Source organism: Denticeps clupeoides, chromosome 6 (assembly GCF_900700375.1).
Source record: "Denticeps clupeoides chromosome 6, fDenClu1.1, whole genome shotgun sequence".
NCBI lineage: Eukaryota > Metazoa > Chordata > Actinopteri > Clupeiformes > Denticipitidae > Denticeps > Denticeps clupeoides.
Genome location: NC_041712.1, coordinates 19,243,709 through 19,448,162, shown reverse-complemented (window position 1 = coordinate 19,448,162; position 204,454 = coordinate 19,243,709). Strand labels below are relative to the sequence as shown.

The window sequence follows — 204,454 nt, the reverse complement described above, 5'->3', positions numbered from 1 at the left end:
AGCATGTGCCACACCTAAGATTAAATATGTCAGCTGTACACATTTATAATATTCATAATGTTTATGGTTCTTTGCTATGAGCTACAAAAGTACGGAATCAAATTTGTGCCAAAATTGAGAAATGTTGAAGGGTAAAATAAGGTTGGAATTTTGACAACATGCGTTTTTGCTATTTTTCATTTTTGCTTGAGAGAATTTCAGTTACGCTAATCGTTTTTACAGTTTCAATTTTTGTTTATGGAGGAGGTCGTTCTCGCCCATGTCCAGGTCGGCCGGCCGGCCCCCTGCTCATGTAGTGGCAGGCAGGGTGCCATGACACACTCGCCTATGAACAAAAAGACCCAGGTTCAAACCCCACTTTCCACCTGTCATGATCCGGTCGGAAAGAGGTTACTCCGGACCGGAGTTTCACTGTTGTCATGTGTAATGTTCCCTAATCGTTTTCACCTGTGTCAAATGTATAAAGCTGCCCTGTTCGTTTCTGTTCGCCGTCAGGTCTTTGAAGTTATGTTCCATGTTCACCAGCATCTTGGATGTCTCCCCTGTCCTGTGCTTCACAATTAAACCCCGGTTTCATGATGTCATGCGATTGCATCCCTCCTTCCTCATCAGTATACTTGCACTCCTCACCGTGCACCTGCCTCGTCATGCCAGCATGGCCGTGACACCACCATTGTGTCCCTAAGCAAGATACATAACCCAAAGTTGCAATCATTCGCTGCCCTGTCATCTGGAAAATCTACAGTGAGCAGACAGTGCATAATGCTCTGATAATGAGCTTCTGCAAATTGGTGGATGCTTGACAAGGAGATTCTTGCAAGAAGGAAAGTAAACATCCACTGATCCTCTCCAAAGACCTACATATATCTTCTCTGATCCTAAGTCACGTTCGCCAAAAACTTGGCCACAGAGAACAAAACCATACACTGTCCACACTGAGAAGAAAGTATTGGATTATGAGAGCCAACTCAGCTGTGAAATGGATTATAGCTTCTGAATTATGTTGCTTCTTTAGATGATATCAAGGAAAGGTCAAGGAACAGAAGATCACAGATTTGCCAAAGGTAAATAATTCTCCCTGAGTGTCCTGTTTTTACCAATGTTGAACTGGACTATTTTAAACCATTAAAGTCAGGACCAGCAAAGGCACAGCAAAGCGTGCCTAAGATGCTATATACAGTATATTTGCACTCTTGTTTGATACTGTATGTTGGATATTGGATAATGCAAGCATCTCAACTGTAATTTTTTCAATTTTTTTTGTTAATGCTGCAGTTGTAGTCATAAGAAAAGGCATTTCCAGTGGTGGCTCATGATCTACCACAGAAGCTCTACCACAGCAAGAACATCTGAGAAAAGTGTGTTCCTCGTTTATATTCACTTATTCAAAAATGATATATGTTGCTTGTGTGTCTCTATAGATGCAGGAGTGCAGCAACAGACCTGGTGTTCCAATAAACTGTATCCTACCTGAATAAGTACCATAAGGAGACATCCCTGGATATCTTCATCATCCTCACAGCTTTGACACAAATTGAACATTTTACCGATGACTATGAAGCATGTGTGTAACAAATTTGAAATCTCTGGCCCTGGATCAGCACTGCACTCTCTCTATCAGTACCTTGAACTTTCCTCTTTCTGTTTTTGTAGCTCATGATGAACTTCCTTGGAGTTGGGATGTGTGTTCACTGTAGTTACAAAAGTTGACCACAAGATGCTGCTACAATATATGCTCAATTTTTTTCCATGGAGTTTTACTCAGCAGTGAGACTAATTTAAAGGTTTTTTTATGTTCCCAACAGTAACTTTTGTTCAGAAATAATTCAGAAGGGATGATCGAAAAATGTAAAACACACAAATAAGTAAAAGTGGCGATAATGTAAACTGTAAACTAATGAATGATCCTTGACTATGTCCAGAATCATAGTCTGCCACTGCCGCACCTGCCGCACGGCTTACCGGTTCTCTACACGCATGTCATTGTTTCATGAAAATTATGCTCCCTGCTCCCTGAGCGCCTTTCACGGCTCACTAAGGATTATGGGTTAAATGCGTAGGACACAATTATTTATGTGCATTGTGTGCTGGGCCTCACTGCAGTGTATCACAATGACAATCACTTCACTTTCACTTTTTTTATGTTGTTCTCCATTTCATCTGATTGGCTGAGCAGGATGTAATACTGCACAACTGCAGCTGGGGTTTCACTTTTAGTTTCCTGGAAACCAGTATTTTCCAGGCAGTCATAGATAGTTATAGTAGTACAGAGCATAGGATTGCAGACACCTCATGATCAGCAGCATTGTACTCTGATGTTGTCTAATGTTTTTTAGAAATAAAGAAGTAGAGCTGGTCAAGATGCATTATTTTTGTGTACTTGGGACTCTGATAACCGTTGTTGCTCCTAACCAGTTTATCTTATTATTGACACTTGTGGCAAGAATGGTGAGGAATCAGCCCAGAACTACATGACAGGACAGTGACCTGATGACAGCGCCCCTGCTCTCATCCTACCTCTCCTTAAAGTGGTGCAGTCGTCCTGTCCCCCATGTGCAAAGGTCTATTTTAGTCTTACTATTCTAAAGTTTCTGTTTTAGTTGTATGACTTCTCTGGATCATCCAGATAGTCTTTTACACACTTCAGATGAGCCTGGACATGAGCTTGCTTGAGCAGGGGGACCTTGTGCATGCTGCACGGTTTTAGCCCATGACGGCCTAGTGTGTTAAAAATGGTGATCTTTGAGACTGTAGTCCCAGCTGTCTTCAAGTCATTGAGCAGGTTCTGTCATATTATTCTGGTACCACAAGTGTCAATGATCCCAAGGTAAACTGCCAGAGACCTAGTTAGGAGCATATAATGGTTATCACAGCCCAAAAATCAGGTAGGACAAAAATCAGGCATCATGGTCGTCTCTACTTCTTTACTTGACTTCTATGCAGGAAAAAACTCATAAAACTGTCTAAAACACCAGCGTACAATGCTACTGATCATGAGGAGTCTGTAATTCTACATAAAAAATGCTCTGTAGTACTTTTTTATACATGCAATGTTTCCAGGAAACTGAAATTGAAACCATCAGCTGCAGTCGTGCATTCTTACATCCTGATCAGTCAATCAGATGAAATGGAGCACCACAAAAAAAGTGAAAGTGATTATCATTGTGATACACTGCAGTGCAGCACACAGTGCACATAAAAAAATGTGTCTTCTGCACATAAAAGACATGTGTCTTCTAACCCCTAATCCTTAGTGAGCAGCAGGCAGCCATGAAAGGTGCCCAGGGAACAGTGTGTGTGAATGGTACCATGCTCAGTAGTACCTTGGAGGTGCAGAATTTTCTATCAGGATCTGGAAAAAGGGGGTCCTCACTGCCAGACTGTGCAATGGCTTCATACAACTCAGGGACTTTCCACTCTGAACTGACAAAACACACAATAACCGTACCCTCTTTTGTACATACAGTATATTACTTTTCTATTACAGCAGTATTTGCACATTTGTTATGCTGCACCTTCATTACTCATGTCACTGTTGCTTAGCGTTTTCTCTCTTTTTAAAGGTTGACCCTTTAAAACATTTCTTCAATTGAAACAATCATTTTAAGTTTTGGAAACTTTTTGGAATTGGGGATTTTCTTTAACAAAATTAAATGTGGGTAAGAATGACATGGAATATATTCTCGGTTATTTTTGAAAAATTAACAGCTTTTCTTATGCTGTTTTCATTTTGAAGGGAAAAAAATATTAAAACCTACATATATTCTATATAACTAAAATAATTTTGTATAGAACTAAATTAGTTTTTTATATATTGTAAACTATGAATGAACACATGTAGTTGAAATTTTCATGTCACTGCAGACACAGCTTGACAGAAGAAAGCAAAACATACAGAAGAAAGCAAAGGGCATGCAGCATAACACTGGAGTAAAGCTCCACAGGACAGCTTTTAATTAGAGACATTAATGAATTTTTATTCAGCTATTTCTATGAACAATATTATTAAAATATTATTATGCATGGTATGCAGTCAGAGGTTCTAGCGGTCATACAGAGAAGCTACATAGTCATCAGCAAAATGTACAATTTGTGTCAAAGCTGAGAGGATGAGGAGGTCCATCTTCATATCCACAGATATCTCCTCATGGTAGTTCTTCACAGGTAGGATACAGTTCATTGGAACACCAAGTCTGTAGCTGCACTCCTGCATCTAGAAACACACAAACAACATATACAAAGTATTAGAATTTTATATAGAGAGGACAAATAAGCACCATTAGTAGTAAGGGACTCACTTTTTGTTTGATTTTCTTGCTGCGGTAGATATTCTGTAAATCACGATCCACCTCTGGACACGCCTTATCAATCATTGTCATGACAACCACTTGTGGGATCCCTGCAGCAAAACAGAAGGAAACCCATCAGTGCAGTAACCACCGTTTCTAATAAAAGTACAGATATATGACAGGATTACTGTTACCCAAATCACTCGCTTTATTCCTGACACTCCTCAGTTTATTGATGACTTCATCAGTAACCATGGAGATTTTGTCTGCAGGTATGACATTCACCACGCAGTGAACCTTATCACCCATTGCAGGACTGGGGTTGTAGTATGAGTTGCCATTAGACAATGGACTTATTGGGTTGAACTTGAAAAAAGCATAAGGAAAGTAAAAAGAAGGTGTTTGGATGTTTTTATTTGATACACACACTTGTTTGTTTGTATTTGTTTTATCCCGGTGTCCATTTGGACTAACTGGAGGGTTTCAATTTTAATAAAGTAATCCTGTAGTAGGTCAGAATGTACAACGGGATACAGCTGGTAACGAATGGATCTGTGAGTCAAACACTACATGACTCTGGTTTGTCAGGTGGATCTTACCTTGTAATTCTCCTTGATGTGGCCTTCCAATCCACTGATGAGGTCCTCGTTTAGTATCCCTGCCGATCCCCCTTCTTCAAGACCCATTACGTCATTAAAGACAAAAGGAAGTCTTCCATGTCCAATTTTATGGGTTTTATACTAAAAAATGACATTATGAGCCAACATGTATTAATGTAATCCATGTACAGTTCATAAGTGTTTAATAATCTGTGCAAGCATAAAATACACCTTTTAACACCGATGGACGCAAACCCTCTGTGTTCCTATATTGCAGTTATTAGTTCCGAACTCACTGTGGTTGTGAAGCTTGTGCCTGCACCCGAGGCTACTAGAGCTTTACTGGTGATTCTTCCAAGGAAGGCGTTATTGACGGAGTTAATGAAGCTGGACTTTCCAGCTCCAACTGGTCCAAACAGGACGATGCGAAGTTGGCCGACATCTTGTTCAGTCAAACAAAACTCTCGGAGCTTTGTCTCCATATCACTTTTAGATTCCATACTGCAAGAAATAAAGGGTTTTGCAAGAAATAAAAGTTTATTTTGCCCTTGGGTGCATTAGGTGCACACTTGTATTCACGACTGTGCAAAAAAACATGAGGCTCTGATTCACAAACACAACCTGGCTCTGATTCACAAACACTTCCCATATTAACGCATTAATAAGAACAAAACTGTTACATCATTAGCCAGATCAGTACACATATGATGCTGGGCACTGCATTCTCTTTACATGTAATATTAATGATAGAAGATTAATTTTACCTCCAGGTCATGCTCCTCCATTCATGGTCATAGACTGTAAAAAACACATCTGTCAGTAATCTGTCCAGCAAGTGAAACTATTATAATATTATTATGCAATTATCTTTGTTTTTGTCATGTATAAAAAAGTTCTTACAGGGTGATGGAGTGGGAGGGGCAGGAGGAGAGGGAGAACGTTTGGAATGTGAGTCACCCATGGATCTAAGAGGGAACACATTTACATTTACAGCATTTACCAGACGCCCTTATCCAGAGCGGCTTACAACCAGTAGTTACAGGGACAGCCCCCCCCCCTGGAACAACGTAGGGTTAAGTGTCTTGCTCAGGGACACAATGGTAATAAGTGGGATTTGAACCTGGGTCTTCTGGTTCATTGGCGAGTGTGTTAGCCACTAGGCTGCTACCACCCCTAACACCAGTACACTGCAAGTGCAACACAAATATCAAACTCAAATATCAAACTCAAAGATGATTACAATACTGGAGCAGTTGCCAGTCACACATGTTCATTTTGGGAATATTCTTCTGGCATTAAATGTCGTCTGTTAGAGTTAATTCCATCCAGAAGACAGAAGAAAGCTCTTTACACTCACAGACACAACAACGTGACATTTCTTCCTCAGGAAACTGGAACTAAATGGAAAGTGAAAGGGAAGCAGCAGTTTGACTTGCACATGCACCGTCATGCACGTATACAGCGTGCAGTAAAACGTTGCTCTGATCACTCCTGAATACTGTGCAAAAGTTATAAAAGAAATGTTAAAATATGGGACTCTCAAATAAATGTTTGTAGTCCGAATTATGGTTGTTTAAATAGTTTCACATTTTTGATGGGTGGTGACTGCGCATATTATTTATAATTCAGGCCGAAAACATTTAAAAATAAAAAAGCACCATAAAACGCGATAAATACACCAAAACGGCGCCCCAAGGGTCACAAGATACAACGGTCACAGTATATTGTGTAACACCTGTTTCGCATTATGAATATAAAAAATTTGCAGATTTGCTGTAATCTCAAATTATGTAAATGCTTATTATACATGTGTATATAGGTATATTATCTCTTCCGCATGCATTTTAAAGTGCTTTGTTCTGCCCTCTTGTAGAGAACTAGAAGTAAAACGTACCTTGAATCCTTGAATCACTGCGAATGTCTGAGGTTCTTCCTCCCAGATGGGGGTTAAATAGAGTTTAAAACGTTTCACTTTCACTTTTGAGAGGAAACGCACTGCGGATGGGTGGTGACAACGCATATTATTTATAATTGAATCTGAAAACATTTTCAATACAGGAAGAGGAATAGTAAAACTTTATTGCACACTTAGACGCAAAAAAATCGGATACAGGTCATAATTCTAACTGAGGTGAAGCTAGCTGCTCTGACTGAAAACGTGGCCGCGCCTAAAAAGGGGAATATATTTGCGCATATATTTACAAGACTTACGGTATAAACTACAAGGTCACGCTTACTATCAAACTGCGGCAATACCTCATATGGACATTTTTACCGAGGCATTTATGAATAAATAAGCATGAAATTCGCACTTTGAGCATTCATCTGTTAACATTTCTCATCTTTGAGACAGCATTCTGGCCAAATGAAATGAGGGTTGTCACGTTCCTAAATCTAGGGGTCTAAGAAACGCGACCAGGGTGTGGAGAGGAGGAAGTCCCCTGTTACAAACACAACCAAACAAAGCATTCAAACAGTGCTTTTATTTATAGTCAGCTAACAGGCACAATAAAACAGCAGATTCAGCACAGCTAACCAACATCAGTACAGCCTAAAGGAAGCAGGGATAACTCAAACACGCACAAAAGTTAACAAAAAGGGCACATAAAGCTAACAAGCTAACAACAAAGGGTCTTTCACACAAAGCAACAAGACACACAAATCCTTGCAGATCTCCGTGGACCCTGGGGGCCTCCCGAAAGAGTAAGGGCCAAGCAGACCCTGGGGACTTCCCGAACACCATTTTTATTATTAAAAAAAACAGGCAACACCAAGCCACTACAGGTCAATTCACCAAATTATACCAAACACACATTCAGCCCACTTAAAAAAAAACATTACAATTCCACCCATTAAACTGGACAGAAATCCTGAAAGCAAACAACCGCTGTATCAATAGTCAGCTGTTTATTCTTCAGACCAACTGCAGGGAGGGGAAATTAAGGGGAGGAGAAAATGGACTTCCTGACTGACAGGCCCCAGCCAGATCGGATGGGTGGCCACACCTCCTCCATCATCAGACTGAGCACAGGAGCATCACAGGGATGCGTGCTTAGTCCCCTGATCTGCTGACGGCACAGCCACACACACCACCAACTACATTATCAAATTTGCAGATGATATGACTGTGCTGCTAAGCAGGATGATGAGTCAGCGTACAGAGAGGTGGTGGAAGAGCTGTCTGCATGGTGCCACAATAACAATCAGTGTCTGAATGTCCATAACATTTACATTTACAGCATTTATCAGACGCCCTTATCCAGAGTGCCTTACAATAAGTTAGTCCTAGATGAGCCTAAGGAGATCATTGTGGACTTCAGGACATCACATCCTGCCCACAGCCCACTCATCATAAACGCTTCAGCGATTTTACTTTACTTTACTTTATTTAGCAGACGCTTTGATCCAAAGCGACTTACAAGAGGAAGACACCAGCAATTCTCGTTCGATTTCTATAGAATATTGAGTTTACAAACTAAGAGCCCTGACATCATTTTACATGATGTATTACACTATGCACTTTAATCTCTCAGTAGCTCACACTGTACTGCTGGTTTATGGTCATCATATCATGTCATATCACTACTACTGCCATTATTATCATAGCATATCATACATCACACACACTTTATACTAAATACATACACACAATGATATATTGTAATATTGCTGCTACTTGTCTGCCTGGTTTGTCTAGTTTGTCTCGACCTGCACTTTTTTATTTAACCTTTGTATGCTCCTAACCAGTTTACCTTATGATTGACACTTGTGGCAAGAATGGTGAGGAATCAGCCCAGAACTACATGACAGGACAGTGACCTGAAGACAGCACCCCTACTCCCATCCTACCTCTCCTTTCCTGTCCCCCATGTGAAAAGGTCAATTTTAGTCTTTCTATTCTAAAGTTTCTATTTTAGTTGTATGACCACATGACTTTCTTTCATGTCTTTTCTGGATCATCCAGATAGTCTTTGGCACACTTCAGATGAGCCTGGACATGAGCTTGCTTGAGCAGGGGGACCTTGTGCATGCTGCACGGTTTTAGCCCATGACGGCCTAGTGTGTTACTAATGGTGACCTTTGAGACTGTAGTCCCAACTCTCGTCAGGTCATTGTCCTGTCATATTATTCTGGGCTGATTCTCACCACGAGTGTTAATGATCCCAAGGTAAACTGCCAGAGACCTGGTTAGGAGCATATAATGGTTATCACAGCCTAAAAATCAGGTAGGACAAAAATAAGGCATCATGGTCGTCTCTACTTCTTTACTTGACTTCTTTGCAGGAAAAAACTCATAAAACATTGTAAAACACTAGCGTACAATGCTACTGATCATGAGGTGTCTCTAATTCTACGTAAGAAATGCTCTGTAGTACTTTAGCATTACATCTATGACTGCCTGGAAAATAATGGTTTCCAGGAAACTGAAACTGAAACCATCAGCTGCAGTCGTGCATTCTTACATCCTGATCAGATTACATCAGATGAAATGGAGCACCACAAAAAAAGTGAAAGTGATCATCATTGTGATACACTTCAGTGTAGCTCACGGTGCACATAAATAAATGTGTCTTCTGCACATAAAAGACATGTGTCTTCTAACCCATAATCCTTAGTGAGCAGCAGGCAGCCATGAAAGGTGCCCAGGGAACAGTGTGTGGGAATGGTACCATGCTCAGTGGTACCTTGGAGGTGCAGAATTTTCAGTCAGGATCTGGAAAAAGGTTCAGAAGCATTCGGGTCCTCACTGCCAGACTGTGCAATGGCTTCATACCACTCAGGGACTTTCCACTCTGAACTGACCTCTTTTGTACATAATGTATATGTATTACTTTTCTATTACAGCAGTATTTGCACATTTGTTAAGCTGCACCTTCATTACTCCTGTCACTGTTGCTTAGCGTTTTCTCTCTTTTTAAAGGTTGACCCTTTAAAACATTTCTCCAATTGAAACAATCATTTTAAGTTTTGGAAACTTTTTGGAATTGGGAATTTTCTTTAACAAAATTAAATGTGGGTAAGAATGACATGGAATATATTCTCGGTTATTTTTGAAAAATTAACAGCTTTTCTTATGCTGTTTTCATTTTCAAGCGGAAAAAATATTAAAACCTACATATATTGTATATAACTAAAATAATTTTGTATATAACTAAATTAGTTTTTTATATATAGTAAACTATGAATGAACACATGTAGTTGACATTTTCATGTCACTGCAGACATAGCTTGACAAAAACATACAGAAGAAAGCAAAGGGCATGCAGCATAACACTGGCGTAAAGCTCGACAGGACAGCTTTTAGTTAGAGAGACAAACATTAATTAATTTTTATTCAGCTATTTCTATGAACAGTATTATTAAAAGATTTCTAAAAACCTTTTAGTTATGCATGTGTTATACATAGTATGCAGTCAGAGGTTCTAGCGCTCATACAGAGAAGCTACATAGTCATCAGCAAAATGTACAATTTGTGTCAAAGCTGAGAGGATGAGGAGGTCCATCTTCATATCCACAGATATCTCCTCATGGTAGTTCTTCACAGGTAGGATACAGTTCATTGGAACACCAAGTCTGTAGCTGCACTCCTGCATCTAGAAACACACAAACAACATATACAAAGTATGAGAATTTTATATAGATAGGACAAGTAAGCACCATGGGACTAACTTTTTGTTTGATTTTCTTGCTGCGGTAGATATTCTGTAAATCACGATCCACCTCTGGACACGCCTTATCAATCATTGTCATGACAACCACTTGTGGGATCCCTGCAGCAAAACAGAAGGAAACCCATCAGTGCAGTAACCACCGTTTCTAATAAAAGTACAGATATATGACAGGATTACTGTTACCCAAATCACTCGCTTTATTCCTGACACTCCTCAGTTTATTGATGACTTCATCGGTAACCATGGAGATTTTGTCTGCAGGTATGACATTCACCACGCAGTGAACCTTATCACCCATTGCAGGACTGGGGTTGTAGTATGAGTTGCCATTAGACAATGGACTTATTGGGTTGAACTTGAAAAAAGCATAAGGAAAGTAAAAAGAAGGTGTTTGGATGTTTTTATTTGATACACACACTTGTTTGTTTGTATTTGTTTTATCCCGGTGTCCATTTGGACTAACTGGAGAGTTTCAATTTTAATAAAGTAATCCTGTAGTAGGTCAGAATGTACAATGGGATACAGCTGGTAACGAATGGATCTGTGAGTCAAACACTACATGACTGTGGTTTGTCAGGTGGATCTTACCTTGTAATTCTCCTTGATGTGGCCTTCCAATCCACTGATGAGGTCCTCGTTTAGTATCCCTGCCGATCCCCCTTCTTCAAGACCCATTACGTCATTAAAGACAAAAGGAAGTCTTCCATGTCCAATTTTATGGGTTTTATACTAAAAAATGACATTATGAGCCAACATGTATTAATGTAATCCATGTACAGTTCATAAGTGTTTAATAATCTGTGCAAGCATAAAATACACCTTTTAACACCGATGGACGCAAACCCTCTGTGTTCCTATATTGCAGTTATTAGTTCCGAACTCACTGTGGTTGTGAAGCTTGTGCCTGCACCCGAGGCTACTAGAGCTTTACTGGTGACTCTTCCAAGGAAGGCGTTATTGACGGAGTTAATGAAGCTGGACTTTCCAGCTCCAACTGGTCCAAACAGGACGATGCGAAGTTGGCCGACATCTTGTTCAGTCAAACAAAACTCTCGGAGCTTTGTCTCCATATCACTTTTAGATTCCATACTGCAAGAAATAAAGGGTTTGCAAGAAATAAAAGTTTATTTTGCCCATGGGTGCATTAGGTGCACACTTATATTCACGACTGTGCAAAAAACATGAGGCTCTGATTCACAAACACTTCCCATATTAACACATTAATAAGAAATAAACTGTTTTACCATTAGCCATATCAGTACACATATGATGTTGGGCACTGCATTCTCTTTACATGTAGTATTAATGTTAGAAGATATATTTTACCTCCAGGTCATGCTCCTCCATTCATGGTCATAGACTGTAAAAAACACATCTGTCAGTAATCTGTCCAGCAAGTGAAATTTTTACAATATTATAATATTATTATGCAATTATCTTTTTTTTTTTGCATGTATAAAAAAAGTTCTTACAGGGTGATGGAGTGGGAGGGGCAGGAGGAGAGGGAGAACGTTTGGAATGTGAGCCACCCATGGATCTAAGAGGGAACACATTTACATTTACAGCATTTATCAGACACCCTTATCCAGAGCGACTTACAATCAGTAGTTACATGGACAGTCCCCCTCTGGAGCAAAAGTTTGTAGTCCAAATTATGGTTGTTTAAATAGTTTCACTTTCATTTTTGATAGGTTTGATATTATTTATAATTCAGTCCGAAAACATTTAAAAATAGAAAAAGCATCATAAAAGCACCATAAAACGCGATAAATACACCAAAACGGCGCCCCAAAGGGTCACAAGATACAACGGTCACAGTATATTGTGTAACACCTGTTTCACATAATGAATATAAAAAATTTGCAGTAATCTCAAATTATGTAAATATTTAAATGCATATTATCCATGTGTATATAGGTGTATTATGAGTCATAATTCCGCATGCATTTTAAAGTGTTTTGTTCTGCCCTCATGTAGAGAACTAGAAGTAAAACGTACCTTGAATCCTTGAACCACTGCAAATGTCTGAGGTGCTTCCTCCCAGATGGGGGTTTAAATAGAGTTTAAAACGTTTCACTTTCACTTTTGAGAGCTGCTACTTGTCTGCCTGGTTTTTCTAGTTTGTCTCGACCTGCACTATTTTATGGGTCAGTGCACAATGTCTTTTGTCATGTTTTTGTGTTGTGTGTTATTACATTTGAACTATGTCTTTTTGCACACTGTTAATCTCGAAAGCTCTCTGTGTACTGGTATATAGTGAGATGACAATAAAGTGAAGTGATTGTCATTGTGATTAAGTTTGAATGACGAACCACCACTGTGCTTATATCACACTGCTCCCCTGCCCACTTCTCAACAAGAGTGATGGTTAAAAGCAGAGGACACATTTTGTTGTGTCACCATGTGCTGAGCTTCACCATGGTAGCCTAGTGGGTAACACAGGTTCAAATCCCACTTACTACCATTGTGTCCCTGAGCAAGACACTTAACCCTAAGTTGCTCCAGGGGGACTGTCCCTGTAACTACTGATTGTAAGTCGCTCTGGATAAGGACGTTTGATAAATGCTGTAAATGTAAATGACAATCACTTCACACAGAGAACATTAATCATTGCGGCCTCTGTCACCACCTATTGGCGAATATACAGAACACAGTTCCCTACTACTTATAGAGTGTGCATATACAGTACAGGGCAAACGTACACACCTTCTCTTCTGTGTTTTCTTTATTTCCATGACCATTTACGTTGGTAGATTCTCACTGAAGGCATCAAAACTATGAATGAACACATGTGGAGTTATGTACTTAACAAAAAGTGGAGACCTGGCCTCCACAGTCACCGGACCTGAACCCAATCGAGATAGTTTGGGGTGAGCTGGACCTCAGAGTGAAGGCAAAGGGGCCAACAAGTGCTAAACACCTCTGGGAACTCCTTCAAGACTGTTGGAAAACCATTTCAGGTGACGACCTCTTGAAGCTCATCGAGAGAATGGCAAGAGTGTGCAAAGCAGTAATCAGGGTGGCTATTTTGAAGAAACTAGAATATAAAACATGTTTTCAGATATTTCACCTTTTTTGTTAAGTACATAACTCCACATTTTTATATGTTGCTTGTGTGTGTGTGTAGATGCAGGAGTGCAATGACAGACTTGAATTTGTGGAGCAGTGGTGGCCTAGCGGTTAAGGAAGCGGCCCTGTGGTTAAAAACAGAGGACACATTTTAATGTGTCACCGTGTGCTGTGCTGCAGTGTTTCACAATCACTTCACTTCAACTGTTCCATGCCTGTGAAGAACTGATGGCTATGCAGCTTCTCTCTGTGAGCACTAGAACCTCTGACTGCATGCAAAACACATTTTTATATAATCTTGATCTTAGTGAGTTGTAGCTGGATAAAAAAATCATTAATGTTTTTCTCACTAACTCTCATGTCTTGTAGTGCATGCTATAAACTTATGGCATGTTATGAAATTACATATAGGAGAAAGCATGGATTTTGCCACAGTAAACATTTTCAAATACTTGGTTGGTGCTGCCGATTGTTTTCCTTTTGATCCAATGCTAAGTGAAACAATATTGCACCATTAAAAACAGCAGATATAAGCATATAGTATGTATGTTTTAATTGATGGCCAAAACAAAAATGTAAACAAATGAGTTACAAATCTTTATAAGTGTTCAATTTAAACTGATATTTAGAATAAATTGTATAACAACAAGCATTGCATATCCATTGTGCTTTTCTATCAAGAGATCAAAAAGTCCACAGCGTACAAGATACGCTGCAGGAAGCACACATTTACCTTGTGTTAGTTATGTATAGTGTTGAGATGACTTTGACAAAATGATTGAAATTAAAGTACCATACTAAACATTGCGTTACATTTGCAAAATAGGTCAATTTTAAGTAAATGGGTTTCACTTTCTCAGTTTGCAGGGTAATGTATTGACTTGATTTGCTATACTATTTGGTTTAGGCTTTTAAAATGTGCTGTTCAACTGGCACAAACGTTATCGTTTACTTTTTGAAAATTTTCGGAATGTTTTATTTTTTTGGTACTTCATTACCCAGTGTGCACCGCGACGCCACGAGTCCCTACATTTAGCTTCCGGGTGAAGCCCCTTCCTTTTCCTGTTTATCAATGGTGGAGTCAGTGGCCTGAAAGTCCGCCACATCAATCCATAGCCATCATCCTCTAAAGGCTCGTTTCAGGCTCACCAAAATGACCGAACAGATGACGGTGCGCGGCACCCTGAAGGGCCACAGCGGTTGGGTGACCCAGATCGCCACCACCCCTCAGTTCCCCGACATGATCCTGTCCGGGTCCAGAGGTAACCCGGCGCGGCGCGGTGATGTCTGCTTCAGTTTAATGCTGGGCCTGTGCGGCTTCAATAGATACATACTTTTCAAATAAAACCGGCATTTACGAACTATTGTGAAACGGTTGGCTTTTCTAGAGCATGTGCTGTTTCCGACTAATCAAAAAGCCATCGTCTCTCGTAAAGGCTGCAGTGCGGCAGGTTCAAGATTTCTGTTCATCCTTTTCATAGTTACACCAGATCAGCACGTCCTGACCCGCTCTGTGTTTGATGTGCATATAATAATAATAAAAGAAATGCAAGAAAATAATCAAGATAAAGTGCAAGCAATGGGACAACTACATACAAATATCTATGTATTGTGACAATATCTTTGGTTATTATCCAATCAAAGTTTATAATGTTCACTCATGTGTATGAAACTCTGGGTGGAAGTGAAGGCAATTTTCATAAGACTTCGGTCATCTCAAAGCACTTACACAGTACTTGTAAATTCAGCTATTTCTTATTTTTTTTTCATTTGAAGTTGTCGAGATGTAATGAATTCTGTCATTTGGTTTGAAGTATTGAGATGTGGTTTGTTCCAGATAAAACCATAATCATGTGGAAGCTGACCCGGGATGAGACTAACTACGGGGTTCCCCAGCGGGCGCTGCGCGGACACTCCCACTTTGTGAGCGATGTGGTCATTTCCTCAGATGGCCAGTTTGCTCTGTCTGGCTCCTGGGACGGCACCCTTCGCCTGTGGGATCTCACCACGTGAGTAGGCCTCCAACCTAGTTTTTACAATCCAGTAGCTGCAGGCACTGAAGTCACGAATGAACGATGAATTTGACCATATACTGGAAATGTCTCCCAGTGGCACCACCACTCGCCGCTTTGTTGGGCACACCAAGGATGTCCTGAGTGTGGCTTTCTCAGCGGACAACCGCCAGATCGTGTCAGGCTCCCGGGACAAGACTATTAAGCTGTGGAACACCCTGGGCGTTTGCAAGTACACCGTTCAGGTGAGAGAGTAAAGGAGAGGTTTCCTTCCGTGCCCTGGGCCTGTTAGGAATGTGCATTTACAGTGAAGTATAGAAGGGCCATGGTTAAATATGTACTGCCATATTTCATTGCATTTTTATGACCGTTTAGCTTTAAAAAAGTTGTCTGTGTCCCCTGCTTTTAACCATTACCCTTAGTGAGCAGTGGGCAGTCATGACTGGCACCTGGGGAGCAGTGTGTGGGGACGGTGCTTTGCTCAGTGGCACCTTGGCGGCTCGGGATTTGAACCGGCAACCTTCTTTAAACCGCTTCCTTAACTTAGAGTTGGTAAGAAACAGCTGGAGACTTGTGTTCCAAATGAAGTCTCTTGACGTGGAGGCCTAGTAGGTAAGGAAAATAACCCCTTATCAGAAGGTTGCCTGTTCCAATCCCGAACTGCCAAGGTGCCACTGAGCAAAGCACTGTCCCCACACACTGCTCCCCGGACACAGTGCAGTGTTTCACAATGACAATCACTCCACTTTCACAACTTCAAAATACGTTGACTGGCAGATGTCTGTAAATTCTTTGGAAAGGCCTTTTACACTGACTAGAAAGATGGTTGTCCTGCAGGACCAGTCTGCATGTACATGGGTCTGCGTGTTTTTTTTTTTTTATTGCGTTTTCTGTTTATCCGCCATCAGGACGAGAGTCACTCTGAATGGGTGTCATGCGTGCGCTTCTCCCCCAACAGCAGCAACCCCATCATCGTGTCCTGTGGCTGGGACAAGATGGTGAAGGTAAGGACAGGGTCATACTCCATAGTCCCATATTAGTGATTTAGTACTTTGCTTCTAACTCTCATTCCTGTTCTCTCTTCCGGTCAGGTGTGGAATCTGGCCAACTGCAAGCTGAAGACCAATCACATTGGTCACACTGGCTTCCTGAACACTGTGACCGTTTCTCCTGATGGCTCTCTCTGTGCCTCTGGTGGAAAGGTAAGGCCAGGCCATGTTTGGATTTATTTTATTAAATTAAACATATTTGGTTGCAAGGTCAGAATCAGATGTTTTTTTGTGGAATGTATTTCAGAACTTCAGAAAATGAGTTTTATTTGCTTTCCTTTTCTCAGGATGGCCAGGCCATGCTTTGGGACCTGAATGAGGGGAAGCATCTTTACACCCTGGATAGCGGGGACACCATTAATGCGCTGTGCTTCAGCCCCAACCGGTACTGGCTCTGCGCTGCTACTGGACCCAGCATCAAGATCTGGGTAGGTGTCACCGAGCAAAGCACCGTCCCCACACACTGCTTACCAAGGGTGATTGGTTAAAAGCAGGGGACACATTTCACTGTGTGCTGTGCTTCACAATGGCAACCACTTTACTTTGTTTAATTGTTAACAGGATCTGGAGGGAAAGATCATCGTGGATGAACTGAGACAGGAAGTTATCAGCACTAACAGCAAGGCGGAGCCACCGCAGTGCACTTCCCTGGCATGGTCCGCTGATGGTCAGGTAAGCTGTGTTAACTGCTGTCAGAATATGCAGCCGGCTGCATCATGACGAGGTGATCTTAAAACGATCATTTATAGAAATAGAAAGATGCGTTATGTGCTGGAATCCAGTTTGACACCTTCACAGCTTGCATTTTTAAATGAAACCTTGACTGATTTCTGATGCCTTCTCCTTTTATTTTTCTCAGACTTTATTTGCTGGTTACACCGACAACTTGATCAGAGTGTGGCAGGTTACCATCGGAACCCGATAAAGACAGTTTCATTGTTCTTGGGAAAGCAACCATGATGCAGAAACTTTGGAAAAAAATTAAATAAAGAAGTTCATAAACTTTACTGCGTATTTTGTGTTGTTAATTTGAATAAAACCAAATTTACTCTTCAGATGCAACAAGCCGCTGTGAAAGCACTTTGAAATATAACCATACACGTGGAGTCATAGTGAATCCCGCTCAAATGAAATGCATAAAATCAGAATAGTTGAATTTAATAAAAAAAATGAAGTGTGCAATGACGAACTGGCTCAAAACAACTTGTTTAAATGTATTTATACTTAATGCTGACTTTCGTGCAGATGTAAGTAGCAAGTTCGCTGACTTATGAATTTATAAGATTTTTTTAATTTTTTTTTACATGCGATATATTACAAACGTAACGAATTGTATAAAACGCGACAGTGGACTCGTTGGGTTCGCGCAACAAATGCACCGTGTGTTCCACCTCGCCAAGACCCGCGGCGGAAGGACGGGCGGGGACGTTTCCTCCAGGCGGCCAATCGGAGACTGCCTTAGTACTCGCGGCGCCCCCGGGCGGCGAATCGGGACGTGCGTTGTTCATGGAGCGCGCTCATCCGGTCGTATATATTCCGCCGCGAGTTGGCGCTGTAATCGAGAGACCATCTTGACGAGCAGCGTCCGGTGCCGTTAGTTCACACCGTAAGAGTTTTTGTTTTGTTTTGTTTTGTTTCGTCTCTTTAGAAGAAAACTCGTTTATTTCCCTTTACCGTGTACGCGTCAAACACGTGTACTAAATCTTCTCGTGTTCCCTGCGATTTTTATACCGGATGATATTTCGGGTTAGGTAATCGGTTAGCCTTAGCCGAGAAGCTTGGCTAACCAGAGAGAATCGATGCTTAAACATTTAAAATGTTGACCCGTTCATGCAACGAATGCTTATGTGTTCGGACCACGCTTTAATAAAGCGTCGTTTTGGTTGTAGGCGCGTTCGCGAGTCTCCGACAAAGTGTAGCATCTTCGATCCGCTGTTAATGAATGGACCGCTAGCCGAGTGGCTATTGCTAGCGGTTAGCCTAGCACAGGAAGCTCGCCGGGTTATGTAACGGCCGTCACGAGTAGGTGCTGCTACTTTTAATCGTAACTGCGTTTTGTCAGGCGGTCGAAGGAGCTCATGATGTCCGAGGCCGAGCAGCAGTTCATGGAGACCTCCGAAAACGGGAACGAAGGCGAGGACCTCAACGGGGCCGAGACTGCGGAGCAGCCGGGCACAGAGGAGCCGGAGCAGGATCCCGAGCAGGAGCAAGGTGCGGCGCTCCAGGACGACCTGGAGCCGGACTCTCAGAACGGCGGTTCGGAAGGGGGACAGATCGACGCCAGCAAGTGCGAGGAGGATGCGGGGTGAGGCTTCGCGGCGTCTTGGCTAGCGGCTACAGATCGGTCTTTTGTTGGCCGCTGTCTTTGTTGGCGCCATGTGCTGCATGGGGGGATGGGCTCTTGCTGCCTCGTTTTAAACCGGGCAGTTACTGTAAATGAGTGCTAGTAGCCCGATTTCGGTGAAGTAGTTCGGTGACAGCCTGTTGCCTGCTCGCGCTTTCGAGCGTGCGTCAGAGCTGTCCTGCGTCTCAGTGGCCCCCGAACGACGCTGGGATCTTGTGTGTAGATCGTTGCAATAATCTGAACCCAGTGCGGCGCCATTGAAGCCATACGTTGTTGTCTTCTCTCGTTTTCAGCAAGATGTTTGTTGGTGGACTTAGTTGGGACACAAGTAGGAAAGATCTCAAGGATTATTTCTCCAAGTTTGGAGAGGTGACTGATTGCACCATCAAAATGGACTCAAACACAGGACGCTCTCGTGGGTTCGGATTCATCCTCTTCAAAGATGCTGCTAGTGTGGAGAAGGTATGGCTTCAGATTGCTGATAACGTTTCTGTTTGGTCTTGAACTGGCACCAAAAGATATTGGTTTGTTAAAGGTATTGGCCCAAAAGGAACACAGACTAGATGGGCGGCAGATCGATCCCAAAAAAGCCATGGCCATGAAGAAAGAGCCAGTCAAGAAGATATTTGTTGGTGGCCTTAACCCTGAGACCGAGGAGGAAACTATCCGGGAGTACTTTGGGGCCTTTGGAGAGGTTTGTGTTCTGGACTGGACATGTGTGTGTTGGTTGACCTTATTGGAGCTGAAATCATAGATTTCTTTGTTTTCTGTCTCCAGATTGACACAGTAGAGCTTCCAATGGACCCCAAGTCAGAGAAAAGGAGAGGTTTTGTGTTCATTACATATAAAGAAGAGAGTTCTGTTAAGAAAGTGTTAGAGAAGAAGTATCACAATGTTAGTGGAAGCAAGGTAACGGATGGCAAGGAAGACCTTGTATGTACACATTTTAAATATTTTATTTTACTACTAACAAATACATTGAGATTCTTTTGGCAACTGTATCGCAGACAAATGCCAGCATGCAAACTCACCCATATGTGTAAATGTATAAACTATTTTTTTTTTTTTTTTTGTTATATGCCTCAGACGTGTAATTTTTCAGGTTTTAGAGTAAATCTAATTTTTTTTGTTTTTTTCTCAAACTCTTGGTGACTTCTTATTGCATCTTAACCGTTTTTATTTCCAGTGTGAGGTAAAAATTGCTCAGCCTAAAGAGGTGTACCAGCAGCAGCAGTTTGGTGGCAGGGGAGGGTATGGCGGCAGAGGGCGGGGGCGTGGTGGTAAGTACTTTTTAATAATCGTACAGCATATACGGTTTGCGATCTCTGGAGTTTGGCTTATGTTACGGCTGCTTGTTTTTAGGCCAAAATCAGAACTGGAACCAGGGTTACAGCAACTACTGGAACCAGGGTGGCTATGGTTATGGCCAGCAAAACTATGGAGGCTACGGGGCCTATGGCAACTATGATTATTCATCTGGTTACTATGGTTACGGCAACTATGACTACAGTGAGTATTTGGGAGTCTAATGCGTGTTTATGAGCTTTTTCGTTAGCGTGGCATGGTACAGTAAGCCTCAGTTCTGTCGTTCTCCAGACCAGGGCAATACAAGCTATGGGAAAACGCCAAGACGTGGAGGCCACCAGAGTAGCTACAAGCCGTACTGATCACGTCTAGCGAGGTATGGCTCTTCGTCTCGGGGTTTGGACTAGTCAGGCGATGGGGCTCGCTATACCTGGGTTATGTAGTGTTCACGTATAGATTTTTATTTTTTGTCGAGTTGAGTTTAGACGTCGCAGTAGTGGGATTTTATAAGGCTTTCAGGGCTCAAGCGTAAGCCCAGTCAGTATGCACAGATTTGTTTAAACTTGGTGCCTTCATTTATTGAAATTAATGTAACTCTTCTGCGATTTTTAAGGACTGAAGTGACTTGAGGCCTGGGGAGAGTTGAGCAGCGGGAGTGGAGGCAGCAGCAGTATATGGGGGACCTGATTCTTACGCACCGGACTCATGCTTCATATGTACAGGACGGATGACTGGGGGGGAAGCGTTGTCACTTTTTTTCAACTTTTTTTTTTTTTTTTTTTTTTTTTTTTAATTTTGGTCCACATTTCCAGCGATGGAAGTGTTTATTTTTACTGTACTTTTTGGTACCTTTTTGAATAATGTATTGTATGGTTGTATTTTACATGTCTTCAAAATTTACAGCACATGGCAAATTGGGAGCTGTCTGAGCTTTTGAAATAAAACAATTTTGAGTAATTTTTTTCCAGTGTTTCCAGGTTTCCTTTTCCTTTCCCTGTAGCTGCAAGGTGCATGGCTGCTGATCTGCTCCAGAGTAAGGCTGGGCATTGTAATGTAAAAGGGATTTAAAAAAATATCGAATGGGATGTTCATTGTAAGGTTGTCCAGTAAATGTCTGCATTTTGGCTGCTGGATAAGCGTGACCTGCATTTCTATTTTTGGCTTAAGTTTTAATTTGAGTTGACCTGTATTTAAATGGCTTTGATTAGTGAAAAGTTTAAGCTTGACATCTGCAAAAATTGACTTGCAAGAGGGTGCAACAGCCCTGCTAGAATCTTACTCCTAGTAAGTGTTAATGGCAAATTGTTAGAAATAAACCATTTTGTTTGTACTATTTGTGTGGATTGTTTTTGCTTTGTTAATGCTAATGGTAAATTAACATTTTTGTAAATGTTGCAATTAGTAATTTTTATTTATTTATTTTTTTGTAGGCCATATTCTTTAAGTTTCAACATACTGAAGTTTAAATGAAGTGCCTTAGTGCAACATTGTAATTCTCTGCATGTTGGTAATGACAACTGCCGATGTGTTTTAGATTTCCTTTTTATTGGAGCAGAGTGTCTGTGGTTAGGCAACGGCTGGATTTCATTGGACTGTGACGTGGTGGAGGCATACATGGCGGAGATTCTAATGTGTTCGGTTATTACTCTGCCTGGGTCGTGTTTAGAAATATTAGACTAAGACCCCTTCTGCCCCGCTGTGGTTTTAATCCTTGTGTTTGAGTTTCTTTTGGATTCCTTCTGCCCCATGTACATAAGGTAACTGACTAAACTGTAATTGTGAGGGAAATTAGTGTGTGCATGCACCATGTGGGTGGGCTTGGATTATGCACAAAAAAGAAGCGAAGTTTTAAACAGTGTTCTTTTACTCAAAGGGTATTTTAAGTAAGAGATTTACTGAAAACATTATGGAAAGCCAAGTGATCTTTTAACAGTATTTAGATTAAATCAACTTTATTTACTTGTGTATTTGCAGACATCTAAAATTGAGTTTTGGCTGAAGTACAACCTTTTCAAAGTTGAAGCGCTGTTAAAAGACCAGTTGGCTTGCCATAATAAACCAATTATACTTAGCATTTCTAATATTTGTATTATAAACATGCTATTTACAACCATCAGTGTACTCATCATTTTAACATGTTCATTCAGTACAAGTGAATACAAGTCACGTGATCCAATGATATCTGTAAAGGGGTCCCACAGTAGCCTGGTCTGGCTTCCCTGTCGAATATTTTTTTTTTTTTTTTTTTTACACATTTGACCTAAATCCCTACTGATCCAGGTTTCTTGATTTGCTGATGCGTTCTTCCACTTTTGTAGTAATATAAGGCCATGTTGGAACCAGCGTTCCTTCTGCCGGTGTCTGGAGGGAGGTTTGTTAGGCAGTCTCATTCTTCCTTCTGAGGCACAACCTTTGAGGCCAATGCTGAAATGCGTTGTACCGCGAAGCACAAAGCAAACACACGGTGGTCAGCCACCTGTGTATTAAATCTCCCATTGGGGACAGTAGCAGCAGCATTCTCTGGGCAGTCTGTAGAGCGTTCAGTTCATATGCTGCTGCTGCTCCTCTAGGTCTGCGGTCCTTCATTTCCAGAAACATGTTAAAGCTATCCTTCTTATTTGATCTAAAAATGTAGCTGAATCTATTTACCTAATAAAAAAAATCATATTAAATAAGAAATTGAACAAAAACAAAATGTTAGCTGCAAAATATATATCGATATGTACAGATCCCAAGACTCGTCCGAATAACAGCAATCACTGTAAATACAAAAAAAAAAGAACAATATATTAACTTATGATCACATACACTGTATATATGAAAATGACAAGTTCTAAATTTGAACCATCCGGGGCATTTATTAAAACATTCTGCCTTTGAATATTACATCGGACAACAAATCATGTGCCTCTCATTTTAATGCACATAGACTGAACTACAACATAATTAAATCCTACAAACCTTGTGCCAGCATCCTGGTATGGGGAGACCATCTTTATCCTGAGAAACACACATGCGAAGAGATACCATTACCCATAATTCTAGGCTTCTGCTGAAGGAGAGAGGTGCAGGGCCACACCAGGAAAAATCACCCAAGTGACCGTGCACTATACCCTACCACCCACATGCACGTATTCCATCCATCCATCCATCAGACTGACTGCACTGCAGAAAATCAGGGTACGACACAAACATTCAACTCACAAATGCAACTGTAACCTCTAACAACCCGTTCACAGGCTCATCCCAACATTTGGAAACAGGCAGGATATGTTATTTCATTGCCACTTTGAAAAGTGATCTTAATGCAATGAAATCAAATTCTTGTTCAGCCCCACAAGATCACAAAATTAGCACAGGATTACACACAAGAAAAAAATACACACAATAGTCCCACTGGCAGTAGTTTGCATGTCTGAGTAAATGTCGTTTTTGATAAAAGATTGCTTTAAATGTGACAATAAATAAAAGGTTTCAGCTAACAGGCAATTCCTCTATTTTGGTAACACCACATCCCATTATCGCCTAGTTTTATATAGGGCTTCTTTTTACAGTAAATAAACTCACTTTTTTTACTCATTGAGAAAATGAAATTTCACAAATATTGATATTACAAAGTTATAGTGAGAATTTTTTTTTGAGTTGAGTTGTCAAGACATTTTGTATTGACATTGTATGGGGAAATAAGACACAAAATCAGTACAGGTATGCATGGGTTGTGTTCTCGGTTCATTTTGGGACACATAAATGCCAAAACAGAAGAATCTCCACAATGGGTCACATCTCTTCAGTTACCATGAATGCATTCTGATCACCGACATCACAGCATTTGCTAATATATTAATTAGAATTCACAACAGCAACTACTGCCTCGGGGATGGAGAGTGAAACACCAAGGCGGAACACCCAATGCTAATACTATACCAGGGGGCATGGGGAGTCTGGAGGTTGACCCGCCTCCCCATCATGTCCTTTGCACTCATGGTTGCCCTGTCAGTAAAATCCATTGAATGTCATATCTGTGTCACATTTGTGCACATTAGAACCTGGCACCCAGCCTTGCTTACATACACACACAGTGTGCCATGAAGAATAATTAAATGACCAGGCTACTTTTATTTTTTAAGCCTTATAAGTATATTTATGACTGAAGTAAGTGACATACCACAGGACATGGCTGGTCCAGTCCAGGAGCTCCCTGTTCACCTTTCTGACCTTTTAGGCCTTTCTTCCCCATCGTGCCTCTTTCACCCTAAAGGTGAGGATGAAAGACACAGTGAAATACATTAATTTCAGCGTAGAATCACTGCTCTGAATTCACTGTTCTTAACATGAGGTTGGCTAACCTTCTCTCCTTTAATTCCCATTTCTCCCTTTTCTCCTCTCAGTCCCGGGAAACCCTGGCACATATTGATTATGCTGGTTTAGTTTATTGAAAGAGAATTAAGTAAACAAATAAATGTATTTACTCACATCCAATCCAGGAAGTCCCTGTTTTCCCTGAAAATGCGCACAAACATTTAATAGAATACAGCATAAAATTAGTTCCTGGTAGCCACTTATGACTTGATCCCTTTATTCACTCCACTGAACAATCTGCAGCATACACTGACCTTTTCACCTTTGGTGCCAGGTACACCAACCAATCCAGAAGGACCTTGAAAACCTGGTGGACCCTGGTCATGCAGGAGGAAGTCACAAGTTGAGCATCATCAGTCTATGTAGACACCCGTGCAGGTGCTTTGTGAGTTAGAGGGAATGGAGAAGACCTACTCTTGGACCGGATGGACCCTCATTTCCAGCATCACCCTTTTCTCCTCTTACTGCCACCCCAGGTTCCCCCTAAAATCAGGAATATTAGAATAAAAACAGTGTGGTGCATATGGCACAACATCCACATCTAGGCTGGAGCCTCAACTCACTTTGGGACCTGGGATGCCGTGGTGACCCTGAAACCAAAAATTCAGCAAATTTGGTGTCATACAAATCTCTTTTAAATTGTACTGTTTTAAATGAAAAGTTTCAGATTGGTTTCTGTGACAATGAATTGAAATGCAGTTGAACCTAAACTGGCCTTTTCTACTCACCATGAAGCCCTGAGGGCCCGGTGGCCCTGGAGGGCCTGGAGGGCCAGGCAGTGAGATGATCTGTGCCTATAAGACACAGCTACTGTGATTAACCTGCATGCAACATAATGCAACAATCAAGACAATCAATGTGTTTTATTCTAGATGGTTTATATTTCAATCTTCAAATCGTGGGTCACAAGGTAAGTTGTTTGAAATTATTTAAAAGCCTGAATATGACAATATAACGTGTTTTGTCCTGTATTTTCCAGCTCCAGACTAGAACAACAGTAAGTATTTTAGATCGGTGATGAGAGTGCGTTGGCACTGTAACAAGACTGGAACATGAAGTAACAGCACTCAGCGTGTTTCAGGTTTTAGGAGGCATTAGACTGACCAGATTGTCCTCTGTCCAGGACACTCCTTTCTCCCCTTTTTGTCCATCAGCACCCTGAAAAACCCACAGCATGGTAATTAAATGTGCAGTCACACCCTTTCAATGTCACTTTGAGTGATTTTGTCCGTCAAAGACTTCAGCAGGAGCACCAACGGTCCAGCCAGCATTCCCCTCAAAATGTTAGCCTCTACTATGCATTGTGACTGGTCCTACACTGAGATTATGTTTGGACTTTCACTTTTATACTCACCGGCGCTCCTGACAGTCCCATCTTGCCCATTTCTCCCTTCTCTCCTGATAGCCCAGGCCTGCCGTCATCACCCCTGTCTCCTTTGGCTCCCTGCAGCAGTGAGGCGGATTAATCAGACATTAATTTTTGCATCTCCTTTTATTCATAAATGTGGGTTTTGTAAGGTATGTTCCGGAAAAGTAAAGCATGTAAGTGAGAACAACAAAATCTCGTTTGGACAATGAGTAACAATTAAACATAAAGGTACATCATTCAGGTACATGATGAGGCTACCTCTGCTCCATTAACACCAGGTAATCCAGGTAAACCAGTGTCCCCCTATAAACACACAGACACACACACACACACACACACACACACACACACACACACATGTTAGTTTCCCACCTTTGATTAGTCCCTGCACATTTCTGCCATGATTTCTGGCAGGGAGCATAGAATGGAGCAATAAACATGTTTACCAGAAGGGGGCGTACCTCTTTAACATAATACTTTAGAATAATACCAGACGTATATGCATATACGAAAAGAGAATTTCTGTATTAAAGTAAGACTGTATTTACCTTTGACCCTTGCTCACCAGGAGGTCCAGGTGGCCCCTGAAGTGACCAACAGAAAGTAATGATTCCGAGTTTAGGGTGTAATTGTCATGATTCTCTTTAACATTTTAATACCTGAAAAATATTAAGTACATCTAGCAAACATACATACAGCAAATGATACTCACCTGAAGAGCATGTAACTGTCCAGAAAAGTTCCCTTCGTTAAAGGAGCCAGAAGAACCTTTCTCCCCAGGTAAGCCCTGTGAAGACCCAGAAAGTCATTTTCACATTCACCGCAAAACACCCAAATAAATGTGATTAAAATAAGCATACCATTACTCCCTGTGGGCCTGACTGTCCCACTTCTCCTTTCTCACCCTGCAGAGACAAACATATTAAATCTTATTTAGATGTAATCCCTCCGTCTGATACTCCCCGTGCAACCATATACCGCTATTTCACCAGGTAAGAAGCCACAAAGCAAAACTTATGCTGCAGCGATTGTAATGTAGTAATGACCCATGCTGATGATTCAGTCGTATAATTAATGAAAGACTCCCCACCTTGATACCTGGCATCCCGTCCACGCCCCTCTCGCCTTGCCCACCTGTCCCACCGGGTTCCCCCTGTAATGGGCCAACAGGGGTCATAAATCAAGTGCTCAGTATTGAGATTATGATGAGTGTTAATTACCAGTCAGTCACACCTTCATTCCAGGAGGTCCGTGTACGCCTGGTTCACCGTTCTGCCCATTTTCACCCTGAATAGGTGCATTATAAAACATGTGAATGTGTGAATATGAGCATATTACAGTTACAGTGATACCAACAACTGGGATGAGAGTATAAATAACTGCATGACTATATAATCTATTTATATTATTATATTATTTATATTATTGCTTATTACATTATACATTCTCCATTCAAAAATGCTTTAAATCCAGGGCCCAAAAAATTGGATGCTATTAGAGAAGAGAAAGAGAGCAACAGAAGATTCTTTGACCTTTAAACCTGGAGGTCCCATTGGTCCCTGTGGAGAATAGTGTAGAACTCTATTTATTACCATTTACCAGAAAAGTAAATAACTGAATAAATAAGGAGAGACTTCACTGCATATGTGGATGAAAGTGGAAAGCTCACCTCATGGCCAGGATGGCCCTGTGAAGGGAAGGAAAGAGCTTTGGTGAGAAAAGTGGAGGTGGAGTAACTTCCTCTGGTGTGCTCGCATTCTTTTGTGGCTAATGAGCGCAATTTACTTAATTGGAAGAAACAACAAACAAACAAACAACTCGGCACCCATTTCATGTCGACTTTGAGTTATGTGTTAATCCCTCCATATCTACTTTTTTAAGTCCATAAAGGAGCACATTATACTGTACATATTAAAACAAAACGGCCACATGTAAGAGCGGCTTCTGAGTGGCGCAAGATAAAAACACATTGTGCGAGGGCCCTCTCTTCAAAGCAGTCAGCACACAAAGGATGGAGCAGTGATGTTCTCAATCCTCATGTGGGTTTCCTCAGGCGCACCGGCATGCGCTCTAATGACTGGATGTGGTGACAGCTCTCGTCGCTGCGCCTCAGCGTACGCGCAGAACTTCGCGCCTGCCGAGCGACTCGGCCCGGCACGCTGGGGCCAGAGCCATTCCCAAGACGACAGAGAGTCTTGCTCGGCTCGCCGCAAAGACTCGCGAGCGCGACATTAGCCCCCTTCAAGCTGTTAATGAGGTGGTTTCAGTTAGCGAAGATAAATACAATTAACCAGACAACAACAGGAAACGGTCCTGGAGCCTGCTGACCCTGCAACATCTGCTCCCAATATGGACTGCAGTGTGATCTGCCTCATCTGTGGGGCATCATACTGTGCAATGGCTTTGTTCGGTCCGATTAAGATGGCGAGAGAGATACAAAGTACCACAAAATCAAATCAGTAATCAGGACTGACTTAATGCACTTAAACTGGTAGTTGATTAAAAACTGCTGACGCGTGTCACGCACACACACAGCTCTGGAAAATATTAACATTTTCTTGCCTTACTGATGGGCTTAGGTCTGCATAAAGTACAACATGCGCTTTATATTCTTCAAATAAACGACTTATCACATTTTAATTACCACTTTCATCAAAAATATCTATTATCATGCTCAACAGTCAAAACGGCATGAAAGCGTTTGTCGTTTTGAGAGGTTTGGTCGAACTGATCATCATGTTGAAGAAGGTGTGTCGGTGTTGAATGGCTGCTATGGAGACAGAAAGGCCGTACTTTTGGAGAAGGATATTTCCGTCTGCTTACAGGTTGAGTGAGTCACAGCCCGTCCCATTAATAATGAGGCTTATTCCCGAACTGCTGCACCTGGGGGTGGGGGTGAGGGTGGCGGGGTGCAGAGTTGCGCCGCTGTTTACCAGACCTGTGACTCATGGCCACGCTGCTTACATGAGTCAGGGGACAAAGAGGAAAGAACAATCTCACCGGCGTCCCGGGGAATCCCTGAGGCCCATCTTTCCCGGTGTTTCCAGGTGGCCCTCTGGGGCCAGGAGACCCTGGGGGACCCGGTGGCCCGGGGGGCCCTGCCTGACCCTGATCACCCTATAAAAATCAGGAAGGTCATGAGTCGTTTTTTTTATTTTCAAAACACAGAAAAAATGTATTATTATCACAATATTGAGTGGTGAGAAGCATAGGGTTTAAAGTGGCATTTTGGATCAAATCATATCACCCAACAGCTCTTTCTGCTGGCAAGTAAATATGAATAAATTAATAAAAACCAAATGACACTGAACACCCACAAGCAGTTGGTGCCAAAAAAAATTTAGTAAACACTGTGAACTATGTGTTTAAATTAAAACTAAAATTAACATTTTAAATTAAATCAACAAAGTTAGATTAAGCGAAAGTGAAGTGATTGTCACTGTGAAACACTGCAGCACAGCACACGCTGACACGAAATGTGTCCTTTGCTTTTAACCATCACCCTTGGTGAGCAGTGTGTGGGGACGGTGCTCTGCTCAGTGGCACCTTGGCGATGTATGATTCGAACCAGCAACCTTCTGATTATAGGTCCATTTCCTTACCCGCAAAGCAACCACGGCTCTCCTGTTATACCCATATGGTTCTCACCACTCAATATGTCAATATCAGGGAGTCAACAACATTTTTTTAAACCCAAATTAGATTAGACATGCGAAACATGTAGACGTGAATAAATCGGGACACTTGAGCAGGTTATTATAAAGCAGTACTTGACGGGCGAGTGTTTTTCAGCAGAAGAAATAATGGACAATTAAAACAGAAGCACGATGCCCAGAAGTGTGGAAAACAGGACAATGAAATCTGTGTGGATTAGTAGAAGACAACGAACCCAGCAGCGTGGGGGTCCATGCTGGAGGCTTGCTCTACCTTAAGGAGACGCCTCTGAAAAATGTGCCGGTCACCTGAAAGAAAGCTGTGGTCGTACCGAGGGAAGACCGTCTAGCTCCAGAGCGGACACAGAGGGAAGCAGAGAGAGGAGAGGGAAACAGAGGCGATTAACAAGTCATCAGGCAGACAAGACAACTCTAACCGCAGGGAGGGGAGCCATGAAGACAGCAGGATGTGACAATTAGAGGAAGGCTGAAGAGTGTGCAGAAGCTTTAGCGCCGGCTACGGGGGGGGCTGGCGAGGGACGAACCTTCACTGTGAGAATCTGATTGCTGAGCAGACCTGCCGAGACCTGGGAGAGGAAGGGCGAGGAAGAGGAATGGGGGACACAGAGGGCAGCAACATGTGGGGGACATATGGGGTTAACAGAGAGGACCGGAGGGGAGGTGGAACAGACAGAGGTGAAGATGGGGGATGAAGGTACGAGTTTGAGGCCATGGCATAAGTGCAGTGGTGGGAGACAGAAGAGCCACAGAAAAAGGGGAACAAAAGACGAAAGAAGGGGGGAGAAAAAGTGAATATAATGCTTCAGTGTGATTCAGATTTAGTGATGACCATTATAAATGTCATAGCTGTGTCTCGAGATACCGCGCTCCTTTGTCTAGGCGTCCCGTAATAAGCGTGAGGTTTGTGCTCAGCCTGCGGTCGGGAGGGGATGGCTGTGGTTTCGGAGAGTAAAATCGCATTTTCGCTGCAGCCATCTTTTTTTTTTTTAACATTTTTTTCCCCTCCCTGCTCCGTTCCCACAGTGACAGTGGCCTTTCGGGGCACACAATGACTGTGATAAAACACAGATACACACCAGCCCTGCATCCGCGATACACACTGGAAACGTACAACAGGAAAAACACACACAAACAAACACAGAACTGGATTTAACTGTAACTGCGCTGGTCTACGGAGGACATTCTTCAACTGTTTAAAAAAGAACGTTGTGATGTGAAGTGACATTCACAAGATTAAACAGCTTTAAACAATTTCTATATTAACCTCAGAGCAAAAACAGGTCCAGCATGGGGTCAGGGATTATGACACAAAATTAATGGGTTTGTGCGAGAGTTTGAAAGTGATGAATGGCAATAAAGGAGGTTAAGTTTGACCCCGCGCTACTCCTAACTCCATCTACACAAAGGTCACAGGTCAAGTACAGCAAGAGGTCAGCTGTCCACCTGCAGAGGGAGCTGAATGCTACCATCTGGGTGGAGGGTGGGACATTTACAGCTCTCAAAACAGCGCTTAATCTACTTCCATGTCATGGGGTCACATTGTCCCTCTTAGGACAGTTAATGTATTTCCAGGTTCGGAAGTCAAGTTTACATTTGTACATTCAACAATGCACACACACCCACACACACAAACACACACACACACACACTCTGCATTACATTGCTATAGTTAAAAAAAAATAGCTATGCAAAAAATGCTCAATAATCATTTAATGGAGGAGTGCAGTCAGCAGCACCTGTTTCTAATCTCACTGATGGCTGGTGGGGGTGAGGGGGGGTGAGGGGGCTGGGGTCACAAGGGCGCGCCGGCCTAAATCGCAGGCCGGGGATGTTATAAATAGAAAACGTGTACAGCCATCCCGCTCAGATTCCTGATTGGTCACGGGCTATAATTTTCCCCGTTGTCGTGTCGGGGCGGAGGGTTGGGTTTGTGGGATGTGGTGGCGGAGAGTGAGCTGTTAGCGCGGCGCGATGCAGCGCCAGCGCGCTGGCATGGAGGCTAACGGTGTTTGGCTTTCCAAACACTTGGGGATCACGGGGCGAATTGGATTTGGGATCCGTACTCACCCTGGGCCCCATGTCTCCCTGGTCACCCTTTGGAGAAAAGCATCGGAGTTCAGTTACACACAGTTTTATTTGTCAGAGGCAACACACAAATGTCACTCAGATATTATTCCAGCTATGGCTGTAACCGAGGACTACAGTTTACTGCACAACTTACCTTCTCTCCTTTTACGCCTTGTAAACCCTGGCATGGGATGAGAGAAAATAAAAACATATTCATATGGGGGAAAATGTGATGAAAACTTTATTTAAACCACTCCGGTTTTCTCCCTGTTCCTAATGGTAGACCATTAGGTTCTTAATAGGTTCTGTGTATGAACAGCAGAATACATCTGATCCAAATTAGGGGCGCACGATTCAGAAAATCTCACAAATTTTTCACTTTTGCAGACAATACAAAGTTGATTTTTTGACGCATTTTGAATGCTATCGGCTCAATCGTGCATCTGATAACAATGCAGCAGGGCAGCGTTCTATTATTCCCACATCAGACCCTGTCACCATGTGTGAAATGCAGAGCTTCACTCAGTTATCATTTTGCTGCCTGCTTTCATCTTCCAAGACTTACAGGCTCGGAAAGCTAAACTGGTGCTGTTAAACCATAGAAAATGAATAAAATTTAATACAGTCATGATTATAATGTGAATCGATCACCCCTAATTTGCATCTAAAACTGTAAACCTGGGACCATATATGAAACCAGCAGATGGAACCATATTTTCCTGAGCAGCAGATAAACAGATTCTTTGCTGTTTTACTGGCAATGTGTGGCTCCCATATGATCCGCCCGCAGGCCTCAAATCCTCCACAGCACGCAACGTTCTCCTGATTGCAATTAATTATGTGAAGTAATGGGGTCTGCTGAGGCCCTGAAGTGTGCCATGATTGGCCTGATATTGTCTTTGTAAATGAATAGGCTTCATAATCTCTCGCATCTCGTGAACACATGGGCAAAATTTGCAGCCCTCAAAGCCGCATGTTGTTCTGGTTGCTGCTAATTCGCCTCCTCGTTGTGCTAATTGAGAAAAGTTCTGTCTGTGAAAGACACAGACGCACATTCTGCCTGTCACTGAGCTTTCAGATGCAAAAGTTTCATCCGCTTGGAACAACAAAAGACAGCATCTCCTTTTTCTTGGGAAGATCTTAACCATCCTTTTCTTGCGCGGAGCGCATGAAGAACCCTCGGTGAAAAATGAAAAGTTGGCTCTAATGGCTTTTTAAAGAGCTTCTTGCCATGCCTGACAGTTCATTTATCATCCCGCCATGTCCGAGGTCTGTGCCACTCTCTCAGGCCAGTGCTCCAGGGCCCCTTCAGCATAAACACATTAATGAGCAATCAGGCCTGGGTCTGATGTGGTCTGCAGCGGTTTAGGGGTCCACTCGCTGGAGCAGCAAATAGCAGGCAGCTGCTCCTCACAGTGGACGCGTCGGAGGTGTAAATCTTACGGGACTGAGCTGTTCATGAAACCCGATAGGTGGATGGACAGGAACGCTTCCTGGTTCTATGTGATCTATGTGATCTCCTGCATTTTTTTCCCCACTGACTGCATGTTTATGGTAGAACTCTTTACAGGCTTTAGTTCTTACAACTCACCTGACTTCCTTTTGGACCAGGGGTGCCCTGAAAAGAGAAAAAAATCATATGTAGCAATGAACTATTAAATAAATGAACGTTTAAGCATAGGGAAGATAAACTTACAGGTTTGCCATCCATTCCGAGAGGTCCCTGCATGGAGAACACAGACAGACAGTGGAACATTAAAAGGAGCGGGGCGCAGGATCGGACGCCCTCCGCCCTGCAGCTGCACACCTTCAGAGAGACACTGGCTGATGCGGTAGAAGAATGTCATGCATTCGCTCACAGCCAAGAGCGATTACTCCGAATCTTACAGATTTTGGAGGAATTTGGCTAAAGGAAAGCAGACACAGACTGAGCAGAGATGGCAGCAATATACAGAAGAAAATCTATTCTGTTTTCCAATGTAGGCTTACTTTCAGAAATAATCTGTCATTCTGACATTCCTCAATGAGGCACGTCACAATCAAATTCCAGATATAAACCCCCAATAATTCAGGCCTCTAGCCGAAAGGATCATAAAGAAAGACGATAAAGATGAACAGTTTCCGCAGCTTCTCCTGATGCTCTGTAACCGGTACTTCAGTGGATTAGGTTGCTTCCCCATGATCTGTAATATCTCATCACTGTCTGTTTCCATAATCCATACAAAGACACACATTTCTCTCTTTCTCTCTGCTAAAACTGCCCAGCTGGTGAACTGAGTCTTTTTGATCAACTGTATCCAGTATCCAAGTATCCTAGGGTGATATATAAAGGTGATTATCTTATTACTGCAGTTTAAATAATATAGATTTCAGGGTATAAAATCTTGTTGTGGATTGAGTGTACTAAAATCTTAAGAATTTGACCCCAACTTAATGATTTATTTTTTTATTACTTATAGACATGACAGCAGATCAGACACCACTGATCATATTCGTTGAACAAATTAGATGATATTTTCCTGGTTATTGATTTATATGATGTTGCCTCTTTGCATGGAGTCTCAGTGTTTCTGCAGCAGTCCCTTCGTGGAGGGGTCCGTGGTGCAAAACTCCCCAGATGTTTGAGTGTTTACACTGTTCTGACTGAGAGAAACTCAATAGTTCAGAGCAGTCCTGCTGACAGCAACCGCATCAGCCTGCCAAAGGATTAGCGCACCGAGAAATCTTTCCATCGTGCTCCTCTTCCATGTGGACCGTAACCCCGGAGAGAGAGTGAAAGAGAGGGAGAGCAACCTTCCCGTTCCCTTCATCTCGACTCTGACCTCTGTCCTTTTGACTAACGTACACGTGTATGGCCAGAGATCAAATAACAGCAAGCTTAAAGCGCGCTCCCAGCTGGACCCTGGCTGGAGAGCTCGGTGAGAACATGGAAGTAGAGCAGAACGTTTCTATCAGCATCAGCACTCAAACGCAATCAACCGTGGTCATTAGGACAGGCAGGAGCGGCGCTGTCCACTTCCACCGTGGTGCTGAAAGGTCTGGAGAGCAGTGACTCATCTGGATTTGGGAACAAAAGCCAATCAGCGCCTTTGCTGAAAGTTTTTTTTTTTGGTAAACGACACCTGCGCATAGTAACCAGTATATCTTCTTTTTCCTCTTCACTCAGGGGGAAAAAATAAAAACTCTAATTGTTCCATTAGAGTCTGGGTACCCTCGGGGAGAACAGAGGGACTTTGTTAGTCGGATGACTAAGTCGGTTCAGGACAAACCCTGACCTGGAGAGAGTGTCGCAAGCATCGCTGCTAATGCCTTCCCGACCCTCCCCAGCTCATCTGCAGCGTGTGATGGACAGGGAGGAGGGGCGGCGGGGCACATGAGCGCGAGAATCATGCAGATATGTGGGTAGAGGGAGGACGCGGGAGACGGATCGGGTGTGTTGTGATTGCTGTGGGGGGAACTGAAAGTCCAGCTTGGCCCACATGTGGCTCCGAACAGCGCACTGAGGTTTGCCTTGTGCTCTTGTTATTATTGGACGGACTTCACAGGCTTTTGCATTTCCCTGTTGATCTTGCTACAGCGTGAGGGCTGCCAAGGCATGCAACCAATCGCATCTGGACTGGGCTGTCTGCAGAGCCTGACTATAGGCTAGGACAGTTTAGCCGCTTTTATTGTAATTCAAATTGGACATTTGATAGTAAAAAGTTAACATGTGTGCCATCAGTCAGTAAGATGCTGATTGGTGTGACTGCTGATGAAAGACCAGATTCTTCCCTACATATGCAAAAGTCAAAGAAAAAGTAATTAGTAATTTAAAAACAGGCTTTAAAAATGAAAGGTCCACTGTTATTATTATGCAAGGACTGCATTGCAACATGGTTATTAATATTGGAATAAAGCGCAACTGTTTTGTGAACAATAACACTTTTCAAGCGTTGTTCCTCCCAAGACCACAAGGTGCTGCCCTATAATACGTCGAGAGTGCAAGAACTTCAGCAACACGGCAGAGGTTCCAGAGAAAGGGTGGAAAGCGGTAATATTATCATTTTGTAAAGCATGCACATGCGAATGTGGGGTGAGCGATTAAATAAAGTACATTACCGGGTAGCCAACACGTCCCGGTGAGCCCTGGTAGGATTAATATTATCAGTTCCTTAGCAATTATAATATTTCCACATGCTGAGTGATGATATGAAATGCTGATTTTAATAAGTAAGAATTGCACAGCAATTAATTGAACTGGATATTGCTTTAAAAATATATGCAATATGAAACACAAAACTGGCACTTGCACTAGAATGTGCTAGAATGTTTGATTCTCTGTTGAAGGTTACACAAATGTAAGAGAAAATGTCTAGGTAATTTTTATACTTTCTTCTCTTTTCTGTTTGTTAACCAGGATATGTCTGCATATCAGAATGCAAGTCTTCAGCTTCATTTGCCATACTTTCTCTGGGAAATGGTGAGATTAAGATTAAATCAGATCACAGACCTTTTGTTACTGTGACTGTCACTGCATTCTTTAAATAGTCTTTAAATAAGTTACATATATAACACATTTTTTCACTAAATGTGATGTGTTAGAAACAAACAGATTATTTCCCCTGATATAAGCACCCAAAAGTTTGTGTAGAACAGCCTTCACGTTTTTGAAATGAAATGAAATAGCAAAAATTTATTTATATCCAAAGCAAAAAGGTCAGATGTTGGTGTTTAAATGGCTGTAGAGCATAGCTGTAATGATCAATGATCATTACAGATTTAAGACTAATAGAACTATTTTCAAATTGGTGATGTTTATATTTTTAATAATATTCTTTTACATGTGACATTTTTATTGAGGATGTTATTTCTTGTTGAGGTGAGTGTAATCAGAATGGTGGCAGTGAATATTATTTTACTACATAAACGTCCTTATTTTGTACAGTAGATTAACTGAGGAGCCTTTGAGACCAAGAACTTTGTTAGAATAATGATGATGCGTTACTATCTATATGACAATAAAAATCCTTAAATCACATTCTATACTTTACCAAGACGGCCAGATCTTACTCACAGGAGTTCCTGAAAGACAGAGTAATGGAATATTAGTGATGGTGTTTAAAATTAAATGAGCTGTCACACATCTGAAATGTGCCACATTCTGTTTTCATTTCACAGTCGCTAAATGTGCAAAAACATACTGCACCCATCGTAAATTAGTCATTCATAAATAATACAAATTATAGTGTCTTCTGCTTATTTATTACTGCCACCCATGTTTGTTTACTCAGACAGCCACTCCAGTTTCCCTTTAATGACAGCATAAAGAATCGGGACGTAAAGACATCTCAAACGTCCCCTGTAGCTGCCTGTCACACTGCTCGCTAATCCGACTTTGCTGTGGGCGCAGATATGGCACATTGGGGAGAGCTGAGAATCTTGATGTTGAATAATGTGAGGTTTCTTCTAAACGCCGGGATTCTTGCAAATTAGATACAGGCGCCAAAGCATATCCAAAGCATTTGAGGCGTGTGGAAACAATATCTTTTTTTATCCTGCTTTTTTTTTTTTTTTTTTTTTTGCTGGAAGCGCAAAGCTTAGTGATGTTCAGGCCCATGGTTTTACATGACACTAATTTCAATGTGGCGGTAAAAGTTCAGCAGGAACATGTAATACTATCCGAATAAAAAATAAATGGTTCTTGTGACTTTAACTCAAATCTGCTTTTTTTCCCCCCACTATAAATTCAATGGGTGCTGTCAATGAGAGCAATTTCCCATGACTGCTGCAGAGTTCCTCTCCATTCGAACCCACGCATGGGGTAGAAGTGTTGGAGGGAAGGGAAGGCATATTGAAATGCCTGAGGAGATCTGATACCATCAAAGGAATGTGACACCGAATGGAGCCCATGATAGCCGAGGCTTTGGGAAGACGACTAATCGCAGCCCTGCACAGTATCGTTCCTTCACATAAACAAAGGATTCGTCTAGAAGAAAATGACACAAGAGATAAGTGTTTTTTTTTGCTGTGCTCTCTCTCTCTCTCTCTCTCTCTCTCTCTCAGTGTTCCTTTTAGGAACATTTACATTCTTCTACGTCTTAAAGCTCAGAACGGCGACCTACCCCCTTTGTCACTGGCTGTGGACTGGAGATGCCAGAGGGGTGCTTTTTATGGAGAAGTGACTGTGTGTTTTGGAGCCTGTCAGACACCCCCACATCACCCCCACTTGAGCCAAAGACATCAAACACAGAACAAAGAGGGTGTTATTCTCCATCGGTCTGTGTGTTCTCCAATAAATGCGTGCACCGTCTTATCCAAAGACTGATAGCTTTTTGGGAAGTGAGGGTGTCCAGCGCTGATCATAGGGGAAGCTCATCTCCGATCTATTCTCCACGCTCCCTGCTGGGTGCTTCGCTACTTTCCAGATACGCTACATGTGAGCCACAGGTGGTGGGAGTGAGGACGAATCCTGCAGGAGGCCCTGACCCACCAGGTTCACAGTCCATACTTCCGATCCCAGACATGGAGTCAGGGCTAATGTATAGATCAGGAGGCTCCATTGGCATTTCATATGGTTTCTTCTGCATTACAATCTCAGGATGAATAGGTCCTCAGAGAAGCACGACCTGGTCTTCCACATGTTATTTATTACACGCTGAGTGGGGAGATTTCAAAGGTATTTAGTGGATCTATAAAATATCATGGATGTCCATCACGTTCATCCCTGAATGATGTGAACTGGCCAACTGTGGGTAAGGTGATGGGACAATAAAAAAAAAAGATCTTTTCATCCAAACTGCATAGTTCTAAAGTGACTCAAATATGGCGACCGGGTGAGTTATATGATAAACAGATCACCAAATGAGAGGTACTTTCCAGTGTGTCACCACGGGCACGGACAGACTGCGTTCACCCGGTCAGCGCCAACATATACAAACACAGTAAACGAGCTTCAGCAGAACTAGAGAACCAATAAAACCGGGGAGATATATGAGGGTGGCGTTTTAAACATGGGCCTTGTACATCCGAACTGCAGTTACAACTGCAAACTTAATGACAGTATTAAATCATGAGGACATGAGGACGTAGTGTCCCTTCACTAGTGCATCTAAAAAAATTATTAATTTAGTTCATATTGCCTTTGATCAACCACAAAGGAAACTTTAATATTCTGATAAGGTTTTTTCATTTATGTAGTTAATCAATGCGTTGAATATTTGAAGGTTTACTGAATCTATATAAATTACAAAATGACATTATTTTGATTTACATTCATGCATCACATCTACACATAAGGGTAGGCATCTGTGCCATTTAGGGAGCACATGAGAAGCAACCAATTGTTGATTGCTAACAACAAAATAGCTGTTTAATCAGCAATAAACATAAATGCAAATGCAGTCCCAAACATACCACAAATAATATGATGCATGACTTCACCCCATTCAAAATGAATGGGAATTTATATAATTTTTTTGCAAAATGTGCTATTAATTAGTTAACATTTTTTTAATTGATTGACAGCCTTACTTTTGTGTGACATAAAACAAAGATTCATTGACCAAAATACTTAATGAAACACAATAAAAGTATTAAAAGATACAATAATGCTATCTATATGCATATTCTTGTATGCATAAATAAGTCAGTGTTTTTATGCATTTTTTGCCAAGATGCCTCCTACCAAAAACTTTCAATGGAGGGGGCATTACACACATTTGGCTACTGGGAAAGTCACCTTTTTGCCTCACACAACTGGTTAAGATTTAACTGATATTCTAATAGTATATTCTGATACTCTTGACATTCTACTAGATGCACTAGTACTCCGTTTGCCCTTGTGTGCAGATGAACAGGGGATCATTCTGTACTTTTTGGGGTGCAAAAAAAAAGGGTTTTGAACTCACCAGGATTGCCTCTTCTTCCACGTTTCCCTGGAGGACCTGAAACAAATAACAGAAGAAAAGGAGAAATTACTACTTTCCACCCAGTCTTTGTGGTTTGCTCCGACACTGAAATGTGGATGTGGAGACAACTGATCCCCGACTGGGTTCTGTGGGCTGCCAGTGGACATACGGCCATTTTCACCACCATTTGTCAATGCGCACATTTTCACAAGGTCTAATCTTGCTGTCTTTCTTGGCACAGGGGAACCCATGAACAACCATGCATCTTAGTCTTTTTACAATTTAAAATCACCGCCATAAATCTCTAGCACACTGGGCATGATACCCCTGTTATTTTGAGGTTAAAGAAGTATTACCAGAACATAATGGACAAACTGGTCACATGGAGTAAAAAATATAAGGTCTTCTGTTCTGTATATTGTTCTCATGTCCACCACTCCCACAAACCAAATATATTGTTAATTGTTTAGGGAGAATTATGGTCCTTTTTCCTGAATGAACGCTGATCACAGAATGCCACGTTGTTTGGGTTTGAGGAGTGACCATGTCAGTGATTGAAGTTAGATATGATAAGAGTGTTTTAAACACCCAGCTTTTGCCAATTGAAGTGTTGAAGATACATCTAGAGCCTGATATTTATATACACAGAGGACAGGGCGGCTGCATTTTGCAAGACTTTTAGCCTCACACGGCAAATTATGTCCATCGTGAGAAAAACAGCTGACAGCTTTCCCATTTGGGGCTCCAAGCAAGGCCGATTACCAAGAGACTTCCCCACAGGGGTCCACCCTGCAGATAAGCCAGCTGGGAAAGACCCATTCCTGACAGGCGCACAGGAAACACAGAGACCACCTCGCCGCCTCCCCTCATCTGGAGCAGCTGGGCTGCCAACAATGACATCACACCGGGCCAAGCAAACAAACAGGAGTGTCAACACCGCCCGAGCATCCGGCACTCACAAGATGGATCGGCCCGGCACGCCCATATGAAACTGATGAGGCCAGGCAGGTATGTTCTCATGAGAAGATAGAACCCTTGTGCACTGACAGAGGTTCACGACAAGGATTGGGATGGATATATATAGCTTTATAATAGCAAAAAAAATACTGCACGAACGTTAAAGCTATTAATGAACAGAGCAGATGGAGGAAACATGTCTGTCACATTTACAGTGGAGAGATTCTCATCGATGAAAAGAAATATTTTTACGTTTGGTTGCATGAAAGAACATCAAGAAAGACAAGACACTGCAGTGAAGCTGTCGTCTTCCAAACCCAAAATATTCCATGCAGACACAGATCAGCGGAACGTTCCAACCTGCAACTGCATTCCTTTCTGTTTCTAATTTACATGTGGAGCACAACATCAGAGCTTTCGGATCGCCTGTCACTGCATCATCATGCCCTGATCAAGAGCCTGCATCGTCAAACCAATTAGAGCAAACAAAGAAACAATTAACCACTCTGCTACAACAAAATACTGTACCGTAATATATCTTTGATGGGAACATTGAGTGGAATATTGACATTTTCCAGACATTTCTTGTTTTAGGCAATGGGGCAAATGCAGAAAGCAAGTTTTCTGCATTTGTTATTTTTGCCTTGACTATATATTTGCAAAGAACAAATACAGATGTGACCACGATAAAATGTGAATAGTGCTTTCCATACCCCAAAATGCCCTTTGGTACCATTCCACACATTATCACATCATGCCATAAGTTATCATGGTATTACCACAACCACACCACACACTGCATACCAAGCCACATCATAACCATACCACACATTACCACAGCACACCATCACATATATCATTAGTGAGCCACAGATCTGGGTTTTTTAAAAGGTTGACGCTTAAATTTGAATGTCTGAAGGCCGATTTGTGAGAATAATGATAGATAAACATTAAATATATAACTATTGCTAATAATTTGAATACTACCACAGCTTAAACTGCACTATACCATTACCACATGGCACACAAATTGTATTGTTAATTTATATATGTATATAATAGATTTGTAAAATGTTGTTCACTAGACAAGGTATAAACTGTGCTATAAGGAAGTGCCACTAGATGGAGCTGTCAGATTGTAAATTTACAAATGAGCTGTCATGCAATCAAGGCACAAGGCCTATAGATTTTATATAGCCAGCTTATGGATAATCAAAAGTTATTACATTTTAGAAAAGTCAACTGAATTAATAGGAAAGGATACACAATACATATTTATTCCACCAAAATACTAATGTCAATAAAAGTAATATAAAAATAAAAAAGGAGTCCTCTCGCACCTCTATCTGAAGTCTTGTTACATAACATGTCCTCATTCGTCTTAACATGGATAACTTGGGGTTATTTTGTCCATTTCATTAGAATTACTTAAAATATTATAGCCTTCCATGGTTCTGTCCATAGCTGTGTCCAATGCTTGCACAAACAGCCCTTGCTGTTACATCGATGAACATCTGCGTCTCTTCTGACCGATATTTGTAAATACAGAGAAAGCCACTTGCATCAAAATGGGACAGTTGGGTGCTTACGGCTTTTACGCAACAATGGCTTCATTGTTTAATCTGTATGCTATTGATTTCTGCAGGTCTTCAGTGGGTCAGAATGCAATTTCATGCAAACAGCAAATATCTGGACAGTCACATTAACTGAATTACATCTCAAAAGGGACAATAAAAGTGCTAATTTGCACTGTGAACCCATGTGAATAATCCAAGAAACGGGAAAAAAATGCCGGACATTTCCCGACAACTCCGCTCATGAAGTCATATTGTTACTCACTCTAAATGGCCTGCAGATTGTAAATAGTCCTTGTTTATCTTGCCTTGTTCCCATGTGCAACGCTGCCACATGTGATTCAAAACAGCCCAATAAAACACAGTGCACTGCACATAAGTATTTACACAAAAGCTATTCGATTTGAGACAAATGTAATTCAAACTCCTGTTTTCTCACCTTCCTCTCTGCCTCCAGGCTTTGCAGCTAATATTTATTTATGGATTATCTGTGCTCAGACACCATGCAATAACAAAACGCAGAAAAAAAAGAAAAAATTGGAATATCCCAAAGTAAACCTGTGCCCAGTGGCAGTGGAGCCTTTTTCCTTCTCTTACTGCAGATTCCTGTTTGATAGCATCTCATTATTGTATCGGTGTATGTTTCTGCTCTGTTATGCCCGAGGCCTGGCTCTGGGCTGCGATCCGGTAACAGATACTACGGAGCGTAACATTCTGGCCAATAGAAATCTATGGTGAACAGCGGCCCATTCCTCAGGTTTAGTTATGGGCCTGTTATTTTTCATATGAACGTGGCACTGTACCTCTGCAGGATTTCTGTAAAACATTCATATTTCTTTTCACTTCACCACTTTATCGTCATGGTTTAAGACTCCCCGAAATATAAAAGCCCTCTTCGAGATCTTTTACTGACTCCATATTGACAATTTGGTTTCGCTTTTTTTCCTTCCTGGTGGAAAATTTCCCCCTTTGATTTATTGACATTTTGATTCACTTGGTCGGTCTATAGCATTCCTTCACAAATATTTAGGGTTAGAACACCAACAAACATGCTAAAAAAAAAGGACAGGAAAACTGCATCCACTTCAAGCACAAGGGTCTAATTTCAGAGAAGGAAAAAAAAAAACGAGAAGAGAGACAGAGGACTAAAAATAGAGGACGACTGTAAGAAGGCCGAGCCACCAAAACCGCACAAGAGGCATTTAGTCTTGGCCTTCAAACAGGGCCCGGTTAATTATTAACTTAACACTTCTGTAGCTGAGCACTGTCAGGTGCGCCAAAGGGCTCGGCCTCCATCAGTGTTGGATTAAGACCTATGGCATTAATGGGCATTAATGGGCCTTTTCTATAAAGACGAATTCCACGGCCATTAATTGAACAGGTGTTACAAGTTAAGATGTTTAATTTGTTGCGCCCCCCCCCCCCCCCCCCCCCCCCAAAAAAAAAGCCTATTTCACACAAAGAGTGTGAAAAAAGGGAGGAAAAAAGCAATAAATGGCGTCAGTCCCCCCCCTGCCCACGCCTACCCGCCCACCCGGATTCAAATTCAGACCAGGCTCCGGCTACGGCCGATTATCCGCATCTTAGGATGCGAAGGCGCCGTTGCAGAACTCTGCCAAAATAAACTAATGGTAAAAACGACTACGGCAGGAAATATGTGTCTCCCCCCCCCCCCCCCCACCCCCCGCCCAGCACGGCCATGAATGTCTTTCCTTCGGCCGCGTACATCAGCGTTCAGTAGCTCTCGGCCTGATAAACGTTCGTGTAAATATATTCAGCCACGCTTCATAAAATCCCCTTTCAGTAACATTCCTTCAGAAATGCACCGCCCGGCAAATGCATCAGGCCTGAAAAATAATCGCCGCGCGCTCCTATCTTGACGCTCTCCGGCGGCGCGGCAATCCAGAAGGCAGATGTTTGCAGCCAGGTCCCTGTCTGCTACCTCCTTAAAGACAGGAGCCAGACAGCGGACGCTCAGATCTACCTGCCGTCTGCCGTTTCTGAGGGCTAAATCACCCGCGATCGACGCTAATCCGAACGCTAAATGAAAGCCACGTTTCGTGACCCCCGCTTCACCTGCGACTGTCTGCCCCTCCTATGCTGTAAATCCACCGGCGTATAAAATCTCTGGCAACCCATCGCACTGATTTGCCCCGGCGGTACGCGGTTAGAAATTCGGATGGCGGAACGCGTGATTGCAGCGTTTGAGGATCGTTTCTACGCTTTGTCAGGCCAACGTTTCCACAGTTGACCCTTGCAAGTTTCCCGAACAAAACATTAACAAAGAAAACAATTACTGATTAGTTTGAATTGATTAGGAAACGATATGAGCCGCTGGCCCTGGGCCGGGCTTAATCAAGGTGAAGAGCTGACTCGGTTCTACGAAAAATATGATTTATTCTTTATTGTTTCACGGAGCACATGTTGGAGTGCAGGCATGGGCTCGCCGTTTCATTGGGAAAGGCCGGGCGAAACCTCAAGGCCTGTCTCGTACAATAACAGTCTTAGTTAAAAAGAGAAACACTAGAAACCCACAGGACATTACCTCCCGTTACACAATGCTACAATAAAGTCCCTTTCTCCAGGCCTTGTTCTGCAAATTGCGCATTCCTGAGACCCATTTATTAAATGAATGACAGTACGGCTAAGCCTTTTACATTAAGAAAGGTCAGAGCTTCCTGTGATCGTTACACTGCATGATATGGTTCTAATTTAAAATCCTGTGCACATTCTAGACATTGTTCTTTTTTTCATGCTAACATACATAATCAAAGCTCACAGAACATGAACGGGTCACAGTAAGAAGTCATCATCACAGCGCAATGTCTACGTAATGCACAAAAGCGGCGTGCCGATTAATCAAATGAAAGTAATTACCGCAGCGAAGGAGAACCAGTCCGCCCGGTGGATTACGTTTTGACACCCTCGGTATAGAACTTCAAAGCGGCGCTCTGTAGGTAGCATATAAAAAAACGGGGTACAAACAGAGCCCGACTCAACTGGTCCTTATTTGGCGATTACAGAGCGTGAGTAGGGCTGAGCCCTCCACCGCGGAGCACACGTGCTGGGCAGGCCACACGTACCCAAGACGTACGTAGCATGGACACCATACATACAACTCTGCCAAATTCAGTTTTGCTAAAGCCACAGAGCTGCCAAATGATCTCATGCTAATTGTAACATACTAGTGTTCTGTACTTTGAAGGTGTCAGTAATCCGGTGGACAACAGCTTCCATCCATCAGCCAGCTGTGCCCCTTAACCCCGCTTCGCCAGAGGGTCCGGCAAGAATAAACAAGTCCGCTTTTCCTGAGTCACTGATGTGATGGTTTGGTCATCATTTTAAGCAGATGTGAAAGTGCGTGTTTCGGTGCATTTGACCTAGACTGAACAGATCACTGAGCGTGCTTACAGAGCTAAGCGAGACCTGGTCACCGTTAACATCCAGAGACAGAACAGGAAGGGCGAAACCTGATCCCGAGGCAAAGGCCGCTCTTCCTGGATGCTGCATCTAAACAACTATAGACCCCGGTACGCGGCTATGAATGTATACGCTAAACCAAATCCCCTCCTGGAACTCCCGGTCTGGTCAGTTTCCATGGTAAGTTTGTCCGGTTTTGTTTTGAAGGTGAGGGCCCACTGCGCCCGCAGAGGTTCTTTGCATCCAGAGTCGGGGAGGGAACAATTACATTATTCAGTAAAGCATGCCCTGGCTCTGTCTGAAGACCTGATTAAAATTATATTTAATATGGCCATAATAGAAAACACAGGCAGCATTGTTATTCTTTCAGATTGATTTAATCCTTCAAATTACACGGTTTGAGATTTTTGGAAGGCATGTTCAAGTTCAAACGCGGGCGGGCTTGGTGTGGACACATGTTTGAGAAGAGTTGTGTGTTTTACAGTATTGTGTACTAAGAGCACTTCTAATAAAGTGTTAAGCATTAGAGGCCAGATTCAAAAAGTATTAAACGCATTATTATATCCCTACTATTAACGTTACAGCAACTATTGTGTATTTATTTATGAAACGTGCATTCCTGTAGAATAGTAGAATAGTTTTGGTTCGGTAGTAATTGTATCCCTGGTTCCTAGTAGTCATTTCAAAACCCTCTCACAGGCACATTCTGCATTTCTAAATTGTAACCACTTTTTGTTCTATTTTTTAGAATGCACCTCAACAAAAACTGCTTTGTGATTAGAACATTACGGACTTTTTACTTTGTTGTTCAGTGTTCTGCAATCCATAGTGAACTCGTGACATGCATAATAAGTTTGTATGAGTTTATTATTTTAAAAACATTTATCATTTTAGCGTCTTCAGCACCAGAGTTCCAGTAAATGAGCTTTAGAAAACATAGAAAGATTTCAATTACTGACTTTTGTCTGGAGAGAAATGCGATCTCTTGTCCCCAAAACAATCAAATCCTGCCATCAATATTCTTAACAGGTTTCTTTCTATCAGCATTTCCGCTGTCTGCGCAGAATTATGCAGATTTAAAATCCAAAAACCTTTCATTATATAACCAGGTGCAAATATTTTCTCTCCGTTTATGACAGCAACGAAAGAAAGACATGCCGTCTCCAACTTTTACAGTCCTAAAACAATCAAAACAAGCTGTCAAATAAAATGCTTCAAGCTCCTCTGTTTGTTTCTCCCAGACTCAGCGACTTTGTTCTCAGAAAGCGAACATGACAGACAGGTCTTTGGCATTCAATTCAAAAAGGCCTCAACTGCCTTACATGATTAGAAATAAAACACAAACCGCGCTTCGCTCAATGATTTAAAGTCAAGAGCCGTGATCTGTGCTTTCAGCGATGCTTTACTGTGTGTTATTAAATCGGCAAAATGACATAACGTTGTGCGGTGAACAATAAGCATCAGCGGTCTGAAGTGGCGCTCGGCCCAACGCAGACTTGGGGATGCGGCGCCGCATTAGGTCTAATAGGACTGCGCTCATATACTCCCCCAGGTTCGTTCTCTCTAAATGAGATACTTCCACTCAGCAAATAGCGGAGCGGCACGGCCGAGGTCCCGCACTGGAAGTCGCCAGCGGAGGAAATCCGATCCACTATTATGGCTGCACAGGATCAAACCTAGAAGGGTACGGGGGAGCAACTTATTATTAGTCCCACTGAGAGACGAGTCAAACAACGGCGTGCCCGACGCACGCAGGGGAAGATCGGGGTGCACTCCGTCACAGCCGGACGGCTCAGACATGTTTATGGCTTTCATCGCCTAATGATGCAAGGGGGTGGAGATGCTTTCGTTTCAAAAGGGAAAGCGGACGATTTATGGGACTCACTTAGGCCGGTCTAAACTCGGCCAGCGTTGATTGATACCGCGGCGGTGGGGTTTAGCGTTTGCCAGCTTTGTTTACGATGTGACAGAGATACGGTTAACAATGAGAACAGACCATTGTGCGGGATCTGATATCAAACGTAAAAATGTCCAACTTTGGGAAGGCGTACGCGCCAGCTGAATTTCTAATCCACGTCTCTGTGTACCTCTCAGAGGAGGGTTGTTGCTCAGAAAACAATGTGGTTGTATATAAAAAACTCGGCAGCGAAAGTAAATCCACTCCAGTTGTGAAAACATTCCCTTTCCTCATGATGCTGGCTATCAGCCCAACGTCTCTCTGAAGCCATCCTACGGTCCCTCGTCCGACTCGGTGCCACCAAAGATGGAAGCAATGGAAAAAGATGGAGATGGAGCGTGGGCGGCGAGGCTCCGCCACACCCCTTCGTTTAGACTGCTTGGTCTGCTTGTTTTGTCTTTTGTCTCTTGAATAAGAGCTGTCTGGGTGTGTGTGTGTCTGCGTGTGAGTATACACATGTGTGTGTACATTAAGATGGTATTGTTAAGGTGTGGCCACATCATCTCCACATGGTCCCAGATGCGCTTTGGGCTTGAGTTTTCAGTGTTTTCTCTGGGGTATAAACACATCCCTATGCTCAGATAACTTGACATGAGTAGTACAAGACAAGTTAAACATGGACACTGCTGAGAGGACATCATTGCTCTAGACCTTCCCACAAGGTTATAATCTATGGATGGAAGCGATAAAGAGATGGACAGTTTTGACCCATGGTACACTGCAGATCACTTTTCTAAAAGCTCACACTCACCATGGCTCCCCAACCAGCAGAATTAAAAAGTAAAAAATGTATGGTGTTAACAATATCAGGAACTTTAAACCAAAAAAAAGTGTACAGTTTAATTTTATAATGAATTATTTATTCTATTCTCCTTTTTAACAAAATTTCACGGATTTCAAGAATACACAATCCATTCAAAAACCAACTGTGTGGGCATGTGACCCTGTGATTGTTAATATGGGGTCCCTACAGTCTGGGGGCAGGGCTGGTGGTGAGCTCACACTATAACCACCCAGGGGCACAGTGGTCAACATCTGCTGTGCGTGTAGTGCACTTCAACTTTCTTATGAAGTCTTGGGCCATGCAACAGGCGTGGCCTGAGGCTTGGCGGCCCCCTGGTTCTCCCATACCTGGGGCATTGGCCCCACTGGGCCGCTGCTTTATCCAGCATTGGTTCTGGGTTCCTCTCCAGCTCCACTCTGCACAAACTCTGCATCATTATTGAGCATTTGGTGTCGTCCAAATCTGGTCAATGGATGCGCATTCACTGTCTTGCAACATTGCCTCATTGTGCCTCTGTAGTGTTTTCCACTGGGACTCGTGGAAATGAAGCAGACGTTTTTTTAAGGGTTTCGCACCAATATGTACAACGCTGTTAACTCTGAACAGATAAAGTAGAAACAGGAGAAGACTTTGTCATGCCCCCATCCGCCTGTCAGCGCTCACAGACGAGAAATTCCTGCAATTTATTTCTTTACGGCAATGTGCAGTTTTCTGGGAAACGTTACATTACCCAGCAGAGAAAGCAAGAAAGAGATGTATAGACAAAACACACTCAAACTTCGCCTATCAAAGAACATAATACATACAAAAGTCATTAGGAACAAACGTCTGGTTAGTCACTTTGTAAACTGAGCATAGTGTAAACAGCACCGTTTAACGTTTGTTTGAATAAGTTGGTGCATATACTCTTAATGAACATCTGCACGCTTCTGCTCCTCAGTTCTATTAATGGGAACGATGTGACGGGGCTGGAAAGGTCTTTAGCTGAGCTCAAACATTCATTATCTGGAACAACTCTGCTGTTGTTTAGGGCATGTGACTTGATGCCATATTATGAAATTTCACATCCAGCCATTTGAAAACATGAGATTTGTTGGCAACTAAAGGTGCTGCAAGCTCAGAGAAGCACAAAATGCATTCTCCCTCGACATACCTGTAATAATCAGAATGACATTTAACTACCAAACACTACCAAATCACCACATTAGTCAAGATATTAGTCAATTTATATAGAAGTCATCTCAGCATCCAAGGCCTGATTTTCTATCCCCAGTTGTGTTCTCATTCCAGTTATCATTCCAGACTATACTCAACGAAAGGCCACATGACCACAACATCAAGCTCCAGCAATCGATGTCCTGAAATACGAATACAAGATACAATCTCTTCACTTCCCCTAACAGAAGATTAACTAAGGAGAAAAATATGTATCCTGTTAAAGACATTTCCTTTCATATTTAATCCGTGTCTTATTTAGTAATGTGTCTCTCTTTACAGATAATCCTTTAAGACATCTGAACTCCTAGTGAGCGCAGTCCCTGTTACATAATGGCCATGTGCAGAAGTTTCCATTTATCACTTAGCAGTTGCTTTACCCATTTATTGAACACAGACACATCATGCCACTCTCACCTCTGACTTTGAGATATGAGGTGTTACTTTAATAGTATTATAACTCATATAAATGTCTCTTGGTAGAAAGGCTCTTCCCAGTTGAAGAACAGGGAGCGAGAAGGAATAAACTACCTTCAAGACCATCTTTGTTCTGGTGGTAGAATCATTAGATTAAGTATTTGATCATGACAGCTAATTATTGTGTAGGTAACAACAGCAAGCAAGAAGAACATGACTTGCATACATTACATATTACGTTCATTTAGCACTTTAATACTAAATTTACAGACAAGAACTCATTTTTAAGCTTCACCTTAAAAACCCCCATAAAGATAAAGAGGAACATTTGATGTCAATGGAGCAAGGAAATTTTGCATGGCTTCAGTTTGCGGTTTTGCTTGGAAGTCTGGATTGGAAAGAAAGGAAGACAGACTTGGCTCACAGGTAGATTGAATAAGGACAAACACTTGATTCCGGACCATTATGTCACTTCTGATGGACATTCCAAAGAGCCCCAACTCACCAGGGAAGGCAGGTGGGGCAGAGCAGAAAGGATCTTCAAGCCTCATTAGTCTTTCATTGGGCCTCCAGCCATATCATCAGAGAAGACACACAAAGGTAACTTCTCACAAGAAGCACGTTTGATTCCATGTGACAGCCCAGACGTGCTAACTCTCCCTATCTTCCACATCCTAAAATAGAACCAAATGGAAGCAGGGCGGGTGGGGAAAAAACTCATAGCAATCGCACATGGGGGGCAGGAATGGTTCTCAAACCATAGAGCCTCTTAAGGTTTTAGGGATTGGTGAGAAGAGCAAACATGTGACCACCGCCTTTGCAAACTCCCACAGAGAAATGATGGCCGTTATAACTCGGCAACAAACGCAGAGCTGAACATAAAAACCGCGAATCTTCTGCGCATTAAACAAAGCCAGTCGGAAAAGACAAACTCCAAAAGGCGGGTAATTGAAACCATGACCACTGTCCTCTTCCATTCTTCGATTTATTGGCATCACCGACACTGAACCAATACCAGGGCCACAAATGAAGGTTGAGAGAGGTATGTTTATCTTCTCTGGAAACAAAGGCCCCCATTGTGCCCTGCATAGAGCAACTGTAATTGAGATGATTATGTTTCCGGGTACATTTAGGATTTTTGTCTATTTTGTCTCTTTGTGCCAGATGTAGAGACTTTTAAAAAAGTACTTAATGGAGACGGATTTGCACCTAACATGACAGCATAACAATGCTGTAAATCATAAACAGTGCGACAGCCTGACAAAAATGAATCCAGTTTTAGCATTGTTAGCGTTAGCTAGTTTTCCCCAGGCCCGAACCGAACGCAACCCTTACACAGGAGGGGAGGTCAGACTGACAGGGACAGGACCACAGACACGCAAACAGACAAATACACAGGAGAGGCCGACAGGCAAACACAGCTAAAGAGAAACAGGGCCTGCTAGCAGGGCGTCTTCGTAGATCGGCGGGGGTTTGGGACATCATCGGCTCATCTGACGCCGACCCCATACTCAAGCGAGACAGGAATCATTGACAGGTAAGAAGGCAGTTGGGTCTTGAGGGCTCGTCCTGTCCACACCATGCCCTCTGCGATGCAGACACGGTTCCCAGAGTCCACGTCTCCTGCGCTCCAGATGTGTCCGCGGAAGAAACTTGGATTGCATCTTTTACTCATTTTATGCACTCCAGTGGGGCACATGCGTGTATGATAATAAACAATGGATCCAGTTTCTGGGCTTTGTGCAATCACTTTCCCCCTGTTGTTTTTTTTTTTTTTTTTTTGTGTGTGTGTGTGTGTGTGTATGTTAGGGTGCAGCTACATCTGAGATCTCTGTTCATTAGAGTTCAGTCTGTACAGTAATCAGGGAGCACTGTTGTAACATCATGCCGAAATTTTGATGTAAACTCTTGCAGTCATGCCAGCGGTACATTAACAGCTCATTTTGAAAACAGAACCTGCCTAGAACCGCCGTGTGGTGTTTCGTGTGCGGTGCCCCCGTGTGGGGTTAGGTACATGTTTTTTCTTCTGCATGGTCCATGGGCCGAGGCAGGGCTTAGAAGAAGCATTCCTCTGGAACAAGGCTAGATCAGGAGATCACGGTTCCAGATTCGTAAAACAAAAGGGAACCCTTTGCGGCTTTCTGAGTAATTATCCAGAGGTCAGAGTCTGGCTTGTAGCTGTGACCTCATTCACACCCCTCAGCATTAGAAGGGATATGGCTGTCTGTGACAGATTTCTGCACCCTCGACACGTCTCTCTTAACCCTGTGTTTCTACTTGCATGACAAGGGTACAAAAAGTTCAGTGGGTTCGCATCTACTCATTTCCAGCCAAGACAATTGTAGCTTATGACTTTAAAAAAGATGAATAACGACGACTATTCATCATTCTAACATGGACAATTGCAAAACTGCAGCTTGTGATTAAGAAAAAATACAAACAAAAGGGACACGAACGCACTTTCCAACAACCTTGGTGCTATTCTGGTAAGGTTAACTACAGCCCTTCCTTTTCCACACTCAGATTTATTTTTCCAGTGTCATTCCAACGGCTCATTTGGAAATGAACCCCAACATTAAAGGTTGAGGCAGTGATTAATTTAAGTCATTACTTCTGGTTCTCTATACAGTGACCAGACAAACAATTTCTTTCCTGGGGTCACTGAAATAGTTGAAAGGTCATGACCAAAGCATAGTCAAAAAGAAAAAAAGGAAAGAAGCTGGGGGTGGGGTGCCTGCGCTAAGCGTTCCTGCAGAGCAAACTGTGAGAGTCTCATTAATATAATTCTAACTTCATTAGGAAACTCCTTCAAGGTGTCCCCACGGAGACTAGAATGTAAACATTTTCCCAGACAACCCTGAGGGGACAGACTGGCAAAAAAAAAAAAAAAAAAAATCCTCAGCCTGATTAACAGCAGTTTCTGAACCCGGGCAGCAACAGATTCCCATTCCCATAAATCCCAAACTGTGTCTTATACTGTTTACATTAAATTACTGCTATGATATCATGGGTTTACGTGCAGCTCAATTTAATTAAAAAAACATTTTCTTGAAGACCGCTAAAAATAAATACATGATTTCCCATTATTTTACTGCCCAGATGATCAGCAGCTCTAATGCAAATAAAATTACAAACACTTGACCTTTTTTTATGACTTTACTGTCTTCTTGCATTAGAAAAATTGTGCAATGAGAGGATCGTTCCATTGGTGACAGTAGAGGCCTTTCTCACTTCCCCACAAGCCCGGCCTCTTCAGTTCTAATCATCCCAGACCAAAGCCCAGGTCCGCATCAGTTTAAAAGAAGCATCGCTCAGCTTCTCTCAACACGTGTCCCTCAGAGGGCACGGGGGCCGTAAGTAGCTGAGCCGCTGCGTCCCGGGCGGCTTACTTACTGCATTCTTCACCGTGGCGCTCGCTGCGGCCTCTCTCAACACCGCTGATCCCTCCGCGGGGGCACTGGATCAGTATCACACCCCAAAGGAGGCTCACTGGGAGGAAGAGTCCTAACCCTCTGGTTTTTAAGTTTGTGAAAGGTGCAACCCATGGGCCCCTGGTGAGCTAACTGGGAACAGACGGTCTTGATAAGAGTAACAGGCATTAGGGGAGGTAGCCGGAGGGGAGGGAATCTGTTTGGATTAAGTTGGCTCTGCTGTCAGGTTTTAGCCAAAAAGCTGAGTGAGTAAAAGCCCCTGTGTTAGTCACAGCTATAACAGTCTGGATGCTGCGGCTGTGTTCACATTTCATCACCCCAAGAAACTGACATCCTTTTTTTGGCCATGACCATCATCATGGGATTTGCAATATAACAAAATTCACAAAAAACTGCATTTTGATACCATGAATTTAGTAATCAAATCTGTAAATTGGTACCCCATATTAACAAATACTATAATCAAATATTGGTAAAAATTCTTCAAATTCTTCTCTCTAACCACCATTGGTTTCCCCAAAATTAGGATGTATTGCTCATCAGTAGAAATTTATACAGCATCAGTTGTCATCTAAATAAGGGTAAGTCTTTTTATGGCTCGTGTTCTTCATACTTTGAAAATCAGAAATTATGATTATTTTCAAAAAACTGTAGAAAATATATGTCTAACAGTGACCATATAGATGTCATGTCAAGTGAGCAATGCCCAGATGACCATGCAGAAAATCATGCATATATTCACTAAATACCATGAGGTTCAGAAATCAATACATTAACATGATGTATGCTTATATTGAGGGTGTTAGTAGACTTGAGGGGAAGCTTATGAACCAGACAACCACAAAGTCCCCACTTACTACCGACTCACAGATCTCTCCAATCCGGGCAAACAATTAATGGCACTTCCTCATTAAGCAGTCACTGTATTAATTACATCTTAAAATTCTTGCGATAGCTGGGAGAAAATGACAAAGCAATCACTGGACACACTTTCTTTGCAATGACGTGTTAAAAATACCAGAATGAGTGGTCAAAAAACAAATCATATCATCTTCCATGTTTGGAATGGATGTAGAGTATTCTTCAGATTAGGATTACCTTGTTTTAATTATGAAATGGGTTTTACTTTTCTACCAGGTACTTGTACTATATTGACTGGTTTAAATAGAATTGCATTACTAAAACATTCATTGGCTAAAATGTCATCAGTTTTTGTTGATTAAAACTAGACTAATGACTAATATGCTCTTTTAATCAACTTTAACTTGACTAGACTAAAATGAGTATGGAACTAACTAAGACCAATAAAAACTAAAATGACAGCTTGATGCAAAAACTAGGCTAAAACTAAAATAAAGACAGGCCACCAAAAGCAACTATAATTCATAGTTGGAGTCCTTGTGAACCAGAACCGGTTACCTTCCCTGATGGTAACCTGAAAGCATGTTGTAAGTCGCACTGGACAATGGTGTCTGCCAAATATAAATGTAATGTACCACTGTGTCCCTGAGCAAGACACTTAACCCTGAGTGTCTCCAGGGGGACTGTCCCTGTAAATACTGATTGTAAGTCACTCTGGATAAGGGTGTGAAAAATGCCATAAATTAAAAACGAGTTCTTACAGTAATACCAAGTTGAGAAAATACTAATTTACTTTTGCATTTATTTGACCTTTATTTACATTTAAGAACCTTGATTGATTGCTAAATCAGTAGCAACACATGGCAGCATTCATGTACAGCAAATGAGAATATCCCTGATAGTAAACCATAGTCTGTGGTTCGCTCTCTGAGAAAAAAGTATTCCTTCACTGATAAACCTTTCCTTGCCAGCCCCACATCTTCCTCAGTGAACACACCCTTGTCCCCTTCTCTGGCCTCCTTTACTGGTGAATAAAGCTTTCTCAAGTACAGTGTACAGACACTTTGGCTTGTCCGGAAAAATGTCAACAAAAGTGGCCTGGAGATGAAAAATGACATAAATAAACTGTAAAGTAAGTAATATATTTCAGGCACCGCTTTAATTTAATAAAAAAGGAAACTGGTGATCAGAGGGAGATCCTGCCATGTCCTGAGCAGGGAAATTAAATGGTATAAACAGACGTCTAGTTGAATTTGTGTGGTGTGACTCCAAATGCTGATCCCTTGAAGAATACTTTTTTTCACCCTGTACATATTTTCCTTGCAGTAAAAAAATAATTCATGCCCACACTGACTACTTACCATCTCAACGGACTCTGCAGCACAGATTAGGTACTAAGAAAGAACTTGAACAGGGAGAAAAATATGGACTGGAGGGAGGAAAATGCGGGAAACCAGACAAGAGATGAATTTACATGGTGTACACCTTGTGCTCTTAAGGATCACACCATCTGCCACATTTCAAAGCAGAAAAGAACAGGGAAGCCCCGAAATATAGTCAAATTGAATCATGCAAAACCAATGATTCATGTTAGTAACTGAGGCAATGAATGGTATTAAGGGATTTTATAATGCCAAAAATGACAGATGTGCATTGGACATCTTCTCTTCTCAATGGGAGCAGATCACAAAGTAGGAGACTTGGATGGGTGGAGTCTTCAGTGTCACTGTTTTGCACTGATTTAAATGACTATGAACCGGCCCCAAAACAGGAATGAAAGACATAGATACAAGGAGAGGTAGGTCAGGTGAAGATGGAACTTGAAGTCTTATGAAACTGATGGAACTTGTTGGAAAAAGGGGAGCTTTTGCTGCATCACAATAGTCAAAGGCAACAAGAACTCTGTTATGGAGGCGATTTTAATTAATCCAGCACCTCCTGTGGTAGATCTGAAGGGTTTTTATAATCTAAAGGACAACACAACATTTGAACCAACAAATGTAGTCATTCTAATCAGAATGTGACCAAAGAATCCGAATCAGACTCAAATAATTATAGTCTAAACCTGAAGCTACAGTCAAGCATGAGAAAACTCTTGATGACTACAGTATGATTTATTTCCACAGTTTTATATCCAAAACTGCCAAACTGCCATTCACTGACAACATTCACCAAGGTGTAACACTGTAGCAACCTGAGTTCCATTTACATTTCTATGTATGCATTCTATTAATGCATCTCAGTTGATTGTAGAGAAAGTGATTCAGGGAAAAAATTATGGTTTTTATGTTTTCTTTAAGAGCTGTACTGTGCTTAAGATTGGGTTGCAGCAGTAAACTGAAGGGCTTTTCGCGGGAAAGAAAATCCAGACTCATAAAAAGGCAGTTGTTCTTTGGAGGTGGCCTTTTTACTCTCTAATGGTGATACACAGGATCTGGGGTCTCATAAACCTAAACTTTTTTTTTTTAACCAAAATGGTTTGGAATATTCTGCAGTTACAGATTTTTCCAGAACCTTCTAAGAAATACTTAAAAAATTCTGCCTTAAGAACTTGTGTTTGCCGCATTGAATAATTGCCATGGAATTCAATGCAGTCGGTATGAGCAAATGCTCTGGTGAGCATCAGAGGAGGCTTCCTGCAGGTCTGTGTCACAAAACACCAGGAAAACTGGGACCTTCCCGCAGACTGGAAGCAGCGGTGCTGCACACATACATTCCTGCTAAATCCTGCATGGCTAACCGCAACACAAAAGCATAACCAGCTCCAGCTAGGGCAAATAAATCATTCTTAAAGAGCTTTTACATCCTCTCTATCCATCGATAATCCCAGCAGAGTTTGAACGTGGGTCAGCTACGGGACGTTTAGCTCCACGTCTGACCAATCAACAGCTTCGCCAGCACTAAATGCATGTGCTGACACACGCTTTTCCCATCAGTGACAGGGAAAAAAACCCCACAAGGGCAATGAAATAAGACAAGTCAAGTAATTTTACCAACACAACACCTTTCTTGGTCATTAAAACCGGATTCTTTTTTTTAAAAAGTAAAAAAAAAAAAGTCATATTTTAGAAATGAACAAAAAGATAAAGCACTGATGGTGCAAAGAAGCTCCAGTTTCCATGCATGAAAATAAGAGCCATAAACCTGCAGAGAGCAACAGAGAAAACAAATCCCAGCGGCCCTCTATCCTTAATGCCCATTCTCCCAGGACAAGAGGACCATGGGAAGACCACACAGTGCACGGTGTTGCGGAGCTGTGCACGGGTCATGAGGAAACGTTTAAAAACGTGTTAGAAATTCCAGCGCTTAGACATCAGACATCCTTCACGCTCCCTTTTCCCCACTGAAGACACAAAGGCTCACTTATGCCGTTCTGGGGAATGAAGGAATGGACGAGGACAGCGGGAAAAGTGGGAAAAGGCGGTCAGAACAGATGCACCACGGCATCGACGAGAGTAATAAAAAGATGCGTTATTATCATTCACCGCGTGAAGTGGGTGGAGGCATTGATTTGGGAGATAGGCGATCACTGCATTGACTTTTTAAAAAAAGTATAAATTTTTGGCATGATGTCCACCAGGGGGAGCCTTGTGACAGCGTGCCAAATCTCATGCTTGTTAGCGCCAGCGTCAAGTGCATCCAATTACATGAATCATGCAGTCATTAACGTATCGCTCACAGAGTACTACTAAATCTGAGATTGTGAATATTTTGAGCCTCCAACCCTTTGATGAAAATAGTTTACTGGCGTGCACCGTGCCAAATCTTACATCAACATGAAACGCCCCAAGTAAACAATTACCCTTACAAGCAGAAGAATCCTTCTCCAGTACAGTAGCATGAGCTCATGCTAGAGTTTTCGTCAACCTCAAAAGAGTGACACTCCGCATTTCGCCTAGTAACTGGTAACAGATTGTTGGACAACAGAATGCAACGGAACCCAGGATTAATGGTTTTCCTTCAGCCACGTGGTCACTTTGGCAGTCCAGACACCATGATTCAATACCTGTAATGAGGCCGCTTCTGCTCACACCGTGCATAATATAACTGCATGATGTTAAATTCCATAAAAAGTCACCACTTAGGGCTTCACAGCTCTCAGGCTTCACCTTTCACATGACATTTCTGGAATACATTATCATCTACCCCAGCATGTTTGCAGAATCCTGTGCTGTTCTGCAAAAAGAGGGTGGTGGGATAAACAGTCTCTGTGTACTGCGGGGGACGAGAGTAAACGCTGAATGCAAATGAGGGCGCTCTTTCATGCCAACACCTTATAAACTGTTTATCATATAATGTAGTGACATTTTGTAATGGTTTCAGATTTTTTTTCTGTCCCTGGAGGTTGAAGACCTTCAGGTTTTTCCATCCTTGTTTGCTACAATGAAAACAGATGCTTACTTTTATAGCATGGTCTGGATGAATATTGATTCCGATTGGCTGTTAGGTGAATATTAAAACCATGTAAGGCACACGTGGCACCAGTCATGTTTCATCACCATTGTGCTGTTTGGTTGCACAGTAATTTCTGTACCATTAGATTCCTGCTGAAAGAGCATTAGGCCTGGCTTTAGAGAAGCACGTTGTTAATAAGCTAAAGATTTTTTGATTTAGAGTATAAAAATAGAACTGGAGACTGTAGGTGGAAAGACAGAAGAGTAAATGGGATTGTGATTAATATTTACACACACACACACGGTACAGGCCAAAAGTTTGGACACACCTTCTCTTTTGTATTTTCTTTATTTCCATGACCATTTACATTGGTAGATTCTCACTGAACGCATCAAAACTATGAATGAACACATGTGGAGTTATGTACTTAACAAAAAGTGGAGACCTGACCTCCACAGTCACCAGACCTGAACCCAATCAAGATAGTTTGGGGTGAGCTGGACCGCAGAGTGAAGGCAAAGGGTCCAACAAGTGCTAAGTGCTGTTTAGGAGGGGGATGGCAAGGTCAAAGAAACTGTTCCTGTGTCATCTGGTCCTAGTCTGATGGTCCTATAGTGATGATGTGGAGTCCATGTTTTTTCCTTACAGCTGATGTTTTCCTCGTCACTGGTGAGATGGCACGGAGAAGTCCATCTGTCAGACACGACACCCCTGAACACCTCCTCCTTCGAGGACGGTCATGCTTCAGCACTGTTTACTAACATCCTTTGACCTCTCTGACCAAAGAATTGACTTTTGGTGTGACCCGTGAACACAGCCTGCCTTATCTGCTCCTTTACAACAAGGTTCTGTTCTGAGCGGATACACACACCATGGCTGGAATGGCACTTTCTGCTCTTTAAAGGCACCAGGTCACCAACGGAACAAACGCTGGTCTGGATTTTTTAGGCTTGTATGGTGAAGAGGAATAAACATTTCAGACGTTTGCCCTGTGTATTCGGACCTGAAAAAAACACCTAAACTTGGGTCACGCAAGTCCTAATTTCACAGATTTAAAACAGTCCCCCGCAGCTCCACCTTGAGGTTTTGGCTAATGGCAGACCACCCTCTTCTCCTGGTGTTCCTATGGAGTTAGACGCTCATTTACGGGGGTCAAAGACCAACCCTCCGGTGGCCCTAAACGACTCCCCCAGACGCTCCTCAGATAACTCGTCGGACCCACCAAATCATTTCATCCCTGCAGCAAGCTTCCCAGAAGCCCCCACTCCCCTTGTACGCCGATGCCTTCGTGTCAGAGGGTTGGCCGGTGCTTCAGCACGCTACACAGTGCCAGCCAGAGACAAGTCGTTCATCAGCCAGCCCTGGTCTTCGTCAAGACCCCCCTAATTGACCTTTGACCTTTAGGATCAGTGCTCCACGCACATTTGATTGCGTGCTCCACCCCTCCTCCACCCCGCTGCCACGTGGTTCACAGTAATGTCTCTGTCGGCCGTCCCGTGGCAGACTCCACCGAGAGTGAGGTAAACCATGCCTAACTGGCACGTCTTTCAAGCCACTTGTTTTTCTGAAAGAGTTCATTGCATTCAACAAGAAAAAAAACCCCAAGAGAATCTAATAAAAACTGATTGTGCCGCATTTAGCACAGGAAACAATTATTATTGTTCTCCTGCTGAAATAGAAACACACGCAGGTGGGAAAAAAAATCTTCACAGAACAGTTTTGCATTAGATTGCGGTCGGGCCATTAGAGGAGTGGTTCCTCTGGTTTAGCCAGACCACACCGCTTTCTGCGGAGCCAGTTCATCCCGGGAAGGTGACCACAGTGGTGACCCGGCAGTGGAGCTGATCGCACCGTGTGTTTGTCTTGGACCATCTCTTGGCATCGGATGCACGCAACACTCAAAACTGTGCAGTAAACATGTCAGAGTAACCATAATTGTTGCGGTCTTTTATTTTTCCCAAGCGTTCCGAAATGCAGCATGGTCAAGGCTTTAAAATTCAGGGATTCGGCCTCATTAGGCCAATCACACAGAATTAGCATAGACTCCGGTGCCCGACAAAAACAGTCTGGACCAGGGCTTCGCATGGCACAGCGTTGGACCGTTTTTTCCACATTTTCCCCTCGCGGTGGCTGCACACACTGAATGCGGGAGAAACGGGCATCATGACTCAGCTGGGCACAGACGCGGTGACCAGCGGCTGTCACTTCTGCTTCCCTCCCGCCTCTGACCCTCGCACAACAGGGATTCGGTATCTAAACAGCAGCTCATGCCGGACTCGGGCAGATCGCCGACCAAGGCGGAACACCAAAAGGGCGTGATTCATGTCCTTCCCTTCCCCACCCCCATTTCGCGAGAATTTCATTCAACAGGAAACTGCGAGGGGGGGGGGGTCAGAAATGACTATAATCACACAGCCGGTCAGGATCCGTTCTGTCTACCATCATTCGCCGCCGCCGCCGCCCGGCCCAAAATGCTGAAATGGCCACGGTTCCTGCTGAGCGGCATGAAAGCGAGTTAACAACACCAGAGAGAGACGGGCGATTACCGAGTCCCACTGAGACAAGCCGAGAGTGATATCAGAACCGAGCGGCCAGAACTACAATCAAACAGGACTTGAACAAGCATTTTCAATCACCGTAAGTGATTGGTGCTTTGTGAGAATTAATCTGCCTTTATTGCAAATCATAACAATTCCAACATCTGTTGGTTTAAGAGCTTCAAGAGCAATGTGGTGAAAAACGTCAAGATTGCTAAATTGCAATGGGCCACCCTTCTTCCAGAAGTGTACTTTTACTAGAAATACAAACCAGAGCCTGGAGTCATCATTCTTTTGGGGCTCCTATAATGGCTGCTCCCTGCAGTGTGTGGATGGATGTGGCCTGTAACACGTCTTCCTCTGAAAGCCCTCTAGGAAAAGGGAACTGATTGGGAAACGGGTCGCAGGCTGAGAGACGGACTCCAGCCGTCTCCCAGCTCCAGGGTGAGGGACTTTGTGGTCAAACGTGGGGGTCAGGAGCCCAGGAGGAAGGAGACAGGGGTGGAGGGGGAGGCACTGCTTGCGCCTGTGACTCAGCAGAGCCCAAGAGACGAGTCCTGCAGATACCGAGACCTCACTGTCAGCTCAAAACCAAATGTACTTTCTGCATGACTTCACATGATGGGGTTGCAAGTCAGATAAAAATGTTTTTAAAATTGCAAACACAGCCATGACTGAAGTCCGATAAATAAACACATGGGTTGCATAGATTTTTGTTTTTAAATATTTCTATATTATTTAAGTATTATGAAAAATATGAAAGACATTTACAGAATTTATCAGACGCCGTTATCCAGAGTGCCGTACAAACAGTAGTTACAGGGACAGTCCCCCTGGAGACAGTGTCTTGCTCAAGTGGGGTTTGAACCTGTGACTCTGTGGTCTTCTGGTTTTGAGGGGAAGATGAGCTCAAATCAGTAATAAGAAAATGAAAACTGTTATTTATATGATTTAATCCCATTGGAGAACATGAAACCTTTAATATCATTCCTTAATTATTATTGAGAATCAACGATTGTATGTTTAAGAAACACCATATAATCATATAATCATAAGTGTTTTTTTCTGCATATGCCTCTGAAGGAAAATGCTATTTCAACACAATTTTCATAGTTCACAAAAGTGGTCCTAAATGAAAATACAGCATGTAGCTAATGAGCTATATAAAGCATTTATCATGTGTGTGCTTTTAATTTACATTTTTTTTTTTTTAATTGGAAACGATACAAGCCACACATATGTGGAGTCCCTCCACACACGCAGGGGAAGCGCTGTCCTTCTCCATAAACTTTCCCAGCCTTATTTACTATCTCATTTCCCCTGAAATCAACTTCCCCTCAGACGCTATCCTCCTTGGGTCCTACTGTTCTCTGGGCCGTCTGCTGATTGGCCAACTGCCCGCACAATCAACTGTCTGGGGTCATGTCCAAGGGGCACGCACCCTGAGACCTTACATTTTTATGGAATCGTTGTCCATGTGTCTGGACGAAGCCAGGTGACAAATCACGGATCCTCCCCTCGTTTGGATATTAAGGTGACTGATCACTGGCCCCAAATCTACTGTTTTCTGTTGGCTGGAGGTCTGGTTACTATAGGCCGCAACATCAGCTTTACATTCATTTCACATTCAACCTCATTCAAATGAGAATCTGAGGATACGTGATCGCTAACAAACGCTTGGAATTGATTTGCACCCTTCCCTCTTTGGGGACAAAATAACCCAAACCATGACATGTGCCCAAAATCCATTTTCTCTTCTTATTATTTTTACGTTTTTATCTGAGAATTAAAATCCTGCAGTTTATTGAGGATCTGCCCAGTCAGCCACAGGGAAATTCCATCACTTCAACGCTTCCAGAAGAGATTCACTTTCTCCAGACAGATGCTTGAGTGCAGTGAAGTACACTAAAAATGGGGAAGCTCATGTGTGGCTGTGTTTAACACAAAGTGGGGCTATCGGCAAAAAAAAAGCACGTAAACATTTACTGCGCATAAGAGGAGCGTTTCGGGTCGAGCCACAGGCATCGCCAGCCATCCGAACAGGAGGAGGCGCCGGGACAGGCGGGGGCGGGCCCGATCACATAAGCGAAATCCCAAAAACACATCCATATGTTTGTGTTATCTAACCTCCTGCGTCTCCAAAGCCGTGACCTTGGTGCAGAGCTTCGGCATAAATCTGCCACTGTTCACAGACCTGGAAGTGCTGGAATTACTGCAGAGCCTCATAGTTTGCACGAGCAAACCGTAACTTTCCGGGTACTGAATCATTCAGTGTTTTTAACGCATCAATTCCAAAATATGTATTTACAAAAAAAGTCTATACTGTATAATGACTGCAGCAGTGAAACAATTATAATAGAATTTTGAAATGTTGACATCATTCTTTTTTTTTTATTATTGCATTTGTATAGGTCTTCGTGTACCCTAATACTATGTCTGAAGTCTCTTTCCAAAATTCCGTGGTGCAGAATTACAGCCAGTCGCACAATGAGATTTGGTGTGTGTCGCTTTAAATGCAAATGAACGGCGAAGCAGAATGGCCAAAGCACTCTTTAGTGCCATATCATCACCATTTCTAGCCACTGTTGGACCATAGTCAGGCTAGGAGAACTTGTATTAAAGTGTTAATGCTAAATAATCCCACAAAGTGAAATTTTCATGATTGGAAAGTGACAGTGATATTTTGAACATATTCCACACTTGTAACACAATTATGTCAAGGGTCTTCAGTTTCATACTCTGTACCTGTTCTTAACGGGCCTCGACTATTCATACTCTGTAGACCTGTTCTGTTCTGTCTGCATGATGTCGCACTACAGTCCTCTACTTGACTGTCCTGTTTTCAGTCATGTCTCATCGGCACTTTATGTCTTATATTGCCTTGTGTCCATGTCCCACCATTCAAGAAGAAAGTGAAGTGATTGTCACATGTGATACACAGCAGCACAGCACACCGTGCACACAGTGAAATTTGTCCTCTGCATTTAACCCATCACCCTGAGTGAGCAGTGGGCAGCCATGACAGGCGCCCAGGGAGCAGTGTGTGGGGACGGTGCTTTGCTCAGTGGGACCTCAGTGGCACCTTGACGGATCGGGATTCGAACCGGCAACCTTCTGATTATGGGGACGCTTCCTTAACCGCTAGGCCACCACTGCCTCTGCCACCACTCACCACTTCGCTGGTAGCATTCTTGTGCAGAGGACGCTGACAATAAACTCCCCTGAATCTTGGGTTCAGTTCCAACCGCAGGATTGCCACAAGTGTCTGAAGAGGCCTGCAGAATGTAAAAATGAGCTTCATTTCATTTGTTTCTGTGAAAGCTTTACAGTTCCGGGTTCTGCCTACATCCTCGGAACATGCAGGGACATCCAAGCACTGATTATAACGTTGTGAAATGTGCACAGAGAGGTGATTATTATGTGAGCTTTCCTGTTTGGAAAAGCTGGATTTTGAGGTATTTTCAACGTTGCGTTCTGTTTAATCCGTTTCCACGCAGCTGAATGGAAGTCTAGATCCCTCGAAAACGGCAGCCGCTGGTAGCACCGGTGACACAAACCGCTTCAAACGGTCAAAAGAACCTTCTAATCTGCTTGCTGTTGCTGAATCTGTACAAACCATTCCTTTAAAATGTAAAGTCTAAGGGTCAGACGGCCCAACCCCCGGATCCAGAACGTTCCCATGGCAACGTGTCCAAGAGGAACACTCCTGGCTGAAGTGGCGCTCTTGTTTAGGAAGTCCCATGTTTAGCGCACTCGGGCCAAACTGCCTTCTCCAGAACAAGTGCTGTGAATGAGTCAACTCCGTTGCTTGACACACTCGGTGATGAACGGCAGTCAGATCAAGGCCATGCCGTACCCGCCGCTGCCAAAATATTTTGGATGCTGCTGATAGAATGCAATTAAATGACATGTTTGTGGAGCATGACAACATTTTCTGTCGTGCACAAACCACATGTTGCGGATTTTTACAATTACAAATCTGCAACAATCGACTGGGGCTCCTTTTGATTCGTCCAGGATCCTTCAATTGTAACATTTTCCACATGTCTGCTTAACCACACAATAAAAAATTAAATGACAAAAGAGAGTGAATGATCTGAAAGTCCTGAATTTTACTGTTGAAATGAACATAACCAGCTACACAAATCAACTATGCTGTTCCTAGTTTTAAATGTCCTACAGCACACCTATCTCAAAGAAGAATTTTTTTTTTTTTTTGCTTTTATGAGCATTCATGCTCAACTGTTCATCTGTTAGCTGCACGCGAGACTCTGACCGCTTATTAACCCACAGCACAAACACACTAGCACGGCCAGAAAGCCCAGCTTGTAAAATTCATGAAATTGTACATTTCATGGTTAAATTGAACTGGGAAAAGAATGTCGCTTTATTCATGAGTCGATTAATCAGTCGATTAATCAATCAAACATCAGAATAATAGTTTAACAGAGAACAGAGCCTTGTTTTTTATGCATTCCTTATTATTAATTACAGCAGATGAAGCATAACTTCACTTTAAAGGCTGAGTGATCATTATTGGAATGTAAAATATACAGAAATAAACCACTATTACCTGCACAGCATTGGTTAATACAACTCTCACCTAAAGAAAGAAAAAGTCCAGAAAATCACACAGTAGTTATTATTTTAGTGCATACAGACCACACTGAAAATGACCTAAATGACCCGCATAGGGTGGTAGTGGTCTAGTCGTAACAGACACCTCATGAAGTCACAGGTTCAAACCCCACTTACTACCCCTGTGTTCTTGAGCAAGACACTTTACTCTGAGGTGCTCCATGGGAGGCTGATTGTAAGTCACTCTGCTTATGAAGGCCGTCAGCTAAAATATCATGGTAGAGACAGACTTCTACACAAAATCAGGAACTGAGAAATCAGCAAAACTATTCAAATTACAAATAAATGTACATTTCTGGCATCTATCCAGAGTGGCTTATAATCAGAAGCTAAATTAATTACTTGTATTATTCAGAGAAACACAGAGAAATACCCAGGCAGAATGATTGTGCTTTTCATTGGTCCGTAAGACCATTTAGTTTTCCAATTAGCAAGAATAGGTTACCCAGGTCTACCTTCTGATACATTAAATAAATTGAGTAATTTAATATTGTAACATTCAAAATGTCACCAATTTGAATATATTGAGGCAACCTACATGAATAATAATAATGTATGTTGTATATGTACTTGCATTTGCATCATTTTATATATATAATGGTTAAGTATTAGTTTCAGTTTAGAATTTAAATGTATTTTTACTTTTATCGTCATTGTATCAAAAGTACCATTTGACAACCTACAATTTCATTATAAGGCTGGCTTTATGATAAATATTGTTTAAATGTTGAACACATATCAAACAGACGTTTTTGGTTGTAGACTGGAATGACTGAAACCAAACAACGCTATTAATCACCTTCTGTATACAGTGGCCAAAGGGAAGCTTTGTTTCCATATTCATGTCATTCTTAATAACAAATGGCAACTGCTGACAGTCAGGCCGAGTTGCAGGTATCTTGTGGCGAAAAAACGTCAAATTTATTCATCAATGTCACATCTCTCGAACACATCACGCTATTTATTTTCGTTGTTATTACGAAGGCAAGACAAAGGATCCCTGGTCTGAGTTTCTCTTCATCCTGATCAGAACCACATGGCGATGTGTTTGAGAGAACATTTGGTAGCTACAGGGGGTGCCTTCTCTAAAGAACCCATCACCTTTGTTAGACAACATCTCTATCTGACTGGAGCGAAGATGAAAGCACTCGTTCCACAGGCCTCCACAAGGTAAAATACGACCGAGGGATTTACAAATCTCTTGAAATTATATGAAAAAGAGTGGGCAAAACCTGTCAAACCCGAACACACATGTGAAATTTATGATGACCAAGAATGAAAACAATGAAAAGGGATGAAAAATGTATGTGTGGTCATTTCTCTTCATTGTCTGTCAGCTCGCCCAAATCCCCGTCACCCGTTCCTTAAGGGGAACCTGGCAGGGTCGGCTGTTTTAATGAAGACCGATAGGCAACATCTGCACATCTGGGGCCAGAAAAGTGTATGACACATGAGGCCTATGCCACCCCCTCCTACTCAACTGACAAGGACAGACTCGGGGTGGGGTCTGTACAGACTGCAAGGTCAGACGAGCACTTGGTGAAGTCTGGCGACACGGACTGCTGAGGACAAAGGGGATACTTTGATCTGAATGCCACAAATATAAATCGTCTCCTGGGGTCCGCACATACCTCCTCCCCTCAAACAGAGTCCATGCTGAGTTCTGAGTGTGCGAGCCGCTACACAGAAACACAAAGCTGAGACGTTCATAATTCAGATCCTCACATTCCACGAGAAGAGGTTCTGAGGACCAGTCAGCACGGACCCGTTAGTGCTACATCAGCAGGGCGGCCGATTAATGATCATTATAACCCCCATCCCCAGATTCAGAGCCTAGTGTTAGATTTACTGTTAACATCAAAAGTTGGGACCAGTTCACTCTGCAGGGACAATTTTCATGGAGCATCTAGCCTATTGTTGTACTTTATTTTGCACCATGAATATCACATTTATTATGTAACAGTAATAATATCCATATTTGTGCCTTTACTGTACTATGATATGCCAAACTTGATCCAGAAGAAAAAACACATCATATACAAAACTTTACCACCACATGTTGTATGTACCATATGTAGCCATCATTAAAAACCAGTTTCCCTAATCCTTGAGCATTTTTATGGTAATTGGACAGATCTGTATGTGTATAACCTGCTCCTTTGTGTTGCTGGTTACAAAGGTGAAGGAAGGCCACATATGGGTTTAGTTACCCCCCCCCCCCCCCCCCCCCAGGCCCACATCTCTTTTACTCTTAGAAGGGAAGAAAATCATTGTGCTAATGTTTACTCTGCTTGAATAGTCCCAACGACATGCAAACATTTTGTCGGTGGTGGCGGTGGGTGTGGACGGTCGTAATGAGGTGCAGGCGAGGTGCACACGCTCTTGGTGTAGTGGAGGCATGGCCTGCCCTCCACATGCCCAAACATGGACGCTGGTTGGGTATCTAGGTCTCGTTTCCTCCTGCTAAGACAGGCTGGAAGTCAATTTGGCCTGATGGACGCAGGCGTCGACACTTTCCATGTGTCCGGCCAACGTTGGTGCGCAGCGCGTGCCCGCAGACCTGAGCGGTGGTGCGAGCCGACCGCGCTCTCCATAGGGAACCTAATTCCACCGAATACCGAGGCAGCACTCAAACCACCAGGAATGCCCCCAAGACCTAAGCAACCATTGTCCCCCTCAGAAAACCAGCAACGCGTTGCATGTTCCAGCCTCGCGCAACCCGCAGCCATTACAGTGTCATTAGACACGCAGGAAATGCTTAACATAATTATGCTCTGCTTTCACTGAGCTGAAAGAGAGGCAATTGTAACACTAAAGTATACAACAGGGCAGCTGCACGACTCCTTAATGAACGAGCCGAGCATTTGCTCTTGCTTGTTTGAGCCACCTCCACTAGCGGCTGTTGTATATAAACCGCCGGCTTAATGAACAGGCATCCATCCCAGGCCAGTGCTCGAGCAATCGACGACAGAAATCCGAGAGAACGAGCGGGACGCGCCGTAAAACAAAATCAAATAAATGGGGGGCAACGTTGGTTCTGTTGGACTTTTACAAGCACGTGGAATATTTACGTTCTGCTCCATGTGAGGGAGAGTAACATTGCATAATGTCCCAAATGAGCCGGGACTGGGCTAACGTTACAACCCCCCGAACATATGGAGAAAGCAAACTCTTAGGTGGCCCACGCATTCAACAGTTAGCGCTCTGCTGTAAAAGGAGCCATCGTGGAGACGCCGAGCATGATAACTTCTCATTAAACATGCAGAGCTGTTATTTCGAAATTGGAATTGTGTGACATTGTTTTTTTTTGGGGTTTTTTTTTTGTGGCATTGAAAAAATGCCAAAACTATTTATTCTGTCAATTCCCAGTCCAGTGCTCAATCTCAGGGTCAGCACCATGCTGTGTTGTAGTGACAAACGTCTCACCAAAAACATTCCATGTACCCTGAATGGGATAATTGGGTAATTTTTTCTTCTTATTCTTGTTAACCTGCAAATCTTCATCATCTCATATCAATGGCAGATGGGCAATAACTCACAGGCTTTAGCATACATTCAATTTTTTTTGTATTGTTACGTACTATGGTTGACAAAACAATACACTGCCTTTTCCCATCGTGTCCATCCAAACAGCTCTTAAGGATACTCCTGAGAGACTTATTCATCTCTCCAGATGTTCAGCTGGTCATTGCAAACATTTTCACTTTGCTTTGTTCGTTTCAGAGGCATAAAATTAGGCCACGAGAGAAATTTCGACTCATTTCCAGACAAGCGGCAACAGAAAGCTAATTGAAGACGTGGTAAATGTGTAACAGGTGTCTCTCATCTGCAACATGTGGGCTTGAGAGAATAATAAATAAATTACATTTATTGTCAGGAAATGAGAGACAAATAGCTTGCTCATAAGCACGGGACCATGTTAGAAGGTTTTTAGGGGCATTTAGAGCAATTACAACTTTGAAAATAAATCATTTTTGTGTGCACAGTTAAAGCAGTTTGGAAAGAAACGAGAAGACTGAAATGCTTGAATGTTGACAGTAGAACACAGTCCTGATTATGGTTATGGTCTCGAAATTGATGGAACTGAACACTTGTTTTGGGCACCTCATTCTTGTCCACCTGGTTAACCATCTAGGCTATCCATTTTTTACAAAAATGTAAGATCTTGGAATTAAAGGTTTGGAATCACTTCAAATAAAAAAAGAAAATCATGAATAAATACACAGATGATGGCTGCAAAGGCTTGTGGGTCTTTAATGTCATACCAGGAAGCACCACTAGACAGAGCTCCACGGTTATTTTGTGCATAAATACCTTAATCTTCTCAGAAATGATATGTTTTATTGCAGCCTTCTGTTTCATGAAAGCTATTATTCCGTACATAATGCATCTTGTATGTTATTGGTGTAATTTAATTGTGTTTCTAAAATGTAACTGGCATTATAAATGATGTATTATAAATGTGCCTTACATGTGTTGTATTACAACTGCCAAAACACAAAGCCATCAGTAATCCAGCAGAAATTATCTTTTTTTTTTTTATGAAGCTACCATTGCGCAATGTCAAAACTGTTGCCAGTAAACATGTTTTAAATCAGTCGCTGTTACTCTGTGTTCCTTGTGGTCTCGCCGGTTCAGTATATGTCTGTGAAAACCAGGGAGCTTATAAGTTAGGAATCAAGTTCAGTTTCATTTTAAAGTCTTCCATCAAAAATATAAGAGCCGATAAAATAGGAAGGAAAGATAAACAGTTATAGGTGCAATTTCTGCCCCCGCGGACAAGTTATTAGACAATTTCAAGTCTGGTTATGTGTGCAATAGAGCTGAAGAGACATGGAAACTGAAAGAGCTTCTCAAGCCAAGAGTTCTACTGGGATGACTGACAAAAGGGCAGAGAGCAACACCTGTCTGCCCAGTTTCCACGTCCGTCAGTCACCTCCAAACAACCCGGCCTGGAGGGTAACGTGGTCATGTTCTGCCCTGAGGGGTGACAATCCTTCCTGCTATTACTCTTCTAATTTTACTCCAGAGCTTTGCACACATGGAGTCACATACAGGACAACGGCAACACACAACAAAGAAAGGCCAACCGACCCACATGCCACGTGAGCCCGAAACAACGGAGAGAAAATGCAGACGTTCGTTTGAATCCCAGTCGCGGAGTTTGCACGCTCTCCTCCTGTTCTCACCTTCCGTTGGGTGCTCTGGTTTCCCCCAACACGACAGAAATATGCAGCTTACGTGAACCGGCGACCTTACATTGGCCCCGGTGTGTGCACATTCGCGTGTGTACGTTGGTGCCCTGTCCAGAAGCCGCTACTGCTGTGCCCCCGTGCCTGAACATTGCAGAAGTGGTCTCCAGCTCCCCCCCAGGACCCTGACGTGGATAAGTGGGCTTAGTAAAAGAACAGATGGATGGATGGCAGTAAAGTGAACAGCCGTGGGATTTATTGGAGGTCTACATGTACAAAGGTGAAAGTGGGGTTTCAGTAAGCAGTTAACTCACACCTGCTGAGGAGGGTATGACGACGGGCACAGGAAGCGTCCGAAACCTTTCACCGATCCCAACAACATAGGCTACTGCCGCGCGTCCCCGTTTGTCCTCCTCCTCTGCAGAATTTGGGGTAACGACATTAACATCTGCAGCGCAGCAGCACGGCGGGCCTCGGACTTTCGCTCTACGGGGATGGGCCCTGACACAAGGATCCAGGGACGCTAAAACCCAGTGACACACTAATGAAAAACACAGGCCGAAGGCGTCTGGAGGAGTGGTGCACTCGACACGCCGAGGCAGGGCCCTGCTGTATCTTCACCTGGGCTCTTCGTGCTGCGCCGGCCTGGTATAAAACCTGTTTAGATAATTGGTAAATAGACGGCCCTCAAATATTTATCGGGGCTTAATCTGGGTTACGGCGCTGCTAAAAACAAACACCATCCATCAGGTGCTGGCTCTGGGCCTGCACCTGGGCTCAGCAACAAGCTAAATCACAGGGAATGCTCGACATACAATCAGCACCGTACATTCGTACAGCGAATTAACATTGCAGATGTGTTCCCAATGGCGTTTAACTAGTCTCTATATTGGCACGATGTCTAAAAGATAGCTAGCGCTCAAATGCCTATACACCAACCCACTGCAGAACACAAACATCCAAAGATTCAAACCAGAACGAGACGAAATAGGTAGTAGTTTATGAAAAATATTGCTTCGGCCTATTTATGTAGGGTTTCATGATTCTTGATTAAATCGGGATGGAATTTACTTTTTTGAGGACTGAAACCCCCATTAGTGCATCTTTTTTTTTTAATTTAACTATCGGTTTACAGCGCTTCAAAGTGTCACAAAAGAAACAAGGCAACACGATCATGACCATCATGCCAATCTGTCATGCACTGAAATGCAAATATTAGCAGCTAGTAGTTATTAGCCGATAGTGACATTAGCATTCTGTTTTGCCTCCTAATAAAACAATGACGTTAATGTGAGGGCCACAAAAGCTTTATCAGTCCTTCACAGAAAATGTGAATTAATAGGATAATAAAATTATTATTATTAAAGTATTTTCTTTTTTTCAGAAATGGATTTAAAATCATGACAATCACATAGCCGGACTTGTGGTGTCGCAACGGTTAGCATCGTGAATTGGTGAATCTGGTCCGCAGGTGTGCATGTGTGAGTGGATCATGTGTGCTTGTGTGTGCTCCCTGTGGATGGCCTCCGGCAGTCGCGTTCCCGCTGAGGAATAAGCATTTTCCGAGCGTCAGTGAGTGAGTGACTGATCACAAAACGATGCTCCACTTGGACCGCATGAGTTGGCGCTGGTCTAGGTTCTGACTGAGCTGAGCAGCAAATTGAGACGGCGTTATGTACTCAGTTAAACATGCTGCCACACTCTAATGCTTCACGTATCAATAAATCCAGGCTTGCCTGGAGCGATCGTTTATTGTTCTCCGGGAAATAAAAGCCCATTCAAGGTGTAGCAGCGGGGAATTGTTTTTTTCCAAATGTGTGTGCTTGAGTATGTGTGCAGGGGCATTGTATTGGCTTTGGCTTACTGACAGATGGGCTGTTGATGGACTGGAATGTCCCGCTGTCCACTTCCAAGCAGAGCGGGCTGATGCATACCCAACAGGTCAAAGAAATCACACATCACCATTCTACCTTCTACAGCGGCATGTGTTCCTCCCCCTGGAAAAGCCGAACCACCTGAGGCCACCGGGCCGCCAGATAACAACCAAACTGCAGGACGTTGCACTCCGTTGCAAAACGTCCCCCTGGTTCTGTTTTCTTGACCCCCACTTGACTCCGCATGGGCAGCGTTCCCCAGTGACAGGGGAAGTGTTAGGAGAGATAACACACTGCGGTGCAGGAGATGGTGTGTTAGATGTGGGCATTGCGTTTCTCTTCAGACGAGCCTCGCTGCAGGGTACTGCACCCAATCAGGTCGTTTACATCTCCTAGGCAAAGCGCCCACTCCAGGCCGTAAAGTCGAGGGTATCTCATGATGGCTACACAAACACTGAGGCGTCTCGGCCCTCGGAGAGGCTAGCGCCACTCTTTAGTGCGGGCTGAGCGCTTTACGAGAAGATCAAAGCCAGCGATGGAACCAGAGAACACGGGACGAGCCAGTCTCGCTGGAAACAATGTGTCTTTCATTATGGAATCTGTCGTAACTGTTAGACATGATTTGATGTAGCGGACGGGCGGTTACAAGTTGACCGTGACAGGCCGTCAAACACTCAAGAGCTCATGACATGAGAATTAAGGACACCTCTGTTCTTCACTTCGTCACTCGGAAAGAGCGGTGAAGCCCTCCACAGGGTGTCGGCATCAATCAGCTCGGTGATAATGAGGAAATTAGACTCGACAAGACCGATGGCCTCAGCGGACGGGGACGGGGATTCGGCCGTCCAGGTTCAGCTCACGGACACCGCTGACGACTTTAAAGCAGGTTCCTCTTCACTGAAGAATTCCGATTCAACAAAAACACTGTTTGCTTTCGTTTCTGGCCCTCCACCTCTGATTTGAGTTGGCCATAGACGGAGCTCGAGGGGCGGGGGGGGGGAGAAGAGAACACAGATGTTTCGTTATAAATTTTCCCGCAGTAAAAACCTGGAGCGGCGAAGGGTTCAAACAGTAGACAGAGCGGACAGCAGCTATTTGATGTGTTTGTTGAGATTGCCAGTCAGAAACTACGCTGTGCTCAGGCATCTCAGGTTCTGAAGACACGCAATGGACCAGCGGAAAGTTCCTCCCGTAAAAAAAAAATATTCAACAACAACAACAAATCCAAAACAGATACACGGACAACATTTAAACCAGAACAAAGCCAGGGACTCTACACAAATGGAAACTACTCCTACAGTCTTTATTTGCAGGGCTTACCTTTCTATATGTTTTGAGAGAAATATATAATATATGGGTGGAATTCGCCTAGTGGGTAACACACTCACCTCAGAACCAGACAACTACAGGTTCAAACCCCACTTACTACCATCGCGTCCCTGAGCAAGACCCTTAACCCTGAGTGTCTCCTTAACCCTGAGTGTTGAATCAACCAACATATTTTCATGCACTTGATATGAAAATCTTTAGAATGACACAAACACAAATCAAGCGAAATGTTAAATTACAAGAAAGCCAATGCAGTGAAGAGCTTGTGTGCTAATCAGAAAATGTGTCTAACAAGTATAGTAATTCACCTAGTATACCTAGTATATACCTAAGTAGCAAACCAGGGAAGAATGTATCTTGGCAGGTTGGTAATGGTAATGTGATATGATTTTGTCAGGCTCCGGTCCGGAAGGGGCTACTCCGGGTCCGCGGTTCGTGCTTGTCCTGTGTTATTATGAATCCTGATTGTTTTCACCTGTGTGCCTGTATAAAGCCGCCCTGTTCGTGTCTGTTCTCCGTCGGGTCGTTGATTGGTGATGTTTCCCGTTGTAATAATTCCCCGCTCCCTGTAATAATTCCCCTGTCTCGTGACATTGTGCGTATGCGTCCTACTTCCTCGCCATGTTCAGCCATCATGACAGCTATGTTTCATTGAAAAAGTGTCACATCATGTGTTTAGGATTTCCAGAAACAAATTGATATAAAAAATAACTGTCTACTAGATCTGTTTCCTGGAGAGGAGGAACTACCTTCCTGAGGAACTAACTTCTAATTTGGTGTAAATTTCTAATTTAAAACCATCCAATCTGGCAACACGGTACATAATCCTGTCTCCTCCCTCTTTCACTGTTTTCCTCTGTTTATTTTAAGCACTTGTTCACAGCGCCATGAGTGGACATGCCAAACGTGATTTCTGTTATGTTATCACTGGACCAGGTCATACGGAGCACTTCTATTCCCATATTCCAATTGGGAAACTAGAAACACATCCAACACATTCCTGCTCCCAGCTCTCCAGATATGTAACTCCAAGAGCCATGTAAACTTTCTACCCTAAAGCTAATTAAAGGGATCCTAGGCCATATTGTATTTAGGTTGAATATTTATTGAAGTTTTTTTTATTACTTTGTTTTAAGGTGGAGAGGATGAGGGCTCAGGTCCAAACACACTTTCAAAGACAACCAATCGTATCTTGAATGTAAATAATAGACCTAAATGCCCAATTAGATTCTCCAAGTGCTTTTGTCTCTGCTATGGGTGAAATAAGAAGAGGAATTCATCTCTGCGTGATTATGCAGAAACTCGTCTTCAAGCAGCAGGGGAAGAAAGGGGCTGTCTGGCCTTGCAGTCGCAAAAGCAGGCCTTATCTGCTCAGCCAATCAGAGAAAGCAACAACAGCACACATAAAGCAATTAGGAGATTGGGATCATCGGAATACAACTGGAGCACGCAACTTCAACTGGAAAACAGTCTGCACAAACACATTTCCACCCCTTTCCAGTCTCCTTTAAAACAACCCCAAGTCCATAATCACATTTTCTTGGAAAACAGATTAAGCTGTTAGCAAAATTGTTGCACATTTTGACTACAGTGAAGAAATTAAGGACAAATTTCATGGGACTCTCAAGTTGGCCTTTTTCTACTTTAGAAAAGTAGAAGTAGAAGCACATCATTCAAATAGCTTGTTAAGAGTGCAGCTACTTCTGACAGTGCAAGCCCCCCTAGTGCAAAAACCCCCCACCCATGACTGTTTTGATGTGATTGGATAATGGCCACTTTAATAAATGGTTTGGTTCCAGAACAGTCGGGCTTTCTGAATTAAATTTTGTGGGTCAAATTGCTCTGGACAGATCGGCTCAGTTATTCATTTTGAGATACAGTTTCAGTAAAGACTCCAAGACATTTGTGTGCTTGTAGCCAGTTTGCCTTTACAGACACACTTACTTACAACCAGTACTGACAGGGACAGTCCCCCTAGAAACACTCAGGGTTAAGTGTTTTGTTTAGGGACAGAATGGTTGTAAGTGACGATTGAACCTGCAACTTTGTGGTCTTCTGGTTCATGAGTGTGTTTCATACTATTTTCCTACTATTCAGCTTCCTAGTGAGCACGGTTTTTCTTGTTCACAAGTATTCACCTCAGTAAGACTTGCTTGTACCACACACAGCACCATTAAAAGCCCACCATCTTTGGTCTGCTTCAGAACTATAAATGCACATCGTTACAATAAGGTTTTTGTTGGCAGGCCGCTTATAAACCCAAGCACAAATATTCCAAGAAGAACGAGCCCACTGTGCAATTAACCCCCATTAATTGTGATGCGCCCATTACTCACGAGCGAAAACAGGGCTAGTGTTAATTATATTAAGCGGCGCGGTTCTGCTGACAGTTGGTGGAACCCTTCCAACACCACAGAGAGAGAAACGTGACCCTGGTGAACTCTGAATTCAGGAAGCCGGGCTCCGACCGCTCCAAGGTACAGTTACACACCACACAGCGCCGACATACTGCCAGAGGTAAAGTCATGTTTGAAGTTCCATAGTGATGAGGCATGGCATGCTGCCACGCAGATGGAGGATACAACACACACACACACACACACACACACATACTGAAACACTGATTTCTCAAGCTGGCTGGAAACATTTGGAGATTTGCAATTTAGATTGGGTCTGACAGCAGTTCACTGTTCCACACACACACACACACACACACACACACCAACAGTGTGTTGTCTGACTGGCCCACCTCAGCCATCACATCTCACGGTGGATTTAAGGAAAAGCCTTGGCAGAAAGGCATTCAGATTCCTCAACACCAAGATTACAGGTCCACAGAGTAGAATATGAATAATCACTGTACAAAACAACGACAGAAGCACCGAGTGTCCCCCCTGCACGCGACTGAACATAGCAAATTAGCCAAACCACAACGGGCGTCGCCAGAGCATGCAAAATGACACAAAAAGCGCCACCTCCTCGGAGGACCACACAGTTCACTCCAGCTTTCCTTCTAGCAGGTGTCGAGGCTTCTTCTGTGACGGACGGGTGTTCGACATAAACACAAACTCCGGAGATGACAACCAGACTTCTGATTATCCTCCAATCAAGCGACTCACTAACAACGTAATTAGAATCGTAAGACTTGGCAAAGTATCTTCAAATATTTTACTGCAACAGAGTTGTTATAGTTACAGAAGTTCAAAAAAATCATGAAACAGTCTAATATATATTTATATCGTCACGTTACTTGTCAGGAGCATACACAGGTACAGGTGCATGTGGGTGAAATGCGATCATGTGCCATCATGTGCTAACTGTTCGTTTAGTTTAATTAGGTAGTTTTTAGGTAGGTTAATTTCCCTCAACATATTTCATTATGATGCGTTTCATGAACGTTACGCTGTTCACCCCAACACCAGAACTTAAATTCCAGCAGACCTGGAGAATGTGCTTCTCCTACAGTATCCATCCTCAGGGTAAGAGATTGGATCTTGAATTAGGGAAAGCGCCTTTGATGTACCCAGAGAAGCACAGAAACACACAAACAAATGTGCACAGAAACACACACACACACATAAGGGGACAAATGAGGACAAGTAGTTCCCTTTTCGCCTTTTTTCCTTGTACAGTATTCTGAAGTGATGCGGACACACAGACATCCCAGCGAGAGAGGGAGAGTCATCTCCGCTCAGTCAACCGCAGGCCCGTAACGAGCGTTTTAACGCGAGGTTAACAAATTAATACGGCAACGGCGCTGCCAAGCCCGACACAAACAACATTTATAAGCGAGGACAACTCTGCAGCACCAGCATTCTGCACATCCATTAAAAAAAAAAACGTGAAGGGCCGTAAATCACCCGACGCACAATTAACCCGGATTTAGAGGTGCGGAATTTTGTAAACTTGCGTATAAAATATGTATACGGGAGGGGTGTTTTGCGCGGACGATGGTTGATTCCATAATTAGATGGATAATTAAATGAAGTGGCAGGGCCACTTCAGGCGGCCTGCTGAATATAAACAGCCAGGCATGGTTGCAATAAACTCCCGACGGCCCTCCTCAGGAAGCACGACACGGCGACGTCATGCGCGGCGCCGCTATCAGCGTGCACGTGCACGCACGAGGCATGAGACGGGGGGGGACATCTCTCTCCGCATCTCACGCCATTAACGGCTCCGAACGATCGCCCGTTGTCTGGGGGGGGATAATCGAACTTAGCATACCATAATTGCTTCCATGCTCCCTGCCATCGGAGAGAGTAAAAGGCCTCACATATCATTCATGTGAAATTGTGAAACGCCGCCGCCGCCGAGCGAGGCCGAGGGATTTTACAGCCGAGCTGAAGAAAGGCCAAATGCCCTCCCACAAACTACGCACAGATGCTTCCAATAAGGGCGCGCTGCAGCGCCATACTGATATTATTTGCTGTTTTTATATAGATTTCGATGGACCAGATATGCACTGGCTGCGTTTTGCCGCTCCGAGCTACTTCTGAACAATGGCGACTGCGTGTGACTTGGCTGCTGCCTAATTGCGGAGCGCCGGAGGTGACCGCAACGCCCCCCCTCCCCCGCAAACGGCAACTCGCCGAAATACATCAACACCCGGCCGTCGTGCAGGACGCTGATGACAACGCAATCGATGTTCCCTTTTTTTCTCCAGCAGCGTTTCAGCACGTTGCCGCCCGCCATTTTTTTAAGCAGCTCTGACACCAGCGAATATCTGACGAGGCATGAAACCGCGAATGCCGTGGACCCGCGGGTCGGATTTCTCACCCATTCCATCCCGAGCTGATATATTTTTACGATTTCTGCACTAGTTGCCGTTGTTGTTTTTTTTCGTAACCATTCGCTGGTCGTGAGGCCTTTACAAAGCAGACATGCCCCATACAGGCGGCTTCTGGAGGAAGTATTAAACCTCACAGCCCCCTCCATGGGAAGGCCTATAAAACAGGGATTAATGCATTTTAGAAGCACGTTTATCCGGGAAGATCAGCAATGCTCCCGAGGCTGCTCTCTGACCTCACAGGCGGACGTGTCCATAACTAGCTTTATATCCCATAGTGCCCTGGGGCCCGGGCTCCGTGCAGGGGAGCAGCTATGCGGACCCTCTCCCTCTCTCCCTCTCGCTTTATCACCCCCCCGTAGATATACATAGAGCCCTGGTTAAGGAGCGCGCGTTCCGAAGCACATCCACGGTATTACAACAATATTAAAGGGTGTTCTGTTTCAGCCGTCCCACTCCGTCCCTGGCCGAGCTGGAAACAGATTTAAGAGGAGAACACAAGACTGTCCACACACCACGAGCGCACAGGGGACCCCTCCGGGCTCACACACACTCACTCATTACTCAGCCATGACATGAGGAATAAGGTGATAATGGGTATTTTTAACAGCCAGATGAAAGGGTGAAACGTGCTACGTCCGCGGTGATGGATTCTTGCGGGCGGGCCAGCCGTATTTCAACTCGTCTGCTCGCCGGAGTCACGCTCTCGCCCTTTTTCATTTTTATTGGGTCTTCCTTACAGATGCACTAATGCCCGCACACCGTTACCATTATTGTACTTTAAGGGCATGCATATCCAAACCTCGAGCCTAACCTTCACAGCCCAAAAAAAATTCCAGGTAGCAGATTATTATGCAGAGAGTTTTGGCCCAGACTACGGGATTAAGAGGTTCTAAAAGTCCTTTTTGTCATTATGGCTGCAATGCCCCCGCGTTTCCTCTGCAAATTACAATAACAACACAAAACTCCAGCATGTCCTACTGACTGAAGGGCGAAAGAAAACATTGTGAACAGCCAGGAGACCACCAGCACTGCTCGCCAGACTATAAGTGCCTCTCTTTCGCTGCAATACTTTCTGCGGTTCGGGTTAAACCATTCTCGGCCTTTATCTGCAATCTTGCATTAACCAACCCGACCTCGCCGGATTATCTCAGAGTGACGAGTGCAGTTGCTTAGATTACGCTATGATGTTGTTACGGATGACGTCTTTACCGTCTCGAGGTTCGGGGAGAGAGAGGCGGCTTCTTGAGTGGGCTGCTGGCGAAGACGCCGGTCAATTAGTGGCCTTTGTTGAGCCCATTAGTTCATGTTCTCTCACTCTCCAAGCTCTCTGCTCGAGAGCGTTCATTCAACGGACCCCATTCAGAGCGAACGGAGCCAACATGCAACAGCTAAACAAGCTCTTGAGCGAATCAAAAGGCTCAGACCTGGCGCCAAAATCCCCGTTCCGGTTCTTAGACTCTGAAAACCCCAAGAACCGGGGTGTAATTGGGAAATTGTTTGGCTCGGCTTCAGTAAATAGGGAAATGCTTCATTGTGCGTGCCGTCGTAAGCGTTCACCTCTTCAGCTCGTTTGCTTTAAGTTGAGAGGACTGGTTCTCCTCGTGTCCCTGGAGCCCTAAGAATTACGGCCCATTTAGAAGCTGAAACTATTATTACGGTCCCAACTGTGATCGCTGCCAAACGCTTCCATTCTCAAGTAACGGTGGCAGCCGATTGTCCCCAATATCCTCTAATCCCACATCCAGATCCAGCCATTCTCAAACCCATAATCTGTGTAAAGGCTTTTTGCCGAAATAATGAATGCGTCCATAGTACTTACACGCAATATAAACACCTATGAATATTAGCGAGTCTTCGGGGGACCGCGCTTACGAGGTAATTAAATGTAAGACACCAGAGGCTCGCCGACTAAAAATTAAAACTAGTTCCCCCCGCGGCTTTTCCAGAAGTCTGCGCATACTGTAAATTACACACATCCCCTCGCTGTTTTAAATGCTACCGACCTCGTCTGGATTTCGGGGGCTAGTAAAACGAGCCCCCAAGGCCCGAGTTGGGTTCGGGCGCGATTCTCATAGTCTCATGGCTATAGCAGATGTGGGACAGAATCCCCCCGTCCCGAAAAAAAGGGTGTGAAACTGCGGGAATTTGAGGGTGCCGATCGTCGCTACGGAGCCTGGGGGTTCCGTTTGGCCGCGCCTTGTAAACGCTGGCCTTCACGCGCAGCCATGTCCATTTCACGTTCGGCCGTTTGCAGATAATGGCTCCACCAGCTGACTTCATCCACCTGAGATCAGATGTAAAGATGTAAGTGCAACGTTAACAGCAACCACCTGATCCCCACAGGCATGAAAGTATCATATGCAGCTGGAGATTGGAGCACAAAGAATAGCCCCCCCTCCACGTCCCAAAAAAAAATTCATCATTTGCAAATCTACTAGTCCAGAGAACCCCCTACACTTAATGAAATAAATATTCTCCTGTTTATGCAGCCGTGCCCTAACCTGCACGGAATTAGCTTTTATATAGTTATGCGTGCCGTATTGCTCTTGGGAGTGCATTTGAATATCAAACGTGGGAAAGATCCTGGCCTTCTCCACGAACGTCTCTTACAATATTACAAATTTATAATAAACACAGTGTTTGTATTTTGTGTGACCTCGCGCTTTTCACTGGCAATAAATGCACATGTGGTGTAACTCAAACCGGGGGTCTTTTTATGAAAATGTAAATAATGCACAAGAGGGAATGCTAGAATGTTCCGCTTCTCACACATGTTGTGCTCGGAGGACTAGAAACCATTGCATGTAACAAATCCGATGCACTCATCAAACGATAATTAAGTGTTTATATTTATGAATGAGAAGCTTTAGATTACGTGATCTTTTCCGGCTTTGGTTGCTAACCAAGCTCCTTCTGTGCTCAGTCGGATCATGTTGTGACCATTAAAGCACCACGAATGAGTCAGACTGAGGTTTCTGGTAAAATCAGCGGGGTCTGAAACGAACAAGTTGTGAGAGACGGGCACTACCAGCAACTCAACCGTGAACTGGGTCGTTTCTCAGAAAAGGACCAATGTGGGGTGTGATTTCGCAGAGTGGCCCTATCACAAATTAAAATCTGCACATTCCTTTTCAAGGTGTCAATCCAAGAAAACCCTATCCCCACGGATAAAGCATGATACTTTTCCTGTCTATCTGACATGGTCATACTGACTGGCTAGACATGCCTGGTGACTAAGATTGTAATCACATCCTTCTCCTCCAGAATAAAAGTCTCATGTGGGAAAAACACACAGAAAAGGCCCACGTTTGATTTACGAAAGGATGGGCAGTAATTATGCGGAAAAGTAAGAGAACACGTCACGTGTGTCATATTTTATTTAGGTAGTGAAATATCTATTTCTTTGCCCTGAACACCGGTCTAAAAAACTGTGCCCACAAAACCTAACACTCCCTGGCGAGGGAAGAAATGATTTGGCCTTTGATCCCCTATAACCCAACCAGACCGCCAAGGGAGTATCTTTAATAGTAACACATGCTTGGTGTTTTTGGATGGATCTCATTAAAACCCCAAAAAAAAAAAAAAAAAACTGAAAGCATTGAAAACCCAAAAAACGTGAACTTAATCTAAACGCTAATGTCCCCTGGGTCTGGGGACTAAACATACAAACGTTTTTTTGGCAGCCGAGCACAGGCCGGGCCAGGAGACAGAGTGCCTGGGTGAGTTAAAATGCCCCGAAATCATCGTGATGCTTGTAAATCGTGCCACACATAATCCCCCCCCCCCCTACACAGCCGTTCGGAGGGCAGCCCCGGTGCTCCCCTCCGGGCAGAGCGAGAGCCGGCCAGAAGAGGAGACATGAAAGGGGTTGAAAACGTGCGCAAGTCCAGGTTAAACGCTCTTGCTTTCTCCACTTTCTCCACTTTCACTCACTTACACCCCCTTCTCACTCTTGTCATGCGCTATGGGCAGTACGGCCGCACCGCTGAACGGCTCTTCTGCAGAGAAGAAGCACATCTCGGACTTTATGGCTTCCACATGTAGCGGGGCGGCGGGAGAAACGTCCGGAGAAAAGCGCCGCGTTTGTGGTTCGGGGACGCAGGACCCTGCGCCGCACGTCGCTGCAGTAATGTGTGCCGCGGCCTCTGGAACCGGAGCCGCCAAATTGAGGGCTTACGAATTTCGGCGAAATAGCATTAGATAAACCGGGCGAAAATGAAAGTGAGTGTAAGTGTTGTCAGTCTGCATTAAACGGGGGGAAGTAGCTATGAGCGATGACACGGCTTGAAAAAGGAGACAGAACTAATCCCTCTGACTGCCAGATGTAAATCGTCAAATTATAATCTGCGGCTCGAGTCGAAGCGACGGGCCGTTACCGGCAAAACGTTTCACCATGGGCCTCGGTGATTAAACGCATCCTTTACATTACAGGCACGATTTTAATCACTGCAAAACAGAAAATATGTTTGTCACATGTATTTAGCGAATATTCCATGCAATACTGCGATCGTCCTGCATTATCGGCTGAGCCCTACGGAGGACGCGGCCTACGGCACGTGCTGAGCCTTAAGCCTTGTTAAATGGGATGTAACGTGGCGTACGGAGCATCACCCGGTCTCGTGCGGCCTCCCTTAAAACTGTTTCAATAGCGCGAGAAAAAGGGTGCGGCCATGAGACCGGGTCCATATTCGTGGCTGCATATTCATAAATATCCAACAAGTTAGTTTTGATATCAAACGTTTAGTGCTTTTTTTTTAAGGTTTAATTTTGGCTGAGTAGTGAAAGTGAACTGATTGTCATTGTGAAACACTGCAGCGAAGCACACGATGACACAACGAAATGTGTCCTCTGCTTTTAACCATCACCCTTGGTGAGCAGTGGGCAGCCATGACAGGCGCCCGGGGAGCAGTGTGTGGGGACGGTGCTTTGCTCAGTGGCACCTTGGCAGATCGGCAACCTTCTGATTACGGGGCCGCTTCCTTAACCGCTAGGCCACCACTGAGTAGCGTCCTCTCAGTCCATCAGAGGTGAAGTGACACCTAAGCATTCTGGTTATATGCTGGTTATATGCTAAATTCATTCAGCAGGCAGAATCTTGCACTCTTAACATGTTGGTGGACGCAGGACACGGCCAGCGCGTGGAGAGGTGGTTCGGGGCTTCGGACCCATGTTTGGCTACGGCTGCACAGACCTGGTGGACAGGAGCACTCGTGCGCTGCCTCCCTCGCTGTGCGAAGTTTGGGCTCCACGGCCTGAAGCTTCTGTGAAGGTAAAGAGAGACACAGACACCACATTCAATTCACTGGTCCTCAGAAAATGTGGCTCTTCATTAAACTGCAGTAGCACAAGTGAAGTGAAAGCGATTGTCATTGCGAAACACTGCAGCACAGCACATGGTGACACAGTGAAAGGTGTCTTCTGCTTTTAACCGTCACCCTTGGCGAGCAGTGGGCAGCCATGACAGGCGCCCGGGGAGCAGTGTGTGGGGACGGTGCTTTGCTCAGTGGCACTGGGAGATTCAAACGGCAACCTTCCGATTGCGGGACTGCTTCCTTACCCGCAAGGCCACCACTGCCTACTTCACTAGTGTGGGGGGGCCAGCGGCTCATAATATACATTTTATTTATTACGGGCGGATGCAGTTGATATTGAATGCCAATCACACAATGCGCTGATAAATTGGGGCAGTGGTGGCCTAGCGTCTAAGGAAGTGGCCCCATAGTCAGAAGGTTGCCGGTTCGAATCCCGATCTGCCAAGGTGCCACTGAGCAAAGCACCGTCCCTGCACACTGCTCCCCGGGCGCCTGTCATGGCTGCCCACTGCTCACCAAGGGTGATGGGTTAAATGCAGAGGACAAATTTCACTGTGTGCACCGTGTGCTGTGCTGCTGTGTATCACATGTGACAATCACTTCACTTTCATCACAATCATAACCTTTTTCCTGGTGGTAGTAGCCTAGTGGGTAAGACACTTGCCTGTGAACCAGGAAACCCAGGTTCAAATCCCACTTACTACCATTGTGTCCCTGAGCAAGACACTTAACCCTAAGTTGCTCCAGGGGGACTGTCCCTGTAACTACTGATTGTAAGTCGCTCTGGATAAGGGTGTCTGATAAATGCTGTATATGTGAACCACTAGAGGGAGCCCCCGAACTACCAGTTTGAGAACCATGGAACTGGGAGACCCATGAAGCCACAGGTTCAAATCCCACCTGTGACTTTTGTTTTCCCAAAGCAGGGGTGAGCGTCTCTGTAATTACTTACAGAAAGTCATTTGGTTAAGAGCCTCAGCTAAATGAAATGTAAGTGTAAATTACATTTATTTAATTGAAATGTAATTCATTTAAAATGATTCCGTATTTATGGGTTTATAATAAATTGGTAATAATACAAGTTGCCTGTCTTTAATTTTCACAAATATTCTTGCCTAGTAAATGATAAAAATGAACTAATTTAATTCCACAGATGATTCGTTTAACAAAAGTAAACTTCAGTAAAATGTCATACACGATAAAGAATCGTCATTTTAATAAAGTAAATATCTAGATGGCAACCAGAAGGTCAGATATCAGAACAGCTCCATGTGTGACATGACTCGCCGTGGAAAGCCGCGCGTCCACGGCGCGCCACGGGTGACTCCAGGACGTCGCGGCCACGTGGGCGCTGTCACGGTCAGCTTGCGAGATGCTGTAAAGGTCGGCCGTGACACGGACACGGGGTGACCCTCACCTCTTGTAAAAGTCGCTCGACGGCGTCCAGCAGCGCGGGAGCAGGGGCGCTCGGCGCGGAGGGCGCGGGACGCAGCAGGGACGTGCGCTCCATCTCCAGAACCTGCACCCGCTGCTCCAGGTGGGACGTCTTGAAATTCGCCAGGAGGCAAAACGCGAGGGAACACGCCGAGATCGCGAAGCAGAGGACCGTCGGGAAGCCCCCCCGACAGCGCTTCTTCCCCGTCCCCGTGTCCCCTTGCGACTTTCTCTCCGCCGTGTCCATCCTGAGAGGCTCTCGGCGCAGCTCCGGTCTGTCTCTCGGTCCCGTCAGACGCGCTCGGCGGCCGTGCTGGAAACGCTCTGGCTCGGGCGCACGGGGCGCGCAGGTTAAATCGTTTCCTCCAGACGCGCACTGAAGCCCGGGGCCAAACGCAGGGCCACTCAGCTTCCTGCCATGCCGCGGCGCAGCCAATAGAGAGCAATTGATGAACACGTGACGACATTTTCATGCCCAGCGCTCACTGTGGGGGGGTGGACACCACCAAAGACCACATACAAGCCTGAAGGCTGACAGTCACTTTAATAAACAAGAACATGGAATTATTTTTTCTTTTAGTTTAAAATAAGGACCACCTCCAATTGATCTACTATACAATTCATGTAAAGAACATATGGCATTCGCGTACTTTGCGTCTTCATAATGCAGAGTGCGCCTCCACACTGCCGCCCAGCGGACAAACTGAGGAACTACTAATTCACATGGATAAAATTGGCATCGAAAGACGCTTCATAATACCTTATTGGAAATAGATTCATTCTACACACTTGAGAAAATTAAACATTATTGCAATTCAGGAAAGAAACGCACTTCACACAAACTGATATCAAACTCATGTTTTATTGTTAATAAAGACAGCCACATAAAAGGTCTTCAGTTACATGAGAAATAAATAAGCACCGGGTGAACAAACTGACAAGTCTCTTAGCAGACTGATACAGTCTGGGAAGGTTTCTCTCCACTGGAGTACGAATGGAGAATGTTGATGAGCGTAAGCTCACTTTTTCCTCTCTTTCAAGGGGTCAAAAAAGGGATGTCTGATTGCTTCCTCGAGGGTCATCCTTTTGGATGGGTCAAATTCCATCATCTTCTGAATCAGGTCGAAAAGCTGATCGTGGTCAGAGCTCTTAGCAGACATGTATTGCTGAGTAAGAGAACAAAATGATTTTAAGTCACGGCAGACATGATGTATACATGTATGCTTACAGAAAGGGCCTTACTAAAAACAGAAAAGGACTGTACCTTAAGGGGCTTGCAGTGCTTCCGCACATATCTGCCAGACGCGCTGTGTTCATCCCAGTCCAAGCGGTCGTGGTGCACAAAACGACGCTTCCTAAAGAGACAAAACAGCACAGCAAAAATAATGAATGAAAAAGAAAACGTGCTATTGGACTGCACAACACCACTGAGTCAAACCAAAAGACCTACCTGGTTTTCTGAAGCATGTGTCCAGGAATTGGTCCCAGCACACGCTCCATCATAGCTAAATGCTCTTTACTGTCATGAGTCTGACAGAGAAAACTATGGTTAAGTACATGAAACCACAAATAAATCACTTAGACCCGCACTTAAATGTTATGCCCACCTGAAAGAGAGTCAGGCCCAGGTAATACTCAATCAAAATGCAGCCCAGACTCCAGACGTCACAGGACTGGTTCCAGCCAAGCTCTAAAAGAACAAATCATGATTACTGGGGACAAATGATTCTTCTAAATCGATGCATGGCGATGCAGACGTGGGCGATGCTGCATCGGTCACTACATCATAATGACGTTGCTTGGTGTGAAAACTTCTCGAAGTACTGCCGGTAATTACTGGAGAAGCAGGGGAAGCAGGGTGTCCAGAGACATGACAACACGGCATTATCGACCAACCGGGAGTTTTGAAAAACGCGCCTATTTTTTTGACCCGCGGCAAGCGTGACTAACCGCACGGCGAGCATAGCGCATGCTGCGTTCTGTCTGAAAGCAGCTTTAGATTTGCTCCAATGGGTCCACGGACGTCTGAATTTAGGAGTTTTTCTGCAGTAAATCAAAGAGTCCACAATGGTGAACGACACCTTAACTCTTAGATTTGAAAAAATAATGTGAAGTTTATTTTAAAACAATATTTATGGGGTGCACAGTGATGCGTCAAAAATCCGAGGTGTTGATAATCGTAATCAAATTGTAAGACGGATCGAGGTTCACAGGGATCCTAGAAAGATTTCTTGGGAAAACTCACCTAGTATAACCTCTGGTGCCCTGTAATGTCGTGTGGATACAACAGAGGTGTGGTGCTCATGGTCATAGGTTGCGTTTCCAAAGTCAACAACCTTGACATCCAGGTTTTTCAGTGTCCTCTCATCCCGTTTCTGTAACAAGAAAACGTGTGACAATGTTCCCCCACGGTTATTCGTGACATTTCAGTTACGTATACTCACCATTTTGGCATTGTACTCCATGTCATACTCGGAGTTCACAAACAGAATGTTTTCAGGCTTCAGGTCTGTGTGAGTTAGCTTATTCTGATGAACATCTAAAAAAAATTAGAGACATTTATGTAACAAATGCATACAAATTAAAATTTCATAAAGTTTCACACTGCGTGTGTGTGTGTGTGTGTGTGTAATGTACTCACAAAGGACTGCTTTGCAGATTTGGTATGCCATGTGTCTGATCTGGTCCACAGTGAAAGGCAAAAAGCCGTTCTCCTTCAGGAAGTCAAAGGTGCTAAGTCCCAGCAGCTCAAACACTATGCAGATGTGTCCGTGGTAATTAAACCAATCCAACATCCTCACACAGGAACTAGGAGCAGGCAAGAGGATGATTAAGCACAAAAGCCACATGGTCTCACTTACGCACTGCTTTCACGCACAAAGAAGCGGACGGGACTCACCATTTCTTAAACTCGTCCTGAGAATTCAGATGCTCAAGCACCTCCACCTCTGACAGGGCTGCCTCTCGGTAGCGCTCGAGGTTTTTTATGATCTTCAGAGCAACTCGTGTACCATCACTGAAACATTCAAAAGCCACAAACAGAGTTGTGACCGATCCTCAAAGTCCAAAAGAACAATGGTCCAGTACTGGCACAGTACATGGCATTTGAATACAAAATTATTAATATTTGTGCAGTTGTACAAGCCTTTACAGAGACATTGGATCATTTTGATTTAATTGCACTTACTTTGAATGGTCAATGCACTCCACTACTTTTCCAAAGGCTCCTTCTCCCAAAGTGCAAACTATTTCATCTATGCAGGGGGACGAGAAGGTGGCAGTTAGCACCAAAAGAAGAAGAGCCATGTAGTACAACATGTAGTACAACTACTGATCCAATCTAAGTAATTCACATTAAAAATAAGAGTAATTATATGATACAACTGCCTAATAAAGTTCAAGAAATATGAAAATGAATTCAAAAACATTTAATTGTAGAGTAAAAATCCAACCCCAGAAACTAACCTACGCTGCAAATCCTCCCACCACAATAACATGAAACAAACAAAAGAAGAAAAGACATAGAGAAAGGTATGTGTTCTATACATCTTGCTCTTAGCATGTGTCCATTGTGATAGACCAGGTGACCCTCCTCATCATCCTCAATACTTCTGGTTCTCTTCCTGCGCTGGCTCCTCTGAAGAGTGGGGGGGCCATCAACACCACCATCATCACCACCATCATACACCCGCCAGAATCAGGCCAGAACGCGCCAATCATTCATTCAGCGAGGGGGAGGTTGACCGCAGAGGTAGGCATTCGGCCCATTCAGAAACCCGCATCAGGGCCACGGCAGCGGCAATTTCAAATTCATCCCCGAGAAAGGCCCAGGGCCAACATAGTGTGTGTTACAGAAGAAAAACATGGCAACATTTTCAGACAAAAAGACTTACGGCACTGCAGATCTTAAAAAGAGACTAAACAAGTAATAATAAAAATACTAAAAATCAACTAAAAATCAACAATTTTACAGTCTTCACATACTTACATGACTAATGGCCAAATTTCCAGGCAGTTACTTACATTACACTGAATTAACTTTACTAATGTAGTTATATATCATTTTTAAATGCAAAATCAAAACCCAACAGTAACCTATATCACTGCTTTACACATCGACAACAGAAAGGGCCCTACCGATTCGGAGCGATGGCTACGATGCCGGGAGCGCCGGCGCCCATGGCTGCTCCTGTGGCTGCGGCCGCTCTGCCCACTGCGCCCAGAGGACTTGCTGTAGTGATGCCAGTCCCTGTCTCGACTCCGGCCTCCATTTCTCACCCTGTAACAGTCACGCTCCAGGCTGGGCTCATACACCAACCTTCTCTCCCTGCCATCCATCTTCCTGGGGACGTGACACCTGCAGGACAGAACGTACAAGTTAAGTGGGACACTCTTTAATGGCACAAAATAGTTTTTTTATTCGCTCACACCGAGTTCTGACAGGTGCTAGAATAAAAGTCCCCACCCTGAAACGCTACCTTACTCCTGAAGTGAGCTATTATTGGACAGGAGGGGAAAAATATAAACACACACACAAACACATAGATACACCCTGAAAGAATGCGGGCTCTCACACTGACGATACATACCCAGCGTGCTAAGAGTAGATGCAATGCTCCACCACATTGGTGCTGATGGCATAATAAATCAACAGGGAGGATGCCCCGCTTCAACATGCAGCCATTATGAGCCTCTCTTTCGGAGAACCATTACTATTATGTTACTTAACTGATACAGAGACAAGTTGTCTTGAACAGGGGTGTCAAAAGTCGCGGTGCGTGGGCCACATCCCGCAAGATCACTTTATATAGATATTATGGATTTACATAGATTATATGGATATATGATGCACTGATATCAAACCACAGATCCAATAATGCAGTGCTTCAGTTGCCTTGTCGGACGCAATCTTTACACAGCTGAATCTGTAGAGGAGCATTTTCCACGTCAATTGCTAACGGTTTGTGATATTCTTTTCTCATGCTTCAGTCACCAGAGCGCCGTGTTGAACATAAAAGTGATCACTGCATTATGGGTTTTGGAGTTTGCGTGTTACCGGGGCAAAATAATAGTATATATAAAGTTGGGCTGAGATTTTTGACACCGTCTAGAAGATCTACTGTTCAGGAAGATCTTCAGGATTTCAGGGGGTTTTCCCCCTCCCGTTTTTGCTCCAATGACAGAATGCAATCCAAAGATCAGTGTTACGAAACAGTCGCAGATCAGAAACGTGTCAGAAGTAGCCAGATATACAACCCTTAACAAATCAATGGCAATAATGTAATCACACAGTGCTTATGTGCTATAACGCTATGGACGACATGCAAATATTTTTCAATAAGAGACAGTTAAATAGTGAGAAATTTCGCACCGTTCGTACGTCCTGTAGTGGTGGTACCTCCGGGATCTCCGGTCTCTGTCGCTGCTGCGGGAGCTGCGCCGCGGCCGCTTGCGAACTTCCACCTTCTCCTCCAGGCTGTACTCCGAAATCCACCCGTCGGGGGAGCGCATCCGTTTCGAGCGACGCATCTGTCGCACGGAAATAGAAGAAAAGATGCGATCTCGTTATCGTAAAAACAAGGGCGCGACAGGGAAAGCCAATCCCTGCGCATTTCTTAACACAGCGGCCGTAAAACCCAAGCCAGCCGCGGTGACACCAATCCGCCCCGCTGGCCCTTCACCCCGGGGACGCGGCCAAACGGCCTTCCGGCGGGACGCCTGCCACCGAGCGCAAATCTTGGTGATACGTATGAAAATGAAGCAACTATTTAAAACCATACAAACCCGCTTGGTCTCAATTTTAAATAGATAAGATATATTTAATATCTCTAAATGAATAATAATACAGTAACCATTTCCAGAATTTAAAATGTAATAGACACACACACACACACACATACACACACACACACACACACACATATACATATATATATATATATATATATATATATATATATATATATAGAGAGAGAGAGAGAGAGAGAGAGACAGAAAAGCTTTACTGGGGATTGCGGGCGATTATGAAAAGAAAAAACAGACAATAGGTTAGGTTAGCTTAGCATACATATTGCCAACATTCGACGAAAAACACATTTAAAAAGAAATGTTTTCGGTCCAACGTTGGCTTAAAGGACCACGTTTTACACAGGTCTAAGTAGCATCGAAAGGATATATAGACAAAAAATGTTTTTTAATCAACGCGCCCGTTTTGTCACACCCTAAACTAAAGCTAGCGGCTAACCTGCTGTCGGGTATCCTCGTTTAATACTTTTTTTTTTTAATTGATATATCAAAAAAAGAGCCGGGATCCTCACCTCGAACCACGGGTATTCGGTGTCTATGAAGGAAGACACAAAACTCTACAAATGACTTATTTCGCTCTGGTGTTTACACGGCGTCCGTCTCGACTTTTCCACCTAAAATGGCGCTTTTCCGTATGCGGCTCTTCCTGCTTCTTCTACCGAGGAACTGTCACGTGGCGCCGCGTTGACACTGCGCTCTAACGCCCCCTTGTGTACGGGGCAAATAAAGCAGAAACAAACGCCAGACTAGAACACCTTTTCTGTTCTTGTTTGTTTCAAGATGTTTGTTTCATACCAAGAAATGTTGCTGACAAATATTCCATGTGCTTGACTAATGTTACCGTGGACGAAAGTCAGCAGCTGATTACAAAATAGGGCAATACATTCTTGTGAATACTCTGTAGACTAAATTTCCCTGTGTGTCATGCATGTGGGATAAGACATTAATTAGGGTTTGAGGTTGTGTGGGGTGTTGCTAGTGGAATACCTATGCAATCCACTAGGGCAAATGGAAGTTAATAGAATTGTACAGTGCCATGACGTGTTGCAATTTCCAGATCGCAAAAAGAGAACATGTCTGAAGAAAAAAGGACATCTGGTCACCCTGCAGCACAGCACACGGAGACACAACGAAATGTGTCCTCTGCATTTAACCATCACCCTTAGTGAGCAGTGGGCAGCCATGACAGGCACCCGGGAAGCAGTGTGTGGGGACGGTGCTTTGCTCAGTGGCACCTCAGTGGTACCTTGGCGGATCGGGATTCAAACCTGCAAACTTCCGATTATGGGGTAGCTTCCTTAATCGCTAGGCCACCACTGCTCTGGCCATTTTCTGAACTAAATACACATAACTTCTTCATTACTAAAAAACGAATTCTTTTTTATGGTTGTTCTCCTGGCTGTACTTTAGTTGTTTTTTTTAATAGATGCTGCTGCTGTTGTCCAGAGAAATGCACATCGGTGCTTCTTATCCATATCTGATCTTCATACCTGTATAGCTAGACATAAATCAAGGAATGCTTCTCAACAGTTATATTCCACCACAAGCCATATTATAAGAACCTTATATTTAAAAAAAACTGAAGTACAGCCAGTAGAAGTTATGTGTATTTAGATCAGAAAATACTACCTTCAATAATTAGGTATAATACAAGTTTAGTCCATCCAAGATTTTCTAAGAATGACCTTGTTGTTTGTCCTGATAAATAGTCAATTATTAAAATCCGGATACCACATGGTGTTCAATCAGACAACAACGTGTAACATTTCAGAATCAATATCCCAGCTGAAGTAACTAGATTTACACAGAAATGCAATGTGTAGACAATTACAGGTGCAGATTGTAGGTGGTAGGTGGTAGTAGCCTAGTGGGTAAGACACTTGCCTGTGAACCCGGGTTCAAATCCCACTTACTACCATTGTGTCCCTGAGCAAGACACTTAACCTTAAGTTGCTCCAGGTGGACTGTCCCTGTAACTACTGATTGTAAGTCGCTCTGGATAAGGGCGTCTGATAAATACTGTAAATGTAAATGTAAATGTAGATAGTTACAAAAAACACATCGTTGTGATGCACAGCAGGCACAGCACTTGGTGATCCTCTGCATTTAATCCGTCACCCTTAGTGAGCAGTGAGCAGCCATGAGGCGCCCGGGGAGCAGTGTGTGGGGACGGTTCTTTGCTCAGTGGCACCTTGGCGGTTCAAGACTGGAACCTCCGGATTACGGGTCCGATTCCTTAACCACTAGGCTTAATGACTTGAATGTCATTATTCTGTGAAGTAATTATGAATACACAAGTAGCACTACAGTCTTACCTAAAAATCTGGTATGCAGAACGAATATGTGAGGCTTGGACATCCGGCCTATAATTGGACGCGTTTTTTGGACCTTTACCTTTTTCCATACCAAGGGGAGCCAGCCAGTCTGTCACACTTTATTATACATTTCCAAAAGTACCCCTAGTGCTAAGGGTAGCGTGTCTGCCAACATGCCATGAAACATATCACATTTCTCCACGTAGGTGTGAATCCAACATGCACTACTGTTTTAGAACAAGTACATGAGGGCCTTTACGACTGAAAAAGCATTCCAAATCACCACATGCCTTGTGCTATGCTCTTGAAACTGTGCCGTTTCATTTAATCATTGATGTTTTTTCATGTCTTTGTTTATTTGAATTAGTTTCGAGTTCTGTTACAGAATCACAACAAACTGGTAATAATAATGTATTGTTTAATTTTTTTCGTACACCAAATTCCTAGTGAATACCTTCTAATCATGACCCAATTGTTATATTTTTATAAACAAATGTTAAAATTCATCTCTAAGACCTTGGTTCTCAAACTGTGTTATGCTCCCTCTAGTTAGGCTCCTCTTACCATTAATATTCACAGCCACTGCAGTGCAGATATTATTGTTAAAATCCTCTGTGAAGTACCGTTAATATTCTGACTTGATGAGAGTTTAAATGGACAGCGGATGAAAGGAAAAAATAATAAATAATGTGAGTATAAAATTCCCACCCGTGTACATTAGATACACACTACTGCACTAGTCGTGATGAGCCAGATATTTTCAGAGGCGGTACCCAGTGGTGCACGCAAAGCACACAACGCTGATGCATTTTCATACAAACGTATCCCTTAAATAAAGCTCAGACAGCGATAAGGAATTGTATTGACACCATCGTGTGAAAAAAATGTGATGTTACCTCAAGGGCATGACTTTTAACAAACCTTATAATCTTAAAACAACTGATGTTCTGGTGTATTACAGCTGCAAAATAAACATTTTATACGGGCCTATGGCAGACAGGCTAGAAATTACTGTGTGTTTAGCACTTTGTCACATTAACAAATAGTCAGGTGCCAGGCCTACATGCCTTCATCCCAGGACTCGTGGTCAGGTCATAATTTCTCTGGCAGTGACCTATGTTTACAGCTGTCATGTAGATTTGCTAATCTTAGCTTTTAGTGTGGGCCTGAGCGCATAGCTGAAGTACAGCCACAAGAGATCTGGTGTTCCCAGGATGAAAGCAAAATGCCAATTCTTCCAGCACAAGCAAATTATACCCATTTATTACACACATATTGCCACGTGAACCAACCTAAAAGATGCAGGGGTCCGTTGAAGTATTTTGTCGCTTGCAGTCCTGTGTTGTTATCTGTAGGGGGCAGAATCAACATGGTCCTGTGTTGAGTAAAGAAAAGTGGGATCCACGACGTGGAAATGGGCGAAACCGAAACCTTAACGTGTAGCGCTGCAGTCAGAGGACGTCTGCACCCTTTTCAGAAAGGAACGACTTCACTCCTCTGCACCAGAGTCCCCTCAACCCAGTTCAATTTCACTAAGGAGATGGACACAGAGCGGGGCACTAAGAAAATGAGAGGCGGAGGGTGATGTGACTCCTCTCATTTTCCGGAGAGCCTTCTTTATGCCCGAGAACGGTGGGAGACAGGTGTATTGACACGAAGGGAGCTGAAAGCTCTCAGTGGTAATTGCAATTTGCCGCGTTGTGGTTACATCAGTGAACTGAATCAGCCACTTTCACACAGCAAAGATTGGGGGCAAAAGCAGAGAAAGCTACACCGAGCCTTATTAGATGCTGAACAAAGAAAACAAACGTTGGATTCTCTGTGACACATGCTAGTGCATTTTTAATATTTCTAATGGTCATAGTGTTACCAGTGATTGTGCAAACAGTACCAACTTCTGAAAGTATCTTCCTTAATACACTAAGCACCACAGGGGTGATGGTCTTGAAATGGGAATGAAATTATGAAAACACATTGAGATGCAGCAGCAAGTTCTCAAGAGAATCATGCATATTTTTTTTTTGTATTATATTCAATTGCACTGGCTGGCTAGGCCGACTGAGTAAAGGGAACCTTCAGTGACAAGAAGAACGACTTTTGGTTGATTTATCATTGTATACACAAACACCATTTTCAGCAAGTCTCACTGGGAGCTAATGGCAAAAGCAAAAGAGCAAATATTGACAGGCTCCAACAACGGACAATTGATCAAAAAGGCTTGAGATGGAGTTGCACGCCACATTAATCTCCACTAGGCCGAACCGGAATTATGATTCATAGCAACAGAGATTTAATCAGGCATCGACAGAGCTAAGAAGTATACATATACTGGCCAATCTTTCGGAGTTGGAGCCCCATCTCGTCACGGGTAGATTGATGATTGTGGACTCTGTGCCTCATGCTTTTCTACTGTAACTCTGAATGGCAATGGCGGAGTGCGCTGTGGAGGACTGTCGCTCCGGCCAAATGAAGAGAGTCTCTTTTATCAGGATCAATATACCCCCCCGAGATTCGGTCTGGGGCACGGCCATAAATCCGACAGGGGACTGCGAGAGATAAAGAGAAGAAGGGGAAAGAGAGAGGTGAGGGCCATCGGGGGAGAAATGGATAGAGAGGAGGGATTGGGGGGGGGGGGGGGGTCCTCTTAATGTAATGGACGACGGTTCAGAAGTTTAACACGCTGGGCAGCCACTCACGTCTTTATAACCTCTTGAGTCAGTGTGTGCGGCGATAGCCGATCACATTGATGGCCATTAAACTGGATGCTGGGTGGGGGGGGGTTCTGTGGATGGGAAGTGCTGGCTGTGGACTGGGTGTGAGTGTGTGTGTGTTGTGTGTGTGTGTGAGGCGGATGCATTAGGGAAATTGGCCCTGCCATACAGTACTGAAGTAATTACAGCCAGAGAAGAGCCGTACCCCTGAGTGCCTGCGTCCGATCGGAATTCGTCTGCCGCAGAGCTCCCCCTCCAGCATCAGCCCCGCCCTCCATGCCCCCCCCCCCCCCAGCAGACTGCTGCCAAGTCAGTAGGACAGTATGCTTATTGATGAGATGACCAGGGAGGGAGATAGCCAGGAGCAGTCTAATGGGCAGCGGACCAGGGCCATGGCAGAGCTGAGGGACCGGCAAGCAGGGATGACGGGCTTGGGAGGTGTCCTCTCAGGGTGAGGGTGGAAGCTTCCCAGTTTGCTGCTGTCCTGGATGGATAACGATGGACGCTTTCAGGGGAGGGCTGTTGTGTCAAGGATAGGAGACCGCGAGGGACAGCAAGCGACAGAGGGGACACCTGCAGTATGGGACTCACCTGCTTCAAGTCCTGGAAGTACAATAGCGCAGTGCAGAAAGGTGAGGTCACGTCCTACCCCCCACAATCATCTAGCCATCCTTCATCGGACCATTCCGTCATACCTGTGAGTAAATCGCCTGTTTAATACTGCTAGTTAATTATGGTAACCAGTAAAAACTTTGGCTATATTTCAAGTCTGAAAACCATCACATTCTGTATTATGGCTGTTTCTGACATGGTGTCATTGACTGTGGAGATATCGTTGGGTATACAACAGCGATGATGTGCGGCTGCGGTGTGGAAGATGTAGCTCGTGCTCGACAAGCTTCAGAAAAAGAGTCTGTTAACCAGTTTGCTTGTTAACACACCAGTCAATGACATTTTATAAGCCAGCAAGGCTGTTACCCTGTCAGCCTGTTAGCCACGTCTGTGATTTACAGCAGTAAACTGATGCACAGTAGGCTGCAGATGTGCTTCTCAGAGTAAAGTGGTGGGTACAGGGGTTCCACCTCATGATGAGGCCTAGTGACACAAATGGCAAAGCACTAACAAGGTCAAAAGGACATCAAATGTCATTCACTTCACACTTAATCCATACTTGTTGGTGCCAGAGCCTGTCCCGTGTCACCCTGGTAGGGTGCCATCTCACAGCAGAGCAGAGTTATTTAACCTTAAACACAAGAATGCCGAAATAGCTCAGTTGGGAGAACTTTACACTGAAGATCTAAAGGTCACTGGGTAAGGGGCAGTGGTGGCCTAGCGGTTAAGCGCCCCTGTAATCAGAAGGTTGCCGGTTCAAATCCCGATCTGCCAAGGTGCCACTGAGGTGCCACTGAGCAAAAGCACCATCCCCACACACTGCTCCCCGGGCGCCTGTCATGGCTGCCCTCTGCTCACTCAGGGTGATGGGTTAAATGCAGAGGAGAAATTTCATTGTGTGCACCGTGTGCTGTGCTGCTGTGTATCACATGTGACAATCACTACAATAAGAATTCTGACACATATGGGGCAGCATTTAAAATCTGTATCCTCTGGTGTGTTCTAGGACCACTGAATCCTTCACTATCCCCTTCCCCAGTTGCAGTGGTTCATGCATCTGCTCCTTTTGGCCTTCTGGCCAGTATGTGTACATTACCAGCATTGTGTCTACACTACTATTACACTACATCGGACACACATACTGCAGGAGACAGATGACTTTCACACAGTTCCTACCCACAGCCAGTCAGTTTTCTTAATAACATGAAACCGGTTCACTCAGCTCTGCTGAATTTATGTTGCTCTGCTGGATGTTGGATACATAAACTGTCTAATACATCCTAATTTCTGAAAAACATTTTGCATATTGAATATTTACAGTAATTTTATTACATACATATACATGCATACAACTGACACTGCCAGGGTGACTCTGGGATTACTGTTGGCTGATTGTGTACGTTCACTACAACCATTCATTTGCAGTGAACCGCATTATATATCCTGTAATTTGAATAAGGCAGAGCAAACCCACAACTGAAGTAAGGGCCTTTGCCAGGGTTTCCTCTTGAGACAGTTCATCATATGAATGTTCATGCATACTGAAATCAAGATTTTGTTTCATTTCTGGCAAAAGTTCTACTGACGAATAATATTAATGTCTTCAACCAGGCCTCAGCATGTTCTCCCCGTGTTGGTGCAGGTTTTCTCTGGGATTTCCATTTACAGCATTTATCAGACACCCTTATCCAGAGCGACTTACAATCAGTAGTTACAGGAACAGTCCCCCTTGAGCAACTTAGGGTTAAGTGTCTTGCTCAGGGACACAATGGTAGTAAGTGGGATTTGAACCCGGGTCTTCTGGTTCATAGGCGAGTGTGTTACCACTCCTCTTTCCAGTTTCCTCCTCCATCCAAAAGCCCACACACAAGGTGAATCGGTGACTCTGAGCTGTCCATAGGTGTGTTAGTGAATGGATGTATGCGTGTGCCTCGACCCTGACGGGGCGTGGACGATTATGGACAGTGATTGAGTGAGTGAATAATGAAGGTGTCAGTGACTGTATTAATATCTCTCACGTGCCACAAGGTTTATTTATTTCAATAATGGTTTTATGATGTGAAAACAGTTCCTTTTTGGAAATAAGCTTTGAATAACCTCAAATTTTAAATGAAAAAAAAAAATCAAACCAAAAAAGCGAGACATTTTGGAGCCATCGGTCTTGCAAAAATAGCCATGACAGGAATCAAAATGTTTGTTGTGAAAGAGGAACTGTCTGCATTCCCTGTAAAATTCTCAGTGTTCATGAAGTCTGTATACCGCTGCCAAGAACACCTACCTGCCAAGCTGTCTGTCAGTCTGATAACCTGATAACCATCTCATCATTTCCATGGAATCTCATCACCAGGACTGACAGGGCACCTCTGATAAACAATAATCTGTTTTTTTTTTTAAAAGCATCACAGTTGATCACCAGCTTCATAGTGCAACAGCCTCCCGTCATTTTTAAACAAGATTTCATTTTTGTGGTTGACAGTGTCATTAGTTGTGGATTTCTTTTTTTTTTTCTTCAGTATGAAGACCTGCACAGACAAACCACTCAGGCATTTTTTATTTTTTTTACTTCTCCTGGCTTGTTAAGGAGAGTGTCCTTTCTCAATTAATGACCGCACTCTCGCTCAGACTGCAAGTGGAAGGGGTGCCACAAGGTTTACTTGTGGCCAAGGCTTATCCCTTGATTAATGGCTCTGGTGTGAGATGTTTTAAAAATAAGATGACAGCGAGACCGTTTTTTTTTTTGTTAATTAATTTATGGAAATCAATGTTCTCTCCATCCCGTGTTGAACTCTTGTGGTGCTTAAGACAAAAGAAATGCAGATCTGCTTCATCCTAGGCTGTCACCCAGTTCACGTACTCACTCAACAACCAAGAGGACACTGTGACCGTGAGGGCGATGCAAAATCCCATCTGGCCACACCATAAAAAATAAACGACCTCCTTTTAATTGGAGCAAATGAATCCTCATATAAAAAAAACTCTTGTTCTAATATGACTGGACCTGAGAGCCATCTGAGGCGGGAGACAGGAAGCTTATGGTTTTTAAGAAATAAACCTCCCCCCAAGCCCCACATGTATTTTGCACTGTACTGCATATAACCAGTTGTCCGACATTCCAGAAAGAAAGAGAAATTGACAGACAGACAGACATATATATATCTGTATGTCTGTCTGTACACTGTACACTGCAGCACAGCATACAGTGACACAACGAAATGTGTCCTCTGCTTTTAACAATCACCCTTGGTGAGCAGTGGGCAGCCATGACAGGCCCCCGGGAGCAGTGTGTGGGGACGGTGCTTTGCTCAGTGGCACCACAGTGACACCGCAGCGATCTTCTGACGCCATGGACACCTTCTGATTATGGAGCCGCTTCCTTTTTTATATGACAATGCAAAATTTAGCATGGACATAAAAAGACACATTCAGATTTAGGCACAAACCTTTTGAAGAAGTCCCTGTCCAAATGTACCAGAGAGGACAAATGTGTCGTTGGTTAAAATGAGATTGTTTAGCCTACAGGGCCAGACTCAAAATGGCAGGCTTATAGATTTGTGACCTTTTTTTCTCAGAGGATAAACTCTCTCTTTTCTTGTTTTCTCTTTCAACCCTCAGGTGGGAATAGGGACGTGCTGGTTAGCCCGGGCTCGTACTTCTTTCTGTCGAACAGCTGTGGGCAGGGGGAGGAGTGGCTAAAAAGTCTGAATAAGGGTGTGTGGATCCCTTTTACAGGTAACGCCATCCACAAGCACAACCAGACCCACCCACAGAAGCAATGCAGGCCAAAGTGCGGGCTGGCACCGTCCCCGAACTGAAACAGCATTTTCTGCCATCATTAACCAAATGCAAAATGATGAGACAAGATGATTAGTGTCACATCTTTCCTGTCGAGCAGAATCTGTGCCAAAGCGCAATTTGGCCATTTGCTATGGTTCCATATCTGTCCCAGCCAGCCTGTCTATCTGGTATCCTGCGTGACGTAATATTTAAATTTGAGCTGCATCTTGTGCCCAGTGCAGGTCAATAAAACTAACAGCATCCTGTCTTTTAGACACGTCTCATGTTCCTTAAAAAAGCTCATGTTTTATCACATGGTTTTACATAGTTTAACAGGAAGGCAATTAATAACATGCTTTTAAGCTAAAGTGGGGGGGTTTATTTTCCTCTCATAGTGGATGAACCCAATTCCATATTTATCCATAGTGGAAAAGAGAGAAAGTAGAGATAGATAAAAACAGCGGAAACATGCTCCTTCTTTAATTAAATTACAACAAACCTTTTGGAACAAGGAGCAATTTGTGGAGTATAAAATTCCCCTTTATACAGTAACCAGGTAGGTAGTCTCAGACTTGGCCCAAACCTTTCCTGGAACAGATCTACTATTTAATACTGCTGTTTTATTACAGTCACTGATAAACACTGTGGCATGTGATGGAGCTATATTTGAAGCCTATAAATACACACAAGACTTTCAGGAAGTTAAAATATCAGGGAATCTAGGCTCTAAATATCAGTTCTGTGCATCATGCATCACTTCCCGTTTCATGCATGTTTGACCAGCATTCACTGAATTAACAATATATATGTGTATGTTTATATAAAAATACGTCTCTAAACCTGCCCAACCAACATTGACAGTGTACAGTGAGGGTAGAGTTGGAGGTTTCCTGAGAAGGAAACATGATGATGTGTCTCTGCGGGGAGGGGAGGAGATGTAGCTCACGCCTGCCAAGCTTCATAATAAGAGTGTGAGAACTCCGTTAACCAGGTTGCTTGTTAACTCACCAGTCAGTTAACATAGCTGTTAATGAACAGGGACGGTGATCATCCTGTCAGTGTGTGACAGTGTCTGTGATTTACAGAATTGTACAAGAGCATTCAAAAATGTATCCAATCTTATGCCAATAAAGTAGCTTATACTGTCCAGCGGTAATGTTAAATGCTGTGATAAGTAACATAAACGGCACAAAAATACATACGTTAGCCTCCTGGGGTACTGAATCCTTTATTAATAACTTATTATAGAGTAATAAATTTATATTACAGAAGCGCTCTTAACTGAACCAGAGCTTTCAGTTGTCCTCTTATTATAGGACATACTTACAATGTCACAAATATATACATACAAACCCCTAAAAATATGTACAGACCTATATGAGTATACACCACAGACACATATTAATGTTCAAACTCAGAATGGTCACATGCATGGTTACATCACAAAGGCATTTGCATTCTGACACACGTAAACCACATCACACATGTCCATGAATATGCACGTTCACATGTCTCTTCACTCACATGCTCACAGTCACTGCAAGTAGTAAGAAAGCAAGAAAAGAAGCTGCTGACCACTGTGCCAGGTCACCGGTCTGGTAACACGCACCACTATTTTTCAACCTTTCGCCCCGAAGCACTGCAGCGCGCATTCTGCCGTATGACTGGGCAGCTTGTGAAGGTTGAATTACTGTCTCAGGTTCCAGGTTGTCAGGACGACTTAAAAACATGCTTTTATCTACATATCTAAAAAATGTCAGCTCACTCATTGTGCCCTGAGAGTAAACATTTGACAAAAATAATACAACCAGGTCTTGGGTAATGGTGTTTATCAGTGTGATCTGACTGCTGGAGGAGGGCTGAGCCGTCAGCTCTTTTTTCCCAGGAGATTAACATTCCCAATTAATTCCCTGCACAACCTCTGAACCGCCAGCCAGTCCAAACCCCTGTGGGTATGTGCCTCTTCCAATTCAGCCATCGGAACAAGACAAGTGGACGTGGGGGGGACTGTATGGACCAAGATGGCCGATAACACTCTGTCCCTCAGGCCAGTGTGAACTTTCTTAATAAAACACGCACACAACATTCAGGAATGAATGTTTAACTTGGCGTCTCACCAAAGGGCAAGCGGTTGTGTGAGTGCCTGCAGATTTATAAAAGGGGTCCAGGGGGCGTGTTCGGAGGGACCCTATCGGCATTGTGGGGAAGAGACGCACTGAAGGGCACAGGCCAGAAAGTTCCGGCTCATTTATTTTTAGTCGCTCCGTGACAGCGTTCACGCTCGTTAATGATTCCTATAGCGAGGGCGCGGGGGGAGAAGGAGAGGGTGCCGGTGCCACCTTGGCCGCACTCCAGCGAGAGCGGCGTGGGGTGCTGTGATACGGGCAGTGTGGCTGGAGGGGGAGGTGGGCAGGCACATATAGGGGGTCTGAGCTTCAGACAGCGAGGTAAGTGCTTCAAGGCGCACGCAAGACGAGACAAGAGGCAGCTGGGAGACAACAAGCGGCTTAATGTCTTAAGAAATATCGGGCCAGGGTGCGAGTTGGCCAGCAGGCCCAACCCGCGACAACGTGAGAGAGAGCGGTATCGCAGATGATACTGGATAGAGTGCCACGTGGTCCAGATGCCTTCTGAATTAGGCAGCGACGGTGGATCATCTCTACATCACCGCTCCCGGGACTCCGCAGTCACAATTTTACTGCCTTTTGACGACGTCAAAACGGCCGCTGCCCATCCAGCAAGTCCAGAAGATGTCAGCGGTCAAGCTTGATCTTGCATAGGAAGGAGCCCACGTAGCTACGGATGCTTATTTTTAATTTGTTGACCTTTAATTCACTTTCCTTTGAGGCTCTTGCCGAGGATTTTTGGAATTTGAATGTGTGCTCATGTGAGACAGGTCTGGAGTTTCACAATAAGTTGTCGACGTGTGCTGGGCGGATGCCTGTTTTTGTCTCCTGGAATGCTGATGTCTATGATAAGGACATGCTTTTAGGCAGGACGACTCCTGTTGTGCATCAACACAAGAGGCCTGACTAGTTATGTGGTCATAAGTTATTTGAAAACAAAGTTTTCTCTGTCTCTGGAGACTTGGACAAAGGAAGAGAAAAAAGAGAAGCTGCAGTGGGAACAAGAGAGAACATCCAGCAGCCGGAAGTCCATTTATCTCTGGGCAGTGCAGGAAACACTTCCATTAAGGTTAACAAATTGGGAAACTGACAGGGCGAGAGGAAGGGAAGTAGTGGACTGGTGAAGGAGTGTCCGGAGGAATGATGCTGGAGAGCAAGCACAAGGTGTACCGGACAAACAGCCACCTGTCCCACTCTGCCTACAGGAAGATCAAACGTGTGCTAAGCTTCCGGAGGCGTGAGTATCTCCAAACTGAAACACAGTCAGGGGTTCATGGCATGGCTTTACGCGTTTTTTTTTTCATAGCAGTTATTAAAGGTATTAAATCCATGTTGAGTTACAGGGAAGTCGATGTTTCATGGACAAAAATATATATATATATCTTTTTTTTTTTTTTTTTTTTTTACCATTTTAGGTGTGTTTGGCCAGCGATTGGAGGAGACAGTTTTGTACGAGCGCCGGTATGGCGTCCACATGGCTCCACTTGTAGTGGAACAGTGTGCGGATTTCATCCGGGAGCGTGGGCTCCTGGAGGTGGGCTTGTTTCGCCAGCCAGGTCAGGCTACTCTGGTCAAAGAGCTACAGGAGGCCTTCGATGCGGGAGAAAAGCCATCCTTTAACAGGCAAGGCGCTCATGAGAGGAGGGGTCTTGGAAGACCTCGACAGAATCAACGTGTTTTCACTGCTCATATATGTGTGTGAATGTATATTACTATACCAGCAGCACAGATGTACACACAGTAGCTTCTCTGTTGAAGCTCTACCTGAGGGAGCTTCCAGAACCAGTGGTGCCCTTTGTCCGTTACCAAGATTTCCTCATGTGTGGAAAACAAATCCCCCAAGAAAGGAAGCAGGTAGGAATCAAAGCACAGTGCATCACCCAGTGAGCAATTTCATAACACTTCAAGTACATATTTAACACGTTTATTATATAGGTTGCGTAAGGTATTCTCTTGCAGTTTCCAGAAGTTAACGCACATTTCTGTTTTGTGGGTGCTCAGGCTTTGCTGGAACTAAGAAACTTACTTTATGAGCTTCCTGTGGCAAACTTCAACCTCCTAAAGTACATCTGCCAGTAAGTCTGGACTGCAAACAGTTCTTTCTTACTCTTACTTCCGAATGCCAAAAACTTGATGATAACATCCAACTAAGGGCTTCATTCCCAGACACAAATGAAGTCTTCTCCTACACAGTACTGTATACTACTCTGATTTCAGACTGGTCTTTATTCTCCTTCCATCCAGGTGTTTTTGGTGATCATAAATCGCCTGTGTGTGTGTGTGTGTGTGTGTGTGTATATGACATATCTCATCTCTTCTTCAGGTTCCTAAGCGAGGTTCAGTCTTATTCCAGCTCTAATAAAATGAGCATTCAGAACCTAGCAACAGTGTTTGGCCCGAACATCTTACGACCAAAGGCTGAAGATCCCGAAAGTATCATTGGAGGTGGGGATATTTCTCAACTGAATAGGTTTTTCACATGTATGTGCAGACATTAGAAAGATAGAACAGGACAGGTGGAGATACCTGCATTGGTCTTTGTTGCAAGAGCAATAGTAGTATTTGGAAAGACCAATCTCAAGTTCAAAGGAACCAAGAAATTGACACACGTGAAAGGGACACTGCATATTTTCCCTCCTTAGTTTCTCCATGGCACTCCAAAGTCTGCTGGAGGCCAGAGTTCAAAGCGTTCCTGATATGTTCTTCACTGGTGTTACTGATCAAGTGGTGTCCTCTACCACATCAAAATTGTTAGTTGGACTTCCTAAATGCATGTTGGATCTAAAATGACAACACTCTCGACAATAACTTTGATTTCAGTTCTAAGCTGTGTGAAATATAATGCATGCGTTGCTATAGTGACTACCTTTCACTCGGCGTTCTTTTGCTTCCAGGAGCGGCGGCAGTTCAGCAGCTGATGTCTGAACTGATCAGAGAACAGTGCTTGCTCTTCTCCAGAGATGGGGACGCAGAACCCCAAAAAAAACCCAGGCATCACCCTGTCTCAACTCACCCCCAACCCAGCAACTATGTAGAGTGGGTACGCACTGAACATGATCCCCAGCAGCACGAATGTGAGTCCTTATCCCCTCCCCACCAGATGACCAGACCCTGCTCACGCCAGCTGTCTCTCCCCCTTTCCGGCGAGAGTCCCAAAGAGTCAGGAACTCATCTACCTCCCATGCCCTTCAAAACCTATGGAACAACGTGCTATAAGAGCCACAGCCCCTCAGAATCAGGGTGTCAGTCCCCCACCTCAGGCCACCATGCTCCCCCTGCCAGGCCTCAATCAGCCTGCTCCACCGCGACGGCCGTGCTGGAGGGTCCCGAGCAGGCAGGCAGCAGGTCCAGCCCCAGACACCACAGCTGGTCTACAGAGAAGGAGCAGGGTGGCCACAGCGGAAGCAGCGATGCTCAGGACAGCACCCTGTCTGTTTACGACAACATGGACACCATGGAGCTTGTGACCGACGCCATAGGGGACGCAGACATGGCAGCTACTGGTTCTGGTGGGAGAGGAGCGGCAGTGGCAGACGGCAGCAGTGGCAGCATGGCAGACAGCAGCAGCTCGTGGTCCTCCTGCGAGATCCTGTTTGTCGACGAGCCGGCCAGCGTCCCTAATGGTAACGGGGTGTCCAGCCCTGTTCAGGACTCCATAAGTTTCTTCTCCTCTTTCAGGACAGAGCCTGGAGACGAGGAGCCCCACCCGAACTCTCCAGCTTCCTCCTCCGCTCCCACTGACGCTGTCCTGAGCACAGGCAGCAGCGAGGTCTTTCTGCCCGCTGCACCAGCAGACCCCCATGCGCCCACTCCTACCCACGCTCTGCGCTGCCTCCTGGCTGGACTTCGACAGCAAATGGAAAAGCAGAAAGTGGAGTATGAAACAAGGATCACCAGGTGAGACATTTTTCACATGCCACATTCATACTGCCACGTAGTGTTTGTGTCTTGAGTGAGCTGAAGACCACAGCTGTCAGATGTAGATGCCAGTACATTTCTGGTGGCCAAAATGTAGCAAAATGGGTTATTTAAATAATAACATAAAAAAACATTATTTATTTATTTGAATGAATAACACAGATTCGACTAAAAACTGTAACGTCTCCAACATTTACATTTACGGCATTCAGCAGACGCCCTTATCCAGTGCGACTTACAATCAGTAGTTACAGAGGACAGTCACCCTGTAAAGTGTCTTGCTTGGGGACACAATGGTAATAAGTAAGAGTTGAACCTGGGTCTTCGGATTCATAGGCGAGTGTGTTACCCACTAGACTTCTACCACCCATCACAGTTAAAAGAAAACGACTTGATGTTTAACATGTCATAAGATCAAGCTGAACTAACTTAATATGCACAGCTCAAAAAATTAAGGGAACATAAAAATAAGACATCCTGGATCTGAATGAATGAAATATTCTTATTTAATACTTTGGTCTTTACATAGTTGAATGTGCTGACAACAAAAATCATACAAAAACAATTGATATATATAGAAATATAAATAATTGATAAATATATTAACCCATGGAGGTCTGGATTTGGAGTCACCCTCAAAATGAAACTGAAAAAACGCACAACTACAGGCTGATACAACTTTGATGCCAGTAGTGTGTGTGTCCCACATGTCTGTATGCTCCTGTTGAGGAGGTAGATGGACTCCTGAGGGATCTCCTCCCAGACCTGGACTACTTCTGCCAACTCCTGGACAGTCTGTGGTGCAACATGGTGTTGGTGGATTGAGCAGGACATGATGTCCCAGATGTGCTCAACTGGATTCAGGTCTGGGGAACAGCCGGGCCTGTCCATAGCAGCATCTTGCAGCCACACTCCAGCCACATGAGGTCTAGCATTTTCTTGCATTAGGGGGAACTCAGGGCCAAACGCACCAGCTAATGGTTTCACAAGGGGTCTGAGGACCTATCGGCAGTCAGAGCACATGGAGGGCTGTGTGGCCTCCCAACGAAATGCCACATCACACCATTACTGATCCACTGCCTAACCAGTCATGCTGGAGGATGTTGCAGGCAGCAGAACGTTCTCCACGACATCTTTAGACTGAAGATCACAGGGCACCAGGGGTGAATTTGCCAATCTTGATGTTTTCTGGCAAATGCCAAACATGCTGCATGGTGTTGGGCTGTAAGCACATTCCCACACTTGTGGATGTTGGACCCTCATGGAGTCTGCTTCTGACTGTTTGAGCAGACACATGCACATTTGTGGCCTGCTGGAGGTCATTTTGCATGGCTCTGGTATTGCTCCTCCTGCTCCTCCTTGTACAAAGCCGGAGGTAGCGGTCCTGCTGCTGTGTTGTTGCCCTCCACGTACTCGCCACGTACGGTCTCCTCCATGTACTCGCCTGTCTCCTGGAAGCGCCTCCATGCTCTGGACAACGCTGACAGACACACCAAACCTTCTTGCCACAGCTCGCATTTATGCGCCATCCTGGATGAGCTGCACTACCTGAGCTGCTTGTGTGGGTTGTAGACTTGGTGCTACCACAAGAGTGAAAGCACCAACAGCTTTCAAAAGTGACCAAAACATCAGCCAGAAAGCATAGGAACTGAGAAGCGGCCTGTGGTCACCACCTACAGAACCACGCCTTTCTTGGGGATGTCTTGCTAATTTTCTATCATTTGTGGTCTATTCCATTGGTACAACAGCATGTGCAATTGATCGTCAGTCGGCGTCGCTTCCTAAGTGGACAGTTTGAGTTCACAGAAGTGTGATCGACTTGGAGTTACATGATGTTGTTTAAATGTTCCCTTTAGTTTTTTCTTAGCAGTGTATATGGTTTGAAATAACACAGATGAATTGGGACAGCCTAAATCAAATTACACACGAATGGAATATCCAGTAAAAAAAATGTTAAATGCACTATTCCGATGATGTGTCCATATTGCAGAACACTTCCCAACGGAAGAATTGCCTCCTGATATTGTAACCCCACAGGTTAGAGAGAAGGAACGAGGCGCTCCGGCAGGAGGTGTCGGGCCTACGCGGCACCCTGGAGCAGCAGCGCCGCTGCGTCAGCGCGGCCGAGGTCAAGATGCGCAACGTGGAGCGAGCGCGGGCCGACGCCGAGCGCCGCAACGGCGCGCTGCAGCGGGACATGGAGCTCTTCTTCGACACGTTTGGCGAGCTGAGCTCCGAGGCGCGGAAGACCGAGCGCATCGTTCAGAGTTTCTGACCCCCCCCCGGTCAACGTGAAGCCGGTCGGAGAGATGAAGAGCTTAGAATGAAATGTAAAGGAGATTAAAAACAACTTCTTGCACTTGTAATCCTATGGGTTTGCACCACAGTTGTGGAAAAAAAAAAAAAAAAATCAAAGAACCGCTCAGATCTGTACTGGAAATACTCAGACACAAGTGCCATTCTATGAGGGGCCTTTTAGGAAATATTTCTGACTTTTGTTACACAAACACATGTGAAACACATATACATTCACATTCGAACCTGAAATCTCACAAACACACACACACATATGAAACACACAGATACAGGTGAAAAGGACGCGTACACACACATATGAAACACACACAGATACAGGTGAAATGGAAGAACACACACATATGAAATGCTCACACAAGTACAAGTGTGTTTGTGTTTTCAGTAGTATAAATGCACGCTTGTCATTTACATTTACGACATTTATCAGACGCCCTTATCCAGAGCGACTTACAATCAGTAGTTACAGGGACAGTCCCCCCCTGGAGCAATTTAGGGTTAAGTGTCTTGCTCAGGGACACAATGGTAGTAAGCGGGATTTGAACCTGGGTCTTCTGGTTCATAGGCGAGTGTGTTACCCACTAAGCTACTACCACCCATGGTTGTCAGTTTCACATGTACACATGTGAATGTGTATGTGTTTCACGTGTTTGAGTAAAAAAGTCTGAAATATGTCCTAAACGGCCCCTCATACCGTTCATTTATATCCTATATTAAATAAAATGACCACAGGACGCTGGAAATGTATTCTTGTTTGAGCGTTTTATTCTGTAAGACTGATACTGGATTTGTTCTCATTCAGAAAGGATTATCGTTTGTCCCGTGTTGATTCTATCTGCTGTAGCTTTTGACTTGCATATTTCTCAGGGAAGCGTGGTGTGACACTACTGAGAGGAGCTCAGAATCGTCCACCAAGGGCTTCCACACACAGCACGACACGACGGCCACACGTAGGTTACGCACACATTACAGCACAAACACGTTGCAGTTAGTAGATTCTTGCCACAGAGGAGCCAAATAAGCTGCTGAACAGTAAATGGCAGAAAGAAAGCAATGGGAAACACACAACCAATACCATTCTCACACGCCAGTGAAACTGATGTCAGACACCGTGCAAATGCCATAGTCTGCACGGTCGAAAATACTGAAACTCTCCCATCCCACCTTTATTACAGATTGTCTCACACACTCACACATACTTGCATTCTCTCACACTCCCTGTCTCTTGCTTTGACATTTTCACAGAAACAAGACAGAAGCCCTTGAGAGAGAGTAAACATGGTGTTCTGACCACCTTCAGCATCTCTACATCATGACCCCTGACCTTAGTGTTCATTACAGGACTACAGAAAATGATAGCTCCGCACCGAAAACACAAACGGAGCGATGGGCAAGGATCACGATGCACTATTGCCTTACAGTATAACTTGTGTGGACAAATGCAGGGGGACAAAAAAAAAAAAAAAAAAAAAAAAAAAGCACCAACTACAGGGAGACCCCCCCCCTCTCACTTACCCACTACAGGTGAGGTAGAAGTGCTACAATGCTCTGTTGCTGGCTAATTTCACTAACTAGCTCCAGCTTCTCTCTGAAGAACCAATCTAAAAAAAATTATCATGGCGACTAGGCCAAAAAAGCCAGACTTCTAACCCCATCGCCCCCCACGCTTACAAACCTGCAAGCTCAAAGGAAGTGACTGTCAAAGCATGGGGAAAAACACATCAACCACTGTGAAAAGGATGTTTTTTTTTTTTTAATACTCAGGACCTGTGGGGACAAGTTGAGCCACTTTAAGGCAGCTTAAGGCAGAATGAATGAAGGTACAGAACCACGGTGCTAAATGCTCTCCTTTTCGAAGTCAGGTCTAGTCACAGACCACCCAAGCGGGCACGTAGGCACAGACGCCATCAAGTCACTCGCTTGCTCTCAAGTACCCCCAATATCTAGTCACATCAAGGCCCATGGGCAGAGGAGCCAGACTTGTCCTCCTCCCTAGTTTTCAAGCTTCGTGGTAGGGCAGCAGCCGGTAGAAGGCTGGTGATTTATGGGGTGGGCAAGTAGAGAAAAGGTCAGATAAATGGTTGAAGATGGTTAACAGGATGTCGGCCACCTGCTTAGAAAATCCTCAGACACGCAGGGTTCTGTTCAGAAACAGACAACAACATGGTACATGTGTTTAAAATTGGGGACAGACAATTGCAGCTTTGTTGTGTAAAGGAGTCTAGTTGCATGTGTTGACATTCGTGATAGGGCCACGCTAACTTTTAAAAACGTCAGTTTGACCATAAAGAGAATATAATCTCTTTCAAGCTGGAGTAGTTTTTGGAATGGCTATGAGCAGCATGCATGCAAAGAAAGTGCTCTGAATGTACAGTGAGTATGTGTTACATTTTTTTTTTTTTTTTAAATCCACTGGTTCCTAAATAAAAAAACCCTCCTTTCATTCAATGCGTATCTCAAATTATTATATTTTGTTTTAAAATCAATGGATGTTTTTACTATGGTATGAATGCCTTGGTACATTTGGAGAAGCTGTAAAATCATATTTTCCACAGAGCTTAAAAAAAAAAAAAAAAGTACACAAAAAGTAATATACCTATATACAAAAACACAACTAATATATACTAGAGGCCTATTCCTCAAGCCCTTGATGATGCAAAACCATGGAATATATATATATTTGATATGTACAAAGGCAGGCACTACTGTCATCTACGTGTGTATACTGGAGTCATGTGTATACTGATTTATAAACAATTTCCTGTTACATGCAGCAGGAAATCGTAACATTGACAGAATCCCGGTGTCACAAACTTTGGGGACATGCTTTGCATACGCATTTGTGTATGTGCTTTCTTTTGTCTGGGAAGAATAAAACCAAAACCATTACATACAATGGCTAACCAATGTCTTGTTCGGACAGGGTCTCATGATTAATCCTCATGAAAGAAGTAAAAAATGACCCAAAAAAAGAAATGGCAATTTGATATCTTAAAAAAAAAAAAAATAATAATAATTGCACAAAGAAAACAAGATTAAAAAGAGAATCCAAAGAGGATTCTGCAATTTACTTATCTGTAGAATGGGTGGGCTGGCAGCTTTCATTTCCAGACATAACCTGCAGCAGAGCTTTCAAGGGCCATTACAGTACTGACAGAATGACTTTAAATACAGTGAAACCCAACGCCAAGCATTAAAAGGAGTCCGCCGTGGCCAATGGGAAGCAGAGGAAAACCACCATCATACATAAGACCAAAGTCATCCCCTGCAGCCCAGCCCATGACATGGCACACACAGATTATCAGGCAAAAGGTGAAATGCGTGGGAGTTTTGGGGGCGGACGTGGGTGGGGGTTGGACGCCATTGTGGCGTTCACTCCTCCAGTGCCCCAGTCAGGGTGTCGGCGCAGCTGCTGTCGGTGTCCGAGGCCAGGGTCTGCTCTGTGGACATGGACGAAATGTCGTTGATTGAGGACGACTGGGAAGCCGTAGCGCTGCTGTTTACAATGCCATCTACTGGAGAAAACAAGGAAGAGCAACGTGAGAGAGTACAACGTAGATCTACTTATCGAAATCATATTAAGATTAATCTGAGAATAAAAATAATCCACTTAAATGGATTGTCTGCACACAAGGCAAAAATCAATAAATATATTTTGACCTTTTATTGATTAATCGACTATCTGATGCAGCCACCAATAGTTCATACACACACAAAGGGTGGAATCAGATAAATTCAGCATAAAAATCATCATCTCCAAACAAAGGGTGGAATTAAATATGCACAACGGTAATGAGGTTCGAGCCGCTGACCCGTTATACGAGTGGAGAGAGTCAACCAGAGTAATGAGCATCGCAGTCCAAAGTAATGAAAATTTCAGTCTGGGTTCCACGTGTACCACAGACCAGATTAATTACCCAGTTATTTCCATGGTAACTCACCTGTGCACTCCTCCTTCATCACACCATTCTTATTCCTCTCCTCCCAGTCCATTACCTCTTTATAGATCAGCTCTGCAAGAAAATTATGCACGTAATCAGAAAAGTCATAGAATAAAGATTAAAAATATAGTCGTTTAATAATCAGAAAATTAATAATGTATTCTGAAATAAACTGTTAAGTATTTGCTAAATTTCCTACAAAACCACACACCATATATAATTGCATTAAATACCTAAAGCATAATTTCAAATTTTTTTAAAGGTCCCCTATCATGAAAATTTCACTTTGTGAGATTATTTAAGATCGGTCCTGCAGTGCTAGAAATGGCGATGATATGTATAAAGAGTGCTTCAGTCGTTCTGCTTCTCCGTTCAGAGATTGGCAGCTCAGATGGTTTGATCTGGAATTTGTACCCCTTATGTCATCATAAGGGGAAAGGTTACCTCCCCTTTCTCATGATTTGTCTGCCGAAAAGAATTTTCCACCCCTCACCTAAAAAGTTAACTCCACCAACAATCATGGAGCAAACGTGCAAAGCATTCCAATTGCTCAGTGACTGGATACGAAAAGGGGCACAAATGTGGGTTTTTTTTTAGTTCAGTTACGCTGTAGAAACAGTGGGTAAATGTTTTTTTTTTCTTCAAAAATGGCGACACAACATTTCCGTTGGTGAATGGTGTTGATGAAGTCATTTCCGCGAATGCCCAGCCACTATCCTTCTCATCTGCATTTAAAGCAACAGACACGGTGCGTTCTGGAGAAATCTCATTGTGGGACCAATACAGTATTTGGGGACAACTAACACCTACATAAAAGCAAAATAATAGGGGACCTTTAATGACCATTAAAAATAAAGTTTGAATGTGTCCATTAGGGATTCATTAATTTGGCAAAGCCTTATTATACCTTGCCATTGCTCAATGCTGTGCTCTCGTTCCTCCAACTGCTTGTCTGATATCTGTGGAGGCGGCTACACACACACACACACACACACACATGCAAAACATTAATAAAAAAACGCTTTTCTTGACAGATGGCTCCTTTTTGTATAAAATGTGTTGCTAATTAAACAGCTCATTTAAGAAGAGTACACAGAGCTGCTTTGGAAGAGCCCACTGACCGCGTCGGCCTCGCCTGGGTCGTACCACGTGTGGATGTAGGGGTGGTTCAGAGCCTCCTGCACCGAGATGCGGCTCTCTGGGTCGATCACCAGCATCTTGGACAGCAGGTCTCGAGCTTGGCTGGCTAGGAAGGAGAGAAGCAAATGACATGGCTGCAGCTGAGTCACTGAAGCCAGAGGGAGGGAAATGGCTGCAGAGAAGATGAGGAGACCCTGTATCATAGCAACATACAATTTCTGTTGCAAAAAATAAGTGATTTGAGATAAAAAAAAACAAAAAAAAAACAGATATTATTATAAACCCCCCAGTTTATAGTGAGAAACAGTTATTTGAACTATTTCATGAATAATTATGATGCAGGGTCACTTTTTGCAGAACAGCAGCAGCAGAAGAACCTCATTTAAAAATATAAAAAAATATTTAACAGCACTCTTACTTTTGAGTTTATCATGTTCAGTCTCAGAAGGGAAGACCCAGTCGGGGAAAAGATCACAAAAGCTGATCCCAGGGTACTGCGGCTTGTTCATCACATAGTTCCTCACCGTCTCCATCAGCCGGTTCATGAACTCCAGCGACGGCGTGCCTAAAATCTCTATAACCTTATTCCACTGGTCAATGTCTGAGGAGGGTAGAGTTCAGGAGCAGAACTAACGAAAGAGTATACATATCAGCAGACACAATTTGTAATATAGCGGAATTATTTTGGCCTGATGTGGGAAAGGAATCCTGACACCTCTGGTCTTAAAGAGACAAACTGAAGTCTTTGTTCGATACACAAGCAGACACAGAGGAGCAGAAATTAGAAATTTCCAAGTGGAAAAAATGGCCAGATAAAGGATACGATCTGTGCCCTGGAAGATGACGCTGCCTTTCACCATCTCTCCCATTATACACCCTACTGACCAAATGTCCACTGCAGAGAGAGAACACACACACAGCTAAGCAAACATTGTTCACAATTTATGAAACCTGGATTTCAAGCAAAATAATTACTAGTGTAAACCGTTTTTTGGTGGAATATGTATTGTGCTGAGGATTCCTTACCATTCTCTTTGTACTTCATGCCTAAAATGACCTCAGGGGCCCTATAGTATCTGGTCACCACGTATGGCGTCATCATGAAGTTGGTGCAAGCGGTCCTGGCCAGCCCAAAGTCCAAGATCTTTAAAGTGCAGTCAGACTTCACCACTATGTTACTGGGCTTCAAGTCCTGCACAGACAGAGGGAAAACATGCACCTAGTTTCCATGGAGATCTGAGAAAGTTAAATCAACTGGAATAATCATACTGCGGGGTATTTCTGTAATACTTTCAGCATGATCTGGTGGACATTAGGAGTGACAGTCATATTGGTGGATCCAGGCTGAGCAGGATAAACACAAGGCTTATTGCAGAGGCACATTAAATACAGTCACATCTAATATATGTTCATGTTTGTTACATGTCGACAGAGACTAATGTTAAGAATCAATAAGGTGATACATTTGGGCTCATTTCTTGGACTGAAGTGTCCAAGATGTGTTCAAATTACAGTTTTCCAGTGAAATAAAAGGCCACGTAAGCCCAAAGTCGTGTTTTGATTCATTTCTGTTAGTCGAAAACTGCCAATTTCATCTATCTACATATGTAGATTTTCTACCGGCCCTGGTGTATGCTGTTTAGGTCTTCACTTCATGTCTGGCTAACCCCCCCCCCCCCCCCCCCCCCCCCCCCCCCCCCCAAAAGCAATATTGAAATGTGATCTGTTGCCATCAGAGATGAACTGCACAAGTTCATGTCCTCCACAGTGTATTGCTGATTAGCATTTCATTTGTCAGCTGAGCAGAGCCAATTTGTGAAATGACTTTGCACAGCACACACGGGCCGCACAAAAAACGTCTCAGAACCTCCACAGCATGCGTTTCTTTCACCGTAACCACTTACAATAACAACCATCTTCCTTGTGACCTGCTACAGATGTGGTCTAACTGGCTTTGGTGTTAAGGCAAGCAGCCACTCACCCTATGGATGATGCCTGCTGAGTGCAGGTGTCGGATGCCGCACAGGATCTGGTAGAGCAGGTAGGACATCCTCTCATGGTCCAGGTCCATGTGGATAACCTGGCATAGGCTGGCATCCATCAGCTCCATCACCAGGTACCTGAAGCACAGAAGCCTGGTCAACCTCAGGGCACACAAGCAGAGGTTTACAGGGTATAAAAAGTTTTGCACAATAACTAGTGCAACTACATCTATCTCGGGTCCTTGAACTGAGGAGACGGATATCCTGGATAAACAAAATACTTTGTTTGGTTCCCGTGAAGCTCCTTCTAATGAAGAAGCTCCCAACCTCCCTAAAGCCGAAAGGGAATTGGCTTGAAAATAACTGCTTATTGAAGGAAAGAAAACGATGCAAAGTCAGGACTTACAAATCATGGAACTCCTCCAGTGATTTCTGTGGTGTGAAGACATTCAGCAACCTAATAATCTGAGGACGGAGAGAGGAAATGAGAGGGAATTAGGCTGCGTGCTGCCAGAGGTGGCTGGCAGGACAACACAAAAGACGAATCAAAGTGTTTCCTTCGGACTGGCACTGGATGCGCAGTGATTGAGGATGACATACATTTTTGTGGTTGACGCATTTGAGCAGAACCAGCTCCCTGTAGGCCCGTTTGGCGTGGGTCTGGTTCTGGAATGGCCTGCTCAGCTTCTTCACTGCCACTGGGATGCCCAGGACCGTATCCAGAGCGGAGCTACACACAGAGAAGAACCACTGAATTAGCAATTGACAAACCCAGTCGTGATGAGGGGCTACAACACCCTGCTATGCCCACTAACAGGCTGGAACACTCGACCTATGAACTAGAAGACCACAAAGACCACTGGTTTAAATCCCCCTTACTACCATAGTGTCCCTGAGCAAGAATCTTAACCCTAAGTCCCTGTGACTACTGGATAAGAGCATCTGCTAAAATGCTGAAAATGTACAACAGAAAGCAAGAGATGTGAAAGTCTCAACCGATACAAATAAGGGTTCAGTATGTGACTATATATGCCGAAAAGGAAAGCTGCACTATTGTAGGAAAAAATTATTTTCTATGATTCTCATTGAAACTTGTGAAAAAATTAACATGGAACTGTCCACCATTGCTACTGCGTCACTTAATATTCAAATTTCACTCAGGATTTGCTACTCAATGTTAAATTATTGAGGGTGAAACTTAACTGTCTGGTCTGCAAAGACTAATTTAAGTAAGAATTTCATTACACCATGGACACTGTATGTTGTATATATGACAACACATTACTTATATCTAACTCAACACATCAGCAGTATATATTAACCTATATTACTGATTTCTCCTTAACTTCAGACGAAACAGTTATGCCAAGATGCAAATTCCCTTTGATGTCACTGCACTCCACTAAAACCGTGGAAGAAGACCCGTTTCCATATCAACACAATGCGTTGGCTCTTGCGCTTCTGAAACTGACCCATGACTGCCTCAGGCTATGGCCCTCCTTCATTTCGCATCAGAGGCTCTTTTGGAGTCACATGGCACAGTGCCACTGGTCACGACAACTGAGGGCAATGAAGCTTTTGGCTTTATGTTTTGCCGTCTGGGCATGCATGCAGCACAATCTGTTCTCTTATTAAACCTGCTCGGAGTGGCTTATGGTGCTAGTGGTTACTTATGTCATTCGAGCATTGGAAGATGTGATCTTGGATTGAACGGAGCCCATTAGTTCTGGTGGCCACTTGAATGACAACAATACATGCAAAACAACAAAACATGATAATTTTTCACTGATCTACAACCAGGCCTGAGGAATAAGGTCACTGATGCTGATTTGTGATGAGCATGTAATGACCCCTCACCATACGATGCCTTGGGCGCCAGAGCCGATGGCCCGAAGCTGCTGGTATCTCCTCAGGACGGTGAAGGTGGAATCTCCAACCTGCACGCTGTAGAACTGCCCCTCCCCCTCAGTCATGGCTGCTCCTCAAGGGCGCCGCTAAACGGATAAAACCTGCAGTCGGGAAGGAGAGGGAGAGCCGTTACCGCTTGAAGTCCAAAAAAAATAATAAAACACACGCATATGTCGCACATCAATCTGTTTGACAGATGACAACACAGTGACATGAAACCCCCCGACGCTTACCTTCAGGGAGGTCAATACCATCTACAGACTCACTGAATGCAAATGTCCACCAAACTCCTTGTGAGTTGTTGAGGGCAAGAGATGGAAGTACGTTTCGCAATGGGCATTAATACAATCACTGGGGCGCTTAACACACACTTCCCTCCTCCACAAGACTACGCTCGCATTCACACACAATTCTGACAGTTCGGTTCCCCTTTTTGGAGCGAAAACGTAAAGTACATGACTGCTTCTCTGTGCCAACACGTCTCCTCGCCACTCCTCCCACGTTGCCTATAGCTCCCTTTTTCCTTCAAAAGGCACTTCTTCCTAACTTTCACCTTCTGTTTACTGGCCACTTTCATCTTCTATAGCCTCTGCATGTCAGTGGTTGTCTGTTCTCAGATTTATATGCACCCCTGCATCACTCTAATAAAAAAAAACAGGGGGAATAGAAGCCACACTGTTTTTCATGCCATTCTTTTTGATCTCTGCGCATAGCAGGGACCCCGGAGCAAATGAGTCAGCCATACTGATTCTGAACGTTTCCTCACAGGAAGCAAATATTACCGATTCCCTTTATCCAAACGAACCACATGCACCCGATTCAGCGGCAATAGACCTCATATTCATGGGACGGTGGTTAACCTTATGCTGCTCCCAGGACACTGAACCTGGGTGTAGCCCTGTCAGCACTTACGTAGTCTTGTGTTGCACCAAGGGCCTGGAGGAGTGTAGATAGCTGAAATGACTAAAGTAGCTGAGGAAAAGAGTGTCAGACACATGAAATAAGAAATACTACACCTCACTTACACCTGCACCCCAGGCCTAGTGCAACAACGACATAGAAGAAACGGTAAGACGGCCAATAATTCTGCCTTCCTTAAAGTGGCCAGATGGACATATGGCTTCCCTGACTCAAGACTCCTGAAGTCCATTTCATCCTATTTGGAGAGAGATAAACATAATCAGGTTATGCTGCGTTCAATAATCCAATATCTTAATGGACACGGCTGCTTGGTGAGCTGGCAGAAACACGACGGCACGGTCTTTACTGTACGAAATCACAGAATCAAGGGCATCCAGACAATCAATGGAGAACCATTGACGCTGAGGTAAACACGCAACTTAAAATCACCAGCATCTTTGGACATTTCATGGATCGCTCACAATCACAGCAGAATTGAGGTTAAGAGCTGAATGTGTGTGTGTGTGTGTGTGTAGCATGCCAACTTGAGTTGTATTTCCCAACAAGAGAAGCATGAACCATGACTATATCCTGAAGTTCTGGTATTGATTACGACAGTTGAGTCCCTATTTAATTTAAGTTTTGAGGGAGCATTTTTGACCATCTTTTGACCCAGGACAGAACGCAGAGCAAGAAAATTGTTTAAATTGAGTATAGCTAGACACATTTCACATAAATCTGATGTTCCGCGTCCCAAATACGTTGCTATTTAGCAATATTTCAGCGTTTTTAATGCACGGGATTAAAAATACTGTCAGTCTTTAGTTCAAGCCATGGGCGTATGTGGGCACACGCTGTCCAGCAGAACCTGCGGCTCTCATCAGAGGGCACCTCGGTCTCTGCCCAGATCCAGGGTGGCACAGCGGACCCTGGGGCGCCATGACGCTCCTCCGTGTGGGAGTCCAGCAGACTGGGGGGGGCGGGCAGGGTGAGTCAGGGGAGCGCAGCCCTCATCAATCAGCCCATGATGTTTCGCTGTGAGACGCACAGCGTCTGCAACAACGCAAACGCGGCTGCTAAATCACAGCAACAAAGCGCTTGTACTGCATTTTTGTCCCCACCGAACATAATTTATTTTGTCTGCAACGGGGACGTGTTTCATGGCGGCTTCTCTCCTCTCTGGAAATGGAAGACGGTGCCATTTTTCACCTTCTCCAAGTCTGCAGAAGCAATTATAAAATGCCTGATAATGGATTCTGTCATCATTAGAAATTCGGTGCATTTAATGCACTAAGTGGGTGCTAAAATAAAAATAAAAAAAAAAGTAATCTAGCCACAAAAAGAGCACAGTGACGTTTTTTGGTTAGAGGGCACTTTGGCAGTGCTGGACTGGTATGTCAAGAGGCCGGTGGCATTCAGTGGTGACCTAGAAAAAGCCCGACTGGTACCCAGCAAGGGGCAAGTGCCGCGCTGACCCACCACTTCATCTCCTGCGCCCAGGTCTCAGATTCACAGTGCACGACTGAATACGACACCAACGCGACACCGCCACACGTCACGTTGGCAGTATGGGTCAGGATTAAGCAGGACTTCATGGGGTCCGTCAGAATTACTCCTCTCACACCGCGGGGGCCAAACAGAGCGCAGTTACGGCTGTGACTGTTTTGGGTGTAATAATGCCTGTAATAATCAGGCATTCGGTCCCTCACCTTGGAGGATGACGATGACAAAAAGCAGCCCTAGATAAAACGGCTGGCTGCCACGTCTACGCTCGAACACTAACAGTAACTACAATTTGCCTTTGGTCCCACGGTTACATTTTTATTCTATTAGAAAAGGTCTAATTGCGGCCTGTGCATCAAACGTCCCCCGTCACCTGATTTCAAAGAACATCCATATCCATGTCTGGATATTACTTCCATAATTCATTTTAAGGTTTTTTTTTGTTGTTGTTTTTGCACCACAGTGCATTTAGTCCCAACTCTTTTAGTAGATAGTAAAATAGTCTGGTAGTTTTAAAGCAGCAGTCTGAGTAACAGGGCTCGTCCAGGCCAGGACGCGCACCGCCGGGATCACATGTTCCGGACCCAGGAAAGCTAAACGCGCTGCGGAAACGTTAGCTTGTAGCCCTCTCCACACCTTCCAGCGTCCGGCGCTGAAACTTGAAGAAAGCAAAAAAAAAAAAAAAAAAAAAAAAAAAAAAAACGAACGCTGAACAGACAACCGGCCGCCGGTCGCCAGAAGCGCTGGGGCCGCGGTGACGGAGCGACAGGAAACCGACGCCAGGACGCGGCCGGCCGGGCGGCCGGGGAAGGAGGGCAGGTGTCGTGCCGAAATTTGAACCCCTCGTCCCCGTGTGGGTTCCTGCGCTGCCGGACGGGCTTTTTCTAATACGCGTTACGTCACAGTTACCTTTTAGCCGCGGACACGGACGCATCCAACGGGCACAGGACACGCAGGCGGCGAGGAATGTGAAACGCAACCCGCTGCAGATGTGCCGGCCGTCCGGGGCTGACATTCAGCTGCTCGCCGTCAAGCCCCCCCGGCGGAAGCCTTGCGAGCCAGCCAGCCAGCGAGCGAAGCTCGTCGTAATGACCAGGCGGCGGACGGTCGTCGGGATGAAAAATGTTAGCCGCTTACCTTCCTTTCCCCGCTCCCTCCGGATCACTCCCATGCATTCAACTTCAGCCGGAAAACAGCGGAAGCGTCGCCGCCGACTGCGCGGGCGTGGACGGCCGCGCTGGCCGGGACGCCGCGGCGGATTACGCGCACTCTTCGTTTAGGTTTCCGCGTTGCTGGAGGCGAAACGCCGCGCCGCTGTCTGGAGCATGGCTGGCGGTCGGGGCGGAGGTTGGTGGGACGGTAGTTCCGCGGCTCGCTCTGCCGCTCGGCGCGGGTGACGTCATCACGTCGCCGTCAAGTCCATTTCGAGTTTTGGGGAGTTTTTTTTTTCTTCTAATTCATGAAGTTATATATCGGGGGGGAAAGGAATATGCTCCTAACAAACGACACATTCTTTTGGACAGATTCTGTTTGCAGCTTCCGTCTAAGTGACAATATATTATCTTAACATTCTGTCAATGTAGTCTATGCTATTCAAACCCTGGTGTAAGTAGCAATATACTATACTTCACCATTAGTGCACACTTCTACTGCTCTACTGTTTTTCGCCCAGTTCAACTACTCAGTGGGTGAATGCAATTTCGCTGGAACCTCTTGCATTTTTTCCTGTGAGGTTCACATGTTTCAGCTGCTCTGGATCTTGAATAATTCTTGTCATACCTCCTGACACTGTCTGCCTGAAAAAATAAACACTTGACTCGACAGTGCAGCATACTTTGTCTGACCTCCATACTGTGCCTGACCTTATCTAGACAGAGGTCAGCTTGTTCCTAATTGATGTTCACATACACAGCGGTGTTGGAATTTCATAGACACTTTACAAGACGAAAGCTTCAAAGAGTATATGTATATGAGATTTATTTTCTGTGTTGGGCATGTAAAAGCGACCAGTATCATTGTGTCATAATTGTATAAATATTAGGTTAAGATAAAACCTTCCATCCTTGCTTGGTACAAGTATGATCACAAGGAAATGCAGTAATTTCTTTAAATTCTTTATTATATAGAAAGAAATATGAATGTTCTGTTGTAAGGAATATAAAGTTGATTTCCAATATCTAATTTTAAAATGTTCATTTTCACAAGATCCCATTGTCATGACATTGTAATTAGGACAGGACACACAATGTGACATTCCAATGTTGTAAAACAAACAAAATAATTTACATTAAATAACTTCAGACATATCCATAAAAATATCTTAATATTTTAAAATAGCTTGGAATGTATATGGTGGTACTTTGATGTTTTGGTTTTCTGGTATAAACTGCATTTTAGAAATGCTAAAACCTCAATTTTTAACATAACATACCCCCACTTCTTTGGATTATTGTGAGGCGAAAAAAATGATCTGAAGAGATCTGAAAAATGCAGGATATAACATGGTCAGTATAAAATTTTGGTGTCATATTTACAAGTGATTTCCAGTAAATGGTTTGTACCATGGTTCAAGTGCACTTCCAGTTCCTTACATACTAATCAACTGTTGTGTAAGTTGGTGTTTTCATTGGCATTGACTCAAAGCAAATCAACATCAGAGCTGCACAGTTCCCAGTTTCTCCAGCCCACTTCAATTAAGGCACTTTGGCTCCATCACTGTAACTATTGCACATCATTATGTATGAAGTAAACAAGAGACCTCTGCATCTCAGTCAGCTACTTCAGCGAGGAGAGCAGAGGTTTTCAGGCACAGTGTAGAGAGTCTTCACTTAGTTTAAGGAGAAAAAAATTATTTGTGCACAATCACATGCCTCATTGACAGTCACAAATTGGCAGGTAAATTGCGCCCAGGTTTCACTGTCCTTCATTCCTGAAAATGGACATTAGGAACATCCGTGTGCACACACACACACACACACACACACATACATATTTAACAAAATAAACACAAACTTAGAATTGCACTAAGGTGCCTTCGCCTCTTCATTTGAAAAATTCTTCAATTTGACATAGTTACTCCACAGTCACAGATTTGGCCAAGTTCCTTGGAAAGTCCACCTGGAAGAAAACATTCAATCAGCATTAGAGACACACACAGGTATTGATACTAAAATACTAAAATGAGCATCATAAAATGTTTAAAGATATGTTAAAGATAGGCATAGCATAGTGTGCAAAATAGTTCAATTCGATCTGAAGACAGCCTGTATAGGAGAAGCGGTTTAGTGCGCAGGATGTCACATACGTCGTATCCCCGAAGCACTGCCAGATGAAAGGAAAGAAGCTGCAGTGGGATGACGCTCAGAATGCCCTGCAGGCAGTCCACTGAGTGTGGCAGCTCGATAGACTTGTAGGCGTTCTTTGCACTCTCTGCATCGTCCTGGGAACACAGGATGATGGGATGGCCCTATGACAAAAGAAAATGTTACAATCCATGTTACAAGCCTCTTTTTCATATGCAGCACTTAATGGATTCTACAACTGATACTGTATTTAAGAGAGAAATGATATAACTGTGTGTTTGTTTGTATGTATGTATTGCTTGAGAGACACCAATGGGCAGAACCAAATTTCTTGTGTGTGATAACATACTTGGCCAGTAAACACAGCTTTGATTCTGATGCACAGTGTGCATGGAAGTAAGTCATACCTGTCTGGCTACAACTTGCTGCAAAGCATTTTGGCATTTGGTGTAGCAGGCGTCTCTCATGATGACCATGATGACAGGCATGTCTTTGTCAATCAGAGCCAGAGGGCCGTGCTTCAGCTCCCCAGCCAGGATGCCTTCCGAGTGCATATAAGTGATCTCCTTAATTTTCTGTCAGAGAGTGGACAGGACACCATTAATCAGCTGGCAGTCAGGCCAGGCACAGAATTAACTGAATACCTTGTATAAGGCAGAAGTACCTAAAAGTGGAAGAGTAGGCTAATGGAACTGACAAAACTTCAAGGGAACTGTTACAAAAGCAGATTTGCGGAAAGTGGCGTGACTCACCAGCGCTCCCTCCAGACAGGTGGCATAGTTGTAGCCACGGCCCATGACCAGCAGGGACTTCTGATGATGCAGCTCATCTGCGATGTTTTTAATCTTATCGTCCAAAGACAAAACCTCCTTTATCAACTCTGCAAGGAGACAGAATGACAACTTTAAAAAAAAAGAGATAAACAGGATATTTGTTCTTTTACTGCATTCTTTTACTACTGTTAATCAAAGTGATAGCATGAATGACGGTTTACACATGTACGCCAATACACCAGAGATAACAGGACTGAAACTACTGCTTATGGCAAGAGACTGCAGTTCTACTAAGGAAAAAAAAACCCTTGGGCTGTTGGATTTATTACGTCCTGTCTCGATAACGGGGTTATGAGGTAAAGGCCACTGTTGGACTGTGCGTGTGTATGTTTGTGTGTGTGTGTGTGTGTGTGTGTGTGAGAGAAAGAGAGAGACACACACACTCTTACCTGGAAGTCGCTGCAGGCCACTGATGATCTCCAGCCTTCTTTTCTGCAGAGAGAGTCTGTCTTCACTCATCATCAGACCAAACATGATGAGGGACACAAACTGGCTGGTGTATGCCTGCAGAGCACACACACACACACACATCAGAAACATTGCAGAAACATCTTCATTTCTAACTGATGCTGTGTTTGGGCAATTGTGCAACCTTTAAAAACAGGTTATTTGGGGCAGTGGTGACATAGTGGTTAAGGAAGCGGCCCTGTAATCAAAAGGTTGCCAGTTCGAATCATGGCCTGTCATGGCTGCCCACTGCTCACCAAGGGTGATGGTTAAATGCAGAGAAGCACTTTCCTTTGTGATTAATAAAGTATAACAATAACTAAATAGATAAATAAACACTTTCATGAACTGCTATGTATAATTGTTAAACGTCTAAAAGCAGTCTGCAGAGAATAAAAATGTCAAAAACTGCTCCAGTCGAAAAAAGCCACAAGGGTCACTGGCTAACATGAAAATAAATCAGGGGACAGACGAATGCTTTCAGTAGTTCCCCATGTGCTACAACCGCAATTTCAGCTGTAACGACCAGTCTATAGCCATCTGTTGCTCTAACAAAGCATAAAGGGGAGTCTGTGGGGTCTATTAACCATTTGTGTAAATATATTGTAGGCTGTCTGTAGCTCTCCATGCTGGTGGTGATAAGGACAGACACTTTTTTTTTTTTTTTACAGTGTTTGGCATCTAATATAGGTAATATAACACAATAAAGGTGTGGCGCTAATTGTGACATCTACAGGCTGGGTGCCATATAATTTGCCCCATGGGGACAATACAGTCTGGACAAATAGCATTTGGTGCTAAAGAAAAAGCACACCCACAAAGCTGAACCAATGTGGAGAATATGAGAATATGTGTGGTTTGTAAGGTCGTACCTTGGTGCTGGCGACTCCTATCTCAGGACCTGCATTGATGTGGATGCCACAGTCTGTCTCCCTGCAGATCGAGCTGCCCACTGTGTTGGTCACCCCCACAGTCAGAGCCCCGCGCTCCTTACAGTAACGCAGGGCCATGAGTGTGTCTGCAGTCTCACCTACAATGCAGAGGGAACATCATCGATAATTTAGCACCGCTAACATGTCATCAGACGCCGCTATTGTGTTCCCAAATTCTTTCTAACAATACCATAGAATTCAGTGATAGGATGTAAGGTTAGGCAGAGAGCTTCATTGTCATCTCAGCCATGTACGTGAGAGCACTCAGTGTAGGTTTAACATGCAATACGAAGAGGAAATTATGCTGAAGACATCATCGGCATGACACACATTCCTTCTTTCTTACCGGACTGGCTGATGAAGAAGCAGACGTCGTCTCTGAAAACGGGCGTGATGCGATCTAGGAAGTCGCTAGCCAGCTCCACCATGACAGGAAGTTCAGTCAGCTCCTCCAGGATCTGCCGGGTCTGAAAGACAACATGATAGGTAAATGAGTCGCTCCTGTCACTTATGCCTGAGGAAGACGTCGCTGTGGAGATCACCAGTCTCTTCCCTGTCAGTTCAGATGTGCCAGAATCTAAAAGACAACTCATATACAGGCAGTGGAGGAGTCTTACCGCTACTCCTGCATGGAAGCTGGTACCACAGCCAATTATGATGAGGCGCCGACAGCGTTTAATCTCCTTCAGGTGATCTTTCAATCCACCCAGAACCACTGCACACACACACACACACACACACACAGTAAGTGTCGGATCCATATACACTAATTGCCGTACACTGCTGCCGCAAGGGAGGGTTGTACCTTTATTTGTGTCGAAACAGATCCTCCCTCTCATTGTGTTGAAGACGGACTCGGGCTGTTCAAAGATCTCCTTCTGCATGAAGGCCTTAAAGTTCCCTGTGTTTACAGAGCTATATTCAGCAACTGTATTTTAAAACAGATTTGATCTTTTCCCCCAACCACCATGTCACGACTAGAGGCACGTTCCCATTATGGACCCACAAAGTTATCTAGCAGCCTGGGTTGACCTCTGACCTTTCATGATCTGTTGCAGCTCCATCTGCAGGGTCTGAATGACCCTGACGGGCTCCTCTCCCGCACTGCGGCTGATGCGGTGAAGGGATAGCCTCCCCTCAGCCACCGCTGCGATGTCATCATCCTCCAGGTAGATTACTTTGTTGGTGTGTTCAATGATGGCACTGTGGGAAAGTTCTGATTATAAAATCTTAACGGATGTTCATGTCTCAACGGAATTCTGACAGCTAAAAGTGGGGAAAGAGGGATGCGTGTGACAGTGGATTTCTCATTTCCAGTCCCTTCCGGTACATGTGAGGGGCCACGTCAGGAAAGTCATTCACCGTAAAACTTTTGTAAGTTGTACGGACAAGCAGACCAGTTGATCCACTGTGGCGACCCTTAATGGGAGCAGCCAAAGGAAGAAGAAAAACAAGAATGTGGGAGGACTTCCTGCAATGTGAACTGCACTGACTAAACATGGCCAGCAGAAGGAGCTCATGATTCCTTTAAGATGATAGAAATATCTTCAGCATTTTTTTGTTTTTTTTTGTCCACCATAAGGACTTTTACTTTTTAATTGTGAAATCTTACATAAACATTTAAATGAGCAGACAGATAAAAAAGGTACAGAAATGGCTGACAGCTTGATTCTCACCTGGCATCAGAAGCAAAGTAGAACTCTACGGCTTTCCTGTCACAGATGGAGTGAAGGGAGTTGCTGCTGTCTGCACGGTTGATGATGTTCTTCTTCTGAACCCCCCCATTGTAGTCACCTGAGGGGCCAGAACCAGTTAGTCAGAAACCCGTATCTAAACCAAACCAGTACATACAGGACTGTATTGCTGACGTGTTTTATTTGATATGTTAATGGAGACAAACAAGCAGTTTCCTGGGCCAGACCCATGAACATATAATGAAGTGTTCCAGACATGACCCAATCACAAATAAAAAGCTTATTGTAGTAAGAATTTCACATTTTAAATTTTTTGAACATTACTGTATATTTTGAAATCAATTTTAAAATACTGCAAGACAATTCAACAGTTCCAAGGTATCAAAGGTTACATAGTGAATGAGAGCTTAGTGTCCTCTTGAGACAAGCAAGAACTTTCATGATATCGTTCAATTCCCGACAATCATCTTTTCAAAGTAAATAGGGCAGATAAGGCCATGAGATATCAGGCAGAATACTCTGGGCTCATCTTTAACAGCTCGTTCGGCTCCAGCAGCTTTATAGCTGCGTGGCCTGTTCAGTGCTGCCACACCCAGCCACATTGTCTGGCGGGCTCACGTCACTGAGGAAGATAAGCCCACGCTTTATGCTGGAACTGGCTTCGGATGGGGAACTACGTTCCCCACTGGTTCTGGCCACACAGTTAAATCTCGACGCCAGAGTGGAGGGAGTGAGAAATCTGGCACCTATGAACGAATCTTGCTGGATTGAGCCTGGGAGAAGAGACGACTGTTTGAAGGTGTTTGTGTCTGCATATTTTGGTGTTTTTGATGCACACACAGACAGGCCCACACAAAGTGACGTACATAAATATCCCTGATAAACTGCCTATATTTATTGTTATTACAAATAAATAAGTGGCCTTGAAAATAATCAATAGAGAGAAAAACATTTCCCCTGCATCTTCAAAATAATATGAATATCTGGGCTAATGTTATTCAAATTACGCTTTAGTGAAATAGATTCAATAGTAAATTTAGTGTAGAAATTTTGGACCAACCCCACACGTGTCTTATTTACTAAGACATAAGATGGGACCTTGGATGAGGTTATGCGAGAGCGTGTCTGTGTGTGTGTTTCTTTTTAATGTATAAGGGTTGCTATGTGACTGTGTGCGGGTGTATGTGGTGGGTGGAGGACAAAAATATCCTTTACTCACTACAGTTGTACTGGATGGGAATTTGGTCTGTGGACAGCTGATATTTGCTCCGTACCCCAATCAGTAGAGGACTTCCCCTCCTGTGAAAGAAAGAATAGTTAAAAAGAGTTAAACAAATAGAAATATTGTTAAAAAGTTGGACCATGCCAAAGCGTTTTTTAACTGCGGTGACAAACAAAACCCCAAAGAGCACAACCCCAGACTACAACTCCCTACACCGCACATCCGTTTACCCAGACAACACCACACGTCCTGACACATCATCAAGGCTCACCACAGCACACAATCACTCACGCCGCCAGTGCCGCCGTTATACACAGAGGCTATTCCAGTCCAGCAGCAAATGAAGATTTCTGCTTCCAGCATGCCTTGCACCCTACATTTTTACTGGGATTTAGATGGTTGCATAACTGACAGGCTCAACAGATCCTACTTCCTTCATTGAGCTTAATTGTGTGCAAACATTCAAGATGCCAAAATAATATTTAAGCTACGCGAAAACGAAGATGCTCACCAGACTGTGAAAGTGACTTTCACAGTCTAAGAGCTGCTGCTGAATGATTACGATCACATGAATCATTTAGTATGGGAAATTCACTACATGAAATATAAAAAAGGGCTTGGCTCGTCCTTCACTGACATTCACAGAGTCCACAATAAACCTTGAGTATTAAGGAAGTTGAATGGAATATCTCATCGATTTGTCATTATATTAATGCCATTGCAGTTTGATACTCTGGCCTTACAGTAACCATTTCCTTCTGTTGACAGGAAAACCCAAAACCAGCCAAATAAAATGCCGATCTTCAATTAACTCAACACACCAAAAATATACAAATTCACACTCACACTCATCAGCACAACACAAATCCCTGTTCCTGTCGAGAGGGTGGAAACGGAATGCCCCGACCTAGCTTCCTGTCGAGAGGGTGAATATGTGTTGCTGTCTCTTTGACAAGAAGTCAATTCAGACTTGAACCTCTGTACATATCGGCTGCACTGTTAGGAAGAAAAAGACTGTTGCACTGACCTAGTGGCAATGACCTCTCCTGGAAAATGGATGCTTTTGAAGACAAGGGCAAAGGCCCCCTCCTTTAAAAAAAAAAAGAAGAGAAAATTGGGAATTAGGCAAGTTGTTGATGGTGAGAGCTAAGGACACAGGTTTATCTTGGGCCTGAAACGTGCCCCTTCCTGAGGAAACCCCACGACCACCCCCCTCTGAGGATGCCCAGGGCTCCAGCGGAGGGGGTGGGGGGGCACATGCGGGAACAGAGAGAACCCTGGCCAGGGATGGAATAACAGCTTCTCTGTCTCAGCGCTCTGCAAACACACGGTGGTGGGAGTCCAGAAACACACACACACACACAAACACCCACACCCAACCGTGTCAACATGCATGCACGCACACACACACACACACACGCTCAGGCTAACACGAGGATTACCTTGATGTACGTGCACACATACACACACACACACACACACACACACATACTCCCCTCTAGTGGTCCCGTCTGTTTTCAATTAGCCTGAAGGGAAAGCTGGATGCTCAACTTTCTCCTTGTTTAATTTGGGACACCCAGAGGACAGTGATGGGGGGTGGGTTGCATAAAGAGTCTCTTGCTTTAACTGGGTAAACTTTATCAGCCAACACTCCACTGCTCTTCTGCTCGGGACCGAAAAAGACACAGATTTATGGAGGAAGCGCCTTAGACTTGCATTAACGTCACTCTTCTCATTACAACGCAGAAATGATTTTGTTATAAAGCTGTAATTAACAGAGTGCGCAGGACGAGAGCATGACTAATCCTGCTGTCTGGCTTGTGGGGAAGTAAAACGAGAGAGAGAAGCTGGACACGAAGCATAAATCTGTGTGACACACATTACACACACACACACACACACACACACACACCCTGCAGCACTGATGCTTACCAGCTGTTGGATGACGCGCTCCACCAGGGTGGAGAAGGACACATATTCATTCTCGCGGTTGTCATAGAGATACTTGATCAGCTTTGGGATGACCTCTGTATCCGTCTCCGACTCAAACTCGTAGCCCTTGGAATTCTGTTGACAGGGATGGGCACCATGGTTACGGACACGGACCAGCACCAGAACAAATGTTGTTTTGTCAGCGGAGAGGGTCTTATGACATCCCATAATAAAGTCAACATCAGAAACCCATGTACTTTGAACTGCATCTTACTGTCACCTTACCATAATTCAGACAGGTGTGGCTGGGGTAAAGGTAACACGTCCAAGCAATAAGTTTCACAAGTTTTGCTTGAATGGCAATTGCTATTTTTTTTTTTTTGCTACACTTAAGTCTCAGAATGACGTCATGCAGAAGGAATGGATTTTAACCAGATGCCCAAATGACGTCAGCTGGTTCTACTAGAATTCTGAGGTCCACCCAAATCGCTCAGCCCGTCTCAACCTCTCAGCGAGCCCTGTAACCACGCACAGACACCCCACCTCACGCTTTCATTATGTGCATTACACGAAAACATAAAACATAGAAATACGTTAAAACAAATGTAACAAATGTAACAAGTTGGGCATGTTGTGTTCCTACAGAATACAAAATACTGAAATCCTGTTTTAAGCATAGCTACTCTTTCCTTGTAATCCAGGTTTTTTTTTGTTGTGGGTGGGCCCAAGCCTCTGGCCAGCGTAGGTAGGTGCAGAGTAAAATTGCACATTTTCACCCTGTCTGGTCTGGTCTCACAGTTTCCTTCATCAGTGAGACAGTGAGACACTTCAGCTCTCGCACCTGGAGCACCTGTGCTGCCCACACCTGGAATGGACAGCTATCAGGACAGTGTCCTACTTTCATACATACAAATCAGGCAAATGCCTTGCAGCTAAACACACATTCAAAACTCTTGTCTTAATTACTGGTGTTAATTTAATTTTGAACAGTTGATATCTTAAGAGCCATAGTGTCACAGAAACCCCTCACCAAATTACCTGGGGAGTACTGAGGAGTTTTTCTCGTCAAAGATTGACAAGCCACATAGGCAAACACCCCTGTGCCCTTTAGCATCGTGACATGCAAGTATAAAATTGCTCCACAGCTACATAGTCAAATCCAATGGTGAGTAGGTCCTCTAGGACCCAGGATTCTTTGGCATTAAAGACTGGCTGAGATTCCCAGAGATCACGCATGCTGTTAAAGTGGGGGAAAAAATTGAGCAGGGCCATATTTAGCTTTTATCTATCAAATTAAATTCACCAATCTTAAAACAAACAGGACTATTATGACAGCAAACAGAGAAAGTGCTTTTGAGGACAGAATAAATATAATTTATATGATGTATAACTCAAGACTAAATCCCTGACAGCTCACCATATTAGACCTTTTCAAAAGGTGTTAGGTGTCACTGCACAGTTGCATGACGTAAGCTTTCCTCCTTTGTTGCGTTATGAATTGCACGAGGTTATACAAGTCTTTTCGCATTCCTTTTCACTGTGGCCGGGATTTGAAGCTCATTACACACCTTCCTATAATAATCCATTGAACAAGTCTATATGCGCATTGTGAGGGTTAATATGTACAGTGGGCGTTTCCCTTGAAGTACCTGCTGACAAATATTTGTGTGTAATACATCACTGAAAATTCAAACAGACCCTGACAGAGCATCGTCAGCCATGAAACCATCAGAGTGTCCACAATTCTTACCAAGTACTTCTTCAGCTCTTTGTAATTGGTTATGATGCCATTGTGGATCACGACGAACTCTGGAAGCCAAAAGAAAAGGAATCGGGGCCTTAGTTAAACATTATCCACAGTCCACACTTTTTTTACTTACTGCCGAGTTTACTACTACACAAATCAGGCCCAATAATGTCACATTAACAAAAAATATTTCTGTGCTTGTGCTCCTTGAAGAGACCAAAGTCGAGAAGGGTTCTCAAATGTTGCAATGGTGTTTGTGTAAAACTTTCTCTACTGCCCCACCACAACAAATGTACTTTTCAATTAAAACCTGTTTCTTTTTCAAAGAAAGCATTTGCATTGCAGTTGAAAGGTGCAGAGCTATTCCTCCGCACAGAAAACCAGATGTGCAGGACCGAAACGAAAGCTGGCCTTTCATTAGCTACTTCAAACGACCTATGACCTCTTGTCCTTTTCAGGAGGTGAGTTTTACACTGTCACACAGTGATTTATAGGCTTTACAGGCACGAATCTACAAATCCATGCAGCACTTTTACCGTTGTTCTTATCGGAGCGATGAGGATGACTGTTCAGGGGACTGGGCTCGCCGTGGGTTGCCCAGCGAGTGTGAGCAATGCCAACATGTGTATCCAGTTCTGCTTCCAGGTCAACGGAACCACTTTCTAGTGTTACGAAGAAACCAGATACATTAACAACAAAAAAGGTCCCGGCAGAGAGACTACCGGCAATCCAACATCACGCCTCGACAGACTTACTGTACAGCTCCTCCTCCAGAGCTTTTACTTTGCCCTGTTTCTTAAACAGACTGATTTTCCCATTGCCGTTATTCTCCTTCCCTGGGCCGTCCACGGCAATACCTGAGGAATTCATCAAATGAGTCCAATTCAGCATACCATTCTTCATGCCACATGCTGGCGCAGACGTGGTGGCTGCCGGAGCCCTACCTGCCGAATCATATCCCCTGTACTCCAGCCTCTGCAAGCCTTTCACCAGCGTCTCGAAGATTTCCTTCCTCGTCCGGGGCACTCTGTAATTCAGGTAGGCAAAGATCCCTGCAGGCACAGCCCAGTGGTCAGAGATACCACAAAAGAACAATGCATGCATTTGAATTGAATTTCAATAAGAGGCCAAGATAGCACTTTGCGGCCATGACAGCCACTAGTTTAACTTGTTTAAGAGAGGAGTCCGTTCCACATTAACCAGTCCATTTTCACGTTACAACATTTTTAAGACTATAAAACTGCTGAAGCGCAAACCGCATCTGGCCACGTGGGTTTAGTCGCTCGATAACTGTCACCGCAGGAAGTGTACAGCAGCCACGCAGCACATCCCACATTAATGCCACTTACTGCAGCCACAGCGCGTTTCAAGGCGTTTCGTGTTAAAAATGCCACGCGAGTTAAACCCGCGTGGACTTAAAAAAGCGGCCGTTTTCCGTCTAAAGGAAAGCTCAGTGCGGGCAGCCGCTTGGCGTTTTGACAGCCACATCGACGTGGTAAAGCGAAGAAATTCCTGCTCACCGCACATGTTGGTCACGCGTTCTGTCCTCCCGACAAAAAAAAAATAAAAACCAACAAATGCAACAACAACAACAAAAAGTTTAAATTACAGTTGAGAGAGCGCGACTCCGCCGACGAGGAACTAGCAGCGCGCAGCTCGCTCTTCAACTTTTTAAACGAGTCCACCCCCCGTTTCCCTGGCAACGCAAGGCCCGCCCCGCCCCGCCCCGCCCCCTCGGCTCCGGGGGCGTGGCCCCCGCAGGTTTGCAAAGGGAATGCAAAAGGGGTGTGTGTGCATGCCACCTCCTGCCAGGCATCGCTGGTTTTTATGTACAAGGAAAAACTCCTTAGGATAATAAAGCTGTAATAAAAACTGTGCGTAAAAAAAAAGACCCTCGAGGCAAATGTTAAGTCATAATATAGTATTTAATACAATACTCGTGTTAGACAAAGACAACAGGCAGTTCTGATGTAGAGTGTACAATTTCATTTGAATTTCATAAACTGAGAGCCAAGTCTTTAGGATCTACTGATTATAAGTCACTCTGGATAAGGGCATCTGCTAAGTGCCATAAATGTAAATTGAAACGATTTAGTGGGTTCCTTGGTAATAACAGTTGAAATTGTCCCATTCAGAATTACATTTATGACATTTTGAATGCACCCTTATCCAGAGGGACTTACAATCAGTAGTTACAAGGACAGTCGGCCTGGAGCAGCTCAGGGTTAAGTGTCTTGCTCAGGGACACAATGGTAGTAACTGGGGTATAAAACGTGTGACTCTGTGGTGTTCTGCTTTATAGGCACCAGGCTACATCCTTTGGTGACATGTATGCAATTTAAATCACACATTAATTAACAATACATAAAAGCCATTTTTCATCAGATATTTTGGAGTTTAAATGAAGATTTTTTTTATTGACAGTTTATGATCCACCAACCTTGGAATCCTTTTTGCCGAGATATTCTTCATTAACTACTGACAGGTTTTTGAGTCTTCTCTCATGGAGCTCAACAAGGTTCGATGGATTATGACATGCAGCTGCTTCCTTAAAATCCTACCAAAGCTTTTCTGTGTAACTCAAAACTGAAGAGGGTTATCCAGGATAATCAAGAACTTCCTTAGCCCAGAAATGCATGACTTGGTGTGGACTGTCTGAGAGTCAAATGAATGCAGAGCTTCAACCCCACCCCCCTCACCAGAAAGCACAACGTTCCTCTTCTGAATGTCCTGATAGCCATTTGTACCATATTACACAAAATGTGGGTGTATCTACATGGTCTTATCGGCTTATGAATATGAACATTCAGCATGCAATAGATAAGCAAACCTGACACATTGCAGGATCTTCAAATAAAAAGAAGACACACTTAATACATGGCTGTCAAGTATGTCAGGATTGTCATCAAAGATGAGAATACATTTTTTTTCTTCATGTCTATTTCCTCACATTCCAAGAAGAGCCAGTCTGATTGTGTATTCTGTGAAAATTGAGCATGAGTAGTTAAGATATACAGACTTCTTAATTCTCGTCAGACAAGGGCGCAATCGTCACCTAACTGGAATAAACATTTTGCCTTGGTGCCATTATGCAAAAGAAGGAATAAGTGTTGGGTTGGGTTTATTTACAGTGCAGGAGAGCAGGTCGTGGAACCTGCACACAAACAAAGCAAGTTGCTCCGCTGAAATGGCTGTGACGATTATTCCCATTCTAGAGCTTTTTTGTTAGGAATTAAAACCACTAACAGCCAGTGGGACCAAATAAGTGCATTAACTGAACTGTCCAGTTGTAACTTTACCCACTTTTCACCCGCAGTTCTTAATATGCCTGATCAAACCTTATTTTATTAGGTCAAGGGCCAAGATGCAAACATCAACTACAACTGTTAAAACAGTTACTGCACAGGGAACCAGTCAATAAACTTGCTCCAACTAGGGACAAAGTCGCATCATTAAACATTTGAGAATGGTAAAGGGCAGGTTGCACCTCATTACTGTAAAAAGGAGATAATCCAAAACAAGAGGACACAAGGACTTGTGGGCTTTCTCCATGCTATAATTTATAACACTAGGGCATGAATGGCATATATACGTATAAATAGTGTGAATAGTGAAATCATGGCTCAAATTTCTAACATTATTTCTTTCAGGAAGTAAGGTAGAGAAGAAGGATACGTCAGTTATCATTTATCATTTCCCCCCATCTGCCTGGTGCTTGTTTCCTGAGTTTGAGCTTTGAACTTTGCCTATATACCTACGCTGATTTTCTGGACCTCGGCCTCCACTGTTCCTGTTGTGAACGGTCACAGTAATGCTAATTCTGCACCAATTTTCATAAGTTGACATACTTGTGTCTGTAGCTATCAAGGATTCTTTCTAAAATTCAATCTGAATACATCTATGATCATTCATTTCTGCTATCTTTCACTTCTGAGAAAGATTTATGTCAAAACCCAAATTCGACTGAACTAAATATTTTAACGCCACACAAATAAAGTAACTAGCTATTTTTGCTTTCTGCATTCCTACAATCTCACTCCCCAGGGGAATTTTTATCAATGCAATTAAAAACTTGCCAACTGCATGGAAATGCAGTTAAAATAAGCTCATGATTAACCTTTCTTTAAATAAGTATTTATGCAAAGGATGAGATAAAGTTTGCATTCATTTTTATGATCGAACACAAAAGTAGGTTTGAGATGGCCACTGTCCCCTGTGCTTATCTAATGATAAGTGAGTCTCTGCTTCACTTCACCCTTCACACTGTCATCCTGACGGGAGCAGCAGTTTCATCAGAGGCTGTTTTAATGGGGGAAGAAGCCTTGAGCCTGACCTTTAAAGCAAGTCCCTCAGTCTCTGGCTTGCCAAGAGTGGGGTGGGTGGGGTTCATTCAGATTAGGATATTTATTTAAGAATAATTATATTCAGTGAGTGCTATTGAAACAACGTTTTTGAACATTTACATTACATTTATAACATTTATCTGACTCCCTTATCCAGGGTGACTTGCAATCAGCAGTTACAGGGACAGTTCCCCTGGAGACACTCAGGGTTGTCTTGCTCAGAGACACAATGGTAGGCAAGTGGGTTTGATCCTGTGCATTTGTGATCTTTTGGTTTATAGGCAAGTATGTTACCCAAGTATGTTAGGCCTCTACTACCTGTTCTTCATGGTGGAAAAGGTATATAATTGAGAACTGAATTACTTATAATCATTTACATTTACATTTAAGGAATTTGGCAGACACCCTTATCCAGAGCGACTTACAACGTGCTTTCAAGTTACCATCCATGAAGTTACCATCAATGAAGTGATCAGTTCTGGTTCATTAGGACCGCCAACTATGAATACAATCTTTTTTATTCACTCTGTACATAAGTCAGACAAGAAGAAGTTTACAAGTTAATCTAAGTATTCTCTAAAGAGGAAGGTCTTGAGCTGCCGTCATAGCTCCTGATCTTCAGAGTGTCTCTGCTGTGATGCATCCTCATTGCTACAGGACAGAATCTACATTTTAGCAGTCTGACTGAGGAAACCTTCAAGGCAGTTTTTCAGGTTTTACCAACATGGTAAGGAAAAGAGGTTGTACAAGAAGGATCTGCCAGAATCATACTTAGGTTCTACCTAGAAGTTTAGAATAGCCTTTTCCATTTGTATTTAATTCTGTTTTTCCCAGGTCATGCAGGTTTTTACTTAATGTTTGCAAGGTTTTACTATTGTTAATACGTAATATGTAGTTTTTAGTATGTTTCAAATTATGGAATGAAATTTTCCGTTCTGTAAAGCATGAACAGTTTCAGTTTTGGGGAGCAGAGAGGAACTCTCCTTTCATTTACATTACATTTACATTTACTGCATTTATCTGACACCCTTATCCAGAGTTACAGGGACAGTCACCCTGTCACCAACTTAGGGTTAAGTGTCTTGCTCAATGACACAATGGTAGTAAGTAGGATTTGAACCTGGGTCTTCTGGTTTTCCAAAACTCAAAACTCAACTCAAACATTTTCTTTTAATCTTAAATAACAATTGCTGAGCAACTGGCTTGTCAATGATCCAAGGCAGAAATAGGCTGAATAATGTTTTAGTACTAAGTTTGCTGTCTTATAAAGAATGGAGGCAAGACAAATTTTTAGTGTGTAATGATATTGGTTTATTAGCAGCTTTGTTTAGTGCTGCATAAAAAAACATAACCTGACATAAACTTTGTCTAACATGATGTCCTGAGAGTGTTTATTTCACCTCTCTGGGGAGTTTCCATAGGTGTGTTCATCTGCTAGGGCAGTAATATTAGCTGCCTAAACGCAACCACGTGGCAAGTCTCTGATGGGTGGGGCACTATTTGACACTTTGACCAATCAGCATGGTTTCAAATGACACGGATATGGATTTGATTCTTGTACAAATGTACTGATAAGGGAGGAAATATGAAACCCAATTGGAAAAACTGATCTTGCTCCACTTGGGAAAGTGTACGAATGTACTGAAGTGATTGTCACATGTGATACACAGCAGCACAGCACACGGTGCACACAGTGAAATTTGTCCTCTGCATTTAACCCATCACCCTGTGTGAGCAGTGGGCAACCATGACAGGCGCCCGGGAAGCAGTGTGGGGGGACGGTGCTTTGCTCAGTGGCACCTCAGTGGCACCTTGGCGGATCGGGATTCGAACCGGCAACCTTCTGATTACGGGGCCGCTTCCTTAACCGCTAGGCCACCACTGCCCCACTTGGCTGTAATAATACAGATTCACCAAAATTCTGAACTGGGTATGAATGGGTGAGAACCAGAGGGGTGTAATTTTCACAAGGACACAAATAAATGCTTCATCCGTTTTGGGGTCATTTTTTGCTTTGGACTTGGAAAGCTATAGCTGTATTACTATTTGTCTGGTGACCTCATGTCTATGATCTCCAGCACTGACACACAGAATGAGAAAGACTATTACCAGTTGGTGGTCATATTAACACCAGGTCTCCCACTGGGACCAGAGTGCAGGAAATGACCCACAATGCATCACGGCTGTAAGGCACCAGCGTCGCAGAGGGATGGATGTGAGAGTCTGGGTGGAGGGATTCCAGGAAAACCTGTTTATAATGGCAGCATCAGCCGAATGCGGGCTGCCAATACTACAGCACAAGCGGAGGGGAAAACTCACGAGACGCCTGTGAGTCAGAGGTTGTGCAACAGAGGGAGGAGGAGAGAGTTGTGGTTGCATTCTGTAATATTCAGGCCTGACCAGTGGCCACTGGGGTGGTGAACCGTGTTCGTTCCTGTCAACGTCATGAACGGGCCACACCTTGAAATTATTTGTACATTTGCACACACATTCATCTTCACGTTTGCAGTACAAAAGTGACAGATTTGTGCATATGTGTTTTTTTTTTATATATATATCATTTTCCACATGCAAAATAAAGTTTAAATGAGCAGGTCTTACGCTGTTATTCCTGTCACATCATGGCCATCTAGTGGTGACCAGCGAGCATTGTGACGATGGGATGGTAGTGGCCTAGGGGTAACACACTCGCCTATGAGCCAGAAGACCCGGGTTCAAGTCCCGCTTACTACCATTGTGTCCCTGAGCAAGACACTTAACCCTAAGTTGCTCCAGGGGGGGACTGTCCCTGTAACTACTGATTGTAAGTCGCTCTGGATAAGGGCGTCTGATAAATGCCGTAAATGTAAATGTAAAGAGTCTCTGACATTTCTGTGGTTCCAGCATTACCCAGTCTTCAGAGAATCCCTACAGTTAATGTAGAACATAGAACAAAAGATTGTATCCATAATAACACAACCAAAGTCCGGCTGATTAGAATCCCATGTCTATGTGCAAGAGCAGCAATAATTTCATTGTATGCAATTCCACAATGAAAATAAAACTTCATTATCAGAGTCCTCTCCATCATGAGGTGTGTATTTTAAGTTTTTTGAGATGTAAAGATCAGTGAACCAGCAACGTCTTAGTACTGTTAATTTGAAGAATTTGCATTTAAGAGTGTCAGTGAACGTTTGAGAACCAAACATTCATTGTCTTCAATTCAAAGCAAGGTATCAGAGAAGGTATTCATAGTTTACCTGACACCCCTGTCCCTGGTATAAGAGACTTAATATTAACATCTTTCTGGTACATCCAATCTCTTTCCATTTGATGAGGTCTGATAAAACGGTTATAGGAGGGGATTGCTGAGAATAATATTTTCCATCAGGCCTCGTAACTATGACAAATCTGGGAGATTTTAAATGAGAGACATGTGGACAATATAATTGAAAAGATAACATGAATTTGTTTTAACAAGTAATGACACTTTATAGCAGTGCCTTTTTTTCTCTGCAGTTGACAGGTAATTTCATGCCGATTCTAGTCCAAGTCTATTTTTCGGTCTTGGTCTTGTTCACAATACTATGATCTAGCCAGCAGTAGAGTAGCTACAGCTCATTACTGATCGAGTAATTGCAGTCGCATCAGGCAAAAGCCCTTCCAGACACTCATATTCTTTATAAATGAAAAAACCTGACCTTTACACAAGGCTCCAGTGTCTGATGTGAACAATCCAGATACCTTTACATTAGAGGTGGACCAAATGTAAAGACTCTCACTGGGTGATCTGTTGACCCATGAATCAATGAATATGACAACCAATCAAGGGCATTTCACCAAAACACTGGACCAATGAACTACACCTTCCACTGCACACTGGGACTGGGCAGGTGGTTAATTTGGGTCAACATGGTATAGCTGCAAACAAGCATGTTACTTAATGCACAATACACTCACTCACTGTCCTTAATTCAGTCCTGTTACTCAGTGTCGTGGCTGACGGAGCCCATCCCGGGACACTGGGCGCGCACACACACACACACACACACTCACATCACCAATCCAACCAGTGTACATGCCTTCAGATGGTGGGAGGAAACTGGAGAACCCAAAGGAAACCTGCACTAAAACAGGGAGAGCACACACACAAGGTCAGAGCTAGGATTCAAACTCACAACCTTGTAGGTGTGAGGCACCACCATGTTGCCCTATACACGACACACCACCACAAAACAAAAAAGCATGTAAAGGTCACCAGGTGGACAGTTTTGAACAAACACAAATCAGTTGAATCATGTGAACAAATAAAGACAGAGGGAGAATTGAATTACGGTATCACTTTTATTCAGATATATACACCTGTGTCAAGGACATCAAACTATTCACATTCCGTATCTTGAGGTTTCAAATGGAAACATGGACAGTCTTTGAAATCAGAACACTGTAATGTAGAACCAAAATATATATATATTAAATGCTACTATTGTGCAAGATGAGGTCAAGTTGGGTTTCCAAACAACTGCATGCCCAACTGTCATTCTGAGTATAGAGGACTGAATCACTATGAGCACAGTGGTCACCGCACTGGTCATGAATGTTGATATATTTGCAGAGGGGAAAACATGATGCTACCGGGTGATCAACACGACACTAAAGCATCTGCCCGAAGACATAAAATTGTTTTAATTCACAACAAAAAACCACAGGTTTACCACATGTTGCACTATGCAGAAAACGCATTGCACCACTCTGTGTTAAATGTATTCACTGAAACATCAGCAAACATACAAAATAAAAGGAATTCCGCTTAAAAAAGCCAAACAAAGACATGAAAATGAGGGGAAAAAATGGCACCAACACGTACACTTTATCACACTGAACCCAGTGCACACATTAGTTTAAAGTTTGAGAGGCAGACTTGTGAATACGTTAGACACAAAGGGCAGGTCTTTCTATGATGATTCTATGGCTATGATACTTCAGCTTCTGAGAGTTTTACAGGGGAAACAGGGCTCATGAAAGTCTAAGCAGTTCAGAATCCTGAGGGGGTCAGGACGTTCATATCGCGGTTTTTAATTTTGTGCGGCCGGGTCATCTGTTTCTTGCCTTCCACAATTGGGATCTCCATCTTGGGAGCCTTGAGGTTGGCAGGGTCCTCACCTAGCCGAGTTGCCTGAGCCTTCATCACTTCCATAGGGGTAGGCTTCTGGGCCCCCTTATAGGACTGCAGTGCAAAGCCTCCTGAGGAAGGGAGCAAGACATTGCAGGTCAGTGTAATTGTAGGAGACATGGTATTACGTAATTAAATGTAGTTTTTTCTCACACAGTCTTACGGGAACTTTGTAATTCATTATAGATTCATGCTTCAGTGAGATTTCAATGACGTTTCCATAAATTTATCTGTTTATTTTGAATTCCAAAATTCTATTCAAATTCCATGACTTTCCAGATTTTTAATGACCATAAAAAAACCCTCATCATTCGTACGGAATCAGATTTCAACAAGTCATGTTTAGATCACAAAGACTAACATAGGAAGTATCCACTTCTGGTGACAGTCTGGTGTAAATGAAATCTGTTGCAGAAATAAGACCTTTCAGAAGAAGTTGTGGACTGAATACCTGTATCTGTGGAAGATCTCTGAACTGAAGGACGTGGGCCAAACATGACCCAGCGCTCCACTGCTGCCCCCTCAGTGGTTCCCATATCCATACTGGAGCTGGAACTAGTGCTCATCTCAGAGCTGCTGATGGAAGCTGTGGAGCTCTGACTGAACCAACCTCTGTCACAAACACAACACAAATCAGAAAGGAACAATGACATCTGGATGAGAGCAATAAGCATCTAATGAACCAATTCAAGACATTGTAAATGAATAACCTGCGCTTCTGTTTGGGAGAGGACTGAGGGGTGCTGGATGGTGTGGACTGAGCAGAGGATGTCTGCTTGTCCTCCTTTTGGTCCCCACTTTGAACATGCAGTTTCTTTAGGAGGGAGGAGGAGCTCATTAGACTTTGTTAACAGTGCAGGTCCCATCTTGAGCAATTTAATTATTTCAGCCTAATCAATTCTAATTTGATAATAATTATCACAATAAAAATAATTTAGAAAATGTTGAATATCAGAAATACTTGCCGCATTTTAACCAGAAAACTTACATGTAATGATTCAGCCATGCGGTGGTAGTGAGATTCATCAGCTGGTAAACCTTTGTGGGGGGTGTAACCGGTGTCTGTCAGACCAGCCTGTTTCTCAAACTTATGCATGCTCTCCTGGGTCTGCTCTGAAACCATTTTAGCCAATGTTATTATTTAACAACAACAACAACAACAATAATAATAACAACAACAAACACATGATACAAATTAGCAGACACGTGTTTTAGCAACTTAGTATTAGATGCTTACTGGTAATGAGTGAGTTCATTATAACAGATGAAGCTTTAGTCTTAACCACTGGGACATCATGCTTGGCTGCCATATGGAGAGTGGAAGCAGATTGGGTCATCTCATTATCCTCCTATATCAGCACAAAAGAGGAATCAAAAAACATGTTTTAGGGCTAAGCTTAGTTAATAAACAATTACAACTTGGTGCCATTGATTTAAATAACTTTAAATCGGAAAAAAAAAAAAGTTTTTTTCACTAGAAACTGGACTTGACAACATTTCGCCCTTCCATTCCAGGAGTCTCCAGACTTGAGAAAGCCCTCTGGAATGGAAGACTTCCCAGACTGGAATGGCGAAACATTGTCAAGGATCCATAACAAGTCCAGTTGCCAGTGAAATAACCCTTTTTTTTAGATAACCATGACCTGGATGACTGGGAACATTCACAGACACTTTATATGGCCACTTTTTAGTTCAGGAAAATTCTTCTGGAGCCTGTTCTGACCTCAGTCAGCCGCTGGAACTTGCGCTCAGGGATTACCGGCTTCCTCCACAGGTTGCTGATGTTCATGTCACTTGGAGGGGGTGACATGGGTGCCTCCAGATTATCATCGTAGCTCATGGCACGGCGAGCCATCCCTATTGGGATGGACATCCCTCCCAAGATGCCATCAGAGGTGGACCCTTCCAGGGCTACAAGGCAAGGACAGAAGACTTGTTCTACCCACAATTCATATGGTAAGTGGTTACAGTAAATACTGAATAATGCGGGATCAAACTTCACTCAGTGATTCAAAGAGGACAATGTGAACGTCACTGTGGCCTAAAATTGCCTACCTGGAATGTCACCAGATCTTGATACCATTGTGTAGACCTTTGTTGCAATGTAAGACGAAGAGCAAGGCTGGCTCCAATTAAGTGAATCAAATCTGATTAAAAACACAGTGTAATAAAAATCCTGAAGCACCATTATGCACCAACATTGAAAAATGTTTTACTGCTTAGTAAAGGAAAAAGTAAAGAGGAAGAGAAACGGTCAGTGTCATTATTTTTCACCTACATTACGTAATGAAAGAGAAGAAGACAGGAACAGCCAGTAGTGCCGGTCATATGAAGAGGACATAAAAAGATGCACACTCAAATTACAGCCCAATGAAGGGCAGCCCTACTTGAGTCTCAAGGGCAGCACAGTCACAATGGGGAAACAGGCAGTTCTTCACAAACACTCATGCGTCTGTGTCACTTTGTGTCAAACTGTCCTTTCCCCATTGTACGGAACGGGGAAAACACAGCAGGGCAAAGCTTACCTTAACGTGGTGGCAATTAAACTGTTAAAGGAAGTTCCAATCTTGCTTATGCACACGAAGCAAATGCTTCATATGGTCCATGGTGGCCAAAACAGAGGAGCACAGACTGGCGTGATCTGGAAGGAAACAGGGAGTGCATGACAACACACTGGTTCATAGATTAGTGGTTACTGAACACAATACAGCATAGTGGATGCCGATTTGCCTACTCTGCATGCTTCGACTAACCACATTACTTTGTAATCAATGACTATAATAAAACAACCATCACCGTGGAAATCCGGAGCATTAACCTACTTGACAGCAAAGACGGTCGCAACAAATTCAGCCAGGCTAACGTCCAGATCAGCTGCGACAAACCGGTCGGGCACAACGAAAGGTGCAGTTTTACGGTCAGTATGACCGACCGGTGCTGGTTCTTGCACCCTGTCCAGTGGATTAAAGTCGGGGGCGAGATTCTTATGTAATAACTAGATCCGAATCCTCCCTCGACGAAACTGTTGTGTCATCAGCGCTGATGCTACAATCACCATTTTAAACTATTTAGCCACGAAGCTAGCCATAACGTTGCTTATCCTGACACCGCGAATGGCAGTAAAACATTTCGTTGTGTGGGGATAAAGCGCATAGTGCAGTTTTCAACTGGTTATTATACAGTGCAATAACGGGACAGCTTAATCATGAGTCTGTCTACCCGGTTAGCACGCTAGTTTGCAAGCTAACTTGAAGAACTGTGTTAAATGAAATTGTACCTGACGTGGTTTCTCCTCTTGCTCCTCTAATGTCCACTAATGTTCAGATGACGACAGTCGCAACTGTGTGATTTTATATTTTTTAAAGCCGGGAGAAGGAAAGAACCCCGTGTTTTCCATGACTTCCCGTCTGTTTGTTTTAATGTTGTCAAGATGCGGCAGGCCTCTATTTTTTTTCCCTCCCCAAATCTCGCGAGATCTTCACATGAAAACTGCAATGGTAATACCACCTTCTGCCACTAGGGACAACAAGCGCTACAGAATTAATTTCTGACGCCGTTACATACTAAATACACAATTACCACTACTAAAATTAATAACACCACAATCAGGCGTCAAAAATCTATTTTGCACATCAGAGATAAAGTGTTAAACACAATTCTTTATTTTTAGCAGTTCTTTGCCAACAGAAGAATATAAACATATTTACAGGTTCTCCACACTGAAACATGCATTTATTCATTGTAAAGTCTACGTCCCTGAACTAATGGGACAAGTTGAACTGTAATGTCACTGAAGCACACTGAGAGTATAAGCGCCATTCTTGTATTTACACAGTGCAGTCATTCACTAACTTTACATCACTCATACATTGCAGAGTTCACTGCAAATAAATGTGAGTTAATGCTTAATCTCATTGGTCCAGTGGTCCATGTTACACTGCCTGGTACACAGATGGATATACAAATATGATCTAGCCATTTTATTATTTCTGCAGGGTTCAAATGTTGGCTTGGCATAGCCCTTGTTGACCTGTAATGCTATTTATAGATTAAAACTCAAATAGAAAAAAAACAGGTAGCAATAAAGTGACCATACTTGAAAGAATTAAGCAAATCTATAAAACCAGTCTCTCAGTAAGGTCCACGACTGCTGCTGGCAGGGAAAGTACTAAGTGCAATAGGTTGTAGAAATCCCCTGATTATTATAGTGACAATAGCGATATATGTACACCATAAAAAATTAATCAAAATTAAAAAAGATTAGTCAATTGTGTTGTAGCTGCCATGTATGTAAAATAAAAGACAAAGCCTAAAAACATAAGCTTTGTGCTTTACCACCAGCTAATGTCTTCTTTGCACTGACTCAACACTCTGCACTCTTTTTTTCTTACAAAATGTATTGTACATTACAGTGATTGTTTCATCATTTTGTGTGTGTGTAATTATATATATATTCTTAGCAATATTAAATGTCATTTATACTGTCATTTATATCAACTGATCTGTCATTCCACACTAAACTATCATAGCACAGGCACTGTTACAGCAACTTATTTTTACTTGAGAGGAAGATCATAGCATGTCTCTGATAAAAGAGCACGAGAAATAATCTCATCTGTTTTGCAGTAAGTGTTATACGTGTACTTGAAAGATGTGTGTAATTATTAGTGAAGAAAGGAGTTCGGGAACGTTTTCACTTCTCGGCAATCACTGGCAGCATGCACGCGTGGATCCTGGCTTCACGCCACGCGCTCCGGCACTCCGCGATCCAGTGGGACACCATGGTGTTTTTGTCGGCTCCATGCCTTCCCTTCGCCTTCCAGCTACTGGGCGCGCCTTCAGACCCACTCAGCGAGTGGCAGTTTGGAGGAGCTTTTTGGGTCAATGATGAAGGCCGTGCTGGCGCTGGTGCTGCTTTTGGCCCCTGGTTGCCGTTGGGCTCAGCGAGGCGCAGCTCGGGGCAGCTGCTTTTGCGCTGCGTGTCAGGTGAGATGCTCGCACGAGGGAAACTGTCGCTGCGAGGCCTGCAGGCCGGCAAACGTGCTGGTCTGTCCACCTTCCAGGGCTCACGGGGCTGACAGGCTGCCCCCCTGTTGCTATACAGGAACTCCAAGGGGTCCGCCGTGGCATGGTTCCCACCGTCAGAGCCAACAGCCCCTGGCTCAGAGCATCTGACCCCTCCTTCCAGGTTTCTCTTCCCTTCTGCCACCCCCTGCGACCTACAGGAGCCGGGTGTGGGGCTCAGAGGCCATGGTGCATCCCGGTGTCTCTGGAGCCTTAGACAAGGTTTGGGGGATTCCAGAGGGACCATGGACAGGATGTCACAGTCAGCCTCACAAAGGGGGAAGGTGGGACGTGCCAGCTGGCAGATGGATAAAAAGTAGTCCTGGGTGGACAAGGGAGGGTTCCAGGACAGGGTGTGTTGGCTGTTAACCTGGTTCATGTCATGTACCAGCTCCTCATAACCCTCCCTTATTGTGGGCAAGCCTCTCTTAGCCAGGAGTCTAGACCGGGGTCGCATGGCTATATTCACACACACACACACACACACACACACACACACACACACACACACACACAAATATATATCAGGTTAAACACATAAAATACTTATTAGACCTATATAAAACACACAATCATCAAGGTTACACTTTCTTTGGTTTTCCAAATAACAACAAAGCTTCCAAAATAATCAATACCAGTAATGGGAGAAACCGGTTATGGGAAAATGTGCTGCTGCTGTCTCCATGGCAACTGCTATTCCCATCACATCTCAGAGCAGGCTCGGATTACAGTGCAATTGGAGAAAACACACGCACACACGCGCACACACAGACACACACACTCACTCTCACCCCCCATGTTCCCCCCACCCCAGCTTTTACCTTACCCCTACTTCACAGCATACATTTTGAGGACGAGAGTAAACAACATTGCCCGTAAATACTCCCCTCCACCCCTCCTTCTCCACCCACCAGTCTCCTTGACCCATTATCATCATGCTAATGATTTCTGGCTAACTCTAATCAATGGTTACTTAGCAGGCACAAGACCCACTTTAGATGCCCTACATCTGGCAAAAAAGATCAAATATTTGTTCATTTTGCATAAAGAATACAGATGGAACACTTTATGGGGTCAAATGTATCGTGGTAGTCCCTGACCGCATCCTGGTTTATGTAACACACATGCTTTGATTTGCATGCAACTGGACATTCCACTTCCATACACAGGTTTACACAACTCTCACTTTCAATTATGTCAATGCATCATGCATGATCATACATAATCATCACAGCTTAATATGAATTGCAAGGTGATGAGCGTTGGGAAACCCTACCTCTTCTGTGTTGTCTGTCACTTCGAGTCTCCCGCCTGCCTGCTTCCACCAGCACCACACGCGTCTGTGTGCCTCACCGTGTTGACTGTGTCCACACCAGCAGCTGCTGCAGAAAGATAATAATGATGTTTTTTTTTTCTGCACCCCTCGCTCCCCCCACTCTCCTCCTTTCTGCCTTCGCTCAGTCTATCTCTCTCACTCACTCTCCTCCCTCTCCCCTCCCCTAGCCTTGGCTAAAAATAGCACCCTCTTTCCCATCTCTGTGGCTGTGCACCGTCGTTTCGCAAAATGGACCGTTGGTGCGAGCGAAGGCGAGTGACTTGGTGGTGGTGAGGCTGGACTGATGAGAAGAAAATTTGATGTCATTTTTATGTTGTTTTTTTTAATAAGACATATTTGTATTACATTCTGACCTCTTGCTGTGGATGAATTTAGCATTTCAACTCAGTGGTATCTTCCTGCCTGGTCTAAGTTTGGTTTAGGTATCTATTATTACAACTGTTTAAACAGAAAAGGGTGGTTAAGCCCCTTCAGCACAAACATTTTTGCCCTTTTTTTCTCTTTTCAGTCTCACTGCACTCTCTGAAACAGCCATCTGTCTCCTGATCCTCAAAACCAGGACAGGCAACCTTAGGACCCCACAGCCATACTATTTTCTCACAAAATTAAAAATGTAGAAAAAAAAAAAAATCAAAGAACAGCAAGACATTGACTTTTCTGCTCCCCTTTCACGCTGTGCAACACTCATTTCAGCTCTGTTTAAGCAGCCCCACTGGCAAAACCCAAATGACTCGAGGCTGAGTTCATGCTGCAGAGGCATATGCTGATTGGACAGTACGTGTGGGAGTGCATGCATTGGAAAAAAAAAAAAAAGTGCAAACACAGTGTACAGACCAATAGACAGATAACTCAAAGAACAAACGTTCAGTTCCGCCAAGGTTGTTACTGTGGGCGATCAGAATGCTCAGAACTCTGCAGGTAAGGGGTGAAAAAGTAGGTCCAGACCTGTAGCTGAAGCTGTAGCAGTCTCCCTCTATTCTGCTTACGAGCAAAACATATCCTCCTGTCCTGGGGAGGTGGACAGGCAGGGAGAGGGAGGAGCCAGTACAGGCAAAAGCAAAATTGCTTTTGAGAGATTGTTGATTAACTAAATTTGGCACTTCACATCATCATTCCATATTATTATTGCATTTATAACATGTAAGCACAGTGTAGTAAAAAGGAGCTCTCTGTGGTGCTAATTCATAATGTGTACATAAGAGTAAATATTTAGCTATAAAATTATTACTACTCATGTAAATGACAATTTTCATAGTAGGATAATATGATATTCCTACAAGTTTGTGTATCAGAATGCACACAAACACCTTTTTTGTTCTATTTTTTTAAAAGAACAGTTTTGTGAGAAAAATGCATTATCTTACATGTTGAAGTTACCATGTAATGAACATTTATCAGTTAGAAGATATTCTGCCCAGTACTGTTTCATTCAGAGAGAAGGAAACATAAATCCCAAGTTCTGTTTCATTGTATGAATATCACAGCGTGATGCAGCCCGGTTACAATAACAATTCTGCTCTTGGCCTCCGAGCTCAGTTTTGTGGAGGTGGTGTGAACAGGCCAATCATGGCTGATGAGCAACCAAACAACAAAATGAATCACTAGTCATCTGACTGACACTCTTGAGGCCACACAACCGATTTAGGGCCATCTCATAAGTATAAGGCTATTGGACGAAATGGGATTTCATTGAATCGTACATATATTTCGATGGTACCCTGAGGGTGAGACATTTTGCTGTGAGAACGAGCCAGGTTTAATTAAAAAAAACTGCTCTTGTGCTATTTATGGTGCTGTGGTAGCATGTAGACACTGCTTGAATATATAGAAAAAGTGAAAATTGTGAGCTCACAGTTACACAATGAAATGTGTCATCTGCATTTAACCCATGAGTAGTGGGAAGCCTTGAAAGGGCCACAGGGAGTGGGGACATACACTGAAAAAAGTGAACACTAAACTTAAAAAAATTAACTTAATTGGCACACCTAATATTTTAGCATTGATGTAATGTAAACAAACAGGTTACAGCAGGTTTGATTGGTTTATTTACATTACACCAATGCTAAAATATTAGTTGTGACAGATTACTTAAATTTTTTTAATTTTGCCGGTCTTCATAGTGTATGGATGCATTGAAAAAAGAAAATCGTAGCTGTTTGTTTAATGTTTTTTTCTCATTAGTTAAAAATATTTGTTTTCTCTTTTAAACTAAGCTTTATAATTTATGCTTATGACTAAAACATATTTTCTTTACTTTACTAAAATTCTACTGAAAAACAGGTTTGTTTGGTTTATTCACATTACGAAAATACAAAAATATTAGGTGTGACATATTACTTTTAATTTTTTTTTATTTTTGCCAGTGTTCACTTTTTTGAGTGTACCTGGTTCAAGGGGACCTCGGTGGCACCTTTTTTTTTTTTTTTTTTTTGAAGTGATTGTCACATGTGATACACAGCAGCACAGCACACGATGCACACAGTGAAATTTGTCCTCTGCATTTAACCCATCACCCTGAGTGAGCAGTGGGCAGCCATGACAAGCGCCCGGGGAGCAGTGTGTGGAGACGGTGCTTTGCTCAGTGGCACCTCAGTGGCACCTTGACGGATCGGGAATCGAACCTGCAACCTTCTGATTACAGGACCGCTTCCTTAACCGCTAGGCCACCACTGCCCCTTGGCAGTTCTGGGTTTGAATCTCCAATCTTCCTTACTCGCTGCCGAGTGGCAGTTTACATAGTTACATATGCAAAGACAAAAAACGTTTTGCTTTCATACACACTGGTGATATTTTATGTTTTACTACATTATCCTACTCCTGGCTCAGTAGCCTTTCATTGTTTCAATCCTGCTGTAACCTGGTTTATTTACATTACGTCAATGGTAAGACATTGGGTGTGACAGATTCAAGTTTTACCACTGTTCGCTTTTTTCAGTGTGTTATTTAAGTTTTCCCTCTCTCACTCCCTGTGTTGCTCTTTGTATGCTGTATTCACCTGTGCTCTTATATTGTTCCCAACAAACTTGCTGTTTCTTTTTATCTATTAAAGAACCTCACTTAAAGATATCATTCACCTGTGCCTCCTTCACCCAACATGGCATGACACCCCAACTTAAAAATACTTAAAACAACACAATTAAAAATATTTCTTAAAGCAATAATTTAAACAATTCTAACATTTAAATATATATTATACTATATTGTATTATATAAACATTTATGTGAATGTAGTAAACATCTCTGTGCACAGATGTGTGGTTTGAGAATCAGGTCTGTAACTGGCACAAACAGTACGTAATCCCAAGACAAGCAACATTATGGCTACCGCAAAAACACAGGAATGGATAAATGATTTACACAACACTTACATAAAACACCTTCCTATTCCGACTGTTCCATAGGGGAGCATGCAACTGTACAGCACTTTACAATGGAAGGGGCACATTCCTTTATTATTTCCCTTTAAATTATTAAGTTCAGTGGCAGGGTCTGAGTCAGCAGGACGAGTGAAGGGAAGCACACAGGCCCTTTTCTAATCAAACATTTATGCTTTAGAAGGCGTTTTTGTTAGCTGGGATGGGTCGAAATTTTAAGGGTATTTTCAAGTGACAAAAGCATCAGGGACAGGGACATCATTTGCCCATGGAGGATGTTTTAATGTTATATTTCAATAATCATTTCTCGATTCTGTTCAGCTTTTATGTCAAAGATGTCAAGCTTAAATTGGGGCAGCGGTGGCCTAGCAGTTAAGGAAGTGTCCCCGTAATCAGAAGGTTGCCGACTCGAATCCCGATCTGCCAAGATGCCACTGAGGTGCTCTGCTCCCCGGGTGCCTGTCATGGCCGCCCACTGCTCACTAAGGGTGATGGTTAAATGCAGAGGACTCATTTCACTGTGTGCTGTGCTGCTGTGTATCACAATGACAATCACTTCACTTTAAATGTCAAGTGTCTTTTCAGTAACCTGAGAAATGTGCCTCTTTACTCATGGAATCACTGGGTGTGATATTTGTCAGGATCACCTCAGGATCCTGTCCCAGATTAGCAAAGGTGTAAATTGTGTGTAACAAGTTGTGCTAACCTTGAAAATGTTTTCTCATTTACAGGGAGAACATACAGCCAGAGACTGGCCCGGTTGGGAGGCAAATCATGGTCGTGAGGGAGCAGCAACATCGTAATGACCTTCAGTAAATAATGCTCAGAATTACTTATGCAACGGGAAAAAAGAAGACAAGGAGGAGAGGCTTTCGGTGCAAAACGTTTTAACAAATAATCTTTTAAAATACCTGCCCTCTTCTGGTTGACTACGGATTCACACACATTTCCTCATTGTGAAAAAAATCTATTCGGTGTATGTGTAAGTACACAAGAAAGGTCAAAATGCAAAAAGGTGCATTTATGGAAGCGATATCATTTTTTTTTCCAGTTGCACATTTATTAAATAGTTGCAAAGAATGATCATTGCCATTTTATTTCATTTTCACACTGAAAAGCTGAAGGAACAGGTATGAAATCAGGTATGTGTCACATGCCACATGCAAGCGTAAAAATAATAGTGATCTGCATGAATAAGGAGAAGACAAGGCAACAGACTCATCAATAAATATCAAAAATAAAATTCTAATTCATATATACAAAAAAAAGAAGTGTAGTGCTGCATGGTTCGCACAGATCTCGTTGGAGAAGGAAATCCTAAAGGGACAAGCGGACCCATTCCAGCAGTCTGGCCCCTGTACATGACATGTAATTTTGTTTTGGTGTTGTCCATCAATTTGTCACCCGTCTGGAGGTCATGTGCTCTTTCCCAGAATGTTGATCATCTGGTAGAAAAATATGTTTGAACAGAGCTTGATTTTTCAAAGATGACTCTACCCGTCATCATATTTCCTTTCCCCTTTCCTTCTTTATTAGTGTGTATCCAGGCAGAGGTCAGAGGTCGGTTGTCGGCAAGCAGAAGAGGCATTGAGACAAGCTAGGCAGAACATTTAAGCACATCTGAAGTTTGAATACTGACCACACGAATTGGAGCCTTTTGATGTATATAATTCTAGAAGAAATAAAACTGCTGTTATACACCTGATTTCATTCTCAGTCTTTTGAACAAGTCCTGCCTCCTTTTCTCCGCCAACAGCTCTTGGATCCTTTTATTATGTGTTTTCTCTCGAAACGGGGGTGGTCGTTTCCTCACCACAAACAGGTTTTGGGAGACCTCGTTGTCCACGCCAACGATCTTGTACGGCACGTCAACTGAGTTGTTCTCCCTCTTGTATTCGTTCTGGTGGGGTACAGGAGTGGTGGGCAGGTTGGTCGTGATTCTGGGCATTGTCGTCTTGCGTCTGTCTGCTTTGGGTCTGCGTGTGGGTCGGACCGTGGTGGGGCTCCAAGGTCTCCAGGTTGGACTTGTGACATACTGAACTGTACCTGTTGTTCTGGGGTCTGAGGTGGTGCTGGGAGTTTCAGAGTTCTCAGCGCTCCCAGAAAATGTGGTCCTCATCATGGTGGGCCTTGGTGTTGAGTATCCACTGAAAACCACATCTGAGTAATCATCTACGGTGGAGTGATAGAGGTCAAAGGTGGGATGAGGTGTGGTGTATGCAAAACTGGTGCCTGCAGAAGCAGTGGTGTAGGACAAGGGTCTTGAGATGTTGGTGCTGGTGAAGTTGCCCTCACTGCAGGACTTGCAACACATTTGCCTGTAGACTGTGTTGGAGCAGTACATGCTCAGCATCTCCATGTGACAGAAGACAGACTTGTCCCCTTTACAAATGCTCCCTGAAAGAGAAACCAAAGTGGACTTTACAATGGAGGAATGTACAAGACAAGCAGAGTACAAGAGCAGAGATGAAGAAAGATCACAGAGAGAGAAATGAAGAGGAGCAAATGAGAAAAAGGGCCAGAGGCACATCAAGTACATGCAGAACATTGATCTGAATGAAGAAGGGAGTGCTGCTGGGCTTACTTGCCACAAAATAGCTGAATGTTCTCCTCTTTTGTGCGACGTGCCTAGTGCCATTAAAATACACCAGAATACACAGAATCACTGTACTGTGGTACATGGGCTTCTACGTCCGTTAGCAAGATAAAAAAAAAAAGCAGAACAACATTTTTTCACACATGCACCGCACATTCATCTATGCAAATGCATTAGTGAGGAGGAACACAATATACAAGCTATGTATTTCAAGTCTGCTACATACATTTTAATAACAAACTACATATTTATTTTATGTTGTGTCTTCGTCAGTCTAAAGGAAATGTCCATGTCCAATATGTTTTGTCCTTCATTCAGAATCAAGAATGCAGACAAACAAACACACATAGACTTTTGGGAATACGAATGCAACATTCCCATGTTACATTGGATTTCCCAAAATACAATAAAACGTCCTACAGAGTGACCGGTTAAGTCACAGCCCTAGGAACCTGTTCTAGCTAGTTACTGCAAGAATAAAAGCTTGTTACTGAATTTGTGCTTCAAAACTCATTGCACTAGGATTAAAGAATCCTGAATTTAGGATCAGATTAAAATAACTGAAACAAAACATTTTATTGTTCATTTAATGCATGTTCCAATGTTCCTAAGAATACTGTTCTTACATTTCTTCTTAAAGTTTCCCTCAGATCATTCCATCTCCTCAAGGCCTCCCTTTTACACAAATCCATCAAAATTACATCAAAATAAAGTTTGTTAATCATTGTCCTTCGTTTTTGATAATGGTTTACACACTAAACCCACTGGACCCCAGTTAATGTGCACCAATTCCAGTTCTAAAATTAATAACAACAAGTAAAGAGCCTTTTCTTCATCACCCGTGTAGGTTTCCTAAAACCAATCTAAACTAAGCCCCCTGCATTAAGACCTACTTGTGCCATGCAGAGCACAGTTAAAACTGAGCCCAGCATGCTTTCAAATGAAGAAAAATGAGGCAACAACGGAGCGCACAGTGTGGTACAGGGTTGTTTTTAATGACCGAATGAAGCACAAGCACAACATTTTCCTGCAGGAGCGGCGGGTTAAGTGCCTCCACTTGGTCGACCCCGGCCATAGGCTCCAGACATGGCACATTTCACAGTGTGGTGGAGGAGGGAGCAGGTGGTCTACAACCACCAGCCTGGATTGGATAATTGAGTAATTGTGCATAATAGATTGTAGCTGCTTGGCCAGGCCAGGTTTGATGGAGAAGCCGTACATTCTAACCACAGGACATGACACTTACTGTAAAATATTTCAATGCATGTGATCTGCAGAGTAGGATGTTTATATATTTATTTCTTTATGATCTGGCCCTCAGAATGTCTCTCAGAATGTAGTTATCAAAAATAGGTGTTATAATATAATATTCTTTACTTAGCTGTGTGTCTTAAGACCTTTGATTCTGCCCTTCTGAGGAAGATTTTTTTGTTAAATCATTATTTTTAGATTTAATAAGACTACTGATAGAAAGAGATTAAAAGGAAAACCACTCATTCAGTGATGGTTTCACTAACAGCATCTTACAGCAAATTGACAGCAATGCCCTGACATTTATACTTCAATACAGTTCAACAATACAATTCACCATTTTCCATTTTCTCACTGAAAGAAAAAAAGAAATATGTTTTTCCCTGGTAATAAGATCTGTCTGGATATTGTAAAGCATTATATCCAGGTGCAACATTTGTAGCCACAAAATATTAAACTAGATTGTAGAATATAGTCATTGTTACATAATTAAAGCGATAACAGTCATCAATACCGAATTAAATACAGTCAACATTATTTGATATTTATATACAATGCCACTATATGCATTTTCCAATTTTACAACAGTCAACAGTCATGATGTATAAACGAGTGATTGTGATTTGTCACATTGGATGTTTGTGAAACCTTTTTGTTGTAAACAGATTCATATTTGTTTTCTTCTTAAACCTTCATAGCTGCCTGTACAGTAGCACGGACACACGCGCGTGTAAAGAGATAAGGCAAAAATGAGAAGAAGTCGTGCATGAGGTATGTTGGAGAGATGTCCATAATGAATTGCTGAAAATATGAGTGCATATTTTAGTAAAAGAATGGAATTGATCTTAACACACGTCGTGATGGAGGTAATGGGGAAATCTATTTCCTGTGCGCTTTTCAGTTCGGACCAAAATGCCTGCTTCTGTCAGACTACCGTGATGAAGAGCACCCAGATCAGCAGCTAAATGCCCTCGCTTTCAAGTAATAAAAATGCATGAATACGGAAACAGTCTTGACGTTTAAGAGGTTTCGCTCGCTAAGAGCGAATTAATAAACCACCACAGTTTCAGACTTCACTCTGCATTGCATGATACAACCACCAACTGGGGGCAACTTCACATTCCAAAGATGTCCACCACAAAAAACAAACCATCTACCGGTATCCATGGGCAACTTTGCCACCAAAAAGCCCTAGAGAAGTAGGTGTTAGTGACAGAGCCAGAGACACCCTCAAGAGACAGGAGCAGCAGCAACACCCCTTTACTCCATACATGGGAGTGAAAGAGGTCAGGCTCCTAGAAAAAGGAAGAGGAGCACAGAAAAGCCTCCAGACCCCCTTGCGGAGGGAGAGGAGTCGAGAAGGTCTCAGACTCTCACGGCGAGAGGAGGAGCACAGCCGGCGTGAGTCAAGGCAGGCCGCCTGGCAGACAGAGGGACAAAGAGAGAGGGAGCGTCCAGGCCAGGAGAGGCAGGCAGCGCACAGGGCACTGGCAGCTGAACAGAGGGCATTTACTTGAGGGGATCCTTGGCACTGGAACCTTCGGGTCTGGCCGGGAGAGCCACTGGATCAGGAAGTTTCTGGTGTGGTCTTGGGAGCACAGACAGAAAAAAAAGACAATGCATTACATTCACACAATGGGACAACAGAACCTTTTAACAGCAGAGTCTCTAATTTCAAGTCTTCTTTTTAAATGTATTATCAAAATTGGAGAATAATATTTCTATTATGTTCAAAAAAATTGTTTAGAGTAGCCCAGAATAACAGAGGTAACAGAGGTAGTCTACAACATTTCAATATTATGCCAAAATAATTTTTATATAACTAAATACTTTTCTACATCGGGGGGTGACATTATAATGCGAACAAATTAAACTTTTTGACCTATCACCTGTCTCATGGTTTATCTAATAAAGGTCCACTGCAGGGGATCATATGAGATTTTATTCTGTTTGCCATTCTAGGCGCAATCACAATCTGCCTTGATATAACCACAAAAAAAAACAGGACATTAATCCAAAGTTGTGCTGCACAATAGAAAACCTGACGCAATGCAGACGGCACTTACTGGGGCAGGGGAATGGTTGGCAGGCTCTGCTAGTCTCTGGTTGGGGACCCATGCACTGACCCACGGAGTTGTCACCTATGGTGCACTGGACTTGCCGCTCTTGAGTTCCATTACCACACGTTACCGAGCACTAAATAAAGAGCACAAAATCAGTCTCATCTCAAAGCTCACACACACACACACACACACACACACACACACACACACACACAAATTCAAGCTGAGGAAAATGCATCACGGAAAATGTCATTCGAGTTTTTTTTTTACATGAATCATAAATTCCTTTATCTGAAATGACTTTCACCAGAAATACACACACAGACCTGGGACCAGGGTCCAGTCCTCCACTGTGTGGGACAGAGCTGTCTGTTGCAGGGCTGCCTGCTCTCAGGTCGCTGGTCGTTGCAGTACTTGGTGTGGATGGAGCGCAGTGTGCTGTCTGTCTGGGGCTGCACACAGCGCACGGAGCGCACCTGATATCCCGTCTTCCCGCAGCTTCTGCTGCATGCCTCCCAGTCCCCGATCACCCAGCTGAGATGCACGTCACGGATAAAAAAAACACACTTTACTTTAACGGTATTCAGAATGTTTTGCATTATTCTGAGAACACATACATTGGTTGAGAACACTCTTTGAGGTTGCACGCCCGTCCGATGGCGCGAGGCTTGGAAATGCTACTGCAGTACGTACGATGGACCATCTTTCCATCTGACTTTCGTCTGCAGCCGAAACGTGTATACTGCTTACCTGCACAGAAAAAAAACTGGTATGAATATGTATACAAGATGTTGCGGGTCAATTGTGCCTCACGCAGTCTCAGAATTTTGTACAAGATGTTTTATTGCTGCAGCAATTTAGTTAAAATGTGGTTTACTGAATAGAAGATGGATGTCTTTAAAATTATAAGCAATATTAGTTCCATCATTACAGTTAAAAATACCAAAATGAACCTGAAATCAGTACTTGACTGAACTCCAAATTCACATTGCGTGTAATTTATGCACATCTGTGGTTCATATGATGTCAACAATGAAGTAGAACCTCACTCGATCACCAGATTACCGGGCATGGTAATTAAAATGTAAAAAGACTCAGATTAGTGGTTGTCTGTGTTTCGGATAAGGTTTCAGATCCAGGTATTAAGTGAGTTAACATACACAAACACACCTCCCCCACAGGGCTTGGAGCAATGAGACCACTTCCTGAGCGCCCACTCGAAGTAGACGTTGTCCTCCTGCAGAAGATTGTTCTCTAAAGAGGACTGCAGCCCTTCATGCAGGATGTACTTGTAGGAGAGGGTGACTTTCGAGTCACTGTATGATCGTACCTGCAGGAGACAGTTTCATTCAAGCAAAAACCAAAATAGAAAAACAGCAATATGCTATATACCTTGAACTTATAAGCAAATGTTTAAAAGCCATTTTAACATTCCGATTCATTTACACATGGCACTTGACAAAATTTCATCCATTAATCCCTTTGTGCACTACACCCCAGTGGTGGATGCTGATGTCACGACACTGCTTAATGGGTATAATCTCGATATTTACAACCATGTAAAAACATGTTTATTTATTTATTTATAAACTATTACAAATTTCATAGAATTATTCTCACTATCTACACATCCAGAGACTGCCAAGGAATCAGCGAATTAATTGACACTACTGACATTTTGACACTAGCCTAGAATAGATTCCTACATAAACCGTCCTTCCAGACATATGGTCCAACAAACATGACATAGACTTCCTACAGAAATGTCATACTCACCATGATGAGCACAGCATATTTGAGAGGTCCTGTGGTCTGAACTGTCTCCATGTCATCGTCGTTGTGGTACTCCCACTCCACACCCTTCTCTATGACCATCCGAGTCTCTGGGAAATCATTCTCATTGTTCAGAAAGACCTGACCTGTCGCTTGGTTCTTCACGGCTGGGATGAAGGTAAAAAAAAATATCTTGCACAATCTTGACTTTAAAATTCCGTAAATGTAATGCAAATATGTCAATTGTTCATGAGCAAAAGAAAAAAAAAGTTTTATTAACTTTTACAACTTTTAATTTTTTTTTATTATTAACCAATATTTCAGCTTTTCATACCAAGAATATGAGGAGTTCCCTTAAACTCTCGGATCAGCAGATGTCGTGCTCCCATTGGGATTTCAAGTATCTTGAGAAAACCTGAAAAAAAGGGGGAGTAGAAAAAAAGTACTTTATACGGCATTCATCAGACACCCTTCTCCAGAGCGACTTACAATAAGTAGTTACAGGTACATTCCCACTAGGGGAAATAAGTGGGGTTTGAACCTGGTTCAGACAATCCACTAGGCTACAACCACCAAAATGAAATGTGTGGTTGCTGTTTGGAGAAGACAGTACTGTTGAAATCATACTGAGACGCCCACCTTGTTTCTTGGTGCTGCGGGTGAAGTTGCCCTTGACGATCTTGCAGGTGGAATTGTCTCCTCCGCAGACACCACACTTATCTTCCTCAATCTCCGAAGCTATGACTCCATCGCAGCCCACTTTCTGCAGATATTTGACATTTACAATTAAAAGTCCATGTTAAAGACAGACAATACAACAGACACATGCAGATGGGCGGCAAATTTGCAAACAAACGCTCAATCGATGTTTGGACAAACTTTGGTTTGAGTCCACTTGTCTCCTTCCACTGCTGCCATTCAAAGTGCTTTATTGTAATTGTAAAAAGTCAGAAATATAAAATATGTAAAACCGTAGACTTAAGGAATGCTTGTTAATAATGATCATAATAATACACAAATTTACAGTAAAGTTTCATCTAATGCTATCTGTTTCCACCACCATCATCAGAATGGCAAATGAGGCAATATCGTTGTTGTCCATCCCCGTAGTCTGTAACATGCTATCCTGTACTTTAATAAGACACAATGTTGGGATTTTTTAATTTGTCCTCTGTGTCTTCTTTTGCAGAGAGAAGATTAAATGAGCCTGTCTGTGTTTTTGTGTGTTTTGTGTGTATGTGCATTTAACTGTGAGTACTCCCAATGACATTTATAAATGTGAACCTGTCACAAAGCGGCTGAGTGTAAATGCAGGCTCTGATTAAAGCCTGCTCACATACGTATGCTGAAACATGTTCCAAACGTCTGACAGCCACGACACACAGGGACAAACACAGAAACCTTCAGGGCTTTGGGACTTCAGGGCCGACCAGGATATAGATGTCAGAGGTCAAATTGATGTGTCAGTGTCAGAAGGAGGTGGCAGCTGCCGATGAGGCTACACAAAGTGCATGGCAGGGCATAAAGGGTGGAAAACATCCCCCATAATAAATAAGACTGAGGCACTCAGAGGCAGATGGAGCTTTGCGGGGAATACATTTAATATCATTCATTTCACTCCCACCATGCACTGGGAGAAGACCGCTGATGTTTACCTCACACTCCCCGCGCACGCAGATGCTATACGCGTCCTTGTATGAGCAGCGTGTCCCATCATGCACCATTCTTTTCATGGACACCACGTCGCCTGTCTCCTTTGACTGGCAATGCAGCTGGCATCGTTCATCCGCTGGAGACAGAATTGGGAATTTATTAATACCATAACATCGACACATGGCCTGAGCAGCTGGACCTACCCACAGAGCCACAGTGTTAAAAGTGCAAACGCAGGGGCAGACACGGACAGGGCCAGTATGCACTATGAACGCCATCTTGGAACCTCGCCCCTTCATCAACGTGGTTCTACCCTTTGTTGCTGCCAGCCTTTTCTCGACGGGTTACTGCTTCAAGATGACTGCCTTGCCTTGACTATTCTCCTGGATTTGCCCTTATCTGTTTCAGGCTTCGACCCCTTCAGGTTTATGACCAAACGCCCATCCTAAGATGACGATATCACCAAAAGTGTCTTTAATTTTTGCAGCACTGACAAGCACACTTTCTGAGTGCAGCGTCAAACAAGTGAAAACTAAAGGGTTTATTTGCAGAGAGACGTAATTTCGTGTCACATGATGCAACAGTCATCCAGGTTTGGTGCAATCCTGGAGATGTTGATGCTGATTAATCACATTTCCACACAAGGCCCAGTCCATTCTTAGTCTATTCCAAAAATCAATCAGCTTTGGGCCAAATCGATTACCTCTGACCAAGGGGAAGGGAAAATAATCGCCAAAGTGATTTGATTTGATGTGTCAAAGCAAAGCAGATTTCTCCTCAGGTTTTAAATTGAGGTATAGGTAGGGTAGTTTTCATTTTAGGGGCCTGGTGGCTTCCCCCCCCCCTGTTTGAGCTCAACTCTGGCTCTGGTAGCGTTACGTAATGAAGGAGGTTAAAGCGGCCCTGAGGACAGATCCAGGATTGGAGGGGATGGGAATGGGGAGGTGGGGGTGGTCGATAGCCTCTGCCACTCAGCCAAGAAGAATGTGAGCATCAGGAGAACCGCTGCTGCACGTGTGCCATAAAGCCGACGTCCACTGGGGTGTTTTTTTTTTTTTACCAGAAAATTGAGAGGTAGGAAAAGTAAATCTCTCAGAGGGCTTTAACTTTACAGCTCAAAAAAAGGACATTTTGGACTGCAGCAATACTCCATTTGCTCTTTAAAATGCAACATTATGGCAAACTGTTTACATTCACGATGTTATTGTCATTAACTGGGACTGGGAGATTCCAGAGAGGTCCGTCGTCAAACTTTCAGCCCTCATGTTTAACGTCCAAAATGAGGCCCCTGGCCCTCCGTCGGGACATTACTCACGTTCAGAATGCTCATAGGGCAGCCAATGATGAAGGGTGTTCTGGTGCTCAAAGTACGGGTCCCACATCTTGCACTGCTCCTCTCTGAAGTCAGTCAAGGGCCTATCGCACTCCTCTGTGTTGCAAAGCTGGAATTCATAGTTGTTACCATAGCAGGTCCGCCCCCCATTGGCTGGCCTGGAAGATGGTAGGAATCAGAATAAGAATTAGAAAAACTTCATTTATCACAGAGGAAATTGTTTGTGTGGTTACTGCTAGAGACAAAAGACAGTATAATAATGTTAAAATAGAGAGTAAAATAATTACAATAGTAAAAACTAAATAAATTAATCTGAATACAGTATAAAAAACTCTAAATCAAAAATAAATAAAGTCAGTAGGTATATCAAAAGCTTATGGATGCTTGACCTTAAAAATCTTTTTTATTCTAATAATTCAAATGATTGTAATTATTATAATACACAGTCAGTGTGTAGGAATGGTAAAGTAAAAGAGCCACGGAATCTGCCCGCATCTTTCATTCAGTTGCTCTAATTGAAATTCCACTTTCTGATGCTCACATTGGATTGTCACACTCCCGAGTGCGGAAGCGCACGCCGCCCCCACAGGTGCGAGAGCAGGAGCCAAATTTTGTCCACTGACCCCAGCTCCCATCCTGCCTCAGAATATCTGATGTCAGTGTGATGCAGTGGCCTTTAAAGCAGTGCTAGTAAAACAAAAACATACAAAAATACATATTTATATATGTATTATATATGCAGGTACTAATAGATTTCATTATAAGGACATACATTTCAAATATAAATACACAAAAAAGCACAAATAAAAAAATAAATATAAAAAGCACAAATAGTGGGTCATAATACATACTACTAATAAAAACAATATGAAATAATTATAAGAAGAAACAGCAGAAGCAGAATACCACAGTCTGGGTAGCTCAGTTCTGATTGGCTGGACAGTGTGCATTAAAATTGTATGACACACATGTAGTTCATGTCAAATTAAATCACTGTTCCAAATGCATATGCCAGCCATTAAAAGCAGCCGTACAATGTAACCATGGCAATGTGCAGAAAGGGTAGCCTGCCCAGGGCGGTCATACCCGGATTTATTTAACGTTACTTTCAGTGACCACGGAATAAATTTGTGCCAGTGGTGGCCTAGCGGGTAAGGAAGCAGCCCCGTAATCAGCAGGTTGCCGGTTCGAATCGCTAACCACCAAGGTACCACTGTGTTGTCACTGACATCTTTTTTCATCTTATCCTGAAGAAACTGGCCTGTTTTTATGTTAAATTATGGACACTGGATTATGATATATAAATTTTCCACAAAAAACATTGTGGAATGGCAAATTGGTTTGGGCAGGGATGATACATTAAAGTGGAATTATTAAGGACTTAGCAGAGTTATGCACCATCGAATCACAAATAAAGCCCACTGAACTCGTCACTGAAGGGGACACTGCTGCCAACAGAAGCGGCAAATCATGCCGTTTTTAAATAAATTTGAGTGGTAGCAGTGCTAAAATCCATACACCACATACAGCTCTTTACATAATGTCGTCGAACCAGTAATGTAGTGATGAGTACAGTAGAGTGCACTAAAGAGTCATAAAAGAAGACGGCAATATTGCCAGCAAGAGAGTGGCTGAGAGACAGATTAAGAGACAGGGCTGGGGCTAGAGATATTTATAATTTATGAATTTCATAATAACTTTATTAATCGTCCCTGTGGAAATGCTTTTGCTGCATTCGGACGTGGCCATGCTAATGAAGAGAGAAAGTGGCAAGAGGGAAGCGGCACTTTCCAGTCTACCTTTCCTGAATCACACTTGGTGCCGTCAATGGGCGGGCCCTTCTTGGTCTTGCAGAAGAAGGGGTTTTCTGGGTGGCTGCACCAGAGTTGCTTGCAGGGGTCGTAGGTGCTGTACTAAAAGAAACAGTTATGCTCACACTCACACATACAGCTGTGGGGAGGTAAGTTGCAGTTTACACATTGGACTATATACTGCCGGCCACTTTATTAGAGACATCTAGCTTGTTGATTTGTTTAATGCATAGTATATGATATGCTAATATATGACCGTGTTAACCATATTGATTATTTCCACATAATCAATGAAAATATCAATTACATATTTATTAATTATTAACTCTTATTTATAATTAAGTGAGAGTTAACTTGATCATAGTTATATTGAACAATTAAATTTAAATATACTAATTTTGTGATATTGAGACAATATGGACATATATAATGATGAAATAGAAGATGACAAACACTGGACAATTTAGCTTAACACAGGTGTAGGAACCTTATAAGTGTTTCTAATGAAGTTGCCAGAAATTATATATTTATATATCCATCATATGAAAAAAATATTAGAATCATTATTAGACAGACAACTCTTAACTTCTTTGAACTCTAAGACAGTGCAAATGAAAGATAATCAGAGATTTTGACCCAGTTCTGCTCATACCCACGCAACAGGGAGTGTCTTAACATTTAACCCAGCGGAGTCTGACACCCTTCACAGAGATGTACAGCATGCACAGGCTTTTCGGGGGAATCAAATGATCCACTAATTAAGGGAAACTGGCTGAAAGCACACTCCAGCTAATGAGTTCCTTTAATCTATCAGTCAAGGGCTAAAGGGTGGAACCTGTGCATACGTCAGCTCTGGAAGGAAGGAGTCAGGTACTTTATAAGCACTCTCTAATTATAACACCTTGGACACACCTAATGCATCTCCGCCTAATGAACTAATACACTAAAATTGTTCTGTATATGCAATCCTGCCTGGGAGAACATGGATTCCTTGTGAATGTCCAGTGTGTGACAATCAGTCTTGTGCCAAGATCAAATTTAATAAGCCACGAAAAAAAAAAACCACACAAAAATACAACAAATAACTGAACATATGATACAAGATGACACATTAAAAATACAATCCACCTTTCATTCCAAATATGTAAACTGCACAGACGTGTTTGCTTCACTTCTCATAGAAGACGAAACATGCTAGCTACAGAAATGCATGATTTTAGTTGCTTGTTTACAGCTGTACAGAGATTTCATCCAGCACAACGTGCGGTGGTTTCCAAATGCGCTGGGGCGACAGTCTCTAAAGAGGGACTTTCACACATTTCTTGTAGTAACATCTCTTGCCTCCAGTATGCAGACATCAAAGTAAACTCTCATTTAGAACACTCTGCAACACTCAATGAACATTTAATAAATATACCACATGGCATGGATATGAAAGACTTAACAAAATAAACATAAAGCGAAATGTTCTTTTCATGTGTGCTTGCGTGCATTTTGATTTGCAGAGCCTACAGGTCAAACAGTAAGACACGAGGGACAGGCCTGCAATCACCTGATCACACAATTCTCTTCACTCAAAGAGGCTGATAAAGGATCATAAGAGACCAAAGCCGAAAATCCTGAACACCCATGTCATACCAGGGTAGGGCGGGATTGGTTGATACCTTACCTGCTTTGATGAATGGGCCACTCTTTGCAGCTAAGGAGACAGTTTAACAAGAGAGTACAGTAAAATGTTCCAGTGTGCTTACTATTAGGGCTGGGCAATGTAATCTAAGATTATTGTGATCATGATATATTTTAGAGTTTTAATATATTTTAATATATATTTTAATATATATTGAATGTCATCCCAAAGCAGTAATATGCATTCTCGTCATTTGTTTTTAGCAGGTATGCCGTAAGTTAATATCTTTAAACACACAATACACACATTACATCTCATTTAGATCCCAAAATAGCAATATAAAAATGTAAAGGCCTTCCACACTATGTTGAGCAAATCACTTGTTTACATGAAGCGGTGGCCTAGCGGGCAAGGAAGCAGACCTGTAACTGAAAGGTTGAGTCAAGGTGCCACTGAGGTCCCATTGATCAAGGTACCATCCCCACTTCCAAGGCTGCTCATACAACATTATCGATCTGCCCTTGCACCAGACCAGGACACCAATGAAAAATGTAATCAAGCTTTTTTTTTTCAGGTGATCAGATCATATTCATGTGTTGCTTGTATATGATCTGATCATAAAATAATAATTAGCATTTTTTCTTGAGAAATAGCAACACAGGGACAGCATTTTGTATTTGGTTAAAAAATTATCATTCTTTTATCATGAATGATAAAATGATATCATGAGTATATCGTTATATAATTTTAGGCCATATTGCCCAGCCCTACGCACCATACAGCCAACCCCAGGCTGCAACACAGAGTCACTTTTAATCCAAAACAAAGTCCTGCAAATAACCATGCTGGCAAAGCGAGAGCTCGAGACAAAAGAATTTTCTGGCTCTGCAGGAACCCGGCCCTCAGATCATCATAAATCGTACTAATATCAAACAAAACCCTTTCCACTTATTCTGCTATGCAGAACAGTGCAGGATCCAGGTTGGTTCAACAGAAACTAGAGCATCCACACACACTCCACATGCTTCCGAAAAACTGTCTTACACAGTAGTCTTGTAAAAACACAAAATGCATTCAGACATCTGAAAAACACTTTAAACCATAAAGTAATTTCCATTCCTATTAGCGGCCACATCTAACGAATGATGGCAGTGTGAGTGTAATGACCTCTGACCTGTGATGTGGACTATTGAAGTATGTGTTGGCGTGCTTTTACTCACCGCGGTGCACATCATGTAGCCCATTCCAAAATCGAAACGGCACTGATCATTCATGGAGTAATGGAGACCAGGGAGCCCTGGGCGGCCAACCTCTGTCCACTCGTGGTCAAAGGGGTCGTCCCGGAGACAGTCATAAGCGCTACATTACCATGAGAAAATTGTGTTAACCACCCAGAGGACCGACCAGGCACAATTCAATTCTATTTCACCTCTAACATTTTTCAAACATTGATGAGTTGATATGGGTGCGATTAACCTCCCGGTCTTCATGCAGATCATGGGATATCAGGCTTATTCACAGATCGGCTCTGATCTGAGATAAAACACTGATAGCCTTACAAACAATCCCACAGTCAGCAGCTTATTCATATTCCCGACATGGCACATCTCCTGGCAGGCAAAGGCTAACAAGACTAGTTAAAAAGGCTGCTGTAGGTAATGCCACTTCTAATATCATGGGTCAATTAACGAAACCCTCTTATTGATCCCAGGAAGGAATGTTCCATTGCCCATTAAGATGTGCTACAGTAAAGCGGCATAATGCTTTCAGACATATGATATTAGCATAAGCACAGTATCAAAATTAGCCATGACTGGATGGACATTACATATCTCATGAGCATTTATGAGGATGCTAGAAATTTCTTATTTTCTCTAGAAATTTATAATTTAGATTTAGACCCAAATGAACATATTTTAAGCTGGACAAAAGCCTTAAATGTAAATATAATCATTTTTAATAATTATGTTTAATAATTAAATACCAACTGTACTAGCCAGAACTCTACAGCGTTGAATCTAAATGAATAAATGTAATTGTAATTATGTATCATAAAAGGTCCTCTTAGGTAATTACAGTAATAGTTTTTAATGCAATAAAGCCACTTTACTCCTGACAGAAGTTCAGTCTGCAGCAGATAAAAGGGCACATGCATTGCAGTGGTGAGGGCACTGCCTTACTTGAGGAAGCGCCGCAGCTCCTCCTGGCTACAGCGGGACCAGTGGAACCGGTGGAAAGCTGCCTGGACCAACGGTGCCATGATGCTGCCCATGGGCACTTCATCCCCACACTCGTTCCCCTCTCCGTCGTGCTCCATGCCAAGCCTGACAAGTACACAACCAACCAACATGTACCCGTCTGTGCCAACCCAACACATGCTGATGTGTGTGTACACAGGCAGAGGAAGATAACATCACAAATCTTTGTACAATCGTCATGCATGACAATATTTCCAAAGTAAATATTTTGTCCTCTGCCCGTGTAGTTTTGTGAGGAACGTGGCTGTTGCATCAAAGTTTGTTTGCTGGGAGGTTTTAGCGTGTGCTCAGTGTTGGGTCTCACACATGTCCAGTCTCGTGGGCCACCACGAATGCAGAGGAGAAGCCATCTTCATGGTTCAGAGTACAGCTTCGCACCGGGTGACACATACCTGTCACCGGTGCAAAGCCTGACAGAGACAGGGAAAAGTGATCTTTACCACACTGTCAATCAGACTGTCAATGTTATTATAAAAAAAAAAAATCCCTATTTTTTGTGAGATCACATGGGAAGTACCCTGCATGCCGGTGGGCCCAAACTCCTGTCGCGTCAGGAAAATGGCATGGTCGTGGTATTCCGCATCACCCTTGTCACTCTTCTGTTGCAGGAAAGCCCAACGGCACACGTTCTCCAGACTCTGCGATGGGTTCCCCAGCTCAATCAGGCTCACCGACTAACGGAACAAACACACACTCGCTCGTCACAAGTGCCAGCTCTAACCAGAGCTGTAGTATATAAAAATAAACAACATAACAATCTTTTTGAATGGATAAATTTCAGTTGTCAGGAAAACACTTGGGCTTAGGAAAATTTCTAAAGTACACTCAACATCTGAAAATAGCCGAAATAATAGCTTACATACAGGGTGGGCCATTTATATGGATACACCTTAATAAGTTGGGAATGGTTGGTGACATTGAACACATTTTATAAGTGGTCAGAAACTTGAAAATAACTCATGAAAGAATAAAGTTACGTTAAAACCATTGTTTTTCTGGTGAAATTACCAATAAATTTGATGTGTCACATGAACCTCTTCCTATTGAAAAAACAAAAGTTAGATCCAATGGTCGACTTCAAAATGGCCACTATGGTCACCACCCATCTTGAAAAGTTTGCCCCCTCACATAATGTGCCACAAACAGGACGTTAATATCACCAACCATTCCCATTTTATTAAGGTGTATCCATATTAATGGCCCAACCTGTAGAAAAAAAAAGTAGCGGGAGGATGCAGACATTCAAAAATTTGTGATGATTAAATTCAAATCCCAGAAGTGACGAATCTTGCAAGACATAACTCTACAGCGATTTCAAATGGCAGTAGGGATGCTCTGGGGTCTTCTGTTGATCTGTGCTACGTTCCATCTGTGACCTTAGAAATGCATAGGCAAAAATAGTTCATATGTACATGATGTGTTTGAAACGTCCAAGTGGACTAAAGAAGATCTGAGGGACAGATGAGCTAAAAATGTAATTGGTCAGTAGTCACCGGGGGAAAAAAAGGGCAAGATTATTTCTAGATCTTGCATGATGAAAAAAGACATTTGATGGAAAACTTTGCCTCTCTCTTTTCTTTTGTTCTCTTTGGCATACAGAAATAGGAAGTTTTTGTGGGATTTCATGCTGTTGGCCCACAGTATGTGACTTGGGCACACACACACCCCGCCACGTTCAACAGAGATATGCACAGTGCTCCCTGGGAAGGAAGGGGGTAAGGGACAGCAGGATCATCTGGGGATCTTGCTGCTCTACCTGCTTCATTAGCAAGTATGTGCCTCTGTCCTTCAGAGGGGAAGGTTACCTACATCCTCCTGAGAATCCTGTGTGTCAGACTCACTCAGCACATAAAGTATAGTGTAAGTATAAACCACCTCATTCAATTAAAAAATAAAGTTGCATCACATTTCTTCATGCACATGGACATTTCTTATTCTTAACACATTTTAGCAATCAGGCATCAGAAAACCACAATGACGCCATTACATGTTCTACTTTATGTAATGTGACAGATACTAAGAGCCCAAGCAGCTGACCTGAGAGTATCCCAGAATGATAATTCGGACCAGCACCACGTTGATATGCGCACCAAGAGTGCGATCCTGATAAATTTCATTTACCTGAAGAAAAAAAAAAAGTATGAAGCCAGATGACCAGGTATTTTATAAGAATCACACAGCACATAGAGACTGAGTCAGGGTGGTAGTAACACACTCGCCTACAAACAGGTTCAAACCCGACTTACTACCATTGTGTCCTATACTATACTCTGAGTTGCTCGAGGGGGACTGTCCCTGTAACTTCTAACTACTGGATTAATCTGATTAGAGACTATAGTCATCTAGTAAAGTTAGATATAAAAGTAGTTAGATAGGTAGATGGCACTATTTTCACACTGGCACCAAGCACAGCACTACGAGCAAATTGTGGAACTTGTTTAGTGTAAGGTCCAAATTATCCTCAGAATTTAAATAAATGAATAAAACAAGAAAGGAACGCGATATTTAATGAGGTTTACAGATGTGACACGCTAACAATTGCTCCTCCGATTCTAAAACTCTGGGAGACAGAAATAGTTAAACACCAGGAAAAAGGGTCATTCCTTTTTCTTCTCCATGATACACATGAAAAGGATGCCAATGATAAGGATGCCAATGCCAGTTTGAAAATAGTGCCTTTACGTGTACTTTAAGGTAAAAGTTAATGACAGAGAGTATGTACATCTTTATATCACCACATATAAGTATGCATAGATAAGCATACTGCATTTCGAAATATAAATACTTTATATACATATACACATACACACATACATAATACTTTTATATGCATATTTCATGTATACATCAAAACCAGTTACACCTGTCCTTTCTTCCCCAGTAATATCAGGTTTATGATGGAAAGCGCCTCTTATTTATGCATTCCAAACATGCCTGCCTGAGTGGGTCTTATTTTATAATTCACACACATTTGTGACTCTTTGTGAATACTAAAAGCCACCTTGGCAGCGCTGTCAAAAAGGCAACCCCTTTCCTGACATTCCTACTGTTTTCAGGACAACTGCCTGTCAGCGTGAGCCTGTCATGGGGAAAAACGGATTCCTCAGATTCCAAGTTTTTGCCGCCCACTCCTGACCTCTGCCTTGCCACACATTTACCTGCTTGACCTGCCCAAGGCATCATGGGCAAAATCCTAGGAAAGAAGCGACAAGGATGTGACAGGAGTGACAAAATGTGAATGTGCCTGTGTATGAGTGTCAGTGTGGGGCCGCTGTAGTCTTTGTGTGAAAGTGCAGATGAGGGAAAGCGGGAGGGAGGGAAGGAGAGAGAGGGGGGAGTCTGAAACGTGAAAGCTGAAAAGACCCTGGGATCAGAAACCAAGATATTCCAACTCAGGCAATTTGACAGATGGGTGACAATGAGGGCCAAATGGAGCTTAAGACCGAAGAATGATCTGGCCCTGATGTCTGAGTCTGGGATTTGGAGACAGAAAAGCACTACCTAGAAAGGCACAGAGAAACAACAAAAGAGAAAAGGAGGCAGGTGTGGTTTTATTAGTAAGTATAGATTCTAATCTCTAAACTCGTGACCATTATTCTACAATGACATAACGTACGTAACTTGACATAATTTGACATAATATCCATTTACAGCATTTAGCAGTCGCCTTTGTGGAGAGCGACTTACAATCAGTAGTTACAGGGACAGTTCCCCTAGAGACACTCAGGGTTAAGGGTCTAGTTCAGAGATATAATGGTAGTAAGTGGGGTTTGAACCAGTGAATTTGTGGTCTTCTGGTTCTAACCCACTAGGCTACTACCACCACTTCCACTGCAAATCAAATCATAAACAAAACACCAAATGAGGGAAGGTAGGGCAGAGTACAGAGTAAACACTGGAGAATATGTGGTGATGAACACCTCACACATTGCTTCATGTTGCCTTTTGTCACAAGTCTGTATATCACTTTCCACAGACTGAATAGAAGCTAAGTGATTATAAAGGAATTTGCTTGGAGCAACGTGGGAATTAAAAACGGAGAGTTCTTTCCACTGAGCCTGTCTACAAGAGGACCTCCTGCCAAAGCTCCTCCAGACCCCAACACCTCCTCAGCCCGTCCATCTGCTCTCTGCACTGAAAGCCTCCTCGCTCTTGGTTTCCACTGCTCTGTCCTGGTCTTTACACCTCCTCGGCCAAAGAGTTTGCTTCCCGTCACCATCGCTCCTCATTAATGCCGAGAGCCTCGCTCTTCAAACTTGCTCTATCTTGCCAGCTACACCCCCCTGACCTCCACTCTTGGCGCTGATGAAATTCCACATAGACGTCTTCCTCCAGTGCAATTTCATTGGTACTCTGTAATCTGATCCTGGCACGCCCTCCTTCACTTGCTCAACTTCGATTGACAAGATGACACCAAACAGACGCATTCACTCCTTTGCACAACTGATGTATAGAACCCCTACTCTTAACCCCCCACGTCTCCTTCGTTCCAGAACCAGGATCAGTACAAGTCCTCCCCCTCCCTTCAGTCAACTATCCATCAGCGGATCCGGCAGCTGAAACACTACAACCATGTTATCCGTCTCCCGCTGCCCGTCCTGTCACTCACTCGCTGCACCCCGCCTCCCTCCCGTGTTAATAGTGCATGCAGCGGCCCTTCATTAGCACTGGACCCAGCGCTGACCCACTCCAGGGCTTGGACTGGATTCTATTAGGCGGCTTTCAGCGGGGCAGGTAGCTAATTGAAGTCAGAGAGGCCAGAGTGCCAGAAAATCATTAGGATCCAATAAATAATGCAGCAAGGTCTTACACTGGAGCCCCTTTCTGCTGAGAGAGAGAGAGAGAGAGAGAGAGAGAGAGAGAGAGAAAGGAATAGTAATAAGGAAGATGAGAAAGCAGTAAAAAAGGGGTTAAACGAGTGATAGGCCAATGGGGATAGATGTGCATATGAGATGAGAAGGGAATTTTAAAGATTTTCTTTCTGGTATAATAATTGCTACTCCTACAGCAAGTTATGGCAATTGCTGTGATTGGTGGATAATACAAGTAATACTGGGTCACCTCAATACAATTAAATACCCTCAAATACACTCTGTGTTTTGGTTCTTTATACTGCAGCTCTGATTCCATCACACAGGTTTCTGATGCAGGGCTAACTTGTCTTTCTTGTTCACAACAACAAATATGCTTCCTTTTCTACTGGGACCTTTTTGGTTCCAGGCCCATTCACATGAGCTGAGAGCTGGGACTGAAGTCTGAAAAGAAGTATAGCTCAGCCAACCAGGCTTTAAATTACTGTTGATTAATGTGTGATTTCTTCCTTGTTGTACAAAAATTTACATTAAATACAAGGCAGAACAATACATGCTAAATGGAGAAGAATGAGACAGAGGACACTCACTATGTTCATGAGCGTCAGAAGATATTTCTGGATGTGTTCCCTCCCGTGGAAGTCCACCACAGAAAAGTCGGCCCCCAGGAGGACTTCAATGTTGAAGACCTCATCCTCCAGGCCTCTCCGAACACGCCTTGTCCGGTTCACCTGCTCCTGGACCCGCCTAGACAGGGTCTCCAGGTCCCTTAGGCCATTCAGGTCCGGCCCTAAGGGAATAATTCACAAGACAGGAAAGAGCTGTTTACTCATGTCATCAGTTCCATAAACCCATTTCTGCAGTGGACACACCTGACCTTAACACTTCCAGATACCTGCTTCAGATCTTTGTTTCAAGCTGCATTAATAAAATGTAGTTGAATTCTAATCATATTAATATATGATTCTGAAGTTGCTTAAAACATGCATGAAAATGTGAGCGACATTGTGTTTGTACATCACTCCGGCATGTTTGCGTTCAGACACTGTGTGCTTGTGTGCGGATGAGTACAGAAAATAAAAAGTCTCAGTACTGCGATGACAGCCATCAGATCACAGCAATAGAGACAATCTCACCAGACACACCCTGCATGTCCCCCACATTTGACCCCTTAATAAAATAAATTCAAGTCAGCTGAGGAATTTGAGACAGAGGGAGAGGAGACAGATAAGGATATGTGCAAAGACAGAAAAAAGACAGAGGCAGACATAAGGACAGGCAGAGGGTTCAGACGGACAGCGGAGACATCTTGTGCCATTTCAGTGCTATCCTTGGCCAAAAGCAGAATGTTTTTGTCTCTTCGCCAGATATAAAGCAAGACTGCATGGACAGCAGCTAAGAGGAGGGATATCTACAAAGTGAATGTCCTTGCATGACTTTGTTGCCTAGTAGCTGAGGTCTACGTCCAACTGAATACATCAAAAGGTTCTGTGATCACTGCATGCATTTCAGCATGTTGAAATGAATGTAAAAGGGCAGCATGGTTTGGTGCTGGGTGGTAGTAGCCTAGTGGGTAACACACTAGCCAATGAACCAGAAGACCCAGGTTCAAATCCCACTTACTACCATTGTGTCCCTGAGCAAGACACTTAACCCTAAGTTGCTCCAGGGGGGCTGTCCCTGTAAATACTGATTGTAAGTCGCTCTGGTTAAGGCCATCTGACAAATGCTGTAAATGTCAATCAGGTAGTCTGATGTCCAAAATAAAATTGTCTCCAATTGTTTGAACAATATCTCAGACTCAGCAAACAGTGGTACTCATGGATCTGGCTGTTCTCAACAGCTGATTGTGTCAGAAGTGTTATGGCCAGCCCTGAGGTCATTGGATACGTTGACAGGGTGTGGAGAAAGAGAGATAGGTGGACAGGGACACAAGATGTGGGGCACTGTGGGATGGTGGTCTGGGAGGGATGCCAACATGCGACTATCTGTCTACACCCACAGGAGCAACAGTTCTAAAGATAGTAAAAATATTTCCATTAAAGTAGCTAGTATAACATAATTGAAAACTAATAGGGTGACGTGGTCCAAGGGTGGGGCAGTGATACTGTCTTGAGCATGTGGCTGGATAATGGGTGGAATTTGCTTCAGATACTTCACCAGATGCTTCAGCTTCCTTCCACAGCACAAATTCATGAAGTCTGATTAAAAATCTGATACTTAAGTGTGACTGTTCACCCTGTTAGGGCACCCTGTTCATTTAGAAGACGGATGGGTTGATGGAAAAAATAAAACATTTATAATGTCTCCATCACGAGACATGGAGAAGATAATTCAGAGATTCTCAGCACAAGTTAAATGGTTCACTTGGATAGTTGAGTTTTATATTATTATGTATCCAACCAAATTTCAAGTCTATACAGGATTTCCTAGTGTGGTAACTACACATTGTACATGTGTATCTTTTCATGCAACCATGTAGCTCAGAATCTGACATTCAACCAAGGCCCATTTATCTATTCTGATGTTTTATACAAAACTGATCAAGGTATGAGAACCATATGGGTGTAAAATCTCCCTTAATGCCTGTTCGGTTCTCAAACCTCATTATGTTGATAATAGCATCAGTTGTCATTGTCACATGAACATCTCCCTCAATATTATTAACACTTAACCGGACATTTTTAACGAGTGGTTCACGTTTAGTGCGCAGTGTCCACGACGCCCATGAATACCCGACTGATTGTGTATGTTGCGTGTGCAGTGGGTGCTGCCTGGTGTGCATCCTCTGGAGAAACGGGCAGTGCTGAAGGTGCCCGCTGCTGAAGTGAAGAGGGCGGGAGGGACAGCATGCTAATCACACACTCTGGCTTCTGAAGCCAACTGGGATTGAGCCAGGTCATGCCTTCATCAAAAAAGCTTGCTAATGTGTGAACTATGCTGCCTGATAAATACAAAGTTTCCCTCCGGGATCAATTTATCTGGCCCGATTTAGACAATACAAAAAAAATGGGGATTCATGCCAGATGGAAAACAGGACAGAAAATTCAAGAGTGTGCAAATTCATGTTGGTTTTATTTGTTATTGAACAAGAATGAGTTAAACATTGATACACTACACAGATATTTTCTGAAAGAATATTATTAATATTAGATATGTGATAACAAAATGATGACCAAGGACACTTTTTGTGCTGCAGATGTGCTGTGAAAGGGCGTACAAGAGTGCAGAGGAAAAAAGGAACGAGTGGACGCAGCGACTCGGTAATGAAAATATGAGCTGCAGTGCAGGCCCGTTTCAGCTTTCATCCCTGATCCTGGATCAGCATTCATTTCACCCCAGGGGCTTCCCGATGACAGCGGACAAAACACTCCGGGCTCACGTTACCTCCAGCTCACACTCACATCTCAACAGAGTCCCATTAACACACGCACACACACTCTCTCACACTCTCTCCATGGTATACGCTCTCTAGTTATAGGAGGTATCACAGTGTCAGCTGATGTCGAGTTAAATAACAAAGTCATCATATTTCAAGGGTAAAGGCTGTGAAGCGGCACTCTGTTCTTTGCCAAAGGACAAAAATAGAACGCTACGACGACCACGTGCTGCTTGTTCCCATGCTGAGACATATGGACCCTTCCTGCTGATGAAGTATTGAAAATTGTCACCGCTAATACACCTTAAGGAGCTCCGACGTGCCCACCCACCAAAACAGGCACTCAATTTCATGGGGCGCTGCATACGAGCTGTGATAAAACTGCTGGTTCATGTTGTTTGTACAATACCATGGGAACTTCCAGAATGCCACAAACCTAGCATTCCCAACTGTATCAGCCACTTAGGACAAGATGAGACAGGACCGTATCAGGAGGATAGATCAGAGGTCCCAGGTCATGGCTGCTCACCACGTTAAAGAAGAATTCATTAAGATTTGCTGCTATAAACTTGAACTTAGCCCTCTGGCTCTTTCTGCGCAATGAGATATTGCCGATGTCATGGGTTTGATTATATAGAGCCTGATCCTGGCACCACATCCACAATGACCCAACAGCAGCATCAACGTAATTTGTAGGCGTGACCCTGTTTGCAAGAGGAAACATATTTCACCAACATAGTTAGCATGCAGAGCTCAGCGAGCAGCGGAGGAGCTAATGGAATCGTGGCACTGCGTATTTATTTATTTATTTATTTATTATAAATGTCAGGCCCATCTCAGCGCTGCCGAGCAACAGCAACAACGCGTCCCGGGATTGCAGCGTTGATCCAGCGCAGCGAAGGGCAACGCGTGTCCGCAAATCGTTACAGCCACCCCGCGTGCAAACAACACGAAGAGACGCTCAGTCAGCAATGAATAATATATCTATTTTTATTCAAAAGAGCCACAACTAGATGTGGACCGTGGTTAAAGGAGGCAGGGCTACCATTTGTACCACATTATGAAAAATGCCACTGTTGACGAAAAGCTACCGCCAAGCGAACCAGACATCAGGAAGCCCCGCGCATGGGGCGAAGGCTGGACACTGGGCGCCTAATTGTCTATTCCACCTTTAATGATGCAGTGAGGGACCTGAGCATGACTCCTAACGAGCGTTCAATGGCTCCAACGGCAATTACCATGCAACCCAAACACTCCATCTCTTGCGCTGGAAAAGCAGGGAGAGCTGCAAGTCATGAGCGGCGCGATGGACGGGGGACGCTGCGCCATGCGTCGCATCTAACCGATCTCTCATCCCCAGTCTTCTTTGTAACGCAAATCTGCGCTCTGCCGATGCAACAACAAAAAAAAAAAACAGCCACAGCTTGACAGTCATGGCTTTTTTTTAAAAAGTCCTTCCCAAGACAAGAAGAGCCTCCAAAGAGAAAAGGCGTTTGAAAGAAATCAACTGCAGAATGCACGTGGCACTTGTTGTTAGGCAGGGACGAGGGAGGGGTGCAGACATGGAGAGGAAGTCGGAAACATTTTGTCAGACTATTGAACTGCTGTCAGTTCAGGCCTGCACCTTAAATGCAAACCATATGTAGGACACCCACACACACCCAGCCCTTCACACACTTCCCCTCTCCTGTCTTACGAATCCACCCCGACCGAAGGACACACCGCAGGCTACGCCGAGGTGCCGCGTAAATTTTGGCAGGATGTGAGGGGCTCAGGTGGCTGAGCACTACTCCTGCGGCCAAGCTGAGCATTGTGAAATGTGCCCTGACAGGCCCGGATAAAACACACGGTGGGCTCAGGCTGCCCTCTGGCTGTGCCCCACCTACTCAGGCTCTCTCCCGGTCACCGGAGAGCCTCCGGCCGAAAGTGTCCCCTCCTGACCTCTCGGCATCGGCCCAGCCCCCCACCGCCGGGCGGACTGCGACACGCCGCAATATCATAATCCAGTGGCTGTGCACTAAAATACCCCGGCGCGCTCCAAAGAGGCACAAATTGAGAAAAATGTGGGCAGCGATGACAGGCTCTGTCCTCGCTAGGCCCTCCGCTGTCAGATCTTCAGGGTCTGCAAAGTGAGGTAACGACACTGCTGGAACCGCGGAGAGAGAGCCGGGATGAGGCATCAATAAGTCACTCCGTTAGCAGATACAGCCCCTTCTCCTCAGGTTTCAGCCAAGGAAAACATGGTCGGCTGGAGTGTGTGTTGAGCATGCGTCTCCCAGCTACGTTAAAATGAATCTTCATTTCCTTATATTAAGGAAAGCTGCATTTTCATAAAACAAAAGCAGAAAAAATTTTTTTTAAAAGAAAATAAACACATCACAAATATTTCTATCATGGAGTGACCCCCTTAGACAATAGTACTTTTTTCTATGTTCACTAGTACTGTCAACATTAACAATATTGGGAAAATTCTGCAATGGGTCATTCAGACAGTTTACCACGGAGACTATCGGTGTACCTCATCGCATATTTCTGTCATTCCGCCGAGCTCTGTGATGGCATTGTTAGTCACATTGTGATCGCTTAAACGCGTCGTCAAGGTCCAATTAGTTCCACCACTTTCACCTTCTCTGCTGCTCGCTTTCTCGGGAACTTTTACTGTACTTTCGGCTCTGCCCTGCTTCTCGCCTGCCAAGTGGAGCTTAAAATCCCATCAAGCCTGCCACGTAGACGCTGCCTGGCTGCCTGGATTCAGCCTTGGCTGCCGAGCCAGAGCCCGATCCGCCCACTTATGCAGCTCGCAGCTGAGGTCGCCCAAGACCTCGCGTTCGTCCATCATTCTGAGAACGCACTCACACCCACGCACGCCGGGCCTCCTTTGTGATGCCTCTGAACGCGGAGACGGGTGTTTACTTTGATTTATGGGGTGTGTAATGTGCGTTTTTTTAAATGGAGCGCAGCCTGTGCTGAATGACACACACACAATGCATGGCTTCACGGCTGCGCTGCTTGAGGGAATCTGGTCTTGAACCAAGACCTTTTACCCAGAGGATCGGAGCATCAAGGACGCTGAGACACGACTCAAAGCCTCGGTTCCTCACGAGCAAAACAAAAGACCAGCCAAGATTCTAAGATTCTGCGGGCTTGTTGTGCAAGTTTTAGAATGAAGAATCTCAGCATGTCCCCAATACGTTCCACACATCAAGTGCAATGCAGCTATAACATGAGTGTGTGAGAGTGGGTTAGAGTTATTCGTCGTCCTCACTGAGACATTATGAAGGTCCAGATAAATTTAAAATGAGCTCAGTGTGCAAATAGTGAATTTTAATATTAAGTATTATTATTAAGGTGGTGAATGATTAAACCACATAACTGAAGAAGAAATGTCTTTTTTAAATTATTATTTATTCATTTATTTATTTCATTGGGGATTAATACAGTGCATTTGAAGTGCTTGGGCTCACCAGTGTTGTCCCCTTAAAGAAATTATAATAGAATGACAACTTTCAGCCATATGGCAGACTGGTGGTTTTGAGGTCTGGCAATGCAATTTGCTTCACTCCCAAGGAACTGCACTGTAAAGTACAGAATAGTATTTTATTACCTTTACACTATTATGTATATGGGTAACACATTTATGACATCTGGTCTGTGAAAAAGAAGGAACACAAATGCGGTATGCCTGTGTGTGTGTGTGTGTGTGTGCGTGTGCGTTTGTGTGTGAGAGAGGGGGGGGTAAGTGTGAGGCTGTGTGTGTACATTAAACCACCATCTGGCAAGGTTACTAAAATATTTCTGCACCCAAAGTGTATTTCAGGCCACGCTCTGAAAAAGGAACAGTAACCCGAAGTGACACAGGCCCAACCTGGCAACGTCCTGTCGGTGAACTGTACACCTGAAATTCAAAGTGACACCTGAATGCCGTTCTTTAACTTCCTTCCATAAAGTTTACAGCCCACGCCCAGTGCTGAGAGCTTCTATCACAGAGGCATAGAGGTGGGGGTTAGAAAAGAGGGACACCCTAGGAAACAAGTCCCAAGGGGGAGCTGGCCTCTGAAAATCGGATGATTTGGTCTGACAGCCAAGTGGCGGAATGAGAGGAGGGGAATGCACTGGCCTGAGATTCGATCCATCAGGAAGAGAGCACTTTCAGAAAGCCAGGGTCAACAGATGAGTGAGACAAGCGCAACACAAACATTTTGGTTTTACGAATATGTTTTTCTTTCCTAGCATCATCTTTGATGCTGAGGGAAAATTGTGATTTATTCTAAAAAAATTCATTATTGGTTCACAAATTGCTTTTAATCATACTCAATACTAAATGACATGAGCTAAATCATCAACTGATTAGCTGAGCGTTACCTTGACCAAACATGTGGTCATGACTAAACTGGACTGTGGAAAGTAGAAAACAAGTATAATGAAACATTATAAACAGTTCATGGAATATAGACATACTGTATATTCCACATTTAGATCATTATTATTATTTTTTGTCACCCTGAATGCCTCTGTGGCTTGACCTGGCATTCTGAATGGCTGAGAGGACATATCATGACCACAGCACACCAGTGGCAATATCTTTTGCTATTGCGCTTAATTAAAATGCACTTATTTGCCTGGAGTGACCAGAACCCGTTTGGGAAGTAATTAAGCTGCGATCCTGGTGCACTGTAAAATTCTGTCAGGAGTCACGTGTTCCGGACCGGAGTTTGTATTGTGTGTGTGTGGATAAGGATAAATGTACCTTGTTTCTGCTGAGTTGTTGCCATTGTATTCATTGTATGTATTACTAGTCCTCTTTGTGTATCTTGTGCCATGCATTGCTGTCCTAATATGTTTTGTCATTGTACCCTGTCCTCTGAAATCAGTGGTGTTTCCTTAAAATATACCACCCTCACCCAGTCTCACCTCCATGTTGAACATCTGATGATGGCCTGTTGTCTGTAGGCCTCAGAATAGCTGAAGAGCGGTAGACAACATGGTGGCGGCCAGGACCCCCGTCCTCTTCCCCTGTGAGCTCTCCCCCTCCCTTCTCCACGGGCTCGATGAAGAACTCTTCCTCCCCGGCACGGATCATCCCCGCCTGAGAGAAGGACAGACAATAACACCAATAAATAACGAGCGCGAGATCAATTTCTTCTCAGAACCGGAAGGAGGGGGTTCTGTTCTCAGTGGCTGCTGCAGATGGAAACATCTCACTAACTCACACTCTCATTTTCAATAAATCCACTTAACCCACATCAGGGTTGTGGGTGCAGGAGCCCGTCCTGGGTCATCAGGTGTGCATGCCTTTGGAAAAACCCAAAGGAAAGCCGCCACCTACATGGGAGTGAACATGCACACTCGGCACAGACAAAGCTGGGAAAAGGGATTTGAACCCACAGTGCTACCCACTGCGCCACCATGTGGCCAAATTCCGTATATAGAGGCAAACTCAATAACCTAGTAGTCCAGGGCAGTTAAATGTTCCCCCTGCTCCCTGATTCAAGTAATCCGGCAATCAAAAACCCTGTCATGATCTAAAACGGACGTAATGGAGAAGGGAAAAGATGAAAAGGCGCTGATCCCTAGCCCTCCTAAAATTATGAGCCCTCTGCTGCTTCAGATCTTCACATAGTTGAATGGCTGAGTCGATATCCCTGTGTTTCTGTTCCAGGAATGACATCAGCAGTGCTGCGGGTTAGGGGTAGGGTTATACTTACTCCAGGATGGACGGAAACATACGGATCATGTTAACGCTCAACAGATGATGCAGCGGATCTCGGCAACATTTTCATAAAACGCTGTTATATTAGTAATAACATGGGAAGCAGAAAACCTTCTTGAAATGCCTTTCAATTTTTTTCTTCTTTAAACTAATTTCCATAATCAATCAATTCTTTTTTTTTCACAAGGCTTTTTATAGTGCTCAAGGCCCCTTGTGAGTGAACCAGAGGCAACAGTGGCAAAGAAAAACTCTGCAAGGGGAAGCCATCCTACTCTGGTCAGCACTGGATTATCCTGGGTTTCATAGATGGTATAGATGAGAAATCATGATGAAAAATGTTCGGTGGACCCCCTAATTCATATACCACCCATTTTATCGAATAAATGTAACATTCTGAAATTAGCTCTGCCAAATATATTAACATTTTCAAAATTCTTTTTTATTTTGTCCAAGATGTCAGTATTACTATTACTGACCCAGACTACAGCCATTAATATATAAACCCTTTCTGAACAGTAAACAAGGATTTTTACATGATCTGTGATAACATGAGAGAAACAATAATGAGATGGTGACAGCATAGCTCAACAGTTGACTCTGTTTATGCTGCGGCTGCTGTTCCGGCGTCTTCCGGCTGCATCAGGCTCATTTAGAAAATCAAGCAGCCGGGATGTCAGAGGAAAAGGCAACCGGGGGCCTGAGAGAGATGGGCCGATCGATCAGAGGCCAGGGACAGGACACACAGCAACGTCTCTCTGATTTATTGGATTTTCCCTGTCAGAAAAACCAGGGTCTTTTCCCTTGACTTCCATACCAAATGAGACGGCTCGAGGCGGAGAGAGGGAGGAGGAGGAGGACGAGGAAGAGCGAGATGTGAAATTGATATCAAGGTTACCCGCCGCCTCTGATGTGGGGAACGGGTGTCGGAGGCTCTTATAACGTGGTGGGAGTCACCTGAGCAGCGCTGCCCACCACCAGCTGACCAGAGAGGCTGCTGGTCCCAGGGGGGTGCTGAGGTAGATTAAAAAAAAAAGTGCTCTCTCTCTCTCTCTCTCTCTCTCTCTCACCATCCCTCGGAAACACAACACTCTGAGATAGAGCCCGGGTTTCATTTATAGTGGAAAGCGCCCAGCCTCAAACTGCCTATGGCGGAGGAGAGCTGACACAGGCTCCTCCTCCCACAGGGCGCAAAAATAAGCAGACAAATAAGTGGACGCAAACTCCTGCGGAGGTGTGTGACTTTTCCACTCGCTGTGTTTCCTGGAAGCGGGAGCAGAAAACTGCAGTGTCCTGTGTCCAGACGGAGCACGCTCTCTTTTCCATTCTCCTCCGAGGGAAAGCCTATCTGTTCAAGTTACTTCGGAAAAACCAATAAACCACGGCGAGGGCGCCTTTACTCAACAATGCTACAAGTTTGGGGTTTCAGCAGGATCATACTTTCCGCTGGGACCTTGCCATAATCCTCAGATGGGAAAAGAGGAGCCAAGTCGCCATCAAACTAATTCCTCACCTCGCGGAAACCTTGTCCAGCTGATATATATCTCTTGGACCGGAATGAAGCATTCTTAAAAGTCCGGGAACCAAACAATGTGATTTATAGTGAAAGAATAACAATGGAAGACCTGTTTACCTACTCTGGACCAAATACAAAAAAAACTAGTAAAGTAACAAAGATAAAGATCAATGTTTCACGTTTGGACAGTGAAACTGTGAAAGATGTTTGTCATTCATTCGTATCTGCATGGCTGACCTGGTGGCACAGGGGCCCAATATTTGCAGCAGAGCACTGACAGACAGAAGATCGATAATGTCCCATCAAGACTATGGTTCCAATTTTAGAAAGAAAAAAAAATTGACAAGTGTACATAGACACGAGAACAAAGGAGTACTTGCTAGTGGCCTTTATTTTGGAGAGGAGAAGCTATAACTACCCACCCTTGGTTCTAACATACTTGTTATCGAGGCCCAATTGACTCCTCGTGGTCTTAAACCTAAAAGAAGTGATAATAACTCTTTTAAGAAAACATAATTTGTGTGTCCTGGACATTTGGGTGGCAGTAGCCAGAAGAATGAACCAGAAGAAAGGCATGGGTTCAAAGCTCTCCCTGAGGAGACACTTAGCACTGAGTTGCTCCGGGGGGACTGTCCCTGTAACTACTGGCTGTATATTGCTCTGGATAAGAGCGTCTGATAAATGCTGTAAATGTTTTCAGTGGACTGGCACCCTGTCCAAGGCCGTTCCTGCATCCCGCACCACCCCATGATCATGATCCAGGCTGTAAAGATGGATGGATGGAAAGATAAAAAAGGGCTTTTTTCTGCTTTGAAATTCAAACCCTAAGAATGTTCTTAAACTCCGGAGGCTTGCATGCCTGTTTGAATCAGACCTCAGTCACCACACTTCCAGCAGACTGGAAAGTGTAGCTTCTTCTGCTAGATATTTATATATATGCCTGGATCCCACCCAATTCGTACATTACACTTCTTGAGAAGTGGTGGAAACCCGGTCACTGGAAGGGTTGCGTTGAGAAGGAACAGTCAGCAGCTGAAACATTCCAGATCCGTGCTGTCTGATCCGTGCCGCCCCGGCTCAAGTCCCCGTCTATCGGTGAGGTCGGCCCTTCTGCAGGACTTCGGATGTTGTAAACAGCTCCTGGGCTGCCAGTGGATGGGGAGGGAGACACACAGAGAGCCAGATGCTGGTTCCAGCTGAAAGTGGTTTCTCAGGGGTGGAACAGCACTGGCTCAGAGCTGACAGGGTCACCCTGCCTCCACCCTCACTGAAGACCTGTCCTGCCAAGCCCATAATGAGGACACCCTGAGGTGTGTGAATGATGCTAGGAAATATGCAAGCTGATCAGCAGATTTTTCTGTGAGATGGACTAGATAAACTGTTGAGAATTCCTGGAAAACAGGGGTGCTTTCTAAAACGAGTTCAGTGTTGCCCACTGGACTTGCCTTTAATAAAACTGCATTCATCAGAACTAAGAAGGTAAAAAATTTTTTTTTTTTGCTAATTTCTGTGTTAGTCTTCCTTCACCCCGTGGGTTTAAGGGTTTAAGGACTCATACACCAGAAACCGGTGTTTTCCAGCTGGCTGGCCTGTTCAGTCTAGTACTGTTATTGCTGCAAAAGGTTTCCTTACCAAGCAGTATTCTTTAAACATGCATATAATTAAAAAACATTTAAAGTACAGTCGCAAACCCTGTATGCTACATAAGAATTCTTAGATTAAAATGATTGTCATTGTGATACACTGCAGCACAGCACATGGTGACACAATGAAATGTGTCCTCTGCTTTTAGCCATGACAGGCGCCCGGGGAGCAGTGTGTGGGGACGGTACCTTAATCAAGGGGGTCTCAGTGGCACTTTGGCGGTTTGGGATTCAAACCAGCAACTTACGATTATGGGTTTCCTTACCCGCTAAGCCATCCACTGGCCCTAGGTAGTAATTGTGTAAATCTGTCCCCTGATAATTTATCTGCATGTTTGGTTTGGAGGTGAACGTGGTTCTGTGATGACCCCATGTACAAGGGGAATTACAAGCAAAGATAATGTACTGAAACTGAAAAAAGAAGGAGATGGCTAAGCCTTGTGGGTAGGAGGCCTTGACTGTCATTTATTGCCTCCTCCCATCTTGGCGGGGTAGGTAGTTCAAACCTATAAACCAGAATACCCAGGTTCAAACCCCACATACTACCATTGTGTCCCTGAGCAAGAGACTTAACCCTGAGTATCTCCAGGGGGACGGTCCCTGTAACTACTGATTGTAAGTTAAGGGCAAGGGATAAGGGCATCTCATAAATGCTATAAATGTATTTCTGTCTGTTTATTTCTGTAAAGCCTGAAGATATACATAATGTTAAATTAGCAAAAATCTTGCCCACTGTGTTACCTTTAAATGAATCATATTTGAGTTTGGATTAAAAGAGGATGAATTCACTGCAATAGTCTTTTTTATAATTTTTTTTATAAATGGATTATTAAGTTATGTAAGACTTTATTGAAGTAATTGTTGAATTAAAATTTGAAGAAAATGCCAGAATACATTCAAGAATTCATTCACTGAATCAGTTATCAGTTTGTCAAAGTTTTGGTAGAATGGCCCGGTCATATGAAAAAATAAATGTACATCCCTAGGCAGGGTTCAGCAAAGCTCCTCTGCATGAACTTTATTCAGGGATCAAACGGTGTTGAAAATCAGTCACGACACAAGAAGCTTTTTTCGAACGAAAGCAAATACCAGCCTCGGTGCACTGGCCACAGGAGAAAAGTGACAGAGGACGATTCCGGCTGTCAGACTCCATTCCCGGCTCAAACATTTATGGAAGCAAAGTCGGGAGAAAGAGGCAGACAGTCACACAGAGAGAAGAAAAGAGGGAGCAGGGCTGAAGGAAAAGGCGCTGGGGAAAAAGCCTCGTAGCTGCAAAGAGGAACGCTGGGCCCTCCTGACACTTCCTAAATGAGGGGGTCATGCTGTCTTCCACTTAACACTCCTGGGTTATTACAGGTCACCAGATTAGAGGCAGAAAAGACCAAACATGCCTGACTGCATGAAGGGGGGATGCTGACTAAACTGACATGAGCAATCACCATCTCCATAACACGTCTTTACATTTACGGCATTTATCAGACGACCTCATCCAGAGCGACCTACAATCAGTGGTTACAGGGACAGTCCCCTGTCTTGCTCAGTGGGACTTGAACCTGGGTCTTCTGTTTCATAAGTGAGTGTGTAACCCACTTGGCTGCTACCACCCAGTATATATTACAGCGGTGCATAGAATAGGGCGCAACGTTGCAACTGAAGTCAACCATCATTTGCTTAAAGTGCTGTGGATGTATAACACACCCCATATCCTGGTGCTTTACTTTGTTTTCCGTCTTTTTGGTGGATTTGTGTCTCCCCTTGGGCTCCTGTTTACCAGCTTGCCCCCCTGTTCCCAACTGAAGGCATCAAAACACATTTGCTTGGGTTTATTGAAAGTTGAAGTGTGTGTCCTGCAACCTGCAGAATATTTATAGTAGTGTAGTGTACTGTGGTACAGTAGCAGTAAAGTGAAAGTGAAGTGAAAGTGATCAGTTGTAACCAAGTGCTCGCAGTGAAATATGGTCTCTGCATTTCACCCATTCAACAAGGGAGCAGTGGGCACCCATGAACCGTATGGTGTGAACTGGTATGGTATGGACCGCAAAGTCCTAGGTTCAAACCCCACTTACTACCATTTAATCAAAAATCTGGACAAGGCATTAGGGAATTGATTGCAGCGCCACCACCAGGGCTTCCAATGTTACTAATTTGGTCTAGGTGGCTTTGTACACTGTATAAATGGATGTCCAGTGATGAAGAAGAAGAAGATTTTGTTTCAGCTGTCTATTTTAGTCCTCATGTTGCTCCTGGTTACAGTCTGGCCAGACCACACTACACTCAAGGTAAGAGAGAATGATAGATGGACTGACCAGTCACTAGTGGTGACACTCTTTCATTCATTCCTGCTGGCAAAGCCATAGTTCGGGGAGCTTCAGGGGACACAAGCTGCCAGCCTCACATGAGATGTTCAGACTCCTGAAATAAAATATGTTTGTGTTGTGTGTTTTATTACATTCCATTTTTTCAAACATCTGCCTCTACTAATTACCACAATCATTTTTGTGCGCTCTGATTGGGCCGTTAAAACTCTTTCATGAATCTTCTGTCGTTATTCAGTCCAAATGGCCCAACAGGCAGCACTAGGAATAGTAGAATGTTTTTCACAGAAACCCAATGACTTGGGAAGTGGTGGTACACACCCTGTCATAGGCCTCCACCAAAAGCCACGGTGAAATCCAAACCATGGGCAAAGGCCCATAATTCTCAAGAACTGTGTTGTGTTTGGTGTAACTTATAAGGTTTCAGAATGGTGCCGTGAAGAGCTTTGCAGCTCTTCGTGCAAGGAACAGGAAGACAACCAGCTGAGTTCTGATGATAAAACCCTGCAGAATGGCTAACAGTAGACATGATATATGTTTGGACAGATGTTCAATGTAAATCTCAAAAATCGTGGATAAGAAAAAGAAAAGCGCTTGCTTTTCCGATTTACTAGCAAGAAAAAGAGCCAAAAAAGGGTTCCTCATTAATCATTTTCATGCAGCACAGGACGTGCTTTGACAAAACATAAATAAAATTGTGGTTCCAAACTACAAACCTATGGTTTGCATTTTTGGCATGATTCTAAGGTGAGAAAGTTCTACGGTTCTGTGACAGTGAGCATTTTTTCTTTTTGCAACTGATGGTGATTTTTCCATCAATAATGTTCAGCATCACTCAGGATCCTGACGAGAACCTGCCAAATCCAACCCACTGTTGTCACGAAATTCTACGCATATCACTTTTCGGGGAAGCGTTGAAAACTTTGCCTTCAGAAACAGACTGTGGGGCTCCTGATCAAAATAAAGATCTGGAACCGAAACAACATATGAAAACAATGAAGATCTGCACCCCACTCCAAAAACGAGCGTGTCCCTTCTCAGCGTGTCTCCAGAAGCTCCAGATCAAGCTAATATGAAAGCTGGTTCACAACAAAAGCCAAACCTTGTTCCGCCTTCAGTCGGATGTTTGAACTCCCTCCAACAATCTGCTCTGCCTCGCTCTAAATCACTGACACTACGGGAAAATGGTCAGCCATCAAAACTGCCAAAAACTTTTTTTGGAGGCTCTCATGCAATGCGACTCCTGCATGTCTCCTGCAGTCAAATCGAGATGGATTGCAACGGCGAGTGTCAAGAACAACAAAGAACGACATGAGCTCCGAAAAGAGAAATAAAGATGGTTTGATACTGACGCCAGACAGCAAATCCATCTGTCTGCCTCAACTCCCAAATATTTTGCTAACAAGAAGATTCCATGTGCATTTTGTTGTGTTGCTCTAATGCCAACGGGGGACAGGACAATGCTACCAAATAAATGTGCCAAAGCATCCAGGCACTAAGCACCCCTCCACATTCATCCACCCTGTGACAGATACAGCAATGTGCTGAAGGGTGGTCCAAGCTGCTCTGTGCAAGAAGAACTCCAGACCTCACACGCAGCTTCCTTCCTCAGAATCTCCATGGAACTTGGAGCAGAGTGCCGCTGTGGCGTCTCTGGAATTGCACGGTGCACGTCTCCAGAAATGAAGGAAGATTTGTATCAGATTTATATCAGATCATACATCAAAAAGACCATTTCTTAAATGCATTAATACTCTTATTTTTAACTTCCTTAATTTACTTATTTCACCTGAAAGTCTGACCACCCAGACACTGCATGTAAACGCCAAAATCCAAATAAATTAATGATATTGCCACAGAACTTGTACTAGTCAAGTTGTTCCATGGACAACCACAGCTATAACTTGACTAGACCATTCAATTGGACAACAGTGAATTAAATTTTCATGTTTCATAAATATCAGGCATATAAAGGCAAAATGACGTAAATAAGGACAGACAAACAAATAAATAAATAAATAACCATATTTTGTGCTGATTAACATTTTATTAATTTTTTTTCACACATTGGCCACCAACTGCTCATCTGTGCTCTTTTGATCCTTGTCTAAGATTATTAAGCAATTATTAAACATTTATTTATATCCCTTTGCCAGTAGAAAGAGCTGTTCAATTTGTCATGTAGATCTCAGCATGCCCAAAAATGTCAGTTATACCCATATCACCCCTCGAAAATCTTGCGTACACGCAAACCTACAGCAGACATGGCTCTAGGTGGGATGAAGTTGTTCAGAAGGGGTTGCATGGATGGACACTAATTGTGTGTTTACAGGGGGACACCGGACACAGTGCAGATTCCAATATGTAAAGCGCACTCATTTCAGAACTATTGGTTTTTCAGTAAATTCTGTCAAAAGACACTCCTTAAATCCCTGCTGGAGCAATTTACTCTACTATAAATCCTGACAAGAGTGTCAATATGTCACTTTCAAATGGTAATATAACACACTGCCTGCTTGGTTGGGCCTCAGGCCAGAAGGAGGGAGAGAGAAAGGGGAAAGAGAGAGAGACAGAGAGAGAGAGAGAAAATGCTAGAATTTGAAAGAAAATTGGATACACCAGATCGATATGACAACACAGGCGGACGTCCTCGCAAAAGTCTAAACCTCATGCATATGGTGTCTGAAAGCTGCTGTGACCGTCCCAGGTGCAAAGGCAGAGGGAAATGACCCGTGCAGGTTATCTCCGAATGCACCAGGCGAACCGCACTGTACATTCCTCCTCAGGAAAAAGGCAAGTGTGCACAAGGCCTCCAGGGATTCGACAGAGAAAACACTGGCCTCCTCTCCTCCCTCACACAAACTGGCTGGTCACATGACCACGAGCAGGGATTTCGCATTCTTGGAAGCAAAACTGTGTCTGTCTCTGTCGAACAGAGCTATCCTCCCCATCAGGATTAGAGTCAATCCATTCACGGAATCCACACGGCCCCACACAAAGCAATGCTGTGCACTGAAAATCTATTTCATTTCCTTATTTTTTAAAGACTTTCCACCTCTTTTTCCCCAACGCATTCCAGCCGAATCGTTGCAGCGGGCGGAATGTTAATGATATTATCAAAGGCTCCACGAAGACAGGTGCCAGAAGATTCCAGAACACCCCTACCTGACGAGAGCTCCTCTTTCATCCCACGCCACAGTGAGTTGAGCCCTGCAAAGAGCTGGCTGTCGGAGCAAAAGAAAAAAGAAAAAAAAAAAAAAACAGGGGGCACTGCTTTTGGACGAGGAAGGAGAATCTGGGTCCTGTTTGTTTCCAAAGAGCGGAATCCATTCCCATTGTTGCCATGTCAATGAAGCAGCGCAAGCTGCTAACACGGCCATGCAAAAAACCTATAGCCTAACGTCACACTTCACAGCTATGTCATCAAAAGCCCACATTCAGGAGATAAACGGATACTTAAAAAGTGCCAAATCTGAATTGCTGTTATGCAGGCTTGAAATGAGATTACGAGAAATATCTCGATTATTTCCAGAGGTGGACACACCATCTCGTGTGCTTCTGTTGCACTTTACACACCACATATTTTAAACGGTATGTCTAAACCATCACAGTGAATGTTCAACGGTCATTGATTAATGTAACGCAGAGTCACATATATGAGTTTCACGTGAGAACATAAAACTGCAGCCTTTAGCTAAACAGCAGGCGTAGAAATGATCTGTACACGATAACAGTGCTGCAATGACACAACGCATGTTCGTTGTATTAAAAGATGATGCTTATCAAATCAATCCAGGGGCCAATCATCAGCAATACTCAAGATGCATTTCTTCATCAAACAAGTGAAGTGAAGTGATTGTCACATGTGATACACAGCAGCACAGCACACGGTGCACACAGTAAAATTTGTCCTCTGCATTTAACCCATCACCCTGAGTGAGCTGTGGGCAGCAATGACAGGCGCCCGGGGAGCAGTGCGTGGGGACTAGGGCTGCACGATTTGGGGAAAAAGACATTTTGCGATTATTGAGATCAAAATTGCGATATGCGATTGCGATATGATAAATGATACTTGCTTGTATATCAATGAAAAGTCGCATTCTAATAGTGAAATGTTTAATTTCAAAGTGAAACATACAAACTACTTATAACAACCTGAAATGCCCAGTGCTTTCAAAATACAATATTCTACAAAATTAAATAAATCACAAAAAACTCTTTTACATTACTGTCGAACGACAAACCCTGGTAAGGCTAAACAACTGTTTTGATTATATTTGGCCATTATAAAATCCCATATTATAGTTCTTACATTTAACCAAAACGTTGTTTGGAGGCTGACTTGAACACAGGGATGCATAGCTTTGCTAGCTTAGCTAAGGATAAGATTGAGGTGAGGTGAATTTCTTTAGGAAACCTTCAAAGTTTGAGAAGTTAACTGAACAGCAAAGAACAGTCTAAATAGTTAAAGCCTACGTTTAGCCAAAACGTTGTTTGGAGGCTGACTTGAACACAGGAACACTAGCTTAGCTAAGGTTAAGACTTATAAAATGGGATTTTATAATGGCCAAATATATTCAAAACAATCGTCCAGCCTTACCTATGAAATGTAATCCCCCGGGATCTGGTTTGGAGTGTACAGCGGTTTGTACAGCCCCAAGCAGCACAAGAGTGAGGCATTTTTATACACTTCTCTCCATAGACATGTATATGTTTCACGCCACTGCAGAGCCTATTGCAATATGGCGGTGACGTTGACGTACGATGCAGCGCGACATGCGGCGTCTAACCATATGTCTCCGAATCGAAAGTCATGTGACCAAACACGTCACATCCGATTGAAGTGAGACTTCAGTCAGCTCGCAAACTTTGAGAGAATGAGAGAATGGATCGGATATGTTGCTGATGCAATCCATGTACTAATCATTTAAATCGCAGCTTTTTGCGTTCATGTAATCGCACAGACTGACATCGCGATTACGATTAATCGTGCAGCACTAGTGGGGATGGTGCTTTGCTCAGTGGCACCTCAGTGGCACCTTGGCGGACTGGGAAACAATGTATCACAGGCTGATTAGGATTGCAGAAATGGTCTTCTTTTACCACCAAGGTAAAGCCATTTAAAACAATGTCTTTACAAAACCGCTCCAAATGTCAGTCACACACAAGCTCCACCCCCTAAGCCAGCATTACTAATTAATAGTTTCAGTAAATTTTTTGAGAAAATATTTCTCTTGTAGAGTTTCTAAATGCACTTTATTTATTACCAACTCGTGACTTTTTTTTATTTCCCACGTGTTAAATGGCTGTGTAAAACTAAAAAAAAAACGACTTGTGCTGTTTTAATGCCAATGCCCTGCCACCAGCTGCAAACTTGCTCACAAAATGCCATTTTGTATTTCAGCTGTATCTATGTGCAACTGTACTGTTTTATTGTTTGTCTTGTATCTTATGTCTAAACAATAGATCACCATGAGATATTCATATCTGTGAACAGAGGAATTCTGTTTCAATAAAAGTGAAGTTTAATTGTTTGGAACAGAACAAGCATAATGACATCCCTCTCTCTTAAATACATAGAGAGTTATCTGAAACCAGCTGCATGACATAAAAAAGATATACAACATGAGTTCCTGAGAGCACCACATTTCCATAGACGTAATTTGCTGTGCTGCTATTACTGAAAAAAATTGGATGCTGGTGATGTGAGGTCCCCTCATTTAAAAAATCTTTGTTGTCGCAGATTGGTGTGCTGATGGAAAGGTGACTTTGTGTGCCTTCATTAATAATCAATGCAAAAGCTTAAAATGATTCTGACCAGACGTAGAATGAAAGCATAAATAAGGCATGACTTTAATTAGCACAATACATTTTCATCTTCAGGTGGATTCACGATGTGCATTGATACTATGGAACTGAAATGCAAAGGGAGGCTCGGTTGAGGTAGAGCTTTAACACTAAACTTAATGGAAGCAGACAGGAAATCCAAATTTCACAATGAAATTGTGTGTCCCATTTTTAGTTTGTGTCATATATCAGATTTCAGGCAGCATCATTCTGTTGATATATTGGGATCTCAGGCACTACTGATTAGGTAAGACATGCAGGATCTGAGACATTCAGAATCGAGACCATGCTTTATCCTAGTGGAAGCTAATGGTGAAGGTGGGAAATGTAGCCAGTGAAGACTGAAAAGTGTTCACAATGACTTGATTCTTCCAATAAATGTTTCGTATGCATTTCAATGCATTCAGTGTATTTCAATGCCTTACTGATAGAATACATTGTAGGAGCAATGGTTAAGGAAGCGGCCCTGTAATCAAATCCCGATCTGTCAAGGTGCCACTGAGGTGCCACTGAGTAAAGCACTGTCCTCACACACTGCTCCCCGGGTGCCTGTCATGGCTGCCCACTGCTCACCAAGGGTGATGGTAGTAGCCTAGTGGGGTGGTAGCAGCCTAATGGGTAACACACTCGCCTATGAACCAGGAGACCCAGGTTCAAATACCACTTACTACCATTGTGTCCCTGAGCAAGACACTCCAAGTTACTCCAGGGGTCACTGTCCCTGTAACTACTGATTGTACGTCACTCTGGATAAGGGCGTCTGATAAATGGTTAAAAGCAGAGGACACATTTCGTTGTGTCACCGTGTGCTGTGCTGTGTATCACAATGACAATCACTTCACTTTCATGTTCATAAACTAGAACACCAAGAGCGTTACAGTTATGAGACATAATAAGCATGTTTGCTAACATCTTATCCAATTGGTTGACAGAAATGGTCTCGCTAATTAGCTGTAGCTTGGAGAGAAGAATCCAACTAACTAGCCAACACTCTGTGTCAACTTGTAAACAGTGAACTCTTATGATGGTTTGCCATTGTGCTTTAACACCCATCATAAATCACCTGCCTAATATGTTGTTTGCTAAACCTGAGAGGCATCAATTGACCAGCTTTACCTGTACCTGAGGGGCAGTGGTGGCCTAGCGGTTAAGGAAGTGGCCCCGTAATCAGAAGGTTGCCGGTTCTAATCCTGACCCGCCAAGGTGCCACTGAGGTGCCACTGAGCAGAGCACCGTCCCCACACACTGCTCCCCGGGCGCCTGTCATGGCTGCCCACTGCTCACTCAGGGTGATGGGTTAAATGCAGAGGACAAATTTCACTGTGTGTACCGTGTGCTGTGCTGCTGTGTATCACATGTGACAATCACTTCACTTTACACTTTACATCCCACAGATACTTGATGTGAAAAGAGATTATGAGACGGACCACAGCACAACCCATCCCATGAGGGAGCAGTGTGTGGGGGACGGTACCTTGCTCAGTGGCACCTCAGTGGCACCTTGGTGGTCCGGGATTCGATTACGGGTCTGTTTCCTTACCCGCTAGGCCAGCAACTGAATTTAGGGCACAAGGTTTTTCCTCCCATTTTGTTGCCTTCTCCTCGCCAAGTAAAGAGAAAAAAAAACATGTATGCATCAAGCTGTCCACATGGTCAAAAAAAAAAAAAAACATGAATCATCAGACCAGGTCACCGTCCTCCATGCTGACACCCACTTGCCCAGATGTAGGTGCTATCAGCAGTGGACAAGGTTCAGCATGGGCACCCTCCCCAAGAACCCCTTTCCATGGCAGCAATCGATTTTATTCGCGTCACCTCTCAAGGGACTGTGACGATGTTATGCAACTTATTGTTGTTCAACCTTCACAACCTGAAGTTGCATAAGTTCATCCCGAAAGCAAAATGTCAGCATGTTGTGCTGGTACATTAGCACTGTACCTCAGCAGAGGCCCTGCCGAGATGAGGCACAGTCATTTTGATTTCCTCCAGCGCCAGAGCATGGCGGCGACAACAGCTTGTCGCCCGGCTGGATGTCTGAGACGGACACTTGTAGTGCACCTCCCACGCTCTTCTCACTTAGCAGGGATTCGGGAATAGTGGTGGGCACCTGCCCTCCTAAGTATAGAAGCCCACTCCGTGCTTCGCCTGCCACTGGTTTCTGTGACATTTCTTCTGACACTGCGCCGAGCTGCAGGGAACCGGGGCGGCCTTACGTAAGTTCTGCAGGCACATATTTACAATCGAGAGTGCACATCAGCACACGCTTCAGGATTCTGTATTATTTCAGCACCTCCACATCCTACACCAGGAGAAACTGCAGTGCAGTGTGGATTCAAGGCATTGGGAGAAATTTTGCATGAGCCTGAGACTTCCCTCCAAATACAAGTAGGTCTGAAGCACTGGCTCAACAAAACGATATTTTCTTCCAGCAGCTGGAGCTGAAGAAACTCTCTGAACTGGACTTTCTGTGTCAATTTAGCATATGGTTGCTTAAAAAAAAGTCCATGTAGGGTTGCAGTTAGACTTTGAGAATATGAAACAGATTTCATGTGGCGCACAACCAAAGATCAGTTCATAGAATAACTTTTTTTTTTTGTTGCCTTTAAGAACACAAAATGGGAAAACTTAAACAATCGTGTGGTTCCAAGTTCTAAACCCTTAAAACACAGTAACACAGCTTTGTTACTTTGGTCATTACATGAAGGAGTCTCATCCACACGGCCAAAACCATTACTGCTCTTGGATCTGGAGATGAACGTGAGCCAAATGATTGTTTGTTTGCTCTTGAACGAATACTTTCTGATCTGCTCACCTACTCGATGTCCATAACCTCTTATTTGTAATCATGGTACAGGCTGCCGGACCCCCATCCCCGGGGACAGCGGAAACAGGGCGGGGTTCCAGCCCACTGCGGGGAGCTGTACGGGGCAACAACCGCAGAGTGGTTGGTCGCCAATTGAAATCGGTATCGGTTCGCGATCGCTGCTCGCTAATGAACGCATTATTGCATGCGCTTTTATGGCTGCGTGAACGTAGCTAGCCCGGCGTATTCGAGCTGTCGCGGTAATGAGGTCGCTGCGTGTCATCCATCATTACGTCGTTACGCTAAGCCGGTAATGGGAGAAATGTGCGGCGGTGTACCCTCCGCAGACAGAGCGTGGCGCTTCTGGTGGAATCCTTACTTTTGGTTTCATTACCGGATTACAAACTATCCTGTCGGTTCGCAATAAAGCAAGAATTTGTGTTGCCGTGTACCGCCTCCCCGAGAACATACATCATTTACCTTAAAAGTCTTCATTAGCTGCTATAACGCAATAATGTGTAACACAAGCTTCTTAAACTTTTAAACAAAGAAAAATCATTTAGGGTGAATAAGGCCTGTGAATAATGCGTCTTTGGCTGCAACGCGACACTTGCGAGATCTAGCGGCCTACCGTGCGTTCAAGCATCTAACACCTCCAGTGTGGGAGAAACGCTACAAGCCCCCCCCCCCCCCCATCGTGCGCTGCGACTCCGCGGGTTCAGCGCGGGGCTACCGCCGAGGCCGGGCCTTTCCGTCAGGGAGCGTGAGTGCGAACAGCAGCCTGCACTTGTGAGGTCACATGAGATCGCAACGCGATCCTTTCTGATAAAGAGGAAAAGGACACGCCACATCCGAAGGGCTCGGCCGATGCCGGCCCCCTTCCCTGGGCCACTCATATTCGATTGCACGTCTAGTAATGGAGCCCACAACGTATTAATCAAGTCTAAGTAGATTAATACTGTCGTATTCTCTTCATGCAATCATCGGCATTCTGCTCGGCGTTCCGCTGTTTCTCCGGCACAAAATCCACAGAGACCCAGCCCAAGTGTTAATGGTTAATTACAATGGAGTTACTGGGGCTTAGCTCAAAGCAGGAGGCGCCCCACCTCAGAGTCTTCACACCGCCGCCTTGTCGTCATTAAGAAAATATGATTTCCTTCCCGTCTGCTGAGAACCGGCAGCTGTCTCAGACAGTTCCCTTTAGCCTCCACGGGAATGGCAAAAACCCCGACAGAGCAAGTCCCTCCCCGAACTCTCGCCGCTCAGCTCTTCAAACCGGCAGCATGAGCTAAGTGAATGCAAATGGAATTCCGAGTGTGTCGCAAACAAAACAGGCAAACAAACACGCGCGTCTACCCGGTAACTGTCTCTCCCTGAGAAACGGTCCATGGCGGCGTTGCGGGTTTCGGCTCTGAAACCCACCACGAGGTGCCCGCCGGAGATGGAGCAAACTGACTTCCGACCACATAAACAACCCCAATTTGCTGCCATTCCAGTCAAACTGAGACTGCGCTGGACAGCATCTCCCCAGCTTCTGACTGTCGCCCACACCTTCCACGTGCGACGTCTCATGGACCCCCAAAAACGTCTTAACTGAGTTCAGGTTCAGTGTCTGGGCATCTGTCAACAAGCCCTCTTTGACTCTCGGTAGTTCAAGGTCTGAACATCTAGGAAAGAGATTTACGGGGTGTTTATGAACAACATGGACGTTGCCTGGTTGCCTGGTGCAGCACGATGTTCATGCTGTTGTGTACGGCGATCCATGTTGCCAATAAAACCATTCTGAGAAAACTCACAGATAATTTCATCAAAGGGTCTGCATCAAGACGTATGGCGCCTGCTGATATTTTTGCAGAAATGATTTATCATTGAGGTGCATCAAGACGGAACTAAACCCGAGGATTAGCGGTTAAGGAATCAGTAGGTTGTCGGTTCGAATCCCGATCTGCCAAGGTGCCACTGAGCGAAGCACCGTCCCCACACACTGCTCCCCGGGCGCCTGTCATGGCTGCCCACTGCTCACCAAGGGTGATGGGATAAAAGCAGAGGACACATTTCATGGTGTCACCATGTGCTGTGCTGCAGGTTCACAAGCCTGCAATAATTAGTGACCCCTGGAGCTACTCAAGGTTAAGCGTCTTGCTCCCTGACATTTTGTGGTCACCTGGTAAGCAGGTGAGTGTGTTCCACTACCACCAAACGGCACCAACGATTCGATGTTTCCGATGTAGTTTCGCAGAATGTCTGTATTAGAACAATGTCGGCTGACCGCTGAATGTCATAAGCATCACAGCTGCTTGTTCCATATTTGGGTGTGCATCTATCTAAAATGTATTTCAGGGTTTGAGAGTGTTTTGGCACCCTACTGCAATACAAGATGGGAAATTCCAGCACAATGATAGCCGACCATGCAGGACACCAGCAATCGTGCACGGCATTTTCTAAAGCCATGGTGGTGTTTTGGGCCAGAAGAGAGATCTGATATGGGTGGTTCCTGGGTTCCTGCCGGCCTCCTAAAACAACATATGAACTTCCTAATGTGCATCAACTTCTGCTTCTGCTCCACATCCCACGTCCTGACACTTCGGCTCCTTTACATTTACATTTACAGCATTTATCAGACGCCCTTATCCAGAGCGACTAACAGCCCTTAGTTACAGGGACAGTCCTGGAGCAACTCGGTATTAAGTGTGTTGCCCAGGGAAAGTTTGGTTTAAACCTGGGTCTTCTGGTTCAAAGGTGTTAACCACTAGGTTTACATTTACAGCATTTATCAGACGCCCTTATCCAGAGCGACTAACAGCCCTTAGTTACAGGGACAGTCCTGGAGCAACTCGGTATTAAGTATGTTGCCCAGGAAAAGTTTGGTTTAAACCTGGGTCTTCTGGTTCAAAGGTGTTAACCACTAGGTTTACATTTACAGCATTTATCAGACGCCCTTATCCAGAGCGACTTACAACCAGTAGTTACAGGGACAGTCCCCCCCTGGAGCAACTCAGGGTTAAGTGTCTTGCGCGGGGACACAATGGTAGTAAGTAGGATTTGAACCTGGGTCTTCTGGTTCGTAGGCGAGTGTGTTACACACAAGGTTACTACCACCACTAGTTTACTATCCAGCCTTTATTCTCGATTTTACGCCACAGCAGGATGTCAGCTAAACATGTGACCTGTTCTGCTGTCTCTCTCAGAGCCTAAATCCCCCTCTCTCTATTCAGACAGACTGTCTGTTCCTGGCGAAGAAAAAAACTGTTACAAAAACAGGACAGACAGAGAAAAAAGGTACAATTTTAATGAGACTCCAATAAATATTTATTAAGGACAGAGGTCTAGGTCTTATTTTAGCAGCTGGTCTCCCTGGACGAAATAAGGCACTCACCAATCCATCGCAGTTGCTGATGGCGACCGACGTGTCCGCCATATTTGCGACGCGGCCCACGTATAAACAGTCGCTGGGAAGGAGGGGCTCGGCGTGGTTCTGGTTTCCGTCCCCGTGCCACTCCACCCTGGCCCCGGGCGCCACCAGTCGTGAGTTGCGGCGCAGTCGCAGGTGGAGCTCCTGGCCGAAGACGGTGACGTTGTAGAACAGCGTGTCCACGCGACCCTGGGCATCTTCGGCCTCCTCATCCTCCTCCTCGCTGGGCAAGGCGTCTCTCCTTCGGCGCCGGTGGAGCAGCTGCTCGCCCAGCCGGCCGGCAGAGACGGCGTGCGTGAGGAAGCGGCCGCGGGAGTCCGTGCTGACCGGCCGGACCACCCCGTACTCCCTCAGCACGTGCGGGAGAGACTCTGCGAGGGGACAGGGGGAGCGTGGTCACACACAGAGAACGTGGGGACTCTGTCACAACCCACACGACAGGCAGCAGACACTCTACATATCATGATTATGCAAATTACATTGCACACTGGGCTCACAAATATTCTCAAATAATCTAATTATCATAACACAATTTACAAATCACATTTATGGAAAAAATTGTCTCCAATACAATGAAGATATTGGAAAAGGGATGAAAACAACACAAACCAAAAACCCTGTTGCAGTGCAAGGTGCGGTGGGGCATCAGCACCCCCTGAATACAGTAGCGGGGTGCATGGAGCTCCGACAGGAGATCCGTCACATCTGCCTCGGAATGAAGCGCGCGCCCGTGCGCGCGCACGCGCCGATTCACGCCAGGACGTTCCACTCCGTTTTTTTTTTTTTTGTTTTTTTTTAACATTCTGTCAGTTCCTCGGGAATTAAAACGAGCCGAACTCCGCACACATGTAGTCCGGCAGAGTTTGCCGAGTAATTCTCGAGATAAAATGACCACACGCGCACCAGGGATATAGAGACAGGACGCACGATGGAGAGATGTGCGACCATGACACACACACACACACACACACACACACACACACGCGCGCGCGCGCACGCACAATCCGTTTGTTTTTGTGACCCATGCTTTGGCGCGTTGGTCCTGGCCCGGGTCACGTGACCCCTCAACAGTTAGTCGATCGCGTTACGGTCGCGCCGCCGCAGCGCCGTGGCATCAGGGCAATGCCCTTCACCTCCGGGGCCGGGCTCCCGTCCCACCCCCCCAACTCTGCGGTAACCCGGCACCCAGGACCAAGTTCTCTTACCGTCTTACTCCTGACCTTAACGCGCCACGGCCGCAACACCCCGTTCCATTACTGTTCTTTTTTTTATTATTATTATTTCATCCTGGAATGTCACATTTCAAAACGTGCGTCCTGACGAAAATTGCACAAATTGTACATATGCATTGTTGGCCGTGTGAAAAGTTGTTAATGTGCGCGCGCGGCGAGGAACCCGGGAAAAGTTGCTGCACGTCGCACAGAGAATGACCGGGGACCAGGTTGGTGACACGGCCGCCACCGCGTCCAGCCACGATGTAAAAAAAAAAAAAAAAAAGAAGTTTTTTTAACCCCCCCTTTTTTTTTATATATATTTCTTCCGGCGGCGCGGAGTGCTGACGGGAAGCGCCTGTCCTTCCCCGACGCTCGTCGGCGCTTATTTCAAATAGCAATAATATATATATATATATATATATATTTTTTTTTTATTTCAACAGCAATAAAAAAACAATAAAAATGACGACGAACGGGAGGACTTGGACGTACCCACGGTGCCGGCGACGTAAAGCCCGCTCGCGTGGTGCGCGTGCAGGAACAGCGTGACGAGGAAGGCGCATCCGCGCATCCGTGCATCCATGGCAGGTCCGAGGAGAGCAGACCGCGCCGGCGAGAGGCGGACTTTGAGATCCCAGATAAGCGATCCAGCAGCGAACGCAACGACGGACCCCCCCTCCCCCTCTCCCCTCCCGACTGCAAAGTGCACCATGGAGGATCTCTCTCTCTCTCTCTCTCTCCCTCCCTCTCTCTCTCTGTCTGTCTCCCTCCGTCCCCTCCTCTCTTTCCTCTCTCCGCCGTGCGTGGACCATAATGCACCCGGACCGCCTCTGTTGCGCACGCACACGCCCCGAACTTTTACTTTCACAACTTGCGGCAGCACCCCGGGAGATCGGGGGGTGCGTCACTGACACCGCGGGGACACGTGCCGTCCACGCGAGAGACAGGTTAAAGGTGTTTGGGAAAAAAATAATCGAACATGGGGTTTTAAAAACCACGAGAAGCGAAGAGCGTTTCTAGGGCGTGTCCTGTGGGGGGAGGGAGGGAGGGTTCGCCGAAGCCACGCCCCTTTCGCGAGTGTCGCGTTATCGATGGATGTTGCGTCTGTAACCTGTGTCCCTGTGCAGGACATTTAACCCTGAGTGTCCTGTATGAGGTCATATATATGAGGTCAAATCCAGTTATAACAGGGTTGTTTACACCAAGGACTGTTGTTCAAGAGCACCGAATGTCTGAAAATAATATGGTGATGATCTTTGTGTGTCGGTTTAAAAATAATGGGGATACCCAGATGTGTCTGAATGGTAGTTACTGTAGCCTAGCCGACCGCAAGCTCTCTTACCCGCTCTCTCTCTCCTGGCAACAGGGCTGAATAGGATACAGCAGCCCCCTTTCCACACACCCCCCTCCCCCAAAAGTCAAATCTGTATCTGTATAATCACCGGGGAGATACAGCTTCATAATCCCATTTAGTTTATTCAGGCCCCACCCTCCTGCATGCAGACAACCACACTGGTTCCTCTGTCTCTCTATCAATCATCCTGTCTGGACCATACCCCAGGAGATGCGGCTCGTCTGCAAAGGTTATTACTGGGGATTTGGGTATCAGGGGCCTTGGGTATTCGGGCCAGCCAAGCAACAGGAATCACAAATCACACACTGCAATTCACTCGGCCTGAGTATAAAAAAAGAAAGTGCTGTGGCCATCGTGGCTGATGAGCCGCTAGGCATGCAGGGTTCGAAATCTCCCATGGTAACTTATTATTAAAAATCAAAACAAACACTTGTGGTAATATTGCAAATTTTACACAACACCCCACATCGCTCTCTCTCTCTCTCGCTCACACACACACACACACACACACACATATACATATATATATATAGCTTTTTGAATATTCTGAATATTTCAAGTTTTGAGATGCACTGGTAAGATATAGAACGTGGAGAAATATTGGATGGATACTTGATACACTGCAACATCCCTCTTGTTTGTGCAAATGAATTGCATAAAATGTGTAATTCACTCCCAGTCCTACCCAGGCACACACCCTGAATCGTCACACACTGAAACGTCACACACCCTGTGCACATACCCACTGCCTGGCCTGCTAGACCAGCCTCTGAGGCCCTAAAATCTCTAAAACCGAGTTTTATTGTAATAAATCAGCAGAAGGGAGGGAGATGAGTATGTCAGGTAATCCTATCGCACGCCTGAATCAGTGGATCCTATGTATCTGTTCACCTCTCGGGGGTCCTGCACTTTGGTGAAATAAAGCAAATAAGTCCCCCTCATTGACAATGAGAGGTGGACATTGTCAATGACGGGGACTTATTTGCCTTATTTCACCAAAGTGCCGTGAAACTACAGCGTCTCAGCGGTTTATCCTGTCGCCAAAAGCCTTTGTAGGTTTTCTCCCCTGACACCAGGAGACGTATTCATTTTTTCCCCTCTTCAATAGTCTGGATCAAAGCATGCGGATGTCTCCCTAACCCTCAAGTGGCAAAACTCCTAGAGTGTAAAAGTGAAGTTGTTTCCTAATGAGGACTGGATTTTAAAAGATGGCAAATCAGAGAGGTCTAAAAGAGGCACGTCTGGCATGCTTTGGATGCCACTTTAACCGTGTTTACCTGCTGGTTATTGCATTTATGCATTAAAATGGAATTAAATATGATATCTGAACTACAGTCCAAAACTAAATGAAAAGGACAGCATGCATGCACCATGGTCCAAAGGTTCTCATTGCGGAGTTCTCATTAAATGGAAATACAGTAGAAGGTACAATAGAAAAATGTGCTCAGAGGATTTTAAAAAGTATCTCATTTTCTAAAGCAGATGGTCATGTGTATTAATCCTTGTCACTGTGCTGCACCCACAGTCACTTTCCCATATGTGTGCATATTTTTAATATGGCTTCTGATGTGAAAGTGCCTGAAAATACCAGCATGACCACCAAGGTCACTGCATTATTGCACCAAAATTCATTACAGCTCAATTGAATATTTACCTTCTGCCCTGTATTTTGGTCTAATCAATGATGAACCATTCGTCTGAACGAAGCATCTTAAATTTGCATGAATGCTGCACATTATAAATATACGGTTATTATTTCATATCTATTAAGATTAAAGCCAGTATGTGTGATCACAACATCACATGTCATAATGTTAATGATTAATATTGTTTAAAGCATATTTACCTTGTGCAATCTCAGTAAGGCTGTAAGCAGCACATGTGCATATACCAATACATATGCCATTAACTCTATTACATTACAGATATGGTCAGGCAACCTGTCTCCC

At 43.8% G+C, this 204,454-nt stretch overlaps 12 protein-coding genes and 1 long non-coding RNA gene across 28 annotated transcripts; 4 read left to right on the top strand and 9 right to left on the bottom strand.

The window, feature by feature from the left end:
- Positions 1–4,022: 4,022 nt before the first annotated feature.
- On the bottom strand, positions 4,023–6,873 carry LOC114792945 (interferon-induced protein 44-like). Its single transcript, XM_028984493.1, has 8 exons — positions 6,783–6,873; positions 5,789–5,853; positions 5,653–5,686; positions 5,185–5,389; positions 4,889–5,029; positions 4,484–4,655; positions 4,299–4,399; positions 4,023–4,213 (listed from the first exon to the last, which is right to left on the bottom strand). The coding sequence occupies exons 2-8, from the start codon at positions 5,847–5,849 to the stop codon at positions 4,043–4,045; spliced, it is 885 nt and encodes a 294-aa protein (XP_028840326.1). The 5' UTR covers positions 5,850–5,853; positions 6,783–6,873; the 3' UTR covers positions 4,023–4,042.
- Positions 6,874–10,193: 3,320 nt separating this feature from the next.
- Positions 10,194–12,589, bottom strand: LOC114792964 (interferon-induced protein 44-like). Its single transcript, XM_028984516.1, has 8 exons — positions 12,559–12,589; positions 12,033–12,097; positions 11,887–11,920; positions 11,445–11,649; positions 11,149–11,289; positions 10,744–10,915; positions 10,559–10,659; positions 10,194–10,482 (listed from the first exon to the last, which is right to left on the bottom strand). Exons 2-8 carry the CDS (start codon positions 12,091–12,093, stop codon positions 10,312–10,314), a joined length of 885 nt encoding a protein of 294 aa, XP_028840349.1. The 5' UTR covers positions 12,094–12,097; positions 12,559–12,589; the 3' UTR covers positions 10,194–10,311.
- A 2,087-nt stretch (positions 12,590–14,676) lies between these two features.
- On the top strand, positions 14,677–17,697 carry LOC114792321 (guanine nucleotide-binding protein subunit beta-2-like 1). The gene is made up of 8 exons (XM_028983315.1): positions 14,677–14,891; positions 15,467–15,638; positions 15,739–15,886; positions 16,550–16,645; positions 16,733–16,843; positions 16,978–17,118; positions 17,252–17,362; positions 17,550–17,697. The coding sequence occupies exons 1-8, from the start codon at positions 14,783–14,785 to the stop codon at positions 17,613–17,615; spliced, it is 954 nt and encodes a 317-aa protein (XP_028839148.1). The 5' UTR covers positions 14,677–14,782; the 3' UTR covers positions 17,616–17,697.
- A 472-nt stretch (positions 17,698–18,169) lies between these two features.
- LOC114792009 (heterogeneous nuclear ribonucleoprotein A/B-like) lies at positions 18,170–22,452 on the top strand. Of its 3 annotated transcripts, none has more exons than XM_028982726.1 (9): positions 18,170–18,296; positions 18,753–18,995; positions 19,328–19,496; positions 19,570–19,728; positions 19,812–19,943; positions 20,221–20,314; positions 20,397–20,543; positions 20,631–20,715; positions 20,953–21,672. In XM_028982726.1, the coding sequence occupies exons 2-8, from the start codon at positions 18,769–18,771 to the stop codon at positions 20,699–20,701; spliced, it is 999 nt and encodes a 332-aa protein (XP_028838559.1). In that variant the 5' UTR covers positions 18,170–18,296; positions 18,753–18,768; the 3' UTR covers positions 20,702–20,715; positions 20,953–21,672. The 3 variants fall into 3 exon arrangements, with proteins under 3 accessions (XP_028838559.1, XP_028838558.1, XP_028838560.1); XM_028982725.1 differs by having other exon boundaries at positions 19,812–19,967; XM_028982727.1 differs by lacking the exon at positions 20,631–20,715 and having other exon boundaries at positions 19,812–19,967; positions 20,953–22,452.
- Positions 21,201–86,189, bottom strand: col23a1b (collagen type XXIII alpha 1 chain b). Of its 7 annotated transcripts, XM_028982717.1 has the most exons (32): positions 85,797–86,189; positions 84,259–84,328; positions 39,695–39,730; positions 36,862–36,869; positions 35,907–35,933; positions 33,505–33,531; positions 33,400–33,426; positions 31,963–31,989; positions 31,809–31,835; positions 30,266–30,307; positions 29,995–30,066; positions 29,068–29,184; positions 27,737–27,754; positions 27,600–27,626; positions 27,301–27,354; positions 27,158–27,220; positions 26,928–26,972; positions 26,780–26,854; positions 26,616–26,651; positions 26,326–26,370; positions 26,053–26,142; positions 25,803–25,856; positions 25,427–25,492; positions 25,262–25,288; positions 25,113–25,181; positions 24,953–25,015; positions 24,813–24,839; positions 24,686–24,739; positions 24,505–24,591; positions 24,264–24,329; positions 23,301–23,339; positions 21,201–23,098 (listed from the first exon to the last, which is right to left on the bottom strand). In XM_028982717.1, the coding sequence occupies exons 1-32, from the start codon at positions 86,058–86,060 to the stop codon at positions 23,096–23,098; spliced, it is 1,752 nt and encodes a 583-aa protein (XP_028838550.1). In that variant the 5' UTR covers positions 86,061–86,189; the 3' UTR covers positions 21,201–23,095. The 7 variants fall into 7 exon arrangements, with proteins under 7 accessions (XP_028838550.1, XP_028838554.1, XP_028838556.1 ...); XM_028982721.1 differs by lacking the exon at positions 24,264–24,329; XM_028982723.1 differs by lacking the exon at positions 29,995–30,066.
- Positions 35,215–37,899, top strand: LOC114792010 (uncharacterized). The gene is made up of 4 exons (XR_003750075.1): positions 35,215–35,312; positions 35,755–35,838; positions 36,205–36,267; positions 37,579–37,899. It is a non-coding gene; the product is annotated as an uncharacterized LOC114792010 (long non-coding RNA).
- Positions 86,190–86,656: 467 nt separating the features above from the next.
- Positions 86,657–92,283, bottom strand: clk4b (CDC-like kinase 4b). 2 transcript variants are annotated; one of them, XM_028983074.1, is made up of 13 exons: positions 92,131–92,283; positions 91,185–91,342; positions 89,951–90,170; positions 89,360–89,450; positions 89,001–89,067; positions 88,713–88,829; positions 88,455–88,621; positions 88,258–88,352; positions 88,059–88,188; positions 87,421–87,503; positions 87,264–87,343; positions 87,078–87,168; positions 86,657–86,979 (listed from the first exon to the last, which is right to left on the bottom strand). In XM_028983074.1, the coding sequence occupies exons 2-13, from the start codon at positions 91,340–91,342 to the stop codon at positions 86,833–86,835; spliced, it is 1,446 nt and encodes a 481-aa protein (XP_028838907.1). In that variant the 5' UTR covers positions 92,131–92,283; the 3' UTR covers positions 86,657–86,832. The 2 variants fall into 2 exon arrangements, with proteins under 2 accessions (XP_028838907.1, XP_028838908.1); XM_028983075.1 differs by lacking the exons at positions 89,360–89,450; positions 91,185–91,342; positions 92,131–92,283 and having other exon boundaries at positions 89,951–90,080.
- A 4,926-nt stretch (positions 92,284–97,209) lies between these two features.
- On the top strand, positions 97,210–109,522 carry LOC114792451 (rho GTPase-activating protein 24). 3 transcript variants are annotated; one of them, XM_028983577.1, is made up of 8 exons: positions 97,210–97,276; positions 100,869–100,985; positions 104,572–104,779; positions 104,878–105,010; positions 105,158–105,231; positions 105,480–105,601; positions 106,051–107,053; positions 109,112–109,522. In XM_028983577.1, exons 1-8 carry the CDS (start codon positions 97,225–97,227, stop codon positions 109,347–109,349), a joined length of 1,947 nt encoding a protein of 648 aa, XP_028839410.1. In that variant the 5' UTR covers positions 97,210–97,224; the 3' UTR covers positions 109,350–109,522. The 3 variants fall into 3 exon arrangements, with proteins under 3 accessions (XP_028839410.1, XP_028839409.1, XP_028839411.1); XM_028983576.1 differs by lacking the exons at positions 97,210–97,276; positions 100,869–100,985 and adding an exon at positions 103,458–104,393 and having other exon boundaries at positions 104,881–105,010; XM_028983578.1 differs by lacking the exons at positions 97,210–97,276; positions 100,869–100,985 and adding an exon at positions 103,458–104,393.
- A 608-nt stretch (positions 109,523–110,130) lies between these two features.
- On the bottom strand, positions 110,131–122,163 carry mapk9 (mitogen-activated protein kinase 9). Of its 2 annotated transcripts, none has more exons than XM_028982255.1 (12): positions 121,899–122,163; positions 118,308–118,459; positions 117,051–117,180; positions 116,857–116,915; positions 116,450–116,588; positions 115,495–115,660; positions 115,292–115,363; positions 114,887–115,069; positions 114,450–114,574; positions 114,236–114,299; positions 113,329–113,400; positions 110,131–112,902 (listed from the first exon to the last, which is right to left on the bottom strand). In XM_028982255.1, the coding sequence occupies exons 2-12, from the start codon at positions 118,421–118,423 to the stop codon at positions 112,760–112,762; spliced, it is 1,269 nt and encodes a 422-aa protein (XP_028838088.1). In that variant the 5' UTR covers positions 118,424–118,459; positions 121,899–122,163; the 3' UTR covers positions 110,131–112,759. The 2 variants fall into 2 exon arrangements, with proteins under 2 accessions (XP_028838088.1, XP_028838089.1); XM_028982256.1 differs by having other exon boundaries at positions 110,131–112,899.
- A 696-nt stretch (positions 122,164–122,859) lies between these two features.
- gfpt2 (glutamine-fructose-6-phosphate transaminase 2) lies at positions 122,860–134,526 on the bottom strand. Its single transcript, XM_028982253.1, has 19 exons — positions 134,391–134,526; positions 133,815–133,922; positions 133,626–133,727; positions 133,407–133,532; positions 132,874–132,932; positions 131,124–131,258; positions 130,219–130,280; positions 129,189–129,268; positions 127,952–128,069; positions 127,315–127,478; positions 127,081–127,176; positions 126,893–126,990; positions 126,622–126,742; positions 126,216–126,373; positions 125,286–125,400; positions 124,816–124,943; positions 124,471–124,638; positions 124,066–124,227; positions 122,860–123,878 (listed from the first exon to the last, which is right to left on the bottom strand). Exons 1-19 carry the CDS (start codon positions 134,395–134,397, stop codon positions 123,834–123,836), a joined length of 2,052 nt encoding a protein of 683 aa, XP_028838086.1. The 5' UTR covers positions 134,398–134,526; the 3' UTR covers positions 122,860–123,833.
- A 6,991-nt stretch (positions 134,527–141,517) lies between these two features.
- On the bottom strand, positions 141,518–145,854 carry kiaa1191 (KIAA1191 ortholog). 3 transcript variants are annotated; one of them, XM_028984840.1, is made up of 9 exons: positions 145,643–145,854; positions 144,891–145,006; positions 144,421–144,512; positions 144,125–144,276; positions 143,603–143,714; positions 143,354–143,478; positions 143,076–143,179; positions 142,817–142,977; positions 141,518–142,436 (listed from the first exon to the last, which is right to left on the bottom strand). In XM_028984840.1, exons 3-9 carry the CDS (start codon positions 144,446–144,448, stop codon positions 142,228–142,230), a joined length of 891 nt encoding a protein of 296 aa, XP_028840673.1. In that variant the 5' UTR covers positions 144,449–144,512; positions 144,891–145,006; positions 145,643–145,854; the 3' UTR covers positions 141,518–142,227. The 3 variants fall into 3 exon arrangements, with proteins under 3 accessions (XP_028840673.1, XP_028840671.1, XP_028840672.1); XM_028984838.1 differs by having other exon boundaries at positions 144,089–144,276; positions 145,643–145,853; XM_028984839.1 differs by lacking the exon at positions 145,643–145,854 and adding an exon at positions 145,188–145,477 and having other exon boundaries at positions 144,089–144,276.
- A 150-nt stretch (positions 145,855–146,004) lies between these two features.
- On the bottom strand, positions 146,005–148,891 carry LOC114793128 (uncharacterized). Its single transcript, XM_028984842.1, has 2 exons — positions 148,706–148,891; positions 146,005–147,888 (listed from the first exon to the last, which is right to left on the bottom strand). The coding sequence occupies exon 2, from the start codon at positions 147,884–147,886 to the stop codon at positions 147,059–147,061; it is 828 nt and encodes a 275-aa protein (XP_028840675.1). The 5' UTR covers positions 147,887–147,888; positions 148,706–148,891; the 3' UTR covers positions 146,005–147,058.
- Positions 148,892–153,234: 4,343 nt separating this feature from the next.
- On the bottom strand, positions 153,235–201,818 carry adamts2a (ADAM metallopeptidase with thrombospondin type 1 motif, 2a). Of its 2 annotated transcripts, XM_028983357.1 has the most exons (23): positions 201,644–201,818; positions 199,902–200,308; positions 181,606–181,780; positions 173,906–174,105; positions 170,542–170,625; positions 169,022–169,178; positions 168,809–168,914; positions 168,427–168,570; positions 167,467–167,605; positions 166,289–166,318; positions 164,608–164,721; positions 163,350–163,495; positions 162,791–162,966; positions 161,478–161,611; positions 160,462–160,585; positions 160,157–160,237; positions 159,826–159,989; positions 159,220–159,379; positions 158,667–158,799; positions 158,376–158,583; positions 158,053–158,182; positions 157,500–157,574; positions 153,235–154,536 (listed from the first exon to the last, which is right to left on the bottom strand). In XM_028983357.1, exons 1-23 carry the CDS (start codon positions 201,732–201,734, stop codon positions 153,833–153,835), a joined length of 3,882 nt encoding a protein of 1,293 aa, XP_028839190.1. In that variant the 5' UTR covers positions 201,735–201,818; the 3' UTR covers positions 153,235–153,832. The 2 variants fall into 2 exon arrangements, with proteins under 2 accessions (XP_028839190.1, XP_028839191.1); XM_028983358.1 differs by lacking the exon at positions 166,289–166,318 and having other exon boundaries at positions 153,236–154,536; positions 201,644–201,817.
- Positions 201,819–204,454: the final 2,636 nt, after the last annotated feature.

Excerpts from the sequence above, each read along its gene's own strand:
- LOC114792451 (XM_028983577.1), top strand. The coding sequence starts at position 97,225 with ATGGGACTCACCTGCTTCAAGTCCTGGAAGTACAATAGCGCAGTGCAG. Across the intron at positions 97,277-100,868 it reads CAATAGCGCAGTGCAGAAAG|GTGGGAATAGGGACGTGCTG; the intron begins GTGAGGTCACGT and ends TTCAACCCTCAG. Across the intron at positions 105,011-105,157 it reads TCCCCCAAGAAAGGAAGCAG|GCTTTGCTGGAACTAAGAAA; the intron begins GTAGGAATCAAA and ends GTGGGTGCTCAG.
- col23a1b (XM_028982717.1), bottom strand. The coding sequence starts at position 86,060 with ATGGACACGGCGGAGAGAAAGTCGCAAGGGGACACGGGGACGGGGAAG. Across the intron at positions 33,532-35,906 it reads CGGGACGTGTTGGCTACCCG|GGACCTCTCGGAATGGATGG; the intron begins GTAATGTACTTT and ends TTCTCCATGCAG. Across the intron at positions 27,221-27,300 it reads ACGGACCTCCTGGAATGAAG|GGGGAACCCGGTGGGACAGG; the intron begins GTGTGACTGACT and ends GGCCCATTACAG.
- LOC114792964 (XM_028984516.1), bottom strand. The coding sequence starts at position 12,093 with ATGGGTGGCTCACATTCCAAACGTTCTCCCTCTCCTCCTGCCCCTCCC. Across the intron at positions 11,650-11,886 it reads TGGAGGAGCATGACCTGGAG|TATGGAATCTAAAAGTGATA; the intron begins GTAAAATATATC and ends TATTTCTTGCAG. Across the intron at positions 10,483-10,558 it reads GCAAGAAAATCAAACAAAAA|ATGCAGGAGTGCAGCTACAG; the intron begins GTTAGTCCCATG and ends GTGTGTTTCTAG.
- gfpt2 (XM_028982253.1), bottom strand. Across the intron at positions 133,533-133,625 it reads TCTGGAGGAGGAGCTGTACA|AAAGTGGTTCCGTTGACCTG; the intron begins GTAAGTCTGTCG and ends TCGTAACACTAG. Across the intron at positions 132,933-133,406 it reads TCGCTCCGATAAGAACAACG|AGTTCGTCGTGATCCACAAT; the intron begins GTAAAAGTGCTG and ends TTTGGCTTCCAG.
- LOC114793128 (XM_028984842.1), bottom strand. The coding sequence starts at position 147,886 with ATGCGACCCCGGTCTAGACTCCTGGCTAAGAGAGGCTTGCCCACAATA.
- LOC114792945 (XM_028984493.1), bottom strand. The coding sequence starts at position 5,849 with ATGGGTGACTCACATTCCAAACGTTCTCCCTCTCCTCCTGCCCCTCCC. Across the intron at positions 4,656-4,888 it reads ACATCAAGGAGAATTACAAG|TTCAACCCAATAAGTCCATT; the intron begins GTAAGATCCACC and ends GCTTTTTTCAAG. Across the intron at positions 4,214-4,298 it reads GCAAGAAAATCAAACAAAAA|ATGCAGGAGTGCAGCTACAG; the intron begins GTGAGTCCCTTA and ends GTGTGTTTCTAG.
- LOC114792321 (XM_028983315.1), top strand. The coding sequence starts at position 14,783 with ATGACCGAACAGATGACGGTGCGCGGCACCCTGAAGGGCCACAGCGGT. Across the intron at positions 15,887-16,549 it reads TTTGCAAGTACACCGTTCAG|GACGAGAGTCACTCTGAATG; the intron begins GTGAGAGAGTAA and ends ATCCGCCATCAG. Across the intron at positions 17,119-17,251 it reads GACCCAGCATCAAGATCTGG|GATCTGGAGGGAAAGATCAT; the intron begins GTAGGTGTCACC and ends AATTGTTAACAG.
- clk4b (XM_028983074.1), bottom strand. The coding sequence starts at position 91,342 with ATGCGTCGCTCGAAACGGATGCGCTCCCCCGACGGGTGGATTTCGGAG. Across the intron at positions 88,189-88,257 it reads TGGAGTACAATGCCAAAATG|AAACGGGATGAGAGGACACT; the intron begins GTGAGTATACGT and ends TTCTTGTTACAG. Across the intron at positions 87,169-87,263 it reads CACATGCTTCAGAAAACCAG|GAAGCGTCGTTTTGTGCACC; the intron begins GTAGGTCTTTTG and ends TTGTCTCTTTAG.
- adamts2a (XM_028983357.1), bottom strand. The coding sequence starts at position 201,734 with ATGGATGCACGGATGCGCGGATGCGCCTTCCTCGTCACGCTGTTCCTG. Across the intron at positions 168,571-168,808 it reads GCCCACGAGACTGGACATGT|GCTTGGCATGGAGCACGACG; the intron begins GTGAGACCCAAC and ends TGTACTTGTCAG. Across the intron at positions 159,380-159,825 it reads AATATGCTGTGCTCATCATG|GTACGATCATACAGTGACTC; the intron begins GTGAGTATGACA and ends TGTCTCCTGCAG.
- LOC114792009 (XM_028982725.1), top strand. The coding sequence starts at position 18,769 with ATGATGTCCGAGGCCGAGCAGCAGTTCATGGAGACCTCCGAAAACGGG. Across the intron at positions 19,497-19,569 it reads ATGCTGCTAGTGTGGAGAAG|GTATTGGCCCAAAAGGAACA; the intron begins GTATGGCTTCAG and ends GGTTTGTTAAAG. Across the intron at positions 20,544-20,630 it reads TTACGGCAACTATGACTACA|ACCAGGGCAATACAAGCTAT; the intron begins GTGAGTATTTGG and ends GTCGTTCTCCAG.
- kiaa1191 (XM_028984838.1), bottom strand. The coding sequence starts at position 144,448 with ATGGTATCAAGATCTGGTGACATTCCAG. Across the intron at positions 144,277-144,420 it reads AAGATCTGGTGACATTCCAG|CCCTGGAAGGGTCCACCTCT; the intron begins GTAGGCAATTTT and ends CTTGCCTTGTAG. Across the intron at positions 142,978-143,075 it reads TCTCCCAAACAGAAGCGCAG|AGGTTGGTTCAGTCAGAGCT; the intron begins GTTATTCATTTA and ends TGTTTGTGACAG.
- mapk9 (XM_028982255.1), bottom strand. The coding sequence starts at position 118,423 with ATGACTGAGGGGGAGGGGCAGTTCTACAGCGTGCAGGTTGGAGATTCC. Across the intron at positions 117,181-118,307 it reads GGCGCCCAAGGCATCGTATG|CTCCGCTCTGGATACGGTCC; the intron begins GTGAGGGGTCAT and ends CTCTGTGTGTAG. Across the intron at positions 116,916-117,050 it reads AATGCGTCAACCACAAAAAT|ATTATTAGGTTGCTGAATGT; the intron begins GTATGTCATCCT and ends CTCCGTCCTCAG.